General features: G+C 33.0%; 3 protein-coding genes and 1 long non-coding RNA gene across 5 annotated transcripts; all 4 read right to left on the bottom strand.

Moving 5' to 3' along the window:
• Positions 1–52209: 52209 nt before the first annotated feature.
• On the bottom strand, positions 52210–53265 carry LOC123662201 (silk gland factor 1). The gene has a single exon (XM_045597081.1). It carries the CDS (start codon positions 53263–53265, stop codon positions 52210–52212), a length of 1056 nt encoding a protein of 351 aa, XP_045453037.1.
• Positions 53266–78627: 25362 nt separating this feature from the next.
• On the bottom strand, positions 78628–109245 carry LOC123662112. The gene is made up of 8 exons (XM_045596996.1): positions 108465–109245; positions 105938–106021; positions 101127–101245; positions 94050–94106; positions 83901–83995; positions 83389–83514; positions 82410–82519; positions 78628–82334 (listed from the first exon to the last, which is right to left on the bottom strand). Exons 1-8 carry the CDS (start codon positions 109243–109245, stop codon positions 82288–82290), a joined length of 1419 nt encoding a protein of 472 aa, XP_045452952.1. The 3' UTR covers positions 78628–82287.
• Positions 94209–98029, bottom strand: LOC123662210. Its single transcript, XR_006744455.1, has 3 exons — positions 97764–98029; positions 95049–95053; positions 94209–94741 (listed from the first exon to the last, which is right to left on the bottom strand). It is a non-coding gene; the product is annotated as an uncharacterized LOC123662210 (long non-coding RNA).
• Positions 109246–115456: 6211 nt separating the features above from the next.
• LOC123662047 (hypoxia-inducible factor 1-alpha) lies at positions 115457–242714 on the bottom strand. Of its 2 annotated transcripts, XM_045596936.1 has the most exons (12): positions 222855–223829; positions 196808–196995; positions 193626–193795; positions 189633–189803; positions 185371–185600; positions 182384–182490; positions 146215–146359; positions 124791–125050; positions 124476–124681; positions 124009–124309; positions 123779–123933; positions 115457–117729 (listed from the first exon to the last, which is right to left on the bottom strand). In XM_045596936.1, the coding sequence occupies exons 1-12, from the start codon at positions 223214–223216 to the stop codon at positions 117133–117135; spliced, it is 2892 nt and encodes a 963-aa protein (XP_045452892.1). In that variant the 5' UTR covers positions 223217–223829; the 3' UTR covers positions 115457–117132. The 2 variants fall into 2 exon arrangements, with proteins under 2 accessions (XP_045452892.1, XP_045452893.1); XM_045596937.1 differs by lacking the exons at positions 115457–117729; positions 222855–223829 and adding an exon at positions 242405–242714 and having other exon boundaries at positions 122537–123933.
• Positions 242715–288358: the final 45644 nt, after the last annotated feature.

Below are 288358 nucleotides of genomic sequence, written 5' to 3'. Positions count from 1 at the left end.
TAATTACTAGATTAGAGCTGCAAAAAAAAATATAAAATAAAAAAAATAACACAAAATGAAACCGCTGAAAAAACTGAAAATCAAAAAATAATAAATCTTTTTTAATTTCACCGTAATAACTAAGTTCTTAAACTAATGTAAGTATACCTAAGTAATTTTGAGTCGGCGCATAACAAGCAAATTAATTAAAATTATTAAGCGTGATGCGCGGCAGCGGGAAAAGGCGAGCGTTCAAGAAGTTAATGTCAGCGATACAGCAACCCGAACGAGCACACACCCTGAGGGCACACACATTGTTGCGAGTAGTGCGGAGAGCGCATTTTTTGGAATGTTAATGTTTATTGCTGGAGTTATCTCGTTGCATTGTTAATTTCAGTTGCTCATTTAAATTTAAGCTAATTTAGTGAGCTTTGTTCATTGATTGTTTGGCGCCGACTCAAACTTACTTAGGTATACTTAAAAGTTTTTATTTCTATTATATCTACATATAATAAACGGATCCTTGACGATTTCAATACAATTATTTAAGAAGGACGACTTTGTATCTAGATGGTGTATAGTAAAACTAGCTTTTTAGTTCACAACTCAACACAGATGAAAATTATTCTTTTGTCTTCTACTTATCTCACAAAGAACTATACTTCGAATTAATTTCCTAAATAAAACTTCCAATTTTTAAATAGCATTCTATTGAATCGATTGATTTGTAAAACTTGGAGAGTAGTTGTGTAATAATGTTGATCGTATTGTTACTGTTAAGTTGTTATAGTTATGCTAATGACTTATTTTTGATATTGTGAGTATAAATCAAAGATGATTTTTGTCACACCGTTGAATGCTAATGTTTTTAGTAAGGTTTTTTGTATTTAAATAAATAAATAATAAAATATGTTGGCATTAGCGCTGTCTTACGCAATTAGAAAGGAATTATTAAACAACAGATGCAACGATCGCGCCACCTAGCACATCGTTCGATAGTCACCTACCCTCATTTATTATATTACTCGAATTGTTCTGACATGTATAAAACGAACGGTATCACCTCGGCTAAGGCAGTCTTGGCTTTGGCTTGGCACGATACACTTGTTGTATTCTGCTAGTAGCTTAACCTAGACTCATTCGATAATTAATTTGTGCATACGAATTAATTGTTACATATTATGGCGGATAACTCGAGCAGTGAAGGTGAGCGTTGATACGTATCTCAAAGGAGATCTCCTTAAACCTACACCTGGGTCGCAAGTCCTAGGCACTGCTCTGAGTTACTCCCTATGCCACACGATAGATTGGATCGGATCGCTGAAGAGCGCGCACGCATCCACGTGTTCGGTGAACGTTACAATTTTGTTATAATCTTTTTAAGTACTACCTACATAATATTGTAAAGAGTACGAGTATAACCTACGCCCGCGCCCTGCAAATATAGAAAAGGACCTTCCAATTCAGTCGAAAGACTACATCAGAAGCGGGATAAGATCCACCCCCACTTTCAAAATTTAACTAATTTAGTTAGTTACATTGAACGAAGAAATGTCTCTCTTCGCTTTCGGGTGTGGAAGCTATTTCAGAAAATAGCTGAAGTTATAGGCCCACCTCCTGACGATACATCTGTTTTTAGCTAGTGTGCAAGTTAGTTGCAATATTTTGTGGTGATTAGTAGGTACATCGATCATCGTTTTATTTTCTTTTATTAGTGGGTACATCGGTATTTTAGTTCTTTCCGTTCGTTCTGTTGTATTCTTATCGGTTAGTAAGCTGGTTAAAGGGGCCTTGTACGCCCGGGCCACGCTACAGAGTGAGGGTGAAGGGGCCTAGCACGCCCGACCCACGGTTGTTAGCTGGTTGAAGGGGCCTTGTACGCCCGGGCCACGCTATATAGAGTAAGGGCGAAGGGGCCCAGTACGCCCGACCCGCTAGAGCATTACGGTCTCAGCGTTTTGGTCAGGAATGGCCGAACAGTTATTAATGTCACTCGTTACTGTTGTATATGTCGGGAGAAGTAACGCCGAGTTGGCGGATGCTCGACATGGACGCACAAGGTCATGCGATTGTCAGGGTTTAGCCAGCTATTTTAGACGTTATGTAGTTGATGTTGCCCGAAAACCGCTTGTATTGTCGACTGCTTGTATTGACAGTGAAGCCGGCGCAGCACGCAGCGAGCGGCGCGTGGACGTGTGCAGCGTTCAACCTCCGAAGGGCACATTACAACACAAAGATAAACACGAGGACGTGTAACTTGTCGGACTCAGGTCCGTGGGTGAGCGATGTGAGTTTAACTCTGACGGAGGTCGTGGTCAATGGAGACCGTTGTTATGAGATAGTAATTTGATTGCTCTTCGGCTAGAGAGCCATGGTGTTAGAGGTATTTACTCGGGCATTTCTATAAGTTTGATTGTAACTTGTTGTCGAAGTCTATAGTGTTGGTTGTGATGACGTCGATGGTACATGGCTGTGGTATTTATCTGTAGTGATTAGTTATGATTGAGATTCTTGTAAAGTTCTTCGAATGACTTAAGTTTAGAGCGTAGAGTTTGTCTACTTTCCCCTTTTACGTTAAGTTTGACTGAGTGGTACAAGGCACTGTTGTAGCTTTTTCTTCTACTCCAGGCTGACTATCACACGAGGGCGTGTGCTAGCAGGATGGCCGTGTCGGCATTAGCGCTGTCTTACGCAATTAGAAAGGAATTATTAAACAACAGATGCAACGATCGCGCCACCTAGCACATCGTTCGATAGTCACCTACCCTCATTTATTATATTACTCGAATTGTTCTGACATGTATAAAACGAACGGTATCACCTCGGCTAAGGCAGTCTTGGCTCTGGCTTGGCACGATACACTTGTTGTATTCTGCTAGTAGCTTAACCTAGACTCATTCGATAATTAATTTGTGCATACGAATTAATTGTTACATATTATGGCGGATAACTCGAGCAGTGAAGGTGAGCGTTGATACGTATCTCAAAGGAGATCTCCTTAAACCTACACCTGGGTCGCAAGTCCTAGGCACTGCTCTGAGTTACTCCCTATGCCACGCGATAGATTGGATCGGATCGCTGAAGAGCGCGCACGCATCCACGTGTTCGGTGAACGTTACAATTTTGTTATAATCTTTTTAAGTACTACCTACATAATATTGTAAAGAGTACGAGTATAACCTACGCCCGCGCCCTGCAAATATAGAAAAGGACCTTCCAATTCAGTCGAAAGACTACAAATAAATAAATAATAATATGTATAACAATACTGTTTGAATAGTCATGCAAATAGTTTTTATGGTGCGGATAACAAGTATATACACAGGACGATAAGTGTAATTATTGTGCAACATTTATGTCCAATTTTGGAAGTAACGAAATATTGTTATAATTAGGTACACTGTGTTGTCTGTATTATCGCATGTACAAGTGTTGGTTTAGTGTTGCTTTTATATCGTTCTATCTGAGCTTAATGTATTTCTGATGTTCTAGTTTATAGGACTTTAATGTCCATAGAAATGTTTGATAACGTGAACTTTCGTAATTATTACTTCTATCTATGTATCAGACTATTCGTATTGATTCTCTTACCATTTATTTTAACGCCATAATCTGAATAGATTGTTAAACATTTTTTATAAGTAGATTTTCTAAAGAAAGACGTTTTTATTATTTAATTAGTAGACTTTAGAATTAGCAAACGAACAATTCTTAGATTAATGTTTCTAAAGGTTGTTGTTCTACTAATTGTTTCTGGACACTTACAGAAATAGGAAAAGAAGTACAAGGTATATATACTTCTCTCTCACACCCTCCCTCTCTGTCTCAGTTTATTTTTAACCGACTTCCAAAAAAGGAGGAGGTTCTCAATTCGACTGTATTTTTTCTTTATGTATGTTACATCAGAACTTTTGACCGGGTAGACCGATTTCGACAAATTTTGTTTTAATCGAAAGGCGGTGTATGTCAATTGGTCCCATTTAAATTTATTTGAGATCTAACAACTACTTTTCGAGCTATATCTAATAATGCGTTTTTACTTGACGCTTTTCGAAACTCTTGAAAATCCGCAATAATTTTTAATTTAATCGAAAGCTGATGTTTGTCATGTGGTCAAATATAAATTTTATTGAGATCTGATAACTACTTTTTGAGTAATCTTTGATACCGCGTAGTTGCTTAACTATTTTTTCGTCGATCTACGTTGTATTACTTGTCGATGTAATTGAAGTCGGTTTTTTTTTCGTTTGCGAGCACATAATTATCTTGTGACAAAGATATAGTCAACTCAAAACTATAGAATAACAATGCGATGAAAACATATTAAAAATCTTTTTAATGTTCAAATATTTATGTAAGCTATATTAAGTATATAGTAAGTATTGTTATTTAAACCCACAAATAACTCAACGGTCAGGCAAAAAAGCTGCCTTCGAATGTAACTAAAATCGTAGTCGATAGTCATAACGTTGTGTCCTAGTCAGTCATAACATTAAGTTATATTCGTAACTCCAAAAAAAAAACTAATTTCATATAATATAAGATTGTATGTAAACTTCTAATAAAAATTATATCTTTTTTTTCAGTCTAGACGTTCCGTAAAACGGATACATCGTGGACGTTTTTCATTAAACTTGATAGCATATCGTGAAGCAAGGTTCTTTATAAGACGCTTCCGTCTCATCTCACGAAATTAAGTTTCAAATATTAAATTCGCTTTATGAAAAAGATAGTCTTCCGAGACATGTTTTCAGAAATTCATACAAGGTAGAAAAATGTATACTTGAAAAAAAGTATTGTATAAAATATTATATGAAAGCATTGTAGTTTTAAATACATTCTTATAAATAAAGAGGTTTTATAATTTCGGAATTATATAGTATTTTTAGAGAAATTTTAGTAAAATTAGCTAGCTGAATTTTAAGTTTACTTAAATTTCACTTTTAATTTAATATAACTAGCAGTATTTGTAGAGGATTTTAGGTAACATTAGTTCAATCAAGTTCATCTAATCAAATCTTCAATTTGTATATAGCTTTAAATAACAATAAAGGTCTTGGCGTAACGCGTGCGTAAGCACAAACTATACGATTATAATTATTTATATATATTTTTTGAAACTTGAAGTGGAAACTTTTTTTAATTTTAAAAAAAACCTGTGGCAGAAGACCTCGCTACCCTTATATATGTACACACATATTTAGACATTTGTCTGAACAAAATATAACGTTATTTTGGATAATAATGTACGTTCGTTGAAGAGTCACTAATAACGAAAATTTAATTTAAATACTATTCGAATTTAAAGAAATACTTTTAACACTTCTTTCTAGAATTATTACTTATTTAAGATTTTAATATATCAAACCTCATTTTTTGTAAGTAGTAGTAAAAATATCATTAATAAATAATTACAAGTTAAAATCAAAAGGAAGACTAGTACAGTATTAACAAAATTAAAACCCAGAGTATCAGACCTCGTAAACAAATAAATAAATTTTAAAAATTTATTGCACTAATACACGTCAGTTAAGATTCGGCAATAACATTCATCGCCGGCTTATTCTTGTAAGCGTCCCCTACACTTGTGCCCTATGCGCTGCTAATCGCTCGACAAAAGCAGGGTTTAGATATAAATACAAATCGTGTTGTTTTCGGTCGCACCCCGTCGCGTATCGCGATCCCTCTCGTTGTTAGGAATCGTTTATATTAATCGCAAATCGCAGCGATTTTATTCATGTGCGTTTTTATATTATTCCTTTTTTTTAAATTTATTTCATTTTAAAATATATTATTTTTAGTTAATGTTATTGCTTTGTATGTAATATTTAAAAAACAACACGGTTTAAATAATCACTATAGGTAAACATGTTATAAGACATATACAATTATTTAAAAAAATGGCACCTTAGCAATTGCATATTATTATCAATAGTGCATAAATTTTTTTGAAAAGTAGATGATTTATATTGTAATAACTAAAATATTTATATAATATTTATTTTTATATGATTAGATGCTAGAAGATAAATCTAAAAGGGTCTTTACACGCCCTCACAAAACGTAGAGGGCAGAGTGCAGAGATTTTTATTGTTCGCATTTGATCGCGTTCAGATCACGCCTGGCAGGATTATTGCAGCGGGAATAAATTATCACTATTTTATTGGGGTGCGAGGTCACTAGTGGAAAAACGCCGCTGAAGCTGATAATTGTTTTATTCAATTATATTTGTCACAGAGTAATAGCATCTGTTTAAATAGGACGCAATGGGATTTGTAAGCTTTTTAATAGTATCAACGTAGTGATTGAAGTTTTTTAAGAGAAATTTTCGGACTGTTTTTTTTTTTAGCTACCTATCACAAATATTATCAACAAGTATCAAAAAAAAATATTTTTACTTTTTTTTTGTGTTTCTTTATTATTTCAAATAAACAAAAGCATTTATGAACACCGATGATCGATGGGGAAGGAAGGTTCTCGAATGGCAGCCACGTCTCGGCAAAAGGAGCATAGGCCGCCCTCCAACCAGGTGGATTGACGACCTTAAGAAGACAGCGGAAAGCCGCTGGATTCAGAGGGCGCAGGATCGGACGGAGTGGCGAACATTAGGGGAGGCCTATGTCTAGGAATTGACTGTTAAAGGCTGATGGATGAAAGATTTATGAACATGACAAAATTATACATTACAATATTTCAATTAAATTTGAACCGAAGAGGAAAAAAACAAAAGTTAGATAGTTTTACATTCGCCAAAAGAATAAATTTAATAATCCCGGCTGTTGTGATAAACTCGAAATGATAATAATCTTTACTGTTTTGTGTTAATGTTTATATAGAAATTATCCACTATCTCACTGGGTAGTAACGTTCCTTTGGCCAGTTTCGAAACATTTTTATATGTTTCATAATTTTTTTCCAAGTCTGATTTTTCCTAATGAATTATGTATTGTAACTATTTCGTAATATTACATCATAGTATGATAAGCGGTATCTTATATAATTGAAAATTTCCAAAAAAATGTCCAAAACTGGAAACTAGGCTAGAAAACGATTTATGAACATCGTTCTTACAAGTTAAGCTTTTGTGAAACTTAAATTCTTGAAGACTATCAATATTGTAATCTTCTTATGTTGTCTATCGTTTCACAGCCTAGAGCTTATTCTTTGTGCTTCTGCTTCCTGTTTAAATATCAAGGTTTAAATTGTAGTTTAAAACATTGCTACTTAAATTAGATTGCTGTAAAAATTTTAGATAGTAAAAAACTGACGACTGAAGTAAAACTTCTGCACAATATATGTGCTATGTCTTAGACATACGAAACGTAACTGGCTATGAAATAAAGAGAGAAAGAAAATGTGTGCTCTCTTTTCTCCGTTCGCCTCACCCGACTATACTTTTTGTAACAGTCTCGTCACGAATACACCAGCTTACTCCCCAAGTCAACGGGCCTAAAGAAGTTTTCTTCAAAAACTAAAATTATCTTTTTATTTAATACATTATTTGTATATAACCACATCAAACGGCAGATATTATTCTAAAATTTTCTAATGAATATAAATGTCTTTCAAAGCTTATTTAGTGAACTGGTACCTCTTTTCATTCCCCACAATTGCTCATATCACCATACATTCATGCTATCAAAAATCTTTACCATTTAGTACGGTCAACGACATTATTAAAACTTACCGGAGCGAATTCAACAATACAAATGTATACCGCGGAATTTCACGCGCAACTAAATCAATTATGATGTGTTTCACAACATGCGCGGGAGTCGAATCGTGGGGCGGAACAATGCTTGTCAGCTAAACGCCTGCGGTATTGGGATATTACTGCACAGGGGGTCACAGGACATGCGTTTTATTAAATAATTGTACGATATTATTGTTTTGTTTTTTTAATTTAATTTTGATTAAAACTTCAGTTTAATTAAAATTGAATAATGATTCGGAAATATACAGAACAGAAATGAAGCATGAAAAATATATACCCCGAATTAAAAAAAAATAATCTATATAATAAATAAGTAGGTACTAAAGCAGATTTTCTTATAACATATACTAATACAAATTTTCATCAAGGAACGCCTGAAAATTTTCATGAAACATTTAACTACAGCATCCTGTGTAAGACTAAGCTAGCCCCGCAGCTATGTTCGTGCTAATACTCAGAATTGACTGACAGACAGTTAATAAAGCCGTGATATTGCCCATATGTCGGCACTATTTACATGAGAATTACGATTATTACTACTTTGGCAAAATATGTTACAATTATGTGTCATTATTATTACAAATTATAATTATCAAACAATAATTTTTACCAGCAATAAAAATGTAATTAACTTTTTAAACTTCGCGATTTTGTACTTTTAATTTTGTACCGTGAGAATTACGATACGTATAAAAAAAATGTGTAGATATGGATCTCCTGCTATCTCGAAGTTTCATTGCAATCAATTCAATACATTTTACCAGAACCAAAATAAAAAGAAATATTCGTCCATATTTTTATTCCTAAAAGAAACTTTTTTGTTTATTTACGTGGATGAGGATTGCGGAAAACCAGGATGTCTGGCGTGAACTTGGGGAGGCCTGTGTCCAGCAGCGGACTGCAATAGGCTGAACTGACTAACTGAATTAATTTATTTACCTAATTACATAACTGGACTAGAGTTAAAAAAAACTTTCCATAAAATATTAGAGAAAATTCTTAATTTGATTCTTTTATTTATTAAACTATTGCTTCAGCCTGTAATATCCCACTACTGGGCATAGGCCTCTTTCCCCATGTAGGAGATGGATCAGACCTTAATCCACAACGCTGCTCGGAATGGACTATAACTGGCAGATAGCTGATATAATAAGGAGTAACTTAGGCTACTTTTATTTTACAAATTTATTTATTTTATAACTCTGCGAACTGAAAAATAACTTTTTTGTCAAATTCCACGCGTACGAAGTCGCGGGCATAGCTAGTTTTAATATAAAAATAATATTTATTTTACGACTGTTTCACATTTTAAATTGCAATAAACACATCAACTAATGACAAACCCATATTACATTTAACAAAACATTTTATGTAGCTCACAACACTTAGTCCTTACAAAACTTTACATTTTCATTTCTTAAGCATCACGACCGCGATCATTCTTTTATAACTATTTATATGTGTAGACAAAAGAAAAATCAATAAGTTCGACCGAAGTCAATTTTACCATTACTTCTAAAATTTATACGTAATTGTGACAACTAGTTAAATAATGTCAAAAATATACGTTTACCTAATTTTATCTTAAGTCATATGTTAGACAAAAACGATAAAAACACTAATAAAAAATTTTAAAGTATGCCAGTCGTATGGCGAAGTCACTAGGACTAGTATAATAAACGGGCTATTCTCTGGGGCGTATACGCTGCGGGGTACACGCGACCCCGTAGGGACCACTTGAACCCCGAGCCAGTTATTTACATTGCCGCTAATTATTTTTAATGCGACAGTTGCTACGGCTTTATTACGACCCTTATCAATAATAAAAACTGAGTCGCGATAAAGTAGTGCCAAAATATTTAGGTGTTTTAAATGCTTTTCAAAACGAGGTTATCGCATCGCCCGTATTTTCAACCGACGAAAAAACGGAGTAGGTTCACTAGTTATCTCGCATATTTTTAATTTCATCCATAACTTTTTTTCAGGGTAGGTCAATTTTGAATATTTTTTTTTTGTGTATACGAAAACCTGCATTTAATCGATGATCAATGTTTATGGTATCTATTCTCTTTTGATTATCATATTTGTTGACATTGACATTGCTCTCAAATACAAAAATTTTTCAGTAACTAGCTGTGCCCGCGACTTCGTCCGTGTGAAATTAAAAAAAATATTGTTCAGTTCGTAGAGTTATAAAATAAATAAATTTCTAAAATAAAAGTGGCCTAAGTTACTCCTTATCACATCAGCTGGAACAAACGAACAGACAGATAGACAAAAATTGTAAAAAATGTTATACATCCATATGCATTTAGTAAAAAGCGGTTATTTTAATATTACAAACAGACACTCCAATTTTATTTATTTGTATAGATGTATAGATTAAAACAAACAGGCTTCATTTTTAACTATTTTGTTACTCATTATAGTTTTCATATGTTGAACGAATTTAATAGTATTTAGCAATGTTATAAAACATCCTAATTTACGGTATTTTTGCTTTGGATAATCCTTACAAAAACACGTGTTAATAACACACATACCGACATAATAAGGTAAACAGAAAAATATTACATAATTACTGTGAAATAAAACGTACACGTTAACACATTGTAGAGATAGTAGTTAAAATACGGTAATCGAATTATAAAATTGGTTCAAAACATGCAAAACTTTTAGCGTTCATTCAGCGGTATCGATAACGAACAAGTGGCTTGACAGCAATGAAATTTCGCCATGTTTTTGCACCCGGTGCTACTTGAAGCTGTCAATTCTTGCCCTCCCTAAGACAGGCGCACGCACATTTTATTTAGGTAAATTGCACAATATTGATCATTGACGTTCTTTGAGTTGTGTGGTATCTTTTTTAATATTTTTTTTAACAAATATGGTAGTAGATAATTTTAAGAAATTCGTTTTTAAATGAAAGAAAAAATTGCGATTAATAAAAAGTTTTCTTGATTTTGTTTTAGTTTTTTTTTTCGTTTTCTTTTTTATATATAATTATGGATTGTGACTTCGAAATGTTTTAGAATAAAGCAAATTTTAGTTGTAAATATGCTATATCTAAAAAGCAAATACTTTTCAGACTACACACATGTAAAGCGTAACTTAGATATGCATACAAAATGTATTTATGTGTATCACACAATTTTTTAAAAGTACATATTTCTATGATCAAACTAAAAGCGTATGTAATATTCTGTGAAAATGTAGCTGTCATCAGCGGATGATACCATTGTGATACCATTTTCAATCTAACGAAGATAATATCATACATACAAACAAATTTGTTTTAATAATGAACGTAATATATTAAAACTATATACCATGTTACTTGACGTACCTACACGTCACTTCCCAAACTACATCAGTCGCGTTACACGCAAGAGTTTTGGCGAGTATAGAACACTAAACAAACGCCAGATGGCGTAGTGTTTGCTGACCTGTTTAAGTACAACTTTGAATTTTGAACTATTAGCCGCTTCCCCGACCCCCGGCACCTGTCGCAGTTTACCACTATGGGGAAGGTCTTTGATTAAAATTATTAGGGGTAATAAATATGGTTAACTAAAGTCAGTCAATACTGAGATACGATTTACCTCAAGATACCTTATGTACTTGAACATTTCAGATAATAAGTTGAAGTTACACTTTGAAGTAGTTGTTAAATAAAGAATAATAATAATAATAATAATAATAAATACTCTTTATTGTACACCACAAAGAGACATTACAACAAAAGTGATACATGAAAAGAAAGATGTACAAAGGCGATCTTATCGCTAAGAGCGATTTCTTCCAGAAGAATCTTCGGATCATCGGAAAGAATGTGGTATGTTGGAGAAAAAATAATTAAAATCTTCATGCAAATGAAATTCAACTTTTATCGATTATCGATAAAGCAGATTAAAATTAGGCTTATACCTAAATATCAAAGAAAATATCTAATAGAAACAAAATACGGCTAAAAATAAAAACAAGCTACCTAAAAAGATACTTGATTTAATACGTTGATTGACTTGATTGATTCAGCCCCAATTATTATCCCAATGCTGAATATAAGTCTCTTTCTCCTTGTAAGACAAGTAACTTAATACTCTTATGACTTTACAATCTAATAACCATAATTATATATTCATTTCCATTATTTATTCTTTATAAATAAAAAGATACACTTAACTATAATATATAACGTAATGTCAACACTACGCTATTGTGGCTAATAAACAAGCGAATAATAAACCGGAATAGTTAACAATTAAAATTATCCGTTGCATAAATCAACTTAAAACACGACATTAGCCTCTATTAAACTTTACACAACCTTTATAATTGCCTGCGCCATCCGCTGTCCATTAGATTGAGCTTAGTGTGTGACCTAAGTCATAAACGATTATATAATACTATTAGGCTAAGCATATATTACTTTTACTTGTGACTTACAATACTTAACTTACTACTTAATTTCCTTAGCTTCTGATAACACTTAACTTATCAAACTGTTAAAATGTTTTAAAAAATTAGCATGTTATACAATTTGTTAACAATTTTATTAGATTTAAATTTGTACTTTTATTAGAATTACCAACAAACGTTACATAAATATATATTTATATTTTAAGTATCAAGATTTGTTGCTGTTTGATTACTTAAAATATTTTTTGTAATAATACAAAAAATATTTTAAGTAATCAAACAGCGATTCAGCTTGTAGAATCCCACTGCTGGTCATAGGCCGCTATCTCCATGTGGAACTTCTTTTACGTCGGACCGGCTGAATCCACCACGCTGCTCCACTGCGGGTTGGCGGATATATATCCTACTATGAGGTACGATCGCTATCAGGTATTTATGATAACAATCGGGACCGAGAGCTTAATGTGCTCTCCAAGGCACGGTGGACAGACATCCCATACCGGAAAGAAATATTTGTAATTGATAAATATCCATCCCGAGTGGGAATCTAACAAACAAACCACCGGTCATTCGGCGCCTACACGGGGCACGCACCACTACACCAGAGTCGTTGGTCTAATAATAGTACCCACTATTTATCAAGTTGATAAAACAAAGTCCGTGCCACTGCACCAACATTCAGTATATTATATTATGTATTAAAATAACAATGTATTCATTTGTATTACGTATAAATTATTGTTTTTTTTATTCGCTATCAGCTAATGGTCTACGTGAAGTCCAAAGAGGCCGCACGCGATACGAAATTGCCGACATAAGCCAGATAAGGATCGCAACACATGGAAAGCTTGTAAAGGCCTCATTTATGTGTCTCGCATATGTAGTTATAATACGTATATTTGCACACCCAATATGGCCTCGACTACATGGATTACTATTTTTTTCAGCTTTTCAGTATAACTATGTATTAATGACTTATTGATGTTTCAGTTTTATGCAGCAGTATATATTTACACGTTACTGATTTTTTAAATAATTATTTTCAACAGAATTACTATTAAATATAGATTTATGTATACTATATAACAATTATTTCGTGTATGTAAAATAACATTATCTATATACCTATTACATGAAATCATAACTTGAATCGAACGATGAAATTTTAATCACCTGATTTCCTAATTCTTACTTTTTTATACTTTTGCTTAATGTAGTATTAAACAAATATTTACGAACAAAGGTCAATTTAATACATGTTTATATGAATATCCATATAAAAATATAAAAATTGTCATTCGCAACCCTTTCAGGTCGCAAAAAAGACTAAAAATTAATGAATTTTCTGTCTAGAATCTAAGAAGCATAAGTAGGTATTCTTTATACATAATTCATTATTATTGTTTCAGCCATCTTCCTGGACTTATGAAGACATGATGAAGAGGGGCTCGTCTGAATCTCAATAACGCTGTAAAGGGCCCTCCAGCAGACTGCGCTACCACTGGACCACAGATTTTATACTGATAGAGATCGTTTTAATTATAACACAAAACATTTTATATTAAACGATAATAACATATTTTTGTTTCTAAAGTGTATGTTTTATTATTTATGTATAATAATCTTAAATAAATGTGTTTATCTTAAATAAATGTATTAATTAAATATAAATGTTCTTTTAATATACTTAAACGGTACCTAAATAGAAAAAAGTCAAATAAAAATTATTTTAGTGATTTGTAACTATTTTTTTTAATTGAACGACTAATACTTTTTGTTTGTGAAAATTTTACATTTCATTAATACGTGCATTCCGAAGTCACGTAATATAAATATAGTTGAATAGTTTACTAATAATAAATAAACAGAAATATATTCTTTATTTATTTGGTTTTTCGTATTCTCTGTTATTTGGGTTGATAATTAAATAAGGATTTAGGCATTCACATCGCTTAGCTACTCTGGGGTGCGCTATCGCCAGGGGGTTTAATATTAAAAATAAAATATAAAAGAGGCGATCTCCGCGTAGTAGCATTGTATGCTTTTTAATAAATGCCTGAATCACCACTACATCAACCCCATAAGTACTTATATATCTCCTGATATTCTAATACCAATCGTGATTCGAGAGTTAAGATTTTAAATATAATAACATTTTTTATTTTAATCACTCTAACACACGACATGGTCTTATAAAAAAGAAAAATAAAATAAAATACAAAACTATAAAAAGTAGACTTTTAATTTAAAAAATAATAGAATCAGACTATTTAAATCTGTCGATCCATTTTTTAATATCTCATGTGTATAAGTCAATCAACTTTTCTTGGAACAAAGGGTTATGTGTTCGTGTACCAGTAAATTTTGAGCTTTGTTCGAGCAACACGCGCTTGTAGCACTTTGTTGGGTATAATAATAATAATAAATAATATAGCCTTTTATTTCCGAGAATTACAATATAGTAACAAAACAGATGTGTGAATAAAATCTCGCTGCCTGTCCACCTCCATTTCTGCTTATCTATTTTGCTAAGGATGTCGGCAAGCATGTTTTTATGAGATGTTTCAGACTTTCCCACTTTCTCATTCGTCAGAGTTTCTTACTTTATCTTTTCGCTTACATCCTGATGTGCTTGGCTCCATTGCTCTTTGGTACTTGGGTAGCTCTTTATTGCTTGATGTTTCACAGAAAGAATGCATGCTTTAAAGGTTTTTCTTTTCAGAGCCAATTTCAAGTCTTGAGCTTGATAATTTATTTCTTTAGTAGTTAGATCATTGTTGGGTATACTTAATTTGAAATAAAATATTAGTAGCAATTATAATGTTTTTAGCTCGATATAAGCAAGAAATAGGTATTTTCAAAAATGTATTTTTATATAAGAAATGATCAAGAAGTGATCTTGATTGTGTAACTCCAGAGATGCACACGTAGTTGCCAGTATCTATAAAATCTATTGCTATATCCTTTGATTCCTTGATGAGTCCTTAAGGACTATTTTTGTTCATATACTTGCATAAGAGTAGAAACGAATGAACTAAAAGTTAAAAAGGAAAATATTAAGTTTAGTAGCCTATACACGCTTGCAATACATTTTGGAGCATCTCAAGCGCTTTGCCGATTCTAACTTCTTAACCTACCATAAAACCATACCTACCATAACTACTTGAAACTATAAGAATTAATTATCATCATCATCATCATTCCAGCCTATTGCAGTCCATTGCTGGACATAGGCCTCCACAAGTTCGCGCCAAAAATGCGTGAACTCACGTGTGTTGCCCCTAGTCACCACGCTGGGCAGGCGGGTTGGTGACCGCAGGGCTGGCTTTGTCGCACCTAAGACGCTGCTGCCCGTCTTCGGCCTGTGTGTTTCAAAGCCAGCGGTTAGATGGTTATCCCACCATCGGTCGGCATCTTAAGTTCCAAGGTGGTAGTGGAACCTTGTTATCCCTTAGTCGCCACATACGACACCCACGGGAAGAGGTTCTTTGGTTCTGTAGCCACACAGCACTATAAGAGTTATTTAGCTGTAATCCACTGTAAATTTGAGGTCTCCAGGTGTCGGGGCCCGGATGTTCCCATTCAGGCGAACCGCCGGGGCGAGGGTGGCGAGGCGGAGGTCTGCTTACGCGTTGTGGTTTTTAGTCAGTAGGAGTCTGACATACCACTGCGGTGCCCCCGCACCGAGGGTATATTTTCCCCACGTAACAAAAAAAATCTAGATATATTAACATAATCAATCTTAAAGATCTTAAGTGTGCTAATAGGTACAAGTATGATAATGACGACGAAGAAATCAAAAACTTCTTATGTATCCCATTTAAAATTAAAATTCAAAACTGTATCAAGATTTTAACATCATAAAGAGTAACTCTATTCGCCTTTTGAAGTAAGCATGAATAATACATGGGAGTATTCGCGTTTGTCGTAAAATCAGCACATGCTGTAGACAATTTCGTCAAAGCCACAGTCTACCTTTGACGTTGTCTGCTAGGCACATCAAAGGACACCGCTGTTTGCGCCTCTCCATGCCTCTACAGGTTACCGCATAGAGAGAATATTGATCGATGCACACATGCACAGTTGAACACGATTGATTCTGATGCTTTTAGATTGTAATTTAAAAGTTTGACTTTTGTAAGTTATGCTAGAAGGATTTGTTGGACAAATATATATAAACATAATAAATATATAATAAATATATAGACATGACATAGATAGATAAGACAATTTTTAAATATATTTAATTCTTGTTAGGAATTATAGCAGCTAGAAAAGTTACTTCTGATAAGTTGAGGAGTTAAAGCTTAGTCAATGATATTTTTCTATTGTAGAATAGCAGACACATACCTCTTAAAATTTTCTAAGATAAAAAGTTGTTCTTACACTGCCCACTCATCTCATGCCGAAGCAAACCGGCAAGACATTACAATTGTTTTAGTGTAGTTCAGTTTTGTTCAGACATATTTCATCTAATATTATAAAGATTATACGATAACGCGTGGTTTAATAAAGTAGCAATAGGAAAATGACAGCCGTATTCAATAATGTGACGTCAGTCGACTAGTTTTTCGTCTCAATTAGTTTTTCAAACCTAAGAACAGAGAAACATTTTTCTTGAACAATTAAGCAAAGTTTAAAAATTCATAGGACACGAAGAACTTCAGTTCAAGATATTTTATCCTAGTGCCGTGAAGCCTGAGATCCCTTTTGCGAGTGATTAGCATCCTCATTACGCCAAGTGGATTAGCACCTCGTTGCAGTCACTTATTTGAAAAGCGTGATCACGTCATCACCTTATGCTGAGATGTGTGTCAAGGAAGTTATTATCGATGTATTTTGTGGGAAATTTTTTTAACTGGGAAAATCTGTATTTGTTGAATGAAAATTAATGAGAAATCATTTGACAATATCACACAAAAAAAATTCAGTAACAATATTTTAATACAAAGGAAAACTCGTCAGTATTGTCTGAAATTGTCCTTAAAATATCAATATTGAAATTTCGATAGAACCTAGAACATCATCATTACAGTCTATACAGTCCACTGCTGGACATAAGCCTCCACAAGTTTACGCCAAAAATAACGTGAACTCATGTGGTTTGCCCATAGTCACCACGCTGGGCAGGCGGGTTGGTGACCGCAGTACTGGCTTTGTCGCACCGAAGACGCTGCTGCCCGTCTTCGGCCTGTGTATTTCAAAGCCAGCAGTTGGATGGTTATCCCGCCACCGGTCGGCTATTTTAGTTCCTAGGTGGTAGCTGTGGAACTGTGTTATCCCTTAGTCGCCTCTTACGACACCCACGGGAAGAGAGGGGGTGGCTATATTCTTGAGTACCGTAGCCACACAGTACCTAGAACATACTACGGTTAAAACAAATAAAACACAAATAGTATATTATAATAGTAAATTAGTTTTTATTGGGTCAACATGTAACATTCTAGCACCAAATCTCAATTAAGGAAAAATAATAAACTACTAAAAACATTAAATTGGTCTATTATCTCCAAAATTGTGTATTGTTTTTCCGGACTCGACATAAGATTGGATCCTAGTGGAGGCCGTTGAGCGTGAGATTTTTAGTTATTATTTATTTAAAATGCATAAACCTTCTTCTTATTTTCCATATACACTTACAACTTACAAGCTACGTCATCTGATAGACCAACGAAATGTCATAAGCGATGTAAAATAAATGTAAATAGCTGTTCCCGTAGATATCAACATGCGACAACACACAAACAGTCTGAACCTTCATACGGAATTCTCAAAAACGTTGTCTTGCTTACATCAATATTTACCCTGGCCAGTTATTGGCAAGTACACTCGTGCTCAAAGGGTTTTCAAAGATATTAAAAGGAATGTTTTAAATGAGTGTTTTAATGTTGTTGAGTTGTTGTTTGTGGATGCTTTTTTTTTTTACGTATTAAGTATAGTTTTAATTTTTTATCTCTTTGAGAATTAAGGAATATTCCTGTACTTTTACAGTTACAATCATAATTAACAATTGGTAAGTCGATTAAACTTTATAAAACTTCAAATGTATGGGGTGATATTGCATTTTTTCGCTACATTACCGAAAAAAAAAAAAATTATTTATTTTTATAATCTCCGTTGCCCATTTAAATGTACCGAGATTCCTTGGAATATCTTCCGAGCTAGAACTACTCCAAAGAAAACCGCTCGACATTCGATTTAAAACAAAATACAATTAACATTGTTAGTTAAAAATTATCTGTTAAATCGCTTATAAACAGGCGGCAATTTAATTTTTCCTAAATAGCAATAAACGGCCAATAATATTGGCTATACAGATGTTTGTCGTTGTCTGTGCTTGTGTATTGTATATGTTCCCGACTGTACGCTAGATATTTTTCACTTTAAAAGAGACTTCGCGGTCACAATAGTGAAACAACGGACAAACCACAAGATATTCAAGGAAAATCTGCGTCATTTGAATGTGAATTTGAAAAACAAAACGTAGTTTATTGAAACCTGGTTGGTAGTATGTGCACGGATAAATAAATAAAAAATAAAAACTGATAAAATAATTAAGTAACACAATAAAATAGAATACCTGAATTTAAATTTTGTCACAGTCGTGTTAGATATCTTTTATAGATTACGTCAAAAAATCACATGTGTAATGATGTTGCTTCTCTCGGTAAATTAGTGGGTACTCAATAAAACGCATGTCACCATCCAGTTCAGTAACCACTGATCTTCTTTTTAAAAAACTTTATAATAAATTTATTTTATTATTTATTTATTTATTAAGGTACATATAACGAAGAATATAAATTACAAATATCAGTAAGATAACACAAACTCATTCGAGTTGTACCGTTAGTTTTTAGTTTTAATAAATATATGTATTATACATCATATAAGCTGTTTAGCTTTCACTTTCACTAAATGTTTTTTTACTTGCGCGACAATTACCGCGATTGTTATATTGAGATTCCCGATTTTTCGACGACGTTGTAGATGCCATGGTCACGGGCGACTGTTTATTATTTGTGTGTTTTGTATTTAATGTATTATCAAAATCGTAAACAAATTTTAATATTTGCGTACAATATACAAAATTACGGAAGCAAAGAATAAGAAGAAATCTATGATACAAGTGTAACACAAATCTATATACTCTATCAATTAACGTAAACGTAATTTTAACATCTATGTCATTTAAAGATTATTATTGACGCTGTAATAATAAATATTTATCTAGGGATTATCTCTAACAAGTCACACATATAGTGAAGTATATAGCCACGATCCGTGGTGTTCACATCTCAAACACCATAACATCACGTAAGTTTCTCAGAAATAGCATATCGTTAGCGCCTACACGCCAAACGACCGACTTGTGACAACATGCCTTCACTCAAAATTCCGTGACAATCTACTAACTTAAAAATTACTGAAGAGACAAATAATGCGTCTTAGTAAAAATATCAAAACTCATACTTCAGTTTAGCATCAATCATCATCATCATCATCATTACAGCTTATACAGTCCACTGCTGGACATAGGCCTCCACAAGTTTACGTCAAAAATAACGTGAACCCATGTGTTTTGCCCATAGTCACCACGCTGGGCAGGCGGGTTGGTGACCGCAGTACTGGCTTTCTCGCACCGAAGACGCTGCTGCCCGTCTTCGGCCTGTGTATTTCAAAGCCAGCAGTTGGATGGTTATCCCGCCATCGGTCGGCTTCTTAAGTTCCTAGGTGGTTGTGGAACCTTGTTATCCCTTAGTCGCCTCTTACGACACACACGGGAAGAGAGGGGGTGGCTAAATTCTTTAGTGCCGTAGCCACACAGCACGCATCAATATATGTTAGTAAAAAATAAATATGTTTATTACTTATTTCAAAGAACGTCGTGGTACAGTCATTGTCGGTTGCCAACCCGCCTGTCCAGCATAGTGACTATGGGTAGAACACATGAGTTCGCGCCATTTTTGGCGCGAACTTTGGGGGTCCTGTAATCACCAGTGGACTGCGATAGGCTGAAGTGATAGTCATTGTATAAAAATTTCAATAAATTACAATTTAAAGTTGACCTGCTCGAATACGAAATAACGCAATACTGAATATATTAATTTCAGACAAATTTACGTACAATTTTTTTTTGGAAGAATTTATATTAATATTCCTAGATCAAATCACATCATCACATCAGCCTATCGCAGTTCACTACTAGACACAGGTCTCCACAAGTTCGAGCCAAAAATGACGTTAACTCATGTGTTTCCTGTGATTCCTAGATACAATATTATAAATTTATTATCCAAACATAACTAATTATTTACATATAAAACGCATATAATTTAAATATATAATTTAAATATATAATTTAAATATATAATTTAAATATGTAGCTATTATATAAAAGGCTTTTATTTCAAATACAATATTCTTGCAAAAAGTGTGTTGACTCATTTCATGGTCATAGCATAAAGGGGTAAAAAAGTAAAGATTAATTGCCTCAAACAACCCCATTCCATCCAGCACCAAGGGGGCTAATCTTGAAACCAGCAAGGCCGCAGCTAATTCTTAACTTCAAACGACTGCATCACAGATTACGTTGAATTGACTCATTTTATATTCCCTGTGTCTCGACTCTCGACCCTAGTTTCTTAGGGCACGGTTAGATGCTTGCCGAATATAGGTAAAAAGATAGAAATACGAACAGACGAGATCGTTCTACTATTATAACCGTGCATGCATGATACTATTATAACCGTTGCATGATATGATACGGCTTTAGAGCACATTATAAAATTACACTACGATTATATTTATTGTGAGCTCAAAATATAAACGGGGATTATAAGTTAGGATCTATGCCCGAATTATTTATTTATTTCAAAAGCACTCTTACAACATACATATATTTTTTTTTTAAATTAAACAATATATAATAACAAAGTATCTATATGCATGTCACTTACAAGCGTACATAACACTGGAATACAATGATTAAAAGCACAAAAATCATAAATAATTAAAGTATTTGAACTATACCTACGTTAATAGAGTTCAACACTTACAATATTCAAAAAAAAAAAAAGAAAGTGACACCCCATCACCCATCACGACCAAAATAATCAAAATCCAAACTAAAGAAAATATTATTATCATATTAATAAAATAAAACAATTGGTAAACAATAAACAATTAATTTAATCAAAATAACTAAAGATTAGAAACAAACTATCATTAATTAAATAATTAAGAACAGGGGAACAAAAGACAAACCGATATACAAAAATTCCAAATAGAAAATTAAAATTATTGTAAAATAAATTAAAATAAATTAAATATTTTATTTAATCTAATCATTCATTTTATAATAATTAAATAACTTACATCTAAAGACAGAGAGATTAAACACGATATTTGTCAACTGACTCTATTGAGTGAAAATGTAAGCTATTTGTCATCATCATCATCATAATCATTTCAGCGTATTGCAATCCACTGCTGGACATAGGCCTCCAAAAGTTCACACCAAAAATCATGCGAACTCATGTGTGTTGCCCATAATCACCACGCTGGGCAGGCGGGATTGTGACCACAGGGCTGGCTTTGTCGCATCTAAGACGCTGCTGCCCGTCTTCGGCCTGTGTATTTCAAAGCCAGCAGTTGGATGGTTATACCGCCATCGGTCGGCTTCATAAGTTGCAAGGTGGCGGTGGAACTGTATTATCCCTTAGTCGCCTCTTACGACACCCACGGGAAGAGAGGGGGTGGCTATATTCTTTAATGCCGTAGTCACACAACCAATTTTGTGTTTATTTAAAAAGGTTTTTATTTATATATGTATTATTTCTATGTATATTTATCAAAAAAAAAAAAAAAGTTATAACAGTCGGCTGTTACCTATAACACAATCATTAAGTTGCATACCATTAGGAGCAGGCGACCGTGTGTGAATGTTATAAAAAAATAAAAAACTCAATGTGTTTGTTTTCAAAATATCTCTGATTAAAATCCTGAAACACACTTACAAATAAACTACGTTGTTCTTTGCAGTTAGAGTAGTAGTTTAGTATTACTAACATTGACGTATATTTCGAAAAATTTGTCTAGTAAGTGCTATTACAAAAACTCAAAAGCTTAACAACTAATAATCTCACAGTTCAACATGAAAATCCATTAAATACGTTAAACACACAAGCTTCAGTGTCAGTTGCAACGTTATCAGGCATCGAACCCGCTATCAAGTTTACTATCAAGGTGGACTGCACTTCGATACTGTTATCGAACTATTGATTCGCCATCTCTGTTATTTATATAACGTTATCACATATGAACCATGAACTGATGACTGATCACATATAAGAAATATATTAACCATCTTAGATTCCATTGACTAATTAGGAAAATATTTCTTTTTTGCTATCTTATGTAAGCTTTTTATTTTAACATTACTTATCTATATATATATATAAAAATGTTTGTATAATAAGACAAAACACCAAACATGTATATATCTAACTTGTGCTATAATTACTGGAGGAATCACTGCCTGCCTAAGATACAGGACTTTCCTACTTTAGGCGGCAGGGGTTTAAAATTTCAGTGCACAGATATATTATTAAATATTTAAAATAAGCATATACAAAATAAATAAGCATATAAAGTTTATGAATCCAAGAGTCTTAAAAGACACCAATAAGGTTCTTTATAGTATAAGCGAGCACTTAAAAAGAAATTAATATGATTGAGGGATTAAGGAAATACGTTATGAATAGATAACAAATAGAGCTTCCTTACATATATACTGTTTTGTCTGTATTTTATAACGTTACTACAACTATATGTCTGAAATTGTAAAATATTTTCTGTTTCTGTTCTGTTTCTGTTTCTGTTTAATAAATTTCATTTCATTTCATTTCATTTCATTTCATTTCATTTCATTTCATTTCATCTATTAAATGGTAAAAAGACGTGTTAGTCTAAGTTTCTAAATTTTTTTTTTTTGTAAATAAATGTACCGTCACCGAAAGTGTAACACTATCTAATTTAATAATTTAGACATACAATAATTGTTTTCAGGTACAATTTGTATATTACACTAAAATCAAATAGTACGACATACATGTAAAATGTGACGCAGGTGCGTGACTATGGTTCTTGCAATAGTTAAGAAATATAGGGAATTCATAATGACTTACAACAAAAATAGTAAATCCCGGTTGACATAGAATTCATAGAGTTAGTGACCATAAAAGAGTAAAACTCATAATCATAATAAGTTCTAAACGCTTAATTATTATTCATCAGAGACGCGTGTATCACTTACACTTCAGTAACTGCTACTTTTATTGGTAATATCCTCGATCATCTTTATCTTTTCGTATTCCGAATATCGCTAATAGTACTCTTCATTGATAAACAGTGATATCACTTTCATAATCTTAAACGTGACTCAAAGAGTATCGTCATTACTAAATGACAGTCTTAAAGCTTTGACGACGAAAGTGCTTACTGATATTAATTTGTGACTGTTTTATACTTTTTTCATTTTAAGTTCAGCATTACGACACTAATTGGTAAGAGAGATGTTATTTACTTACTGACACTCGATATACTCGTTTACACTGAATATATAATATGCTGTATTTATTTGTTAACTAAATTAAGTAATAAAGGAACGTTTCACATTCAACGGCCTTAATTAGGATGTGAATCCTGTGTATTTGATCCAGAAATACACATAAAGCTACCACAAACGCCCAGACAACGATAAAAATATTGATGATCTAAAACAAATATTTGTCATGTGCATGGATAGAATCCACAACGGCTAGCGTATCAGACAGTTGTTGAAACAACTGCGCCAACGCGTCATCGCTAACCAACTATAATGTAAGCTGTGAAGAATAAAAACACTTATTTTTTAGAATTAGTTGCTAACGCCTGATACTTACGAGAAACATCCCTAGATCTTCTGAAAGAAGCAATACATACAGTGCTGCTGAGCAATACAAAATCTAAAGTAATTTACAGCATAAAGTTTTTCTCTTATCTTAAACTAATTGTAATTACTTTTAGATTTTCAGCCGAATTATGATTTTTTTCCAGATGCTACGAGTATATGACGTGGCATATCTAGTTTTAACTTTTTGAAGTTTAAAAATACAGAGACAATCTGAATTTATAGATAGTTACTAGCTGACTCGGCAAACGTTGTCTTGCCGCTAAACGCTATTTAAAAATAGGGATTGGTGGTAGAAAGGTGAAAATTTAGGGTTGTATGTATTTTTTAACGCCAAATCATAATAAAATAAAAAATAAATAATTTATCTAAAAATAAAAAAATAAATTTTTCGGGTGGACTCCTCTTAACTCTTAACTCTTACTCTTACATTTAGGGGTATGAAAAATAGATGTTGTTCGATTCTCAGACCTACCCGATATGCACACAAAATTTCATGAGATTCGGTCTAGCCGTTTCGGAGGAGTTTAACTACAAACACCGCGACACGAGAATTTTATATACGAGTATAAGATTACATTGTCTAACTTTTAAACATCTTAATTTTTCTTATTTATTTTTTTAAATTTAAGAAAATAAAAGACAATATAAATAAATATTAATAGTTATTATAGAAGATAAGACCGGGAACCAGCGTCTTCGGTGCGACAAAGCCAGCCCTGTGGTCACCAACCCGCCTGCACAGCGTGGTGATTATGGGCAAAACAGTTGAGTTTGTGCCATTTTTGGCGCAAACTTGTGGAGGCCTATGTCCAGTAGTGGACTGCGATAGGCTAAAGTGATTAATTATTATAGTTTAGTTTATTTTAGAGTAATATCATTTTTATGTATGAATATATATCATTAAGTACTGAAATAATGATGTTTTTTCCTTAATGGCAAAAAAATATATAAATTTCAAAATAATTATCGGCGAATACCGAAATATGCCATTGACTAAATCGATATTTCCTTGAAGCGTACACTTGTCTTTGTTTATTCAACTGAGATGGCAAGCGACGACACGAAATAACTCCGAAACCGGCTCGCGGACGATTTCAAAAATATTTGGCCTGATAAACGATGTACAGATGGGAAATTAAGTGAAAAAATTGCCCTGAGTTATAAATTTATATAAAAGGAGCTACAGTTTTTGAAGTGATAACTTCTTATGGTAGGGTAAACCGCTTCGTTACGTAAAGCGTTACGGCGCCAGTCTGTCTGGGTTTTCTTTCTCTCACTCATACGGCAGCGGTAGGCAGGCTCCTCCTCTGTCACTCATACCCACGCTCTAGCCGCCTTTTCTCAAGTTAAACAATTTCAATATTAAATAGTTCACTTAGATTATTTTAAGTCATCACTTCTGTTGGGCATCCCGAGACACACACTTTTTTAAAATAAAACTAGGTCGACAAGCTAGCGTACGGCTCACCTGATGGTAAGCGATTACCGTAGCCTATAGAACACCTGCAGCACCAGAAGCATCACAAGTACGTTGCTGACCCTATCCCTAATCCCTCCAGGAGCTATGTTCACCTTATTCACCACAGGAACACAACACTGCAAGCAGTATTCTTTAGCTGTATTCTTCTATAAGGTCGAGGTACTAACCCAATCGGGCTACTACAGAGTTTGATGGAAAGATATTTGCTGCCCAATCTCAGTTTAAAAAAAATTATGATTCTTACATGTCACGACTAAAATCTTTTTAAGTTTTTGTAAAAATTAAGTACCAATTTTTCTGAATTTTGGTAACAATTGAACATTAAAAATGTGTATTCTTCATGTAACTCACTGACTTATAACTAGAATTGACTATCTATGTGTAATATTTATTTATATCATTTATTCATTCATTTAGTATGACATTTTACTATCTGACACACATAAATAATGACGGGAATTACGTTTCTAGATATCTATAGATTTAGTCTATAAAGCCATCAATTATAAAAAAGAATCGGCTATATGAGCTTTTAAACTTCCTCGGTAACTATCAACATTTTTACTTATACGGGACTTACTGCGATGTCACGGGCAACCATGGCGTCTTGCCGCCAAAATATTTGAATATCAAAATGACAATCGATTCCGTAGAACCAATAGTTAACTATTCAACCCACAACACTGCCTTATTGATATATTTTAAATATGAAACCAAGTTACATAATAAACTAATTGACAACATAATAACAAAAAATGAACAGGTGAGAGATTTTTATATACATTAAAAAAAAATTCTGATCTTATCATTAGTTTAATAAATAATAGTTTAATAAAAAAAAATTAAACTTATTTATCTGTCTGTACCAACAAGCATAAGATGGCGGCAGGCAATGACGCGGAACGCCTCACGATGAGGTCGACCTCAGCAACGTGTTTCATATATAATATACATCAGCCGTTATGTACAATATATTACATAAAGAAAGGTAAATCAAAAAATGTCACCATTGCGACATCTACGTTAACACGAGTTATCCTCTAAATGCTTTTTTTATTTTATTTGATTTTCTTATTACTGATATTTTTTTTCAAAATTGAATAAAATAAAATTGTTTGAAAAATGTTAATGTATCCTATTAGGTTGATAAAACATTTTATTGTAAGCTCCAACTGTTTGTCTTATCACTATCGCTTCAACCTGTAATATCCCACTACTGGGCATAGGCCTCTTTCCCCATGTAGGAGAAGGATCAGAGCTTAATCCTCCACGCTGCTCCAATGCGGGTTCGCGGATATCTACTATGAGTAACGATCGCTATCAGGTGTCCATGATGACAACCGGGACCGACGGCTTAACGTACTCTCCGAGGCACGATGGGGAGTCCCACAAGGACTGCACAAACACCCAGACCACGGCAAACACCGGTATGGCCAATACAAATGTTTTGTCATGTGCGGGGATCGAACCCACAACCGCCAGCGCAACAGGTACAATCCATGGCTGTAACCGTTGTGCCAACGCGGCGTCTGTTTTATCACTAAATAGTATAAAAAACAAAGTCGCTTCCCGCTGTCTGTACGCTCAGATCTTTAAAACTACGCAACAGATTTTGATGCGGTTTTCTTTAGTAAATAGAATGATCCTAGAAGAAGGTATATATTATGTATAACACACGTAAATTAACACATGTTTTTTGCGCTTACATTGCAAATATTTATTTTATATTTAGTATCAGCATTGCACCTGTGCGAAGCCAGAGCGAGTCGCTTGTTTAAAATAAGGTTAGCTAGTCTGACTACTAATGTAAGAGATAAATGTAAAAAAGAAGTATTATCTACAAAGGTGCTAAAAAGCATTTTCTGATAAAATACTTAAATAAGTTTAACATTAACATCTTGACATCAGTAGATAATTATGATCTATATTTCCGAAATAGGTAATGTTTTCATTTTTCATAAAATATGCAACTAGCATCTCTCTTCACTAGGTATATATCTTTTTTCAAATTGCAAAGTTTGAATCTGGCGCTTCGTATTCTTACATTTAAGAATTAGTTGAATGAATTGAGGAGGATGTTGGTGTTATGTCTGGGGACTTCGATCATTGATGTGATGCAAGACCTTCTAGAACGTGTTGGGGTAGGAGAAAGAAGGAAACGGGGCCGAAGGTAGGAGGGAGCATTTTGGTCATGGAGTATGTTATAGAGAAAAGAAAGGATGTGCATATCACGGCGAAGTTGGATTGGGAGCCACTTAAGTTGAGTACAAAATTGGGTGATGTGATCGTATTTACGTAAGCCAATATATAACTATTATATAATATAACTATTATAGTATTATAGTTTTAAGACAATACATTTGAGGTAATAAACTAATAAAACGATAGTTCGGTTACATAGCATGTATTTTATAAAATATTTTATATAAATAACATCGAACATCGTCCCTGGGTCGTCGGCTTTTTCCTTCAGATAAGTATGTTTGCTCGGCGGTTCCGGGATGTCGCTTTACTTATCTAATGAGAACTGATAACAGTCTAATGCGATCCCTCACACTTTTTCTTGCGCTGTGTCGTCAGGTGACGTCTGCGCTATTTAAGGTATTGTATATCACGAGATGAGTAAATATTTTCAAATTGTTAAATTTAGCAATGTTTTAACATTTGAATCAATATTTAAATTCTTATTTTTATCTTTCTTGTTATTATGACGTGATTATGTCTTGATATCTAAAAAGAGATAATTGGCCCCGTTGTACTTATAATTAGTTTGAAAAAATACAGAAATAAAAACAAGGAGGCAACATTGTGTTACCTTTCAACTCAGTCGCTGCGAATTACATAGCCCCCTTTTGATATGCGTGAGGAGATAGACTCCTCCAACATCTTCTATGTATATAATCATCTTAAAACGGTTGAATTAATTATTTTATAATAGTTATAGATAATACGGCCCCCGGATAATAATAATTGAACATTAGTTGAGATTCCAAAAACTCCGCTAAGTTAATATTCCAAATTTCTTATTCCATTTGCAAAGGTCTATGTCCATCAGTGCGACTTTTAGATGTACAGAACAGTACTTAATATTACACAATTAAGTTAAATCGTATTCCAAATTTTAACGATTCAATCAGAAAGTCAGAATAAACATGGCCGGGATCACTGAAGTACTCCATTAAACGGACATCGGGAAAATTTTAAAACAAAATTTGAACAAATTACCGATCTCCGATGAAACGTTCTCTTTTCTTGAATAAAATTTCCTTTTTTTCTTAATTCAACCTTAATTGTTAGCAGAGACATTATGCGAAAGAGAGCCAAGAATTATAATAGACGAATCTTGCAAATAAAATTTATTAGAACGTTTTAATATAAGTACGTGCATAGTATCATTAGTAATTTTATTAAAAAATATATTAATATAAAATTCGTGCGGTATTAAGTTATAAAAGTTACTGTTACACCGCGCCAAAAAACCAATTTATTCTGGCGTACAATTACAGTACGCAAGACAAAACAAGATTTGATTTGAATTTGTACTAAAACATTGTGTTAATCATAATAACTATACTGAATCCCATAACAAGAACTATTGGATACTCATTAAAAGCAAGTAAGTAAAGTAAATTAATATATTTAAAAAAAAATTATACAATATTCTTATCAGATTATTATGTATAAAACCGTCCTAGCGTGTCCGTGATTAGTCCGGGCGATTTTTTCCATTCAATTGAACTTATGAAAAGTCCAACGTTTCGTCACGCTAATCATTGTTTGATCTCATTACACAACCAAATCTAATAAAAACGTAATGAAGTTAGCTGTACGTCTTAAAAATAATCTCGTTTATTAAGCCCTTTTCTTACACTTCAAATTGAATTTTCAACATGATTTTATTATAATATTTGCCTGACAAATAAATAGTAAATTTTAATGCATTGTTTGTTTTCTTATAGGTTTGTATTTATATTTTTGATTTTTAATTAAGTTGTCAATGAGGGAAAAATAATTAATATAACGTTTAAACATATAACGTTTAGTACACTGCAATGAACATCGTCTAACACAACATTTTTGTGCAATAATATTATAAATTATAACACCTATAATTTTTTTTCAGTCTACAATGTAAGTACAACAGTGTAACCTGAAAACGTAAAGTCACAGGGATACAGACTATGTCCTTCGATTATATCACTTCTATAAATTTCAAATCTGTATCGATTAATATTAATATGGGCGGAAAATTATAATAATAATTTGAAATTAAATTTAAATTATTTCGTAACATTAATGACACTCGGCACCCTTTGTTGGTAACACAAACACTCAGAACACGACAAACACTCGTATGACATATAGACATATACAAATGTTTGTTATAAACAGGTATCGAATCTATGACGGACACGGCAAGTTATAATAGCCACTACGTGAATCAATTACATACATCGACTATTTAACTCGCGCAATTACACACGCTTTACTATTTATGGTGATTGCATAGCTTCATTTAAGTTACAACACGCTATTTGTAAGTTTTCAAACAAAAGATTTAGACCACAATGTTGTCGTATAGAAAATTTTGCTATTGTTGTTAATATTTATTTTAATAACATTCCTTTGACTTTTACGGCTTATTAAGATGACATCTAGGCTATAAATTGCCTACCAAAAGTAACAGTCCTTATCATATGTTTATACAAACATTATTAAAAACCTAAAATTTTTTTGTAGTATAGAATGATATCCATAAAAATGCTCGTAAATCACGACACATTACTCAATAGGTCTAACGATGGTAAAAGTGGCTTCAAAACTATATCTACTTAGTACCAACAGGTCATCTTATAAAATGTGACTAGCAAAATGATATATGTACATGTTTTTTGAAAAAAAAAGTTGATTTTGTCTATGTATGTTTTTTATTAGCAGTTTTTATATGATACAAAAAAAAAACAAAGATTAAAACTGTTATTACGTTATAAATTTCTATTTCTTTTTCTCCTATTAATTTGAAGGAGTTTCAATGTAAGTTTCAGTCCTCCTTCCCCGACATTATTTGCTCTTCTATTTAGAACGTAAGTATAGAATAAACTGTAGCTTAAGCAGGTATAGCTTGATCTTATATTAAAAATGCCCACTATTATAAAATGCCTTGGTCTCGTATTACGAATATAAGCTGAATCAAAGCAGCTAATATTAAATCCAAGATAAAGTCGGACGGTCTTCAACAATAATGAGTCAACAATCCGAGCGGCTTACGCGGCGACGTCATCTGAAGAAGACTATATGACGCCAAGTAAGAGGTAATGTAAGTTATATCTAGAAAATAATAAGCACAGGTAATTTGTTTACTTAGTTATGCATTATACTACAATATATCCGCCAACACGCATTGGAGCAACGTGTTGGTGGATTAAGCTCCTTCTTCTGGCATGGGGAAAGAGGTCTATGCCCAGCAATGGGATAATACAGGCTGAAACGAAGTAAATCTTTATTCAAAGGACCGTTAGAAAAAGAACGCTTACTTACTTAATATGTCTTCGCCTTTATTTTATCGCTAAAAATATAACTGAAATGTAATTATTTATAACAATTTTTTATTTTTTAGTATTTGTTTATTAGCAATTTGTAACCCATTAATCTTATACGAAACCTTAATATTACTTACAAATGTATATCTTTATGCATATAAAAAATTCTTTTTTTTACTAAAATATTATAAAATTCCAACTAAAACAACAACAATGCAATTGTTGTAATTAAACAAGAGAACAAAAGCACGTTTATTTCATATTGTTTTCAGTAATCTAACTGGCAATACATTTACAATAATAAAACAGGTTTAATTCTAATATTATATTTAATCCGTTGAATAATCGTAACATATTAACGTTGTAATTTTTTTATCGCTCTTTTATGATGGCTTTCTGCCATCAAGTGGTAGTTTGCATAATCATCTGTTAACTCAACGAAGCGAAGTCTTTTACTAGAAATAAGATTATAAAAACTTTAATAGAAATATTAAAAGAAATAGCTATTTTATTGAGTTTACAATTTGTTTTACTTTTGTTGTCTTTTTTTTTAAATGAAGTACTTTTTAACCGACTTCAAAAAAGGAGGAGGTTACTCAATTCGACCGTATCTCCGTATCGTATATGTATTTTATATATATTAAAAGGAAAATTTGTCTAAATGTTAAAAGTTAAGTGATTTTAAAATCTGTCCATCACCAACAAATATTTCATTTCTCTCATTTTTTATATTTATTTATTTACGTGTATTCACAAGCAGTTGCACAAGTATTCAATATATTAATTAAAAAGCGGGCTTAAAGATGCACAACATATACACCCATATACAGCACAAGGTATATAAGTAAGTAATATATAAAATTATCAAAAAACTAGCTGACCGGACGGTCTTCGTTCTGTCAAAAGTTTATAGTATTTTTTTTTAGTATTCGAACTTTCCGTGGGCCCTAAGGAACATACAAAAAAATAAATTAGCCAAATTGGTCGAGCCATTCTCGAATTATGCGCTTATCAACATTCATTTTTATTTATGCAGATATTAAATGTTAATTTAGTTTTATAAGACATAGGTAAGTTAAAAATCTTAGTACATTTTGCTAAGGCAACAAAGGTGAACCTTCAAGTCGCAAGAATATTCTAATGAGAACAATTTCAGTCTTCAGGCGCGTCTCTTGGACACGCAACCGTCGGTATTGACTGTGTCCACTGCGCATGCGTACATCCACTGGGCTGCGTGCGGACGTGAGGTGACTGGATGTGACCTAGCATAAGCAATATATCATATAAGAATCGACTTCAATTACATCGACAAGTAATACAACTTAGGAAGACGTAAAAATTGTCAATTAAATACTCATTATTATGGATAACTCAAGAAGTACTCATAAGATCTGGTTCAAATTCGAATGAGACCACAATGATAAGCACTAACTATTGTTAAAAAAGAATAATCAAAATCGGTACTCCCAATAAAAAGTTTTGAACGTGATTTTAAACGATGCTGTTCGGGCTACAAGTAGTTTAGTGCATCGAATTCCGTGTCTCAAACATTATCATCATCGTTTTATAATATAACAACCAATACTGATCACACAACGCTAATCAAATAAAAGTTATATTACAAAATTAATAGTTAGCTTCATAGTAACTCCATTCAGCAAATCATTTTTCTTTATAGGCAAATGTTTGCATAAAATGCTTAGAATCGAACTAGAAAGTTTTGCACCATTAAACTAGAACCTTATAGATGTGTGGTTACGGCAGTAAAGAATACTTATTCTTTACTGCCGTAGCAACACAGCCAGCAATATAGCCCCCCCCCCCTCTCTTCCCGTGGGTGTCGTAAGAGGCGACTAAGGGATAACACAGTTTCACTACCACCTTGGAACTTAAAAAGCCGACCGATGGCGAGATAACTATCCAACTGCTGGCTTTCAAATACACACGTTGAAGGCGGGCAGCAGCGTCTTCGGTGCGACAAAGCCAGCCCTGCGGTCATCAACCCGCCTGCCCAGCGTAGTGACTATGGGCAAAACACATTTCGCACTATTTTTGGCGCGAACTTGTGGAGGCCTATGTCCAGCAGTGGACTGCGATAGGCTGAAATGATGATGATGATGAATGATGAAACTAGAACCGAAGTCAGTTATGTTTGTTTCTGCCTCTCTATAACACAACTTACTTAATCTTAATGAATTCACGAATACAGTTCACGAAATTATGTTATCATTACCTATTAAGTTTATTATCTATTTGTTTTTCCTTTAATTACTAATTAGTTTGTTTTAGATAAATCGTATTTGACCTTTGACCATATTTCTTCACCAAAATAATATAGGTAGAAATCATAAATGGAATAAACCCACGAGGTTTATAATTTCAATTATGATGCTTCGACAAAAGAAAATAAAAAATGAAATATATTTTAACTTACATACACACATAGTTGTCTTTTTTAGGCTAAGCTACTTAATGTATGATTTGGGTAACAGCTGCCAAACATAGGCACATTTTTGTAATAAGCGTTATTTTGGAATGGAAATCAAATCCACAACTCCTGGATCAGATGCAGGGTCACTTAAAATTGCGCCAGTTGGCGAGTCAAATATTACGTCGGATTTTTATTAGCAAATAATTATTGTTAAATAAAGTATCGTAAATAAATGAATTTATTTTATAGTCTCTTCCAGAAGTTAACTTCTCGTAACAACAGCTAACACTGTAACGGCACGCTAAGTTATACCAAGTTGTTAAGGATGCAATTACATACTAGGTCAGCGAAGAAGATACAGATATATAATATACATATATATGTATATTTTATATTGTTACATTATAAAAATAAACAAAGATAGCTTCTCGCATTTTCCTCTCTTATTTCTTTATTGTTACGAATTTGGCTTTCTTTATTGTTTTCAAATATTAAGGAGATACTACTATTTTTCAAACTAACAAATACAAATAAGGGTACCTATGTACTGTATCAAATTTCTACGATACGAATTAATGAACAAACAAATCTGGTGTTTCAATATAGGTATTAATAAACATATTGATATTGTAAAATAAAAACAAGGATCGTTATCGAATCGTCAAGTACCTTTTATGTACTCGTATGTATTAAATAAATAAATACAAATATCTTATAACATTCACACACGGTCGTCTATTTCGAAGGTAAGCAAATTAATGCTTGTGTTATAGGTGACAGCCGACTGCTATAGCTATTTTTTTTTTGTTTGATAAATTTACATGGAAATAATAAATATATAAATACAAATATCCAGGCTCAGGCGCCAGGCTCAGGCGGGTATCGAACCCATAACCCGCGGAGCAGAAAGCAGGGCTACTACAAACTGCGCAGACGGGCTAGTCACGCCTCAAGTAATAGATAGTAAAAAAAACTTAAGTATTATTATTTAGTAATCTATGGTATAAGAAAGTGAAAAAAAATTACTTTATAGAATCCGAATACCGAAAACGAAATCTAAGCAGCTGCTTAAAAACAACGAAACAAAAAAAAATACAAATAACACATAAATCAAAATGAAGAACAATCCATTAACTCAATCTCCTAAAAAAAACGTCAGGCAGTCTCTGATTGGCCGTCTGCCGAGTCTGAGGATTCTATTGGGCGACGCCGACGCGGTACATTCGGGAATTCGATACTTTTTAATAATGGCTCCTTTAGCTAATGCGATCGGCTTTTATATCGCGTTTAGTATTTTATTACATAGCCCAAATGCATTCTGAAGTGCTCAGTGATTGTGGGAAGATGAACGCTTGTTACCGATTTCTGGTGGGATGGGTATTTATGGGATGCTTATTTAGCCGTTTCAGTTTGATGATCCCGCTTATTAAGATACTCTTTATATCTTTTCCTTTATTGTTGTCCTTTTTAATGATAAAATATCAAACTTTTAACTATTTGTATTGTTAACTTCGCCTTATAAATTGTTTCGTTTTTCTCAAATGGTAATCTCTTTTATACCAATTCGTATAGTTAAAATATACGAATCGGTATTCTATTAAAATTTTATTATTCTGAATATAAATTAAAATATTTTTAAATTTTTGTCGGCAACTTTATAAACAATGATATGTTAAATTGAATATTTTAATGCATAGAGTTCAATATCTCACATTTATATAACAAGAGAACAAGTATGTACGTTAAGCAAGACGTCATCAAACACACATATATTACGAAAATTAATCGACAAATGCTAATAAAGCACTCGACAATGAGAATATTAAACGCGTAACAAATCATCAACTGTAAAAATTAATCGCAATCGAGTCCTAATAGATAAAACAAAACAAATCACAAACGCAATCTAAAGAGGCGGGACTAATCATAGTGCAAGCACTGTGAAGCATTATCAAACAAGTTATTGCTCAAATACGCAAGATACTCGAGTATCTCATTGATGGTGCTGTGCAAACAAAAATATCGACTATTCGATAACGACGCGAATCGATACTGACCGAACCCCGCGATACGACAATGAGTAAATACTAGGCAAGACGATAAAAAGTGAACGCACCTCGACTAGGAAAGCCATGATTCATTTCAGGCCTCCATTTTACGAAATGCTTACTTAATAATGTAGACCTTAACCCTTAGCTCTGGTTATTTCAATAAAGCATGTAGAATGAGAAGTCAAACAAATATTTCAGACCGTAATATGTTTATAAGTCCCATCAAATAAAGCTCTTCCTAATGTATGTTTTCTAATTTTATTTTAACAAATTTTTATGCGCAACAAAAGTCACTCTAATTACATACTAGCTGTGACCCGCTGTTTGACCCGCGTTAATTTAAAAATATTATGTAGCCTATAGCCTTTCTATAGACTATTCAACACAAACATATTTTTTCAATTCGAATCAGTGGTTCTTGGGATTAGCGCGATCAAACAAACAAACTTTTTAGCTTTATAGTATTAGTGTGGATTTAATTAGTATACATAAAACATATTTTAGGTGTAAAATAGGACATTTACTATATGTAATCTGAGGTCCCGGTATTTTGTCACTGCCACAGGCGCCATTGTCATGGTAACAGCGTGACAATGCCGATTGGCGCAACAACAAAATGGTAAACACAAAATACTCCAGAACATTATAATAAAAATTTACTTATAAAATATCTATACAAATGTACAAATAATTATGTGAAATATTAAAAATTTTGGGTTGTTTGGAAGAAACGGGAATTTAGCCTTAAGTCCGTCTATTGTTCTACTTAGCCAGCTTTAAGCTTTGTTTATATTTTTTTTTAATCTATTTTTAATCTTATAAGATACACACACGGTCGTCTGTTCCTATGATAAGCAACTTAATGATGTGTTACAGATAAAAACCGACTGGTATAACTTTTTTTTGTATAAATATAAATAAATAACAATAATTTATTAAATATTATACACATATAAATATATAAATACAAATATTACACCCAGACTCAGGCTGGAATCGAACCCGCAACCCACGGAACACAAAGCACATAATATCTACTTTAAAAAGGTGTCAATTTTGTTAAAAATAAACAAAGAATAAATGGTTACAGGTATTAGTGTCGTTTTTTTTTTGTCGTTACTACTTGCCCCGGTAGATGTTACAACTTGCCCCAAGCACGAGGTAAGTTGTAACACCGCACTTCTTCTAGAAAATAATTGATTGTAAAATAATGACTAATAGTTATGGTATTATTTTTACTTTATTGGGTAGAGGAAGAGTTACAGCATCCATCCATCTTTATTTAGTAGCAATATAATCAATAGATTTCAAGATATATTAGTTTTCATGAAAAATGTTACAACAAGCCCCTCGCTCCCCTACATATAATAAAATGGTAGGAAAGTCAAAACTGTACATTGAATATTTTTTTTAAAGAATACTTGGGGTGTGATCTACAATCGATACCGAAGCCAAAAATATAGTTTTCAGAATTTTTGTCTGTTTGTCTGTTTGTCTGTATGTATGTCCGGGATAAACTCAAAAAGTACCGCATGGATTTTATTCAAATTTGGCACGAATATTATTAAGAAATCGGGTCAACATATAGGCTACATATTATCATGCTATCACCTACCGGGAACGAGAAGTGAACCTTTATTTCCTCAACGCATTCTGTAACAAAGTGCAATCTAGCGACACATATTTAAATGTTGTTGTTATTATGTTAATAACCATGCTATATAAGCTAGCTTCACATTATAAAAATCACGCAATATAAGTAACTAAGCCGATAAACATAATTAAATGAATATAAGTAGACAAGACAATTTTAAAGCAGCGCCATCTATGAGATTTTTATGTAGATATGAAATGTAAAGAAGAAACGGGTAAATGAATGTTATTTTAAAAGCTATAATCGTAGGTTTTTTTGGTACTGTATAGCGTTCACACAGACGATGTCGCGGGCAGCAGCTAGTTTCGAATAAAATCAACTGTCCCTTTCGTTTAATCGTAGACAGTAGGTACGATTTCTTACTGAGTAGTTGCCAAAAAGGTAAATAAATAATACTTCTAATTGACATTGTATGTTGACATAGCACCTGTAAACATTGAATAGTATTGTCTTAAAATAAGTAACAACTCACGTGTCACTACAATTGCTCCATCATCAAACTTTACGTAATAATTTCTAAAATAATTTTGTATTTGTAATCTCATCAGCACGAAGCTAAATTTGTAGTAGTTATTATTAAAATAATATATTATTAAACTAAATTGTTAGTAGGAATTGAAAGAAAAAACTCACTTTTGTCTAGTTGACTCAAATGTGTTGTATTAGTTGAAGTGTTACTACTTAGTGGTGATACAGAATCTACCTGTAATTAATATTGTATATAAGTATTACAAAAGTTATTTATTTGAAATCGGTAGCTTTTTAACGACACGCTAACGCAGTGGTTACAGAACTGGTCGATGTGCCTGCGAGCTCGAGTTCGATCCCAGCTTATAACAAATATTTTTACATGGCATACGTACAGGTTTATCTTGATCTGAACGCTTGTGATTGTGATACACGATTCATATTCTTACAGAGACCTTTAAAAAGTAAGAAGTTTATTATTATTGTTAATACTTTCTAGAATTCTAGATCTCGTTCAATGTATTTACATTATACATATATTTGACGTATTTAAAAATAATTCGTAAATTTAATATTTTCAAATAAGTAACAGCATGGTCACCCTAGCTTAAAATTGCAAATAGTGATGTTTTTAAACGTTAGGTATGTTTGTAAGCACCTCACAAATACGCAAATTAAGACCTGAAACCGAGAAGATATCTTTATCTTCATTTGTTAACAAAATTAGTCTTCAAATAATTTTTGTAATATTTTAGGTTTATAATTTCACTATTAAATTATATGAATTATAAAAATATATATATTGAATATCCGTGTTATTTATTTTGACGTTTTTTTTTTTTATTTAAAATGATTCCATATTAGAACATTACTTATAAATAAGCGTTTTTATATTTAGATTCTGTTTAATTTGATAAGTTATTCGTTTTAACAAACTAAATGCTACCTTCAAGTAACAAGTTCAACACATAATCTATCAATCAAGATATTTTAATTCTTTATTTAACATGTTTTTTCTTATGCTAAAACAATACCATAAAACAAGTAACAGTTCAATAAAATGTGCATATTCTAAGATTAAGCTACACGATGAATCGTAACACAAGTATGTGTCTAACCAAACACACTTTATCTAGATAGTGATGTATCTATCGATACTAATTTAAATGTTTATATTCCAATATTGATTTCTTTGTTTTGATGATTCGCATTTTGAACGCAAGTAGGTATGTATAATGATAAATAATCGATAAAATAAATATTGTCACTTGTATTTTGTAGATACGCCGAATTCGATGCTTTAATTGTCACTTCCGTTGATAAGGAACCTCAATCAACTACTGTGTAACATTTCAAATGTTTTCAAATATTTGCGTCGGTAAACATTTGCTTATTCTTGTTTTGTTTATAAATGACTTACCAATAATCGTTCGAGCGTGTTTGTTTGGATCGACATTACGTTCTTACTTTTTACTATGTATACGTTTTCTGTTCATTGAATACGATTTGGTTTTAGTAGATTTTTATGATGTAAATAAATAGACACTCGGAGTTAGTTTTTAATGTTTGTTATTTTATTTTTTATTTTTTTGTAATTAATCTTTAACCAGTGTAGGGAAGTGCAAAAAAGCTTTTTTTTTTTATAAATTAGATGTGTCTAATAAGAGTTCTATCTAATTAGATCGTTGTCCAACAATTTATTATCATTACGGTTTAGAAATTAAACCGCTTATTACAGGACACTTTAACGGCTGAAGCGGAAAGACACAAATGTGTCGTTACTGAAAATTTAATACATTGTATTTTTAATCTATCTATATCATTATTATTTTATGTATTACTACTACAAAAATCAAAAAGGAGAAATCTAAAATTACATAATATGTAATAATTAGGTACTGTGTAACTATAATACAAATATTACCTTATTTATTAACGTTGATAAATATATGTAACGTAAAATAAAATGACTAAAAATTATAAGTTTCCACGTAAAATTGACTGATAAAGTTGCTTTGTGTATTACGGTATTATTAATAAAGTTGTCCGTCGTGTGCCCTTCATACATGTCTAATTTATCTTGAGTAATGTAACAAGCAAACTTCAAGATGGCCGCCCTAAACGTTTCGGTCAACGCACTGCGTTGTGAGGACGGTCATATTCTTAAGTGGTGTGATTAAGTAGACACACAATAATGTAAATAGATACGTGCACTCATGAAACTGCAGCTTTTTCATATCAACTCACAGAGATATGGGAATGAAAAATATAAATTTACTTTTGCGTAATATTTTTATTGTTAAGTAGGTATTGTACGACGCAGAAGCTAAAATAAATTATTTATTTGCTTAAATCTATTTCAAGCGTATATGTTACATTTTATATGTACCTACAATGCACTTATTACATAGTATATTGTGGACGTTGGATATAATATTTTCTTTGTAATATTTGTAATAATTTACTATACAAAATAAACGTACTATGCATTACAACCATATAATAGTTTTTTTTTTTTTTTTATGTCACTAGTTCGGCAAACAAGCGTGCGGCTAATCTGATGGTAAGCGATTACCGTAGCCTATAGACGCCTGCAACACCAAAAGCATCGGAAGCGCCTTATAAACCTTATGCCCAAATCCGCCTATCAGGAGCTCTGGTCACCTTACTCACCAACAGGGACGCAAATACTGCTTGAAAACATTATTATTTAGCTGTGGTCTTCTGTAAGGTCGAATTACCACCCCAGTCGGGTTGCTCTATATTTTGAGCAGGAAATTTCCTGCTGTGCCCTACCTCAGTTACTGTGTCCTACACGAGTTAAATAAAAAAATGGTACATCTGTTATATTACTAATTTTTAACTCTGCTTTGTTAATATGTATAATATATAGTTATACTAAGATAAATTTACAAAAATATATGTTACAACATTTTATTATTGCGAATTCAAATTAACAAAGGACATTCGCCTTTTTCAAGCTCATAAAAATTATAATCGAAAAGTAAATTAATTTTTTATAATTTTTTAAACTGATGTTGTAAGAGTCATAAATTATCCATTCTTCGTAATAGAATGTTACAGTATAGATAAAAATATAAATAATATATATTATTTTATGGTTTCAGAAATTATAGACACTTCTATAAATATTTTAAAACGTCTGTTCTTCGGTTTAGACAGAATATGGATATGGGACGTATAACAGAATCAATTTATCGCACACACGAAGTTTTTCCGTCGGGTAAGTCCTCATAAATCATAGAGAGACACGGCTTGACCAGGTGACGTGTGAATAGAATTAGACTGTTATATACACATAGCTATATATATAGCCACTGTGGTATAGGTACATCTCCAGTGCTGGTAGTAATAATAAAATCTAAATTGTAAATCGTCTTTTTTTGGTTTATGAATATAATATACTAACCACTATGTAATTAAATTCCAAACGATGCAAAGCTCAATTAAAATAAAAACTAAAACCACATAAATTTCTATTTTTAGCACTAAAATTTAGTGTAAGACCTCGCATTAAATAAATAATACTAGTCCTAGTTTAAATATTCTTTCTGATAACAAATAAACAAAAATATTTAAATAAGCTTACTAATACCTAAGACGATTTTTTTAATCTATGGTTTTTGGTTATTAGTTGCTGGACCCCACTAAATGTAAAATACAGGGCTAGTCCGGTCTTCATTCCGGCAATACGGCTAAGTGCCGCCCGGTGATGGATGGTGTTTGCACAACAAATAGTTTTCAATTTTATGTCGTCGCTCGCTATTGAGAGATTTCACTCACGAAATTGATATTAGGGACGTAATCTCGAAATTCTAGATACAATGTAAGTCACCTAGGCTTTAGTATGTACAATTTTTAGTCCAACACTTTTTATTACTTCAAAAATACTGTCTATGACATAAGAAGGTGACTTAGTCCATTGGAGAAGACAATCGGAATGATCGTATTAACAAATAAATGAATATATCAATAAAAATCTCACACACAACGTAGTGTAATCCCATGTAAGAACATCACTACTACGTCAAGCCGAAGTCTGGCAGAGTTTTTGGGTGCTTAACTTCTAAAATGAATTTCTTCATTATTAGCAACGGAACATACTATATTTATATTCACCAACAAACAACAACTATATTTCGAGAAGTTTGAAAACACGTTTAATGTAATCCTTGGATCAGTGGAGTAATGTGCCTAAGGTAAGCTGTTGGTAGGTACCGACTGTTTCATACCTAACATCCTTCTAATGAGTACAAGACAAAACAAAAGTGTTCCGTTACTTACTTGTCAACTGAACTATTGTTTATTATTATTTACCTACAAACGTAAAAATTAAGGAACCTATAACAAAAATTATGTGGTGTCATGGGGAAACCAGGTAGGAACGAAATTCCTTCGAATAGTATAGAAGCAACACAATTTGAAAAAAAAAATGTTGAATTTTATATATATTTTCTAGTTCTTGATTTTTTTTTTTTTAATTTTGTTGATTGGTTTTTAATTAAGTACATAAAAGTATTTAGGAAATTTAGTATTTTAGAAAATAACAAATACCGTAAAATAAAATAAATCAAACAAAATAATAATAATAATTCAAACTATTAAGTGAAATAAAAAAAACATATGGCTTTATTTATTTTTGTCGACAGTATAAAATCACATAAATAATTTAAAAAAAGTTTACTAGTCATATTTTAGTTTTACAAACGTCTATATCAAACAGTCGTGTGACTGATATTACGTCACTTCCGTTATATATTTTTCTTACGGTTTTAGTATGACCTTTTTTTACAGTTCGCTCGCCCAGCCAAATGTCAAACCTGCCGTAAGGAACTTCGTTCCAATAAAATAATATCTTAATATATAAGTAGAAATAACGCGTCACGTTGTTTGTCCGCAACTTAACCGATTTTAATCAAATTTGCATACCGTGTACATTTTGATCTAACTTAAAAGATAGGATCTATTTTATTTTGATATATGTAATTATTGTATTTAAAAAATTAAGGCGGTACGAAGTTCGCCAGGTCAGCTATAGTTTGAATATAAAATGAAGTATTTTTTTTTCTTTATAGAAATACCTCATTTGATATGTTTAAAAACACGTAACAATATAATTTGATCACCATCATTAGTGAAAGTTTTAAGTACCTAATTGAAATTGGAGAATAATTTCGAATTTGACACGACAGAACTTTAACCCAGACTGGATTGCACTTGATAGGTAGTCTTGGTAATCCAAAGTACTGGTGAGATGCCCTCCGATTACGTAAGATTGCCGATGGTAGCTATGATGGTAGGTATGACGATTGCGGAAAACCGGGATGTTTGGCGCGAACTTGGAAGACCTATGACCAGCAGTGGACTGCGATATCTGTACAGTGTTCACATAAACAACATATATAGGTGTTTTCAAGTGTTAATTTTAAGATTATTTAATAATTGATATTAATTTACTGTGGAAATTTGCATATTTACAAGTAAGTTTTGAGACACATGTAAAAACAGCTACTTACAGTAGACTCTTATGACTGATTAAGATCTAACTCTATCTAAGAAAAAAGGCATTTTGTCAGTAGTGGGGCCTTTACGAACTATTCTGGTACTTTTTAGCACTATGTGGCAATATTAACGCTTCCGTTTTTTATTTAAATATTGACCATGATCGAATAATGAGTTAAAGCATTATTAATCTTTTAGTAAAGCGGATAAACATACAAGTAATAACTCACCTTATTATATATTTATGTACATACTTACAGATATAAAAAGCGTTGCGTATTTCCGCATATATTTTTTCCCACTTTTTCAGCGAGACTTTGTTGACATAGCTAACAGCAGTATTGTATCCTCGTAGCAGAAGCAAACATCCGATAACGCCAACACAAGTACGTAAAAAGTTTTCCTGCGCCCTTAACGCTCTTCAAACTTAGCACCTATGTAGAATACTCCGACGCCTCTTAACCACTACAAAAGCCTTGCTTTTGCATAGAAAATTAAATTTCGTACCAGCTATTGCTAACTCTCCTAGCTCTCAGTAGCTACTAATATTAATTTATGCCATTAATAACAAATTAGTACCTACCTAAAACATAATTAGGTAGGTTCACTCAAAACTATATTATTTTTTGTTATAGTCGAGTCTTACTAATAATTTTCAAAGCCTTGTGCATAAGTTTTTAACTATATAATTTACTACGAAATAGTATCAAAAAAATTCATTTTCGTCAAAACTATTTAAATATAATTATAAATAATGCTACTAGTAATGGATAATAAAAATGCGCTTAGCTAAATTCGATTAATTGCTTCCAATGATGCTAAAAGCGCTCAAATGATTTCGTATGTCACACTGAATGGAGAATACAAATATTGTGATTATGAAATCGTGTGTCAGTGGACTGTCAAAATGAATCTAAAGATGTTGTAACTATTAAATCTAAGGTATCGTCCACTTTATCAAATATTTCTAAAAAATATTTCAACTATTTCCGTTTATACCTATAAACCTTATCAAAAAACACGATGAACTTTAAACTTATACATACAGAGTATAATTTTTATTTATTTAGATCATCTTAAAACTTAGCACGTTCTTAAGTTAATTAAAATATTATGTTATAACTCACACATACTTGTACATTTACAATCAATCCGAAAATATGAATAACTTTGTCAATATAGAAATGATCTCACTAATATACGTAAAGTTCCTCAGTCGCAGACAGTTTGTCATGTACTTATCAAACATATTACATAATATCAATTATAGTTTTGTACGCAGTTATGGCTACTCTTACCTTATAATGACGCAATGGATTTGTCAACCATTGAAATGTTGTGCAAGATCGATTGAACATTGTTATTATATTAAAAAAATATAAGAAATATTTTGTACATGAGTGAAGTTATTATATTAATGAATGATATTTTACTTGTAGTATTTTTTAAATAAAATATATTCTTATTTTACAATCGGCCTTTAGATAAGAAAAAAACTTTATCCTTGCCATGTATATCATGTATATTTTTTAAAATAACAAATTTGGTTGATTTTCGTTTAAATCTAAAATAGGAGCGATATCCATTTTTCCCACAAAGCAAGCACTAATTCTATAAATCATTTAATATTTATTTATTGATATTGTATATATTATTTAACTAGAAGATATCAAAGGCATCGTAAATCAATTAATTAAAAAGGCAAAAATGCATTAACACTTTTATTTCTTAATACTATTCTAATTTGATAACAAAACCATAGATCAACATATCACTGTGACATCCGAAAAATCTCTATTCAGACATTATAAGGCATAAAGAAATTATTTTATTTTCATCATCATCACACAAAACGCACAAAAGACGAATACGAGGCCTCTGACATAATATCATACGGATTCGAATAATACAAACGCTACAACAAAAACAAAAAAAAACCTCAAGTGATTCACTATAAAACTTATAAATGGACCATTTTAATTTTACTGACATTTTAACAAAATCGAAGCAAGGCTAGTTCTTATTTATTTGGAATAGAGGCGTTGCTGTTGTTATTTTTTATTGTTGATGTGCCCTTTGTGTTGTTCGTACGAGGTTTGATGACTTGTAAAGATGGTCTGGTCTTTGAATACTAAGTCGTTATCAGAGTGTTTGGACGTGGCGAAGCCCGGTAGCCTCGTTGGTAACAAGTTGAATGAAGTGACACATTAAATCAATAAATATAATGTTGCGCCCACACATCACGGGTTTAGTTTTCGTTTAATGATTATAATTTTGTTTTACGATGTTTTTACGAGCATGGGCGTGTCGAAATGATTATAATTCACTATATTTAAAAGATACCTTATATTAAGCATAGAAATATTAATACAAATATTAATAAAAGCACTACTCTGCATTCCGCTCCAGTATACTAATTATGAATATACAGCCAGCTGCTTTTAGCAAAACCTTTTACCTACCTTGTGAATAGTCCACCGTATATGTATGTTAAAAATATGCAAAAACAGTATTACTACAACAAAAACTGACAGTGCAACAAGCACATATTAAAAAAACACTATTTTAAGTTATTATATTAATAATAATTTAGTGGAAATGATGTGAGTCAGTGAAGCCGAGTCATTCTTATAGAAATCGACAGTGGGTCAATGGAGTGGTTAGTAGTGGTTTTATGGAGGCTGTAAACCACCCGCGTCGTTCCGTCAACTCGAGATCAGGTATCTCAAATATTCATATTTGAGTTGATATATGGAAAATTTTAAGCACGCGTAATATTAAAATTGTAAAAATAATTTATATTATATTAATACAATAATACAATTATAAAAAAATAAATTTCATACTTACTGATTGCGGTAATTAGAAAGGAATTATGATCATGTGTTACACCATGAAACTCTTCGAAAGCGTAACAGATTCAAACTCCACAAGTTTTGTACCTACTATATCTGAGTATAAGTATGGATTCCAAACAGGGTCAGATACCATGGAAGCCATTTTGTCTACAACCTTATTGGAGACTTGCAGGAACAAAAATGAGCTCTGCGTTTGGTGTTTTTGGATCTACAAAAGAACTCGGACTATGTGCCTCGTCAATGTAATCTGGTGGTATACGATTCAAAGGTGTGGTTGAAGCCTATGTTGGTATTATCAGAGACATGCTACTGAAACTCTGCCTCCGTAGTTAGAGCCGTTGTTAGCGAAACATTTTCCTTTCCAATCAATGCTTGAGGTGGTATGGCCATTTCGCGCTTCAGTCTGAGAGCTGAGAGCTACATCTAAAGAAAGCCTTCACATGTTTGTGCCTGAGACTCGACATCCCAGACGTCCGATAAAATAATCAGGCGTCTTGCAAAAGGTCTGACTAGAAATTTGAATGTGTGAGCAATAAACGTCACGTAAAGGCCTATCTGGCTCTGGTTGGGAATTTTGCTGTAAGACCAATTGGGTTCTCTTTAGTTGGATGTAAGACCAATGGGTTCTCGTTATTTTTATATTGGGATTCTCCACAGCAGTGCCACTCAATGCTCGGGTAGATAATACCGACCTAACGTTGTTTCGTTTATATAAGAGTTTTATACTCTGGGTTTTGAATGGGCTCTCGTAGGAATTTCCAACTGATGAAAGCCTTCTTATTACCCAACGAGCGCCTGACACAGAGCGATCCACTAGCAATTTCTCGTCGCGAAATAGACCAACCGAATCATGCAGAAGATCGAGCAAAATGGTAGTGATCGGAAGGCGAACCCTGACAACAAAAATTATAAATAAAAATGCCAAACACAAGAAGGAAAACACTTTTATACTTATTATTGGTTTAAAAAATATTAAATGTAGATTAATATAGTATTTGATGGGAAATTTCATTTGTACATGTGTGTTGAATAAAATTAATATTCAAAATGACTTGAGTTTCTATAACAGTACAGTAAAATTAAAAAAAAAAAAAAAAAAAAAAAAAAAAACTAATTTTTATATAGATACAATAAGGAATATTACGAAAAAAAAATTAAGTAAAAAAGGCGATATTATAGCTAAAGAACGAGGAAACCTTCGAAACGAGGAGGTCTTTACCTAAAATGCCAAATTGATAATATACATTACTTCAATGTCATACACATATATTTCTTGTATTTATAGTATAATTAAATACGTTTTGTATGTAGCCGTGGACAAATATTAATAAAAATTATACACGTTCAGTTGTCCAAGACTTTGATTCCTTATTAGTAATAGTTGTTAAAAAAAAGTTTAATAAAATTTTTAAAAGAGTAAATTAGGAATCTCATAAACAATCATTATAAGCGAAATAAATGTAATAGCTACATACAAGTTATAAGTCTGCATGTGGATGTTGTTGTGTTTTTTATATACTACAGAGTTTTATTGTCTGTACAGATGAATGGAATTGCAATGTCTGTTGGTAATTATATATAAAAATTATGTTACATTGGCTATTTGTATACGTTTGGACTCACTGTACTTATTCTACGTCTTGTTGTTAGTCTGTGATGCTTAGTGTGATGGGTCATGTATCTTTTATGTTACTATCCTTTATGTGGCTATCCTATTAACTTAATTTTGTTTTGTTTTTCAAGTCATTTTAATATCGGCTCTTAATACTGCCTTTTTGTAACAGTACTAAGATGTATAGATAGGAAAACCTCTTACTAACCTTATTATTGTTAATATTATGTTAAATGTCATATATATACGAATTGTAACGCTGTTGGTTTTCGAATAAAATAAAAAAAAAAAATAAAAAAAATATGTTATGGATCTCAATGAACAATTTAAAACATAAAATTAAGATAAAACATCAATATTGGGCTTTTAAATATTATGATTGTTCTAAAATATACAACTGTATAATTACATCATTATTGTCAGAGAGACAGAGTTACTGTGCCATATGTTCACTGTCTACCGACATAAATATATAGCTTTTGATGTAGATACAATTGTTATAAAGTGTAGGTATACGTAGTTTTTTTAATATACATAACGCATGGTTGTACAGGTACATTAAAATTGCTTTTGTATTAATTTATCTTGTCACTAAAGTTAGATGAAAATTTAAAAATGATTTCTAGAAATTATAAGCAAACAATAGTGAATAAGTATAATTCGATAATTAAAGCTTCTAATTCAGGTTTTTTGTATTTTTCGTGTTTCATTTCCCAAAAACATTTCTATTTTTACATATTGTTTGTTACATTCTTTTAGTAAAACTAAACTTTATTAGTAAAAGAATATTAGTCACAATTTTTTGTGTTAATATTTCAGTTATAAACATCCATTTTTTTAATTTATTACACTATTTTATATATCCTTAACTGTATTTTGTTTACGTAACCAGATCGCTATTGTCTTAGATGATTAAAAGTAAAAGTTGAAAAAATAATCTGTGACAAGAACGTGTCTGTCTAGTATAGTAAAATAATTCTCAAATTATATAATTCAAAAGAGCCGGAAACCGAAAAAGGGTTTCGGGTATTGTCTATTTTATACGTCAATTGTAACGACGGTCGTTGTCTTAAATTTATGCGAACAACGATTTTTATGCATTTAAATTGTTTAAAATTTGCTTTTGTTTTGCCATTTGTCTCATGCTTAGCGCTGGAGAATAATTTCGTGAGGGTATCGACATATATCAGGCCTATTTGCGAGATATTCCTATTACACAGTATAAGGTTAAGCAGCGTAACAAATTTACTGCAGCCAATCATTTGATTGAATTGAGGAAAGTAATCGTTGCTATGACCTAATAAATTATTGACGGCCTAACAATTTTCTAGTAATTAGATTTTATTTCGTTTATTTGGTATAACACCATCCAAAGCATATCAGCCGTCCATATAGAATCACAGCTATACAGTTGGTGAGTAGCCCACTCCATCTATCTTATTTACCTACATCGTCTGTGTCATGTACTGCTAAAAGTTACAAGATCATCTTCATTCATTTTTACTTTAGTCGTGGGATAGGCGTCTTAAAAGTCTAGAAAATTTCACTATCGTGCAGCTCAGGTGTAATTCTCTTGATATTGCTTTTAAAGTTGTGCTTGCAAAGTTGTATAGGTTGGCAAAGGAAGATGTATTCCTGCTTATCCTTAAATGTCGCTCTATTTATGACCACAAATGCATGTGAAAACGCCAGGAGTAAAACGAAAAACATATACTTTTGCTGTCGAGATAATTCTAAGACACAGCGTATTCGAAGAATAGGTTAGGCCGTTCAACATGATTCAACGACAACCATTAAATGTTTTTTGGTATCCACACACATGATATCCACCAATGCAGTGGTATTTTTACACTATCAACTACGGAATTTTAAATATACTGACATTCGATGTCTCATCTAAAACTAATATCAAGAAGAACTCTAAGAAAAAAACATGTCAAATTGATTAATACTTATTATACGAACGCTAATAACAAAACGTGTTACAACGTTACTCGGTTATAAAAGAGTAATATTTTAACATAGAAATGACCAATATGTTCGTCTGGCGAGCTTGTGTTTCATTAACAAGTCGTTTCGCAGTTTTGCCGATTCCTTTAAATAAATTAACACCACGGTCAATGTGTTAACCCTTTTGTTACTTGCGGAGTTTATGGCTATGAATGTCGTTTTAAGGTAGCTTTATCTTACGCAACGCCGACAAAAGTGAAAACAAAACCGTCCATAAAATGCTGTGTTCGATAAGTATTCTTTATTTTTTATGTTAAATTCTCTCTTCGTTAGCGCCGTCAGGTACCTGATTTTAAAATTTTGTACAGCAAAAGGGCTGAATGGCTCGTGTACGATAGTTTTGTTCGAAAAAGTTTTTGTTCTTGTCTCATTTATGATGTCCATTGAGCATTGACGTCATATTTCGAAGTTTTTTCTTATAGTAGTTTCAAATATTAGTTGTGAATTAATGGACAAACTTTAGCATTATATAACTATATTTTACTAGATTTTTAATACACAAGCGCTCCTACAGCTCTGAAAATACGTCGACTATCGATATTCAAATTGCGGAAAAGAATCACGATATTCAATAAAAACATCATAACTTTTTTTGTAAACTTAATTTTATTAACTCTGGAACTAACAGATGATATTACAAGTGACCTATCTAGATTCGAGTAATACATATTTATTTATACCTACAAGGATGAATTTAGCATGACTTAATATTTTACGAAGCATCGGCAAACGTAGATTACATCGCATACTAACATAGTTATAAAATACTATCAACTATGAAAGATGTAGGGTATATAAAAAAATAATATTTATAACATAAATTTATAATTTTATTTTTGAACAAAATAAACAATATTTTTTTTACAGATTTGTAATCATCATACACAGTAAAACATTAGATAGGTCACATCCTTTTGTTATTTAAAATTGCAAATTACTACTTGTTTCTTTTGGTGGATTAAATCTACAATAACAATATAGCTGTTAATTCCTTCAATTATAAAAACTGCAATGTACTATATTATATGTGTACTATATATATTATATTTTTATTTGATTTTTTAATCTTATGTGACATCATTGTAGCTAAATCTCATTTCACACAATATTAATACAGTCTTGGTCTGGTCAGTCGACACTTCATAGAAGGTCATACACGAGGCGACCAAGTTACGTCAAGGCAACTAATAAATTTATTACGACGATTGAACGGCACGGTATATACTCAATAACTTGAAGAGATAAAACCATAACGAAAAATTATATCTCTTATTAATAAATAATATCATACCTTTCTTTGAAAAACATTTTCAACTAGGTACATAAATCATCATATATCAGATATAGCTTTGTAACGTACGTTTGCCAAATATAATATCAATAATATTTTAAAAATGCTAAATTGACACTTGCATATAAATACATATATGAATGTGAGAAAGCTTAGATAGGTACCCATATAGACCAAACACCTTTACTTAGAAGTTGTAATATAACTTATCACTATATGTACATTGTTCTACTCCTAAATGCGATGGTCATAGGACAATAATTCCGTTTCTTTCCTATCTATTATAATTATATTTAATATTATACACATTTGTTACACAATTGCACTGTTCTTTCGATATGAAATCACCTCTCGCACATTCTTATACCAAATCTCGATTTGTTATTTACAATACGATATAACTATAAACATAAAACTAAAAATGGTATAACAATCATCTAAAATAAAACTATAATTTAAATACATTTATATACATTTAATTTATTTAAAAGTCAATTATATCTAATAATCAGCATTATTAATTCGTTTAAAATTTTATATTACTATGAAATATAAATATATAAAAATCTGTAATTTTTAGCGAACAATGTCAATGTTTGACGAGCTAAATAATTAAAATAAATTGTTTAAACAAAAGACTTCAACGCGCACAAATATTTAATTTATCGGGATATCGGTAGATAAAGGCGATAACGGAATCGTATTATTGATCGCATTATCACATCGATTACTTCGAGCATTATGTCACTCAGTTTATTGTTTTGGGCGGAAAAAGTTTTTATCAAAATAATAATTTCTGAACTTCCGACTTTAATTAATATATAAAATCTTCAGATTATACCTATCATTCGCAACCGAGTATTCATTTTTTTAACTCGTATAAGATTTGGTATACGAATGGGCTTCAGTTCAGAAGACACTCCGCGACTCCCACAGTTCGAGTTAGGCCTAACGTCGCCGCCGCCCGGGCGCGGGCCACTCGTGCATCGAACATCTACCTACAAAAAATGCACACGACTCCTAAAACAATCGAAAATATATACACAGTTAATTTACAGGACCCAGGCGGCGCGTACGATATCACAAGAACACAAATCACACTCACAGTGAGTCCAAGATTAAAGTTAGTGAGATTAGCGATGAGTGTCGGGCGCTGGTGCTTACCCGCGGCGCGGCCAAGGCGCGCTGGGGACGCGGCGCGGCGCCTACGCCAGGGGGTATTGTCACAAGGGCGGCTGCGAGTGTGCGTGAGCATGGTGGTGATACAGCGGTGACTGGTAGTAGTTGTCGGCGGGCGCGTGACCGTATCCGTAGTTCACGTCGTACATCTTCAGGTCTGCCTTTGTATCAGCGCCGGGCAGCAACCGAGTGATACTGAACGGATGTGGTGCGGGCGCGTAACCTGTCGGCTCTTGTTTCAGCTGAGCATAGTGTTCAAGAGCCAACGGCGTGTGTTCGGGCAGGCACAACTCTGGCGCAGCATGCAACTGTGCCAGCAACTCGTCACGCATCTCTTTTTCTTCTCCAGGTACCGCTCCACCACCACCAGATTTTTCGTGACCGTGTTCACGCTTATCGTGTCCTCCGCCGTGGTGTCCGTGCGTTTGAGCCGCTTTCTGCGCTTGACGCAGAGATTCTTTCTTTTCATCTTTAAATCGTTTTTGTCGTCGCAAGAAACAGCCGTTCTCGAACATGTTTCCACTATCGGGATGCAAGGTCCAGAAGGATCCTTTGCCTGGTTTATCAGGTGTCCGAGGTACTTTGACGAAACAATCGTTAAAGGAGAGCGAATGCCTTATCGAATTTTGCCAGCGTTGCTGATTCTGCCTATAAAATGGAAATAGGTCCATAATGAACTGATATATTTCAGACAGCGTCAGCATTCTTGATGGATTGTTCTGAATCGCCATGGTTATGAGCGATATGTAGGAATACGGTGGCTTAGCGTGCGTGTAGGAGCGGCGATAAGTCTTGTCATTGCGCGCCCGCTGCAAAGCTGATGTCGGAGAAGCGGCCTCCTGCTCACGCGGTAACGTACCGTAGGGCACGGCGCCTCCACCACCCATACACGACGCCATCGTGCTCGGTGGCGAGTATCCGACGCCCGGCGAGCCCATACAGGATCCACTTGCAACCATGTTGTTGGTATAGAGATTCGGGTAAGGTTGAGCTGGCATGCAGCCCATTCCATTCACGTAAGGTGGCGCGAGGCCCGGTGATAGTGAGGATAGCGACGCGGACGTCGGCACGTCGCCGTACGACAGCTTCTGCGAGATCATGGCTAGCGCATCACCCGCGCGTGCACGCCGGCCAGGGGCAAACACTCGCACTGATTGAAAGAGTAAATAGAAGCCGGGGGCCCGCGCTCCCCTCCACGACCTGCCATGGGAGCTGAGAGGCGTCGCCGAGACGGCCCCGCCCTCACAGCGCGCGCATAATTCCCCCGGACCCCCGCGGCCCTCGCCCCTCGCAGCGATAGCTCGCGTCTGCCCGCCGCTAATAATACCGCAGCTCGGAAAGATAAAAACATGGAATAATCATAAGTGCGTTAGCGGGAATGTGTAGTTGTGTGGAGCTTTAAATATCGGTTGCGGACTGTTCTTGAAACGTACGCTGAATGTCGCGACCTTTCACAATTACCTACCTGAAGTTCGTCTACTATTCGTTTAGTCTAAATTTATTTTCATATAGTTTGTTTGTGACGAAAGTGTGTTTCTGTATTATAAACGTAAATTAAAAGAAATTATCAAAATTATTTTATTAATGCAATAGTATGTTCAAATACTATCTGAAGTTCGAATAATTTTTCTTTGTGTAGAAATGAACACGTAAAGATTTCAAAAGATCTTTTCTTCAATTCATTTGTTTTTGTAAACAATAGAAATATAAAATCATTACTTAACCATACGTAAACATGGTCCATAGACAAAGATACCACTGTGAAGTCAAGAAATTAGATAGATATATTTACGCAGTAATTGTACCTGAAACAGAAAGATTAACTTTTTATCGTACATATTTTTATATATACCTAAAGTGATATATTAATTATTTTTTAAATTACCAATTGTAAATTTTATCCATTTACGGGAGTAGGTAGGTACATACTTATATTTCGGAAAATCCTTAGAGTATTTATATAAACTCTTAATACAAATCGCAATTATATTGAAATTGTTAAACTCAGTTGACGAATCGCATACAATTTATGTTAAATATGTATAACCAGAATAAATCTAAAGTTGATAGTGACACATTTTTTTTAATTTAATAATACAATAAGTTTCTAAAAATGATGAATATTTACTGTTTGTAGCCAAATAGTCTAGTGTATTAGAGTGCGAAAAAAAATGTGCATTGAGACGACGGAGGAGATTTATGCATCATTAGTATATTAGTTATTGTGATTGTTTTGTTGAACTTTAATTCTTTTAATTGCTTGTAATTAGAGTAGTTAGTTAAATGCGTGTTGTTTACAAAATACCTTACATTAGGGTGTTTATTTTTTATTCAATAGTTTTGTTTATTTATACCTACGTGTGTTTTTTTTAGAGTTAACAATATCCACGGGCTTGAACAGTTAATGTGTAAGAATATGACATTTTAAATTTTGTAAGCCATACAATATTTACTACTGTTTTTGAATTTTGTAATAAAGTAAATATAGTTTGCTGTCTTATTTTGTTATAAACCTATAGGTATCGATTTTGTAAATACAGCGTGTAATTGTGTACAAAAATATTAGCATATCTATGAAACTTCAAACATTAAAGTAATAATATATATCAATATCAATTTAATAGGATGCTAACTAGGCCGATAATCTGCCATGCAGTTTGGCGGGTAAAGAATAAAGAAATTATTATCAGAAAAAATAGAATTTTATATATAAGGACATAGTATAAAGCGTTATCTAGGTAAACATTTAAATCAGTATATACTATTACCATGTAAGATGTAGTGTTATAATATGTTGGTATACTTAACTACAATAGTATCTATATTTTGCCTTTTTTTAGTGTATGTTATAGTTATTGGATCTTGATCTGATTTTTAAATGTACATAATTATACGTTATTTATTTATTTAAAACATCTCTTATGGTATAAAATACATAGGTATACCTTCTTATAAGCTTTTAAGGTAGGGTACAGCATATACCCTGCTCAAAATCTAGAGTAGAACGTCTGGGGAAGTAGGAAACTCAACCTTACATAAGTTAGTTCAGCCTATCGCAGTCCACTGCTGGACATATAGGCCTCCAAGTTTGCGCAAGACATCTCAGTTTTCCGTGATTCTCATCCAACCTCCACCGGCATCTTACGTCCGTCGGTCCAGCGGGCCGTACAGAAGATCACACCTAAATTAAAACTGCTCTTATGAAGTAGTACTGCGTTCCTATGGTGACTAAGGTAGCCAGAGTAGAGTAGGTAATGCATTCTAAAAATGTGATTAAATAACGCTCACAATTGGGCCACATAATAAACATAATTTTTGTCTAAAATTTTTTAAAAGTGATAACATCTCGCCTTATTGCCTTCACTGGTGACAAGAGGGCTAGGGAATTTTTTGCCCGGAGAATCGGCATAGCGATTCAACTGATGATGCCAGCATTCTTAGCACCATTCCATGCAAACATGATTAATACCATAACTATCTGTAAATATTTAATTCTTATGTTGTGAATTGTAAATATGTATAATATTGTAAAATTTCGAAAGAAAAAAGAAACTATATGTTAGTTTCTTATACATATTACAACTAAAATAATAGTAAATTATATTTAAAAAAAGTCTGTTATCTTTATATTAATTTATTGATTACATTAACTTATTAACATGTCATAAACAAATGTGTTTAACGTAAACATAATATTTAATAAAAATTAAAGTAAATTCGTTAATCACTTGATTTTTTTAGAAACTTTTTAACCCTCTCCCCCGTTAGTGATATTTGGTTTCTGTCTAATACCCGAAAATCACTTGTATTTTTTTCATCATCATCATCATCATTACAGCCTATACAGTCCACTGCTGGACATAGGCCTCCACAAGATCACGCCAAAAACAACGTGAACTCATGTGTTTTGCCCATAGTCACCACGCTGGGCAGGCGGGTTGGTGACCGCAGGGCTGGCTTTGTCGCACCGAAGACGCTGCTGCCCGTCTTCGGCCTGTGTATTTCAAAGCCAGCAGTTGGATGGTTATCCCGCCATCGGTCGGCTTCTTAAGTTCCAAGGTGGTTGTGGAACCTTGTTATCCCTTAGTCGCCTCTTACGACACCCACGGGAAGAGAGGGGGTGGCTAAATTCTTTAGTGCCGTAGCCATACAGTATTTTTTTGTACAAGGCAAATTTAAATTTTCAGAACATTATTTTTAAATAAAGGTACAAAATTAACAACATAATACAAATTTCTAGACAGACATCAAGGTTGCAGAGTGTTTGTTGATTGTTTTTTTATTATTATTACTTAGAAATCCTATGTTCAACAAAAAATAAATACACTCGATATCTCAATATAACCCCCCTCCCTCCTTCGTCGTTTCGTGACGTCTTTCCTACCCCAACCCACCTCTTTACAGGTATGTAAAGACACAACTTGAGATTGGCTTGTTTTTAGTGGTGCATGAACGTGAGCGATCGGAGATGCAGAGTAACTATGCATGCATGGTCTTGTGTGAAATCGTGGATACGAATCTTCTGAATTAATTATTAATATATATAATAATAATATAATAATATTACTTAAGTATATGATAAGAGTTGGTAAAATAACTAAACTAATTGTGTGTGTTATGTTTCAATACAAGACACAGCTAGAAATGAAATGTAATAGATACTTTAAAATGTAGATGTCTTTTAAATGTGTATTCCTCTGTGTAAAAAAAAAAAAAAAAACATTTAAACCTCTGTAAATTTTTCAAGTGTATCTACTGTTTTTTTTTTATATGAAATTTAATGACTGGAATTCAAAAGAATGTGAATGGAGTTCTTTCTATCTTCATATCGTTTTTAGCTTCACTTTTAACCATAATTAATTAAACCTTAGAACAAAATTTTTTATGCACCCCGTGAAAGGCTATACAAAATCAATAAAATTAAAATTGTAGCCGCGAGTTTTATATTCCAACAGTCGACAGTCCAAAGTGGAACACACTCAGCAACTCGACACCGGATCTGAGCTAATGGCCGTTGCATGTACCCTCATGTAACATGAACTGCATCGGTCTTATGTATTCGTATTGAATATCTTATTTACTACAAATATCTTTGTATTATAACGGTATCGTGTCTGCATATGAAATGGTTTGTATAAAGATCACGTTTTTTGTATAACTTATATTATAATTGGTAGGGGTTTGAAAAAATTACGTGGTGTCATGAGGCACCAGGTAGGAACGAAATTCCTTCGGATTTCGGAGAAGCGACACAATTTAAAAAAAATGTTGAATTTTATATATATTTTCGTTCTTGATTTTTTTTTAATTTTGTTAAATATTTAGGAAATTTAGTATTTTAGAAAATAACAAATACCGTAAAATAAAATAAATCAAACAAAATGATAATAATAATAATAATAATTCAAACTATTAAGTGAAATAAAAAAACATGTGTCTTTATTTATTTTTGTCGACAGTATAAAATTACATTAATAATTTAAAAAAAAAAAGTTTACTAGTAATATTTTAGTTTTACAAACGTCATATTATATAATCGTGTGACTGATATTACGTCACTTCCGTTAAATATTTTTCTTATGGTTTTAGTATCACATTTTTTTCAGTTCGGTCGCCCAGCCAAATGTCAAGCCTGCCGTAAGTAACTTCGTTCCAATATGTGTACAACATACAACTGTTAGTTATTTATACAATATCAATCAATATTTACCTAATAAACAATTGCAACTAATGCAACTTAACTTTTTTATTTTTGGTTAGTTTAGTTTTTCTTCTTATTGTAATATTGTTCTTATTGTATAAGTAAATAAGACATCTATAACCATTATATATACTATCGATTTAAAAAAAGAGATATCTTTGTTGTTTGTTCGTTTATATCCGATAAACGTTTTTAATCGATTCGTTAATCTAGACTTATCCGATAAACGTTTTTAATCGATTCGTTAATCTAGACTGACGTTGCAAAAAAAAATTGCCTAAGAAGCTCTTATACTAAATTTAAAAAAAAAGTTGTAAAAGCATACATTAAATATATACCTTACGTTCTAGGACCCCAAGTACTATAAAATTCTGCATCAGGATCTAACTGAGGTAGGGCACAGCAGGAAATTTCTGCTCAAAATATAGAGCAGCCCGACTGGGGAAGTACCTCGTACCTTATAGATCACAGTTAAATAATACTGTTTTCAAGCAGTGTTGTGTTTCTGTTGGTGAGTAAGGTGACCAGAGCTTCAGGGGGAATTGGGGATAGGGTCGGCCATACGCTTGCAATCTATAAGCTACCTACAGTAATCGCTTACCAGGTGAGCCGTACGCTGGTTTGCCGACCAAGTTATATATATAAAAAATATTACTTTTCAGACAGAGGTTTTTTATTGTAAGTTAATTTTGTTAAGACTATTTATTTAACGTTTTATTAATTTAATTAGATAGTTTATGAAGACTTTCGTGTAATTAATAGTAGGTAGGTACTATATGTAGGTACATCAGGATTAATTACTACATTAACATCACCCATAAAATACTTCAGAGTTGATGGTTAAAAAAAGAAAGTGAAAGTGTTTACTTTCTCCAAAATATTCATTATTTTAAGATTAAAAGAATAATTTACACAAATTATTCCTAGAACGTCAAATCAATAATTAAAGAATAGCTTAAGCAAATAAGAAATAAAGATTAAACACATTTGACAGTTATCATTAGCGTAATTACAAGTATATTTAAGTAAAATTTATCAAAAACAAAGAACAATTAATTAGACAAACAGCCAGACGTCTTGATAACTCACAATGCTAATTAGTAGCTTCGTAATCGCAAAAACAACAAAATATCGCTCCGAAACTCGCCACTGCATATTATTTGATGAATAGACTGGCTTCAGTGCTAATTAATTGTTTATTTTCCAAGTCTATAGGTATATGTTTCGTTGTTTAAAAAGCTGCAGATTTGACTTTATTTTGTATGTTTTCTAAATTTGATACTATATATGTAATTACATATTCTATTTAACTTAAACTCAAGATGAAACTGCGTTGTTATTTTTTTAAAATTTAATCTGTTTGTCAGTATCCTAGCAGTACTGGCATTCGATTTATGTATTTTAATGATTCGCATAATTTTACTACGTATCACGAGCTTGCTTTTTAGGCGAAAAATGTTCAGTCAAAAGATAGATAAAGATATAATGTTCAGTCGTGAACAAGGTTATGTGTACAGCTTGTTTGTAATAATTATTATGTGTACGTAAATACACAGTATTAAAGTATATGTTTGATAAATCAATTATTTAGTTATTTATTCTTGTGTGTGTAATTTTGGTACTTATTAATTATTAAAACTTTTTTCCGAAGTCAGAAGTAGAATTAGATAATAAAGAAGAGATTAAATGTCTTTTAAGTTGTATTCGTAATTTGAAGGATTTGACAGTCCCCATTGAATATTTGAAAAAATAACATTGAAAAAGTAATTTGCTACCAACGCCTACGAAGTTACAGGTAAAGCTAGTATTATAAAAATTCTAGTTATACCTTTTTTTTCACACAAATCATGCTCTGATAATAAAGAATACGAAAAAAGTGTGCTGTGTCTTAAAAAATCTTTTGGCACGTTAGGGAAAAATGGTGACAGTAAATTTTTAGGATGCGCGCGTAGACCGTCACAAAAAACCAACACCCTGAAGTTAGCTAGTCAACGAAGAAGAAGTTAGCAACGTGAAGTTAGCTAGCCAATGACGTGTAACTTCTTACACTTTACACTTTATACACTTTATTGTACACCAATACAGAAATAATACATATTACGTCTTAATCTTACGTGCATACAGAAGTATGCATACACTTTTTTATTTATGTAGATGTGAAACTAAAGCATTTCACAATAATATTATGACTCAAAAACATAAAACAATAAGAAAAAAAACACATCAAACTTTATTAGAACTTTGTAGCATAAAAACTCCTACCTAATACCTTGATCATAACAATATTGAAGTTTAAAAAATATTACCAAAATATTAAGATTAAGGGATTGTTTATTATTAGGGCCATAATGACCTACAATGGACCTTCACGCATTAACAAGGTATGAACAAAAGGGTCCAGATACCTTGACCGCGTCTCCTTCCTAACAAGATAAGCCAGGTAAGTAAGCCACTCAACATCAATAGAATCACGTATTCATTCATAACAATTATACTCTATCGTTATTATTCGTAAGATTGAACTAAAATCGACGTGAGAATTTTAATTTTGTAAAATATATGAATATAAAGACCGCAAAAACTACGAAAGACAGCATAATGGGCATCACGCGAAATTGCAGAAAACATTTTTAGGAATGGAGAACGAAATAAAATACATGGAAAAATAAATCGCTACTTGTGGTACTAAGCACAAAACTCAAAAACTGCTGGATCAATTAGGTCACTTTTTTATAAGTCTTCCAATATTTTGAAGAGGGTTCTTATGTAATCATAAATTAACAAACTTTTACAATTTTTAAACTTCACGCGTTTGACAGACAACGTCTGCTAGGTCCGCTAGTTAGTTTATAAAATAAATCATAGGTATAGTCATCGACTGATAAATAATTGATAATTGATTCTATAATTTGACATCCCAGTAAGCACGTTAACTAATATGTCCAGAGTTTAATACGATGGGAATGACGATTTTACGATGGGGAACCCTACAAGGACTACACAAACATCTAGACCAAAGCAAACATCTGTATGGTAAATACAAATTTTTATTATGTGCAGGATCGAACCCGCAACTGCCGGCGTAACAGCCACAAACCATTGATATGACCGTTACGCCAATGCGTTGTTAGTAATCATAGTAATATGTACCGTAATCTTATTCCGTAAGAGGCCTTCTACTTAAAAACTATAGCTAAAACTTCACTAACGAATTAAGTGCATCGCTGAATTATTTTCTTTAGTTTAGTTTTTTTTTAATTTTTTATATAATCTCATAACGTACGCAAAGCTAGCTCTTCACTCTCGTCGAGGTTAGGCGAGGGAACGCGAGCACGAGAATGTAGTCGGAGCCCTCGCGTCACATCGCCGCGCCTCGCCTCGCCTCGTCTGGTCTCCATCTGGAGTCGGTTTTTTGGGCGCGAGTCAAAGGACGCGAGGTCCGGCGGTAGACGAGGCAAGGCGCGGCGTCCACATTCTCGCGTTCATTCAGTCAGTATGCCTGTCAGCATGTTACGGTGTATAGATGTTATCCACTATCGCCTTCTTCTCCAACGCTTTTTAACTTTATAAATGTGATATACGTTAATAAAATTCATATGCGCAAAGACGCATAAAGTCGCGGCACTCGTCAGTTCGAACACGTCCATTATGCACGCGACACAGAGAGAACTGAACAAAGGCGAGAGTGAAGATGGATACAACCTCGTGCTGTCTCGCCTCGCTTAACTTCGTCAAACCTCCCTCGCCTGACTTCGACGAGAGTGAAGAGCTAGCATAAGAGTCTTACCTTTATGACTTATAATATTATAAAGCTGAAGAGTTTGTTTGTTTGTTGGTCTGTTGGTCTGTTGGTCTGTTGGTCTGTTGGTCTGTTGGTCTGTTGGTCTGTTGGTCTGTTTGTCTGTTTGTCTGTTGGTCTGTTTGTCTGTTGGTCTGTTTGTCTGTTGGTCTGTTTGTCTGTTGGTCTGTTTGTCTGTTTGTCTGTTGGTCTGTTTGTCTGTTGGTCTGTTTGTCTGTTGGTCTGTTTGTCTGTTTGTCTGTTTGTCTGTTTGTCTGTTTGTCTGTTTGTCTGTTTGTCTGTTTGTCTGTTTGTCTGTTTGTCTGTTTGTCTGTTTGTCTGTTTGTCTGTTTGTCTGTTTGTCTGTTTGTCTGTTTGTCTGTTTGTCTGTTTGTCTGTTTGTCTGTTTGTCTGTTTGTCTGTTTGTCTGTTTGTCTGTTTGTCTGTTTGTCTGTTTGTCTGTTTGTCTGTTTGTCTGTTTGTCTGTTTGTCTGTTTGTCTGTTTGTCTGTTTGTCTGTTTGTCTGTTTGTCTGTTTGTCTGTTTGTCTGTTTGTCTGTTTGTCTGTTTGTCTGTTTGTCTGTTTGTCTGTTTGTCTGTTTGTCTGTTTGTCTGTTTGTCTGTTTGTCTGTTTGTCTGTTTGTCTGTTTGTCTGTTTGTCTGTTTGTCTGTTTGTCTGTTTGTCTGTTTGTCTGTTTGTCTGTTTGTCTGTTTGTCTGTTTGTCTGTTTGTCTGTTTGTCTGTTTGTTTGTTTGTTAGTTTGTTTGAACGCGCTAATCTCAGAAACTACTGGTCCAATTTGAAAAATCTTCTAGTGTTAGATAGCCCATTTATCGAGGAAAGTTATAGGCTATACATCATCACGCTAAGACCAAAACGAGCGGAGCATCAATGAAGAATGTTTCAAAATCGGGTTTTTTTTTTCCTTTTGAGAGCTTCGGCTGCGTGCGCTGTGAAAACAGTTAAAGTTTCGCAAAAATCATATATGACAAAATTGATCCTCTTTAAAAGTTTTAAAAAAGTCCGCGACAGCATATATCTATCTTTTAAGGTTGGCTCACTATAAACTTTTTTATGCTAACCAAGTTTGTTATAAAATAATGCATTATTTTCGAAGATGTTTTTATAAACATGATATTAATCCTTATCTAAATAAATACGTTATTCATCACAAGTAACAAAATAGCCTTTTACATAATTCGATTTCAATGAGTATCTCAGGAGATATCGCAGTTTTAAAATGACATCGCGGCAAAATAATGATGAACTAACGTCATCTATTATCAAGGATAAGAGATTTACATTTTTGACATTTGCTAAAAAAATTCTAAATGTTTTGTTTAATTCGTATTAATAAAAACGGATTAAAATTATCTCCAAAGATTGTAAATAACGTGTTAAATATTTGCCTGAAAATACATACGACCTCCGACCTCCTTTATAGAACAACATATATACTCGTGCTTAAGAATGACTTTACAGGTAATCAATTACAATGCAGTAGCTTATGTGAAATATAATAATTAAATTTCTTTTTACCTAAAAGTGAAAGTACAATTTATCAAGTAAAGCGTAGTTTTTATAGTGTTCAACATTATTTTAAATGGTAAGTCACGTTAATCGTTTACAACTGAACTTTTTAAGCATTTTCCGGGAGCCCACACACCAAGCCAACTAAGGTTGATCCAAAACTAACCAGCTCATACAAACGATGATTAGGACTGGAATCACAAAAGTGTTGCATTATATAGCGCTATAATTTCGAATAATGGCTGTAAAATTAAATGAATTTGCTATCATCACATAAAATAACTACTATACATATTTAGAATTAAGGACTTTTAGTTTTTAAACTAAATTAAATTTTTAGTTTGTCGAAATATATTAATTATTTTAACCTCGTGATCTTAGCCGTGTTTCACCAGTAGCAGCGTTTTCCATTTTTTTTTAATTATTTTATCCATATTTACTTATTTTATACTACAAAAATAAACTGTATAAAATTCTTTAGCTGCATATTACATGAATTGTATCAAACACCTCGTAAAAAATAAAAAATAAAAAAATATACTATTTACCCATGTAGGCACATAAATATGAATGATTCAGAAAGTGTTATATTTAGAAAAATCCATATTAAAGAATATGTCAGATGTTTCAAGTTACATAGCGCTATATTTCCAGTGATTGCTCAAGCTAAGTCTAAGCGATCCCACGGCACACCATTAGCCTCTATGTTGACTGAGCGTCGAGATCGCGACCAACTAACTAAATTCCCCACTTTTACGTGAGAATTGCCCGAAAAATAATATTTCATTCCACTGCCGTGAAATATCTAAACCATAACATTTCTAGGGATTTGAAAGAAAAATTTGAGCGATAAAGTAGTTAAGTTTTAAAAAAAACAATGATTTTATTTTAAATGCATTACCCTCTAGTGGACAGACAGAAATATTTCAATATTTTTGGTCAATTAACTTAAAAATTCACTAGTCTTCACCACTCAATTAACAAAAATGTTATGGTTTTGAAAAACATATTCTAACAAGAATATTTAATATTCAATGAAATAGTTTTAACGTTTTCGAATAGAGCTTCACTATAATTGTTTTCAGTTATAAAATAAAATTTAATTTTTAATTAATATCCATTTATATGTGAGGTCATTCGCAGTTTATGTTTTTCTGATTCGTTCATATTTTGTTACATGTGTGTACCTATTTAATTAGCCTTGGCTTGATATTTGTAAGCTTTATATGACAGGCTACCTACAGACAAGAAAATTGCATATTATAACAAAAAAAAAACAACACGTGTAAAGTTAGTTTTTGTCTTTAGGTTGACTTTTAAAACACTCAAATTTGAATGACAATAGTTACATTATATACGGTTACTAAAATTTACAAATTACACCATTTTGGACTATCCAAATAAATCATTTGTTAAGTAGCTATAAATTAGCAATATAATTTTTTTTTGTATGTTTACATCTTTAATTTAATGTACTAAGTATGTATTATCTGACTTAAATTTGATTATATACCTAAACTATATAAAATTCCTAACATTGGTAGGTACATAAAAACAAACTAGTTGGTGGTTGAATTAAATACTACCGGTGTTCAATGATGAAACTAATTTAAATTAATTAGCAACAATTAAATTGATTATAAATACAATAAACTTCGGTTACTATCTTCATCAATATTATGTTGATCACAACGCAAATAGTCGTTTACCGTACAGTGGCCCACTCGGGCGCTCGGTCCACACTCGACACGAGGACCATTGGCCGTACTCGTATTTGCATTTTTCAATTAAAATTAATTTATAATTTTTTTTTGTCGATAATATTCTTGTAAAACTCAATAACAATAAACATCTTATAAAAAACTTTAATATATTTAACATTATATGGAAACTATATGTTTAAATAATAGCGAATCTTGAAAACATACAAAAAAATTTCGGCATCAAAAAGTGCTAGAATATTTTCTTTCTAAAAATATAATTAGACATTACTGTGAAAAAAGATATACTATATGAAAATTTATGTTCAATATTAAATCTATCTAGAAATAAATAAAATTGGAGTGTCATTAAAATAACTGCATTTTACTAAATTACCTAATATGGATTTTTTTAAACATTTTTTTCTGTCTGTCTGTCTGTTTGTTCCGCCTAACCACTGAAACGGCTGGCTAATAAAGAGAAACTACTTTTATTTTAGTTTTTTTTTCATAACTTTGCGAGTTGAACAAGCTAGTTAATTATAAATTGAAATAACAATACAATGGCAATTAATATCATCGACTATAGAGTCAAAAACAATGATAGATTTAAGTTTTATTCATAAAGGGTTTTGAAACATTTAGTACAAAGCAATAAACAAATATAAAAAACAGAACTTATTACAAACAAGCTATGAAATATGTTTCAACTTTGATAAAATCAATTTTATGTAAGCACAAAAAGTGGTAATTACATACTAGACGATAAATATACATTTACTTAGGAAGTCACAAAAATCAATGTTTATCCTATTTTGATTGATCGTTTCGAGTCTGTACTTTCTTTTTATATGACGTAGAAGTAGGTAATAATTAAATGATAATGTTTCCTTTACATTATCGTACCTAGAAAAATTGTTTTTGGTTTTTCCACCAGCACCTTGGGTGGTCCCATCATGCCACTTAGCGTGTCACACAAAAAATACTACCAAAATATGAAAATATTAATTTTATAACAAGTAGAGCTTAATGTGGACATGCTCTACCGTCACGTGTCTACATTTATTTAACTTATTGTGTTATGTATTTTGATTGAGATATTATGTGGTACATTTTAATTGTAAATAGCATTACCTATATATAATAGTTCTCTCTTCATGTTTTTAATAATAGGTTATTTGTGATACTAAATATTAATTTAAAAAATTCGAAATGAACAATGTCATAAAATTGATTAATTAAATGAATCAATATTCTTACAACTTAACGTCAATAAAATAAAGTTATATGTCGTTACACAATTATATTTTTGTTTTATTAGACAATATTGCTTTAACTTTTTTTTAAACTCTGTGTCTAACTACTACGAAGACTACGAATAATATATTGTAATGTTCGAAAACAAAAAAAAACCACATTGTACTTTTAATGTCATCGTCATACCATACTTTACCTTTTTACGCTGTAAAGACAAATTGCAGGTGTAAAAACAATGTCACGAGCCTCTACAAAATAAATATACAAAAATCAACTATTAAATTGACAATGCATATCCACACTAGTTTCATGGTGCAATGTTTTCCTAGGTCAGGTACGGTGCGTCCGCGCAGGTACGATGAAAGCCCTCCCCCCCTCCTTTCCCCCTCCCCGCCGTGTTAAAAGCTTGTTTCCTTTACTTTTTCAGATGATAATGAAATAACATTTCGTCTAAACGTCGGTAATACGTGTCCGTGGGTATGGTGCGTAAAAAAAGGCGTTTGTTTATTTTACCTAAGAATCGTAACAGCGTATTAAAAATGTAGGCACACACTTGATGTATAAATCAAAATAAGGATTTAGTGCTTTAGTATGTAAAAAATCAATAATGTAACTATCTTAGTTTATTGAATGTCGTGATTAGAATATTAATTTATAAAATATCAATATAACTAAGTACCGGTAAACGTGACGGTAAAAAATCGAAAAGGAATCGAAATCGAGAAAGATTTGCAAATACCAAAATTTTTGCGATCTTTTAGTACTCCAAAATTATAAAAAGTCGCTGTTTTAAGCTTGATAAAGTTTATCACAAAGATCATAAAAACAGAATTAATAAAATTCTAATCATTTTTTAAATATTTTAAACAGAAGAGAAAAGACCAATCTCATCCATGACTGCGACACTGAAGTTAGAGAGTAAACTAGGTAGCTCCAGGTAAAGAAATAGCCAATTTTTTGCAAAGCACTTTTCCTCAGCTTACACATAAGAAGTCGACATTTCTCAGCCAAATAACTTAAAATTTCTTGAATAGGAAGTTTTGAAAAAAAAATCAGAACATCAAATGTACATAAAGATTGCCGATCCTGACTTGCCCCCTCTTTTCATCAAACGATGTGGTCCAGGAATTGCCGATACTTCACAGAAGGTGGGTCGTATACGATTTATGTTTTCTTTACAAAATTATAAATAACCCAATTAGACGTCCAGGGAATTGTGACTCATAACGGTAAACTCTTATGTACCGTATATGTCAGAACTAATATTGATAAACAATCGACAATTGTCAGAATATGTTCAAAATAAAATGAAATATCACAGATTACATCTGACATTGACATATTCAACATTTTTTTTTTTTAATTTTAAGAAATTCCTTACCTTCCGACCGATTTTCGCTAAATTTACCCCGAATTTTGAAGTATTAGTAACGTATCATTAGTATTATAATGATTGTTTTTCTTCATTATTGTTCTTTCTTTTAATATTTTTAAGTGGTGTTATATTTGAACTTACCTTATATTAATTCTTATTTTTATATTGAATCTCCTTTATATTAGAACTTTTCGGAAAGGAAAATTAAAAAAAGAGCAACTTATGAGTTTTTAGAAATTTACAATTTATTTTATATTAAGTATATATATCTTTTCCCTTGGCACCACAGATTTGTAATGTTTGGCTACGGTAGTAAAGAATATAGCCACCCCCTCTCTTCCCGTGGATGTCCTAAGAGGCGACTAAGGGATAACACAGTTCCACCACCACCTTGGAACTAAAAAAACCGACTGATGGCGGGATAACCATCCAACTGCTGGCTTTGAAATACACAGGCCGGAGACGGGCAGCAGCGTCTTCGGTGCGACACAGCCAGCCCTGCGGTCAACAACCCGCCTGCCCAGCGTGGTGACTATAGGTAAAACACATGAGTTCACGCTATTTTTGGCGTGAACTTGTGAAGGCCTATGTCCAGCAGTGGACTGTGTTAGGCTGAAATGATGATGATCATCATGAGATAATAATTAGAATAAACCTGTCATTGTTTGCATGCTTTATATCTAATACTATCTACACTGGTCATTGATATACATAAAAGTGAATATTATATATAGTGTATTTGCTAAATCTGTTTTAATATGTATATTGTTGGCAGGCTTCGTCGAGTCTTCACTTTGAAGATTCCGCAATGCTTGAAGGCAAAATTATTCGAGCAATGCGTCCTGCCTGTGTTAATATACGGAGCCGAGACGTGGACACTGACGAAGGGACTTGTCCACAAATTTAAAGTCGCTCAACGTGCAATGAAACGGGCTATGCTTGGGGTCTCTCTCAAAGATAGGATTAGAAATGAGACTATCCGCGAGAGAACGAAAGTAACCGACATAGCCCACAGAATTAGCAAGTTGAAGTGGCAGTGGGCTGGTCATCTGTGTCGCAGGACCGATAGCCGTTGGAGTAGACGGGTCCTGAAGTGGAGACCGCGTCTTGGCAAACGCAATGTGGGACGTTCTCCGGCCCGTTGGACTGACGATCTACGTAAGATTGCCGGTATAGGCTGGATGAGGATTGCGGAAAACCGGGATGTCTGGCGCGAACCTGGGGAGGCCTATGTCCAGCAGTGGACTGCCATAGGCTGAAGTGATGATGATGGATGTATATTGTTCTTTTTGAAGACCTCTTGCTAGTAATAACAAACAAAAAAAAAAGAATTATCCAATTTGGTGCAGCCATTCAAAAGTTACGCCCGTACATATATATGCGATAGCATGCAGATAGCGATTAATTTTTGCTTATATAAGATTTTGATTACTAAAAAAACAATTACAATTCAGTAACAAAAGCAATGTGTCACTGAGTGCTATTCACGCTTCTAACTATAGCTATTTTATACTAAGTTTCTCTGCACTTGGTCCCACACTCTCAAAGCCCTTTTAATAGATCAGACCGACCGAACAGGCACTTTAAAAACAATTAAAGTTACGCCACAGACTAAAGTTACGAGAGGGTTATATGTTTGAAACGTTGTTGAAGTTTCTATATTTATTAAATTTAGTTTGCAATTTTACTTCATTCGTTTTGCAATTTATACAATTTTTTAAATTCATTTTTGAAGTTTATATATAAAATATAATAAGTTGCTTTTTTTCGTTTTTATTCCAAATGATCAATTACAATAATTAAGATTAATGAGTAAAATGATCTTATAAATAAATAATGTTATGATTTTTTCATTTAAAGTATATTTATTTGATATATTATGTTAGTTATTTAGTTCTAATTCAGCATTATCATGTATTCATATCCCATGTCTACTAACGTTACAGATTCACAAATTATAGAAAAATAAATTTAACAGGGACTGAACTTTACAAAATCTTATCAGCATATAAACCGTGCAATGGCGATCGCGAATCTCAAAACGCGTACATAATCCGTGGCAAGTGGCCGCCCTGAGGGATTTCTGGGAACAATAATTCCTCCCACCAGGGCTTAAGGTACACATGTAGGGTTCATTGGAACATTTAGTCGTAATACAGAATTAATTAGAGAACGCCCTACGAAAGTACGACTAATCCAGAGAGTTGCGGTTCTGTGGGTCGTTTTATTCAAGACAATAAAGCGATACTTATCCGAGATTTTGTTGCCCTATTGCTTTTTAGTTGAGATTTATTTATCAAACGAATGTATGTATTTTCGATGATCTGAAACGTTTTCTTTTATTGATAGGATGTGTGGTATTAATTAATACCAACAACAAATTTGTATTTAAAAATTAAGTCTTACTTATTGGTATTAATCATTTTATATGTACTAAATTTTATAGTAAATGCTATTCGTTAGTGGGAATGTATTGCTTTTAACCTTTTAAAAAATTAACAAGCATCCTTTTTTCTATTGGAACATTAATTCCTTATTAAATCCTTAATAAATATATCAATAGTATTCTACTATGAAGCAAAACATCAAACATTTTATTTTAAAATATCTCACAATCAGATTAAAGATTTTTACATAAAATATATAAACAGTACAATAATTCACAGAATAAATAGCTACAGTATCTACTTTGACGTCATAAGCGAACGGCACTAACAACTCAGAGAGGCTAGACAGAATTATTTAGCGATTGACTAATTTGTCGAGAAGTCAAAATGTATACAAAAGTCAGAATAAATATTCCATTACTTAAAACGCAAAAATCACTAAAAATATTAATTTATATTGACAAATTTAAGTTATTGACGATTATAAAAAAACTTTTGTGTCATTTCAGTGATAAATATTTCAATTAATTAAAACATTAATTTGTCCATTTGAAAGTGTTTAATCGATTGATTACGCGATGGTATGGACAAAAATTCAATCATATTAAAATAAATGTAAATAAATGTAAAATGATTGATAATCGCAATGAAATCTATTTGGGACAGGGCTCTACTTAATATGCTCTAAAGTACACCTACCAAATTCTTCTTCTCCTAAAAGTTTCTATTTAAAAAGTTGCCTAAAAAAAATGCTGAATGGATTATTCTGCCTGTTAAATGTACACACATATTATTTCTGTTATTCGTTTTGTTTCTGACGTCTAATAAAGAATAATTAATAAAGAATCAGCATAAAGATGTGAAGTATCTATGTTCAAATTCAAATGTTTTTGCAATCTAATTGTATGATAGTCTTATTAGTCTGACAACTTAGACAGCCGTTATGTGGTATAGCAAATTTCACATTGAGAACTGTATATATTAAAATATCTCTTTAATCACTCAACATTATACATAAGCTATGGAACGATGTACCCGCTAGATCGAAATTTTTGATATGATGATTTTTATATTCGGTTTAAGCGAACCACGAGACAGCGCCACGGCTAAAAATAGCACGGTGTCGTCTCCTGTCAAAGATTTTCATTGTAATATAAAACTTTGAATAGTTACGGGTTTCTGTAAATAACTCACTATAGACGGCGCCACGGTTCGCTTAAACCGAATATAAAAATCATCATATCAAAAATTTCGATCTAGCGGGTACATCGTTCCATAGCTTAATTGGCTAGAGCACCGACACGGTCAGTTGGAGATGCAGGTTCGATCCCCGCTGGAACGGTCGATTTTTGATATGATATTTAAAAAAATGTTTAGAATTCCTAATGTGTGGGTAGCACAAAAATAAAATGGTACAAAAAAATTATACATAAGTATTTATTTACATTCGTAATATCCATCATTTCTTAATGATTATATGTTCAATATGTGTCACGCTTTTTAAGATCCCACACCTCGTTAAGATGAAATAAATACATTAGTTGTACAGGGTGCGTCTGACCGAGGAGGGGTTGGTCAGGGGGGAGTCGGGTGGTACACGGTAGCTGAGAACGTTAAGTGGCTCTCGCAGTAAAACCATCATAAACTCATGTCTTGCTATGGCGTACAGGCGAAAGAGATATCAACTCTTATTCACAAAACTTTCTTTATATTTCTTCTTAAATTCGAGGTAGTTAAACCTAAATGATTTTTGCTACAAAAAAGACTATATTCTTCATAGTTTTTTCTGTATTCATTTGTATTACGATACGGTAAGTATGTATTTACAATACCATTACTAGTTACTATAAATTCGTAACAAAATCCCTAGTGAACATTCAAAGTTAGATAGGATTGTCTTTTAATTTTCTCCTGTTTAAATCATGTGTGGAAGTTTTATATCATCTATTGGCGTAGTAATTTTAATTGCCGTCTTAATGCTTAATGTTTAGTGTCTTTTCTATATGCAGTAATTATAAAATGTTATAGCACAAGTTACGTGGACTTTCGTCAATGAATTGTACATTAGTTATAAGCTATCCTGCGCCTGTACCGGACCACCCGAGACTATGACACTGGCTAGTTCTTCAAAATATAGGTAGCCAGTAAATGTTCTTAGCTTTATTTATGTTTTTTCGGCGCCTCGCGGTTTCAGCAGTGCAATTTTCTATCCCCTGGGAATTTCAGGATATTAGGTAGCATAACTATGTTTTTTTTAAGATTTCCAGCTATCTGCATATAAAGTTTCATTATAATCAGTTTAGTAGTTTTTGCGTGACAGAGTAACAAATATATAATCATTCATCCATCAACACAACCTTTTGGCTTTATAATTTATTTATTTATCTAAATAAAGTAAATATTAAAACAATTAATTTTAATATTTACTTGTTTTATGTATAACTAGCTGTGTCCGCGACTTCATCCGCGTGGAATTAAAAAAAAATATTGTTTAGTACGCAGATATAGATGTATAGATTATAGATGTATAGATTATAGATGTATAGATTGAACTCTAATTACAAAGAACACTACATTCATAGAGGCAACAGTATTAGTAAGATGTAATAATATAAAATTTTTGAAATAGAAATACAAAAACAATATATGCACTTGTAATCAAAATTAGCAACAAAACGATAAATTCCAGAATTTCGATATTAAAAACTTCAAGATATTCTTTAACGATATATAAAAAAAGGATTTATTTACTTTGGCTGACCATAATCAATCTATGATAGGAGCCTTAAGAAAAGGTGTTAACTATTTGTGTTGGCAATTAAAAGGGGGCAGGATCACGGATGTGGTAAACACAACGTGGGTGGTCGGCTCCAGTAGCCTGTTAAGAGGATCGTTCTTAGATTTTTATGGAAAAGGTTAAGTTTGAAGGATTTTCGGTAGATAAAGATATTAACGAAAAGAACGAACATAACAATTATTTTAAATAAGAGACTAGTAACAAAAAGAAACTAAGTAGGTACGTACTAATAGTAAAATGTATTTTATTTCTTTTTTTTTTTATAGATAATGAATCACATTTGTGGTACAGATAAATAATTCAACAGCTCTTAAAGTTTCTTCAAATTTAAAACAAAAATATAAGTCACAACAACTTTTCAGAACTTGAACATTGGTTTTTGTGCATTGAGTACATCATAATCGTCAACGTCACTTATCATCACAGTCTGAAAAGCTTTGTACTAATTCTCGTCAGGTTGAAAGTGACTTTGTCTATTGTTTACCTCATAATATTGGTTTTAAACCAGATAAGGATTAAAATCTACAAAAACGGTACTTAACTTTTTGTGTAAATAAGTTTTTGCTCCAAATCTCTTTAATAAGATCAGTCGAGAAAGGCATCCTAATATATATTATGAGTAGATTTAGTTAAGAACGTGATAAGTAAAACTAGATTTCCGGTTTCTATGTGCAAAAACGATTCGTGTTGCTCACGAACCGTTAAATTTCGAATACGGCATGATTTTTTTAATATCACATGATAGAAGATACCATAACTGAAATAAAACTGTAAGTATATGAGTATAAAAACAATAATTAATTTTTACAAAAAAAAGTTTAAACTAAGCTAAGTTTGTTGGTTTATGTTGACCATTTAGCTTCTCTGTTTTAAAACAACTTGTACAAATAACAATTAAAATACCTACATAACAATATGCATACACTAACAAATAATACAACTAAATTAATTGAGTTCTCAAGCAATATATCACAACATTATTAATTAAATTAAAACTCAATAAAAAATAAAAACGCGTGGCAGACACCACGCGCCCTCTCCAGCGGTCACGGATGACAGAACTCACAATGGAAAGCACACGTTTTACTATATGTGCAATATTTTCCTAACCACAAAAATAACATTTCCTTGTGACTATAATTTTAAAGTTCATTTTTGTATAATAATAATGTTATCTATGAGAGCTTTCTGGTAACAATGTCGATGTAGGGTCCGAGTAATTGAACTGCAATTTGTTTATATTAGGGACTTAGAAGATAATGGACGGCGCTTTGATTAAAATTGAAGAGCCTATGAAACTGCTTAATTGGTTTTCCCACGGAAAATATTCTACCTCATTACGGTATGGGTATCTAAAGATGGAAAATTAATAACTAACAGATATAATTATAGGTACGGAATCTATTCTTCGACCGTCAGTGGGGATTTGTTTTTCAGTTTTTGTTTTTTCTTGATAATTTAGCTTTTAATGTAAGAAAATAGACAAAAAAAAATAATTTCTATATAATTGTAACATATACACGCGGTCGTCTTTTCCTAAGATAGGCAGTTTCATGCTTGTGATATAGGGATCAGTCGACTGTACAGCTTTATTTTCTTTTTCATTTATACATACATAGACAAATAAATATACGACTACTCTGGTGTAATGGTGCGTGCCGTGTCGGCGGCGCCAAACATCGCAATCAGTACGGATTCGATTCCCACTCGGAGTAGATATTTGTGTTTATACAAATATTTATTTCCGGTCTGGTTGTTAGACCTTGTGGGTCTAAACAACGGTGCCCCGGAGAGCACGATAAGCTATCGGTCCCTGTTGTTATCATTTGATCACACTTGATACCGATCATTACTCATTGTAGGGAATACATATATCCGCCAACCTGCATTGGGAACTCCTACATGGGGAAAGATTAAATAAATATCTTATGACATACACACACGGTCGTCTGTTCCTATGGTAAGCAACTTAATGCTTGTGTTAAAGGTAACAGCCGGCTGATATAGTTAAATACTGTTTTTGACAAATATATATAGAAATAATACATATAGAAATATATAAATACACATATTACACCCAGATTCAGGCGGGAATCGAACCCGCAATTCGCGAAGTAGAAAGCAGGGCCACTACAAACTGCACCAACGAGCTAGTCTGCAATATTTCAGGCTGAAGCGAAATAAATTTATAATACATATATAAACAAATATTAATTAATATTATTCGTTTTTACAACTGTAATTGTAAGTAATTTGACATACCTACAGTTGAAGTTTTTTTTTTTATTTTTTTACAGAAATGAAATTTATAATTAAATTTATCTTAACATCGATGATAATTCGGTTCTAGTTCAGAGTTAGAAATTTTAGCTTGTTATATGTTTATATTTATTTCTATACTTACCTGCTTTTATAGCTGTATTTATATATATTTGTTCTGTCGTCATCCTGTTTTACAGAACACGTAAAATCGTCAGTCCCTGTTATTATAGACAACGATTATTACTCTTTGTAAAGATCTGCAATCGTAGACAGAATTCTAACCCTTTTCTACAAAGGTAAAAAGGTATTTATGATGGCATGACGCATAATACATTTTATTGTACACTATTAAGGAATAAAACAAAATAATTAGAAACAGACAAAGCAATATACTAAAAGGACGGTCTTGTCGCTAGAAGTACAATCTCTTCCAGACAACCTTTAAATATAGACATGTGCCTAGCAGAAACGTCTGAGATTTCAGTTTAGGCTTATTATAATTTATTTTTGTCGACATAATTATTTTATTGCGCGTTTTCTATTGCTTTATTTGTTATGATAACATATAATTAAACTTACTACTATTCAAAAATACATTTTAAAAACCCCCGGGTAAGCTTTTTTTTGATATCCTCATGATGGTTAGTCTACATTACATTAAAAGTATGAGAATTTAACTGAATTATATCAAATAAAAATTCTTGCGTTACTAATTATAGTTCTAATAAAATTATCACCTATTTTTATTGCAATCGGTTAACAATGTTCAAAAGTCAAACACCTGGCGTTAAGCATATTATGAGGCTCATCCCTCATCCCTAACAATACCTGGATGCACCCTCTCGATCCCACGCAACCCCAGACTTGTAAAAATATTATTATAATTACATGCGCGCGATCGGACTTCCGCAATTTTTTACGACGAGGGTTACCATAACTGTCACTTTGACGTGCTCTTTTTAGTGTTGCCAGTATTAATATGTAATTTGCCGGGATGGGTGTAGTGATAAGCGCAAGGGTGTTTGATTGATTAAATAAGTGTGCGCGAGCAGATAGGTGCTGTTTAATGCTTTTGAATTGTAAGGAACTGATGGTATCGGTTGGGGAGGCCGAGCCTCGTTGGCCATTTAGGTGTCATCATTTAGTGGTTTAGTCGGTACTGTAGTTTGAATTTGACTTTTTGTGGATTAGTATTAATATACTGGCAGTATTATAATTTTTTAAATATCCTATTCAAATTATTTATTAGTTGCAATAAATACTTAAAAGAGCAATAACTTTTTTATTGTATATGAATAAAGCAAAATATCTTAGGGTGTAGAATATTTGTATGGATATCAAACGTTGAGAAATTAAAGTGATTTGCTACATAATGCATATAGATAGAAGTATAACTATAAAGACCTTTCATTTTAACATGATCAATATGTAAGATTTAGCAAATACGTAATTATTTGTATTCTGTATCTAAACAAAAAAAAAAAACAAAACAAAATTTAAAATTAAATAAAAATTTCAACTTTGAACCTATACACAATAATCTATCATAAAAGTGAATACCCAGACATCATACACGTAGAATCACCCTCGACATAGCGCGGTCTCCACACAGGTGGGCTTAATCAAATTATACAAATTGCACCATACAATATTCATCGGGTAGGGAGGACCCATTGTAGTCGATGACGAAGAGTACCTAGTCGCTTAGTAATTCATTATAATGAAATTAAGTAGACTGTCTTACGATCATTGAGGTTGAGCACAGCAGAAAATATTTTACTCAAAATTTGGAGCAGCCCAACTGATCCCTCAGTCAACCTCAACCTTACAAAGACACGGCTAAATAAAAATGTTCTCAAATAGTGTTGTGATCCTGTGGTGAATAAGGAGGCAAGAGGTCTTTGGGAGGGTCATAACTCGTAAGGTTGATAATGCGCTTGTAATGCTCCTGGTATTCCAGGCGTAGCTTCCGCAGGTTACGGTACCACCTTGCCGTCAAACGGACGGTACGCCAGTTTGTCATTTGTATTGTATACAAAAAAATATATATTTATCAGCTTTTTTGTTCTAAATAAAGCTTCACGTAAAGTCAAGAAAAGAACACAATTACAATTACCCAATGATCTCGATTCTTGTTTAATGCGTATATTTGTATTATCAATTATAAAAATTTGTTTGTCTTAATGTGTCAGGACCGTTAGTTTCGATTTTTTTTTAAATACACAAAAAAGATCGTTGCTTTTGGCAGAAAAGTAAGATAACTACTTTCCATTAATAGATTAGATAGCATTGAAGATTAAGATCCCACATTACTCTCGTATACGATAAAAGTTGTTGTAGGTAAATTGATTGCTTCAGTCAGTCAGTTCAGATAAAATTTTAGTTTTTGTATATTTTTTTTTATATCACTAGGTCGGCAAACAAGCGTACGGCTCACCTGATGGTAAGCGATTACCGTAGCTTATAGACACCTGCAACACTAGAAGCATCGCAAGCGCGTTGCCGACCCAATCCCCAATCCCCCAGGAGCTCTGGTCACCTTACTCACCAACAGGAACACAATACTGCTTGAAAACAGTATTATTTTGCTGTGATCTTCTGTAAGGTCGAGGTCCCCAGTCGGGCTGCTCCATATTTTGACCAGGAAATTCCTGCTGTGCCCTACCTCAGTTTAGAAAAAATATCAAATTCACTTTTCACTATGCTACCCGAAGGCAGCAGGTTGAAGTAATATTGCTACGCTAAACAAGAAGAATGAAGATCTATATATCTTGATTAACTTAGTTATTTGGTTACCTATCAATGCTACTAGTTGTGGGTATTACTATACTAGAAAGTATCGATACAAAAAGGTCACATCACTATTGACAATCGACAACTGTGATTAATTCATGTTCAATAATGAGGTCGAGCTTTTTAGCTCGCCGCGAGCGACCCGCCATTGATTTGTGCCCAATTTGTCGCGCTGCGGTCGTCTGAATATTTGATCTGTCTGCGTAACGCTGTATTTAATTATTTAAATTATAAGTGGAAAATTCCGACCATTTATCATGCGGTTCGGCGTAAAATTATTAAAATACATAAGCTTTAATCAACTCTTACTTTACTGTAATTTCATTTTAATTCGTAATTACGTATTTATTTGGTTGGTTTTGTTAGCTATGCAAGCACGTATTGGTCAATTGCATTACATAACCGTAATCAGTAGTGATAAATAATTCAACCGTATATTTTAAATTATTTTTGTTGTTACTTTGAATTTATAAAACTTTATCATAATTGTGTACCTACCTCTGCACTACTACCTACTAATCACAATTGGCGATTGTTTAATACACTGAGTTTTTCAACACTGCCTTTAAAACTATTAGATACTTCCGCAGTGGGTATTCTCTATCTAAAAATAATTAAAAAAAAACGATCCTTGTCATTGATTCCCACAACGTGTGCGATGACGCGCACGGAAGTTCCCACCCAACGCTCATCACGCGACTTCGCACGCGGCCGCCACGAGCCTGCCCTTGCGCATTCTGTTTTCGTTCAAAAATACAAAATAATACCCTTTGTCTCTATAAATTACCCTACCCGGGTTAAAAACCCAATTGAACTGACATTAAAACAACACTGTTTGCTCTACTTCTCTTTGTTCCGTGGGGTCATTAGAAATTAGACACAGTTCTATTTTAATCGTTTATTTTATATTTATAACCTTATACCAACCATGAGCACACAAGTGACACTACAGATAATTAAATAATATAAATAATTGTAAATGAGTATTACAAAACGAATCGTGCACCTTTCAAACTAATTTGTACAAGATTTACAATAGCACTGTTGATTTTTTTTTCTAATTTTTAGAGTATAATAAGTGAAAAAGCTAATTACAAACGTTATGTAGAAGTAAATTTTTTTTTTTCAGCAAATAGCTATTGTTTGAGACTTGTACATATGAGGTTGATACAGATTATAGAATAGGTAATGTGCAATATAGATCTCCTAATATACAACTAAAAACGAGACCATCTGTTTGGTAAATCTTATATTAATATTCGCGAAGCTATTACATTTCTACGCACACAATAACACTAAAAATAGTATAAATATTTATTATTTAGTTACGAATTTACTCTACATAGTACCATTCTTTTAATATTTTAAAAATAAAAAGCATACAGATTATTTATTCCAAAAGAAAATGGCACAGAGTATACAACAGTTAATCTTTCGAACAACTACTCATGGGCGGACATGATTACAAATAAGGCACCATCATTTATTCTAGAATACGATCATTAGTACAGATTAAATAGTTTCCAAGATAAAATAATAATAGTGAAAAAAAAATTAAAACAAAAAAAAACATCGAACCCCTCGCTCTCAATTTACTTGCAAACTGTTTTTAATAATTAAATTACAAAAAAATCTGTTATCAAATTCACACATACACTAAGTTAGTCGTCCGAACTCTAATATTATTAATATCAAGTTGTATTTATAATAAGTTACAAAGTCTATTACAACATTATCTAATATTAATTATAATTTGGTATATCATTTATGCATAGTATAATAAATTAGTGAAATCAGTCTATTCTAAATATGATGTCGGTGGTTAGTACAGTGATATGCGTAAGCTAGGTAAATTTTTAGATTTTTTCTTATAGTTAACATTGTCAAATTAAGATTAATTTCTAGTTAGAAACCTGCATCTCGGTTATATATACTATAAACCAATGCTAAAACTAAGAATAATTAATAATCTGAACAGAAAATCTATCATCAATTGCTACTTACTGACAAATCGCAAATAGTTTGTGTCGTTATTTTTTTTTTTTTTTTTTTGTAAGCAATAAGATTAATCGATTATTAAGTTAGCTTTTCATTATAATATTTATTGAGCGCCTCAATGAACACTTCACACTCGACGGCCCTCTCTAGGATTTATGAGCTATGTCGAAAATTTTTAAAAATTTACACTGCTAACTTAGTTTAATTATAAGCAACTTCAGCGCTATATGAGGCCAAAAATAAAACAAATTATGAAGCACTAGGCGGCCTAATGTATCACTACGATTTTGTTGGTCTCTTACCTAAGCGATATAAATATAAGCCTATCTTAATTGTGACAGTTTCTTGACAGCTTTTTTCGTAAAAAATTGATTTCTTTATATAATATTATGTGCGTTACATATATTTAGATTATACGTTATGTAATGCGTATCTAGCATTTGAAGGGATTGTATTTGAATGCTTGTACTAGCGGATAAATACGAGAGAGGTAAGGACAGTAAAAGTAGCTATTTTTTAACTATTGTTACAAAATATCAGAATGCTACTACTTAGTTAGTTTTCATAGAGTAACACTAATATTGCTCAGTTTAGCTTAAACTACCGTTAAATATACTGATTTATTTACAATTCAAAACGAACATATATATGTCAGCATATGTACAATGTTTACTGTAATTATTTTTAATTGTAAATCCGACTACTTGTGTTATAACATTATAGTATCATGAGCTAACATTTATACAACCGGGTAATCTGGTAATTTGAAATATAACCCAAAACAAAGACGACATAGTCTATTAATCTCGTGTTGCTTCTCTGTGGCATTATTTGACATTATTTGACCAATATAAAGTTTTTTTTTTCACACATATTTAATATTTTAGTGGAAAACCAGTAGTATATTTTTAAAGAATAAAATATATAAATAAACGGGTACCTACTGCAACGTGGTGATTATATTATAAAAATGTATGGGAGGGTATTATTTTTAATTAGTATATAGTACGATATTACGATACTAATAAGTCAAAGATTGAGTATTTAGTTACGATTTAATATGATATATCGTGATTATAATACCAACATGAGAGCTATACTATAACATTTAAGAATTATTTTTGTTATAATTAATTTTAGTACCAAAAAAAATATGAATTTCTGACAATACTACTAACCAGTGCTTAAATTACTCTTTCTGTCTTAATCAATTGATTTTCGTAAATTTATTTGAATATTTAATGATTTATTTAGACAATTAATTAAACGAAACAATTTGAAGCGGCAACAATCAAAAATATAAAAATAATAGTAGTTAATTTAGTAGCAGTTATAATAGTAGTTAGTTATCTTATAACCACATAGCGATGATACAAACGTGGAATTATACCCTACTGTCCAAAAGCGAAACCGGCCTTCAATACTATTTTTCACTTGGCACAGCATTTTTTTTTTTATTCACATCTTTATTATAATGAAAATATTATATTAAATCCAAAATTCACATAAGTTCGCATATCCACTAATTAAAATAAATCACAAATTTTTAAATAAACAAAAAATACAACCAAAATAATTTCAATAATTTGAGCTCACGTTAACTTTGACAGCCTCTGTAGTGTATATTTGCATCTTTTACTACATATAAGGAAAATCAAAAACAAAAAGTAATCAATAACAATTAGATATTTCGTGATATTAATCTTAAAACAAAATTAAAGTCTGTCAAATATTAAAATATAGAAAAAAAAATTTGAACACATTTAAAATAAATTATAAATTAATATAAATAATTAGTCAAGATAATGCCCGTAATACGACGACACAAAACACGACGAAAACTCAGCAACGAGAAAATGCGTAAGACCCTAATTGTAGAATCAAACTATAATACGCATACGCAAACCAACGTGTGTTTGTTGTATGTGTTACTATCTTAACTATTAAGGAGTCAAGGTCATTAAATAAAACTGCGTATTCCTATCATGAAATAATAGTTAAATAAATTATTTAGTTCTGCAACCTAGGAATTTTTCTAAATAATAATTTCAAAAAATTAAATTAACCTAAATTGTTAAGGGCAATAACGCCTCCAAAAGAAAAATGAACATATTAAATATGCGTAATTAAATGGAAATTACGTAAAGCTTTAACACCGAGCACAGTACGAGTGAACGTAAATAAAATCACAGTCACATAATGAGCAATACCAAAAATTCGTTTCATTTTCATCACATTCCAATAAGTACGTTATGCCATGACAATGAGTTCAGAGCTTACAAGTTATTTTTCAATTCTTTTTAAATCAACAATTTTGTATTCTGTTCAGCATTTTTTAAAGACTTTAGTTTGATTTAGTAGAGATTCAAACAAATAATTAATAGTTAGTCATTTTAAAATCACATTAGTCATATCAAACATGGTAGTTAATAACTACTTTACTAATCAACACAATTGATGGAAATTACAATTTTCCCATTCTGTACTTCAAAGACTTGAAAAAGTCCGTGACGATGTAGCATATAACATGCCCGATTTCCATTCGCTACAAATCCGTAACTGGTCCAAAAACGACCGTCGAGTTGGCCGAAGGGTTGGACAAATTTTGATTAGTCAAGTTGGTCGAACTGTTGGTCAAGTTATTATTAATGTTTGTCAAGTTGCTGGTGCGTCGAGTTCGCGTGTCGTGTTCGTGATCGCTCGGCAACGAATCGGGTCCGTTCGTTATCTGTAGGCCGTTGAATTTTGAACGTAGCTGTGTAACTAGACGTTCAAGTCTGCAAGTGAGGTTAGCCTTAAAATACATTAAAATATCGCTTATTAGAATTATAAGGCCAGAACGTTTGAATTTTATAATACATACAGAGAGAATGCATGTAAGTATAACTTATACGTAAGAGGCCGTCCATAAAATACATCACGATGAATTTTGCCGTTTTGGACCCCTCCCCCCTTATCATGCTAAGTCACGCTTAGTAACCTACTAACAAATATTGGTTCACAAATGTTAGGCCCTCCCTTCATAAATGATTTCGTGATTAAAAGTAGCATTTAGTAGCAGATTAATAAATAATTAGATTTTTTTTACTTTGAAGATACATATGTTAAAAAAGTCTCTCCCTGTTTGCGAACGTATTTTATGGACAATCTCTAATGGAACGTATGTTATCATTATAATGTAGGATTAATCCTACCTACTATTAAGAAAAATGATTTCGCCAATGTCACGTAGAATGGAGAAAACACAATGATTGGTCGGTGAATTAGAGACACAAAATAAAGAAAGAAAGAAAACTTTTTTATTAGCCTTTTTTGTTTACAATTTATAAAAATTAAGTAGGAAAGACATAATATAATAGTAATAGAAACATAACAGAGTACAAAAAAAAAAAAAAAAAAACAAAGCAAAAAGAATGAAAAGGCCAAAGAGGTTTCTGCCTCAGCATTGTTTTTGATCGCACCAACCCGCCTGCCCAGCGAGGTGACTATGGGCAAAACACATGAGTTCACGTCATTTTTGGCGTGAACTTGTGGAGGCCTATGTCCAGCAGTAGACTGTGATAGGCTGAAATGATGATGATGATGATTGTTTTTGACAGCAAGAATTTGTTGCCAAAAATGATATTTTTCCTATAGGTTTACTTACTTATGGGCATGCTCCTCGGAGCTTTGCTTCGCTTTGCGCATGTCGGCGAGTTCCTTGCGTAAGCGCAGCCTTTCGCTCTCCGCGTCTTCAACGTTACCATTCATACGGCTTTCATTAGAGTCGTACCTGTTAAAAAGTGTTTAAATAAACTGTTAGCAACATATAAATGACTTGAGTTGAGTTGTTACGGTCGGTATTTACATCATTTTTCAGACCGTGGTCTATATGTAGTGATTTAAGTTTTTCAGCTTTCGCGATGACTATTAACACTTTTTCTTATATGTGACTTCTAATTCTTAATTTGAAGCGAGTTCCATAGAGACGATGTCGCTAAAATAACGGGAATTTCAAAATGACAATCTCAAGCCTCTTATATATTAAGTAAAAGTATATACTTAGTGACTTTTATCTAAGTTATGGTAAATAATCAGAAACATTTTTTTTGATAATTGTTCTCAAATCTTTTTGAACTCGTATATCGATATTGAATAATTTATATGGCCAGTACTAACCCGATAGTTAGTCTTAATACTCGTAGTTCGTCTTCTAATTTTACAATTCGATCCATCATGCGTCGTTTATCGGCCTCTGAAGCACGCAGAGAGCTCTGCAAAAAAAATATCTCCTATTTATAATTTCTCCGAAAAACGCCTAAGATTAATTATACCTTGACTTATTTATAGTATTTCAAAAGTTAAGAACCTAAACTCGAAAACAGTATAATATGTTTTGTTCATTTGTTAGTGGTTTCACCGATCAGTTAGTTCATAATAAAATCTTAAGCAACGTTTAATAATAGCAACGACTTTATATGTACGACTAAGTTTTCAGGAACCAAAAGTTTTATTCTATATTTACAATCTTAATACCTTCAAAAAAAAACTACTAAACGTTACTTTGTCAAGTCGTAGTAACGCAACCTTGACCTTTAAAAAAATCAAACAAAATTAATGTAAGAAAAAATAAGCAAGATAATTCACTTAGCATGTCTACATGTCAACACGAGAACGGGTTTTGTGAAACCGTAGGTACCTTGATAGCGAAGTATGACTGCAGTCAAGTCCAGATTGAGTAACATGTTATATAATCATTAGTTATGTAACAATATTCTTCAATAATATTGCAAGACATTATAAAAGCACAAGTACTAACAACAATGTAATACTGTCAAACGTGTTAATTACAATTTTCAGCCAGTCTCATTTTTAGTATGTGACTAGCCAAGGTTAGAAAATGTTATTACCTATATTTATAACAAGGAACACAACAAAGGACTGAAAATTATGACTCAGATATCCCTAGTTTGGTACCATGATAAGGAAACTAGGATCTGATGATGGGATCCCAGAGAAATCAAGGGAAACTCTCGAAAATCCGCGTAACTTTTTACTGTGTGTACCGATTTTAATGATTTTTAATTCAATCGAAAGCCAATGTTTATCATGTGGTCACATTTAAATTTCATCGAGATCTGATTACAACTTTTGGAGAAATCTTTGATAATGCGTATTTACTTGACTATTTTTTCGTCTACCTACGTTGTATTACTAGTCGATATAATTGACGTCGGTTTTTTTTCGTTTGCCTGCAAACTCAATTATTTTAAATAAGATTAAATAGTTGAAAATGTAACGTCTACGTTGACGACGAGAACAGCATAATATTTTTAAAACACTAAACAGTAATTACTCGCATGGTTTTGTGTATATAGTGCAGGACTACCAAATAAACTAACTTTTTATTAATTACCTATCAAATGAGGTGATACCAGATCTTCGTGCACATCTTTATATAAAAGGCAATGATCAGCAGTCTCACTTTCGATATGGCACTTAGGGTGAATCTTTTGCTTTGGTCCCTCTTCGTATTTCCGTAAATTCGTGGAATAAGAAGAATGAAGCAAAATGTTTTACTAATTACAGTAGGCGTTATTTGACGTTACGAATTGGTTTTGCACGCTTTGGTTTTTTACTTATTTATTAAACTAATTAAGTTTTATAAAAATACACTAATGTGTAAAAGGTGAAAAAAAAAAAACAAAATTCGTTTGTCCGAAAGCGGTAATCTGTAGAGATTTTTGATCTTTTTTTTTTCATTTTTAGCCCTTTTTTGTTAAAAGGCTTAATTATTATGTTTTATTAATTTAAAACAATATATTGTAGTATAAAATAATTAAATACAATAATTGACGTTACGACACAAGAAACATAACCGGTAACATTAAGGGTGGGTGGCGATAGAAAGCTTTATCGGAACAATGCAGCAATACACATACGTTTTAAATGGGGTGCATTAATTAATTGATAGACAACCTTACACGCTATTAAATAATGCAATTCATAATTTATACATATTTCAAAATTAAATGTATAAAAGATTTTTTAAAGAATTTTCTTTAAGTATATACACCTAAGGTTACGGCTCAACGGGTGCTGAAAACGCTAGTTCAGATATTTATCTAACATATAATGGTATCAAACAGATACAAAAGTCTGATATGTTCATTATTTTTCATCATCAAATACCTACTTTATTTGTCAGATATTTCAAAAAAAAAAAAACGTGTGTGCTTTAGACCACGCGGCTGAAGTAAAACTTACGAAACGTAACTCTCTCTCTTTCTATCTTTACTAACTTATATCTCTCTCTCAACTTCCGTTCACCTCGCCACGCATTCACCAGCTTACTCCCCAAGTCAAGCGTGCGTATAGAAGTATTACTTCAATAAAACTCTAAAATCAAAACATAAATTTACGCTGACTATTCGTAATGGTACAACAAATACTGGTATACTATGATACCTAATCTTGCGTTGCTACAAGCTCTCTAAAGCACCACTCGCTGCATCGCTGTTTAACGTTTTTTCACACAATTTCTATGTATTTTCTTTCATAGCGCACGCCTGTTATTGTTTTGTAAGGAGTGCAATATATAACAAATGTTAGGAAATTGACTAAAACTAGAACGGTACACTTTTTGCATATGCATATTTTAAACATTTCAATTGCAATTTCTGCAGACGATTGTCCGGTTAATATATGCACGGGCACGACCGGGGAACGCTGACTGGGACCATCTAGGCGCCTATGATGTTACCCGCTTCTTATAGAATCGCTCGTATGACGAAATGAGTAAACAATATGATACCTATCTACAAAACCCTTATTTACTTCATGCATTAATGGAAGTGAACTATAATTTTTTTGATGTAATTTTGTAAGAATTGTGAGCTATAATTTAGTACAAAATTGTTACTTGGTAGTATCACAAAAGTTACTAGTAATGCTTTAATAAAAAGACACTACATATAACATTACAGACACATCCTCGATGTAAGGATGAAGTATTTGCATAAACAATTTCTTTAAATACTAACATTGGTGCGCTATGAAGACAAAGCAAATACAAAATTATGAGAAAACATTTACTATACATATGAGTAACCATTAAACTACTAGTTACGTTGTAGCGGAGGAAAAACGAACAAATATTTTCCGGAAATTAATTATTGGCACAAACATTGGCCGTATTTATTACTAGCACCATTAAGGCTTTTAAACATGGTATCAATGTCACGTAGAGATTAGTAATGTGTCCGTCTACATGTGCATGCAAACAGTCGTCACCGGCTAATACTATTTGTTCCTGCGTATGTTAGATACTTACATAAATATATGGAATAGTCGGTTTTTATTGATTGTCTTTATTTCTACAAACAAATAGTCGAACACAAATACTCGTAAACGTAACCGAAAATAAAAGTTTAAATCATCACCATCGATCGTGATCACCACGCCAAACTCTCGTCGAAATAAATTAAATTCGATAATGTGTAGTAGTCACACAAGACTAGTTTTAGATAAATAATCGATCACAAAACAATATCGCGCAAGAAATCCTGTAGGTACAAACTATTACTTTAGTAAGCCTACTTTTTTTTATAGGTAGATACTTATATGTCAAATCCATTCCTTTCCCATGTCTCTGGTTTCGACCTTCAAGCAGTTATTTTACGTTCAACAAACATGTAAAGTCACGTCTCGAAGATTTCTCCGTGAAAGCTTTTCCTGTAATAATTACTATTTACAAATAAACGGCTCTTAAAACCTTAGTTTTAGTTAGCTTTTTTTTATAACTCTTATTTATTTTTTAAACATCGTCGTATCAGAATTTGTATCTGTGTGTTTTTGTCTCTTTTTTAACCGACTTAAAAAAATGAAGAGGTTACACAATTCGACCGTATGTTCGAGGATAACTTCGTCGTTTATGAACCAATTTTGATAATTATTTTTTGTTGAAAAGGAGATATCCCAAGGGTGGTACCATGATAAGGAAACCAGGATTTGATGATGGAACCCCAGAGAAATCGAGGGGAACCCTAATCCTAGTGACGACTACTGCGTTTGTTATTTTTTTCGTCTACTTACGTTGTATTACTTGTCGATGTAATATTAAAGTCGTTTTTTTTTTTCATTTGATAGCAAACACAATTATATACTTTAATATTAGGGCCTTACATATGAAACTGGCGTTTTGGCCACTCTCGTTGTTCGTACTGGCCACTTTTATCTCAAATATTTCCTCTTTGGTTAAGAATTCCAAATTCAAATTTATACAGGTATTTACTCATGTATTAAGCATTTCGAAAACAGTAATTCGTTAATTTTTTCCTCTTTTGTTTTTCATGTTTGCGTTACTCAGTTTACAAAATTGAAAAATTGAAATATCGTGTTATTTACGAGTACGCGTTTCACCGTGGCACCAGTGCTGCAAAAACGGCTCGAAGACGTTGATGATGTGTATAGCTGCGGCGTCGCAAAAGAAAACGCAGTGTGTTTTTGATTCCAACGTTTTCGGCCTGAGACCAAAGTTGATAATGAAGAATTTTAGGATATTGTGGAAGCGGATCTATCACAATCCACGTCCGAGTTAACTGCGGGCTGCGGTGCTAGTGATAAAACTGTTTTAATCCACTTGAAGTAAATTGGGAAGGTAAAAAAGCTTGAAAGGTGGATACCTCATGAAGTGAGTGAAGCAAACCGACACACGCGCTTAGACTGCTGCGTTACATTACTCAACCGGCACAATACTGAAGGAATTTTAAATCGAATCACTACATGTGACGAAAAGTGGATCATGTACGATAATCGGAAGCGCTCATCGCAATGGATGAACCCTGGCGAGCCAGCCATTCCTACCTGAAGCGAAAATTAACTCAAAAAAAGTTACTTGTGAGCGTTTGGTGGACCAGTGCCGATGTCGTTCACTACAGCTTTCTTAAATCTGGCCAGACAATTACAGCAGATGTCTATTGTTAGCAACTGCAAACCATGATGGAAAAGCTAGTTGCTAAACAACCGAGGCTAGTCAATCCCTCTAGGCCACATCACATTGCTTTTTAAGACAGAGCCACAGGATACGAAACAGGTTTGGTTAGCGTCAATACGTGTTAAACTCATAGCGAACCATTACGTGTGAAGAGAGCACGTTTTTGCACGTCAATTAACTTATTAAGATCGGTATGCATATACTACGCATGCGCACTCTCACGCTAATGGAACGCACAAACTTGCGGTATACATTGAGTTAACGCATGATTATCGCCCAAGATTTAAAATCAGTCTTCAGTTATTTACTATGTAACACTGTTGTGCTAAAATATGAACTCGAACCCTGTAATTTTAAAAGCCTCTAAATATTGTTCGGATATTGTATGTTGAAGTAGTCCTTGATACTTATACGACTTTTTTTTAGTATAGTAACAATTTTTAATACAAGTGTAGGTATTCTTAAAAGCGAATCTTATTTTAACATACAACTTGTAACCCTTCTTAAATAATATCATATTTTTACTTGCAAATCTTTATTTCGAAACTGGACCAGAATATTATTTTGTAAAATTTAATTAAATATTATAAAATTGGCGTAAAATTACTCTACTTAATCTATACTACTTAATATTATAAAGCTGAAGAGTTTGTTTGTTTGCTTGAACGCGCTAATCTCAGGAACTACTGGTTCGATTCGAAAAATTCATTCAGTGTAAGATAGCCCATTTATTGAGGAAGGCTATAAACTATATATCATCATGCTAAGTCGCGGTTCAAGTCGCAGGTCAAAGTAACTATCCCACGCGGACGAAGTCGCGGGCAGAACTAGTGGAGGCTAAAACTTAACACAAGAAATATAAAACTGTAACAACTTAGGAATGAACTTAATTTCCTACGTAATGATCGAAGATCCGAATTAGACGCTGTTTTACCTGTTTTTTTAATGGATATAAACGATTTTATATCCACTTCAGAATTTTTAAATTAAATCGTGAACTTATGGTCCTCATTAGGTCGTCTTTAGTTCGGATATTCTACAAAAAGTAACTATAGCTGTGCCCTGCGGTTTCACCCACGTCAACTTGAGAAAAAAAACTTGCACAAATACTGTATAGTCTCGGTAAATGGACTATCCAAAACAAAGAGAATTTTTCACTTCGAATTCTCCTGAGTCTTCCATAAATGAACAAACTCTTCAGCTTTATAATATTAGTTTAGATTATAAATAACTGATTTCAGGTTATGTAAGTTTGTGCAAATCGTCACGTCAGTGAAGTCAGTTTTCGAAATCTCCATGTATTCTCGAGGGTGTGCGAGATGGGAGCGGGTGACGTCACGAGGGGTGGCGCCTCGCTGCAGCCATCCACTCACATCTGCCAATATTTACACAACGCCCCACCCCGTACGCACCCGTTCATATTTCAAATGCCCGCTGTGGGGAGACCGGTAAAGACTACAAAATACCGGGTGACCTGGCCGTTTGTTACACGGTTGCGTTAGTTAAAATAACAAACATTCTCTCATGTAACATGAACTTATTTATATACGGTTGTTTCTTATAATGTAGCTGTAGTCTTTTGTAAAGAAGTAAAACTTTTTTACGCACGCTTGACTTAAAGAGTAATTTAGTGAACGAGAGCGTTACGAAAAGTGTGATCGGGCGAGGCGAACGGAAGTTGAGGGAGATATATGTTACTGAAGATAGAAAGAGAGTGTTACGTTTAGTCGTGTGGTCTAAAGCACACTCTTTTAAATAACATATCACAAGCTGCTTATTTATATACTAAAACCCCCTCTTTTTGCGTCGGGGGTTAAAAAGGAAGATTCATTTAGTAAAAGATTGCATCATTTGACTACGAAACGAAAACTACTAATAGAAACCGGATACAACACAACAGTACGTACCTACCCTAAATAACTATCTTTAGAAAAAAGTAAGTTATAAAATTTAAATAAAACGCTTTCATAATTGAACCTTCATTAAAATAGCTATACTTGCGAATTCTTATGAGTGAAATTTTACTCAACACAATTTCACTAAAAATGTTAATACAGAATTAACTTTACTTGTAGGAGATTTACATACCTCGATGAAGTCCACAAACAAAAGATATGAAAACTCTAAAAAATGTCTTGAATTGTATTACTCCCGTAAATACCCGTACTCATAATTTCGTTTTCCATATTCGTTATTCCTAAATATCTCTAATGTACAAACATGGGTCACAATTTTATTGGGTTCTTAAAAACCTTACAAGTCGGTGTAACAGTCGCCCATCAAACTATTGGATCAAACGTATAGCGCGTTCGGATGAATCGATGCGTTCCGCTCTTTACCGACTCACGGTGATTTTATAATCCTCACTGCGTACAAAAACAACCCCCGGAGCATAATCGAATAGATATAATAAAATTACACAGTAAACCTAACGAATAATACAAGCGACGCTGATAGAACCGTCGGGGGCTGCTTCAAGATAAACAATAGTTGTCATTATATTCAAGAATATGCCATGAAGATAATAGTTGTAATAATTTCAGTAATCATTAATAATCCGTGAATATTATTTTATTAATGATTCTACGTATTATTTAGATTTCTTGATATTTTTGTTGATTTATAAGTCTATTTATGTCGAGTTTTAAACATGTGTGGGAATTTGTAAGTTGTGCGTATTTAGCGAGGATGATATCGATTATAAAATGCCAGACACATAATGTGTGTGTGTTATCCGCGTCAAAATATTTACCTGTAGTGGGTAACAAATAAAAATTTTTTGTATCAGTTTCAAAATATATATAATAATTTCAGAGTAATCTATAGTCGCTGATAGCTTCACTTAAGATTGTTAGATTCGATAGGCGTTTTATAAGGCAGGCATCGTCTAGGTATTTGGTAGGTATTTACAATCTATCTATACTAATATTATAAAGCTGAAGAGTTTGTTTAAACGCTCTAATCTCTAAAACTACTGGTTCAAATTGAATAATTCCTTTTGTGGCGGATAGTTCATGTTACCGAGGAAGGCTTATAGGTTAGAATAATTTATTTTTTTTCTGAAAATAGCGGATCGGCAAGCTCCAGCTATATATTATTAAATAAAAATTTTATGAACTAAATTCAACATAATATTTTATTGTATTTAATAAGAATGTTTATGTGTAAAATATTAAAAATAACAAATAGAAAGTCTGTCACTCCAGATGTATGTAATCAAATTTACTTATCTGTTATCCCTATATGAAACTATTTACTATGGAATACGATTGCGAAGCTCCATAACGCCCTTGGTTAAATGATACAGAAAGAATTATTAAAGGTCTTATCGTCGTTTTACAATAGATGTATTATATTATAGAGGTAAAAAACTAAAAAAAAAAATCAAACACTATAAAAAAAAAGTGAGGGAAAGTTGGATAGCAGTGATACTTTATGTTGTTCTAACAAAATTGTCGAAATATGGCATCGATTTCAGTACATATCGCTAAACTTTTGACGTATAAGGTAATTTCGTAAAGTATAGTTTTTTGTAAAAAATGGTGTGTAAAAAATTTATAGCTTAGAGAATATTCTTCAAAGTACAGAAGAATAATTTTATGATACAATTACAAATAACAACTCAGGAGATCAATGTAATCGACATATTATCACCTACGTATTCTAAAAAATGAAATACCTATAAAATTTTAAATAATAATAAATATATAAGTAATCCTTTACTTACACCTAAATTCACAATATGCTATTGTTAAGTGCTACCTACTAACAGTTCTAGCACTGATAGCCATAGTTTAAATGTTGTTTACAAGTAAGGTTACCGCTTAAACTTAATATAACTTTTTTTATCTTCGTGCGTCTTAACATTTCTAACGAAATAATTAAATTAGAAAGTTAACACATAATATGTCATTTTTCTACCTCTAATGAATATTTGTTGATTGTGTATTGTCTGTGGCATCTTTCTCTAATTTCTGCCTACATCCGATCAAAAGCTCAACTCAACAACATCTCCATCAGAATATTAACAGCTGACCCTCCTAGCTTCGTATCATCATATCTACTTACTCTAATTTTCGTGAATACGTCGATTTTCTCAAATTTTCTTTTACACAAAAGCTGTCGGTTTTTAATATGCTATAACGAACACAAAAAAAAAGAAATATTTAATTTGACAGTCGTTCGAAAGTTCAGCGCGTTCATACATTTCGGCAAATTATTTTTAATAATTTATATAAAGTATAGATAACAGATATAAAAGCAAGTCTATCTGCGATTTCACATAAAAACTTAATCAACGTAAATAACGAACGATGAAATAGTATGAATTTTTCAAGTTTGCATTATCACACCGTGTCGGTAGACGTTAGCACAAACAAACTCACAAGATGCGAGGTGTGACGTCAGAAGCGTGAAGTGCACTCGACCACCCAGAGCGAGTGTAAATAAACTTTAATAACGCCGAATCGAAAAACGCAACTTGATGTGACTGGGAATTATTTGTTATTTTTTATGTTTTGAAACGCTCGCCTCAACTACTTGTATTGTTATGTAATATTTCTGATTTGTTGTATCAAAATAGCTTATTGTTCTGATCTATCAAAATGTATATAAATAAAATTCATAAGCGATTCACAATTGCTATATTTGTTGCTAAGTTAAAAAGTAGAAAACGGCTGGTTTTCTAATACTTGGCAGAAGGTTGTTACGGAATTTGGAATTTGGAACATTTCAGAAAACGTAGCAATTTATTTAAACTTAACGAGTTTAGGTTGAGTATGTAGGGTCTGCTAATATAAAACAATGTAATGCGGTGGTCTGATTTATAAGCGCATTGTCTCTAATTGAGTAGGTTAGTAAGTACCTTTCTGATCTTTAAGACTAAGATCTGATTTCATACGCAAGAAAGGTCGTTTTCGCACCTACTTAGGGCGAAATTCAACAGTATTTGTGCACTTAACACAAACATGATAGGTACATTACTGTTTTTTTTTTTTTTTTTTTAATATACATAGGTATGAAATTTATATAAAATAAACGCCCTTCAATTTAGAAAACAACCTTGAACACAATTGACCATAAAATCTTAATTTTTAAAAATGATAAGGTACAATCACTACGCCATTATTGATTATATATAAAAGCTGGTTACTATACTCAGAATAAAATTTTAGACATTTTATTTATGACAATAAAAATTATTTTCAAGCGCCATCTATTTATGTAAAGTGGAACTCAATAAAAAGTAACAGTATAGGACTACTTATCTTCGTTGTGTAGAATTTCCACAACAGATGGCGTTGTTTAATGATTATTAAAATAAAATACTTTACCTTGATTTCTTCAATCGATCGTTCTGCAAGTTTAGACTCAGCCGAAGATAAGCCACTCTGAAAAGAAAAGAAACATTAAATCTATTACGTTAAAACTATTATATAAGCGCCGAAGGGGGGGGGGGGGGGGTCTTTGTTTTAGCTAATTTAATTTGATGACAGGGGGCCGGGGTCGAGATGGTGTTTTATTTTTGGTATTTCTTGTTTTTTTTTTCCAAAATTTAAGGTTTTAATTCAACTGAATATGGCTACCCTAGTTGTTAATTAATATTGGAATATAAGTTATGCAATAAATTCACACGAATAAGAATAAAGAAATCTGAATAGAATTATGTATGTATATACCGATGTTTATGTAAGCATAGGGGAAATGGGTAGAGTTTTGGTGTTTTTCGCTGACAAAGGGGAGAAGGGGGTTAAAAATTACTAAAATTCTGCTTACGTAATACTTGAATGATCCCTAAACACAACAACTAATCAAAATATACCTACACAGTCTTTAAATAAGGAAAATTTTATCTACAAGAACAATATATAAAAATAGTTGCAACATATTTTTTTCTCCAGTGTTATCTTGTTACCAGTCGAGTTTTTGCAAAATTCATAAAATGTACAGAAAATATATAATTTTTCCGCTGTAATCTAACTCTTTTACAAACGAATTACGATTAAGATAGGAAATAGAACCTTCACTATAGAATATTTATTTTATTTTATTTATTTATTTAACAATTTTTTATACGTACAAGATTATACACAATATTTTGTCATGGAGACTCACGTATAATGGGTGTGCTTATCCCTGTGAGAGATTTCTTCCAGCACACCCAAAAAGGAACAATTACAGACAGAAATTAAAGTAGGTAGACAGACGTACAAAAGAAAATATTAAATAATTGATTTATATATACACATATACGCGCGCACACACACACATACATATATATACACACATACACACACACATACAGACACATATGGACATGCACACGCGCAAACATATACTCACACAGTCCATATACATATATACTCATACAAAAAATATATATATATATAGCTGACACACAAAATAATAATATTCAAATATAAATATATTATACCCACATAGTTAAAATTATGATAAGGAAAGATAATGCTCTTTTAATTTTTTCTTAAACGTATATATAGACGTGCAAGTGCGAATTGATGACGGCAATGAATTCCACAGCCTAGCTGCGTGGACGGTATAGGAATTAGTATAGAAACCAGAAGAGTGTGAAGGAATACGCAACAGTAGTTGTACGTTGGATCGGCACGAGGAACCAGGAGGATGTAAAAATTCAAAACGCTCGCGAAGGTAATTAGGTGACAAGGGATTAAATAAAATGTTATAAAGGAGACAAAGAATATGAGTATTCCTGCGAAGCCTAATGGGAAGCCATTTGAGCTCACTTCGAAACTTAGAGACGTGGTCAAACTTACGAAGTCCAAAAATAAAACGAATGCATGAGTTCTGTAGTCTCTCTAGTTTATTGAGTTGTTCTTCAGTAGCATCTAGATAACAAGCATCAGCATAGTCAAGGAGAGGAAGTAACAGTGATTGAACAAGAATAGTTTTAGTTTTAATAGGAAGAAAGTATTGGAGATTTTTTAGTGAGTGAAATGAATAATGTACTTTTTTAGAGATTTCACTGATATGTTTGGACCAAGACAAGTCGCGGCTAAAATGAAGACCTAGATTTTTTGCCGTGTCGACATAATTAATAGGTACGCCATTATACGTCACAGTAGGAACATTATAAGTAGATAGGCAAGAGTGCATATAACGGCTACCAACAATCAGTGCCTGTGATTTTTCGGGGTTGACGACAAGACCAAAACACTCAGCCCAGTAGCTAATACGATTAAGGTCTTCATTAATATGAGCAATAGCAGCCGTTACATCCGCAACACTAAATTGTCGATACAGTTGTAGATCATCAGCATAGAGGTGAAAATTGGAAGAGATTACCGTTGTAATTGTATTTATGAAAATAGAGAATAGTAAGGGAGACAAAACTCCACCTTGAGGAACACCCGTCCTAAGAGTGCACCAATTTGAATAACATTCACTCAAGCAAACACATTGTGAACGATCCCGGAGATAAGAATCGAACCAGCTACACGCAGAGGAAGAAACATTTAAAGATCTTAAGATACTTAATAAAATGTCAAAATCCACAGAATTGAATGCATTGCTGAAATCTAGCAAAACAACAACCGTAAGATTCTGATTCTCCATAGCAAATCTGATATCCTCCGAAACTTTCACAAGCGCAGTAACAGTGCTATGTCCCGATCGGAATCCAGACTGCCAAGGGTTCAGAAGACAGTTAGTTACCAAGTATCGAGACAATTGCTCATGCACAATATGCTCCAGCACTTTAGAGAGGAAAGGAAGTATGGAGATAGGACGAAAATGAGTTAGTGAACTAGGTTTGCTAATTTTTGATAAAGGGACAACGTGGGCTTTTTTCCACGCTGACGGATAAACACAACTAGAGATAGAGTAATTAAATAAATGAGTTAGTATGGGAAGAAATTCTGGAAGAATGATACTTATCATTCTGGAACATACTCCATCTTGACCAGCAGCAGTAGAATTTATAGATAAAAGATGTTTTTTAACTTCGTGTTCGCTAATCGGTTGCAAAGCAAAAGAAGAACAATTGGGTAATAAAGATTTGGATAAGTCCGATATAGTTTTTGATTTTTTGTGGTCGTCCAAAGAAATAGGTGAAGTTGAAAAGTAAGAGTTTAAAGCGTTGATATCTACAGAATTGTCACAAGAAGATGGAGATTTTCCAATACCAAAAGATTTAAGGAATTTCCAGACATGTTTACCGTCAGAACTTTCAATAGTGCTGTGAATATAACGACGCTTCGCCTCACGACACATTTTATTGTATAAGTAACGTAGGGACCTGTACCGATCCAAGTTGAAATCAGATGCATTTTTTCTTAAGCGTGACTTTGATTTATCACGCTTGGTCATACATTGCCTTATTGCCAAGGTAATCCATGGCGCTGGGTTATGTTTCAGTTTTACTCTTTTTAAAGGAGCATGTTGATTAAATAAATCAGTTATTGTAGAGTTCAACCAAGCAACCTTAGCGTCAATACTTACCTCGTTATAAAATGGTGCACAATCAATTTTGGAAATGTCTAATTTCAGTTTTTCAACATCGATATGACTGAAGCCTCGACGATATGAATACAATATTTTACGATTAGAGCGGCGGATTTTAAATGATAGAAAAATAAGATCATGGTAGGAAAAACAAGAGGTTAATTGGCCATGAGCGGAAACAAGTTCAGGAGAAGAGACGATAATAAGATCAAGAAGAGAAGGAGTGGTATTTGGAAAGTGATGTGTAGCAGACAGTGGAAGGCAATGTAAGTTTATTGAAGAGAGAATAGAAAGAAGTTTACACGAACGAGCAACGTTTTTAATTAAACACGTATTAAAATCACCTAAAAGTAAAAAATTTTGGTAGATAGGAACAAAATTAAAAAGGATGTTTTCTAAAGTGGAGAAATAATCTATATGGATAGAAGGACTGTAAAGGACGCCTAAAAGTGTTTTGGAAAACCCAAAGTTGATTTCAAGAAAAAGGAATTCTGCTGATTTCGAATATTGGCTTACGGAGGAATAAACAATTTTGTACGGAATATCAGCTCGCAAATAAATGCAACGAATACTTAGTACCCACATTTTTTTTTTCTTAGCTAACTTAACCGAGTCTGTTTAATCATATTTATATTTGTAATTTATACTAACAAATAAAACCAGATAAGTATTGAACATCAAAATCGTATAGTTGATAGAACACATTGGGTATCGGCTTTAATAGTAATATAATTAAAGAATACGATAAATTGGTCAGTACAGCACACAAGAAACACATTTTATTACAATACGATATTAGCGAGTAAATTAATCACAGTTGATAATATCTACATCTAGATAAATAATTATAAAATTTATTGATTGTCTGTGACGTAATTTATAGATTTTAAATAAGATATTTACTCTGTAATACATTCTATTCATTTACAGAAATGAAGTGAAATCTAAATTACATTAAAAATATAATATATTATTAACAAGATTATTTAAAGAACTATGAATGATAATTTAAAGCTATTCCATTTTCTTTATATTTAGATAATGTTTTTGTAAGATCTGACTTTAAATAAAAGAAATTAAAATTCAATAACCTCCCTTCTACCTAAACTTCTACTTGTATATGACTTATTCTTTGTGTGTGATTATAAGTATTTTGTTTAATTTTATTCTACTGTATAACGCAGCTAAATTAGGTAGGTAGGTTAGTAGGGAATTAGAATAGTTTTCAAGTAGCGATTTTTACAAAAGGCTTCTAAATATGGTTCAACCTAAGTATTAGTGCATCAATTTATCTTCTGTCACGAGAAGGTTGCACTAAAGACCTTGATACCGAGAGATAAGCTTTTATCGAACGCAGGCAATTATCTGTTTGATACTGTTTGATATTATAGAGTCTATGACGTTGAGATATTTGTGAATGTGTGTTGAATTTTTGATAAACAAGAACTTTTTTAAAGATTTGATGATAATAATAAATGAAATATGATTAATATGATTAATATAATATGATTACTTAATATGATTGATAATAATTTAACGTACATACATGCTAATATAAATAAAAAAATGCCATGAGCAGAAAATTGGCAGAAAAAAATTCAAATATTTTGTTCAGTTTGATATACAGTAGTAATATGTATAAAAATTATAACCGAACTCATTAACCTCTTAAATGCATAAATGTATAATTACTACTGACATTACAAGAAATAATTTGATAATTATAGTGAAAACTAATATCTATAAACTGACTGGATCGTTGTTTTTTTTTTTCTTTTATGGCCAGTGAACGAACTCGCGCTTATTTGAGTTTGCCTGAGTATAACAATTAAGTAATCATATTATTAATTATTATTTAGCACCAATGAAGCTAATCAAAAACAATTACAGTTATTATCATCTATGTAGAAACCGTTGTATGAGATGTTGTACATAATTATGTAGTACTTCTATCTGTACATCCTTTTATGCATGTATTTTATTAGGTATATAAATGTTGTTAGCAGTACTACAGTAGTCTCATCTATCACAACAATGGTTTGATTGGTCTCTTTTTTAGGATAAGTTTAGCCTAGCTAAGATTTTTTGTAACCACATTTATTCAAGAATATGTGGGGTAATTGAGCGGATAGTACCATCTTTTGTTAACTAGCTATCGTCGCCAGTATCTGCATCATCAGAGAAGTTGCAGGCGCATTTTCGGCTTTAATTTATAATACTTTAAAAGTAAAATAAGAAATATATTAACTATGAAATATCAATCATATCTCGTTGTATATTTTAGCTTCATCATCTCTATCATATATATCTCTAAAATATATCTCGTGTCATTGTGTGATACAAACTTTTAGATATGACGTCAATAAACTTAAAAGAGGCGGGTAAAGTATTTTTACTTTCTAAAGGATTTGAAGACGCGTTGGTATAACGGTCACAGTACTGTCTCTTACGCTGTCTGTCGCGGGTTCGACATCCGCCCTTGGCCTAATTTTTTTTTGTATTAGTATTACAGATATTTGTCGTGTTCTGGTCGTTTCTGCATGTGAATTGTGTGTGTTTCTAGACACCCCGACACAGGAGTAAATTCTAAAGGATCCTTGTTGTGTATAAGATGTTTATTTATTTGAAAGTTAAAATAAAAGCAATGCCTACCTCACAAAAATTACAGGCGCCACGTGTCAACGGACCAATGAAACGTATATTACATTTGCATACTGGACAACTGCCAAATATTTTGTAAAGTACAGACGGTCACCAAAAGCTAATTTCAGAAAAGTCATTTACATACCTATATTTATATTTTCATATAAAGTGAGCATCATAAAAGAGAAATTACATTCATGAGAAGTCAATATTTAGGTTAAAATGTATGCCAAACAAAGTTTAAATACGAGTACATGTATTACATATTAATAAAATACCTATATATATAAAATTTGCCGAAATTAATGGACGAACATTATTTTCAACGATCACATCAATTTAGGTGATTCTTTTTTTTCTGTTCGTTATTTTCAGGACTTGGTTCGTAGATAAAAAGATAATCATCGCAGAAAGCATGAAAAAAGGCTGTGTGTATTAAATCTACCTAAATCTACATACTAGGAATATCATTCAGTAAACCCTAGGCACCGTAAAACGTAAATAACTTCTTTATTAAATAAATTTATTTATAATTTCATCTCTAATTCAGTTGGGCAACGTTTGTAGAACACTATAATCTAAATAAATTACAATCAATACAATCCTATAAAATTATTATAAGCATAAATTTGAATGATAACATTTATTAGGTAACTACCCTACAAAACAGATAATAAAGATGACGACTGACTAATCGTAAATTAAGATGGTGTCGACATCTTTGTACTGTTCCGGTATTAAACGAATAAACAATAAAAGTAATATATCAATACAAAATCCAATACTTTAATAATTTATAGAATTACAAATTTAAATGCTAACACGTTGAACATAAGTAATTAATATTATAATTATGTAAATAGCTAGCGGATCCAGCAGACGTTGTCCTGCCTGGAATAACAGCTACCAATTTTGATTACTGACATACCGTGAGCACTACCCTCAATAGTATTTTCAAATCATAAATGAACCTATTGGAACGTACACATGAAATTTCAATCGAATCTGTAGATCCGTTAATAAGAAGGTTAAGTAGCTCCTGAGATGACTCAAAAAGTACTCGTCCGATCTCAATTAAATATAAAAATGGGACCACATGACCAGCTTTCGATTAAAAAAAGAATCATCAAAATCAATACACTCAATTAACTCCTCCTTTATTGAAATCAATTACAAAACTAAGCATCCTAACACGATTTTTAAAATTTCATCTCGTATTCAGTGAAGCAACGTCTAGCATGACCATGTGTACTCATATAAATTATAATGATACAAAATATACGTACGTCTGTCCGCTCGAGTACGAGCGAGCGCAAGCGTGCGTACATCGCCTCCTCGCGCATGCGCGCCGCGTCTCGTATCTCGCGCACCAAATCCGTTAGGAATCCCGGCGAGTATTGGCCACCTGGTGATAGTAAAAAGAGAATTATTTCTATTGTACTTGTAAATTATTAATTACTTTTACTTATTCGTGACTTACCGCGATGGTCATTATGATACTACTGATATTTCGGCGACGTTCTAAAGACATGGTCACATCATCATGACAATCATGGTAATTCCCGTATAAGTAAAAGTGTTTTATACTATACAGGATCTATACAAGCGAAAGGCATTAAATGAGACCACAGTCACATACCAATACTAAGTCAACATATAAACAAAAATCACTGAAGCAACATATACTACTTTTTGTCTCCGAATCCCCGCGAAATCGGGGTTTACGCTGAAAAACCGTTTTTACTGCCCGAGTACCTGTAGCCCAGATATATGTCAAATATCAACAAATCTATTCATCTATACTAATAATATAAAGCTGAGAAGTTTGTTTGTTTGTTCAAACGCGCTAATCTCAGGAACTACTGGATCGAATTGAAAAATTATTCCTGTGCTGGATAGCCCATTTACCGAGGAAGACTATAGGCTATGTTTTCCTCAAACTAAAGTGGATGAAACCGCGGGCACAGCTAGTATTTCGTAACTTTCTAGTAGTAACCTTATGAACATATGATTAGCTACACATGTTGTATCGACGGGGACGGGGCTACGATCTTGTCACCCTACTAATATTATAGATGTAAAAATTTGTGAGAATGGATGGATGTATATTACTCTCACAAAATAACTGCTCAACTGATTGTAAAGAAACTTGGTACGTAGATAGCTGGTGATCCAGAGTAAAACAGGATACTTTTATCAGTATACCTACTCGGAAATTACGCAGGTGAAACCCCGAGACGCAACCGGTCAATTTTAATAGCAAATTGTTATTTATTGCGTTGTTACTTTGATTCGTATATAGTTCAATTATCTTGTTGACGAGCTACTCGGCTGTATTCAGTGCAACTTTGTAATTTCGGATCCACGAAACAGGATATCAATAAATGAACTTTAATGTCTTGCAAGCTAGAAAACGTTGATCTACATTGACAGCGTAATTAGAAAAGATTTGTTTGTTATTGATAAAATCTACTACCTTTCTTCATATAAAAAACAAGCTTTCTGCTGGCCTTATCGATCCGCGTCGACGCCTTTGTCTATTCCGTTTTCTCCCGTTATAATTGTTTTTGCTCTCAAACGAAAAAAAACCGACTTTAATTACATCGACAAGTAATACAACGTAAGTAGACATAAAAAATTAACAAACGCAGTAGTCGTCGTTACGATTTTAGAGAGTATCCCTACTACTACTACACTTGGGATATCTTCTTTTCAAAAAAAAAGAATGATAAAAATCGGTTTATAAACAACGGAGTTATCCCCGAACATATGGTCGAATTGACTAACCTCCTCCTTTTTTGAGTCGGTTAAAATATAGTCTATAGTTCTATACTAATTAGTGATAACGTAGCATTATACTGGTAAAATAATTTTTAAAATGGATCGATTAATCTCTATAATTTTAGTGTAGATAAGTGTGGACAATGTCTCAACAGACGCGCTTGAAATCCTTCTGGTGTTGCAGGCGTCTATAGGCTACAGTAACCGCCTACCATCAGGTGAGCCGTACGATTGTTGGCCGACCTAGTTGTACAAAAAAAAACATCCTACTAATTTTATAAATTCGAAAGTTTGGGTAATTTGTTAATTTCTAACGTACCTATAAATTACAAAAGTACGAACAACATGTAGCTGACTTTTAGGCGGATGTTCAAATGAAATCGGAAGTTATCGGATAAAATCGAAAGGCGGAACTGATAAATAACATTGAACTTTTACGTTTTTTAGTAAACATATGTACGTATTGATACTTCTATATAAAATAATAGTGTAGAAAGATACCAACTATACTACATTATGAGCTCATATACATATATTTGAGATTAGTTTTATTATATACTCAATAAGTTCAATGCTAAAAGAAACCAACAAATCATAACATAAACAGAAACGATTTAACAAAAAAAAAAATAATGCACATCAGTTTTTAGCCTTTTGTTACGCCTATTTAAGTTGCAATATTGATCACGCATGTAGGTAGGTAGACACATACATATTTTTTAACTATATAAATACTTTGATCAATATTAAATTTTAATCTCAATAAAATAAAGGTCAATATCGTCATTGTTACTTGCAAAGCAGTCGAGGTTATCTTTTGGGTCAGAACGAGCACGCAACGTATGAACTAAAACTATGTACGGCAAGAAATAGTAATTTATATAAGAATTGAAAAAGCGTTAACAAAAACGATGTCTGTAAATTCTTACTTAGTAAGCACGCAACATAAATGTACGAGGCGAACACATCTACACGATAGCAAATCGCTATTAGCGATATACGGAAGCGATCGCCAAGCAAATCAAATAACATTATTTTCGACAAGCCAGTAAACACAAATATAATATGTGGCATTTGACAAATTTTTGTTAAGCAAACAGAGGGGGCAAAATTGCGATTGGATCAGTCGAATTCGTTTATCAAAGAATAAAAATATTTACAAATTACATAAAAATTCGATGTCGTGTGATGATTTCTATATTAATAATTTTGACTTGCATCCGGTACCCTAGGCTCATTATATCGAATAAATGATTTTTAAACGTTAATACTTTGAATTCTTCTGATATTTCTTGTCCCTATATAATATATACCTATTTCGCCTATTACTACTATACAAGATGATCACGTGACTAGACAGATGTTTTAAGGCATTCCGTAGAAAATGTAGGTACTTGTTTATAAAAGAACTTGTAACCCACATTAATACAGCTGTTAATTGTAAGCCAAAGTTGAAGTTCGTTTTACATTTTTATAGGTAACTAGCTGTGCCCGCGACTTTGTTCGCGTGTAAATCAACAAAAAAGTTCATTTTGCAGCGTGATAAAATAAATAAATTTCTAGAATAAAAATAGGCTAAGTTACTCCTTATTACACAAGCTATCTGCTAGTGAAAGTCCCGTCAAAATCAGTTCAGCTGTTTCAGAGATTAGCCGGAACAAACAGACAGACAAAAAATGTAAAAAATGTTATTTTGGTATATGTACCGTATTTAACATCCATATGCATTTAGTAAAAAGCGGTTATAAATATTACAAACAGACACTCCAATTTTATTAACCGACTTCAAAAAAAGGAGGTTACTCATTTCGACCGTATATTCGATTGTGATAATTCTTTTTTTGTTGGAAAGGAGATATTCCTAGTTTGGTACCATGGTAAGGAAACCAGGATCTGATGATGGGATCCCAGAGAAATCGAGGGAAACTCTCTAAAATCCGCATATTTTTTTACTGTGTGTACCGATTTTGATGATTTTTAATGTAATCTAAAGCCGATGTTTATCATGTGGCCACATTTAAATTTCATCGAGATCTGATTACAACTTTTGGAGTGATCTTTGATAATGCGTATTTACTTGACTATTTTTTCGTCTACCTACGTCGTGTTACTTGTCGATATAATTGAAGTCGTTTTTTCTTCGTTTGTCTGCAAACACAATTATTTATTTGTATAAATGTATAGATTATTTACGCAGATGTATTAGTTTTATAGATAACTCGATGGCACGTGGACACTTTCATTTTACTACTATACACTTAGACTAGTTTTTACCATCCCTATAGGGACGCGCATCATCACAAATACTTGTAGTACATGGAAAATTAAATATTTGGTAGAGAGCGCAAAAAAAAAACCTCATTTCCGTATAAAAATGTCCGTCAATTAGGTATATTACAAAAAAGAATCCTTTTCCACAAAAACATCAATCAATGCCGGAAATAATGGCTTACACCAAACAAATAACATACACATTTAAACAAAACTAAGTCAATCGTAAAACATAAAAACATGTTAAACATGTTCCGTTAGTTCGAGACGTTGTAATAGAAATACAATAAAAACGCTTAGGCATAAAGTATATGTTACATCTACGCATGCATAGCTAGTAGCAAGTGATGGGGAAAGATGTTAGAAAAAAGAATTGTCACAATTCTGTTGCGAAAGTTAAATCTAGTTCTTCGACATACTACATTTCTAATGATTGATACATAATATAAAAGTATACAAACAAAGATTTGTTACCACTTTCCACGCCTCGTTTCATAATATGGATATTTATTTTAATAAACTCTTGAAATCATGCTTTGATTGTTTCGAACATAGGAAATTACCAAATTTTTAACAAAAAAAGATTAGCTTGTTTGCATTAATTTGAATACTTGCATATAAGGCTTTCTAAACGCGTTTTTATATTATTTTCGTCTTATATATTTTAATTTTACGAAATAAGCGATATTTATATATTATTATCAATGAATGTTCTAAATTGGGTCAAAATATAAAATGAAATGTCAAGATCACTCATGTTCTTTCATTCCTATTAGTTGACCTCTGTGACGCCTACAAACTTCCTTAATGGAGTAAAGAACCATGCAACAGTAAACATACCACTTTTTTATTTAAATTTATTACATATACTTAAATAAATCAGTTAAAAGGCACTGTTATATTAACAGTATAATTATATTGTCTCAAATAATTATGGTGAAAATTATCAGAAACTTTAAATGTGACAAGGAGGGTAAACAAAACATAATTATTTTAATTTACAAATATACCAAAAATTAATCAAAATATTTGTAAATATATTTACCGTTTCCATTAAGATTAGATGGAGACCCCAAAGTTGGACCTTTTGAAAAATAGATATTCTGATGTCTCATACTTTCCAGTTCGGCTGAAAATAACAAGTTACAACTAAAGACAAAAAACTAAACATATATGACAAACTAATCATTATTTTCTTTGTTAATTTTTTCATTGTAAAATTTTAATCAAAAATTAAATTAAATGTAATTAAATATATAATACTGTATTTTGACTATATAAATTATTTCACCTGCTTTGAGAGAAGGGGGCTTTTATAAAATACGTGAGATGTTTAAGGAGGGTCGAGTCAAATCTCATCTAATCTTACGTTGGAGAGAAGGGGGGCCTCGGCAAATAACACACAAATTTTTTTCTGATTGAAACAAAAAAATTTATACTATTTTGGTCCATTTAATCCAGATTGAACATGCTTAAGATTTAATCTTGAGCGTAATCGTAATACGATTAAGATCATTCACTAATTCGTTCGAAAGAAAATAATTTCATTCATACTTCGACGTTATACGACTGTCTGATTTGTTGATTGTGTCTGATTACTAGTCTTAACTAGTCGTAAATAAAAGCACAAAGCATTTTTTTTTTTCTTTTTACAATACCAATCCAACGCGTTTACGTAAGAAACCCACATTTTGAAAAATCTCACGTGAGATAGGGAGATGGGGGGAGGGGGTTGAATAAAATCTAACGACATCTCACTAGGGGGGGGGGCAGAAAATTTAAAAAACACCTCACGTAATTTATGGACGTTCCCGTAGACTAATGGCGATTATAAAAGATAAATGAAAAAAATTATGAGTTTAAAAATTATTAAAAATTAAAAGTTTAATAAGTGACTTCTTATTATCGATTAATTCAAACTTCTAAAATGGAACCAGATTACTTTTTTAATACAGTAATTCATTCAAAAAATATGTCAAAAAATATGCATTACATAATTTTACTGGCAAGAAGCCAAAATAGTTAGTAATATAGAACTGGCTGTAATGTTCATTTTTTACCATTTTTTTTACTTTGTCTATCTAACAAAGACATGCATACAATAGGTCTATTAATAATTTACCTATCAAAAGTCAATTTAATATTCCATTTGCATCATACTTAATTTAACAAAAATTATTTACTGTTCAACTGCCGTAATAGCTAGATATTTAAAAACGAAAACTACAAAATACCATATTAAAATAATCTACTTTTATATAAACACAATAATTATGAAATTTTAATCATAATATATTGTTGTTAGATATCAAGGTCTTAGATAATTAAAGTAAGTTTTAAGACAAAAATGTAATTTAAGATTCTTAGTAAGCAGATCAAATTTGATTGTTATGATTGACAATAAGCAGATATTGTCATTGTTACAAACAAGTATTACATTTCAAAGTATTATTTTAATATGTAATATGATGAGATAATTCTCCTTGAGTCATATTGTGTAGGAGATATCATTTGAATATTTTTATGGATTTATTTTGTAGGTGGTAAGGTTACCAACAACTAAACATTATAATATTTTTTTAACAATATTTCTAAAACCTTCAATGTTACAAAGGGTTTTAGAAGTTTAAAACAAAAAGGAATGCAGTTTTTTCAAGTTTACTTTGTCAGCATTATCTCTGTTCCTCTTTATTCTATTGTAAAAATATAAAATATATTTTGAAATAAAAAGCTTATTTATCAAGACAGTGAGGGGTTAATTTTTGATGTATCGTATTCTAGTACTAATTTCATAAATGGAAAAATTTACATGTAAGAATACCTATATAGAAATTAAAAAGCTATGATTATATGAAACCTACGAAAATTAAAAAAAATGTTTATTAATATTAAATACTCATAAAATAAAGGTAAAAAAAAACAAAGTAACAGGAAATACTATAACATTTAAATACTCTATTATTAAATTTGTTGTTTTCTCAATACTTTTTAAACTCACTACATTCAATTGATAAAAGATCATTAAATTTGCCATGAATCTATATATTATACGATTACTGTATTTATATATTAGTGTGTATGTAAATGTTTTTATTTTTTTTTATTGTGTACGTATGTGTATAATGTATATGCATATATAATTGTTATATATTCTATTTTTATTTTTTATTTTTTCTTTTACTTATTTAAATCTGTTTACCACCTGCCCATCTGAAAAGCAATATCCCTTTCATTATCAGGTTGTCTGGAAGAGATTGCTTTTTAGCAATAAGATCGCCTGGTTGTACAATTTGTTACTATAATTGCTTGTAATTTTAATTTTGTTCTTTATTTAAACGTGCAATAAAGTATATTATTATTATTATTACTTTGCACATTGACATGTGACAAAATACTAAACCCAGACAAAAATACATACTAGTTTTTTGGCTTAATACTTTATAATAAGTACTGTTTCTTGTACAAAATCAGACTGCATTAAATAAATAAAAACAGTAAATCCAACATGGCTTTATCTTATTGTAACATTGACAGGTGAAAGTAGGTTAATAATTATTTAAACAATAGCTCACCTCTTGTCTCCAATAACTCTTTATTTAGTCTTTCATTAGCAGTTTTAAGAGTAGCTATTTGATCAAGCAGGCAAGATAATAAGCGGCTGCCAACTTGACTCCCTGACAAACCAGAGCTAGCTTCAGATCCTGAGTCCACCTCCCCATTGACAGGCCTGGTGACATCAGGCAATTCCCGAACACAGGGATCACTATTCCTCCTTGTGTTACTTGCATCATCTTTATCATTGGTGTGCATATCACTATTTGAGTTTGTGTCACCCATAGATGTCACTATCGGCGGGAGACTAGCAAAATCTTGACTATCTGTGAAATTCTTTGGTTGCAAATAATTTGTTAGGTTCATTGAAGGGTCAGCAGGTGTACTGGATACTTCTTCAGCCTTATTTTCACTTCGTCGTCGCGGCCGCGGCCTCTGGACCTGGATACCTTTATGTTCATTGAGCATGTAGCGACAATCAGGATATAAAGGAGGCATCATAGGATTGTAATACGTCGGTAATGATGGCAGCGACATCGGCTCCGATGCACAATCAAACACATTGTATTTATAGGGATCGTATCCAGGAGCAAACTGGGAACCAGTTGTCCAATTCATGTTTGAATTCATAAAAGTATCATGCACTTCGGTACTTGGAGAAGATTCCTGAATATGACGCATTGTTTTGTCCAACCATTTCGACAAGTAATTCCCTTTACTTCCACGAGATTTTTTCCGCTTTAAACCGGAACCGTTGTTCGATGGCAAATTGCCGTTTGATTGTTTTGGTGTCGAAGCCATGGAGTATAGCGAAATACAATAATGACTAATTTACAAATCTGATGAGTAACATTACACTTTCTGTAATAAGAAATTTTCTTTATTTTATTTAAAAACCACGAAGCGGCACAAACTCAACGGCACGGTCATAATTTGCATAAAAATTATTTATTACACGGCTCCACAGTCCAATGATTCGTTTACAATAAATGACACTTGTCAATATTTAACGTTTTCAGATTCAGTCGCTTGACTTTTCAATGTCATTGTCTTGTCAGACATGAAGGGCGCGTTCCACCTAAGGCCCATAATGCCATCGATCATGACCGCTTAAATTGCCGTTCCACTAAAGGAAAAAACGCCGCGGTTGTTGTACATGTAGGCGAATTTTATAAGTGGAACGCATATTGGGGCGCTGTCAGGTGTCAGCTGTGCAGCGTTGCAAAAGCTACCGATTTATCGGTAGATCTACCGATTTTGGCCCTTGTCTACCGATATACCGATTTAGCAGTGCTATCTACCGAATTTTTGAATTTTCAACTAATGTAAAATAATTTTCTAAAAAAAAGATAAAATAATATTTTTAATACGGCAACACTACGGTAACTGAGGTAGGGCACAGCAGGAATTTCCTGGTCAATATCTGGAGCAGCCCGACTGGGGTAGTACCTCGACCTTACAGAAGATCACAGCTAAATAATACTGTTTTCAAGCAGTATTGTGTTCCTGTTGGTGAGTAACAGAGCTCCTGGGGGGATTGGGGATTGGGTCGACAACGCGGTTGCGATGCTTCTGCTGTTGCAGTCGTCTATAGGCTACGGTAATCTTTTACCATCAGGTGAGCCGTACGCTTGTTTGCCGACATAGTGATATAAAAAAAAAAACACTAAAAGAAAACGGTAACACAAAATCAATGCACGGGGACTTCCCGAAATTCTTCCCACCACGTCGAATATGACCGTTCAAATCCGCGGTGTGTTAAAGCAAATTGTACTAACACGTCATATAATAGAATTCTGCTCGCATATATCAAAGGGCGTGTTAATATTACATGCTCAGATAATTAAGGAAAACCTGTTATTAGGTTACTATAAGATCGTAGAGTGAGTGTGTGAGTGAGAGAAGTGATATGTTTAGTAAATAAGGCTGTTGGTTTTGTAAACAAAATAAATAAATAAAATAAATAAATTACTTCTTTTTGTCTCCATTGTATGGACTACTTCTATATTTAATATTTCTTAGTGATAAAACGTATTGCTTTTGAGTACTTTCTTTTTCTGTAATGTAAATTAATTATAAATGGAACAAAAATTTGCACGCCATTTAAGGTAGATTATATGAGACATTGCAACTAATAACACTTCATGTATTAACTATATTCATACAAATAAAGAATTTGATTTAATTTAACGGAACAAATTTAAATAAATGAACGCATTATTGACTTAAAATACTTTTGTTTTACTCAGAGTCAAAATCTACCGATTTCTACCGATTTTTCGGAGCCAAATATACCGATTTTTTATTTTACACTTTTGCAACACTGCAGCTGTGTGGTCACAATATGGCGGCAAGGTGAATACATGCAGCTGTGGGGATTGTGAGTGAATATTTCGCATGAATTAGAGTAAAACTTAATGCAACATGGATTCTCGGGAATTTATCGAATGAGAGACAACGTTCACAATTTCACATTGACAGTTATTCTTTTTAAATTCCTGCCACATTTTAATGAAAGCAAACTTTGACCCAACTATATTTTGTGGACGATGTGGTCGCGAACAGTGACGTCATCTATGACGACGAGCGATCACTCGCGACTAGTGATGTTCAAATCCGCTTTAAACTAAAGACGTGTTATAGATTATAAACTATATTTTCTAACGCGTTGTTTTATAGGCTATCATTATAACACGTTGCAACAAAACTTGGCCTAATAACAGATATCGCGGGCCGACCTGCCGAATGCCGCCCGAGTGCCCCGACGCACTGTGACGCCGTGAGTGAGGTTATTAAAGTTATAAAATTATAATGCTATGCTAATGCCCATTCTAGCCTCGCTGTGTACGTTTAGAATTTGAGACGCCTAGTTTGTTGTTTGTTGAGACGTTATATTTCTAGCGCGAAGTCAGAGTCGGTAAACCAAATACAAGATGCTATATACATATCGTGTTATATTTTGACGCTAGACGTTTTATTAACCACCACTACTCGCGACGACCACTGGCCTTAGGTGAGACGATAAAATCAGCGACGCGGGTGTTGGGGACGCTTAGTGGAAAGCGGTCGAAGTGTAGTGTGAGATGAGAACAAAATATGCTCTGGTTTGTATGTTATTATTATAACTACCTCGGAGTTGAATTCAACCCCAGATTATTTATCTACGCATAGGTCAGGATCTCATAAGTTTTTGGGATTAAAAGTTTTTGTTAGCGTCTATATGAAAATAATACATTATATAATTATACATAATATATTAAAGTTATATGCAATTAACCATGTACAATCTTATTTATTAATTAGGAAGCCTGTTATAATTATATTTTATATTTAATACAATAAGTAATATTTGTACATGCTTAATTATTAAATTTTTAACGCCGTATTTGTTTTGACTGAAAAAAAAAAACAATTTATTACCATTTTTTACATTTGAAATCCTGGTTTAAAATATTCATTTTATATTTGTTAGGTAGCAACATTTTCATCACAACATACTGCCACCTAGTGAACTTACAAACAACTAACTTACATCTTATCGTTGTTTAATGATAAATTACTAGATGTCGCTGTTTACATTTTATTATGAAGATATCTTAATTCTTACAGTAAATAATAAAAATTAATTTTAAAGAAAAAATATTAAATATACTTTAGACAGCGAGCTTTCTCGCCAATTAATAAACTGCAACTTTAAGATATGCGAATAGAAATATCTTCTAGATATAGTAGAAATCGATGGTAAAAAAAAAAAATCAAAAACTTTATTGTCGGATAATCCCATCTCTCAAATTGCGTTATCCAGTAATGGGGACCTTTCCCTAATAGTGCTGCAAATAAAAAAATTAAACAATTGAACTAACTCAATCCAAATTTTTTCCTACATTTAAAACATCAAAGTTATTCATAACAATTCCTAATGATAGAAACTTTAGAATTGTATTTTGATATGTACGTGTATCCGATAATAGAGGTTTCTAAGCCGATTGGTCATTTGTTTGGTCGTCTGTTTGTAAAAGTACATCTGGGTGGACCCACAACAAATTAAGTAATGTGGTATATGCAAGTTCATCCTTTAACTATAATTGAAATTATTTGTGTATCAAAATTGAATCCGGGTTATGAGTACACTTGCAATAACGAAATGAAATCAATTTAGTTATATTTGTGATTGGTTTAATAAAAATACTTTAATTATTCTTTTAAAATATATATTTTTAGTTATCAAAATATGTGAGAGTGTCATTTTGTCTCATCTCATTAGTTTTTTAGTTTTACAACGACAAATACTTTTTATGAGCAAAAATTGTGTATAATATAGTATAAAATAAAACAACACTAGTAATATAATGTATTCCATAAGAAATTTATTCTTAAAATATATAAAAGAATCTGATTTATTATATATTTACAATTCACATTTTCAAATAATGAATATACACGTGTTGTAAAGAAATACCATTCAGCATATATAAAAAAATAAGAACAAAGTCTATGGCACAGCGACTTTCGAACAAGACTTGAAAAATTTTAACCACGAAATTTTATAAGACAGTATGCTCTTAAAAAAAAATATTTATAAAATGTCGATCCGAAAGTGCTTTTGAAGCCTAATTGTATAAAAGTATTTTTAATTTTGATTCAGTACATATATTATTCAGTATATATATTATTCAGTATATATATTATTCAGTATATATATTATTCTTACATATAAAATTGTCGTGTCACAATGTTAGTTAAAATACTCTAATAAATAAATACAAAATTTTGTATGCATATTGGGTAGGTCTGAGAATCGGCCAACATCTATTTTTCATACCCCTAAGTTATAAGGGGGGGGGGGGGGATTAAGGGGATATGGGAGATGTCTTTAAGACCTTGGATTGGGGGGAACGAGGCATCAACGTCAAAGGTGAATACATCTCTAACCTTCTTTTGGCCGACGATATCGTCATCTTTGCGGAGACGTTGGATGAGCTAGGCCAAATGCTGGTCGGCCTAAGCGAGTCTTCCCGACAGGTCGGTCTCGGTATGAACTTGGACAAAACGAAAGTTATGTCAACCAAGTCACACCGAGACCGGTATCGGTCGATGGTACTCTTCTCAAAGTTGTTCAGGATTATGTTTATTTAGGCCATACCATCCAACTGGACCTCGGAGGACCCAGCGCCGCCTGCAGGCAGCTATATTCCGGAGTCTGCCGGAGTATGGCGACGTACGGTGCCCCGGTTTGGGCGGATCGCCTCACTGCGAAGAATAAGGCCGCACTGCGGTCGGCGCAGAAGATCATCGCGGTGAGGGTGATTCGGGGGTATCGTACGGTATCGTGGGCTGCAGCTACTGCTCTAGCTGGCGACCCCCCGTGGGAGCTCGTGGCGGAGGTCCTTGCCGAGACCTACTCATACGTCTCGGGTAGGAGGGCTCTCGGTGAGAACCTCACGTTGGACGGGATCCTACGGGTGCGCCGGATGGGGCAAGAAGCATTAATGCGGAGGTGGGGGGAGGACCTGGTGGAGCAGCCGTATGGCACACGCGTAACGGCTGCCTTGCGCCCGGTCCTTGAGCGGTGGATGCGCCGTAAGCGCAAACCCCTCACCTTCCGTCTGACGCAGGTTCTCACCGGGCACGGCTGCTTTGGTGAATACTTGTGTCGGACGGCCCAAAGGGAGCCGACGACTGAATGTCACGATTGTGGCGCGGCGGTGGACTCTGCCCAGCACACCCTCGAGGTGTGCCCGAGATGGGCAGCGCTACGTCGCGATCTGACGACAGTCCTCGGAGGGGACTTGTCACTGCCGAGCGTTATCACCGCGATGCTCGGTGACGACGAGTCCTGGAAGGCGATGGTCTCCTTCTGCGAGACAGTAATGTCCCAGAAGGAGAACGACGAGCGGATGAGAGAGGGGGCCGCCGACGAGGCCTCCGTCCGCAGGCGACGAACGGGGGTGCGTAGGAGGCGCTACTTAATGCGTCTCCAGTAACGCCCCTGTGCCCATGTCGGGCCGGGATGGGAACCCGGTCCTGCTAGACATGGCGTCGTCGGGATTGTTCAGAGGTGAGCCGGACAGTCCCATGGAGGAGAAGTCTGGTCTTTTCGCCGAGGCCAGCCTGTCGCTGGAGGGATCCTGTTGCCTGCAGTTCCGAGACCCTCCAATTAAAGCGGCTGGAGGCTCCCGCAGGGGTTTTGGTCGGTAGTGCACCCCCAAGTGCTAAGCCGACATACGGTCTAGGAATGCCTACCCGGGCATCCTGGATATCACCCGTAAATGGGTTACCCTGCGATATCAAAAAAAAAAAAAAAAAAAAATACCATCCAACTGGGCCGCAACAACTTCAAGAAGGGGGCCGACTGAAGGATTCGGTTGGGCTCGGCGACGTTTCGCTGGCTTCGTTGAGTTCATTTCGAAGATTCAGCGATGCTTGAAGACATAAATCTTCGAACAATGCGTCCTGCCTGTGTTAACATACGGAGCCGAAACGTGGACACTGACAAAGGGACTAGTCCACCAGTTTAGTCACTCAGCGTGCAATGGAACGCGCTATTTTTGGGTTTCTTTCAAAGATAGAATTAGAAATGAGACTATTCACGAGAGAACAAAAGTAACCGACATAGCCTACAGAATCAGTAAGTTCAAGTGGCAGTGGGCTGGTCATCTGTGTCGCAGAACCGATGGCTGTTAGAGCAGACGTATCCTGAAGTGGGAATCGCGTCTTGGCAAACGCAGTATAGGACGTCCTACGGCCTGCTGGAGCGACAACCTACGCAAGATTGCCGGTGTAGGCTGGATGAGGATTGCGGAAAACCGAGATGTCTGGCGCGAACTTGGGTAGACCAGTCTAGCAGTGGACTGCAATAGGCTGAACTGATATAATTTATAAGGATTAGGGATTAAGTCAGCTAGTATTATATAAGAATACAGTAATATTATATGTTAAAGAAACAAACAAGTACCTAAATCGTTTGATTTGGCAACATTCTGTTATTTTAAATAAATAAAAAAAAAACACCTTTTTACTGTCAAACGTTTAAAAAGCTACATTTACACTTATTAACTTTTTCAGAAATTATACAATTTTTATTAATATTACTTCTGTAATACATAACTATTTAGGTGTAAACGTAACACTAATTAATAAAATAATTAAAACGAACATAAATTACACGTAGGCCCATAACCGAACGAGATTTTAAATTAATGTTTGCATTTCAATACATTTATCGTATGTCAGTAAATATACATTGTACTTAACGTGTACGAGATAATAATTAAAATATTTTCTGTCAATCACTTCTTATTGTTACACTACAAACAACTATGTAATAAAATAGGTGGTTATATGTTAAACAAATACATTTATTCGAGTGTACAAGAAAACGTAATAATAATTTCCATTAACTTCTTTATTTTTGATTTTGATTATTTTGGTTGTGATGATGATGATGGGGTGTCACTCTTTTTTTTTGAATATTGTAAGTGTTGAACTATATTAATGTAGGTATATTTAAAGTTCAAATATTTTAATTATTTGTGATTTTTTGTGCTTTTAAACATTGTATTCAAAAATGTTATGTACACTTGTAAGTGACATGCATATCAGATACTTTGTTATTATATATTTGTAATTTTAAAATTTTTATATGTATGTTGTAAGTGTGCTTTTGAAAATAAAATAAAAAAATTAACGAAATGCTTTAAAAACGAAACTATTCAATGTTTTATGTACTCGTTTGAAGGTATTATGTGTCGTCGTGCATAGTCTTTTGAAACGAACAGCTGACGGTGTGTTGTTTGCTGACTTCAATTTCGACGTTTTATTTCACGCCTTATTCTCTAGTTGAGTATATAAATTTTGATCATAAAATAAAATTAAAACTATCATATAACACGCAGAATACTTCGATATTATAATAAATGAATTAATAATAACAATTTTTATAAAATTCGAGAGCAACTCTCGATGAAATAAACATTTTTGCTTTATTTTATAAAGTAAATGATATCAATGTATATGGAAGATACGAGGCGAAAAAAATATAACAATGTTAGTCACTTTTGAACTAAGACTATCATACTTCTATGATATAATAATTCATTACAATAAAACTAAACCAATTGGGCCCAAATAATCCTCAATAAAACGTGACGGTAGTCACTTACACTTAACAATTTATAAGACAAAAAATTTATTATATAATTAAATATACTGTAAAACAATTTTCACGCTAAGTCACATCTTTGTATCACCAAGGATTCCACTAATAATCATGAAATCATTTTAATATAAATATATGATCGACTACTTACTAATATAAACATATAAAATTCATCAAAAAGTCAATATTGGCTATTTCATAATAAATTGTCGTGTGTGTTGTTCTCGTCAAACACGATGGCTTAAAAGGTAACTTTCAGAATACGTGGAATCCCTTTGGATTACTGTTAATTACGTTCGACCTTGCATCCATTCAAGTGATTTCCAATGGAGAGAAATATTCCAAGTACATAATATATTTCTAACACCACTTCTATTGGAATGTTTGTGTGAAGTTGCGAATAATACGGAAAAGGTTAAAGTAAAATTTCACGGGACAGAGATCGAAACTCTTTTAGCAATATTCAATACTCCCACAATTATCCAATGGAATAGAAGAAATCACTTATCCAATCACACTTTACATATACTTTAAACTAGTTTTACGTCATCAAACGCGATTAGCAAATCGCTTGTGCTTTGATTACTGAATATGTCAGAATCAGGCCAAAAGTCCGTTGAAGGAAGGGGTATGTTTGACGCGAGTAGCATATCATTTGGCTGGATCATGAATTCGGGGCTCGTCTGCATCTTATGGGTGAGGTATGGGTCGTAACCTTGCATCACACCGGTCGGGGACAGGAGTCTGCCAGGGCTATACGTTTGATAGCTTCCAGCTGGAGACAGGGATTGGGGAGTCGAATATGGGCTCAGGACGCGGTCTTTAGGCGCTGGGCTAATAGCGGGACTGTAGTTCGGTGTGTTTGGGCTTGATGGTAAGGAATACATGGGGCTTCCGACATTTAAAGTTAGAGGGGACATTGGACTGCTGATCGTTGAACGTATTATTTGCCCGTTAGACATTGACGTGTTGTCTCGCATTACGGGTTTACTTGACTGTAGAATATTGATGACGGAAATGGGAATATTTCTATTGACGGGACTTTGAGGGACTCTTTTGGAATTCATAATGAGTTGATAGTTTGGAGGTTGTTGATTCATCTGCTTCCCTTCTTGCGGATGTGTATCCTGTAACGTATAAAGAATTTGTATTATTTAAAGGAAAAATATTAAGCACAAATAAGGTTTTAAAAGTTAAACATTATTATTTTACTGACTAGGAAGTACACAGGGCGGTGACTGATGCACATTGACAAGTATGTCAACATGTAATCTACAAGGAAATGACAAAGTATTAGCTTTACCTTGAATTTATGCCAACAATGTAAAAATTCCATTTATCATTTCTTTACATTTTCATGGTACAGTGATCGCAGAAGCTAAGCCTAACTACAGAATAAAATTTGTTAATACTTAAATATTTTACTAAAAGAAAGAAAAAAATAATAATATGCATCTATTCTGTTTCTATATGAGTAAATACAAATATCTAATAAAAAATACCCTCATACATGGATAATTAAATTTAACAAAAATCTTGTAAAATCGCATTAATCTCAAATTACTAATTAAAAATCCCTTTATTAATTTGACAATTTTCCTGTACATAAGGTATATTTTTTTTTATACATCTTGGTCAGCAAACAAGCGTACGGCTCAGCTGATGGTAAGCGATTACCGTAGCCTACAGACGCCTGCAACACTATAAGCATCGCAAGCGTATTGCCGCCCCTACCCCCAATCCCTGCCAGGAGCTCTGGTCATCTGGCAATGTTATTTAGCTGTGATCTTCTGTAAGATCGAGGTACTTCCCCAATCGGAGAAGGATGAGGAGAAAGAGGAGTCCCAGTATTTTTTAAAGTACCTACCTAATCAAAAATCTCAAGCTAAACTTTTGGCATCTACCATTTGCCACAACATCTGTAAATTCTGAGCCTTATTTTACGATAAATTTATTATAGTACTACGTAAATTACATCTTTTTTTATTTCAAATTATTATATCTTTAAAGAATATTAAACGATATAATAACTACTTTGTTATTCTTTATTACATGTCTACAGAATAAAGGTAATATTTACTTTAACATAGACTGTCTAACAATTATCTATTTTCTTGTACCTATATTTCGTCTAAATTAGTAGAGTCTAGAGTATATTGTAGAACTAAATCGACCACGCTTTATCTTTATTTTCGCTTAACTTTTATTTGTTATCTTTCCACTTATTACGGCGCGGGTTCTTTCGGATATCCCCAATGCTATCTACCATTATTGTTTTTTTTTTTTTGTTTTATCGAGAATATTCAATGTTTCTGGTATTTACACAGTATGCCTTTAAGTTTTGTATTTATTTATCCGTTGCTAAGTGGTAATTAATAATTTTTGTAGTAAGTTTAACAGTAAAGTGGGCTATACTTTTATCCTTTCGTATCTATTGCTTATTGAATTACGAGTACAATACGTATTGGGAATATGCGAGCAATGATGGATTAGCACCTATATCTATTGTAATTGCAATTATTGAAGGACTAAGAATAAGAGATCGATTTACATCGATATCATAGTCGATATCACAGTTATTACAAAACGATATTTAAATAATCGATATTTTTAAAGGCTGTTTTGGCAGGTTCAGTTATAGAACTAACTCATTTGTATTACAATGTTATTTCGTCGTACCAGTAGTACCTACAAATAATTGTAATAAAAACTGTTAATAAACGTTAAAGCCACGCATTTTACTGTTATAGTCGTGTCACAAAGGTCAGTATAAAAATATACGAGAGAGTGAAACACATATTATGTAAATGAAGTAGACACAATTGTGACGTATCAACAGCTTTTTGTAAATGACAGTGGAAAGCTATAGAATTTATATAATTGTGTTTGCTCGCAAACGAAAAAAAAACCGACTTCAATTACATCGACAAGTAATACAACGTAGATCGACGAAAAAATTGTCAAGCAACTATGCGTTATCCAAGATTACTCAAAAAGTAGTTATCAGATCTCAATAAAATTTAAATGGGACCAATTGACACTCACCACCTTTCGATTAAAACAAAATTTGTTGAAATCGGTCTACCCGGTCAAAAGTTTACAGTCGAATTGAGAACCTCCTCCTTTTTTGGAAGTCGGTTAAAAACAAGAACCACTAAAAGAAATTACTATTTTTAAGCGACTTCCGAGGAGGTTCTCAATGTACTGATGCTTCAGAACTTTTCTTTCTAATCATGTATTTTTGTGTTACACTAATTTAGCCAGCGATAAAATATATTATTGAATTTATAGAATACTAAAACTATCAAATTTTTGCAAAATAAATGATATTTAACTAACTAAATGATGAAATTCGTAACCAGTTAATATAATTGAAATTTAATAGTATTTATTATTTAAAAATTCTTGCTTACACAAAAAAATATCTAGTACAATGAATTAACGGAATTCAAAACGGACTTATTTGATCCTAAGTTTGAAAATATTTATGCGCTGTGCGTAAACGAGTCGAATCCTAGGCTAGTAAATTAAAATATAACTATTTATATATTATAAACCATATTCGTATGATTTTACTGGCATTATATTTACCGCTCACCAACCCGCCTGCCCAGCGTGGTGACTATGGGCAAAACACATGAGTTCACGTTATTTTTGGCGCAAACTTGTGGAGGCCTATGTCCAGCAGTGGACTGTATAGGCTGTAATGATTGATTGATTGATTGATATTTACCGCTTCCCTACTAAGTAGTTTGTTTATACCACTTTCAAAATTAGTGTAGTAACCCCAGAGATTGAACGCTCCATACAAACATGATCAAATTAACTCTTCCGTTCTGTAACGCTTGTGTTGATGACGAGTGAGTATGTACTTTTAAACTCATCTATATATACATATATATTATCTATATAAATAAAATTAATCTAGCGATCTAGATCTAGCTAGATTAATTTTAGCGCAAAACTCGAGAACGGATGGACCAATTATTTCTATTAAAGTTGCTAATATTCTGTAGACGGTTCTCACGAAAAAAAAAAAAAAAAAAAATTAAAAAAAAAACAGAACATGTCAGAAAAATTCACATCAGCTGGGTATAAAAATTGTTATACTGTTTTTTATTTTTTATTTCAGGATTTATAATACCCATCTAAAAATTTAGCGTTTATTTTGTGTTATCCCAAACGTCGAGATAATCGTTAAATTTAATTTAAGTGAAATCAATTGTTTCTCCTTTCAAGGGACCGTTATTCAAACAAGCTTTTTTTTTCTATGAAAGTAACGTTTCTTCTATGTACTAAACCAAGGCATTCCTAACCAACATCAACAATTTATCTTACGAAATGATAAAGAATTTAATTTCACTGTTTTGTAATATTTATAAGATCCACATTAAATCGTAGTATTTAGATGTTATCAGTTTAACTCACATTATTTCTATGTTTATTAGAAACGGAAATGTTTACTTAAAGGGTAAATGTCAAACGCTAACAATAATTATTGTATTTATTAAATCGATGTTCAAGTTCTGATTTTCTTATATAAAGTACTAATATATTTTATAATATAATACGTTAGAAGTAGTTTTTAGTACAATGTTTTTATTTTTAATGGTATTCTTTAATAGTTATATTTCATTGTTGTAACTTAAGTTGGCGAGGTCAACGTTTTGATAAGTAATCTAAACTTTGTCCCTTTCGTATTGCTATTCACGAGAATGTAATCCACAGTAAAGTGATAAAAGATCCTTGAAATTGGTTAAGAAATATTGGAAAATCAAAAATTAACTAATTTTTGATTCTAGCTGTGAATTTAGTAAAATTAAAATAAGGAATCAAAGTATCTACGTTGTATTTGTTTTATTTTAACTACTCCATAAAATTTATCGGAAATACCTTTTATCAAAAGTACCTTCATTATTTACGTCATAATAAAAATGTTACTCGTCATATAAAAAGTTTAAGAATAGTATAACCTTCAGTTACATTTTATAAAAAAATATATATTATGTATAACTGTTATTTATTTTGTAAGGCACTTGTCAGACGATGTTTACAATATTCTTAATAAATATATTAATACCTATTGTTGTTGTTGTTTGTAATGTGAGATTGTTAAATAATGATTGTTCCTTAGAACTTTCCTATGGCCGCTAATCTGTTCAGAGTATATATTATCAATCAATAGCTTTCGATCGTAAAATATATTGATGTGTCGATGTTAATCTTGTTAAGAGTTAAGTATTGAAATCTAGAAAATATAATATTTTTAACCGATTTCAAAAAAAGGAGGAGGTTACTCAATTCGACCGTATATATTTTTTTATGTATGTTCGGGGATAACTCCGTCGTTTACGAACCGATTTTGATAATTCTTTTTTTGTTGGAAAGGAGATATCCCTAGTTTGGTACCATGATAAGGAAACCAGGGTCTGATGATGGGATCGCAGAGAAATCGAGGGAAACTCCCGAAAATCCGCTTAACTTTTTACTGGGTGTACCGATTTTGATGATTTTTAATTTATTCGATTGCCGATGTTTATCGTATGCGTATTTACTTGACTATTTTTTCGTCTACCTACATTGTATTACTTGTCGATATAATTGAAGTCGGTTTTTCTTCGTTTGCCTGCAAACACAATTATTAGCTATCATATTATAAACAAATACGATTTGAAATGAGAATAGTACCTTTGTAGTAGAATAATGTGGTTCGCTTTATAGGCTAATTGATTTTTACAAATTTAATAATAATAATAATTAAAATTTATATTAAGTTATTTTCTGTTTTATGTTTATTATGAAATGATTCGATTGTATATTTTCCATATAATTTTACCAGAAAATATATTACTCAAGGTATTACACAAATTGAGTTAAAGCTAATACTTGCCAGGTATAAGGGATAGGAAAGAAGGGTTAAATAAAATCAATGTGCATCATTTCACCTATTTTCTCATATCTTTTTAATATCGAACGTAGTCAATTTCCATAACTCTTCATGCTTCATTTCAAGAAAAATAAATATTTCTATAATACATACATCATCCACTTACACTAACAATATTTTTTTAATAACAATGATGACAAGATTTTTATATCTGCATAGAAATTTACGTCTTTTAAATATATTATGTTACATTATTTTCAGTGAGGTTCGTCGAACCTAATTTTATATTTTATTCGATTGTTTCGTAGCTGCTTAAATATTCATCTTAATTACAAAATACAAATGAAACGTAGTAAACGTAAAAAATAATATAACTATTTGATCGCTACGAATACATATTCGTTATAAAAAAAAAGAATAAAATCAACAACACAACTAAAACGTCCACTAAATTGTACTATGAATGATTTGGCAGTGACAACAGTTGAACACCTAGCATATCGTGTTCACAAACTGCCTTAAAACTACATTTCCTAAAGATAAAATCTGAATAAATTTAAATAACGACGGGCGCTATGATATTCAGACCGCTTCTAACAGTCTTATCTCTAGTTCTATATAAAAATCAACAGTAATTTACTAACTACTCGTAACTTAACTACATCGAATAAATAGAGGAGACCTTCGAAAATAGTTTATTAATTAAATTATTGACTTCTAAAAACATAAGACAGTGCGCGGCAGACCTGACGCGAGCGTCGACTTAGAACACCTAGGAACAATTCATCATAACCACATCCGATATGCGCACGTTCAAACTTAGCACTAGAATAAAACTAAAAAGATTACTTAGGATTTGTTGTGTAGCTTCTGTGGTCTACTGAACGATAAGAAGTCTATTTCATAAACCGCATTGAAACAGATCAACTACACTCGAGTCCTCGTCTGGTGCCTTGCACCGTTTAAACAATACCTAAGACCTCCACAAACCTATTTCGTTTGATATTTATTGTCGTATAATGATATCGTTAATGGAAGTGATTGAAAATGTATAAACAGTAGTAATATCACAAGTTGACGGCACGGTTAATTAAAATTCGTATTCGATGTCGAATATCGCTGTATGGAGGGGTCCGGATAAAACTATCGACCGATCACTGGACGCGCGTTATCACAGTTTTTTTTTTTTTTTTTTGAGAACAGGCAAAGCCGTTTCAGGCTTTCGCTTTTTGTCGGGGCCGGCACTGCACCATACAAATGTACCCAGCGTCTACATCACAGCCGCTCACCAGGAGGTTCATGAGGACACTCGAGGAAGGCGACTTCGGGGGAGGAGCCGGGGAGGGACTACGCTTAGCACGCTTCGCTGTAGGCTCCTCTTCCTGCTTTAAAACTCTTTTCACACCTGTGTCCCATGTTGATATGTTTTTACTTGGAATTAGACCTGAAAAATAATTTATGTGATAAAACGAGTAACAAATAATATAATTTTAAATACTCGAGAGCGTAATATTGGTACCTTGGTCTGAGTAAATATTCGTAATGAGATCCTGCGGTGGTGGGCCGGTAGGAGGCGCAACTAGTAGACGTTGCAGGGCCGGTGCCGATGTCTGAGCCTCCGATGGTTGGGGTCTAGCTTGGCTAACGTTATCGGGGAGGGCGCCCCACATGACAGCCGGAGCGAGGAGCGGTAGCTCATCAGTTGTAGGGATGAATGGTGAATTTCCATCTTCGACATCATTATCCGACCTATTACTATCGAAGGCATCTAATGACAGTTCCGTCAAAAGTGACGATTGCTCACATGACGATTCATTTTCCTGAAATATTTTTATTTATTAGTTTTAATTCAAAACATGGTTTTATTAAAAGATGCTTATACTTTATATGCTACGCTTCAGCCTGTAATATCCCACTACTGGGCCTACCTCTTTCTCCATGTAGACGAAAGAGGTTTATACTATATGTATAATTAAAATTATTAACCTGTGGTTCGGGTGAGGATAGTAAGGAGTCACCGATTAAAGAATCAACGGGTGACCCATTTGCGAGATCGTCACCGAGTAAGCTGCAGTAGTTGTCGCTTAGTATGAATTCGTCAAACATATCAAATGGACTGTTTTCCAGGGGTATACATGCGTCACCGGCTGTAGGCGCCAAGTGAGTTAAATCTTCCGGCTCGTCTTTAAGCACTGAAAAACATTAAAAAGTAGTTCCAAGGATTTATTTTATGAGTAAAATAAATTTAAATAAAAAGCAAGCCAGTGATACCTAAGCTTTTGCTGTTCAAGTTCCACTCACTTGTAAGTCCCTCGTCTTGAGAGAACATGAGAAATCCTTTGTTCATTTCTTTCTTTCTTGGTGCAAATATGAGCTCTGTAACGGGTATAGGTCTCTCCTCCTCTGGGAGGATAGCTGCCACAATTGCTCCGTTAGCAGGTTCCGTGGATACACAAACTTCCTGGAGAGCGGGTGCTGGTACCGTTGGAACTACCACCGGCTTCAAATCTGCGTGCTGCACTTGGTGTGCGGCAAACACCTCATCTTTGCACTCTATACCGCTGCGAACAAAATGCATAAAACAATAGCAAAAAAAGGTGATATTTTAGAATAACATGGTCTTATATTTATTTCATGGTCTATCATTTAAATCAAATTATAGACATTATTGTCAGAACAGCTACGATCTATCGATTGAAACATTTTTGTTTTTCTTAACTCAATCTTGAATTGAAAATAAGTAAAATCCTGAAGCACCAAACGAATGTTTTTAGTTTTAAGAGATACGAATTTCACGAGATCATCTATTTATTAAGAAATATATCGCGATTATAAAACAAATATAGTGTTATACAATGACAATATCATCGGTAAAGGAGCGAGTGCTAATAGATAAACACGAGAACGATCTAACATTGTGTGTCGCGATGTTGAACGTATGTGAAATCGACTAATGAGCCAACAATACTTCAAGGTCAATGTCTAAACGAGTGATACATCTTAGAGTAGCGTAGCATACAACCTATGAACCTAGATACTCTCGACAAGCACCACGTTAACTCATTTGTATAATCGCTTGTTTAATTTTTAATTTCCTTCTTTTGTAACGTAAGATTCATTTGCAAGGAAAAAATTTCGCTTTTTTTTAGTATAACTATGATCAAAATAAATGAAATGAAATAAAAAATCTGCTTAGCTTGGCGGTACAAATAAACGACTGTTTACAAAACTTCGTATTCTTTAATAAGTAATTAGAGATAATACAGTAAAAAACTCAATGTATTTTGCAATGAAGAAACTGGATGCTTACCTAAAACACAAAAAAGGACAACATCAAGCGATTTTACTAATCAATAGAGACGATAAATATTTTCCCAAGATTGCTATAACTACAACATGTCACAATAAAAAATTTAATTGCGTGTTGACCGCCGCGCTGCTGGCAGTTATTTGAATAAACCTAAAGCAATCGATAACACGCCATTAAACACAAGCTATCTTTACTGCACTGACTACAGAAGTACGGGATTAATTAATAAATGTCAAGTTACTAAGATAACCCGAGAAATGTTCCTCAGGGATATAATATTTGCGTCAATGATTTGGCGTCAAAACGCCGATCAACTATTACTATTACGATAATAACATTGTTTATAGTTTTATTAGTTCAAGTTTTCATTAACCTATTAGATTAATTTATGTTATGTTAGCGGGATAACTTACTTCCTTGATTATGAGACCAAAAAGAACGAAAGATCTGGATCTAAATATCACAAACCCATATCAAATATCAATTAATCAAATATCAAAACAAAGAAAGAAAAAAAAAAAAAAGAAAAAGACTACACGTATAAAAGCAATATCTCCTCTTTCTAATTATGATCTTAAACTTTATTTTAAACGTTGTTGGTGGTATAAAAATAGAAAACACCCTAATTTACGCGTATAATGAATACCGGAAGACTTGACTGATAGAAACTAATTGTAATGACGTAATAGAATAATAAACGTTGCCAAAATGCGATTCATCTTGGACCAGACATAAATAGCAGGAGGGTGTGTTTTGTCCGTTGCATTTACGTTGCTTTCGAAAGTGAATTTGTAAGAAAAAGATAGTAAAATCAGATGTAGCTATGTGTAAGGGAGATGTACGGATGGTAGTAACTCCGGCCTTGTTAACGACCTTGCCCGCTCACCCCCTGCCTAAATCTCCTGTTTTCTCAAATCGTCCATTCACTAGACTGCTAGTGAAACTGAATGCGCGCGCAGGAGTCCACGCGGTGGCTCCCGTATCGATTGCCGACTAGATTACAATCCGACGTTCTGTCTACCCGGCCTATAATAAATATCACTTCTTCATCCTATTAGAAACTGTATTTAAAAATCATACAAAAAGTCTATACCGATTCCTCAGCACTTAACTAACGTGAGATCTTCAAAACCACACAGCCTTAAACTTTCATATTTTTCGTTTTTCTTTAATATCGCTAACAAAAATAATAAAAAGGGTCACAAAATGAAAATGTCTTGTTTACAAGAAAAATAAGAAAAAAAAACTAATACGAAATTCCAGTGGCGTGAAGCGGCCGTTTTGTTCCTGACCTTGGCCGTGATACCGTTGATCGAGCAACGCAATTCAACAATTACATCTACAAGGGCATTCGTTTTGGAACATCTCTTATAATTAAAGTGTCAGTCCCGATCTATTATGTTACAAATGTAAAAAAATAAACAAAACTGTTTTGACGTGGATCTACGATAACTTTAACTTTTTTTAATTAAGTGGTTATTAGTTGTTATTTTAATGGGTAGTTTGTATAAAAATAGGATTATGTATATTTGTTTTTGGTTAAGTTTGTCTCAATAACAATTTTACTTCGGTTTCACTAAGCATCGTAAATATTGTTAATATTATTTTATTTACGATATCAAACAACAGAGAACTTTAAAAAAACGGTAATACAGACGATGAATGTATTCGTACCTATAGATCAATGAATTATGATAAATATTTACGCATTTATTTCAAGGCCGCGCTGATAAGAATCCCTATTACGCCGGTAAAGACGATAGGAGATACATATACGAATAAAACAGTCATATTGTCGGATGTGAAAGTATACGTTTAAATGTTAAATAATATTAGGTAACGTTTATAACTTGGTAATAAGCTAACTCTATCCCTATCTGTGACGTATATTGTTATTCCATATATTACACAAACATAAGAATGAACTCGACGCAAAATAATTACACTAATTTACATAATTAGTATTCACAAGGTATATTTCTTGCACGTACACTGGTATATTAGTATTGTCAATATGATCAATTCTTCAAGACCTGTTTCCACAAATTAAACCATCGTTCAATTTCAATAGGAGCATCTCATCGGTCTGCCAATGGCGTGTCGGTGAGATCGGCGCGGGAGTCAAGGCCGGACCGGCGGCCGGTTACATAACGAGTCGCCTGAGGATAGCGGGGGACGAGATCGCTAATTTTAGCATATCTCAAAAACAAGACGCGACGCAACCATAAGCGCAGTGTGAACTGACGCTTCATCGATTCTACTAGTCTTCAACTTATGAAGCAGAAGTCGAAAAAAATATATAATTATTCGACAAATATTCCCTGTACGTTATGCGATTACGATAAAAACTGAACACGACGATTAAATAAATTAAGTTTATTAACTTCGTTTATAAAATGAAAGATACCTATCACTCCACAAATAAATTGCACACGTAATGATCCGAATGGCTCGAAGACGACAACAATGCACTTTTATTAGCTGACTACCGTCCGTCCGTACGTTATTTATTATGATTCAGTTATTAGCATTTTAGCGCCACAAACACAATATCACTATCACTGACACAAATATTCCACTGTTTCTTACCATTGTGCGGAAAGCCGATGTTCAAGCGACAGATAAACAAACTTCGTGTTTAGAAGTTTCGAGCGACGTTTACGAAGTGAACAGCTGATCGAGATCGTGAGTTTTCGATAGGTGGCAGACAGGGTGTACGCATGGGTTGTACGCTTGCTATGAAGTCCGTGGCGCGAATGATACGCGCGGCGATTGGCGGCGACGGCGCACTCGAAAGACTCGTGACGCGACCAACCTAAACACTGCACAGAGAAGCGACATAATCTGATGATAAATATTCGAGGGTTGCCGCTTCGTTCATCCGACGGCCACGCGGTGAGATAACAGAGTTCGCGTACCAACAGTGATCCACCTATCACGGTCAAGTTGACTACACATCACTTTTCAATGAGTGATTCTCACACATTTTTATAACCTTATTTATTGTTGTAGATACGCGCGCAACGATTATAACCAGTTTTGATAAAGAAATTGCGATAACTTTATTGTTTACATAATAATACAACACTACCTGAGAGGTACTTGTTTAATTAAAAAAAATAAGGCCACAGTTTATTTATTTCGATACCAGCTATTTTTCAAAAAGGTTAATGAACTTGTGAAATCTTAAAATGTGCAACTGAACGAACGCAACTCGTGTCTAACCACATATTCTAAAATTAACTCAAAGGAACATCTTTTGGCATGTATTTTGTTATTGGTTTTTATTTTATTGGGAAGCTACACGTGCTGTTAAAAATAATATTTCATTACTACTATTACATAATTTATTAGATATAAAACGCGATAAACATGTTATGTAAGATGTAATTTTTAAGTAAGATACGATATATTAAAAATGAAAAAAGAAATGAAATGAGAATATATTCTTATGCGAGTTGAGTGTTTCGGTTTTGAGTCTTCTAAGTTTTATCTCAAATCTAGATAGATTAGACACGTTTAATCAATCAATCACTCAACAAACATACCAAAAATTACAGACGAGGCAGACGATACATTTAAGATAAAACGCTTTCGTATATTTATAATGACAAGGATAAAAACAATAATGGAAGACCTTTACCAATCCTTCATAAATAAGTTATATGATACTGCTGGATGAAGGAGCGTTGTTCCATAATTTAGCCGCGTAACGCGATCCGACCAGCTAATGCGAGTACTTGCCTTCGTTACTCCACGGATAATCTAGACCTACGTGATTTATATATTCTATGTATACAACTACACACATAAAACGGTATAATACCTATATATATAAAAAAAAAAATTTTTATTTAATCTCGTGATATCAGAGTATTGTATACATAACTAATAATTGTACTATTATTGAGAAATTGGCATACGTACTAAACAACTAAACACTCTTTGCTTAAAGTATATTAACTGTAGATATTGAATTGAGAATGAAAAGTCGATGTATCAAATAACGTAGAATAACATGTAATGAATAACACTCGTTGAAAGTTTGTAACTACAGTCTTCTTTTCAAGTACGTAGTAGGATACTAAGTGACGTGATCCTTAGAGCATGGACACGTGCGCTTTCTATTGCACAATTACATAAAAATTGTCTAATGCAATATTTTAAATCTAACCGATTTTACCTTATCGACTTTAAAAAAAGGAAAAAATTCTCAATACGACTACATTTTTTATGTTAAATCATTCCTTTTCAGTGGTTTTACCGATTCTGATGATTAAATTATCTTATCTATTGTTTTATTCGAGAGGCGATGCTTGGTGTGGGTAAATTTGATCGGGATCTAACGAGTACTTTTTCAGCTATTATTGTGTAATAGTTATAGATGTAAATCAAAATCGCTTTTTTTTTATACACAATATTATAAGACTAGGTTTAATAACATCACAAAAACGTACATGCAAATTTCGTGAACACGTGTAATTTCGGATCTACTTTAATAACAATTTCTATTAATTATTCTAGCAAGCCCGTCATATATTTTTACTCAAGGTTACTCTACTATAACAGGTTTTTTTTAATACCTCATCAGCCATGACAAAGATTGCTCCTCTACAATTCTGAGATCGTTGCATAATACAAGATTCACTTCGCAAACTGCGAACCATTATGCCATTAGGGCCGCGGGTCCGTACGTTGACCCTAGCTCCATCCCCATTTTCGACCTGCTTCGAACAGACTACGTGACTTTAACAACGTTGAACAATCTGGAATTATTACATCACCTGCATAGCCACTGCGCGGCGACGTCATGTTTTTAGCAAGACTGAAGTTTGATTAACAGTTAGTAATAGTACCTACAAATGACGCATATTTCTGACTAAATTATATTTTCCTTATAAAAACGTTTAAAAATAAGTAAAAACAGACTAAAATAAAAAATTGATAACATTTAAAAATGACTTTTTCCCTATTTCTTTATACCTACTGACATTATGTTTTTACAAAATTAGTAATTTTTTTTTTTTTTTTACAAACAATGAAAACAATGCGTAAAACATGACTGTCGTGGTCATGTGGATATCGCATTTATATGTATAATGAAACATTAACATGTTGCTAAATTACCAGTTTTTATACCTAAGACACTCATGTAGTTTTATGAAAAATAGCTGGGTGTAAATATACTCATATCAGAACGATATAGTGAGGTCACACACACACGAGGTAGGTGAGGTCGTTTCATAAACATTAAAATGAATATTATTTTTGTCCTACCTAAATAAATTAGTGATTGAAATAATTGCTCTGAAAGTATACATATTGATATAGAAAATAATATTAGTAATAGTACCAATTTAGTAAATCGATCGATATAAAAAAAAATCAAATTGTATAAAAAAAAAAAAAAAACTTTGAAGACCACTCACATACCACGATCAACACCCAATAGAAGATTTCAATTAAAATACATTGGTTTTTATTAGTCATAATGTCATAGTTATTTCGATCTCGTAAACATTGTGGGAAAATTTAGTAATGATCAAATATTATATCAAATAAATAGAGTTTACGTGACCGTCTACACGAATGTATTTATCGAGTACTTAAGACACGAAAAACTACTGTGACCCGGCGGTATTAAAAAAAAATCGATAGCATCAAAACGGCGTGATCGATTCGTATGTCGATCACGTGACAACGCGCAACGGTACATACATATATAAAATACATCAGTGAGACAGTAGTCCGCGTAGGCGCTAGTAATTGAAAGTCTTGTTACATGTACACGAACTTGAACGTAAGTCAAGATTATGAGAGTTTTATATCGAATTTTAATCTAAAGTTCAAACTTAAGTCGTGTAATAAAGTTTCGTGATTGATTACTGTTTGATGCATTAGCATTGATTTAATATGTTATTAAGTTAATTTATATTGCAAAACAGTGAAACAATGCAGTCATTAACATTTTATAAACACAGGGTTCTCATATTATTTAATTAAAACTATAATTTTTATGCAATAAATTAAATATATTCCAAAAAAGATAAAAACTTACATCATATTATCCTCTGATAAAAACGGTGTCATTGAACTTGTTATGCTCAAAACGTATTTATTTAATATTCTACATTCGAAAGTAATTATTTTTTTAAATTTATTACGTATGAATGTAATAAAAACAGGATCACGCCACTAGATCAAGCTATTATTATACATTTCTAACAATTCTTATCGTACTTATACTATTGTGGCACAAAATCAAGTTATATTTTACGTCTTTATGACCATAGAGATTTAAAATAATGCTCAACCATTGAACTATTATTTAGTAATAATAACTCATTGTGCTCAACCGATGTTGATGAAATTATACACAAATACAGCTAGTAAATTTTTTGAGTAACATATTTAATCATAATTTAGGCTTTAAAATAACACTACGATTAGTACAAAGGGAAACGTTTAAATCAATCCGAGTAAAAAGGCGTATATTCACTTAGTAAACAATAACCGAGATTTTTTATAATATAGAGCAGCCCGATTGGGGTACCTCGACCTTACAGAATATCACTGCTAATTAATACTGTTTTCAAGCAGTGTTGTGTTTCTGTTGGTGAGTAAAGTGACCAGAGCTCCTGGGGCGAATTGGGGATAGGGTCGGCAAAGCGCTTGCGATGCTGCTGGTGTTGCAGGCGTCTATAAGCTACGGTAATAGCTTACCATCAGGTGAGCTGTACGCTTGTTTGCCGACCAAGTCATATAAAATAAAATAAAAACGAGGAAAATCTCAAGTCATACGTATGTTAGTAGGTTACAAATTACAGAAAAAATCATTATTTAACTTCTCTTTGTACTACCAACATTATGCGATGCGATTTACGTACAAAACCCATGATTACAGACGAAATAAGAGATTCAAAGCGAATATTTTAAAGCTACAAGATACATAAGCAGTGCTATACTGACTAACAAAAAAAAAAGTACAAAGCGGAGCAAGATCGGTTCCATAATCGGTTCCAAGGTCTCGGGAGACAGAAGTGGATAACATCGTAATAGGCATAACGACACAGCCGTTGACCCTCTTCCCGGTTTCTCTGAACAGTAATATGTCAACCAATGGGTAGCAATCGAAATAGCGTGAATATCGAGGCAATGAAATCATCGATTATGACACATTTTCGTATAATAGATTGATATTATAAGCAATTTGAATAATAATGCATTGAACGCTTATAACAACTATGCAACATGTACTGTTTGTAATAAAAACATAGTGAAACTGAATGTTATGCAGATTTTCAAGAATAGTTTCAGAGGTACCGCTCTCGCCGCAAGCGGGACAATAACCGGAGTACGCCCACGCCACCCATTCAGCTTGAAACGAAAACTGCAATGTTTTACTTGGAGTAGGTAGTAGGAAGGAAGGGTGAACGACCGAGGGGGGGAGTTTGCAGTGCGCTCGGCTTGCATAAACCCGACCGACAATTCCGGTGTAGACAAGTAAGAATTTCGCTTTCATTACGTTTATCTAGTTTAATGGCCAAGTTTTCAATAATTCGATAGATGCTAGCTTAACTTTGAATGAATAAAAATGAAGTTATTTCTTTTCCTATTGGATACATTATTCTTATTCTAAACAAACAATCTGTGCAATGGTTTTAACGATAACGAAAGCAGAGTGTTGTAATGTATATTTTACATGCCTCTAATCATAGGTTAATAAAAAAATTACTGTTGAGAGAATAATGCGTACAAATTCATTCTCCGAGCAGTGAATACTGATTGTTCGTTGGAGCGTTTAGTGAACTTTATTATTTTATTTACATCTAGATACAAACATTGATTATTTTATTGGTTTCTTTTCGTTATTGATCGCAAGTTATTGCTCAACAAACATTATAAAACATAACGCTATTTTTTAATTAATTATACTCTTTAGTTCAATAAAATATAAATTTTGCTCACATTCCAACTCAAGTAATTTGAGATAAAAAATCTATACAATATTATTATAGTGCTCGGTGTTTATTTCATTGTATTTATATTTTAGCTTATTTAACAATGAAACAAACATTGTTTACCGACTCTATGGTATTTATTACATTTCTCGTGTTGGTAGTTGACAGTGATGTAAAAATGACAATTATTTTTAACTATTATTAAGTATATTAGTAATGGTACACTTGAAAATGTGATATTAATAAAAATCATCTCAAAAGTCACAACAGTAAGGCTGAATAGGAAGTCATGATTTCTTCATGAGATTTTTTATTTTTATTTTCTAAACCTTATATAACGATATATAAAAAATTGTCTTTTATCGTCGAACAAATTGGAAGTTAGACGATACGTATGTATTGCAATAATACATCAGTATCAGATTTTTATCGATTCTTGTTCAAACAAAATTTTATCTTCTCATCGAGCCAGACTATTTAGTTCTAATATTAGTTAAAGCGAGTGGCCGGTAGCCTTTCGACTGCAACACATGACTATAGATACGTACAGTGTGTGATTGCATTGACCCACATATGTGAAAATAAACTAAATAATTATTTATGTATGTAGGTAGGTACCGCACGATTTCTTGCAGGTGGCACCTATATTGTCAACTATACGGTCATGGACGCTGTATATCAGTATAGTTTTAATTGATCAAATTTTAATCATATTACTGCGATTAGATATAATTAGATCCGTTTAACGAAAGATAAAACAATTTCATTTTGTATAAATTCCAATTATAACACCACTTAATTATTACTATTATCCTTATTCATTCTAATTTGTAATATATCACGAAAAGAAATCAATACAAGCAAGCTTCGATACTTTATTTTATACACAATATATTTTCTTGTCAATAACGAAAAGGTTGGCCTTTATTAAATTCCGTTTGAACTAGAAAAAAAAGGAGTCTAACCCCACCGTATATTAACGGAATAACGTGTTATAATTATTAGATCGTAGTTAGATCTATAATTAATAAATAATATCCCTAATAATATTATAAACAAATAAATAAATCAATCAATCAAAAAACAAAAACACCTAATTGTTATTTTAAATTGACGTGTTAAGTATACACAATAAGTTATTTGCAGGTGTTACATATGTATTCGTTACCGTTGACATTATTAGTTCATGGTTTTCAATATATTCATTGTCAACTAGTTTCATACATACATAATTTGTCTTTTAAACGAAACAAAATAAACTTACTTTAGTTAAAGTAATTATCAAATGAACACAGTTTTAACGATGAATTCGTCTACGGGTTTGTGTTACAGTTTGTACTTCCACAAGATAATAAAATAAATACTTTTTGACACATCGACTCGTAGCCTTGTTAAAATAAAAAATCAATTAATTAGACTCATCTTTAGTTTTATGTTTTTAATGTATTAAGTTCAGGTTTCCAAGTAGGGCATATAATAGACCTATGTCAGACTATACGTGTAGTGCACGTTCACCAGATACCTTACCACAAAACCACAATATAAATTATTGAGTAGTAACTCATAAAAGACGAGGATATTGCCTAGCGCAAAATTTCTTGCAAGGGTGTAATAATAACAATTAAAATTAGTTTAGAATAGTGTATGTTTATGTTTATGTGAGTTAGTAGTGGTTTTATTCGTAAACCTTTTTTTTTATATCACATCAAAAATCGACCGTTCCAGCGGCGATCGATCCTGCATCTCTGACTGACCGTGTCGGTGCTATGGGGGGTTTTTATTCGTTTTTTTTTTTTTTTTAGTCTAGATGATTAATTTTATAGAGTATAACACAGAGTCTTACTTACATTTGTTTTCACTTTTCTATACTTATACTTATTAATATATCAAAAATATATTGTCATAATGACAACATTTTTTAAAAGTTCCTATATACTGCAACGCAGGTCTGGTTGTGAGATAGGGTAAATAATCCCGGGTCATTATTTCAATCACGGGATTTCAAGACTAAGCGACATTGATACCAGGATTTTTTAAATCTCATGACCATGTCCGAACTTAAAAAATCGTTAGGCTTAGGTATTTCGTTAAAATAAAAACAAGTTTTTGTTTTATTTATTTACAACAATTTAAGTAAATTACTGTCTATTAATACTAGACATCAGATCGTTCATCTTATGTGGATTATCAAGCTATTAAGAGTTCCTAACTAATATTATTTCTCTATCTGCTGGATATACTTTTGCAATGTACCTCATTGAGGGTTTTTTATATATCAATGATGTACCTACTAAAATCCTTTGTAAGATTGTAGTAAGATTATTACTAGCATTGCCATAACTTACGTTTAGCTTGAGTTTATTAAAAAATAAAGATATTTTGTATTAAAACAAACAATTATGTTTTAAAGTAATACATTGTTTAGTATGACTTTTTTTTTAAAAACGATGTCGTGCAAGTTTCAGCATACATAATAAATAATTAACGTAAAAACTACAAACCAGTTACACAGTATAGATAAGAAAAAAATTAAAGCACTAAGTATAAAACATTTAGCGCCCGTATTAAAATAAAAAATATATTTGCATTTCAAATTATTAAAGACGAAATTTAATTTAAATTAAAACCTAATTACTTTTGAAAGTTGATATTATAATACTTGTCTTTAATAGGCCAAGTAGACTATTAGGACGATTTTGTAAGGTGTCATAGGCTACAAAACATTACGCTATGACTCAATCCAATAGAACAGTAGACATAGTTCAATACAGGTGAAGAAATCTCGAGAAATATCTGCCTAAAGACCATTTACAAATGAACTCTTCTCTTTTATTATACGTGTATTTCCGAAGAGCAAACGTTATAAACAAGACTAAAGACTAATCATACAGTAGTTGGTTTATTTATAAAAGCGTGTTTTTCTTTTGTTTTTTTTTGTGTTAATTTATAGTAGATTTCCAAACAGTAGTAGTTTCCAAAGTAGCTGGCGTGTAGCTTTTTTAATTTTGGAACAAACTTAAGGAATTATTTGTGCAGCCTAAGCAAGAACTCAAGTAATGACAGTACGTAAAAAAGAAAAAATTAAAAACATTAAGCATTAAGCAGCAGTGTTATTTTTATTGGCCGAATAAATAAATAAAAGTTTCAACTGTTCAAAACTCGTGTGTCAATTTTAAAGATGGTTATCTTTCAAGGGTTAAAGATGACTTAGAGTGGGATAATTTGAAAATGTTCGAATAAGCTTCGACCTAAATAAACTCGGTCGGACGAGTTCCTAATTCCATTATAAATGGATTTAAACTAAGCATGGCAATTCGCTTTCAGCCTCCGGATAGGCAGTTTATTAACTGCTTTTTGAGATTTGGCTCTGCTTGAAAGTAATTCTTGTTAAATTTTTTGTTGACGATTCATTTTCGATGTTAACAGTTAAAAACATATTAATATCAGTGACATCAATATTTAAAATAGAATATATAAATATTTACCAGAAGTCAATTAGAGCAATCTGTAAAAGTGCGACAAAGGAGAAAAGTTGGAACTGAATCCGCTTTGCTTCTCCACTGCGAGTGCTGGGGAAATCTTTATGATGTTTTACTAAGGACATCTATACCAGGCATAAATATTTTACTAATGTAAATAAATATATCTGCTACAAAGGAAAATCTGCGAATGTCGGCGTTAATGAGACTTTACGTCACAACAAGATCAGAAAATCATTATAATTAAATAACATAGGTTACTAATGTTAAAAAATTGTTTTCAAAATAACATCAGAGTTATTGCTTTGTAAGATTTATTTTAATGTATGCGAGTGTCCATTTAATATAAAAAGACATCGAGATGGGGGACTAGCATTGATGAATAGGGAGGGACGAAATTATCAGTAAGAATCGAATCATACAATAGGTCACTTGGGTACGATGCGTCTACTATTAATCATTGGTATCGAAAATGCTTGAGTCATTAATAACATTTCCCATTGAACCCTCTGTAGCAGACTTCATAAATATGTACATATTTTACATTTTAATTATGGCATTTTCGATGCTACGTTTTGAATTATTAATTCATATTAAATATTAATGGTTAAAACGAATTAAATTTTACACGAAAGGTAAATGTTTTATAAAGATTAAATTAGTGGGGTTTATAAACGAAATTTAATACAAGGATTTAAAGATATTTTACTAAAGTAGCATGTAAACAGAATTAGGTACAAAAATCATAATTAAGGTATATGACATGTTTATTTTTCTTATATATTTAACTTATATACATTTTGTTGGTATAATATTATATTTTAACCGATTATAATGAAACAACTTTTTAGAATTTTATCGCGGTTTATTAAGTTTTTTTAGATGCCCGACGGCCGACGGGATATCCTCCCATGACCATGGTTGACAAGCCGAAATAGTTGTTTCATTTTAATATTTTAACCGATTTCAAAACAGAAAGAGGTTCTAACTTTGATTGTATTTTTAACCGACTTCCAAAAAAGGAGGAGGTTCTCAATTCGACTGTATTTTTTTTTTTTTTTTATTATGTATGTTACATCAGAACTTTTGACCCTTTTAACTACTTTTCGAGTTATATCTAATAATGCGTTTTTACTTGACGCTTTTTTCGTCGACCTACGTTGTATTATACCGCATAACTTTCTACTGGATGTACCGATTTTGATAATTATTTTTTTGTTGGAAAGGAGATATCCCAAATTAAGTACCATGATAAGAAAACCAGGATCTGATGATGGGATCCTAGAGAAATCGAAGGAACTTCTTGAAAATTCGCAATAACTTTTTATTGGGTGTACCGATTTTAATAATTTTTAATTTAATCGATAGCTGATGTTTGTCATGTGGTCACATATAAATTTTATTGAGATCTGATAACTACTTTTGAGTAATCTTTGATAACGCGTAGTTACTTGACTATTTTTGCGTCGATCTACGTTGTATTACTCGTCGATGTAATTGAAGTCGGTTTTTTTTTCGTTTGCGAGCAAACACAATTATTTACGTGTATTTACCTCATCAATTATTACTGGGTACACTTATTTTGATGCCTTGTTTTATTCGAAAGCGAGAATTAATTAATCGAGATGAGTGACGAGTAGTTTTTTAGTTAGTTATCCTTGATAATGTGTATATATATACTTGTCGCTGTAAATCGTTTTTTTTTGTTTAAAAAAAAACACGTTTGTGTTATTATAATAATTTATTAAGTTACTAACAACCATCCGTTGGTATATATATACGAAAATATATTTTTACTTATTGAAAGATATCGTTCATTAAAACATTATGTACTGACGACTCAGATCACAGACCTGTTTACAATATTAATCGACATGACGATAATTGATTATTTTATAAGCGTAGCAACCACTCGAGATAACCCATGGCTTTAGACGCATCTGGTGGCATTATGCATTTATTTTTATCGAGAGTCAACTATGATAAGATAAATTTTCCGTCGACCTATCGTAATAGATAGCTTCAATTTAATACGATGTGCATATTGGTGATTTTTTCTATGGAATAATATTGTAGCTATCGGGTATTTTTTTTTCATTTCTCATGCGTACTCAAATACATTCGATGTAAATATTTTCAACTAATCAATTTAATATAATAAACAACATTATCGAGACAGATATCACAAGCAGTCATAAATTTTTCCTACAGAACTGTCACAACGAAAAATTCTACATAACGTCCGGTGAGCACTAAAAGCCCCATTTTAACTATTATCGGCGCATATGAAATCACATTTTCATATGAATGTTCTCATCTTTAAAATATGTAACAGCTTGCGCAGATTCCATGATGTACTGTTCTATTTCGATAGCATTTTCGTTATTTTGGGAAGCGAAAACGAGAGAACAGATGACCATTAAAAGCTACAAAACTAATTTAAATGAACTTAACACTTGAGTTTCTTTATAATCCATATTTACGAGTAAAATAACTATACGAGTATAATATATAACATTCCTTGTTATTTCCTATAGAATTTGAAATAGCAGAAACCCAATTAAACGTAACATTATACGTTTCATTATTTAAGGCCAAAATTAATAACAGGAAAATAATGCCAAACCGACGATATCAGTCACCAACCCGCCTGCCCAGCGTGGTGACTATGGGCAAAACATATGAGTTCACGTTATTTTTGGCGTAAACTTGTGGAGGCCTATGTCCAGCAGTGGACTGATGACGATATCAATGTTACAACTAACCGTATACTTTAAGACGAGGTTATTATATGATAAAACATGGAGCAAGTAAAAAAATACATCGTTTTTAAAACTCTCTTTCATTTATACGAACGACTTAAAATTAAAAGAAACTAAACAATAATAGGAAAATGAGCTTTTGTTGAATTTAGCGAATAACATTATTCACTTAAATTTAACTACTTATTTTTTATGATCGCTAATAAGGACAATAATTTATGACATTTAAAATTTATTAAAAAATAATAATTTAAAGTCATGTTACTCAATAACATTATACTAAACGTCAGATTTATTTCAAATTTCCAAATCATTACATAATTATATTATTTAAAGTAATATTTAATTTAAAACTACAACTAAATATCACACCTAAAGATATAAAAGGTTTTCTTATACGATTGCAAACAATGATATTTTTAAAAGGTTTGAAAAAAAATTAGCACATACTTGTTATAATGACATTCAAAACCTAAGTTTAATATAAGTAAACAAAACACGAAGCAACAAGGATTTCAGAGCAACATATACATAACTCGAAAAAACATCCGAATAGACGTAACACGACAGCGTGATAAAGGTAGCCTTGAACTTTACAACGCGACGCCAAATTACGAGGGAAAAGGAGCAGTAAAAAAGATTTATGAACTGAAATGAAAGTTATTAGCTCTTAGGTAGATTATTTTGATCAGTACGCATAAACAACTATGCAAAAATGATAAAAACAAAGAGATTGTCTATTATTTATTTAAACGATTTAAATATCGAGATGAATCGCCCTTATTTTTTCTTGTCAAAAAGTTCGTTTATCGGGACGCGTTAGAGGCTATAAATAATCGTACTACGACTCATAAAAACAGGAGCTATGGATGAAAACCCTACCGACAAGACTGGTGCAACAGCTAATTTTATATGTATACCTAACGACTGATGACAATCGTCGACAGTCAGTATTATCTAATAACAAAAGTTTTATCTTATTTTACGGACAATTACAATGTTTTGTAGCTAATACTTAATGCAGCTAATACTTAATTTGCAGATAATACTTACGAAATAAATATTCTAGGTTTCGTAATTACGATAATTATTATGACTCAAGCCTATCGCAGTCGCACCAAAAGTGGCGTGAACTCATGTTGTGTTGCCCATAGTCACCACGCTGGGCAGGCGGGTTGGCGACCGCAGGGCTGGCTATGTCGCACCAAAGATGCCGCTGTCCGTTTTCGGCCTGGGTATTTCAATAGCAGCAACGACGATAATTATTAAAAATCACAATTACTACGTACTTATTTAATTCACCTCTACGATTCATAATTCCGGTCGAATATAATCGCGTGTCGTATAGTAAACACTATTAATAAACCTCATTCGTTAAAACGAATAATTGCAGACAGGTAACATACTTTTTTTAATTTATTACGAGCGTCATTCTAACGCTGGAAACTGTAAAGTGACGACCACTCATCGTTTTATTTTTTTATCTCATTTTGTTATTACGACAAAATTCTATATACGCGTTATTATATCATAAAATGTGTCCTTTATTTTGAACAATAAATTTTCACAAAATCTGGGTTACATTTTGTTTTTAATAACAGAGATTTTAAACATTGTTTTACGACGGTTTCCTTACATAAACCTTTAATGATTGTTTTTGACATCAACGTAAACGGCGAGTACGAGGGCGGGGTAAAAGTTTTCGGCCTGACCTAGAGATCGCGCTAGGTCTAATTTTTGATTTGTATTCTATAGTACTATATCCTCACTAATGTGTATATAAATTTTCGGGTCGATGGCTCTGTTAGTATATATTTGAGAGGCGATTGAACAAGACGCCTCGATTGCTTAAGTGAAAATGTAAAAATCAGAGAAGCGTGCAGTCATCAAATACTTTTATTTAAAAGGCCTAACACCATACCAAATTAAAGAAGAGCTGAATTCCACACTGAAAGACTTTTCGCCGTCATATTCAACGGTGAAACAGTGGGTTTCTGAAGTTAAGAAAGATCAAACGCGTACTTCTGACGAACCACGTTCAAGACGCCCGTTTGAGGTCACGACTCTCGAAATGATTGAAAAAATTCATAAAATGGTGATGGAAGGCAGCAGATTAAAAGTAAGTGAGATAGCTGATGCAACTAAGATATCAATTGAACGTGTACGCAATATTTTACATGAACATTTGAACATGGGGAAGCTCTGCGCTACGTGGATACCGCGTTTGCTAACGGTCGATCAAAAGTTGACCCGAAGAACTGTTTCAATCGAAAACTTGGCGCTGTACAAGCGCAATTCGAGCAAATTTTTGCGTCAATTTATAACTTGGATTCACCACTACACTCCTGAAAATAAACAACAATCAAAACAATGGACCAGGTGAACCAACCACAAAGAAGGCAAAGACAATTTTATCGGCGAATAAGGTTATGGCAACTGTTTTTTGAGATACAATTTTAATTAAAGGACGCAGTGAAAATAAACGTGGCGAAAAAAAAAAATCTTGTTTCACCATCGCACCTGCCCATTCTTCGGTCGTTGCGATGACTAAAATCAACGAATTGAGGTTCGTATTGTTCCCCCAACCACCACATTCGCCAGATTTAACGCCCAGCGACTAGTATCTGTTTCCTAATCTTATAAAATGGCTTGGAGGTAAAAAATTTGAGAGCAACGAGGAAATGAGTATTTTGAGGGACTTTCTGAATCAGAGTATAAAAATGGTATCACTACATTAGAGCACTGTTATGAAAAATTTATTAATCTTGATGGAGATTAAGTTGAAATATAAACCGAAAAAAAAAAAAAATGAAAAAATGTGTTTTTCTTTATCAGGCCGGAAACTTTTCACCCCGCCCTCGTACATCTCGCACTTTCGTTTTGCCGACGATATCATCATGTTTGCTTGGCCAAGTGTTGGGCGGCCTAAACGAGTCCTCCCGACGAGTCGGTCTCGGTATAACTTGGACAAAACGAAAGTTATGTTTAACAACCAAATCATACCAACACCGGTATTGGTCGATGGTACCCTTCTCGACTCGACCTCTTCGTTCAGGATTATGTATACCATGTAGGCCATACCATCCAAATAGGCCACAACGACTTCGAGAAGGAGGCCGATAGGAGAATCGGTTGAGCTGGGCGGCGTTTGGCAGGCTTCGTCGAGTCTTCGCTTCGAAGATTCCGTAATGCTTGAAGACAAAACTCTTCGAGCAATGCGTCCTGCCTGTGTTAACATACGGAACCGAGACGTGGGCACTGACGAAGAGACTGGTCCACAAGTTTAAAGTCGCTCAACGTGCAATGGAACAGGCTATGCTTGGGGTTTTTCTCAGAGATAGAATTAGAAATGAAACTATCCGCGAGTGAACGAAAGTAACCGACATAGCCCACAGAATGAGCAAGATGTAGTGGCAGTGGGCTGGTCATCTGTATCGTAGGACCCATGGCCGTTAGAGCAGACGTGTCCGGAGTGGAGACCGCGTCTCGGCAAACGCAGTCGGACTTCTTCCGGCCCGTTGGATCGACGATCTACCGGTGTAGGCTGGATGAGGATGGCGCAAAAACGGAATGTCTGGCGCGAACTTGGAAAGCCCTATGTCCAGTAGTGGACTGCAATAGACTGAAGTGATAGTAATTTTTTTGAGGAGGAAATAAATTAAAATGACTATCGTATTAGACACATTTATTAGACATATAGATTTAGAAAATATATAACTTTTTTATTGGGTACAAAATATCATAGGTTTGCAGTATATACGAGCAAAAAATGTAATATAATTTTATTCTTGACCTCCAAAAACCGCAGGCAATATGGTAAGTATGGGCTATAAACCCGATGCTTTGTAGCACTTCTGACTTACCCGATAAAAGATTTTCGTGACTCGACAATACTTAATAGGTTCTTAATAGGTACGTTCAATAATTTTGACTTTAGCTTTTCGTAAAACCAGCCAACATGAACGAGATTATGGCAAATAATACTCTATGTGAATGAAAAAGTTAGTATGACTTGCAGCTATTGTTTATACATACACAAACGTACTGGAAAGAATTTAATTGCATAAGTTCAGTCAACAATTAAAATCAAAATTATATTTGTGCAAGAAATAAGCTTACAAATCTTACAATTACGTAATTCATTTCGAATTTCGAAACAAAACATTTCAAATTTAAAAGTTCTATTCACGAAAGTGATTCCCGAAATGCTCTCTCGTTCCCGTCGCTATAGCCGGAGTTAAAGCAATAACAGACGAATGACGTCGTAAAGATATAATGAAATATCAACGTCACAACGAAGCACGAAAAATGTGGCGAAAATAACATAAAATAAAAAATACGAGACTTTACGAAATATATTTAAGATTTCTGACCGGCTTTTGATGGTTTTGGCAGTTATGGTGCTTAGAAATCAGTTAGACGACTATATTTTTTTTTTTATTTTTTTTTTTCTTATATCTTAATAATAAAACCATCGTAAAAAGATCGAAATACAAATCAAGTCTTAACAATTTCATTTGAGAAATACGGTAGTAAGAAATGTTTGATAATAATTAGTCAACGTTTGTAATGTGAAAGTTTCTTAGTGCGGATAACATCAAATCTTGAACGTTAGTATTTATTCATCTCTTACATCGTGAGATGATAACGGTGCCAACAATGCGCTTCGCCCAGATGGCCAAACGCTGTCCCTGACATGTTAGACAAGATTCAAAGCAAACAATCTAAGTGACCACTTGCAACGCTTTCAAAATTTATATATAACCTAAAAATACTTTAAAGATATAAGAATGATAAATGTAATCTTCATGATACGAGGCTAACGCATTATCACATATAATGAACAATGTTAAGTATAAACAGTGTTTAATTAAAAAAATACTAAGTGTAATAAGCTAGAGATTGTGGTAGGAGATGAAAGTAATAAAAAAGGGCAAAAGAGCTTAACGGCGGTCCCGAATAACTCCAATGACCAGCCGGAGGGCAAATTGTTACATAAGAAGTCGCGGCGAACGATAAAAAGGATTACACTGTACCTTCTTTATTGTCACTGATATCTCCGACTTTACGATATCGCCAGTTGTGCAGATACGAATATCGAATTAAACAAAAATGCATTTTCTCAAACGCTTTTTTTCTTTCAATAAAATCAAGCCTCGCTTAACAACGTCACAAGGATACCTATATATTTTTCTTTGTATATTTATGAGAAACCTCATAAAATTTGATCTCGTATTTTACGACTCAAGTATAACTGTCAAGAGAAATTCGTTAAATTATATTACACGTATCTCAAATAAGGTTCATAATATTATGTCATTAGCGAGTGCGAATAATTGTGTTTGGTCGCAAATGAAAAAAAACCAACTTCACTTACATCGAAAAGTAATACAACGTAGATCGACGAAAAAATAGTCAAGTAAATAGGCGTTATCAAAGATTATTCAAAAAGAAGTAATCATATCTCGTACAAATTTAAATGGGACCACAAGACAATCATCAGCTTTCGTTTAAAACAAGAATCATCAAAATCGGTACACCCAGTGAAAAATTATGCGGTATAATACAACGTAGGTAGACGAAAAAATAGTCGAGTAAATACGCATTATTAGATATAATTCGAAAATTACTCGTCAGATCTCAATTAAATTTAAAGTGGACCACCTGACAGTACCACCTTTTAATTTTAAAAAAAATCGAAATCGGTCCACCCTGTCGAAATATCTGAGGTAACATATAAAAAGATACAATCGAATTGAGAACAACCTCTTTTCTGGAAGTCGGTTAAAAAAGTATTTAATTTAGTTAGGATTTCATTTTGTTACGTAATAAAGTAGGGAAAAAATTTAGTCAGCAAGTCAGTCATCTTTCAGGTAATAATTAAAATTCAACGTGCTAATTGGTAGGTATGTAGTAAAGTTGATTAAATAGCTCTAAGCGAAGTTATTAGGAGTGTCTAATCGAGATAAGACGTTTTAGTATTACATAGTAGATAAAGTATTTGCGAACGCTATTTAATCATTCCCATCAAATGTAGACCATGTTAATTAATCAAAATAAAAAATAAAAAAAATGAGACTTACCGTTTATGAACATATTTTTGTAAACAATATCATTATTATTTATTAAATGCTGAAAATAACATATGAAATTCACGTATGTTAAATTATATAAGTAAGATTATCTTTAATTTTGTCTTATATCTAAACCTACCTGATGATGTAATTGACGCATATGACGCTGATCGGCTTCTGTTGTTTGTCGGTGATTACCGTGGCCTGAGTCTGGACCCAGGCGTATCCGCCGGTCTTAGCAAGGAAACGGTATTGACTAGTCTCGCATTGTCCCTTCGAGAACACTGAAAAGAACACCACAAATAAATATTTATGTCAAAGATAACACAAAAATATTTTACCTCAACTGTAACTAAATAAAACTCATTTTAGATTATCATTCTACTTGGGATAGCTACCTACTATAAGTATTTAGAGGAACTGTAGCTACATAAAATTGGAAAGAAATTAAAAAATTCTGATAAGATAAAGCTTATGAAATGGGCGAAAGGTCAAAAGTAGAGAATTAAATCTTCCACAAGTTATTATCGGAACAATCAGATTAGTATTAAAAATGCTTTAAATGGAATTTAACAAACTGAATTTTTCTCGACTTATCCAAAAAAGGGATGTCACTTTATTGAGAAAAAACATCTACGACTAAAGCTTGTTTGAACAAAAGGTTGGTGCGCGGGTTCCAATATCGTTTCGTCTACATAAAGAATATTAGAGCCCGCGAATACTTGTATTGGAAGAATGAAATTACCTTATATATCACGCCTAAACCCCTTTTGAAAAGTGGGGGATAAATTTAAATAATGTCGCAGTATTATTTATTATTTTACAAAAAGATTGGATGAAACGCATTTTTAATAGTTTTCTGATAATATGTATTTATCTATACGAATGTTATAAAGCTGAAGTTTTTTTTTATTGTTCAAATTCAAAAACCTCCTAGTTTGAATTGAAAAATTCTTTTTTTGTTGGATAGCTCATTTTTCTCAAATTAACGCACGTAAAGCCGCGGGGCTTAGGCAGTTATTTTTTAATCAGGCGTCAGTCTGGTGGTTTTTTAATGAAATTTAGATACCACCATAATATGATCTTTTTAAAAATATAGACTTGTTTTAATCAAAAGAAAGCATTCTCCACAGACAATTTTCTTAACAAGTTTTAATTAAGTGTACTCGTCTAGTCGTTTCAAAACTTCAAACCGCTAGGGTGGTTTTGACGGTTTAATGGTTTTGTCTTACGGTCTTAAGAATTTTTAATTATTCAGTTACTTGATAGCTAAATCGAGAATAATTCGGGACTCCGAAGACCTATAAAGACTATAAAGAATGTGAGTAGTGTTTGTAAAAATGTTTGCAAGAAAACTTATTGATTTCTTTTATTTTGTTTATATCATTAGTAGATTAGCAAAAAGATTAAATCTAAATCAAATCATCAATTCAACAACGAATTGATGTCACAATTACAAATAACATTGTGCAATGACATATTATATTCTTAGATACCTATAAACAAATCGAAATTTTTATCAACTTATCAATCTCATCTGTAACACAAGCTCGGTATTATTATAGGTAGTCACGTGATTAGAGCTAGTAGTTCGGGCAACAATATAAAAGACAGTCAAATCAGGTTAAGTGGTCGATAGTTTCCTTGCCGAAGTGCAATGACATCTTTATAGAAGGCTTTCACGATTTGCTATAAAGTAGAAAAAAATGTTATCGCGTAAATTACGATTTTGAAAAGCTAAAAATAATTTTGAACTGTGAATGATTGCGATGTTAATAGAGAATAACTTTCAAATCTGTTGATTTCATCGTTTAAATAAATATAAATTTAGATTCAAATTTCTATTTTAGGAGTAAGTACAAGTTTTGATTACTAAGTAATGATCTGTTAGAAAAAAAAAAACAATTTAATTAAGTTGTTACTTTTTCATACAGTAATTTTTTTTAATGTCACCAAGATGACACAAAAAAGACAATAAAAAGAAACAAATTTATTAATTTGTTTGTTTTGAGTGCAACGTTGCTAACCGCTTTGCTGGCAAGCCACCAAATAATTTGGGTTAACATGCACACTTTATATCAATTGTTTTTATGAGTTGACAAGTGTTGTATTCCACAATGAGAACTCTTTGCAAAAGTTACCCATTAAAATTAATTTAAATATAATCAATCTAACCTAACATAATATCATTAAAATTTAGTCACTTTCAAATGCATATGGCACAACTGTTTGTAGTGTAAGTATAAATTAAGGAAAACGCATTAATCTATATTTACTTAATGTCAACGACCTTTGAGAATTCAATTTAGAACTTCAGTACAAATGGTGCATCGGGAATACTATATTGCATACTGTTTTCATATTACATTCAATTTAAGTAATGTGTAAGTACCTACCTCATTTCCATAAGAAATATGTATTTGAAAAACTCTTTATCTAAATTATTAACATACCTAGTTGATGATTAAATTATAAAAAAAGTGCGTGCGTACAAAGTACACATGTCAAAAGTGAAAATTCTTTGACAAACTAATTTTAAGTCTCGTTTATATTTTTATACAAATCTAAAGCTTTAGATTACCGTTCCAGCTCCATTTAGTTAGTTTCTAAATGTAATACTATCGATATTAATGAAACAACCTTTTTCGTTTCTATAGTACACGCTAGGTGGCTCTGTTGTTCGACAAAAACGTTGCACATCTTCGTGACGATAACATTATTATTGCGTTTCATCCGGAAAAATTTTAACCTCAAGCGCTTAAAGAAGTTTTACACCAAAAAAAAAAAAAAAAAAACAAAGGAAATAACCTTGAATAAAATGTTTTTGTCACGGTATCAAGAATAGGTATATTTCAAAGAACATTCTGGAAATAATAAAATCTGCAAATAATAAATGTACAAAAAAAAAACGAGAAGTAGTAAAAATTTAACGACAAGATCATAATAGGTACACAACCACTCGACAATGTGTTTAATATTTATTTATCGTTAATGTCGGCAAATTGTAAAAAAATCTACTTACTCCTAAGCGCCTGATACCTAGATAAAACTTAAGTACTGTTATTTTATATCGCGACGATAAAATTGACACTATAAAGTGTAAATGTATCATCAACAATTGAATGGATTCCTGAAAAATTCCATTCGAAAAGAATTTGATAATTTAGAATTTTGTCAATAGACGACCTAAATCTACAAATTAAATCTAAATGTAAAAATTGTTCTATAAATATGTTACATTTAACATGTATATAATATAAGTAAGAGTAGTAAGTATGAGAATAGGTCATCATCTATAATATAATTTCATTTTTTGCGTTGCATGTTTCTTAAATTAAGTAACTTTATAAAAAGAAGGTTCTAACTTTGACAAATATGTATATTGTATAAACAAATATGTATATTTTTGGAAATCTAATATATTCACTTTTTTTCAACTACCGCACAATAAAAATAAAATCCTAATTACTTTTTAACCTATTTGCAACATTGATTAGTTTTAAAACAAAACAATGAAAATCCGCCATGTTTAATATTCTTAGACGAGCACTCAAAGCTGTGCGATTTTACTGTTGTGAATAGAAAAGTATTCTTAGAAACTGCTAAGTATAGTTATTTGAAACAAAATGTTTCCACTTTATTTCAGTTATACCTACTTACCCTAGGGCGTTCCGAGCTCTTGTAAGTGGCGCCTGGTATAATAACAATAATTAAATAAATTGTAATTGTAATGGCGGCATGTTGTTGATGCAATAGATACGTAGATAACCTTATTACTTAAGTACATACAGATTAGTACAATATTTGATGCCTTATTTTACGCAACTCACAGAAGCGACTTGTTTACCTAATACGAAATAGGCCACTGTAATCTTAATCTGAATCTCTCTTTAATATTTATTCATACATAGTTACAGAAATTATTTTCGCCTTGAATAAGTACGAAAGTGTACTCGATAACATGATTAACTCGTATATTTAGATAAAATTAAAAAGGGTTCACAATAACTGAAATTTTAACTATAGATTTTAAAAGCTTTTCAAGTTGTCAAGACTATGTCTGATTAAAAATATTTTATTAGTTATTGTTAAAATTAAGTTAAAATTAATTTCAAGTTTCATTTTTATACATGTTTAAAGAAAATTATTTTGAGATCACTAAAAAATTACATTTAGTAAATGTTTTCTCGTCCCTGAAGAGATTAAAATTTAGTATGATGCTCAATGATATCAAAATAACTTGTCTCGCTCTTGTAAACAATGTCACGTATATAATCTTTTAAAAATAGCGTAACACATAAAACTATTTCCGTGACAGAAAAGCGTTATAAATAAACCACATATTTCCATTCAATATAAATATAAACTTATATCTATCCAACACAAAAATAATGTTTCAATTCCAACTAGCCAGTTCATCAGATTAACGCGTTTCAACAAGCAAATAAAGCTTTTTTGAGCTTTATAATATTGGTATAGAATATAGATTATTGGTTACAATCTGAGCCCATAGATGTTGTTATATCTTGCAAACTTGCGAATAATAACCGCCAAGTATCGTTACGTTTTCTGAAACTTAACAATTTTCAAAGCTATTCTCTTAATTTTTCATTCATTAATAACAATTTGAACAAGTGTTAGAAGACATTAAAAATGAACCGAACAAATTCAGCCGTTCTCAAATTTGCGGTTAGCGACACATTTAGCGATTCATTTTTATTTATATACACATACGTACAAGATTTGTTATATAAATAAAGACGTCAGAGAGAGTCAATCAAAGCAATTATTACCTATTTTTATGTAAAACTAGTCACAAGGAAACGATATACGAACGATTTATTATGAAAACGGTAAGCATTAACAAATGAGACAATTTATGATATAAAATAACTGCTATAAATGTTTATCAGCGGTAAGTCCTGTCATCAACATAAATACAGAATTAGGTCGAATCGTTTCTTGCAGTTTATTTATATCGAGAAAATAACAATAAATTACAATTATTGAGCGCAAAAATTTTATGCTGATGATGCACGTGATAGGTATGGCAAATTTGGGCCAATTTTACCGGTACTTTTATATCGCTTATAGTTTACTGATAGGATTATAAACTTTACTAACTGGAAGTTCTTTGCTTGCAAATAAAAATATCTAACAGATAAAGTCAAATATGATGTTGAAAAAAAGACCAGAAGCTTTTCCGTGTTAAATACCGTTATATGTCAACTCGATGAAACTGTATGACATGGTGTCTGTATCACCAGACAGACAAGTATTTACAGGTATCTAAGTAATAGTAATATAAATTAACATACATTAAAAACATCGTGACAAATATACTTTGTTTATGGGGAAATCGAAATACACGGAAATGATTTAAATGTTGTTCGGTTGCTTAATTTAAGAAATTGAAAGTTGATAAGATAACCCGTACCTATATTTAGGAATGTAACGTTTCAAGCCGTCGAAAAATAGCAGTGAAACTAGTTCTGTGCTTCTATATAGTTTTAGTTACAGAAATTTTATTTTGTTTACGTTATTTTCATATTTTATATGACCTACTTCTGCACGAGTAAAGACGTGAACAGGAGCAATAAAATGTCTAAACAATTAGGAAAGTAACATAATTTGTGTGTGTAATGTCTCAACTTGATTCATTACGTATCCTAAAAGCGCCTACAACGAAAGTTATTTGTTTTAAATAACTCAGAACGCCTCGAGTGTAATCGTAAAATTGTTGATAGCGGTATCATAATAATTTTAGCCAGTTCATTTTACGATAATTTGAAAATTTTAGCTACTATATAAGTGAAACGTATATAAACTCACCAAGGAACGTAAGCAATCAAAACCTTTCTTTATACAATTGTGCTACAAACGCACTTTTGGACTGTCATTTTACAAATTAAAATTTTGTTATTTTTATTAGATTAATTCTAATAGTAATGTGAAGCTATTCCAAATCTACATTGTTCAAAGAAGAATCGCGAAGGAACTCCGCTGTTACTCTTTGAAAACAATCAATGACATGTCTTGCATGAAATACAGCGCCATCAAACCCATACATTATATAGCTTTTATTACTTTTCAAAATAAAAAAAATATACATGAAATATTGTAAGACTTCATTGGCTTAATTGTTAGTTACAAAAACCCGGCATGCTAGACCGCTAGCACAGTCCAGCTTGTCGACTAAAAACAAATGTTTTTCTTTTTATTATAGCAAGCAACAAATGAATATTAAGCCTAAAATCAGAAAGTGATCATGTAACGTAAGCTAAAGTCGACTAGCCCGTTGGCGCAGTTTGTAGTGACCCTGCTTTCTGCTCCGAGGGTTGTGGGTTCGATTCCCACCCCGAGTCTGGGTGTAATATAAATATTTATTTATATATTTATATATGTATTATTTATAAGTATGTTTATCGAAAAAAAAATATGTAGCTATATACCAGTCGGCTGTTACCTATAACACAAGCATTAAGTTGCTTACTTTAGGAACAGACGACCGTGTGTGTATTGTGTAGATATAAAAAAAAAAAAAAAAAAAAAAAAAAGGAAATCAACGTTGACCCCATTTTTCTCCATTATACAGTCACTTGTGACGACATGCCACCCTTGACTGTACCTACTATGACATATTCTAAGAAATGTGTCACGACAACATTTGCATGGTACATCTAACGTATTTTTTTATTATATTTTTACTAATTATCTACCTACACATGTGTAGTATTGTTTTAGATTACTATATAATTATGTAATCCAAAAGATTCATTAAATGTATATTTTATTTTATTATAAACGAAATACGTTTTCTGCTATTATCAAATGTATTAGGGCATCTGGTATACTAAGACACAAACCAAATATAGAAAAGGTAACAAAAAATATATTTTAGATTCAAAAATTAGCACAGAAACTTCACTAAAAATTATTTTAAGCCACCTATTCCAGCGTTGTCCCTTAAATGTATAAAAAACTAGGGCAGGTAAGATCGTATGTTTATTAAATTTATTATTATAAGGTTTACATATTTTTTCATTTTCTAAATAATTATTTTTTGTGTTATAAATTACAAAAATATCTTGGGGCAACGTTGTGTAAACAAATTAAATAAGTCATAATAATTACTGCTTAGTGAAGAGTCTGTAGGTGGTACATAACGGTAAATAATTTACAAAAATAAGATATTCTTATATATAAAATTATCATGTCACAAATGTCAGTTACAATTCTCCTCCAAAACGGCTGGACCGATTCTTATGAAATTTTGTGTGCATATCGGGTAGGTCTGAGAATCGGCCAACATATATTTTTCATATCCCTAAGTTATAAGGGGAGGGGAGATTAACGGGGTTAATAACATATATGGCAAAACAACGTTTGCGGGCTCAGCTTATACGTATATATAAAACTATAATATTACAAAAACAGAAAACAGTGACCCATACATTGAAGTAGGTATTGAATTATAGAGAAAAATCTGGTTAGAACTGGGAGCATAAAGATGGTGAGAACAAACAATTGAGCGGTCGTAAAACTCACCGCTTGTTATCTTTACCATTAGGACATGTCAACATCATAACACCCAGACCCTCCCTCATATCATAATGATGACTAGGAATTATTTATAGCGTGATTATATTAATAATAAAACACAATTGTTTGCCTTTTTTAGTATTTTCAGAATCTGCTAGACCTATTTTAACATTATTTTTGCGTTAGAAAATGTCTTTATGATTTATGACAGCATTAGCACAAGAACTATCAATTTCAACTCACGACAAAACATCTACGTTATATTTGTAAAACTTTGACGTAGCATCTATTACGTAAGTATGAAAACATTAAATTTAAGCCTTGTTTATATGTATGTGTATGTTACTGAGTGATAATAATTTTATTTTTATCTCGGTAACACATAGTATTATTAATTTCGAGTCATTTCTAAACATAGCTCAAATAATATTGAAATAAATTGTAATTATGTAATTATAATAATAGGCAAAATGAGGTTAGTTGTTGTTTTGTAGTTTAGAAGAAACTATTGTATACTTGATGTATTACTATAGTAACACGTTATATTTTGTGCGATAATTCTTCGTGAAGTGATCCGTTCTAAATATAAAAATGTAACAAACAAGGTTTTCTTCCGTACACTAGAGGTTTCCAAATATTTTTAGCTCAAGATTACACAAAGGCTGGCAAACGTTTATTGCTAAACATTTAGTTAGCATTTTAACGAATTGAAAATCTAACTTCGACTTTCTGAGATGAGAGACGTCGTCACGGCCGTGTAAATTTAAATAAATTTAAATTTTAAACATTTAAACACTTCTTACAAATTTTAGTAAGAGTCGTACTCTTGATTAAGTACGGAACGGAAATACGTTTTTTATTACTATAAATTAAATCCCGCTCTATATTGCCTTATTCAGGGTATAAACCAAATGATTTATCACAGAATTAGAATATTTTGTAGGCGGTAATCTTACATAACGCTTTATTGTAAGATCGATTGCTTAAAACAGTTCGGTGTAGCGATAGAGATTTTGAAGGCGTATAAAATTAAATTAATGTATGTAATCGATTTTGTGTTTGATACGAGGTGGTATCCCAGAAAAGGTTTAGGTTGATTTGAATAACCCTATCGAGGTCGGAATGTGGATAATGCGTTGGTCGTTCGAACGCGCACGAATATTCCCTCGGGTCTTGTTCAAATAACACAATAGGGGAAAAAAACTCTGCATTAATATTACTTTTTAGGTGTCAAATCCTCTCGAGCATTGTGCTGTATTAATTCAGTCATTTTATGTACCATTATCGGTAAAGACTTCACTTTTAATACTATTATTTCTATTAAAATAATATTATTCTTGTACATTTATCGGCGGATTTGTACAAGTCTTTTATATCTTCTAATATATTTTTGAATTATATTATTCTATAAGTAACGTCAAATTAAAATCAATATTTTTAAAATTGTTATATAAACCGCTGGGGATTCGTAATTTAAGTTTGAAACAAGTAGGTAAAGGTCGTTAATTACAAATATACTACTTTATCTTTTACATCAAGTCAAGGTTATTTATAGTGAAAATTTGATATAACCTTTTCTTCGACAATTATGAAACTAAAATCCTCTATGTAGGGTATAATTTTACGTGTCTATTTTTAGAAACTAATCAGCAACTTCGATTTAAGTTGTAAGCTTTTTATTTACTATTACAAGTGTAGAGAATCATTTTAAAGGCTTTATTAACCTTCCTTAATATTAATTCTTATTTATATAAAAAATAGAAATACAGAATGGTTTTACCTCTTTAACTGTGGTGTTTTCATTTTATAGCTTCTAAAATATTTTATTAAATTTTGATGTACGTCTTAATATCCACATAATACGTATTTATAGTTAATCTTAAAAAATTTATGTGTATCGGAAACCGCGGTATATTGCCAATATTTTCGCGTTACAAATGTAATTTTTATATCCAGTGAAGATAGCAACGCTCTCTCGTGTAGTAATTATTAGTGTTCCATTCGTATGATTACGTAAGAAATTAGAATATAGAATAATCTAGTCTTTTTTCCATTTACACGTTTTACAAACAACAAAAAATGTAGATTTATGCTTTCAGGATTCAAATATATGCTTATCTATATTTCCATACAGCTAAACTATGCGTTTCGTATTATTAAAACCGTTAAGAGATTTAATCGATTGTGATATTATCATCTTTTTATATCTATGCTTATTCAATTCCTTACCTAATCCAAAATGAGTGATAATAATTAGTCCTTAATGTTTCGGACTCACGATCGGATATCGAATAGCATAAATTATTTTATTTCAAGACAAATAAAACACGTATTTCGGAGAAGTATATTCATGTAATATCAACGGTTTAAACTAAGTTAAAACTTACTTAGACTTTCGAAATATAATAAAATTAAACATAATATTATGTCTAGAAACTAGGAGAACGTTTTATGTCTAATAAAATGTAACTTTTCTACTATTTCTTTTTACTATCAAATAATTTGATAATTTATTGTATTAACCTTACATGCTTAAATCAAAATAACATTACCAACAAACCGATTACATATTATTAGAATGTTGGTAAAACAATATAAACAAATTCGAATAGCTATTGAATCTTTATATAATCGAGGCAATTGTATTTAAACATGATATAGCACATTTTAATGAATACAGTTTGCATTAATGTATTTTTAACGTATTTTGTTTATTAGGTTGGTTTACCAAATTATGACGTTTTATATAATAAAGTTATATGACTATTTGTGAAAGATACTATTTGTACGTTATCACGGACACCGATGGTATTTTTAATAAAATTGGTATCTATATCAAATATAATTTTATAATGTTATATAAAAATTAAATGTAAAATTTTACTACTAAAGACGATAAGAACCATATAAAATCTTCTAGTTCCGTTATTGGAGCTCATTATTATTTTAACAGGTATTCCACAAAGTTTTAAATAGAATGACTAATATACTTCAAAAATATTTTAGACACACATATACATATTTTGTGACTACTGCTTCGCTACCGTGTATCGTATTGTGATTTCTTTGACGTGCAGGTCAAAGGAGTGACGTAGGGGTATGACGTACATTTTGAAATTGAATTCATAAAATCGAAAGTAAATTTTATTAAGTTTGGCACCTGTTTATTATTTTTATATACTTTATATTAAAAATAAGCACTAAAAAAATTATGTAATTATATTTTTCACTTTGTTATTTTTATATTTAAACGTAACATCGAGTATAATACGTAACACGCCAACGTAATATTGAATGGAATTCTTTCTCAGCGATGAGATCTTATCGACAGACTGAAGCGTTCATTTCCTCCAGATAATGTAGTACCACCACTATTTACATCAGACAATGTATACTAGATATTTACATTAATAAATTTATATCATATAAAACGATTTTAAATCAATATAAAACGCTAAAATATATATAAGTTACGGAAAATTCCATCGCATAGCATGATCGACTTGTAGGCAAATAAAAAAATGTTTTTTTAAGATAACAACATTATTTAGGTATTATATACTAAGGTAAAAACTGAAAGTCAAAATAGGTTTGAGCTATATTCATTTATCTTCTTTGTCTTCAAATTAATCGATAAAATGAATATCTAATATTGTGTAATTGTGTTTGCAGGCAAACGAAGAAAAACCGACTTCAATTAGGTATATCGACAAGTAATACAACGTAGGTAGACGAAAAAATAGTCAAGTAAATACGCATTATCAAAGATTACTCCAAAAGTTGTAATCAGATCTCGATGAAATTTAAATGTGACCACATGATAAACATTGGCTTTCGATTAAATTAAAAATCATTAAAATCGGTACACCCAGTAAAAAGTTATGCGGATTTTCGAGAGTTTCCATCGATTTCTCTGGGATCCCATCATCAGATCCCGGTTTCCTTATCATAGTATTAAACTAGGGATATCTCCTTTCCACCAAAAAAAGAATTATCAAAATTGGTTTATAAACGACGGAGTTATCCCCGAACTTACACATATATATATACACGCTCGAATTGAGTAATCTCCTCCTTTTTTTGAAGTCGGTTAAAAAGATTATAATCTTTATTGGTATTATTATCACCAATCATATTGATAACGTGTCAATGATTTTATTTTATACGAACCTATCTAAGTAATATTGCATGGTTGTAAAACAATATTATTTATAACTAGCTGTGCCCCGCGGTTTAATGCGTCAATTTAATGATAAAGACGTACATAAAAATATTATGAAGCCTTTAGACTTCGTCGTTGAATTGGACTATCTAACACAAGAACAATTCTTCGATTCTAACCAGTACCTAGTTACTGGGATTAGCGCGTTTAAACAAACAAACAAACTCTTCAGGTTTATAATATTAGTATACGAGTAGATAGGTACGTGTAATATTGTCTTCTTGTCTGTATTAATGGTTCACTAAGTAAAGCTACAATCCTATAGATTATTGTGGAATCAAGTACAAGCGCACAACAGTTTCATTAGATGCTTAGCATCTCTGTATCTAGATTTGGTAATATTCTAAATCAGCTGAGCTTGTTATAACTCGTTAAAAATCTATTATACAACATTCAACCAAGTTTGTGCTGTGTGGCTACGGCACTAAAGAATTTAGCCACCCCCTCTCTTCCCGTGGGTGTCGTAAGAGGCGACTAAGGGATAACAAGGTTCCACAACCACCGTGGAACTTAAGAAGCCGACCGATGGCGGGATAACCATCCAACTGCTGGCTTTGAAATACACAGGCCGAAGACGGGCAGCAGCGTCTTCGGTGCGACAAAGCCAGTACTGCGGTCACCAACCCGCCTGCCCAGCGTGGTGACTATGGGCAAAACACATGAGTTCACGTTATTTTTGGCGTAAACTTGTGGAGGCCTATGTCCAGCAGTGGTCTGTATAAGCTGCAATGACAACCAAGTTTAGGAATGGTACTATGTCCAAAAATACATATATACATTTCATAAGTAAGAAGATATTTAAAATCATTCGAGAAAATTTCAAGAGAAAGCACCCAAAGAACTAATAAAATAATATATAACAAAAATTTCTAACTTCAAACCACAAGAAACCAGACGAAAATTGCAGCACTTAGTACGCATGATATAATGCTGTTTGGAATTAAGATTATTGTTTATCGAAAATTTAATACAACATGATTTATAGCATCATTGAATTATCGTTTACAGCGAGCATATTAAAGATCTGTTAAATAAATTACACTCAAACCGACTATAATCATAATAGTTTAAGCCTGAGTGTGGAAAATTCGCGATGAAAGAAAATATACGAGTGTAAACTGAATCAGAGATATGCTGATCTATTTATATTGGACTATTTTGCTTTCAAGTTCCAGGTGTCCACCTATAGGGAAAAAATACCTCAATCTTTTGAATGTATATTTTTTTTTAAATACGTTACAAGTTGAGAGCCCGAGGCAGGTCATGAATAAATAAAGCATAATTTGTTTTACCGGAGGGTCAACTATACTTTTAATTTTTTATAAATCGCCTGGTGAATAACCAAAATGAATTTTAGTATGTATACAATAGAAAATTAGAACTTAATTTTAAAAAATATTGGAAAAAGTGCGCTATAAATCCCTCCTAAAATTATTGATCCAAGTAGCTTCGGGCGACAGCAAATACTACTAACGCAAACAAATATTTGAACTGCATGTTCTTGACAGAATTTTTGTCGAGTCCTTTTTCCTAAATAAACAGATCACACATTAAATATTTACCGAACAATAAAAACTCAATCTTAATTTTTTTTCCAGTCAGATTCAGTTTTGATGTGGTTTCGGGTCGATTTTAACACTCCTAAAGTTTTACCGGTAATATAAGAATTAAAATTTTGGCAAGTCATCTGAATTCCTAGCTAGGTGGCCGTCACACTGGTTTTATTTAGACGTACCCACAATGACATTACGACTACTTGAAATCAGCCGTTACGCACGTGATAGAACGTAAATTGAATCATATCAAAACCATGAAGTTTTACAGTTTTCACTTATTAACTTAGATATGAGTAACATTTTACGACGCAGACCATTTTACTAAAACTGTATGAACTATATATATGTTACTATACTCTACGGTATACGATCACGTCTGAAAACGTAAGGGTAAATGGTTTAAGTGGATAAGCATATAAAAACTATACCAATCCTAAATGTAGCTCTTACCTTAAACAATTCGCCTTTTATCTAAAATACTTAGTTTAAGACATCTAATCCAAATTATTAGAATGAAATGGAAGTAAGAAACATAGAGAAATATATATATATATATGTATTGTATTTTTGTCAAATTTAATTGAAATATTGTTTGAAAATAAAGTTATGCTTACAAAATAAATTGTATATGTATAAACTGGCAAAAATTTCACTGCATATAGCTAAATTATCCAAATATATATTTTAGTTCATAGTTCTTTGATAAGCCGTTTCTTTGAAAAAAAAAACTATATAAAATGTAGACATAGTAAAACGGTATAGCGTGGTATTAAGCAATTATTACACATTAGAATCCTAATTCTTTTCTATCTAAAAAAATAGCATCAAACTCTATCTTTGACAGTTAAAAATAAATGTAAAAGTTCTATTATATATTAATAATAGTTCTTTTTTTTTAAATAATTAAATATAACATACCCTATAATTTCATTCAGCCAGGCAGCTGTTATTACGCGCCATAGCGTGCGTTTTTAAATGACCTCGACCATGACCCATTGCTGTACGCATTAATTCATTAACTACCCAAAGTAGGTAACACTTCAAAAGAGAAATGTAGGAAAGTACGTGTTAGTTCGATGATTTTTGTACAATCCAATTGATTTTTTTTTTTGCTATTTGCAATAGAGTTCCTTTCGACGCCGCGTTGGCGCAACGGTTACAGCCATGGATTGTACCTGTTGCGCTGGCGGTTGCGGGTTCGATCCCCGCACATGACAAACATTTGTATTGGCCATACAGGTGTTTGCCGTGGTCTGGGTGTTTGTGCAGTCCTTGTGGGTCTCCCCACCGTGCCTCGGAGAGCACGTTAAGCCGTCGGTCCCGGCTGTTTTCATGTACACCTGATAGCGATCGTTACTCATAGTAGGGAATATATCCGCCAACCCGCATTGGAGCAGCATGGTGGATTAAGCTCTGATCCTTCTCCTACATGGGGAAAGAGGCCTATGCCCAGTATATGATTACTTTTTATCTATCTACATAAAATTTCGCAAATAAAGTAACGGCTGAAGTTTTTGAACATTTTATAGTTGGAAAGTTTTAGTTTAGCAATTTCACTGGTTCATCATAAATTTTTCCAAACGACAACTACAATAGACATTTAGCAGATAAATATATTTAAAACTATCGGTCGATATCGGTATTAAAAATAAAAACTTTGAAGATTCAACTTTATTTATTTATTATTCTTTCGCGATAAGACGATAAGCCTTTCGAAGTAGACATAAATTTTACTCCATTTTTTTTTTTTTTGTTTTACTGTAATAATAATACAACTTTAGTGATTCCACTTTTGGGGGGAAAAAATGATTAAACGAAAAATGGGTTCTTGTAAACAAACTTCGGTATACACACTAATTATACTAAAGCTACGAGAGTTATTTTGTGTAACGATATTACTTACTATATACTACTTATTATCACAAATTGACTGTTAAAGGAAACTAAAACTTATACGTAGTCTTATACTATATGCATACATTTCGTCCAGATATATAATAATTTAAAGTTGTTCAAATAAAACATGTTAGACATCACATAGATATTAGAGCGGATAAATGTTCGATAAGTATAAGATTTCCAGTTCGAAAACCTTTTGAGACGGCCGAGAGAGACACGTCTGATACGTAATATAATTTAATGCCTTAAGAACCTTATTATCGAGGGAACTAAAGGAAATAATTCAGTTAAGTCTTGACACGTGCCGGGGCTCACTCAACGATACAAATGATTCGTGTACCTATTTCGTAATAAATATTTTGGGAAAATTTTCCGAGAAACGAAATTACGTAACGTGATTAAAAAAGTGACTAGTCTGCGTTTATCAAGATAAAAAAAAAACTTGTTACATATAAATCATGATATAAACATATTCATACGTCAGAAACATTTGTTTTACAAATGTACATGAAGGAATGACAGATACGTTTAGGGAAATTTAATAAATAGAGGTCTTATTTCGGCGGGAAATATGAGAACTCCCAGAGGACAGAAAAATGTAGGTCTCGTTAGACGTCTATTGTATGTTATAAGTCAAAAAGGGTAAATACGAATATTATAAACATGAAATTCAAAAACTGATAAGGTTTCTAGCCATTTTTATTACGATGAGCTGACATACATAATTTAAGTGATATATTAATACGTAACTTGTTTATTTTTTACGAATAGATGATTTATGAGAAATTATACATCGGCCTGATTTGTTAGTTAGTTGTTATACCATATCGATAGTTTTTCCACATTTATACAGGTAAGTTATTTTTTTAAGTGCCAGAGTTTATGGTGAATCAGAACAGAAGCTTTCGTAGAATGCAGAAAGATATTATATATGTAAAATAGCGCTGAAAATTTCACGACGGGTTTACGTCTATTTAACGCAGTTTCTCGCGACGTCAGCAATATTTGCAAGATTTTTAATAGAACTATGCTATACTTCTCTCTCTAAACTCTTCTTTGTTTCTCATTTCTTTTTTTATGGAACGGGAGATATCTAACTCGCACCCACCACAAATTTCATGAAATGTAAAAAAATCGCTTCAAATTACAGCGTCTGCGGTACATCGCTGCAGCATGGAACGCAATTTTTTCGCGATTACGAACGCTGTGTCCGTGTTGGCGCGGGCAGTTTATTCACCTTATTTTTTAATTACTTTAAACAGCTTGATTACAAACTTTTCATACGATGAGTAATTTAATAATATTAAGTGCATATATTTTTATAATACGAGGATAAGTTCAATGAGAAACTCAAGAACATTGTTTAATTACTTAGCTTGGCGACGCTTGTTTTTAATTAAACGTAAGACACATTCTCTCATTCTCATTTAGAATTTTAGCAAATTATAATACAGTGGGTACATAATTTTATCGCAAAAGGTACTATTTACACGTCCATTTGTTATTATAAACATAAAAACTTTTATACCATAAAAATATTTTTTTATTAGCCATTGTCCAAAATATGACCTGACCGCGCTCCAGTTTCTTTTCATTCGAGAGTATTATGCAAAATGAAACCAACAAATTTGTTAACACAAATGAATTATATTCCAGCGCATTATGATGTTATAGACACAATGATTTCTTTGAGTCTTTTGGGCTGTAAATAAACTTCAGAACATTCGTTGTTCAGTACAATATACAAAACCACTATAATGCGATGTATATTTTATCAACATTTACTAATTACTATTGACGGTTTGTGCCAACTATCTATTCGTATATAGAAACAAAATACAGACAACGAGAACAAACAGCATCATACTAATAAAAACTATGAAAAAAGTTCTTATTTTCAGGAAAATTCTTGTAATAAAGATTTCCAGAATTTCGTATAATATTAATAAACTAATAATAAATAATAATAATAAATTATAATAGCCTTAACACGAAGAGCCTACAAAGTACTTAAAAAACGTACTTAGTACAATCCACCACGTAATTATCGGAAACATGTTAATTTTATTGATATTTAACAATACGAGAGTAAAATTGGGGCCACACTATGTGAAGAAACGAAGTCGTTTAAAGCGATATTTTTGTAAAACGTATTAAGTTTGTGTGAGTAGACATGTCACATGCGTTTAGACGGTTACGGAGATCAGATAAAATGATTTATAACTATGAAGTGTCCCTTGCCTTTTTTTAAGACCAGAGCTGTATTTTATATTCATTACGTTTACTCTGTAGCTTAGTCTGCCGCTCACAACCCTGTACTTCGTGTCCTGCTCATTTTATTTGAATGCTCTATAAATTGCTTTTATTTCTGGGAGTTCTCAAATGTCTAAGGTCGGAGCTTAGATTATTTTGTAGCCTAAAAAGAAACCTTCCCCTACTCAGATATCTTTTGAATTCGATGTGTTTGTGACGTACAAGAGAACTAAAATGTTGTTGATAGAATAGCGTAGTATTAATAATAATATGGCGATTCACTGTTAGCTTAACTAGATATTAAATATGTAATCATAGAATAAGTAATACTGAAATAAACAAATTACAAGCGTTTAAATTAACTCTATTACAGTCACCGTGTCTTGTTATCTCAGACGTTCATAAAACAACAAGTTTTAGAAATAAATAGAACGTAAAAACTGACCAAATATACGAACACGGAGAAAAACAGGCAAAAGTTTTATTTTTATTTTTTATTACCTACTAATTTTTTCAAATCGATTATTGACTATGTTCGCAAAAATCACGACAGAGTAGTTGTTAGGTTTTATTTCAACTGCGACCTTAGTAACTATTTAGTAATCTGTGCTGCGACGTAGAACGTATGGAGCCAATGAGTTTGAATGGATCGTTATACACGCGAATGTGGGCGAGTAACGATGTGGGCGCATTGTCTAGTTAATTGAAAGTTGACACCCTGATGGTACCATTAACATGATTATAACAAAACGCCATGAAATATTTATTTATCGTTTGTAATACGGAAGTAGACAGTGTTTATTGCGATATATGATAGTGTAATATTAAGTATTGATTTCCTAATTTTGTTTAGTTATAATCATTATCATCATTATAGCCTATACAGTCCACTGCTGGACATAGGCCTCCACAAGTTCACGCCAAAAATAACGTGAACTCATGTGTTTTGCTCATAGTCACCACGCTGGGCAGGCGGGTTTGTGACCGCAGTACTGGCTTTGTCGCACTGAAGACGCTGCTGCCCGTCTTCGGCCTGTGTATTTCAAAGCCAGCAGTTGGATGGCTATCCCGCCACCGGTCGGCTTTTTAAGTTCCAAGGTGATAGTGGAACTGTGTTATCCCTTAGTCGCCTCTTACGACACCCACGGGAAGAGAGGGGGTGGCTATATTCTTTAGTACCGTAGCCACACAGTACTTTTAGTTATAAAATATCTTGTTTCTTTTCGGTTCATTCTATCTACTAGGAATATAAAATTACGGAATACCTGCAAATTATTTTAACACAAAAACTTGACAAAAATTTTAGAAACAAATAGTTATGTATGTTTATTCGTAACTTACTGATTCAACTTATCAGTAGCGTTGTTTTAAAACATAAGTGGATTTCATCGATTCAAATAAAGTTTTAGACCTTTTGGTAAACCATTTTGATGGAAATTAAATGAATCAATGAGATGGTACAAATTTAATTTTTGATCAGAAAACAATTTGCACGTTGCGTTTATTTGAAATTTCAGGTGCCTATCTCTAAAAGGTACTCTAAAGGTATCTCTAAAAATGTGTATATGATCATAGAATCTACTTCTATGCTAATATAAGCGAGCACCAGCAAGTCAAACTGTTGTTTTGTTTAGTACATACACTGCCGACACAAACTCAACTTTATAAGATAATTTTTAAATCCAAAAATTCAACTACTAATATTTTATATAATCTCCAAACAGTGTTTGATATGATCTTCCAAAGCAAAATAACAATATTTTCATTACAAATACACGCTTGTAATTTCGAAGTGGAGATAACGTTAATGAGATGAGAAATGATTACACAATAGACTTATATCTGAAGATCTGAGGATGTAGGTACAAAGCGAGATTCAGAGTTGGAATTGCAGAAAATTACTCCTGATCAGACGAGATTATATTACCGCTGTGAGACGCAAATCTTCTTTATAACGCAAGATGTTAGATATAGAGAATTGTGTAAAACAATCATAGATGAAATTATGTTTAAGTATACCTATAGTATTTTTAACATATATAAAATTATAGTTAAAAATAAATGTGTTTGCTATAAACGGAAAAAAACTGACTTCAATTATATTGACAAGTAATATACAACGTAAGTAGACGAAACAAATTAACAAACGCACTAGTCGTCACTACGATTTTCGAAGGTTCCCCTCGATTTCTCTGGGATTCCATCATCAGATCTTGGTTTTTTTATCATGGTACCACGCTTGGGATATCTCCTTTTCAACAAAAAAGAATTATCGAAATCGGTTCATAAACGACGAAGTTATCCCCCGAACATACATAACTATTATATGTACATATGTTATATATATATCCCTATTAATGTTATAAATGTGAATGTAAGTTTGTTTGTTACGCGTTACCGCGAAAACAACTTAACCGATCATCATGAAACTTTGTACATATATTCTTGGAGATATTAGAAGTAACATAAGACACTTTTTATTTTTAAAAATTTCAATGCGAGTGAAGCCGCGGGTAAAAGCATATTATATACACAGTCGAATTGAGTAACCTCCTCCGTTTTTGAAGTCGGTTACAAAACAACACAAAAACATGCTTTAATAGAAAATCGAAGTTGACAATAGAAAATTGTATTCCCATCGTTCCTCCGCAAATATTTCGACGTGACAACGCTTCTGTTTCCTCATAAAGTATGACGCACACAATGGACAAAACTACCCAACAAACATTTACGACGTTGAGTAGACGTTTTGGTGACAACTTAATGTTATTTAGTATAATCGTATAAACGACATTAGAACGTTTACTCGACGGCATTAGGGCCCATTTTATTCAACTTAAGGCGCTAAGAGTTTCGTGTAACAGTCATATAAATACCTATATAGTCGCATAGGAGTCATATACACGTTGGCGATTTGACTACATGTCATGTAATGATAGCTGTCGCGGCGTGTATTCGACTTCGCGTCGAGTAATGGCACACAATATGACGTTTATCTAACGTATTCGTTGTATTATTGTCATTTAAAGATGATACTTTTATATTGAACGAATGAAAAATTGTAACAGATTATAAACATAACACACACTAATTGAATTTGGCAGTTTTTTTGACAGCTGAGTTAAAATATTGTATTTTTTACTTTGTTGAGGTGATAAAACCATTTCATCAGTTACAAACCATTGTGCAATCAAATTTACTGATTAATGTGAGGTAACTTTGTAACAAATTTTTCATGCGCTTTTAAAATTTTAATGTTTTCGTATATTTTTATTAATAACTAGCTGTGCCCGCGGCTTCGCCCGCGTAGAAATCAGTGTGTCACAAAGTTTTCCCGGCAAACTTCCAGTGAAACTATTATCGAAATCGGCTTAGCCATTCCGTAAACCTTCCTCTTGAAGCCCTCTCTCCATTGGTGAAATCGCATGAAAATCCGTTCAGTAGATTTTGAAGGAATCTTTCACATATACTTTTGGGGACTTTGTTTTATAATACACTAACTGTCGCCAGCGACTACGTCCGCGTGGTTATGAAGATATGCATTACTATTAAGATGTTTAACGCAAATTATTTTTTTATTTCAGTCACTTGAAATGCTTATCAAACTGAGTAACTTTTTAAAAGGCACAATTTAGTATAATTTAATAGTTATTTTTAACCGACTTCCAAAAAAGGAGGAGGTTCTCAATTCGACTGTATTTTTTTTTTTTTTTTTTAATGTATGTTACATCAGAACTTTTGACCGGGTAGACCGATTTCGACAAATTTTGTTTTAATCGAAAGGTGGTGTGTGCCAATTGGTCCCATTTAAATTTATTTGAGATCTAACAACTACTGTTCGAGTTATATCTAATAATGCGTTTTTACTTGACGCTTTTTTCGTCGACCTACGTTGTATTATACCACATAACTTTCTACTGGATGTACCGATTTTAATAATTCTTTATTTGTTAGAAACGGGATATCCTTAGTTTGGTACCATGATAAGGAAACCAGGATCTGATGATGGGATCCCAGAGAAATCGAGGGAAACTCTCGAAAATCCGCGATAACTTTATACTGGGTGTACTGATTTTGATAATTTTTAATTTAATCGAAAGCTGATGTTTATCATGTGGTCACATATAAATTTTATTGAGATCTGATAACTACTTTTTGAGTAATCTTTGATAACGCGTAGTTGCTTGACTATTTTTTCGTCGATCTACGTTGTATTACTTGTCGATGTAATTGAAGTCGGTTTTTTTTTCGTTTGCGAGCAAACACAATTATTATAAAACCTCTCTATACACCACATTTTTAGTTTTATTTTCAGGCTGTATATGTTTCATACAAACTATCAACCCTAATTAAACCCTCTTAGCGGTGGAATATCGCAAAATCCGTTCTTAGCGGACGTCAACTAACTATAATCTACCTCCCTGCCTCATCTTTGTCCATCCTGGATGGATGGACCATCCAGCGGTTATTAAGTTCTCGTGATGAGTGAGTCAGTGACCTTTCTCTTTTATATATATAGATTATGATACATTATTTGGACACCTTCTCGCTATCTATAGAGCATACACTTTAAATTTCTTTTACTCCTAAAACATAGGACTTTCATAAAAACTTCCAACCCCCCGTTTTACCTCTTTAGGGGTCGAGTTTCGTAAAATCCGTTCTTAGCGGATGTCTACATCCTATAAGGAGCCTACCTGCCAAATTTCAAGTTTATAGGTGTTATAGTTTCGGAGATTTCGTGATCAGTGAGTCAACATACCATCCCCCGTTTCAACCCCAAAAAGGGGTTGATTTCTAAAGATACATTATTTGGACACCTTTTCATCATCTATAGAGCATACATTTTAAATTTGAGGTCTCTTACTTCAAAAACATAGGACTTTCATACAAACTTCCAACCCCCGTTTTACCCCCTTAGGGGTCGATTTTCGTAAAATTCGTTCTTAACGGATGTCTACGCCCTATAAGAAGCCTTTCTGCCAAATTTCAAGTTTGTAGGTGTTATAGTTTCAGAGATTTCGTGATCAGTGAGTCAACCTACCATCCCCCGTTTTAACCCCAAAAAGGGGTTGATTTCTAAATATACATTATTTGGACACCTTTTCATCATCTATAGAGCATACATTTTAAATTTGAGGTCTCTTACTTCAAAAACATAGGACTTTCATACAAACTTCCAACCCCCGTTTTACCCCCTTAGGGGTCGATTTTCGTAAAATTCGTTCTTAACGGATGTCTACGCCCTATAAGAAGCCTTTCTGCCAAATTTCAAGTTTGTAGGTGTTATAGTTTCGGAGATTTCGTGATCAGTGAGTCAACGTACCATCCCCCGTTTCAACCCCAAAAAGGGGTTGATTTCTAAAGATACATTATTTGGATACTTTCTCACCATCTATAGAGCATACATTTTAAATTTGAGGTCTCTTACTTCAAAAACATAGGACTTTCATACAAACTTCCAACCCCCGTTTTACCCCCTTAGGGGTCGAGTTTCGTAAAATCCGTTCTTAGCGGATGTCTACGTCCTATAAGGAGCCTACCTGCCAAATTTCAAGTTTGTAGGTGTTATAGTTTCGGAGATTTCGTGATGAGTGAGTGACCTTTCGCTTTTATATATATTATAGATTATAGATTTATTAAGTGACTGCGTTATATGACAACTATATAACTTCCCGACGTATATACTGCGTACATATTGTAAATGTGTACGCCATGACAGTTGATTTAGGGATCAATAATAAAATAATAAAACGCCTAGCTAACTTATTTCAAATAATTTATATTTTCTGAACAGAAGAATTTACGAGACATATAACTTAGTTAAGTCTGAATAATACTTTTTTTTTAGATATACCCCACAATTATGATCCATATTTATGTGGATGTTGATAAGTTTTTATCGAAGATGGACTTCATCGAAATGATATGCGCACATTTGAAATGGCCGTGGTCATTATCATTTTTGTAATACTTTAGGATGTATATGTTGCAGTCAGAACTCTAAACCAGTCAAAAGTACTATTGACTACCGAAATCAGTCAAAAGTACTTTTGACTGGACAAGTTGGTCAAAAGTGGTTTTGACTGAAAATTATTGGTTATTAGTACTTTTGACTGCAAATTCGCGGTTAAAAATAATTTTGACTGACACTCTCCGTCAAAAGTAGTTTTAACTGCAAAAAAAGCGTCAGTCAAAAGCACTATTTACTCGTTAGATGTGAATAAATTTAGTCAAATGATCCTGATAAACCATAATAAATTTATGCCCGCGATCTTCTTGCGACTGCATGTCAATCAGATCGACTTGGCAGCGGCTGTTCATTTCAGTGTGCAGGATCGGTTTCTAAACCTGACCCATCCTTTTCTTGCTTTTCTTCCTTTAGCATACTTCGCACATTGATAAATATATATTAATCATTTCTTTTGTAACATTAGCGTACTTTTTTGCCGTTTCATTCTTAAGTCTATCGCGACCACCATGCCCTATAGAAATATGAGTAGCATCAATAATGTCGTAGACTTCCTCAGCCGGCAAAAATATTTTACAGGTTCTGTGTTTGTAACTAATTTTTTTATACCACAAACTTCAATGTGTTAAAGCGTTGTAGCCTACTGTACTGTAATGATGTTTCCTTTTCATTAAATTTCGCGTCTTCCACATCCATCGCAAACTTTTCAAATTTTTCTTTTGTCATCACATTGAAATGACTATCTTTCATATTTCCATCGCTAAAATTCTTTGCAAAAAGCCTTCTTTCTTTTCGTAGTCACTCATTTTTGTTCTAATATCAGCACGTTCTCCACGTCCATGTGCGGTTGTCGTTATTGTTATCGACCACCTTAACTTTTTAAGAGTTTTGACTGATACAACCAGTCAAAACCACTTTTGACGGAATCATTTAGTCAAAAGTACTTTTAACCAGCTCCATTGGGCAAAAGTACTTTTAACTGTTATTTTAGTTAAAAGTATTATTGACTAAAGCAAACGGTCAAAAGTACTTCTGACTGATTTTGCTAGTCAATAGTGCTTTTGACTGGTTAAGAGTTTTGACTGCAACATATACAAGTTACACTAGTACACTTATTCGACTTATATATAATGGTTACAAGTACTACGTGTAAACAATTACTATTCGTTTAGCAGATGTTTAAAAGGTAATTATATGACAAAATTAATAGTATTATGACGTTTACACTACGAAAACGTTTACACGACGAAAAGTTGTATATGTAAGTTTTATAGATGTCTTCATAGACGCTATTATATGACGATTGTAAAGAAATGTCGAAATAACGTCTATACGACAATGTTATACGACAAAAAATCTATACGTCTATTTGGACACATAATGCACCATAACATGACGTAGAGTTAAAAAAATACTGTAATATAACTTTAATAAGACTCAAAGTCATATAATTGTTTGATTATATGACAAAAATGTTTGTTGGGTATTCATTAAACTATTGAAACGAAAAACAACGTATTTTTCAATAGTGATAAAGAGAATTCATATGTGTTATTTACTTGAATGTCGCAGTTTAATTGTTCTAGTAAGAGAAAGAGACAGCAGATTACGATTTTATTAAAATTTTATCCAACATTCATACATCAGACATACATATACAACTTCGTACAATAAGTTATTTTAAGCTCAGATAAAATAAGAACAATCCAATACTCAAAACGGTAAAACATATATCTGTAAAAACTATCTTTAGGTATATCACGTGAGATTTACAATTTTCCACTACAGAAATAAATTTCTTTTGAGCCCCTGAGAAGATAAGTCTCGAATATATGTATCTTTACTAAATAATACCGAAAACCTTGAAGCAAAAATTTAATGTTCTACGCCCCGACGTAGGGGATGCTATAGGCTGAATGAATCAATCCAAAAAATTAAAATGGAGCAAGTCCACTTAATGAGACCTACCCTCCGACCAACACTGTCCCACTATGCTATGTGATACTTTGTGGCCCTGAGCAATTTCAACAGGAACTGCAATATCGATTCAAATCACTGGAAACCACTAGCATCATGGACGAGATGACCAACAACGCGATGAAGTCGGATTATACACTAAGTTGCATGCATTTTTCGCTGATAAAATCCCAACCATATTCCGAATGGCTGGATGAGGATTACGGAAAACTGGAATATTTGGAAATAACTCGAGGATGTCTTTAGTAGTGGACTGTGACAGACTGAGCAAAGCGAAATAATTTTAATACTAATTGTTAGTGGCCGTCGATCTATCACAACTAACAAATATAACATAAAAATATGAATACAAACCGAAATCGTTATATATCGAATGAATTAGTTAAGTAAATATTATGCAGTCTTTTAAGCATTTACAATTGCTTGAGGCATTTGCCAAAGTTTCGTATACTCTTGTTTTTCACTTAAATCGATTTAGATGTCTAGTTGACTACTTCAATTATTCGTTGATCTGCAGGCGCACGAAAATAAGCCGCAAGCCGCGCAGGGAGCCCGCGGGCCGCATTTGACGACCAAGGCTTTATTAGACCTATCAATTTAAATAGAGCGATGTCCGGAACTGCGGATAAGCTTCTAACCTTAAGGCCCTGTAGTTGCTTGCTTACAGGCTAACATTAAAACGCTACCTATATAACAGGTTAGTATACATCGTGTTCCATTACAAGAGTAGTCAAGATCATTACTACGTAACGATCACACCAGTAAAAAGAAATTATTGTATTGAGACCGATTTTATATTACGAACTGTCAAAGTAAATAAATTTTAAAATCATTCTTTTTCTGCACACTTTCCTAAACTTTTCATTACGTAAAAACCTTTACAAAGTATTAGAAAAGTACAAAAATACCAATACAATCGGTAACATTATGATGAAGTTGAGACGTGACAAAGGAAAATGGGAATACATTTTTATATAAGACAAGCTTAAGAGTTAAATTCGAACTGTAAGACGACGTTATACAATCATTCATTTATGTTGTAGAGGCGATAGATGATTGTGTCACTTTTCTCAGCAATTTGTCCTCGCGTGTCGTATTCGTTCACGCGGAGTAAGGGACAATATTTCACGGACGATTAGGTAAAACGATACTACTCCTACGTAACTGTAAGAAATTCAAATGCAAAGAAAAGACGCATGGAAATGTCTACGATTTAACGTTTGAAAATATGTTAATCTACATACTTACTATGTTTTGAAAGCACGTATACAATACCCACCTATATTATTATTACATACGAGTATTTCGTACATAACTTAAAGAAAGCTTACTGCTCAAATACGAATACCAATTTTTGCAAGAATTGATTATAGGTTTTATTACTGTGATAAAAGACGGTAAAATATTAAATAGGTAATTCATTGGTGATGGGTTCATTGATGATGAGTATAGGCATTGACTTTTTAAGTAAAATGTAAAACATAGACGACATGAAACATTTTACGGAACAATGAACTAAAATCACACGAACGCTAAAGCTTGATACATAATTTTAAAAATGTTTTTTTTTTTTGTTTTTTCTTTATGTCGGCAAACAAGCGTACGGCACACCTGATGGTAAGCGATTACCGTAGCTTATAGACGCCTGCAACACCAAAAGCATGGCAAGCGCGTTGCCGACCCCATCCCCAATCCTCCCAGGAGCTCTGGTCACCTTACTCACCAACAGGAACACAATACTGCTTGAAAACAGTATTATTTTGCTGTGATCTTTTGTAAGGTCGAGCTACTACCCCAGTCGGGCTGCTCCATATTTTGAGCAGGAAATTCCCGCTGTGCCGTACCTCAGTTAAATATGTACAATTTTCCGTTCAAAATGATCTCTATAATATATACGACGTCCCGAACAATAGTGCTCTCGAGGAACGATATAAAAAACAGACATTTCGGGTTACATTAATTTTATCACTAAATTATGATTACGTTATTATCATGTACATGTTTGCTATCCTGTTTAACTGATTGTGAATGAGATTAAAAGTCAAGAATGACTACTATATAACATTAATACTTCACTTTCTAATCGTCAAATTAAGGTTGTGGTAAATCGATTCGACATATCTGTTATCATGTAACGGTTGTGCTACGACTTAAACAGTTAAACCTATAACGATTAATTACAATTATAAGCCCTTATAACAGTTTCTTAACTAACCCTAAAAAGATTTCTGTAGTTTCACTTTATAGTGTTAAATAAAGGACGTAAATTAATAATAAGACAAGAGTTTTCTTACATGTCTGAAGTCACAAGCAACTATAATCCTTCAATAGAAATTGTACGAAATATTAATAATATTAATAGAGACGAATTTAAGGGTCGGGCGAGATGTAACCTTCGTTGCAATCACGTTAATATTATCAAAAAAAAAAAAAAAAGACTAAGATGAACACATCTGTAATTTATCTGAAATTTAAAGCATGTCATATACAAAACCTTCCATAAACCGCCCAAGATTATTTCCATTACTGTTACAGATTAGGCGGAGTCGCATGCGTTACGTGCTCGGAATATTAAAATATAGAAAATGAATAAGCAATTTGATGAAAATAGCAACATCTCTTTGTAACTTGTAGTTATAATTATTTTTTTTACTACATACTTACACTTTAATAAATACATTTCTTTATACCACCTTAATTGTAAAACTGTGAATTTTACCTTTATTTGTTACCAATAAAATTACTTTTTTTTAACTATTTACAAGCTAGAGTGTTTATATTATAATGTTAGGATCATTACTTTTTTTAAATTTTGTAATATTTTTTATACCATAAAAAATATTTCAGTACCGTCGAGGTCACATTTTCTAAGCATTAGGTAATGTAGACTTGGTTTTGTGGCGACATCCATCGAGCAACATACTAACTATGGAACTATGAACTGACCGATGTCCGAAGATTTTACATATATACAAGAACCCGACAACAGCCGTCTGGTCGGAGGATCCTCCCTTTGCGATGGCGGATGAGGGACTTCACATCCTGTTCCTCGCACCCCCAAAGTTTAATAAGTTTCTTTTATTAACATAATACGTACCTATTTAAATATTTATTCAAATTATTATTTATGGCTTAGGAAATCTATAATATAAAAATGAGTCGCTGAATGTGTTGCTAAGCGCAAAACTCGAGAACGGTTGGACCGATTTCGCTAATTCTTTTTTTTTAAATATTCCTTGAAGTACGAGGATGGTTCTTACGGAGAGAAAAATTCTAAAAAAAAAATTTTAAATTTCCTGAAAAAGTCTAAAAACAACACTTTTCTATACTCCCATACAAAAGATTTGTGATAATACTTAAAAGTCAATTTGAACTTTAATACCATACGATAAAGTTTGTGTTAGGCGATACGAAGTTCGCCGGGTCAGCTAGTATTATATAAAACAAAATTCAACCAAAACCAAACAAATGATAGAAAATTAGTTCACTCGAATCGTATATTTTTTGTTAACTGTCATTCCCTAGACCTATAAATAAAAGATTTTTAAAGCATACATTTAATTTCACATTCGAAACAAATTTATTTAAATGTATGCGCACCTATTATACAAAACAAGTTCAACAAACCGTATTTCAGCTGAAGAACTTAATAAAATATATCGTGGAATATTACTTTACGTAATATGATAATAAGGAAATCGATAGGTATGGACTTACGAATTCTAATTTAATTCCTATGAAAACACATTAGCCTGCTTTTAATAAAACATTATTCTTATGTTTCAAATACTATTTATAAAATACTATATAAAGTGCGTTGCTATGAAATAAAACAGTTTTTATTTCTGTAACTATCCTATAACAATGTTTTCTTTTATCATAACCATCTGATGTTAAATGGCTAGCGTCGCCCATGAGCATCTGCAACATAAGAGAAGTTGCGCGTGCGTTGACCGCCTTTAGGGAAATGTCTGTACTCTGTAAACTTGACCCTTCAAAAACCCGAAATTATAGCGCTCAGAGAAAACCTCAGGAGGAAGGTCATTCCACAGTAAGCATGTCAAAACGATTGTGATACTGTAATCTATACTCAACGTTATACATTTGAAAACTTTGTTTGGTTGAACATGCTAATCTCAGGAAGTATTGGATCGAATATTTGTTATTTTTTCCAAACAAAAAAATTGACATTGACAAGTAAGTAATAAAATAAGAATATCATAATGTAGTCGAGCGAAGTCAATTTAAATTAATGACACATTACTTGGAATAACTCAGAAACTGCTTGTCTTACATATTATAATATCAAGGAAGGCTACATAACATCTGAAGAAGAAGAAATATACTTTATGGTGCATAAAAAGGTAAAGTACAGAGGTATCTTAAAAAATAAAAACGTAAAAAATAAAAACTTACAAAAATAATATTATGCGCAAAGGCGGTCTTATCGCTAGGTAAGCGATTTCTTCCAGACAACCTTGGGTAGAGGAGATTTTAAAACAAAACAGAGTAGGGTCATCAAAAAGGCAAAACAAAGTGAATCCTACCATCTAATAATATGTCAGCAATAGCACTGTCGTACGCAATTAGCAAGGAATTTATAAACAACACTTGCACATCGTTCGATAGTCAACTACCCTCATTCGTTATATTACTCGAGTTATTCTGACGTGTATAAAACGAATAGTGCAACCGCCGCTAAGGCAGTCTTGGCTCTGGCTTGGCACGATACACTTCTTGTATCCTGCTGTAGCTTAACCTAGACTCGTTCAATAATTAATTTGTGCAAACGAGTTAATTGTTATCTATTACGATTAATTTGGCTAGGCGAGGCGTATAACTCGAGCAGTGAAGGTGAGCGTTGATACGTATCCCAAAGGAGATCTCCTTAAACCTACACCTGGGTCACAAGTCCTAGGCACTGCTCTGAGTTACTCCCTATGCCACACGATAGATTGGATCGGATCGCATTACAATTTTGTTATAATTATTTTAAGTACTACCTACATAGTATTGTAAAGAGTGCGAGTATAACCTACGCCCGCGCCCTGCAAATATAGAAAAGGAGCTTCCAATCAGTCGAAAGACTACAAATATAAGAATAATATAAATAAATAATAAACATCTAAATAAATAAATAAATACACAAATAAATATGCTTCGAAAGCAGCGAAGCATCAATGAAATATACATAATAATGAATTATATGATTTTTCTTATGTACACGAAGTAGCAGACAACTACCAGTGTATATATAATAAATATTAATTATTAAAGTAGACGCCAGTTCAGAATAGAAGACCGGTTCGAAACCAATAACTTCTAAAACACCTGACATTAATTTTAGATTAGGATACCTAATAAAATTAATCGTTACGTTTAAATGTCAACGACCGATGGCGGGATAGCCATCCAACTGCTGGCTTTTTAAATGCACAGACCGAGGACGGGCAGCAGCGTCTTCGGTGCGACAAAGTCAGCCCTGCGGTCACCAACCCGCCTGCCCAGCGTGGTGACTATGGGCAAAAACCCCCATGAGTTCGAACCTAAAAATAAGGCCCTCAGTTCCCGGCAGCCCCACTATTCCCGGCTACGGCAGCGGCCGTGGTAACGGTGGGGTAGAGGGTGCTAAGAATCACCGGGGTACGGGAGGCTGCCATAGAAAAATATTCCTGGCTACGTATAATGGACGCACGCTACGGTTGGACCATCACCTCACCGAACTTGAGGTAGAACTTAGTCACATTAAGTGGAGCATACTGGGGTTGTCTGAAGTCCGAAGAGAGGGAGAGGACACGATGATCCTGGACTCCGGGCACTTGTTCTACTTCCGTGAAGGTGATGGGCTTTCCCAAGGTGGCGTCGGTTTTCTGGTTCACAAGACTCTCACTAACAACGTTGTGGAAGTCAGTAGTGTGTCGACCCGGGTAGCGTACCTTGTACTTAAGCTCACCGACAGGTACTCCCTGAAAGTGATACGGGTATATGCGCCGACCTCGGCACACTCTGACGATGAAGTCGAAGCCTTGTATGAAGATATCACAAGGGCCATACATGGCACTACTTCGACCTTCTACAGCGTTGTTATGGGAGACTTCAACGCTAAAGTGGGAGTACAAGGCCGCGACGGATCGAGCATCGGACCACACGGATTGGGGCACAGGAATCACAGGGGGCAGACGCTTGTCAACTTCCTCGAATCGGAGGGGCTCTTCTTGATGAACTCATTTTTTGAGAAGAAGCCCCAAAGGAGGTGGACATGGCAAAGCCCCGATACTGTGACGAGGAACGAGATAGATTTCATCATAGCGGATAAAAGGCATATATTCAGAGATGTCTCAGTGGTTAACAGGTTTAACACCGGCAGCGACCACCGGCTAGTACGGGGCACTCTGAATATATGTCTCCGAAAAGAGCGGACCCGCTTGATGAAATCTACTCTCCGACCTACGCTGCCCCAAATACTATGTGGCTCCGAGCAGTTTCAGTTGGAACTCCAAAACCGATTCGATTCGCTGGAAACTACTAGCGACGTGGACGAGATAACCGACAACGTGGTGAAGACGGTGTGTACACTGGGTCGCAGGCACTTTCCACCAACAAAGCCAACGAAGCAGTCCAAACTTTCTCCCGAAGCCTTGGATCTGATGCGGCAGAGGCGCGAGTTGCCGGCTGCTTCGCCAGAACAGAGGGCTCTTTCCAAGAGGGTACGGAAAATTATTCGCCGAGACCTCCGCTGCTCAAATACGAGAGAGGTTGCTACTCTGATTGAGCAGAATAGGGGGTCCAAAGTTTTCCAAAGACCATTGGGGAGAAGCCTTCTTGCGAAGCTTAAAACAGCAGATGGCAGAACCGTCTGCTCTCGCCCTCAGGTCCGCGAAGAGGTTGAGAATTTTTATGGACAGCTGTACTCGTCGAGCGCACGCAAGCCTGCGACTTGGGACACCGAAGATCCACGGGCACCATTGTTGCGCCATTATTCGGAGTGTATCCCGGACTTCGAAGAGGATGAGATTGGTGCAGCGCTCGGGCAGCTTAAAAACGGAAGGGCCCCGGGGGATGACGGAGTTACCACTGAACTCCTTAAAGCCGCAGGGCGACCTGTCCTGAAAGCCTTGGCAAGACTATTTAACGCCGTCATCCACCGAGGTACCACGCCGGAGGCGTGGTCCAGGAGTGTGGTGGTGCTGTTCTTTAAGAGAGGCGATAAGTCTCTGTTAAAGAATTACAGACCGATCTCACTTCTGAGCCACGTCTATAAGCTGTTTTCGAGGGTTGTTACGAATCGTCTCGCCAGAAGACTCGACGAATTCCAACCACCAGAGCAGGCTGGGTTTCGAAATGGCTACAGCACCGTGGACCACATCCATACTGTTCGGCAGATTATCCAAAAGACGGAAGAATATAATCAACCGCTGTGTATGGCATTTGTGGACTACGAGAAAGCCTTCGACTCCGTCGAGACCTGGGCTGTCCTGGACTCTCTGCAGAGATGTCATATCGACTGGCGATATATCGAGGTACTAAAATCTATGTACGACGCGGCGACGATGACCGTTCATGTCAATGACCAAAGAACAAGACCTATTTCCCTCCGGCGCGGGGTAAGACAGGGGGATGTAATATCACCGAAACTGTTTACCACTGCGCTAGAGGATGTTTTTAAGACCTTGGATTGGGGGGAACGGGGCATCAACGTCAACGGTGAATTCATCTCTCACCTTCGTTTCGCCGACGATATTGTCATCTTTGCGGAGACGATGGATGAGTTAGGCCAAATGCTGGCCGGCCTAAACGAGTCCTCCCGACGTGTCGGTCTCTGTATGAACTTGGATAAGACGAAAGTTATGTTTAACAACCAAGTCATACCGATACCGGTATCGGTCGATGGTACCCTTCTCGAAGTTGTTCAGGATTATATTTACCTAGGCCATACTATCCAACTAGGCCGCAACAACTTCGAGAAGGAGGCCGATAGGAGGATTCGGTTGGGCTGGGCGGCGTTTGGCAGACTCCGTCGAGTCTTCACTTCGAAGATTCCGCAATGCTTGAAGACAAAAGTTTTCGAGCAATGCGTCCTGCCTGTGTTAACATACGGAGCCGAGACGTGGACACTGACCAAGGGACTGGTCCACAAGTTTAAAGTCGCTCAACGTGCAATGGAACGGGCTATGCTTAGGGTCTCTCTCAAAGACAGGATTAGAAATGATACTATCCGCGGGAGAACGAAAGTAACCGACATAGCCCACAGAATTAGCAAGTTGAAGTGGCAGTGGGCTGGTCATCTGTGTCGCAGGACCGATGGCCGTTGGAGTAGACGGGTCCTAGAGTGGAGACCGCGTCTTGGCAAACGCAGTGTGGGACGTCCTCCGGCCCGTTGGACCGACGATCTACGTAAGATTGCCGGTGTAGGCTGGATGAGGATTGCGGAAGACCGGGATGTGTGGCGCGAACTTGGGGAGGCCTATGTCCAGCAGTGGACTGCGATAGGCTGAAGTGAGTTTAAATGTCAAATATGATTTCTTTTTCTACTCAACGGACTTTGTATCAAAGTATAATTATAGTATGTATGTAAGTATGGTAGTAATTAAAAAAAAATAAATCTAAATTAAAACTTTTGATCAAAACTTTTCGGATACTTGTTTAGATTGAAAGCAATCGAATTCCTTTCAATCCAAGTCTAATCTAGTGTAAAATAAAAAAAAAATCTATCACAAACGAGTTTACTTTCAAATCTAATTGTAAGTAGAATTATAGAAAAGTAGATTGACGAGTTTCATAAATTACCACATTTACGATTTTTAATAATACATACTTATTTAAATTATGTTTTATTTAAGTTATTCGTTCGTTTAATATATTTACATTATAATATTAAGTGTGTTTGTATATGCTAATCTTAGGATCGTTTGCACTAATTTAGATCTTTTCATATTGGATATTCTGTTATTGACAATATTTTACTCGTATTTTTTTCTGAAATTTAATCAGAAACTATAAACGTCAATTTAAGACTGCCTTACATCGGTTGCATGTATTAAAAAATTTTTTTTAGTGAGTTAGAACTTGGCATGTGTATTGTTGATGAAATAATATCCAATACTTGAATTGCTTGTGGCTAATGGCCAAGAGCTAAAATTCATTCGCATTCTATACAATATATAGCAACGCTGCGCTTTTACATTACTATAATTTTAATGTTAAAATAAAATAGTAAAATATAATAAAATAAAATTAAAAAAATACAAAGCCTATTACGTGAACAAGTATTATATCGTTTAAATTCTAGTTACAATAACTCTTTTTTTATTAACAGTAGTCAACTTTAGTCGCCTATGTCAAACAGATAATGAAAGTGTATTAATTCTTGTGTTCCGAAAATTACCACATTTAAACAGTCATTAATAATTGAAAAAAAAATATATATATACGCAAAGAACAAAACAAGAAGTGTATAAAGGCGGTTGGCAGTTGTTTATTTAGTCAACATACACTGATATCCAATGTAGGAATGATAGTTGATGTGCCAATAACAACGTAGCATGTTGACGTCATTATTTACGTAACAATAAAATAAAAAATTGTTACGATTTTTTTAATGGTGTTCACAAAGCATCATGTAATATCAGTCGGAAATAGTAACGAAAAAAAATCCACATAATACAAAATATGATATTAATGAAATAGGTGTGAGATAAGATGTGATAAAATTATGTACAAATGGTGAAGTCTTTAAAAATATTTGGTGTACTTGAATATAATGTACGTGAATAAAAGTGAATAGGTACACTTATAAAAATTTCTGTAATAAAATGAATTTGAATTACTGTTTTATTTTATTGTTTTATTTACCGTGTGACTACTACTACCTATAAGCTTATCAATAATTATGTTAGTTTCAGATTAAATAAAGCTGTAAAAAGAATTAAATTATGCTTTGACAATTGATAGTTTACATTTAGACAATAAAAAACGATTTTTGAAATAAGTCTATTAAAAGTAGTGTATCTCATTATATAAATATAGCCGTGAGCCGCAGTTTCATCAGCATATGAATTGAGGAATAATCGTACATAATTTTATTATATACGCAAATAATTATATATACATATACATATTTAAAATACCTAAGTAATTATATAGCCTAAAGCCTTCCTCGGTAAACGGACTATCCACGACAAAAATTATTTTTCTATTGGAACGAGTACTTCCCACGATCACAGTGATCAAACAAAATCTTGAACTTCTTTATTATTCAAATTTGCTTCTTTATACTTTACTACTATTTACTACTTTATACTTCTTTATTATACAAATAAATTTTTATTTTCAACCAAGTAGTTCCTACGATTAGCGCGTTTAAACAAACAAACAAAATTTCAGCTATTATAATATTACTTTAGAAAGTAGATACGTAATATTTTGAAATCAACATGACCATGCTGCCATCTGTGTTGAACAAATAACACTAAGCGTCAACCAAATGAATGACATTAAAGTGCTACTAGTTCATAAAACACAACCAAGGTGGCGCTTCCCAGTTTTTATCTTTAATAATTGTTTTATTTTTAACTAGCTGTACCAAACGATATTTACCTGCGTTGGTTTGAGAAAAAAAAAAAACGTACTAAAATGTTGTATAGTATAGCCTTCCTCGGGAAATAGACTATCAAAGACAAAAAAAAATATTCAATTTCAACTAGTACACTTTTCAGCTTCATAATATTAGCATAGAATATAGATTTTACCTATTTTATTTAATAATAACTTCGTGTTTTTTTTTTAAATCACAAATGTAATACATACTTTTAGAATTATACATGATAAACGAATATGCAAATTTTGAATTTTTGTTTTAACATACTTTTTAGTTTTAAAGTGCACTTACATGATTTGAATTGTTGAATCAAAGACGCGCTGTCGGCTGCGTGATGGTAGTCGTATAAAGAGCGACCAATCAACTCCTCCGTATCGTAGCCCAGTGTATTCATTAAACTGCAACAAGTAAAAAAATAGGTTAAAGAAAATTAATTTTGAAATAAATAAACAAATGGACAGGATAACTCCTGTGTTGAGGGTCCGGAAAACACAAACAATACACAAGCATAAACGCCCAGTCTAAGGAAAATATATGTATCGTCAATACAAATGTATCCAATGTGAGGGGATCGAACCCGAAAACGCCAGCGCTACTGCGATAAACCAGTGTTGTGACCGTTGCGGTAACGCATTGTCAAAAATTCTAGAAATAAAATATTCTAACAATAAAAACATTTTAAAATGCGACAGATATCCTCTGTTTAAGAAACAAGGTTTAATAATGTAGTTTCTGTAAATTTGTTTTTGAAGAGTATGGAGGATGTATAAGGGTGTGATCATGAATGTTGTCGGAGCAATTGGCAAAGATATACTGATTAAAAAAAAATCTTAGTTTTAACTAATACATCATTTTTATTTGTTACATTAACAAGTTTCAAATATACTAACTTATCCACCACATGCACTCAAGCAAACCAAGTACTGAATGTTTTAGTTGTTTGGATATTCAGAAAGAGAGCAACTTAAGCTTGCCACTAAAGCATTTTTATTACATTGAAAGTTTGAAGGCACTTATCTGGTTAAAGTTGCAAGGTAAGTAGCTCATTATGTTGTTGAACATTTATCATCCTGCACTACCAGCTTCTTTAATGCATTATCTTCATATTTCAAAGTATTTTTATTTATTATAAGTTATTTTAAATGGTTAAAAAAAATTGTTTTAATACTATTTTTTTGCTTTCATTGCCTTGGGGATGATAGTGAAACACATTGATTTTTTGTTAATTCAATAATATGCTAATAATTTAGGAATAACTAGCAAGTTTTATATAGTGCAATATTTTGTATTTATTATTTTAAAGTATTTTCATATAATTACAAATTGAATATTCCACAATTTCTTTAACAATATAATTCACATTCAACCTGTAACACATCCCACTGCTGGGAAAAAAGCCTCTCTCTGCATGTAGGCGAAGAATTGGAGTTTAATCCATCACACTTTTACACTTTGATGATTGGCAGATGTGTTTCCTACAATGAGTACCATCTAGAGATGATACCTGATAGATCAGGTATTTATGATAATAATCATGACCGAGGGTTTAACGTGCTCTCCGAGACACGGTGGGAAAAACGAAAAATACAGACATCCAAACCAGAAAGAAATATTAGTACACATATCAATATCCATCTCGAACGGGAATCGAATCCGCAAACCGTCGGTGTTTTGAGCGACTACTTGCTCCGCTACACCAAAGCTAAGCTAAATTAATTACCTAATATGTTAAAAATATTTTATTAAGTTTATTTCTTTCTCTACTCAATACAAATTATAAAACTTTAAGCTCTATATACCTATAAATGAAATATTAACAAAAATAATAGTAATAAATATATTTAAAAAATATTAAACTACATGATGATTTCAAAGGTCATTCCCAATGTGACCTAGTCTTTGTTTGATTAGGTTATGTTTACCGGTACCTACTGTTAACCTTGAATGACCTATCGGCTTATTAATGACAACAGTCACTGGAATTGTAATAAAATCACATCAAATATATTATTCAAGCTCCAATTAGTTCTAATTATGAGAATAAAAAAAAACATATCCAAAATTTTTAGGTCTACTTACTGGTAAATTCAAAAAACCCGCCATATCCGGTGCAATAAGCTAACACTTAACTGATACATTTAACTATATTTTTCAATCGCACTATTTCATCAATATTCACTATAAACATAACAAAACACAACACATCCAAAAGCATCACAACAAATCCAGATCCGTTCTTTATCGCACACCGAGTACAAAAGTACAAAACCGCGAAAGGTTTAACCTACAAAATACACTTGAAGGTGATATTTTTGTTGATATTACACTACCAAGTAGAGTAAAACGCTCTGAAGGTCGCAACTGAGCGGCCAGCCGTCAGATCTGTACCTATATTTTGTCAGGTAATAATTTCACTCTATTGTTATTCAGCGCCATCTTTTAGTAAAGGGCAGAACTACATTGTCTACGGGTTTAATGGTTTGTTTTCTTCGTAACTTCGACAAATTGCAAATTTTACGTTACGTTGACCTATGTATATGTCAGATAAGTTGAGAAATTTAGTTTTTTCATCATTAGGCATATTTCTTTCAGATAGTATGAAATAAAAAATTTGAAGTATTCTAAGACTAAGCATATCTAATAGAACTAGTGGTCACAAAGTGGTCGAAATTCGACCATAATTCAACCACAAACTAACAAGAAACAAAAAAGTATATGTTTGTGTGTTACATACACGGTACACGGTATCTAATTCTTTTTTTTATTGATTTAATGTATTTTTATGCATTTATAAAAAAAAATCTCTATATAAACTACTAGCCGACCTGGCGAATTTCGTACCGCCTTTTTTTTTCTTGAATATAATGATTATATCGAATATCTAATAAAAATATATCGAAATAAAATACAGCCTACCTTTAAAGTTGGATCAAATTGCACACGGTGTGCAATGTCCATCGCGGACAAACTACGTGATTCATAATTGATATAGGTATATTAAAAAGAAGATAAGTGTGCGAAATTTCATACCCTTCCGTCCGCGCAATTTTCGTAAAAAAGCGTACAGTTTTTGTTTATATATCTAATAGAAAATTAAAAAAATATACGCTATTACGTTTTTACAAATATTTAAAAAAAAAAAAATCCAAACCAAAGTATTAAATATATTTTAAACATACTTATGATAGTTTTGATATGTGTGCAATAAATAATAACAACAAACAAACTTAGCACCCCTTGCCAGAAATTATAAAACAAAAAGTAACTGTTTAACTTACCACTCATCAATATCAGTAAACTTCATATCCAAGCTGTGTTTAGTCAAGAATGTCATGTTGTTGAGTGGTACTTCTATGTTGGATGGGTGTGGTATCGGTCGACCTACGGCCACCAGCGCCCCAGACTTGGTGTACTTCTTAATTTCATTGACTTTATCGTCTTCTACATCACTCTTCATTTGTTCTTTCTCCTCTGATGGTGTAAGCATGTGACCCGTGACGTGAATTACCTGGTAAATAGAAGTATATATTATAAATAAAATATAGGGGTCTGCCGTTGTGCGTACATCATTATTAATAACTTTAAAGTCTTGTAAATTTTATATTTTAGTCATTTGTCTTTCTCTATATATAATGAGATAAGTTTTATTTCATATAAAATTTATAAGAGCAAATATTTTTTTAAACTTTTTTTTTGTTGCTTCCTATTTTCTTGATTTTTTCTATCTATATAAAATACAATGTTAATATAATAAGTAGTATAGACAGAGTCATAGGTATCTGCTAGGTATTCATAAATAAATATAAAATTGAAACTATTTTTTCTTAATATTTACTTAAGTACAATAAATAAGACTCATGTTTGTTCCAGATATTACTCTGAAGGTTAAGGTGATACAACTACTTTATGTTTTAAAATGTATCTTGCTTATAGTGATAATGAAGAAAAAAGTATTTATTTTTTTACATTTTACTTACTCTGTATATTCCTTAAATGTTTATTTTATTACGTCGATCTGAGGTAATTGAAGTAATTGCTTCGTTATTTAGAAAATCGCTTAGAAATTACTAGAACAACACTAATGGATAAATTGTAAACCTACTACGCGCACTTAAAATGCTGGGTTTAATAGTACAGTTATATATACAAAATTATATGGTTCACAATATTAAAAAATAAATTAAGGAGTAATACTAATTAATCATTTAATTATTCTGCTGGTAGGTTTGGCAAACACTGATAGTATGTCAAATAAATCAGAAGTAGAAAAAAGTAATGCTGAAAATATTTTTAGTTATTTTCTATGAGTGATGGCGGGTGACTGGTAGTGGTATCTAATGGATGTTTTACAGCCTATAACTGAAACTTCTCCGTTAAAATTAGGCTTTATTACATGAATATATTAAGTGTTTTCGAAGGCAGAAATATATATAATAGATCGTAATTTTTAACTAATCTTTAAAATCTAATAGCACTTTTAATTTTAATATCCTCTTGTCAAAACTTCAAAACAATATCGTTAATGAAACATATATATATATATATATATATATATATATATATATATATATATATATATAGTATAGAAATAATACAATTAAGAGTTATATTGTTTTCTAATGCGTTAAATAAGTATGCTACGCGTGTGTTGAATTACAAGTAGTAAGTAGTCACAATAAGCATTGTTATGACATAAAATGCAAACTAAGTACATAGTAATATAATATACCCACAATATTTATGTAGGTAAATTTAAAACGTAATCAAAGTGACTATATAAATTTCATTGATATTTTTATATCGTAAACTATACTGAAAATAAATAATATTATTTAAATCTGAAATTATTATCTCAAAATAAAAATACTTGAATTTTATTCTTTATTTTTTTCGACAAAATAAAAATGTTGAAGGAAAGAATTATGATACATGAAAAAAAAATCCGTATGCAACATTTTATAATGAACTTCTGCGAAGCTTATCTTTTTAGACTTCTAGAATTTAAATCAAGCGTTTAAACTTTTTAATGAAGGTTTAATGGAATAATTTTTGCTACTATTATTCGTACTTTAACATTTTCATACACTATAATATAATGAAGTAGTTGAATAGTTATAACAGACGAAAACACCTAGGACAACAAAAATTTCAATTTTTAAACTTTCATCCTACGGGATTTACGGGATTTCTTTCTTTGATTCTACGGGACTTAACGCGATTTTTATTTTGAAACTATAACCCTATCCCTACATAGAAGTCCCATAGAATTAAATGTTGATTTGAGTTGACATTAGAAAAACAAACGTTAAGGTACACTCAAAATAAGAACGCAATAAATTCTTATTTATAAGTTAATATGTTTTAAAATAATTGATACAATTCGATAATTATTAGATTTTGATTCGATAGTTTTAATAAAAAACGCAGGGCGCCTAACATTATGTGCCTAGTTTTTCAGTGATAAGTCTTCAAAATACAAATCTTGAAAAATATATAAAGAATACTTTGATAAATAATATTATACACATTCCGTTGTAATTATAATTGATTGCATTTAACATCCCAAAGCTGGGCATAGGACTTTTTCTCTATGCAGGAGTAGGGTCGGAGCTAAATAATATTTTAAATTTTAAATTTATTTATGACATTTTATTTTTAATTTGATTTCATTCAAAAAAGTTAAATTACTCAATAATAATATTTTGTTTTTTCCTTAAAGCAATAATGAAGACAACTTAATCATGAATAATGACCGATCAAACTCGTTACGTAACGTGGCCAAGGATCAGATTATAAATTAAAATTAGCGACTGAATTAAATGTATAAAATATATGTTTCTTTTTATTAAATTTTTAAATAGTAACTTTTAATGTGAATAAAACTTTGGAGCACTTTACAGCAATTTGAATAATGTTAAACAACAAAAAATTAGTTAAAAATATTACTTATTTTATAATCTGTAATGTTATGAATGTGGTGGTATCTTTCTGTTGCTATAAGTGGAAGAAAATCGTTAACCTTATCTTAGTTTAAAGTAAAACGTCTATTAGTTATCTTTATCATATTACCAAACTATTGACTTGCCTACTTCTTATCATTTATTCATTTTTATATGTATAAAGTAAATGGGAATAATTCACGTCAGTATTGGCTGTAATAGATAAAAGTTAGCAAATTTACACAAGAAATTCAAAATTATGTATTATTATTAATCCCCTAATAATTAATAAATGTAATTGATGAAATATTAAACTGTCTTAATCTTTAAATATATAAAAACTAATCGCTAAAATATATGAATACGCATAAATTCCAGATTTGGTGATTCTTTCTTTAACAGAAAAGTTTGAGTTTGTATAAAGTTTAAAAAAAAACTAGCAGTGAATAGAATTTAACAAAAAAGTATTGTACAGTTCACAGAGTTATAAAATAAATAAATTTGTAAATTAAAAGTAGCCGAGTTACTCCTTATTGCATATTATAAATAACTATTAACATCGCCAACATGTTCAAATTTAAATTATTTATATCCAAAAAGGGATTGATGATGATGTTTCTGAAATCTCATAGATGGCGCTGCTTTAAAATTGTCTTGATACTACTTATATTCATTTAATTATGTTTATTGGCCTAAGTTACTTATATTGCGTGATTTTTATAATGTGAAGCTTAGCTTATAGCATTGTTATGAACATAATAACAACAAGATTTAAATATGTGTCGTTAGATTACACGTTGTTACAGAATGCGTTGAAGAAATAAAGGTTCACTGCTCGTTTCCCGTAGGTGATAGCGTGATAATACGTAGTCTATTTGTTGACCCGTCTTCTTAATAATATTCGTGCCAAATTTGAAGTTAATCCATGCAGTACTTTTTGAGTTTATCCCGGACACACATACAGACAAACAGAAAAACAGACAAAAATTCTATAAACTATATTTTTGGCTTCGGTATCGACTGTAGATCACACCCAAGTATTATTTTAAAAAAAATATTCAATGTACAGTTTTGACTTTCCTACCATTTTATTATATGTATAGATTTAGATATTTAATTAAGTTTTACTTAGTAAGAGTGCGATTTGAAATTCATATATAAATAGTTTGTTAACGACTTCAAGAAAGATAGAGGTTTTCAATTTGGGTGCACTGAATAAATTACGCGTCTTCGGTGCGACAAAGCCAGCCAGCCCTGTGGTCACCAACCCGCCTGCCCAGCGTGGTGACTGTGGGCAAAACACATAAGTTCACGCCATTTTTGCTGCGAACTTGTGGAGGCATATGTCCAGCAGTGGACTGCGATAGGCTGAGGTGAGTGAATAAATTATTCTTTTTTTTAATTCAAAAATGGTATTGTCATATTTGTAAAATTATTTAAAAAAAAAATGTTTTTTAAACTTGAGGGAGATCTGACTAGATTTTGATTTATTCCAAATAATGCGTATATGTGCTCTCATTTTGTTGTCGATGTAAATTAAAGTTGTTTTTTTTTTTGTTTTGAAACAAACACAATAATTTTTTAAATAATATAACAAGTACCTTGTACGAAGCAGACTTGAGGTGCACGTTCCTCCCCTTGCTGGTAAGAGTGCACTTGAGGCGTAGGAGCAAGTCACGCTTCCCGTCTTTGCCTGCGCGCAAGGCTTCGCGGATCTCATCGTGATCGCAGGGATGACTAAACTCGAACACGCTCTGACCCATAATCTCCATCTGTAATGTTCAACAACATTTTCTTATTATTTCTCTATGCACATTATTAATCAATTAGACGTCAAAACGAATGTATAAAATGTACGAACTTCCGAGCGACGGTTATATTCTTTTTTTTGTATGTTCATTATATTCAGAGTGCAGTACGAAGTTCGCAAAGTCCACTAGTATATGTACACTTCAATTTTATTTAGATGTATATTCGATATAAAGATGGATAGACAAATAATGAAGATATAAAATTGATATCTAAAGGTCTGGTAAAATCTATGATACAAGTCATAAAAATTCTTGTATTTTTCCGTACTTAATCTGAACAGTATTCAAGAACATGAGATGGTTTTCATGTAGATGGTACCTACTTTACTTACTTTAGATACATTGCATTGGTACAAAGTGGAATTTTATGATAGTTTAAAGGTAGTAAATTGCAATACGATAATAAAAATATAATAGCGAGATAACATACAAAGATCAAGTTTCCATAAAAAACAATGTTCTGCAATACAGATTTTTTTTAACTTATGTTGGCACTACTTTATTACAAAAAAAAAAAAAAAAAAACGACTAGATAATTAAAATGTTTGTTCGGTTTATTTATCATTTTTGCTTTAAACGATATTTAATTACCATCGTAATTTATTAATTCGCTCACTTCAGTTTGTAATATCCCACTGCTGGACATGTGCCTCTTTCCCCATGTAGGAGAAGGATCAGAGTTTAATCCACCACGCTGCTCCCATGCGAGTTGGTGGATATATTCCCTACTATGAGTAACGGCTTAACGTGCTCTCCGAGGCATATTGGGGAGACCCACGAGAACTGCACAAACACGCATACCACGGCAAACATCTGTAAGGCCAATACAAACGTTTGTTATGTGCGGGGATCGAACCCGAACCGCCAGCGTAATAGCCACAAATCAGTGCTGTGACCGTTCCGCCAACGCGTCGTCTATATTATTAAATGGACTAGCTATTAGTTAAATGAGCATAAATGATTTTTTATTTCTAGAATAATCGGTTTATAAACAGTTATATGTAAATATTCAAAGTATGATATCATAGTAAATATAATAATACCGTCATTACATTTTACGGAACGAAGTTACACCGTAAAACATAAATACAATTTTCTTTTTTAATTATTCTTCATTAGAGTATAAACAATAATTTATAATCTTTAGAACTTCAAATAATAATTATTATTATTTGCTGTTTAAAAACACAGCCTTAACAAGTTTTAAAATATTAAACTATATCTCAAGGAAAAAAAATAATACTCGCAAACTTTTTAACCGACTTCAAAAAAGGAGGAGGTTACTCAATTCGAGCGTATATATATTTATTTATTTAATGTATGTTTGTCGGAAAGGAGATATCCCAAGTGTGGTACCACGATGAGAAAACCAGGATCTGATGATGGAATCCCAGAGAAATCGAGGGAAAACCTCGAGAATCGTAGTGACGACTAGTGCGTTTGTTAATTCTTTTCGTCTAATACTTACGTTGTATTACTTGTCGATGTAATTGAAGTCGGTTTTTTCGTTTGCGAGCAAACACAATTATTTATTAATCATTTTGAATGGCTTTTTTTATTATGTGCAACGTATAATTTCTGAATAAGAATAACCTACAACACATAAGAGTTTATTTTAAGCTTTGATAATAGAGGTTTAGAGAGCTTTCTTTTCTATTCTTGGGGTCAATTCTACATAGAGTTATATATATATATATTAATACAAAACACTTTACGTGATATTTAAGCCATTAATATAAGAACTTAGCCGACAAAACTATTACATAGCAAACAATTTAAATCTCAAGAAGGAGTTACTTTGGTTTAATTGCATTACATCCACTATATTAATTAAAATTAGTTTCTAAATGTTTTGCTAAACACAAATTCAAAATAGCTAAACCGATTCGGCTAATACATGGTTTTTTTAAAGCTTTTTAATGGGTTCTTTATAGGTTTCTTAAATAAATAAAAAATGAGAAAATTTCAGAAAAAGAGTATACGAGTAACGAAAGTGTATTTTTAATTTTTAAGTGCACGCGTTTGATAAGTTCGCAAGAGAGGATAAAGCCTGTAGGGTCAGCTATAGTTTCTAAATAGAAACGTAGTTAAAGTATATAAGTACTATAGGTAGAATTTAATGGATTCCTTTGTCCTTGTTTTACTTAACACTAGAATATAATACATTAAATACGATACAAAAATTTTCCTACATAATACAATAACACAAATACATGCGTCACTAATAAATATTTGCAACAAAATACTTAGCGTCAAATACGTAAAAATTTATTTGATTACTAGAGTTTAATATTCGCCATATCCTTTGAGATTCAAAATAACGACCAGTCTGGATTTCCCTGACTCCCCACTTAATGACGTTTAAGTCAGCGATTCCCAACTTGTTGTAGCTTGCCTCTGAGGGTACGCCGGCTTATTGAGGATATGTAAAAAGATTGACGGAAATACTAAAAAAAAAAAAAAAACAGTTAACTAAGATCTATCAATATAGTTACCATTATAAAGTTTACAATGAAAATTAAAGACGATAAATTACAGAATATATGCCAATTAGAGTATTAATTTAATTAACATTAATTAAAATAAAGAGAGATGCGAGACACATATTTAGGGGTACGTAAAGAGTTATCAAAGGAAGGTATACCTACTTATAAATAAAAAGTTTTATTAAGGGGTAAGGGAAAAAAAAGTTTGAGAAGCACCGGTCTAAGTTATTAGAATGCAATGGGCGTTGATTGGGTACTATCCGGAGGCCATAAAAACAATACAATAAAAATTCATATTCTTTTACGAATTTAAATTTACATTAACATTGTAATGCGTAGTAATTAGTTAACGCGCTGAACTTTTATGTAGGAACGGGTCGTCTTATTTGGCGAATTATGTTTGCTAATTTTCTATTTATAGAGTAAGGTATCGTCAATTATCACCTTGGTCAGTGTCATGCAGACGAATTCGTTATTTTTAATGATAAATTTAATTCTCTATTACTAGTATTAGTTAGTACTAAAAAACTTAGCCACTCCTGTTTTGTGCATTTAATTTAATTTTATCACTTCGGATATTCTTTAACTGAAGTGTACCTCTCTAATAAGTATACTATTTACTTATATAAAATTAGTAAATAAAGTGTGCCATCTTGTATTTTCATTGTTTTCAATTCTCTTTATTAAAGAATAGAATATAATGGTATATTTTACCACCGAAACAAAATAAACAGGATAAATAAATCGGATACATCATAAGATATTCTAAGCAGTAATTCTCTTCTCGAAAGTGTACTTTGTAGGCGTGTCATACAGACTTAATCGGAAAAATGTTTCTCCAAACTGGAATAGCGACCCGTTATTAACTGTAACATATATTTACGATAATTATTACACCGACATTTTGAAAAAAACTTACACCTTTTCGTCAATTAATTTTTATTTAATTATTTTTCTGAAATACATCGATATTAATCTCATTAATGTTCCAAAACAACAATAAATAAATTGTAAATTAGATGACTAATGTTAAATATATCGTTACCACGCACATCTGACGGAAAAACTCCAAACTGATCCGGATTATGTAAACACAAAACTATTGAACGCCATCTACTTAAATGGAATCAGCCACGAGTCACAAAATTTTCAACTTATTCCTATTTTTTTAATATTTAATTTTCTTGAATATTGTAAATGAATTAGAAAATAAATATATTATTAGACGTGTACTTACTATAAAAAAAATCTCTGCAATTAACACTGCACAAAGCTTAAAACAAAATAGTAATCTTACTTGCGAGACGCCGAGGTGTTCTGCAATGTTCTCACTGCAGTACACAATGTCTCCTTGTTGTGACAACACTAGTACGAAGCCATCCAACGCTTTCATGTACGAGAGCTCAGACTGCACTTCCTCGAGACCCTTGGGACTCTGCAGCTTTGGCGCTTCTTTGTCTTCCGGCACTGAAAGAAAAAGATATTAACTTTCCTCATTGTCTCGTAGTTGATGATCTTTGAAAGTTTTGATGTACATAGGAAACATCTGTAGTATTTTTCTTATTCGTTGAGAGCGTATAGTTTAGAGTATATAGAAACGTGTAAATATTCTGCTTTAATAGGTCTGTTACTTTATACATTATTTCAATATTATTATCCTTAAAATTTTTAAGTACTAATGAGTAAGTATTCATGAAAGTGAGTCGAATTCATTTATTTAAAGCACACAAACATACGGACCGGGAATTCGTTACTGTCGTTTTACGTAATAGGCGCTAATTGGTATGTCACGAAGTTTCGTGAAACCGAAGAAATAATAACGTTTGATTAAATTAATATTTTTGTTTTTATATAAGAGTATCCGTGTAATATACCTAAAGGTATAAGTTTTTCGAACAGTAGCAGCGGATGATGAAATTATATTTACATTCAGAAATCAAGTATTTTGTAAATTTTTGTTGTCTGGTTCTGTATACCATAAAGTTTAAGAAAAATAAGTAGATGGAGCTATTATATAACAGTCTATAAATCTTTTTTTTTTTTATTCAGCGATAAATTTTAGACACCTTTCATTTGTAGTCTCATAGTTTTATTTCTGACGACAGTACAATATCCAGAGGTAAAGCTGTGGGTACAGACTCGTGGACAACATAATAAAATATTATTTAACAGACAATGCACAGCGCCGCGCCGCCGTGACGTTTTGCGGTGAGGTTTCCTCTTTATAATGTCAAAGTGACGCGTGCCAAAGTTCCAAATATATCGGAAACAGTGGTTGCAATTACTTGAGGAAAATTAATGTCAGAAAAATTTAGGTTATTTAAAAAATATACGTCTCTCTCTCTCTCTCTCTCTCAGCCACGTAACGTCAGTTCTCGACAGTTTAGTTGGCCTTTCTTTGGCATTACTAAAATCGATTTTTTTTTTTTATTAGAAACAAAAACAAGTATTTCCTTATCATGTATAATAATACGCTAAAGTTAAAAGAGATGTTTGCCTCCCTTTTTATAAAAATACCTCAAATAATTACTCAACATAGATTATATGATATATCATTTTATAAATAATTCCTCTACCGACATCAACAACTAAAAAAATTATTATTGCTTTTGTTTTTTGTAAATTAATTAATTATTAAAATTATATATATTACGAAGGCTTAAATTTTGTAACAATCGTCAACACGATTGACAGTCGGTAATTTTTTTACTTATTACTTATTTACACGGGTGTTTGCTAGTATAGTATCTAATATTTACTTCTATGTAAAAATGATAATTGTATGTGATAAATAATGTAATTCTTGATATTAAAAACGAATGAGGCACTTATTACATCTTGTTAAATAATATTTATCATACAATTTTAAAACATCCAGTGTAATCTAGATATCATTTCATGTTATTGTGAAAATTAGTCATTGCTATAGATCCATGTATGTGATCGTAAATTAATAGACGTTTGTTTATATTATTGTAATTATTTAATTATCATGCCATTGTCTAACTAAAGCTTATGTTTTCGTTTGATTTACACACATTCGAAATTTATATTTTAGCGGATAAAATTAGTCGTTTAAATTGTTTGTAATCTTATTACAACTTATAGGAATCTACATTCCGAATCGGTGGTAGCTTTACTTTTACAAAAATTATAATTTATTTTTAAAGTTTTACTATGTAAAATGACGATTCGAAGGTGCTCATGGGCTATTTGAATAAAGCTGATTTTGATTTTGATCTATATCGGTAAGTCATGAACCCGCCTATGTTCATCCATATCTACAATAACATTATTCATAACAAAAGATAGAAATGATATAACTTACTTTAATAATTTTTCAAAACAAACAAGACGTGCGCTTTAATGATTTTAAAATAAATTCATTTGTTAAATTTATTGACATAAACCTAAAAATAATACTTAACTTTAAATATTTTAATATTAATTACGTACCACTGAATCAAAAAGTTAACTAATTTTTTTTACAATATTTTAAATAATAGAATTGCTATCGCAAATTCGATTAAAAAGGTCTAATGTCAAAATTGTTTCAAATAATAGTCGAAATGTCTAAAAAATAACGTAATGTGTATTATGTTACAAATATTGTACATTAAAAAAGGCAAACACGATACGAGACGCGATTTAGCCTGTAACATCCCACAGCTGGGCATATATCTCTTGCTCCATATAGGCGAGGGATTGGAACTTATCACGACGCAGTTCCACTGCGTGTTGGTAAGATATATTCCCTACTATGAGTAACGATCGCTACCAGGTGTATATGATGACAACCAGTACCGACCGATTAACGTGCTCTCCGAGGAACGGTGTGGAGACCCATAAGGACAAAAAACCAGACCGGAAAGAAATATTTGTACAAATACAAATATTTGTACAGATACAAATATCCGGCCTGAGCGGGAGTCGAACCCGCAATCGCCTGTGTGAGCGCCCACGCGGTACACGCACCACTATACCAGAGCGGTGAAAACCGGCGGAAAAAAAAAAGAAAATAAAAGGCTAAAACTAATAAATTAGTAGGAATTGTTTACATGTTTGTATGAACGCCACATGGCCTAACTTATGACTGAGGTCATACATTTGTTGTCTGCTCTTATTACGCCAATGCAGTAAAAACAAATTTGATGTACGATGTAAATCATTGATACCAGATTCCATAAACTTGCTAAAATATTGTATTGTACACAATGCTTGATGCATAAAATGTCTCTTAAACCTTAGTTTCGAAAGTATATTAAGGTTGAATCAAACGCTGGAATAACCTGCTGCTTGTTTGGGCTGCATTGAACAAGCAACCATAGTTTAAAGCTAATCTACCTGTAGTTCTTTGTTGGGGCTTTAATAACGACAATGATTCGGATAACAAAAGCAATAAACTATCTATTATATTATATATATAGAAAAAGAACATAAAACCATAAGCATATATAAAAATAATAAAACGATACTCACACATAGAAACGACATCGCGTACACGAAGAAAAGAGATCGCCAGGCGCATCACAGATGCCTTGTCCAGCTGGTCAACCTCTTCTTTCTTCGCCGGTAACGCAGCAGTCAGTTCAGCAAAAATCTGCATTTCCTTTGTACGACGACATCGAGCGGCCACGCGCGATTTCTCTTTTCGTTTCTCATTGTTCCTAACAATAAAAATAAATAATAAATATATTTAAAGGTCTCGTGTCACAGTGTTAGTTACCATACTCCTCCGAACAGGCTGGACCTATTTTAATTAAATTGTGTGTGCATTTCGGGTAGGTCTGAGAATCGGTCAACATCTATTTTTCATATTCCTAAGTTATAAGGGATATATAGGGATAATATATATGAGATTAGGGGGTTAATAACATATATGGCAAAACAACGTTTGCGGGGTCAGCTAGTATATATATTTATTTATTATTAAAAATAAAATTTCAGAAATTTATATATTGATAATTGTGTTTGCAGGCAAACGAAGAAAAACCGACTTCAATTATATCGACAAGTAATGACAGCATAGGTAGACGAAAAAATAGTCGAGTAAATACACATTATCAAAGATTACTCCAAAAGTTGTTACAGATCTCGATGAAATTTGAATGTGACCAATGATAAACATTGGCTTTCGATTAAATTAAAAATCATCGAAATCGGTACACCCAGTAAAAAGTTATGCAGATTTTCGAGAGTTTCCCTCGAATTCTCTGGGATTCCATCATCAGATCCTGGTTTCTTTATCATGGTACTACATTTAGGATATCTCTTCTCCAACAAAAAAAGAGTTATCAAAATCGGTTCATAAACGACGGAGTTATGCCCGAACATACATAAATATATTACGGTCGGATTGAGTAACCTGCTCCTTTTTTTTTTGAAGTCGGTTAAAAATTATGTTTTGTTATAAAATTTTAACGTTTATGTTAATTTGGTCAATATGTTTCTTCCTATTAATTAAAACGTGAAACAAACACTTCTAGAATATTCGATATTTACAATTAAATTGTTAAATAATTATTTGTAAAATAAAACCTTTAAAACCTACGTGATACACTTTCATCAAAATAATACCTATACTCAATAGAAATAATTGATAAAACAAAACCTTAATTTCGTTTTAATTTTTAGGTCGCATAAACATACTGTTTATTTTTTTTAAATAACTTTTTTTTTAGTTTAGGATACATTACTTATTCGATATTACACAAAGAGTTTTAAGTTTGCCAACTTCAGGCACATCCGGGATACACATTTTTAAAATATTACTTCACTATTATTTATTAAATAAACAAGAACGGTAACACATTAGTATAACACGAGACTATATTCTTCCAAATCACAGAACATTGTAACTTGCAATAACGAAAAGTTTATTTCATTAATTTGTCATTAGCTCCTAGCTGATGGTAAGTTTTATCGCTTGTTCCAAATAGCATTTTTAACAAGTGCGTCAACAAATGTGATTTTAAAATAACTTTTTAAGGACGACAGTTTACAAGTTACAGTTAACAGTGTACAACTTTACTAGAAATGCCCCGTTCCTGTCTTCAACAACGATTCGTTTTCTGAAGAAACATTGAACTCACAACATGTTCGAAATTTAAATACAAAATTCGAAATTATGGAAAACGGAACCGGGGTTGAAAACAGGACTAAACATTGTTCCTAAATTCGTCGAAGTCCTTCGTCGAGTTCTTTTCAAATGTTTTTTGATTACCAAGTTGCAACACAATCTCATTTAATACAAATTAGAGTTACACTCTGATCATGAATTTATATTACGAGATAGTTGATAAGATAGTCTATTGATCAAACTATAAATGTGTAACAAACGTCGAAGCTATTGACGCAAACAGGTCCCGGGCGCCGTAACCTACTGCGAATGGTCGAGATGGGTAGGGTAGCTTAAATTTTTTGAATTAATATTGTTTTCTTCCTCGTTAATTAATATATAAGAAATGTAATGGTTTAGAAAGTAGAACAGTATTAAAGTTAGACATTATATTATTTTTCGTTGTGTTTATGGATAAATACGAATGCAACACATTTTCCAACTACGAAATTATATATAAAAAAATGCAATAGGAATCTAAAAAAAATGTTAGACATATAAAGCAAATAAATATAAACTAAAAAAATAATAATTTTATTACAACAGGTTACAGATGTCGAAATGAACTAGTTTGGGAACGATAAAACAGTCGACGCTACCAACGACAAGGACGGCTATATTCGAGTGGAATGCATTGAGGAAAATATCGCTTCGACGAAGCTACACGCGGTAAAAAAAACTACTGTTAATTTAAACAATAATTATATTAATCGATGAAACGGAATGCTTTCAGATACGTCGATCTCCATCATGGTTGCGAATAATTCACCTGTGATACTTTGTTGTTTGTTATCTTATAAATTTAAATTAAACATAAAAATGACATATTTTATCTTTTTATATCTCTATACAAAGTAATACGTTAAACGGATATTCTTCTATATAAAATTTTCGTGTCACAATGTTAGTAACCATACTCGTCCGAAATGGTTGGACCGAGTTTTATGAAATTTTGTGTGCATATCGGGTAGGTCTGACAATCGACCAAAATTTATTTTTCAGACCCCTAAGTTATGAGGGGGGGGGGGGGGGGGTTATAACATATATGGCAAAACAACGTTTGCGTGGTTAGCTGGTCTTTGTATAGATTTAAAAGGTTGATGTAAAGAAAATCAATAAACATGTATTAATTAGATAGCTGAAGATTCTCGCTTAGATATTGTACAAATCCTGTTTTTAATAAGCACTTAACTTGTGGTTCTACTTCTTATTCATCATTACAGCCTATACAGTCCACTGCTGGACATAGGCCTCCACAAGTTGACGCCAAAAATAACGTGAACTCATGTGTTTTGCCCATAGTCACCACGCTGGGCAGAGGCGGGTTGGTGACCGCAGTACTGGCTTTGTCGCACCGAAGACGCTGCTGCCCGTCTTCCAAAGCCAGCAGTTGGATGGTTATCCCGCCATCGGTCGGCTTCTTAAGTTCCAAGGTGGTTGTGGAACCTTGTTATCCCTTAGTCGCCTCTTACGACACCCACGGGAAGAGAGGGGGTGGCTAAATTCTTTAGTGCCGTAGCCACACAGCACATCTTTCATCTTATTCATTTAATTAAAATAACTATAATTTAATTTTCTATTTTTAGGTTTGATGTTTTTTAATTTAGCCCAATAAAGCACAATCGTCATGGAGAAAACATGAAGGGGGTTGTTTATCACAGACGAGACAACAACCATTTTTGTTAAAGTTAAAAAAATGCCTGGACAAGGTTTTTGGTTCAACAGACATCTTATCTACGCTGTTTCTAGGCTTAATATTTATCTATAACGCTCGTCTTCATATTTACCTGATTTAACTAAATATAGTACCAACTATGAAAACATTTTTATCTTCAGTTATTTTATTTCAAAACAAATTTTAAAAGTGATTCAAAAATTGTCTCCATGTAGGCAGCACGTTTTCAATGTCGTGATGGGTACAATAATATTCCAATGGTTATTTATTTATATGTTTTGCTATATATTAAATAGATCGGGGCAAAAGTCTTATCGTATTTTCTAGAAAAAAATTGCAGTAAAATCTCTTTGGTTGTATCTAACTGGTTTTGATACCATAAAAAGGTGAAATTTTAATAATGAAATTAAAAACTAAAAAACAATATCCCGCCATTTTTTATTTGTTTTTCTGTACCCCAAAATCCAAAGAAAAAAAAATTCAACGAAGAAGTTCGGTACATTTTAAAGTTTACTTTAAAAAACGGAAAGATGCGACTCAAGTCGTTTGTTTGTTGTCAATTGACGTTTATGGACCTATTGCAGCAAGAGTAGCACAAAATTTGTTTAAGCGTCTTCAGCCAGGAAATTTTAATGTCAAAGATGTATTTCGTTCTGGTCGCACCGTTACGGATAAACATGATGAAATTTTTGAAAAAGTGGAGATACATCAAGTCGAACCGAGAACGAAGCTGAGATCAGCACTGTAATGTGGATCGGGCCTTGAGATATAGCTAAAGATCTGAGAATTGACTATTAATCAGTTTGATTTATTTGAAAAAGGCTGGCTATATAAACAAGCTCGATATATAGGTGCCACATGAACTCACTGAAATTGATCAACAAAAAACGTGCGGTCTTTTATCACGACAACACCCGACCTCGTACATATATATATCTTTAGACACTCAACAAAAATTCAGAGTTTGATTAGGAAGTAATCATGCATCCACCATATAGCCCCGATCTTGTACCCTCAGATTCCTATCTCTTTTTGTCATTTATTATTATAATTAATGTAAATTAATTTTGTGAAATTAATTCACACTTCTAAATAGTAATTGATATTTTGTTGTATACCTACTTCCTGCATTTTTTTTAAACATTTGATGTACTGTTACAAGTATAGCTACTTTGCCTTATCTAATTATCAAATGAATTACATAGCAAAAAAAGCAACTTCAAAATATTATTAATTTATCCTATAGCCGCTAATCAAACGCATATCACATGTGTCAAGTACTCATTCCAATGGCAGCCGAACTGTTCTTATGATACAATATAAACCATCAGTCAAGCAATGCATTTTAAAGTGAAAGATTACAAGCTAAAAGAGCAAAAAAATATTTAAAGAATCATAACCAATGAATAGTCCAATTACTTTACTAGTTCGATATCTATACAAAAACATTTCATACTAAGTCAATTGTATGTGCCGTTATAGTTATAAGTGGTTGGGACACAAAGATACCCGTGAACACCGAAGGACCAATGTACTCATCAAAATATTGGAATGGTGTTTTACACATGATAAAAGTACGCGTATGTAAAAAACTCATATTTGCAAGCAACTCAAAGCTTTGTTGTGTTTTCGCGGTGGATGGTAATGCAATGACGTAGGTATTCTCTGTAGGACCGAAGGACAAGAACATTAGGCATCAGCTTCTGTTAGACAGACGTCTCACAAATGAAATGATATCATAATATGCTTATTATTATTTTCATAACCATTTTCATTGTATTCAAAATCAAATTGAGTATATGTATTATTTTAACTCAAATAGACTGAAGTTACGAATTGGGTATTAGGAGAACATAATTATTATCATATGCTGACCCAGAATTTTGAAATACGTCCTTGGGGATTTGGAGGTAACTATTGTTTAGGAAATAGTTGGTATTAAGAGTATTAATAAACCACTCCAGAACATACTTAACAGTCGTGACGTCGCCAGCTTTGTATCAACTTTATTGATAAGCGTCAACGAATATTATGATTACAGAAGGTCATATGATTGTTCAAATTAAAAACATAAAACAAATATATATAAACGCACGCTATCGATTGGAGTAACTGATAATGGCAATATTTTTGTCAGTTAGATTAAAAATATATTTTATTTAAAGTAAATTCAAAATTGTATTTGATTGTGATTGATTACTATTGTATATTTTTTATGGGTAATTTTATACGTGCGAAGTATCTTTTTCATTTCAATTCATGCCAGTAATTAATTTCAGATGTTCTTCTGCTCTAAGTTATTTCTAAAATTTAAATCACCTAGGAAATTTTTTCTAACAAACAAAACAAAATAATGAATTAAGGTTATTCTTGCCGTTTAGGAAGAGTGTATTGATCCACTTATGCACAAAAAAAAATTGCCAGATTAAATTCTGTATTCAGAGTGATTTTTAATGTTTAGAATTTAAATACTTTTTGTATTAGAAAGTCTATGTATTGATGATGATACGATTAAGCACCACCTATCAAGGCCTCCACAAGTTCACGCCATTTTTGGCGTTAATTTGTGGAGGCCTAGGTCCAGCAGTGGACTGTGATAGGCTGAAATGACTGACTGAAATTACATTCACTGTAAAATAGTTGCATTTAACACGCCCCTCGAAATCTAAATATTAGAATCTGAAAGAGTGAAATTGCGCGAGTACACGATGCTTTATTAGACCCTGTATTTTCACAATGTAAGTTTAAATAGTGTGACACAAATACATCAATGATATATTTCGCACAGTTCTTAACAGGAGCGTGTGTGTTCAAGTGGCCGTGATTGCAAATATAATTGCGTTCCCGTCCAATCTAGGAGCTGTGACGTTAGTCTGCAAATTTGTATGTCCGCTTTATATATATCGTCACACCTCGTGTCTACGTGAGTTCTAAGAGGTTATCATCTACTGTGACATAAGAATTAAGCATTATCTAATTGAACTCGTGAGGGAAATTTCGTAGAAGCTATGTTTTAAACATTAGTCTATGTCTTTTTATCTTGACATGAGTCAGATTTTTTTTACAATATCGTAAAATTCCTTAATATAAAAGTAAACATGCAAGAATTTTTTGAATTATTTTTTCTTAGAATATCTTCTTCTAACACATTTGTGTTAAATGTATATAATTGAATAATGCAGTTGAATCACCTTTGCTGTTAGACTATTATTCAAAACTAGAACTAGAGTTATATATGATATTCTTTTAGTTGTTTCTGTTTAACGCTTTATACCAAATTTAACTATACTTATCTTTTTTAAAGAAACATTTTAAATTTCGTTAATATAATTTTTTTAAACGTTTTATGATTATAATATTTTTTTAACGTTTTATGAGTTATTAAAATTGATGACGTATTATATCTGTTTTTTGTTAACGGAATATCTTCTTAGAAATAATGTAACTAATCTTAAAAGAGACAATGAAGTCAATTATTTCCTCGTTACTTTATCAAGAACTAAATTAAAGTTTAACAAATTGTCACTTTGTTTAGTTTGTAGGTACTCATAGAAATATATTTGTAGGAAGGTCACACTGATTAATAACAATGTAAGGTAACACAAGATAGTTATTAGTTTACAATTATAGATCGTAATATAATATGTGACAATTAATTCGTTTGCACAAATTAATTATCAAAAGCGTCTATGTTAAGCTAAGCTAGCAGAATACAAGTGCACCGTGCCAAGCCAGAGCCAACACTGCCATTGCCACTGTTGCTCTGGTCTTTTTATACAGGTCAGAATGACTCGAGGATGAGTGAGGGTAGGTGAGTATCGAACGATGTGCTAGGTGGCGTTATCGGTGCATCTGTTGTTTATAAATTCCTTGCTACTTGCGTAGACGACAGCGAAGGTGCCGACATATTCATTTTAGACACAAAAACACCAAAATACTAATCAACAACTCAAGACTAATATTTGAAAAAAAAGTGAGTGTGAGAGTAATCTTTTCTAATCTTTTTTTCTTAAGGGGATCGGAAACGCTCTTGTGATGCTGCAACTGGCTGCTAGGAGCATCAAGTATTGCTGGTACTCATTGGCTACGGTAACCGTATAAGCCTGTTTCCTACCCCACAGTGTACAGAATAATTATAATACCTAACATTTTTGTTAACGTCGGCTAAAAGAATATATCTAGTTTCCCAGTTTTTTTTTTTTCTTGACTTTAGGTATTTTTCAATCAATCGGCCACATATATATTGGCATCTATTTTTGTTAAATATATTTAAATTAAATGTAATGTAATTATTCATAGTAGACACAGTTTACGAAGAAAATTACTTATTCCAATGAATCAAGTATAAATTATAAGTAAATATACATTAGATCAAGGCATTATTTCTCTGTACAGCTCTAGTAAATAGATCATTTTATTGTCTAGTAAACACGCTACAAAAACATTATTGCTAAAAATCCGCAGTTACAAATATTGCATTTATTAAATTATTTTACTTCACAGGTTTAAAACCTGTCTAGTTCTTCGGGAAAACCATAACAGAATGGTTTGTTTGTGTTGTTTACGTTAATATTAAATGTGCATGTTACGTTCTAAGTAATTGAAAATAATCTAGTGCTCAGCCCATGTTAAAATTAACCAAGATTTATTATTTTCCTTAATCATTAAATATATTTCTGAAACCCTATTATAATGTCATTAAAATGTAATTAATCCGAATGATACCTGGCACGATTTCTATACAAGGTTTTATTAACGAATGCTACTTACCTACCTATCAAATAAGCATTATTTATATATACTGCTAATTGATACAAAAATTATTCTATTGTCTCACGTATAACACGTAGTGATCTACTTCATTATTAACAAAGAATGTTTTTACATGAATGTTAAAAACAACACATATTTTTTTTATACCTTCCAAGTCCTAAACTCCGTAGGTTTTCAAATTGTTTTTATCTAAACTTTAAAATGAGTAAAAATCACATACACCTTTAACTGAGGTAGGGCACAGCAGGAATTTCCTGCTCAAAATATGGAGCAGCCCGACTGGGGTAGTACCTCGACCTTACAGAAGACCACAGCTAAATAATACTGTTTTCAAGCAGTATTGTGTTCCTGTTGGTGAGTAAGGTGACCAGAGCTCCTGGGGGGATTGGGGATCGGGTCGGCAACGCGCTTGCGATGCTTCTGCTGTTGCAGGCGTCTATAAGCTACGGTAATCTCTTACCATCAGGTGAGCCGTACGCTTATTTGCCGACCTAGTGATATATATAAAAAAAAAAAATACACCTAAATTCGCCTGCTTCATATCAGAGGAAACTCAAGTGAAATTCTTATATACTTACTTGTTAGATATATGTAAGCAAATAATTATAACAAACTACAACTGGATTATATAGTACATAAATAAAAATACATATATCTACGAGAAGCTTTCTTAACGGAGATTAAAATAGATTAAATAACCACGGTAGGTAAATATTGGATGCTTTTTAAATAAAAATCATATAAGCATTACAAGTGTTAAAGGCGTACAATTTAAATTCTTAAAAAAATTGGTTTTCATATTATTAAATATTAGGTCTTTACCTATAAAATATAATATATAAAGGGTTGAAAATACAGCAAAAAAATGCATTTAAAATATATAACATGACTACGATATGGTATCAACCGTCATAATTATCAACTATGTAAACACGCATATATGGAAGTTAAGGTACCTGCGAGTAATAAGAGCCGGCGTATTGCATGGGCCACTACTCCAAAAATACACTTCCAAAGTATTTATAAGATGGCCCTTGCGCACACATATAAAGAACCAAAAGGAAAGCTTAATTTCATTGCCACGTGATAGCACGATCCGCCATCTTGTCAGTAGCCAAGAAATTGTCCGAACAGTTGGTGGACGTCACTCGTTAGTAAAAATCTCTCCATAAACATTATAAATTGTGTGTAAAATAGTCTGCTGTTTGTAATTTTTTTCTGTTTTATAGTAAAAAGTAATCATAAGAGTTGACTAATCAAGGTAAGTTTAATCGCTTTATTGACAATTAACAATTTTACAAAGAAAAGCCTAAAAATCACTCTCATGGTCAACTAGTGGAATAATATTTTTTTAGACATTTGCATAACCTTTTTCTACATTTCTCATAATATATTTTTTAAGCGTTGCTCTTTACTTTATTACTTACAATGCCTATATAATGTCATAATTAAAAACATAAGTGAAACATTTAAATACTTAAACCAATAAATAATTGTAAGTTTTATTTACTTCATCTGTATTTGCTTTGCATGAGCTTATTATTTATTTCCTTTTTAGAATCACAAAATCTTGCTGATGATCGTCCACATTCTGAGAAGACAGTTTTTGATCAAAATAGTAATATGCCTTTGGAAAATTCGTCAACTCCTGGTCCTAGTGGTATAAATTACCGGCATGTAGTGAAAAGTCCCGATGTTAGTAGTTTAGATTCTGACATGACCTTTTTTGACGATCATTACCCATATTCACCATCTTTGTTACATCATAATGACTTTTTACCCGCTTTATCTACGATAGCGGTAAAAAAACGTTTAGTTGATTACAGCTCATCTGATTCTGATCTTATAAATTCAAACTCACTAACAGGTCTAAGTCAGTATGCTGCATCGATAAGAAGACTAATAATTGATAGCTCTGAATCTGATACTTTTATTGCAGAATCACTTGTTCTGCCACAAAATTTTACGCCTCAAAATATCCGTGATATATACAGTTCCTTTGTTGATAAAAATGTAGATCCAATATCAAGGCAAGAACAAACTCCCAAGAAGAATACAGCATATACTGACTTCTACAGTATAAGACAAGTACGTGATGGCTCTACAACAGCAAGTGATTCTGAAGACAACTTGCCGCTATCGATAATAAAAGCCAAAAAAGTCATAAAGTCTCCATTTCAGGAGCTGATACCGACGCCGAATTTAGCTGTGGTGAAACAAAATAAGCCAAGACGTAAGGCCATCAATTATAAAGCACGGATTGTAACCAAGTATTTGTTTGCTGAAAAAGTTGATGAAAAACACCAACGTGAGAAAGAAACAAATAGTGAACTGCCACAGCAGGCAAAGGTAAGGACGAAAGGATGTCCAAAAACATTTCGTCCTATTAGAAGAAATAAAGAAAAGAAATAATTTAAAGGACAGGAATTAAAAAATAGAAAACAGAAACGGACACTAAATGACACTTTTGACAAATGGTACTGTCATGCTTGTAATACAGAGAGTTTTAAATACATGCGACAGTGTCCAGTATGCCAAAAATGGTTCCATGAAGAATGCGTGGGCCTGACAAAAGATGATATTGATTTTCAATGCCCTATGTGCAATTAGCTGATCAAAGCTGTAAAATAAAGCATAACGATAAAACTGATTTCTACTGGATTTTATAATGATTGATCTCATTAGTGTAATAAGGGCCACATTTTTTATACAAAAAAAAGTTTTAGTTTTATTTGTTTTTATTAAAGCTTTTGATATTATTACGCGCTAATTCTTCTTAAATATATTTAATATTTTTTATTTTATTTTCGTAATGCTTTTTAATGCGAATTTTTGTTACTTTATTCTAATAAGGGCCATCGATATATTTTTGATTAGTTAGAATTCATCTAGAGCGTGATCCGTAAAGAAAGTGATAAATGATAATTAGTGGAAACAAGAAAATTTAATAATAGTGCTGATATAAGTGAAAAAAAAATTATTTAAATTTGGCCCTTTTTAAACCACCAGGGTTTATTAAGGACCACACAGAGGGTTTTTAAAAAACTGATTTGTAGACGAAAATTATAATAGTAATCCAAAACATTGTACTTGGTTTGATTAATAATAAAAAAAATATTTCTCTGATGTCTTGTTTTTTGTTCTCAACGTTTAAATATTTAAAATATTAAGTGTTGAATTAAGGTGGCTCTTATTTGCCGCAGGGACCTTATAATTTGTCGTAGATAACATAAAGCCGGTCACGTTATCACCGTCGTTACGTACCTCATACTGTTAAAGGAGCGGGTTATCGCTTGCTCTGGGCCTGAGTTGTTCCACGCTTAACACACGGACTTAAGACTTGGGTTATAGCAGATTAAGTTATCGATTCAAACACAGACGCTCGGACAGAACTGGACTAAACAAATAATTTTTCTCGAGTTATTGACTCTAAAGCAAATTAGGCGGTTCTCTGTCTGGGAGGAAAATCCCAAGATATAAACCTCACGTGGTTTTAATCAGCTGATTAAAATGGGATGAGGTGTTTGGCGTTCTTCCAGCCGGTATTGGTAATATCATAAATATTCTAGAAATGAAGCTCGTAACAAAGCCCCCACGCTATCTGGAGGGTACACGTGCACATTTTTTCACAGTTAAATATTTTATACTAGCCGTTCCTTGCGGCACCGCCTGTGAATACTTATACTAGTAGTTCTAAGCCGTTGTTAATTTTATGATCCGTTAAAAACGCTGTGAGATATGATTTTTTTATTAACAGTCAATATGAATATTGTTTGTTGAGTAATATCTCTACATATAGAAGGTGTAGGATGATAAATCTAACACACAACTTTAATTTAAACCTCCAGGATCAACATTTTAAAAACCGTATTCGGTTTATGAACAGACAAAAAAAAACAAAAAAACTTTTGGCTGTTTTCACTTTTATAATAATAATTGTGTTTGGTGGCAAACCAAAAAAAAAACGACTTCAATTACATCGACAAATAATACAACAAAAAAAAAATAGTCAATTAAATACGCATTATCAAAGATTACTCCAAAAGTTGTAATCAGATCTCGATGAAATTTAAATGTGACTACATGATAAACATTGATAAACATCGGCTTTCGATTAAATTAAAAATCATCAAAATCGGTTCACCCATTAAAAAGTTATGCTGATTTTCGAGGGTTTCCCTCGATTTCTCTGAGATCCCATCATTAGATCCTGGTTTCCTTATCATAGTACCACACTTAGGATATCTCCTCTCCAACAAAAAAAGAACTATCAAAATCGGTTCATAAACGACGTAGTTATTCCCGAATATAATTAAAAAAAAATATTAATAAATACGGTCGAATAGAGTAACATCCTACTTTTTTGAAGTCGGTTAAAAACACCTACGATTTTTTTTTCTTAAACATGCCTCATCAAATAAGTATGATACAGGCAACTCATCATCAGACAGTGACATCCCCAACAACTTGTGAACGACATTTTCGTCTACTTCAAGTTTTATTTTTTTCTAGCCCTTAAATAAGCTTTTAAAAATATAATGAGTAATACTCAGTCAATATATGTACTGTTAGTCAATTAACATAGCAGAATATAGAACATCCATCTATCTGAGCCGGGTCGCATTAATCCATAGTAATAATATAATTATATTATTACTATGGAATGAAAGTGAGTTTATTTGTTTGTTCCACTTTCACGACTCAACGGCTTGACTAATCTCGCCATGAAATTTGGAATCCACATAGCTTAGGGACTCGGAATGGACACAGGCTAACCTTTTATCCGTAGTTCCCGAGAGATAGCTAAAAAACGTTACGAGTGCAACCGTCACCCTGCCGTCTTTCCTATGAGCATAGAAATAAAAACCTTACGATTTCAACTAAGATTGACGAAATAAAACGAAATCACGAAAATACGTCAAAAATGAAAAACTCATCAACGACAAAGCAGTCATATACAATTGTTAAAAAAATCAACTTCATTGGTTATAGTTGTTACAAATTAAAGCTCATTTACGGTTTAATCGTTTAAATATAGTAGGAATATGAAATAGTATTGTATTGTAGCGCCGCCATTATTGAAATGAGGGAAAATAAGTACACGCAGTAGAATAATGTTACTGTCAATTTATTATTTGTCAACTCTCAAGGTGTACCTATTTCTTTATTTTTTTTTTGTTGTCAACTTATTTGTGAATTATGGATTGTATGTTTTTCTGAGTTGTTTAATAATTTTTATTTTTTTTTGTATCTGTTACTATTTATATTAACCTCAATTATATATTTCGTTATAGAAGTACCTATGTTTAATTATTTTGACTGTTAGTTTTGTTGAATACAAATATATTAAGTATGTATTAAGTAAGTAAAATACATGCAGTTAGTCCATTCCGATTGTATCTTTATATTCGCTTATCAGTAGCTATTATCGCTATTAAACCGTGTGGGAAAGTTAAAAGCATTTAGTAATAATATATGATGACTACTGACCACAAGTGGGTATTACTTGGAGGTACTTCTAGCTTTTGGTGTCGGCATTTGTGGTTGTGGAGTTCAGTCCGTGTGCGTCTTTGTTACGATTTATCTACTTATCTATTTCGATGTTATCCGCAATATACGTGACCGATTTATCTCTACTACATTATCGATGTATCACTGACCAGATGTATCACTTAGCGTAAGGGGCAAATCACAGTTTTTCAGGAGAGTCAAAAACGATTTTTTTTTTTTTCGAAATCTGTCTGTATCTTTTGTGATTATATTCCAATTTTAATGGTGTCTAGGACAAATATTCTTAAAATTTTCCATTCTTTAACATTATAATATCAAAATTTATGAAACTTAGTTGTTTGGAAAATAGCATGTCCCTTACATTAAAAAAAATGGTTGAGTTATCCCTTACCCTACACAAATTTTATGAAAATTCAATGGAAAATAATGTAAGCAGCAAGGAAAATAGAGCATTATATGGTAACGGGCTCTTTTAGTGTTGTATTTTGATGTAAGGATACTCATATATACTTGAATGAATTGTAAATATTTAGAACCTTATTTAGATGGAGTTAAAGTCTATTTAATTCACACTAATATTTTTAATTCCAAGGAAATATGTGTGTTTGAACGTTTCTATATTCTATTTTTTTGGAATAGTCCAAAATAGTAAACAAATATGGCGTACTTCCGACCACAGACAATAGAGTAATATTGTAAGTATAGTAAAGTGACACAAAGAGCAAAAAATGAATGAACAATATTAATAAGCCATAGACGAATATAAAATTTATTTTATGTTCAAATATTAACGCAAACATATCGCTAAAATTATTTCAAAACCTAATAATATATTGAATATTTTTGCTAAGAATTAGTAGAGGTTACAGAATTACAAAAAGAAAAAAAAATATATTAATCGAGCATCGAGCATAAAAGGCAACAAATTTATATTTCGTTTATGTGAAATGGTCGGTAAAAAAAAACGTCAAAAATAAAATTTACAACAAAATAGGACCGCCTGTGTCTAAAAAAAAAGTCGACCCTGTTAATATTATTGTCACATTATTTGTATTTACTATGAATAAATAATTGTGTCTGCTCGCAAACGAAAAAAAACCGACTTCAATTACATCGACGAGTAATTCAACGTAGATCGACGAAAAAATAGTCAAGTAACTACGCGTTATCAAAGATTACTCAAAAAGTAGTTATCAGATCTCAATAAAATTTATATGTGACCACATGACAAACATCAGCCTTCGATTAAATTAAAAATTATTAAAATCGGTACACCAAGTAAAAAGTTATTGCGGATTTTCAAGAACTTTCCTCGATTCCTCTGGGATCCCTTCATCAGATCCTGGTTTCGTTATCACGGTACTAAACTAAGAATATTTTCTTTCCAACAAAAAAAGAATTATCAAAATCGGTATACCCAGTAAAAAGTTATTGCGGATTTTCAAGAGTTTCCCTCGATTTCTCTGGGATTCCATCATCAGATTCTGGTTTTCTTATCATGGTACTAAACTTGGGATATCTACTTTCCAACAAAAAAAGAATAGTAGAAAGTTATGCGGTATAATACAACGTAGGTCGACGAAAAAAGCGTGAAGTAAATACGCATCATTAGATATATTTTTTGTTTTGACATATCTAATTATATTTTTTGTACTTGTTTGTTGTGTGTGTGTTGTTTGTATTTGTTATTGTAGCCAGGTTGTTGTAGTATTTACTTGGCACCAACTTCAAAATTATAAAATATTTATTTAATCATTTCTGATTAACTAAATCAAAATACGAATTACTTTGTACTGAGTAAATTTATTTTTCACTTTTTAGTTTCCTTTTTGAAGTCGGTTTTTTTTTTGTTAAAAATTATTTTATTTTACAATTTTTAGTGATGGTTTTTAGTATGGGTAACAAGGATGCTTTTTCTCTTATGTCGGGGGTTCGGAAACATACACAATACACAAGCACAAACACCCAGATCATGACAAACATCTATATGGCCAATACAAATGTCTGTCGTGTGCGGGGATTGAACCCACTAACGCCAGCGCAACAGCCGGTGCTGTGACCGCTGCGCTAACGCGTCGACATACTATGAGTAAATTTCGCTATCAGGTGTACGTAATAACAACCGGGACTGACAGCCTAGCGTGTTCTCCGAGGCTAGGTTGGGAGAACCACAAGGATAAACAACTAGAGCGAAAATAAATATTTGTATAAACATAAATATCCACTCCGAGCGGGAATAGAACCCGCGACCGTCGGTGTTTAGGCGCCGCCGACACGGCACATGCACCATTCTATCAAAACGGTCGTCAAACAGCAAAAGGTAACTGCTGTAAATTATTGAGAAATTCCCTCGAGTGTTTATGGGCTCCATCATCAAACCTGGTCCTGCCACACAGATGATCACACAGCAGGTAATTGCTATAATTCGTTGAAAAGTTCTCTCGACTATCTTTCGTCTCCATCATCAGACTTTAATGGCACTTGTAACTCATATAGGTGCAAAGTTCTCATCAATAGAAACGAATTAAGTTCAAACAGCAGGTAATTGCTATAAGTCGTAGAAGAGTACCCTCGACTATCTTTCGTCTTCATCATCAGACTGAAATGGCACTTATAACTCATATATATGCAAAGTTCTCATCAATAGAAACGAATTAAGTTCAAACAGCAGGAAATTGCTATAAATCGTTAAAGAGTTCCCCCGACTAACTTTTGTCTCCATCATCAGACTGTAATGGCACTTATAACTCATACAGGTGCAAAGTTCTCATCAATAGAAACGAATTAAGTTCAAAAAGCACGTAATTGCTATAAATCGTTGAAGAGTTCCCTCGACTATCTTTCTTCTCCATCATCAGATCGACTCCAGACCTTTATAAAATAGTAGTGCTTTATAGTACTTAATGAAAACATGATTAAATTTACTAGTCACCCTTACGATTTTTGAAAGTTTCCCTCGATTTCTCTGGGATCCCATCATCAGATCCTGGTTTCCTTATCATGGTACCAAACTATGAATATCTCCTTTCCAACAAAAAAAGAATTATCAAAATCGGTTCATAAACGACGAAGTTATCTCCGAACATACATAAAAAAAAAATATATATATACGGTCGAATTGAGTAACCTCCTCCTTTTTTTGAAGTCGGTTAAAAAAAAATACAGTCGAATTGAGAACCTCCTCCTTTTTTGAAAGTCGGTTAAAAACCTGGCGCCGGCGGCACTCTCTCTCTAACGTCTACAAAAAAGTACTAATAACATTGTACTCCACGAAGCTCTTATTGGGTAATCCTAAGTCTCATCCTAAAGTCTCAAATTTTTTTCCTGTGAACTACAAGTAAACGTTTATGCCGTTGCTATGTGGTATACTTTAATATTATATGGGAAGCGTTAAAAATGTTCAGGATGAAATTGTAATTCAGAAATATTCATAATATAAAATAAAACCTTTACAATGAACACTTTACCATAAATGATTGATATTTGCAATATTTTGTAAGCATTTTTTGCGCTCAACATAAAAAAAAAAACAATTAATAACAAAATACAAATTAATAACAAATCGCTTTACGATAATATTATTTAACAAGTTATAATTCGTGAAAATTTAAAATATAGTTAAAGAACATGGCCTATTATCGCTCATGCTGTTCATTCACTTATACTCATTCACCTCTAAAAATATTCTGACCACATCCCTATTTGCCTTTAAAAAAAATATATTGAAATGTCATATTCGAAAATATTATTTATCTGTACTCTCGGAATTCGTATTTTAGTAGTTTTTATGTGTTTAAAATGATAAATTGATATTTGTTTTTAGTGAAATAAATAGTAAATGGAGTTTTACAAATGTCCTTAAGCGAATGTGTTGTAAAAGTGAGTGATAAATGCGTAAAAAACGTGAATTACGATTGACAGCGGTTTGTTTACCAAATAGGGCTCTTCCAAAAAAAAACGGAATATACGTACTTCAGCACTATGTTATAAAAATCTACATAGCTTACACTATTATACCACTGTCAAATAAAGAGCACATTAGCATAATTATTAAGCAACTTATTTTTACAAGAAATTAATCAGTAATTTTCTTCTTGGAATTCCTTCTCACTCCTCTTCCTTTTATGATAAATCTTTTACAGTTCAAGCCTCTCGCTTATGGAATACCTTGCCCTTGAATATCAGACGTGTACAAACACCTGCACTTTTTAAAAAGACTGTTTGGAAGCATTTTCTTCAAACTGAACAATAAACAAGTAATTCATAATTATAATGTATACATATATGTATTTATATGTATGTATGCATGTACCTGGGTATATATGTATATATGTCAGTATGTATGTATGTATTTATGTATCTATTTATGTATGTATGTATGAATGTATGTATATGTTTAATTATTTGAATATTTATAATAAATTTGTTGTAACTTGTACATCTATGCTGACGCTAGACCCTTTCCTTTGCCCTAAGGTTGCCTGGAAGAGATCGCTTTTTAGCGATAAGGCCGCCCTTTGTACCTAATGAATATATTGTCAATATTATTTTTCTTTCTTTGATATGTATTATTTCTGTTTTTGGTGTACAATAAAGTGTATTATTATTATTATTAATCTCAAAACAAAAACATAAACCAAAAACAATTATTTAATGCTCTTTATAACTTATATTTACTCACGACCGAAATAAATAATCAAGAATATTTATAATCATTGATAGGTATTTAGTGGAATAAGACCAATTTGAAAAAATAACAACGTTGGTAAGTCTCTCGATATTGGTAGGAATGATTATTTCGGCAGTAACAGAACAAAAAAAAAATCACAAATGTTCGCAGATTCAACCAAGAGTAACTGGTGAAATAAGCCTATCAATGGTATTCAAATTTCAATGGTTTTTAATCATGGTCATTCTCTATGTCAGCTTTGCTTTCAATGTCGTCTGTTTCGTTCAATATATCACTAACAAGAATTTTATTTTAAAATAAAGAGTCAAGTCACTGATGACACGCAATATCGTCAAAAAACCTTGGGACACTTTGAGACAATGAAAGTTCTAGAATTGCTGTCGGTCTCCGGTAGGGAGCTCCACTGTGTTTTGAATACAGATGTCCGTGCGGAATAGACGTCGGTTCTTTCGGACTACATAGCCTTTTCTGCAACAAGAGTTCAAGTCGGTTTTCCCGCCACGGTTCCCTAAATGATACCATAACAAGAGCTCTTGGCACCATCGACGTTTCTGCTCTTATCGAGCCTATTGGAATTAGTCGCGATGATGGCAAGAGACCTGATTGATTGATGTTAGTTACCTGGGAAAGGGGACGGGCGCTTTTGTGGGACACAACCTGCGTTGACACACTTGCTCCGCCTCATGTCAGGGAAATAGCCTTAAAAGCGGGAGCCGCAGCGGAAAAAACTGAAACGACTAAACAGAACAAATCACTTCAGCCTAATACAGTCTAAAGCTGGACATAGGCCTCCACAAGTTCACGACAAAAATGGAGTGAACTCATGTGTTTTGCCCATAGTCACCACGCTGGGCAAGCAGGTTGATGACCGAAGGGCTGGCTTTGTCGCACCGAAGACGCTGCTGCCCGTCTTCGGCCTGTGTATTTCAAAGCCAGCAGTTAGATGGTTATTCCGCCACCCGTCGGCTTTATAAGTTCCAAGGTGGTAGTGGAACTGTGTTATCCCGTAGTCGCCTCTTAAGACACCCACGGGAAAAGAGGGGGTGGCTATATTCTAATGCCGTAACCACACAGCAAGGCACAAATATTCCTCACTAATTCCAAATTACATCTCATCAATCCATACATTACATCATATCAAAAATTACAATTAATTTACATCTTATCATACAAATTACATCTTCGACCTTGGAGTAGCAGTGCTAAAGATATTTTTAATGTGATAACTCCTCGCCTTATTGCCTTCACTGGTGAGGAGAGGGCTGGTGCATTATTGCCCAGAGAATCGGCATAGCGATTCAACGGGGAAATGCTGCCAGCATTCTTGGCAAAATTCCACGTGGACATGGTTTGTACCAAAACTATCTATAAATATTTAGTTCATTTAATAAATATTGTTATTTTTGGAAGGTATAATTATATCGTGTTGAAACCTTTTTGGTATAATATTCATGGCACACAATTTTTTTCAATCATTATGCTTTGCTACTGATATCGGTAGTCTTTCTTTATAAAGTGATGGTAATGCCTTTCTTATAATTTCTTCACAACTGTAACTACCCACTTCCTGGTAATTTGTGCACTTGCTGGTAATTTGTGTAGCTCTTTTTCGCTTTGTCTCCAACAAAGTCTTCTTTCTATTTCCCTTTCTCTTTCCTTTTTCTTGCATTTCTCTGGAAAGTTCTATAGCGTAAGTAGTACAATTATCTAACATGGTATATTTGACGTCTATTTTGGCCAAATATTTTTTTCTGAATGTGCAAACTCTTATGTTTTTCATATGCAGATCTTTATTTTTAAGAGTAGCTGGAGTAAATATCTGCCAGACTATTGAAATCAATAAAATCAGTATGTTCCAAAACACGGTACGGCTGAGGCCGTTTTCTGGCAGATTCCATGTCACTTAGCCATTGAGAAGGTGCCCAAACGATTAGTTTTTTACCTTCCCCCTCTATAATATACTCAACTATTAATTCACTTTTTTGTTAATTTGAAACGAGAATAATTTAAGGGGCCTATTAATTAGGATATTTTTTACTCATATCATTAGGGTAAAGAGCTCATTCTTTACCTTTTTTCATTACATAATAATGTAAGGGACTAATTCTGGTAAAGTTCTAACTGTGAAGTAAAGTAAGGTACATGTTATTATAAGTTTGTTGACTCAATTCTAATGTTAGGGTCAAATAAATTTATGAATACGATTTACTTTAATTTTCATTTAAAAAATAAGACTAAAGTCCGTTAAATCAAAATTTGTAGCAAAAATCGCTCTAGCATATCTGAAAATGTGTACAAAATTCCAAATCCAATGATATATATAACTCAATTTCGGCAAAATGTCCCTTACAATAAGTGATACTTACTCTCATTGTGCTTTTTCATAAGTGGGAATCATGAATTTTAAATTTTATTTAAACCAAACAGAAAAGGATAATTGTGTTTGCTGGCAAACGAAAAAAAACCCACTTCAATTACATCCTCAAGTAATACAACGTAGGTAGACAAAAAAATTGTCAAGTAAATACGCATTATCAAAGATTACTCCAACAGTTGTATTCAGATCACGATGAAATTGAAATGTGACCACATGATAAACATCGGCTTTCGATTAAATTAAAAATTATCAAAATCGGTAAACCCAGTAAAAAGTTATGCAGATTTTAGAGGGTTATCAGACCCTGGTTTCCTTATCATGGTACCACACACCAGGGATATCTCCTTTTCAACAAAAAACGCCGACGCCGACGCTAACGCTAAGAATATACCTACGTTGCAGTTACACGATTCAGTACCTGTATGAGAATTTTTGTTGCATGTTTGGTCTGCCTAGACACCTACGTATTAATTGTTGTAACCGCTATAACAACACGTAATAAATATTAGTTTCTATAATGCTAACAAGGTATTTCGTGATAGCTGTTACAATATCAGAAAATATTCGCTTTAGCTTGCAATATCCCACTGCTGAGTATATGCCTTTTTGCCCATATAAGAAAGAGAAGGATCAGAGCTTAATATAATAATAAATAATAATATAATAAATTCGGAAGTGAACGTACCATTTGTTATTGTTATAGTCGTTTTTTATGCATTTCTTTTTGTTTTCTACAGTGTATGTATTACACAGTGTGTGTATTGTACAGTGTGTGTTATTTTTGGAACTATGACATGATTTTAACTTTTAAATGTTTTATATCTTTTTTTAAAACATACACAATTAATCTACTGACATAGTGTGGTGGTAGTGAAATTATCGATTCATATTTTCGATAATTGTATAATAAAATATTGTATAAATTAATTCAAAGTAACCATGATCTTAACGACCGCTCTGGTGTAATGGTGCGTGTGCTCGATTCCCGCTCGCAGTGGATATAAAAATATTTGTGTGTTTATAGAAATATTTATTTCCGGTCTGGTTGTTAATCCTTGTGGGTGACCCCACCGTGCCTCGGAGAGCACGTTAAGCTGTCGATCCCGGTTACTATCATGTACATCTCATAGCGATCGTTACTCATAGTAGTGAATATCTCCGCCAACTCGCAGTGGAGCAGCTTAGCGGATTAAGCTCTGATCATTCTCTAGAAAATATTGGAGAATTGTATTTTTAAGGGTCTTAGGAAAAATGTGATAAAACTGTTCACAGACGTGAATCTATAAAACTACTACTTAACAATTTCGCATATTAACAAAATCTGTATATCTCCAATTTATTCATATATCGACATCTGATATTTCTAACCATACCATCAAAATACTAAGGAGAAATAAAGGTACCTTTAAATTTGGTAACCGTAATTATACGAGCATTAGAACGATTTTTAAATGAGAATTTTTTTTATTGTAATTCAAGATAATCCAGATTTCTGCTAAAAAAATATTGTATTTTCGGTTACGAAAAAATAAAAGCAATAATATTGGTCTTCTTTGAACACAGTAACACTGTAATAACAAATAGCATTTTTTATTCAACATCACAGCAGTTTATAATATACGTCGATATACTACATTACTGGAACTGTTCATACAATGTTTTTAAACTAAAACAATCGTATTCTTAATAATTGTCACTTGAAAAACACAGCTTTTTTTGATATATCATATTTATACTACAGAACTTAACTGAGGTAGGGCACAGCAGGAATTTCCTGCTCAAAATATGGAACAGCCTGACTGGGGTAGTACCTCGACCTTACAGAAGATCACAGCTAAATAATACTGTTTTCAAGCAGTATTGTGTTCCTGTTGGTGAGTAAGGTGACCAGAGCTCCTGGGGGGATTGGGTCGGTAACACGCTTGCGATGCTTCTGGTGTTGCAGGCGTCTATAAGCTACGGTAATCGCTTACCATCAGGTGAGCCGTACGCTTGTTTGCCGACCTAGTGACATAAAAAAGAACGCAAAAAAAATAATAGTAGAACAATTTACTTCATTACGGATGCGGCTATACTCAATATCACTTGGCCACTTTTTAAATGCAACAAAATTGTAAAACGCGCTCCTGAAAACTTAACAAAATCAGATACAATGTTCTTCATATCTGGTGTCGATATATAACTAGGATTATTTTACTACATTCGACAAAGGTTATTGAGATTACGGTTTCGTTTCTTGTGAACTTTAATGGCAAGTTTAAGTAGTTGACAGTGCTAATCATAGTATCATAATCCCCAAAGTCTTTTGACTGTCTCATTTTAAATGTCCATAATCTAACATCATTGTAAGCGATAAGATAAGAGCTATTTCTGTCCTCTCACCAAGTGCACCAATTGTTGTTCATTCAAATTGCCGATCTATAGGTAAGCTGTACCAGTATCAACTATGCGATAAATAAAATTTTCGGTTGCCATCTGCAGTCCGGACACATAGCAATCATTTTTAATATGATATGTCGTTGCAGATTCGTCGCTGAAAACCTTGTCGATTGATAGGTTGGAGATGGATTGGATAGATTATTGGTAGACTAATATTATAAACCTGAAGAGTTTGTTTGTTTGAACGCGCTAATCTCAGAAACTACTGGTACGATTTGAAAAATTCTTTCAGTGTTAGATAGCCCATTCATCGAGGAAGACTATAGGCTATATATCATCACGCTAAGACTAATAGGAGCAAAGTACCAATGAAAAATGTTTCAAAACCGGGGTTTTTAACCGACTTCCAAAAAAGGAGGAGGTTCTCAATTCGACTGTATTTTTTTTTTTTTTTATGTATGTTACATCAGAACTTTTGACCGGGTAGACCGATTTCGACAAATTTTGTTTTAATCGAAAGGTTTTGTGTGCCAATTGGTCCCATTTAAATTTATTTGAGATCTAACAACTACTTTTCGAGTTATATCTAATAATGCGTTTTTACTTGACGCTTTTTTCGTCGACCTACGTTGTATTATACCGCATAACTTTCTACTGGATGTACCGATTTTGATAATTCTTTTTTTGTTGGAAAGGGGATATCCCTAGTTTGGTACCGTGATAAGGAAACCAGGATCTGATGATGGGATCCCAGATAAATCGAGGGAAACTCTCGAAAATCCGTAATAACTTTTTACTGGGTGTACCGATTTTGATAATTTTTAATTTAATCGAAAGCTGATGTTTATCATGTGGTTACATATAAATTTTATCGAGATCTGATGACTACTTTTTGAGTAATCTTTGATAACGCGTAGTTGCTTGACTATGTTTTCGTCGATCTACGTTGTATTACTTGTCGATGTAATTGAAGTCAGTTTTTTTTCGTTTGCGAGCAAACACAATTATTCCTTTTGTGAGCTTCCGCTGCGAGCGCTGCGTAAACACAGTTAAAGTTTTGCAAACATCATGTATGACAGAATTGTTCCTATTCCACGCGGACGAGGAAGAATCTAACACTCGAAGAATTTTTCAAATCGGACCAGTAGTTTCTGAGATTAGCGCGCTCAAACAAACAAACTCTTCAGCTTTATAATATTAGTATAGATGAATAGAAAAGCAACATTTAAATAAAAAAATATTTTCGTATTTACCCTCCTAATTTGCAATATATATGGTTTAACTGGCATGTGTGCTTGGACTATTAGAAATTAATAATTTTCGACAATTTTTAAATTTGATTTTTTTTAAGACGTGCGTTAAAACTTCCTTAAAGTGAGCATAACAGAACATTGATAAGATGCACTTTTTCTAACATCCATCACTATGTTCCACGAAGCTAGAATTGCTGGATGAGTGCAGTTCTACTCATATCCGAGATAAAATTGTCCGTAGTTTATTTCCACATTTATGTTTAGCAAGCGACATCTCTTCTTAGACTTTTTTGGAAAAAAAATTGGCTTGGTTTTAATGGCCACTATCAATAGTACACATAAACACTAAAAGTCGCTACTTGATTGCTATAAGGATTCTAACTATCTCTTATGTCTGACTATTATATTCAGAAACAGTTCGTTTTGCTTACGATCCGTTAAATTTAGATAAGGGCATAAAAGACACAGTTTATGGAAAAAAGTTAAGGAAACATTAAAACCTGTATCAACTGAAAAATGTAAAATGAAGAGCTAAGACTGCAACTACTTTCCGTCGATACGTGATCGTTATCTGTGTCGAGACTACTGGTATTAGTGTTTGAGTGTGCAAAATTGTTGCTATCACTATGAGAACGGCCGCTACCAAAATGGTTATTTCATTCCTTATAACCCTATTGCAGCCATTAAAGATCTTTAAGCATCAAATTGCCCTCCCACCCGCCTGCCCAGCGTGGTGACTATGGGCAAAACACATGAGTTCACGTTATTTTTGGCGTAAACTTGTGGAGGCCTATGTCCAGCAGTGGACTGTATAGGCTGTAATGATGAAGCATCAAATTAACATTTATTTAGTTTCTATAATTATTTAACAATCTACTGAAATAATCTAATTTTAATTTTTTCCTACCACTAAGGTGATAAATCCACCGATTAGATTTGATCGATGGATGCAACGTCAATTGCACTGCAAGCGCGTTGCTGACCCCCGACCCTCCCAAGGTCCTAGTTGCTGGTGCGTTACTCACCGCAGTAATATAATGCTTCTTAAGAGAAGTAGTTTAGTTTCCCTATGTAGTTTTTCTCGCGAATTAGAGGTAATTTTGAAAGACGCACTAATGGACGTGATAAACATTTTGGACTACTACTTCGCTCTTATAAGTCCTAACATGATTTTTACAACCTAAAGCCTAAGCCTTTCTTATTATCGAGTATTACAAAATCATCTTCAAATATCATTATTTTAAACCATTGGTACAAATTAACCGGCAATTGAGAAATACGATTTTAAATATTTATTGGAAACACAAAAATCGGCAATTAAGAAAATTTTAATCGCTAATGGTATTGTTTTTAAAATATTTTCATTTAGCCAGTACTCAGCTGCAGTTCAAAACTCTTACGAAATAATTATGTTAACGCAATTTGCAAACCTAGGCATTATAAAATTGGGCTAATAATAATTTAACACCACTTATTTAAATCACGTTAATCCATTAGTAGTAATCACAATGCAGACATGTGTAACAACACATATAACCTAAAAATACCTATATGTATTAAATTTTCGTACGTATACATTTTAAAATCGTTTCATGTAAATTGCCCACCCAGCAATTAATTACCTAAGCATTAAGCTAGTGTTCTCTATCTATCTTATAATACATTATTTGTATCAATTTCTTTTGTAATGGATAGTATTTTAAAAATTTCACGCCAATCAAACGATCATACGATAAGTTACGTGACTTACATAAAGTCTTCTAGGTCGACGACATTCGTGTATTGGCACGGTTGCCCATCAACATTATAGCACATGCTAGTATAGTCCCATTCCTGACTTTGACGGCACGGTAGCTCCGATTGAAAACTTGGTGGTTGGTAAACCACCCTCTGTTGATAGTACTGTGGTGGATTGTCTTGTACGTAACAGTTCCTAGTGTAACATTGTACTGCTAAATCACTGTAGCCATTGTAGACATCGTAATTGCACAAGTTGTTCACTGGCGGTCTCGACCATTGATTAGACACAGGACACTGCACATTCCATCCCGTTTCTTCGAAGCCGCCTACCACTGGGCATCGCTCGTAAAGAGGCTCCCCGTTCACTAACATAATAAATACTTTGTTCTTAAGGTAAAGAAAATTACAAAACAGTCCATCGAGCTACATAATCGGCGAGCAACTGATAGCAGGAGAGATCTACTTATCTCGGTTGCTACAGCACACATAGTAGCAGAAATTGATACCCATACTAACATGATAACATTTACGATTAATTTCGACCCTTTCTGAGTTCAATTATTAAATACAATATAACTTTATTGATGATTTGTTGAGATGAGAAGATTTTAATTGTATTTCAGTTTGATAATGATTTCCGAAAAATAACAGAAATTGTAATAAATAGATACTTATAGACTTACAAAATAATTTAATATAGCCCAACTGTAATATATTCATTGATTTATTGAAATGTTAATAACGAGAAAATCAAATTATACAACAAGTACGTACATATGTATATTGCTTTTTTAACTATAAACGTCTATATCACATTAAAAATTATCAATTTTTTATCAAGAAACGTAATAGGTATTATATCAATCTGGTATCTATAAAAAATAAATATGACATGAAATAAAATTGTGTTGGAAAATTGCGAAATAAAGAAAAATGGTTTTATTACGAAAGTTTTTAAAATAATTTCAGTCTGAAATATCGATCGTAAAGGACGTTGTAAAGTTAGTTTGTAAAATTGTATGTGCTTCATAAGTTCATGGTTACAGATTAATCTCTAGTAAAAAATATAATCTTAAATAGTTCGATTTCGATATTAGTAATGATGGAAAGTAAAATTCATAAAATTAACAAGGGTTAATTTTAGCGCTATGTAGTTTTTAAAGGCAACAATGTACTGTATAGTCTTTAAGGGTTCAACAGTATGAACAAAAACACAAAAAAAAAAATCTAAGTTTTGAGCGGATGAGATGAAGCTAATAGCTATAACGAGACCGTAAATGTCATTTACGAGTTACGAAGACTTAATTAAGTGGCAAGTTACCAGAGATGGTATACACAATGCCGACGCAAATACATAAAACACGTCACACTAGTTGACTAATTGGTTTCATTTGAAGTAAGTATATAAATAATGAACTCTATAGTCGTTGACATTTCTATACATGGTAAGCTTGTGATATTTTTGGATTTTAACTATTATGTATTTTTTTTACATAAATGGTTTCTATGATTTGGTGGCCTGCTGTGTGGTTACGGCAGTAAAGAATGCTATCCCCTCTCTTCCCGAGGGTGACGTAAGAGGCGACTAAGGGATAACACAATTCTACTACCACCTTGGAACTTAAAAAGCTGACCGGTGGTGTGATAGCCATTCAACTGCTGGCTTTGAAATACAGAGGTTGAAGACGGGCAGCAGCGTCTTCGGTGCGACAAAGCTAGCCCTGCGGTCACCAATCCGCGTCGCGATAGGCTGAACTGATGATGATTTGGCAAAGTATTTAAAATTTAATAGTTTGTCGATTAGTCCATCTTATGTAATTTTTTTGGCATGAATGTTTTCTGGATTAGTTAACTAATTAACAAGGAGGGTCCGAGGTGGGAAAGTGACTTTGGAATGGGACTTCGTGTAAATACTCCTTAACACGTTGGACGCCATGGGGGAAACCTGTTGGGCCTCACTTATTTAGTCCAAAAAGACCTTATTTTCCATACCATATTTATCAAAATATGTATGATAAGTTTTTATTGCACTACCATACCCATTCTTAAAGATCTTACTTATTTTACTTTACACTAAATGACATATTTTTCTAAGTCATATTTTTAAGTTGTCTCTGGCTCGTGGTCATGTGGTGTCCCTCGCGGCATCAACGGAAAAATTGTGTGTCGACTACATAATATCTCCTTGGCCCAAAGAGAAAAACTAAAAAATCAAGCCAGCGTTTAACCTGTTAACAGTATTCTATCTTCCAAGTAATATAACGTCACTTTTTTTTTGGTATCGCAGGGCAAATCATTTACGGCTGATATCCAGGATGCCCGGGTAGGCATTCCTAGACCGTATGTCGGCTTCAGCACTTGGGGGTGCAATACCGACCAAAACCTCTGCGGGAGCCTTCAGCCGCTTTAATTGAAGGGTCCCGGATCTGCAGGTAACAGGATCCCTCCAGCGACAGGCTGGCCTCGGCGAAAAGGCCAGACTTCTCCTCCATGGGGACTGTCCGGCTAACTTCTAAACAATCCCGACAACTTTGTGTCTAGCAGGACCGGGTTCCCATCCCGGTCGACACGGGCACAGGAGCGTTACTGGAGGTGCATTAAGTAGCACCTCCTACACACTCCCATTCTTCCCCTGCGGACGGAGGCCTCGTCGGCGGCCTCCTCTCTCATCAACTCGTCATTCTCCTTCTGAGACATTACTGTCTCGCAGAAGGAGACCATCGCCTTCCAGGACTCGTAGTCGCCGAGCATCGCGGTGAAAACGCTCGGCAGTGACAAGTCCCCTCCGAGGATTGTCGTCAGATCGCGACGCAGATAAAATATAACGTCAATGAATATAACGTCACATGGCCAGCCGTTTTGTAGCAAAAATCCCCATGAAAATTCATGGTTACTGTAGGAATACCTTGGGAGAGTGGAAAAAAGTCGAGGAGGTACAACTAAGAATTAAGTAATATTATTCAGTATTTATGAAAAATGAATAATAAAAAACCCAATCCACCCAGTTAAAAAGTTATGTTATAATAACAACGTGGATCGACGAAAATATAGTAAAGTAATTTATACGAATTTGTAATTAGTGATAACTTGCACTTGTCAGATCTCAATTAAATTTAAATGGGACAAAATGACAACACCACCTTTCTATTTAAAAAACAAATCATCAAAATCGGTCTACCCAGTCAAAAAGTTCTGAGGTAACATACATAAAAAAAATGTTGCTTACGCGCAAGCGAAAAAAAAACACCGATTTCAATCACTTAGGTTGACGAAGAAATAGTCAAGTAAATACGCGTTATCAAAGATTACTCAAAAAGTACTCGTATGTCTACATACAATACATCGTACCTCATTTAATATAATTATGCCATAATTTTTAACTACCAACCTAATTTTCTCGACTTAATTATAGTGGACTTGTTTGGGTACGGTCAATGTTGAAGTTTTTTATTAGATTTATGGCATTTTTCTCCTATTTATTATTTTTAATTAAATTACAATTTAAAAATTATTTAATCTCGGAGTAAAAAAATCCATATTAAATAACTACTAATATATAGTCATAGTAATACATATTTAAGTTCAGTATAGAAGTCAGAAAAGTAAAAATGATATTAAATAGTAATAGAAAAATTCGACAAAACAAAAAGAAAAGTAAATTCCACCGTTCTATAAAACCGGCCTTTATTCGATGAAATTTGCTTCCATTTTTTTCTAAAACTTTATACCCTAGAAATATATAGGAAAAAATATTGTCATGTAAGTATATTAAATACATTACTACGTCATCAAGGACGACGTGTAGCAATTAGACTTGTTTTCTTGGGATTTGTTTGTGTAGTAAGTTTTTGTTGACATTATATTACGGCGCAAACAAATTTAAATAATATACATTCAAAATTATGAACTGTATTTTTATTTCTTTATTTAACAATTTAATAATATATTTGTCATGGAGACTCACGTATAATGGATATGTGCGCAAACAAATTTAAATAATATACATTCAAAATTATGAACTGTATTTTTATTTCTTTATTTAACAATTTAATAATATATTTGTCATGGAGACTCACGTATAATGGATATGTGCTTACACCTGTAGAAGATTTCTTCCAGCACACCCAAAAAGGAACGGTTACAGACAGAAATTAAAGTAGGTAGACGCACAAAAGAAAACATTAAATCATTGAAATATATATGTATACATATATACGCGCGCGCGCGCGCGCGCGTATATATGTGTGCACACACACACACACACACACACACACACACACACACACACACACACACACACACACACACACACACACACACACACACACACACACACACACACACACACACACACACACACACACACACACACACACACACACACACACACACACACACACACACACACACACACACACACACACACACACACACACACACACACACACACACACACACACACACACACACACACACACACACACACACACACACACACACACACACACACACACACACACACACACACACACACACACACACACACACACACACACACACACACACACACACACACACACACACACACACACACACACACACACACACACACACACACACACACACACACACACACACACACACACACACACACACACACACACACACACACACACACACACACACACACACACACACACACACACACACACACACACACACACACACACACACACACACACACACACACACACACACACACACACACACACACACACACACACACACACACACACACACACACACACACACACACACACACACACACACACACACACACACACACACACACACACACACACACACACACACACACACACACACACACACACACACACACACACACACACACACACACACACACACACACACACACACACACACACACACACACACACACACACACACACACACACACACACACACACACACACACACACACACACACACACACACACACACACACACACACACACACACACACACACACACACACACACACACACACACACACACACACACACACACACACACACACACACACACACACACACACACACACACACACACACACACACACACACACACACACACACACACACACACACACACACACACACACACACACACACACACACACACACACACACACACACACACACACACACACACACACACACACACACACACACACACACACACACACACACACACACACACACACACACACACACACACACACACACACACACACACACACACACACACACACACACACACACACACACACACACACACACACACACACACACACACACACACACACACACACACACACACACACACACACACACACACACACACACACACACACACACACACACACACACACACACACACACACACACACACACACACACACACACACACACACACACACACACACACACACACACACACACACACACACACACACACACACACACACACACACACACACACACACACACACACACACACACACACACACACACACACACACACACACACACACACACACACACACACACACACACACACACACACACACACACACACACACACACACACACACACACACACACACACACACACACACACACACACACACACACACACACACACACACACACACACACACACACACACACACACACACACACACACACACACACACACACACACACACACACACACACACACACACACACACACACACAACATATACATATATACACACACAGAAAAAATATATATAATAATGTATTACAAGGATTTAATTATATACACCGCTATGATTAAATTATATTACATTTATAATTATTATCAAGTGTTTGTTAAACATATTTTCATGAATACTTAGTGTGACGATTATTATACGAGTATTAAGTTGGATAATGTTGTCAGTAGCCATGTTGTTGTAAATTTAAGTTTTAATTTTTATCTCATTTGCGTGACTTAATATTATACTTAAATTCTAAGTTAAACTATTCAAATAATAATTGTGTTTGCTCGCAAACGAAAAAAAAAAAAACCGACTTCAATTACATCGACAAGTAATACAACGTAGATCGAGGAAAACATAGTCAAGTAACTACGCGTTATCAAAGATTACTCAAAAAGTAGTTATCAGATCTCGATAAAATTTATATGTGACCACATGATAAACATCAGCTTTCGAATAAATTAAAAATTATCAAAATCGGTACACCCAGTAAAAAGTTATTACGGATTTTCGAGAGTTTCCCTCGATTTCTCTGGGATCCCATCATCAGATCCTGGTTTCCTTATCACAATACCAAACTAGGGATATCCCCTTTCCAACAAAAAAAGAATTATCAAAATCGGTACATCCACTAGAAAGTTATGCGGTATATTACAACGTAGGTCGTCGAAAAAAGCGTCAAGTAAAAACGCATTATTAGATATAACTCGAAAAGTAGTTGTTAGATCTCAAATAAATTTAAATGGGACCAATTAGCACACACCACCTTTCGATTAAAACAAAATTTGTCGAAATCGGTCTACCCGGTCAAAAGTTCTGATGTAACATACATAAAAAAAAAAAAAAAAAAATACAGTCGAATTGAGAACCTCCTCCTTTTTTGGAAGTCGGTTAAAAATGCTACAGTGAGTCTTTGTGTTAAAGCTGTAAAACTGTGGAATACCCTCCCGCGAGACATTTGCCACGCGCAGTCGATAGGTATTTTTAAACGAAGTGTCAAAAGACAGTATCTATCGACATATCTACGTATACAAATAAATTAAATTGGAGTGTCTGTTTCTAAAATTAAAATTACCACTTTTTACCAAATTCATTTGCATGTATACACGGTACACACGAAAATAACATTTTTATAATTTTTGTCTGTCTGTCTGTTCCGGCTAATCTTTGAAACAGCTGGACCAATTTTGCCGGGTTTTTCACAGGCAGATAGCTAATGTAATAAGGAGTAACTAAGGCTACTTTTATTTTAGTTTTTTTTTTAATTTTTTTTTAACTAACCAATAACTGAACAATAACTACCTAATTTAGTAACAACCTAGTTAAAACTACCTAGTTATTAAGAGCCATTTCACAAAAAACGGTAACAATCCGCGAAATTGTAATATTTTGACGTTGTTAATCTCAGTGTTGGATGCAATAATGTAATTTATATTCTTGAAATATAATAGAGCAACCTTTGTTGTAGTCCATAGTCAGATCAGAATTTTGATTTATATTATGTGTATAAAATTATTAACCTTTTCATCAGCCTCCTCCCTGGGTCAACGGTCGCAATGTATACTTTGAAGTCCTACTTTTCAATAACCTCTACGTTGAAACCATTTTAAAAAAATATCATAATATGTGGAATATAATTTTGTTGCGCACTATCGCAGATTTTTATTCCATTTGTATCTCTATTAAACGATAAATAAAAATTAAAGTTACGAATATTTTCCATATAAGTACAATTTTAAAAGCGATATTTTTCTTAGAAAACTAAGAAATTCTAACGAACTATCTTCATCAAAGTAAACTTACATCATTAAGGAATACAAAAAAAAAAAATTAAAAGATGTAATCATTTTTAATACATTTTATATTAAATAATAAAAAGATAGTATATATTACCACGCATCAAGCCCAGTAAATCAGTCGAGCGCTAGCGCTCTTAGAGGTAAGGTCCACGCCAAATTCTGCGCAGCCGTCTCTTTCGCTCACACGCGCCAAGCGCCTGTTGTTATAGCGGATAAAACGCATTTGATACTTTCATAATAAAATATAAATAAAATAAACATATTACGAAAATGACTGTAAAATAATATAATGATAATTTCTGTAAACAAATGTATAATTTAATTTTCTTTTCTCACACTATCAATACAAATAGGCATTTCAATCTGTTTGTCTTGTTATTTGTTAATTAATATGTTTGTCGGTGTCGATGTCATTAAATGCTTTTTTATTCATATCGTAAATATTAGATTCATTCGTAAACTGAAAAAACTAAATCAATTTAAAAAAATTGTTTCATAAAATTGATTTTTTAATTTTATTTTAAATTTATTGACTGTTGTTATATAACATACTTGAAATTTTTAACAAATTAATTATGTAAAAAACATTTTATACTATAGTTATAATTTTTATTATACGTCAGAAAATGATCACGATGGTCTTTTGGTTGTCACACTATACGTACTAGCACAAAGATCGCGCGGCTCGTACGACTCGCGCGATGCGACCAAATTTACCTAAACTTGCAGAGCGTAAAATTGTGAAATGGCTCTTAAGGTCCACGCCAAATTCCTCGCAGCCGTCTCTTTCGCACACCCGCGCCAAGCGCCTGCTGTTATAGCGGATAAACCGCATTTGATACTTTTATAATAAAATATAAATAAAATAAACATATTACGAAAATGACTGTAAAATAATATAATAATAATTTCTGTAAACAAATGTATAATTTAATTTTCTTTTCTCACATTATCAATACAAATAGGCATTTCAATCTGTTTGTCTTGTTATTTGTTAATTAATATATTTGTCGGTGTCCATGTCACAAAATGCTATTTTATTCATATCGTAAATATTAGATTCATTCGTAAACTGGAAAAACTAAATCAATTAAAAAAAAATTGTTTCATAAAATTGATTTTTTATTTTTATTTTAAATTTATTGACTGTTGTTATATAACATACTTGAAATTTTTAACAAATTAACTATGTAAAAAACATTTTATACCATAGTTATAATTTTTATTATACATCAGAAAATGATCAAGATGGTCTTTTGGTTGTCACACTATACGTACTAGCACAAAGATCGCGCGGCTCGTACGACTCGCGCGATGCGACCAAATTTACCTAAACTTGCAGAGCGTAAAATTGTGAAATGGCTCTTAACAATTCATTGTATGATATATTATTTTTAGCAAATAATTGTTTGTTTATGTACAATATATGAATGGATTTATTTTTTTGCATATTATTATGTAAATATTTGTATGTGTACGTTTATATAAATATAAATATAGTTTTTGGTGTATTGTATATGCTGTATATATGTATATAATAAACTATATACTACTGATATACTATGTATATAATAAATTGCACCGTGTGCCTGTTATTTGTTACTAATGTTACCTTTATAGACAGGATGTCTGTAAGAAATCACTATCAGTGATAAGACCGCCTTTGCACTTTATTCAAAATGTTTTTTTAATGTACTTGTATGTTTGCAATAAAGTACTTATAAATAAATAAATAAAAATGTAATAAGTTTATTACTTAATATTAACAAGAAAGTATTAAAAAAGTAGCGTAATCATATACTTAAAGTTTTTTTTTTTTTAAATAGTTGCTAAAGACGGTCATTTATTCTTATCTGATGAATTTGCATGAGTGTAGTAACGCGACTTAAAAAAGAAATTCTGGTTTAAGCAAATAATTTTTTGTCAACGAAGACAAGTAGTTTTCTATTTATATTGTGAAAAAGTTTATGCAATGTTTATACTTATCGAAGAGAATACGATAGCGGATTAAAATTATTCCACAACAACTCACAGATGGCTTATCTTTGCGTCAATGAATACTAAATTAGGCACCTACATCTTCACGTATTTTAAGACGAACAAGATAAAACTGTTAAGAACTGAAAACAATTGAATAAAATATTTTTAAGACACTAAGATTTATAAATTATAGCTGACCTGGCAAACTTCGTATCGCCTTATTTTTTTTCTTAAATATAATAATTACATATATCAAAACAAAATATACCCTATCTTTCAAGTTGGATCAAACTGCACACGGTGTGCAAATTTGATTAAAATCGGTTAAGTAGTTTAAGAGTTCATCGCGGACAAACATTGTGACACGAGATTTATATATATTAAGACTAGCTGTGCCCGCGACTTCGTCCGCTTGGAATTTAACAAAATAATTATTGTTCAGTTCGCAGTTATAAAAAAAATCTAAAATCAAAGTACCCTAAGTTACTCCTTATGACATCAGCTATCTGCCAGTGAAAGTCACGTCAAAATCGGTCCAGCCTGTTCAGAGATTAGCCGGAACAAACAGACAGACAGAAATTGTAAAAAATGTTATTCTGGTATATGTACCGTGTATACATCCATATGCATTTAGTAAAAAGCGGTTATTTTAATATTATAAACAAACACTCCAATTTTATTTATTTGTATAGATGTATTGATAATACTTTTAAATTCGAAAGAACAATATTTTCATACTATTTCGTTACAGTTACAGACTAATAATTATAGTTAGACTATTTACCAGTTCGCGTTAAAATTTTGTATTATTCATAGCATACAACGTTTGGAATCCGTCTAAAATTGTATGCATCTCGAGTACGTAAACAAACTGTGTGTATTTGTATATGTATTGTTGTGCACTTGAAAACATTACTGTATAATGTATACGAATGGATTAAGTTTTTAATGGGTCACTACAATTATTTAAAATTTTACTTTTTGGTGATCTCATTGAACAAAAGTTTTAACTATCTAATTGTGGTATTTATCACATTTATCGTCACACAATTACTCATAACTTTACATTTATTTATAAATATTTCATTTACCTCGTTCATGAACACAAAAAAATAAAGCAACCTTGATTTTGTAAACAAAAAATATTGACAAAAAGCTGATTTCCTTAGTTACGGATGTAAAGCTGTTAAAGTAGTATAAGAGACTTCCTAAACATAAATAAAGTTTTTACGTTTTTTTAAAGAGATATATATATAAAAGTAAATCCCTATTTTGGTGACGCCATAGCTTGTGAACATTTTGAGCGATTTAATTTTTTTTTTTAAATCTTCTAATACTTTTGTTTGGTTGTAACGAAATGAAAAATCAAGAAAATAACGGAGTAAAATTGCAAATTTTAAACAATTTTTCAATATTCAAAGTTCGAGCGTTTAAAATTAAAGCTTCGATAATTCGAAAGATACACTACCTCTATTCGGTCAGCTAGCGTACATTGTCGTTTTACACCATGTTTTTCACATGTACTCATTTGTATGTCTTTTACGTAATATATGCATTCGATTAAACTAACCATATATTGATATGAGGATAAATTTCTGATTACGCTTAACTTCCGTCAATAAGTTGAAGGAGAAACGTAACAGGCAACTATAATAACATATTAACAATAAAACAGTGGATTCCATTAACAAAATTTAAAAATAATGTAATTAAAAATATTGTAATGGTATCTATTAGATTGATTTATGTGATTATCATGCGTTGCATCACTTTAATTTGTAGTTCAAAGTCCATTAAGCACTGCAATGTGACCAGGGCGATTTCACTTGTTTTTACTATAAATACTTCGCTTATGTCACTCATAGTGAGCTTTTTTTTACAGCCTATGATTTTCCATCCAATAGACAGACGTTCAAACCCAATAATTTTATTTATAGAAGTACTTCTTTCTGAAAATTGTGTTCAAACTAAATATTAAATTATTATATTTCGTAATATTGATTGTAGATTAAAATTAAACATTATTAGTCAAAATTAAATAATTACTTGGAGATCTTCAAATACTGGCGTTCTCATAAACAAACATTAACTGTATAGATTTGTATAATTATCTTAATTAAACGTAATATTTGACGCATAATATATAGATAGTATACTCTTATAGTAATCGAATAAAGAACAAGTCATTAAGGTTTGCAATGTCGACTACCATACACTTGATATTAGTTGATCGGTAATAACCATTGATGTATAAATTATACATCAATGGTAATAACCTACAACTTGAACATAGAGATGACGCGGTGGCGCAAAGGTCACAGCAGTGGTTTGTTACTAGCTGTTGCACTGGCGGTTGCGCGTTCGATCTCCGGACATGACAAACATTTGTATTGGCAATACCGATGTTTACCGTGGTCTGGGTGTTTGTGCAGTCCTTGTGGGTCTCCCACCCGTGCCTCGGAGAGCGCGTTAAGCCGTCGGTCCTGGTTGCTATTATATACACCTGATAGCGATCGTTACTCATAGTAGGGAATATATCCGCCAACCCGCTTTGGAGCAGCGTGGTGGATTAAACTCCGATCCTTCTCCTACATGGGGAAAGAGGCCTATGCTCAGCAATGGGATATTACAGGCTGAAGCGATATAACACAGAATTATTATAGCAAACGGTCATCATTAGCACCAACATTAGAGTGCTGAAAGCTATTTTCATTGACCTGATTCAAGATTGGCTGGAAAACTGTCAATTGCGTAACAAAGAGTCTTTAACTTCTGTTTACATTTCCGTGATCTCATTTGTACGAAAAATGTATATAAATATGTTTACAAGCGAAAAATAATTTATGTCGAATGACATGACTGAATTTGAAACTATCAACCATAAAAAGGGATCACCTAATGGTTAATAGTAACCGGTTACTAGTAGTTGAAAGTAAATCTATCTAAGAAAAGAATTTCGGAAATTTTATTAAGAACAATTCCAGTGTAAAAAAGTAATTTTAATTATATCCTTTATCCGTTTATTTAGTGTTCGTAGAAAACTTAATAATCATTTTAAATAAAATTAATAGTACTGCTCTTAAAAATATACATTTAAACGCCAGACTAATTTAAGCCATTTGACTAACACACGGTTCACTGTCGTTCAAGTTATTCCTTCGCTATAAAGCTGAAAACACTTTATTTTTAGTCACATTAGTAGCGTGTTCAGGTTGACATTAGGATGCAGCGGATTTTTAAATTGAATAGGGCAGCAAACTCTGCCAATATAAATAGACAAAATGTATATACATTTATTATAATAAAAAAATATCGAAACTAAATTTTTCTGAGATAAACTTCGCAATAATTAATAACAGGATTTGATGGAAATGAATTGTGAAATTTTATAAATAAATAAATAAACGCTTTACACTCAACGGCCCCTAGTAGGATTTTCTCCTGTGTTGGGGGTCCGGAAACACACACAATAATACACAAGCACAACGCCCAAACCACACAACACAAAATTTGAAACAATTATGTACAAGACAGGTAAAATTCGACGCCAAAAATATAATAAACTAGCTGTTGCCCGCAACTTCGTCCGCGTCAATTTCTGTTATTATGTCGCAATTAAGAAGTTTTTAAAAGAATATATTTTAAAGTACTTCTGCGTAAATGATATTTTTAGTTTTTTTTTCTTGTGGCAGAAGAACATACTGATTTTCTCCGCAACCCGATATTGACAACGCGACGTATAGTTGGCCGTGTGAAAAGCAGTCTTGACGTAAATCGATTCCTACATATTTAAATGTTTGCCCCTGTGATTTATTAATTGTTACGGCAAAATATAACTTAACGGGAAATTGGATTCTTTTAAAATTAAAAGGTAAATCATTTGGAATCATTGGGATGCGAGGTATAAGCACTGTTTGACCAACTGCTGTAGCAGTCAAAACTATTGCTATGATAACGTTGTTGGGCAGAAATTTGACTTCAAGTCGGGTCCCGATACACAATAAATTTGGTTGTTTAAGATTTCTAAGTAAAATTATTGGGGCACCTATTTTTAACTTGAGGGAACGTGGGGGAAGGCCACTCGAGTTCAAAGAATTAAGAAACTCCTGTGGGTAATGGACCGCATCTTCTTGATCCATTACATTATCAATAGACGTGTAGGTAACTATATTTCCTGCCTCCCCCTCACCCGCCGGCCAGCACAGCGTCTTGTCTTGCGCATCATGCGCGCGTTTTAATTTTGTTGCGGAGTGATTTTAAAATTGTATTATCTTCTTAATTGAAAGTACAAGAACAATTTTGTTTACAATTAAATACTTTTAATCAACAATACATTTATTTGGATAAGGATTAATAATATGTTGATAAAATTCTTTGGCAAATAATTGGTATTAATGCATTAATTTCGACCAAATTTGATTACCATAAAAAGGTTATAGTAAGTCAATCTTAAAAGATAGATATACTGTCGTGGACAATTTTTTTAGATCATTTAAAGAGGAATAATTCTTTCATACATATTTTTTGGGTAACTTGAACCGTTCACAGAGCACGCAACGGAAGCCTTCAAATATAAATAATTTTCCCGTTTTTGCAACATTTTCCACTGATTATTCGCTCCTATTGGTAACATCACGCTTTTATCAATTCTTTAATATATAATAAATAGACTATCCAACATAAAAATATACCTTTAAAGATAGACATATGCCGCTTTTTTTAGAACTTTTAAAGGGGAACAATTTATACATGATTTTTGCGAAACTTTTAACTGTTTCCGCAGCGCACGCAGCGGAAGCTCTTAAAAGGAAAAAAGGACCCCCGATTTTGAAACATTCTTCATTGGTGCTCCTCTCATATTGGGCTTAGCGTGATTTTATATAGCCTATAACCTTTCTCGATAAATGAGCTATCTAACACTAAAAGATTTTTTCAAATTGGACCAGTGGTTTCTGAGATTAGTGCGTTCAAACAAACAAACTCTTGAGCTTTATAATATTATTAGTATAGATAAAGAAGACACTGTTTCTTAGCACTCATAATAGAGACTACTTACACATGTACCAAACACGTTAAAGCATTATTTTAAATCAAGAGTGATAAAGAATCGCTTCAGCCTGTAATATCCCACAGCTGGTCATAGGCCTCTTTCCCCATGTAGGAGAAGGATCAGACCTTAGTCCACCACGCTGCACCAATGCGGGTTGGCGGATATATTCCCTACTACGAGTAACGATCGTTATCAAATGTACATGATAACAACCGGGACCGACGGGTCTCCCCAACATGCTCACCGAGGCACGGTGAGGAGACCCGCCGGTGGAGAGACCCACAAGGACTGCACAAACACCCAGACCGAGGCAAACATCTGTATGGCCAATACAAATGTTTGTCATGTGCGGGGATCGAACAAGCAATCGCCATAGTAAATAATCATACTGACTCAAACATGACTTCTCAGTAATAACACAAGATTTTATATCGACTTAACTATACAAAGATACCAAATTACAACAAAGAACAAACACGATTGAAGTGAATCGTTGTATTTAAATAACGAACTTTTCTCCTTGGAATCATAACGGTTTAAGTTGTGTATGTATGTATGTGTGGAGTGTGTGTGCGAAGTGTGCGTGAATATGGAAATAATACGCAACAAAGGAGTAACTTGTATGTTTATCACCTGACGCAATAAATAATTATAGCATGACAGGTTACCGGTTAAGGGGATGAAAGAGTAGAAAAAAAGATGTTTGCTCACAAACGAGGAAAACCGAGGAACTTTAATATACATCTACGTAAAAAAAACACTTACGTAGTAGTCGAATAAATGATCAATGTACCTACTACTTCGATTAACTAATAATGCGTTGTTACTAAGTCAGGCAGTATTAATATTATGTAAACTACGTAAATCGCAGTTACGATGCAAACAGGAAATTTTTATCAGACGGAGACAGAAATTCTTGGAAGAATATATCTTAAGCAATGACCCGTTGGTCAAGTTGTAATTTACATAGAAAGCTATATAATTAAACATGCAAATAAGAATATTTTATGACACATAATTCAGCTGAATTTGTATAAGTTAGAAAATAAATCTTAATGGTCATGCTAATTATTAAGGACAGTGAATTTGAGGTTCGATATAATAGTAGATTAGTAGTCAAGCGCCTATAGTTAGAGGGTGGAATTGATGCTTACACCCGAGCTAACTATTCTGCTTTACATCTCGATTGTGAGGTAAGTAGAAAAAAATCGGCATTACAAGAATAAAAACCTTTTATTTGTTGAAATTTATAGTGAAATGAGAACAGTTTTCAAATTTTAAGAACAGGTGTTTTTTGTGTATGTTAATAGTTTGAGATTGTGATTTAATTAAATTAAAAAAGATTAATTTTACATTATCATTCCAGCCTATTGCAGTCCACTGCTGGACATAGGCCTCCACAAGTTCACGCCAAAAATACGTGAACTCATGTGTGTTGCCCATAGTTACCACGCTGGGCAGGTGGGTTGGTGACCGCGGGGCTGGCTTTGTCGCACCTAAGACACTGCTGCCCGTCTTCGGCCTGTGGTTAGATGGTTATCCCGCCATCGGTCGGCTTTAAGTTCCAAGGTGGTAGTGGAACCTTGTTATCCTTTAGTCGCCTCTTACGACACCCACGGGAAGAGAGGGGGTGGTTATATTCTTTGGTGCCGTAGCCACTCAGCACAATTTTACAATTTTACATTAAAAAGTCATTAAAAAGAATCAAGTAAAGAACTTTTTTTTCCAAGATCAAAAGTGAGCTTCGCCGTTCGATATTTAAAATTCATGACTATTATACTCACACGAAGACAAGGCTGAATAGCAAAGCGACCTCTTTGGTCATTGGGCTGAATGTATGATGTCTATTGCCAATACGATGGTTAGATGTACGCGAACTTTTTGAAAGAAAAAAGTGTTTTTTTTTTTTAATTACTTACCGCCCTAAGGCTTTTCTACTACATTATTACACTAGAGCGCTAATTAGTCACTTGCAAGCCCCATTTGGAGGTAATAAGAGCCTACTTACCGAACATGAGAGATGTAAAATAATAATTTGTCACATCTTTTTGAAGTACTTATATAAATTCAACATAACTAAGTTCTGAAATATGTATCCAGGAATGAGATAGATTCATACATTTATTTCCATAATTTTATGTAGTATTTTTTTAGAAGAAAATTAGTCTAACTTTGTAAAACATATCTGAAAGAGCAACATCGTGAGAAAAATAATGTATTTAAATGTTTGTATAGTTCATACAAATATTTGTTACAGGTGTATATGTATGTGTTATTTTTATATCCTTATTCAATAAATATTAATGATTCAGAGCAGAATTTTTTATTCAATGTAAATTATTGTTTTTTTTTCAGAAAAAAAAGTAATTAATAATTTACATTATGTATTAGTATGAAGACATACGTGTACACTCATTGGAAAACAAAGATATAAATAATGAAAAATATCAAAGATTTGAATTAGAAAAGCTTGATTTGTTTTGATCAAAAACATAATAAATGAAACTTCTTAAAATTTAATGTGTCTTTTTACCACAATAATTTTGTTCTTTTTTAACGTCTTGTATGACATATGAAAATGCAAATCGCACATCCTGTTCACGCAGTCCGAAATATAGATAACAATGATATAATGATTAAGCAAGTGATTTGTTTCGATTTATATGATATACATAAGAATCTTATTTAGCAGATACTAGCAATAAGTTGACATGCTTTTTTCTATGCTAAATTCGTAAATGAAAATTACTCAGATTTGGATTGAAGAATCTTCCAAGGGACCTTTATCAAATTATGTTTTTTGACAAATTTGTTTACCTTTTTTCTGGATAGTATAATGTTTAAAAGAATAAAAGAGACACACACACGTAAGAGTAATGAGGCTGACAATTTACAATCATAGATATAAATAAATAAGTTAAACATATACACAGTTGTTTGTTTGTTTTTAATTAGGGACGTATTTAGTTGCCTATATTACAGGTAAATAAATATAGGCACTTATTTTTTGTTAAAAAATGCACTGATAAATAAATATATCTATATAAATAAATAAAATTGGAGTTTCTGTTTGTAATATTAAAATAACCAATTTTTACTAAATGCATATGGATGTATACATAGTACATAATATACCAAAATAATATTTCTCACAATGTTTGTCTGTTTATTAAAACTAATCTCTTAAACAGCTGGACCGATTTTGACGGGACTTTCAATGGCAGACAGCTGATCTAATGAGTAACTTAGGCTACTTTTATTTTAGAAATTTAATTTTCTTATAACTGCAAACTGAACAATAACTATTTTGTTAAATTCCATGCGGATGAAGTTGCGGGCACAGCTAGTATTATAAATAAGTCTCAAAGGTTCAATAAAAACCTCCACACAAACCAGGAATCAGAAATACTGCAAAATTGCACTAAGAGGCTAGTTGTATACAATATGATCATACCTACCCTTAGTATTGTCAATCTTATCAAAACCATATTATTCATTCAATTTAATCAGGAGTTTATCTCCAGTTTTAGATATATGCACATATTATTTATTTTATCTCAAAATCAAACCTATCATCATTTTTTGACTATCACCTTATTTAGTAATATTACTTCTGTTTTTAGAAATATTTTGTATTTCAACTAGACTGTTGGGGGTTGGGTTATCCTCACTTTCTGTTCCAGAATCCCTAGTTTGATTCCCGTGTGGACACTGAATTTAATACTTATACCACACTTATAGAAAACATATATCCATCTGCTGTTACTTGTTGACAACACGTTAAATTACCTTTTTATATTAAATTAGTTACCTATTTAGAATGTGATTAATCACACTTGTTATGCCACAGCACAAAGCCTAGCTTATGTGAAAAAAGTCTTGAAACTTATAAGCATCCAGTACATTTTATATTCTAATAACCTAACCTTGAAAACAAATTCTTATGGCACAAAGTCATATATAAATATAAATTTTATTGTACATTTGTAAAAAGCACTGCTAATGTTAGGAATTGAACAAATTTGTTAGAAACTTGTAGAAGGTAATGGCAACTATCCGTCTTATTAGCATAAGTCGTAAATTCTTTATTCATTGTCATATTTAATTTTGAAAAGTTTTACAAAAGTATTTTATTATTTCTGTGTCTATATTTTCAGTTATTTTTAGTATATCCTAAACAATTGTAACATTTATAACAACTTTATTTAAAATTCTGCAAGAGATTGTTACTTATTTGTACTATATTCTGTTTATTAAGTATAGACTCACATTCCATTTCGTTTTAGTAGCTTGACGATATTAAAGAATTTGTTTAAGATACAATTATCTAATACACACTTTACATATTAAATAAAATACTAGGTTGATTGATTGATTGGTTTAATGGCAAATACTAGGTTTATAGAATAAAAACTTTTAAATGCAGTGCTAGCAGTAGCAGTATTCATAAAAAAAAATTTACTTACTCTGAACTATTAATTATAGACCATGCAATGAGATGCAATGACATTTAATGTACATACTACACTGTTCTTTATATGCATATATCATTTCTATAACATTATTTTATAAACGTGGTGTTTAGGAACTGTTTTTTGTTCTGAATGACAGGTTATTATCTTCATTGGTTACGTCCGCGCATTCGTCTCTAATAAACACGAAAGATATAGACTTATGCTACATGTAAAGATTATTTCCATAACGAAACGCTTAAGAAACAAAAAATAAAACTTATAATTAATAAACTGAAAAGAATACACAGCAAATAATAAAGAGAAAGTTATTACAGGGACACGGGAGATCCATAGAAGGAAAATATGAATAGAGGTTAGAAACTAGCTGATATCTTTAGCTGAATACAGCAAAATAGAAATGTTAAGAGGAATCATTTAAAATATAATACCCACCTCCTTTTCTGATTTGCGGGCTTTGGAACCATCTCTGATTTTATCATAGTGACACTATTATGAAACTTGACGATATGACCACAATCTTAGAACACTGCCAAGGAGAGTATCATATCGCTTGTCACGATTTTTATGTTTTGATTTGTTTATGTTTTAATCACAATATAGATTCACAGATCACAATCTAGGTCATTTTATAGCACACTACACTAACAAATATACTTTGTTGTCGTGAACTTGCACAGTAGTAGTGGCAGCAGCTAAGTTTGATACGATCAGAACAAATAGTGTTACCAGTTGTCTGTATAAAAACAATAATTTAGCGATATGTATTTTTAATAGTCAAAAAGTTTCAATATTTATCGAGGTAGAATTATCATTTTCAAAAATTTCGTAAATAATGTATTCATTCAATAACCATATATCTTTAAATGTTTTACGGTGGCAACATTATGATTCTTTCAAAATATCGTATACTTCAGTTTGTAATAATAGCCAATCACAATGTGAGAATTCAAACAAGGAAAACTTGTTTGATTTTATTGTGTATAATAGCATGGAGCTTAGAAGCTCCATGGTACATAGGTAATAGACGTTCTACATGTTGTAAATAGGTCAACAGAGGGCAGTAGTTAAGTACATATAACCAAATTTAACGTTGTGTCAATAGATGTCTCTACAATCGCAATAATAACGCCATCTATTAAATAGTTTGTAAAATGGAAATAGTATTCAACCACTAGATGTCTCTCCATTAACATATTTGAATAAAGTGGCGTAGTGGATACCGGCTCATTCTCCATACAAACGTAATCGACTGTTTTCTCTCTGAATAATGACATTAGATCAAATATTTTTGTAACATAAAACCTTTAACTGCCATGATCATGTCTTGGTTTATTCATATTCTTTATCTTATCATATTCTTTATCTTATCATAAGGAGTAAGAGTCTTCAAAATCTAAAAATATTGCCTAATTTGTAATACATTTTCATTACACTCATTAAAAAAATACGCATATTTATAAAAAATCGAGAACATAGGTATAGCTGAAGGTTTTTTTAATTACATACAAAAAAAAGGCATGTTTGGGGAGAAAATAGTCGACTACGAAATGCTGTTTTGGTCAATAATATTATAGTAGTCACAAAATAAAGAACGTAGCTTGGTACGAAACTGTAAGAAACAGGAAAATATAAAAGATAAAGAGTTTTTAAAGCACACGTAAATTTTTTGGCGCGTTAAATAATATGATAATTGAGAGTATTTTTTCACGCTTACTTTATAGTAGCATGCAATTTCTAATTATTACGAAACGTCTCAAAAACCGTTACGTTCTAAGTCTTTTTTTTAAACGCTAGTGCTGTGACTAATTAAATACTGAATTTTACCAGCTACATTCGATTTTACGCTTCAGCCTGTAATATCCCACTACTGAGCCTCTTTCCCTATGTAGGAGAAGGATCAGAGCTTAATCCACCACGCTGCTCCAATGCGGGTTGGCGGATATTGGGTGCACATTCGATTGTAATCGTAATTAAATGTTGTGTCGTGATATTTACTGAAATAAAAGGGGCTTGGCACTCAAAGTCGTAAATAAAATTTTGATTTGGCTAATAAACCGCGATAAAATGCGAAAAAATTGTTTCATTAAAATGATTAAAATTCGTGTAAACTATAGAAAACAATATAAAAATATAAAATAAAGACAAATCAACCTTTTGTACGATTGTATTATTTCAAATTACCTACAATATTAAAGTTTAAGTTAAATTTCTGATCAAAATTTTAATCAAATGCACTTTACATTACATAATCAAATCGATCAAATACTCTTACAAACTTGAAGCGATTTATCGTGAGTATCGAATACCGAGTTGTATGGTTACTTCATTATTTACGTCCCGATGACGTATGTCAAAACGGGCCTATTATTTTTGACGACTATATCTACCTAAAACGGTCTGAGCTGCAGATTTCCCTATCATGGCTCGGGGCGCGGCGGCGGCATACAGCGAGACAGGAACATTTTATTCAAATACCTATTTCCCAAAAGTCTCTCAGGTACCCAAAAGTGTGCCTTGGTGTGAGCGTAGAAGCTTAGATTCATTTTCGCGCGCCTTTTTTTCAGCGATTACTTCTAAGTACCCAAAATTTTGTAAAGGCAAATTTAAGTAAATAGAAAAACTCAACTTTTTTGTAGTCATATAAAAGTGGAACAATTTTACCATTCATTGTTTTGTTATATTTTAGGCCAGGGGTGAGCAACTTTTTTTACTAAAGAGCCGCAAAATTTTGAAAATTTGATATTCTAGCCAAAATAATAAGACTTGATGGTACGAGTATTGAATTTTGAGTGGCCTTATTATAATAAAATTGACAGTTATGAAAATTTAAAAATTCTTGGCATGGCGGGCCGCATAAAATCTCTATACGGGCCGCATAAAATCTCTATACGGGCCACGAGTTAAGTATAAAGTATAAATATATAGTATATTTATACTATATAACTAACTCTAAATATACCATAAAGTATTATTTTACTGTATTTGATACTTTTACTGTTTTTAACCGACTTCCAAAAAAGGAGGAGGTTCTCATATCGACTGTATTTTTTTTATGTATGTTACTTCAGAACTTTTGTTTGGGTGGACCGATTTCGACAAAAAAAATTATAATCGAAAGGTGGTGTGTGTCATTTGGTCCCACTTAAATTTATTTGAGACCTAACAACTGCTTGCTACAACTACAATGCGTTTTTACTTGACTATTATTTCGTCGACCCACGTTGTATTTATTATACCGCATAACTTTTTACTGGGTGTACCTATTTTGATGATTTTTAATTTAATCGAAAGCTGATGTTTATCATGTGGTCACATTTAAATTTCATCGAGATCTGATAACAGCTTTTTGAGTAATCTTTGATAACGCGTATTTACTTGACTATTTTGTCATCTACTTACGTTGTATTACTTGGCGATGTAATTGAAGTCGGTTTTATTTAATTTGCGGGCAAATATAATTATTTAGCAACCTATAATAACTAAAAACTGTTTTCATGTAAGCTCATTTCCAATAATAAAAAGTTTAAAATCGAAACATTTAATGAATTTGTTGTTAATGAGTCCGGTTATTGATGTAGATAAATTATTTAGTAACTACATATGCGCGGTGAGATGAGATGCATGCCGAAGTGTCATTAATTACTTATTTAAGAGATCGTCAAGACTAAATGAAATATTGAAACTGACTTCAGATAAAGATACTTAATTTGAGTTGAATTTTTGTCTTTTAAGGGCCTGTTTCACTAGGTTCTGACCAAACGTCTCTCAGATTATCAGAGAACACATTAATAATCTGCAAACTATAGATTAGTAATAATTTAATAATTCATTTAATTACTTGATGTTGACTAAATTTAATTTATTATAGCAACGAAAACCTGCGTTGCTCGAGTTAAGTACGTTGTATGTTTAATGGCACGAGGAGTTTATTATATACAACATTTTTAACTTAGATACTACAAATTCCTATCTCGAATAATTATGTAAAGATCTATTTATAATTTAATGTATGGTGAAAGTATATAAAGCACAGGAATGCAATAACCTAATATTGTACTTTCGGTTGTGAAAAATAAATTATAAAATTTGATAAAAATTAAAATTTATGTAAAAATACACTTAAATATTCTGATTTGGAATCATAAAAGCACATTATTGTTTTATTATACTAAAATTAAAAGTCAAATATATTTTAATCTGTATATCACGTAACCTAAAACACGACCCGCCATTGTATGACGTCATACGAGCAATAACAAAAACAAAGTTCTGTCAAAACTGTAAACAGCTAGGTACATATCTATCAACTTTAACTTCAAGGAGTAATACTTGTGCTCTTACGTTAGTGCATTTCATTTGTACCTATTTATTTATTAAAATGCAAAAAGGTTTTGTAAAAGCAAATGCTCGAATCTGCCGAAAATTGATTCAATGATGGTTGCAAAGTTTTTTGCATGTAACCCAGTTCTGTTCTGCCGAATTTCGGAATGTCAAAACATCTTTGTAAGTATTACTTGTTATATTATACTGTTTTTTTTTTTATAAATATACGTATACCTAATTAGGAAATAATGTAAGAAAGTGTTAGGTTATGTTTTATTCCATAAGTTACTGCCAAATTAAGACTTTAATAGTTTTTTTTTACTGCTAGTATTTGTACAACTAGACACTACATACCAACGATAGCTATAATATAGCTATTGTAATTCATTATTTTATGCAAAAACACCAAATATTTGTAGTCGTTAACGTTGAACGACAAAGATTATATGTATAAAGTATTGAACTTTTGACGTATTGAACGAGTTCGGTCTTACATACGTCATACACGACTTTTGTTTCTAATAATATTACGTCACCAAATGGCTGATAGCGTTTTCGCGGAAATAAAAAAGGTTTGAAATGTAATTTAATTTTATGGCATGAAAGCGTGTTTATTTTGCCGAAATATATTTTTTTGTGGCTTCTTATTAGAAAATCAACATTTTGAAGTATTATTTCAAACATAGTGGAATACCCTATTAGTTAATTTAAATAATTATAAACGAAAAAAGGAAAATATTGACATATTCAAATGAAATATAGGTGGCGCAATAGAACGTGCATAATTGCATTATCATTTTTTTTGAGGGGTAAAAGCGCGCGGGTCGTCAGAGCTTACCGTTGGGTGAGAGTAGGCACGCTGAGACGTGATGGACTTTTAGTCACAATGAGTCACATCACATTTTGCGTGCGCGCATTTTACGAGAAATGTTGTTCATAGATTGTTACTAGGTTTGTTTTGACTAGCTCGTTGGCGCAGTTTGTAGTGGGCCTGCTTTCTGCTCCGCAGGTTGAGGGTTCGATTCCCGCCTAAGTCTGGGTGTAATATTTGTATTTATATATTTATATATGTAATATTTCTATGAATATATATATTTATATATATTTAGCTGTATCAGTCGGTTGTTACCTATAACACAAGCATTAAGTTGCTTACTATAGGAACAGACGGCCGTGTGTGTATGTAATAAGATATAAAAACAAAAAAAAAACAATATAAAACTAGGAGACTATATTGCTCTGAATATGAACTATCTGAAGCTCTGAGTGTTAAAGCATTTTGAAGAGACTGGTTCAATGTTTAAGCCACAAGCAATAGGTTTTCCTAGAACGTTTAGGACCGAAAACAATATTGAGAGAGTTATGCAGTCTGTACCAAAATATCCGTGATTGTCTACTTACAAGAGATCGTCTGTATATAACACTTATCGCAACGAAGTTTGCAACTTTGAAAATACCTATTCTTTTCTCTAATGTGGTCCATGTACATATCAATGGGTTCTTAACCGTCAAAAGTGTCCTTACTATAACAGCTAGAACCCCAAAATCAAACACTCAAAACCACTATAAAGTTCCAAAGTGACAGTATGGGAAGCAATCTCAGGCATAGGAATAATTGGTCCTTTTTTCTTTCTCCTATCTTTGTGAGAAAACCCAAGCATAGTCCGTTCCATTGCACGGTGAGCAATTTTAAGCTTGTGGACCAGTCAGTGTCCTCGTCTCGGCCTCGTATGTTAATACAGGCAGGTCAGACTTTTATCTTCAAGCATAGCGGAATCTTCAAGGTGAGACTCGACAAAGCCTTCCAAATGCCACGAAACAAAAAAGTGAACTTCAATTACTTCGACCAGTAATAAAACGGAGGTAGACGAAAAAATTGTCAAGTAAATACGCATTATCAAAAATTACTGAAAAAGTAATTGTCAGATCGCATTAAATTTAAATGGAACCACGTGAGAAGCTCCACCTTTCGATTAAAAAAAAAAATCATCAAAGTCGGACCCAATCAAAAGTTCTGAGGTAACAAATAAAATCGAAATGGTAACCTTTTTTTGAAATCGGTTAAAAACATCAGCGACTTGTTTCGAATAACTAACTAACTCAACTGGCTCAGTGACCCGAAGTGAGTCTTGGCCTCTGAAACAAGATTTCTCCAGTTTGCACGATCTGGCGCGATTTCCCGCTAATTATTGGCTTGGATTTCACTCAAGTCTGCTTCAAACATGTCCCTCTAGCGGTACCTGGGGCGACCCACCGTTCTACGTCCAGTTGGTCGACCCAGATAGGCTCTCTTAACTCCTCGATCCTCCCCCATGCGTTCGACATGACCGAGCCACCGTAACCGATGGGGTTTGGTAACTCCAATGATGTTTGGCTCAGACACCAGGTTTGCAATTTCAGCATTAGTTTTTATTCGCCAGCTGCTATCTTGCCCTTTAGCTGGTCCTAGGATCTTACGGTAAATTTTCCTTTTCGTAACCAAATCCCTGTTCTCCTCTCTGAGCGTAAGTGTCCAAGCCTCACAACCGTACATTAGGATTGGACGAATGATGGTTTTGTAAATTGTGAGACTTGTTTCGAATATTAAACTTTTTTGTTAAATATTTACTGTTGTATATTATTTTTATTTTCTGAGAACTAAAGTTTTGTATAGAACTGGTTCGCCGTAAAAATCTATCTTTGAATAAAGAAAAACTAACTGAACTGTTTTTATTGCTAAGAAATGCAAATAAAATAGATTTTTAGTTTGAGAAATATTTTTATTGATATTTTTTTATAACTTGAGAATAGTATCACATATATATCATGTACAATATAGTGTGAAACTCATTTTTAGAAGACTAGAACCCCAGATCCACTTCGTTTAGATAGAACCTTAATTTCGCGGTAGAACCTTGTTTTGTAGTGGTAGCTTCAAGAAGATTGATATGATAAATTTGTCTAGTATCAAAATAGAGACAATTTTAAAACCTTTTTTAAGCCTACTTGAATAAATTATATTTTAAATTAAGAATGAACCTGCATTTATTTATGTATGTGATGTTTGAGTTGATTATAAAGTTTTTTTGTTTAAATTATTTTTCACAACACCCACGAGCTCTTAGTTGCCCATGCCGTTAAAAGAGTATATATATATATATATATATATATATATATAAATATATATGTATATCAACATATGTTGAGGTACTTCTTTTGTCCAATTTTTTGCTCAAGTTGTTTTCCTGTCCGTTTGTTACTTTACGTTTTATATATTTAAAAGAGGATAGGAATACACTTACATACATCTCTTAAGTCATAACAAGGAGGTCAATGAGACTCTTAGCTTTTCATGTTCCGACACAATTTAATTATAAATGAACCTTTTTGGCTGGCAGCCTATTATGGACTATTATTGCAATTTATTATATAATATTAACCCAATACCATGAAAAAATACAAACAAAAATTTCCCAGATGAAAAATTAGTTATCTAATTCAAACGCACTGACAGCTATTAATTTATGCACAGATTATTCTGTAGTATTAACATTAAAATTAATTTTAAATCGTATTTTAAGACTTTGAGCATATTAATAGTATCTTCAATTGAATATTTTAGTGTAAAATTGACGTTAACTATTTAAGGCACGTAGGTACAAGAAGGTATAATATATAAGAACCCAAACAAGCGCGGCGCCGCGGCGGCGCCTTTGGCTAATTCTTCAATTTATGATGATTGTTCTTATAATCGCTCGTTGGAAACTGGCAACTTTCAATTTAAATAACCATTCACTATCTTGAAATTGAGTGCAAAATGATAAACGCAGGATATATCTATGTTTTGTGAACAATTTGATGTCAATTAACTTGAAATAAATCCATATTAAGAAATGAAATATTTGAGTAATGCTTTTATACTTATTAGATTTATGTATGTACATACATAATAAACAAACATGTTTTTGTTTTTATCATACTCGTGAATACAATCATATTATTTTAAGAGATTGTGCAAAGAAATTAGGAACTCACGTCTCACAGTTTTATTTCTCATATTACAGTATAGGTATATTTATATAATTCGCATTATAACGACATACAAACTTGTAAGATTTTATCATTACACGATAACTGAATAGCGAGTACAACAAATTATAAATTCTATATTATCGAATTCCACTTAAATCGTGAGCAACCGTAATACGTTTAGCGGAAGTAAAAACTTTTGATAGATATCTTATAAAATATATGGCAGTCAACCTGTCAAACTGGCAATTAGGGCGATGTTAAACTGCCGTAAAGTTTAACTAAAAGGTAATTAAATTATGGTCACACACTCAGATGTATATTCTGGTACAATAAAAAAAAACAATTACCGGCGATCGTATCAAAGGTATCGGACAAACAGATGCTCTCCTTTCTATTAAACTAAGGTCATTGAACGCATAATAGTCTCAATGAATGTTTTTATCTAAATACTAACTTTTATCTCACAATTACTTTAGTCTCTTAATGTCTTATTTTTAGTAGTACTTGTAGTATGGATTAATATAACTTTTTTTTTAATTAATGTAATTATTTACATCAAACGTAAATTCTCAATTATGAAATAGTTAAAATTGTTGTTAGTGGATATTTAAATGTAATCGTTATTTAAGGAATATGTATGTATATGAAGTAACATTGATATAAATACTTTTACTTAATTACAAGCAAATAACACATTGTTAAAATAATTATGTAGCAAAATCTATTGTTCAGTTTAGTTCAATTCAGCCTATTGCAGTCCACTGCTGGACATAGGCCTCCCCAAGTTCACGCCAGACATCCCTGTTTTCCGCAGTCCTCATCCAGCCCACACCGGCATTAATCTTAAAAAAATATTGACTTCATTTAATTGCTCAAACTTCTCTTAATTTTACGCAGCGCAAGACTTTTTCATGTAATAATTATTTACGATATTTCGTTGACTCTTTCGTTATTGTGGATTTTAATTAATAATAAACAAAAAATATTAAAATAAATGCAAAAAAAAATCAGTCGATAAACGGATGTTTTTGAAACAGTGTGGTTTTTCTTTCATCCCTTAGAAACTCTGGATCGAAAGCTATTTACTAAATACTCGTATACCTAAAGGTATAACCAACCATGATAAAAGATGAGCTATGCAAGTGGCATGAAAAAAGTCACTTTTGGACGCCTAATGTAAAAGTTGATTGTTTATTTATATTACACTAGCTGACCCAGCAAATGTTGTTTTGTCATATATATTATTAGCCCCATCAATCTCCCCTTGTAAATTAGGGTTATAAAAAATAGATGTTTTCCGAGACATAGACATATTCGATATGCCCACAAAATTTCATAAAAATCGGTCCAGCCGTTTCGGAGGAGTTACAACAGACAAGTCACAAGAGACAAACATCGCGACACGAGAATTTTATATATTAGATTAATTTAATATTATACGAGGAGAAGTGTTTGTTTGTCTTACGCTTTAATCTAAAGTTTTATGGGTTCAATTTTAAAATAATTATACTACTATAGTATTGCATAGGTACAGGAGATAAGAATGTTTTATTGGCGTAAATTATAGGACAATAAAGAAATTCTAATTACGCATAGAAGCACAGCAGTAACCATAAGTCGACTCATGGTACAAATTGCCTAGGTGTCTAACAAACGCAAATTAATTTAACGTACTAGAGCTAGTTTCGCAGTAGATTAATATGTGATAAGTTACTCGGGTAGTCTCTTTGTAAACTCAATTAAGATATAACTTGATCGACGCAATGTGCGCTATATATAATTTATTTTTCACAGTGAATATTGTGATACCATTAATAAGCTACAATTTTGATAAACGGAATTGCTTAAAATGATTCGTACACTTTTTACAGTAAAAATATAATTATTGCATAAATCATTCATTAATTAATAGATTCAATATATTCATTAATTTGCAGATTTATAGATTCATCATTAATTTATAGATTCAGTGGGGAGCTATCAATTATTTTTATTTATGATCTACTAGTTTTTCCCATGGCTTCACTTGCATTGATTTTTTTTTTAATTATTCTATGTTGCTTCCCCGAGGTGGACCGACGATCTGGTCAGGGTGGTGGGAAGCCGCTGGAAGCGTGCTGCGCCGGACTGATCGTCGTGGAAAACATTAGGGGAGGCTTAAGCCCAGCAGTGGGCGTCCGTGAGCTGATGTGATGATGATGATGATAATACCTCCAAGTATATGTGTACAAAGTTTCGTGATGTTACTTAACCGATTTTAAGTAGTTTTCGCGCGAAGGCGTAACAAACAAACTTACATTCACATTTATAATATTAATTAGGGATTAGGGACTATATACGTATGGCGTGAGTGTTATTTTACTGTTGTTTTTGTTTTAATTTATTTACAAGTATTTTGTTCTCAGTTATTGATGACTTCTGCATCTATACGACCGAATTCACATTTACGAACTATGAGTAAAGTAAGCTAAAAGCTATAAAGAATTTCGGTATTTTCAATGTAACTATAAATGACTAAACGTACCTATTAAGTACCTTGTCAAACCCCAACAAAGTCGTTACGTATCAGGGGTGTGACCCGTCAACATAAAAGCGTCAAGTTAAATGTTAATCAGACGATCACACGTAATAGTACCGCTACATCAATTAAATTACTTTTTATAGAGCGTAGTTCGTAAAGTTTAAAACACTAGTCTAAACTTAACAATAAAATTGTTAGGAGTTAGATACTTAGAGCTTGTTTTACCGGATATAGATAGTGTTTATCCTTTTAACAAGAAGGAGGCAATATAGGCCATTAGGTCAAATTTCATCTAAATTACTAAACTAAAATTTTTAGATTTACAGGTAGCCAATAGAAATATCTCATAAATAAAGTGGAATTCAATGGTGAAAAAGAAAAATACGTCATAAGCTTGTGTTCTCAAATAGCTTTAACGACAACAGGTACAAATATCTGTGGCGCTTCGGGCCTGTTTTACCAGTTGTGGATAAAGTTTATCCTGCAAATAAGTTACGATTACAGTTAACCAGCATGTGGTAGAATAGGCCGTTAGGACCTGTTTCACCGCAATCAATCTGTTCATAGCACTTGTTCGTGGCTGTTACGTTGGTGTTTGTGCCTTGTGGGTTCGTTCTCTACACATGACAAACATTTGCATTGGCCATACAAATGTTTGCCGTGGTCTGGGTTTATGTGCAGTCCTTGTGGGTCTCCCCACCGTGCATCGGAGAGCACGTTAAGCCGTCGGTCCCGGTTGCTATCTTATACACCTGATTACTCATCGTAGGGAATGTATCCGCCAACCCGCATTAAAGCAGCGTGGTGAATTAAGCTCTGATCCTTGGGGAAAGAGGCCTATGAAAATTGAATTTTAGTTCTTTGTAGAAACCGAATTAGTTTATTTCTGTTTTAACGATTGAAAACCTTACAATAACGTATAATATATATATTTTAAATTAAAACCGATAAAAACAATTATTATTTCTACATTGTTATTTTTATTTGGCATTTGCAAAACCGTGTGGCACTATTAGAAGCCATATCTAAATTAGTGAATAAGAATAAAGATGAACTTAAAATTAATTCTAAGGTCAGATGTGACTTGAGTCTTCTATAAAATACCTACATATAAATTAATGTTCGTCTAATATGTCTTATATAAAACCGTAAACTATACATTTGCTCATGTCATGATCTGAAGCAAATTGTTGTGCATGAGCCCACAAAGGTTTCTGAGTTGGTACACCCAAAAAAAGCGTAGCAACGCGCGCATGTTACAACTAGTATGATGATATAATATGCATTTTGCTGTAGAAGTGCTAAATTTCCGTAATAATCCTCTTTCCAGTTAAGAATTGATGAAATTTCATTGTGACATGAAAAACTTAATTGTAACTTCTACATCGTTATATTTTATTGGACGAGGAATTTTAATTCTTCATTTCGATTAAACGTTTCGCACGCTTAAAATAATAAAATCCTCAGTAATTTCACTATTTTTAATAGAGTTTTTTTTTAGTTTTTTTCGTTCGTATTGTTTTTTTATGCCTGGCAATGTGGCGTAATCAAATCACCAACGGAAAATAAACCAGAAGTATATAATTAATGAATTAAAATACTTATTCAATAAACTTTTAATCAGTTTATATTGATACAACTAAAAATCACAAATAATCACGACTAAATTTATGAAAATTTTTGGTATAGTATATGTTTTTTTTTGTGTATATTCTGCTCACTCTGACCCAAAAATGGACAGCCCCCTTTGTCGCTAAGCCCAAAACACAAAAACTTAATCAAATTAATTTTTTGTAAGTTTTTCTAATACTTCGAAGAATGTGTAGAAAATCGTAAAATTTCTAAAAGTAACAAATATTACAAATTCATGTTTTTAATAGTTCGCAGGACATCATCTATCGGGTTAGCTAGTTCTTAAATGTATATTAAGATTATATTCTAATCTAAAGTAGGTCCTTTATGAATTGATTAAACCTAAGACATGCAGGAACACTCTGAGTACACCCACATAACTCGAATTAATCTAAAACTTGAAGACGAGCACGCGCTCATCATCAATTAGCAAGACCACATTGAACAAATGAAATTGTCTCTCCGTCTGTTACAACTAGTGGTAACCTATGACTTTGTCCGCATCATATTCTACTTTCCCATTTATATAAAACAACAACCAAAAAGCAAACAAATACAAAAAAAAGACAAACGTAGGTATTCAATTCATTTTTATTTTTATCTTATATATTTATTATCTTCTAAAAACAAAACAACATGCTAATATTATTTTTCAAACATTAATATATAGTATCTATAGGACCTATAAGATGATTACATACTAAGATAATCTCATTACATAACTTTAATTAATTATTTTATTTTATTTTACTTTTAATTATTTTATTTATTTTTAATAAATTATTTTATCTCACTAACAATAACTAACATAGATTATAAGTAAATATTGTTACTCACACTAATACACTATGGATATACACGTATGGAATAAATTTTTATTATTATTATTATTTATTATTATAATTCAATACACACAACATATAAGTATAATATTGCATGTTAATTAGCCTAGATCAAGTTTTATATGTATAAGGGCTTAATAGATAAACAAAGTACCTTTCGCGTTTATTATGAATACGAAATTCAGGATAGGATAAGTTTTAATTTAGAGCATAATGGCTTATCTTGTAGCTCTTAAATATTTTTGTAAAATGCGTGAATTATATCTAAGATTATATTAATTAAGAAGTATAATATACGTCTATAATTATATAAAGATTAAAGAATTTCTTGATTATGTTATTCTTCTATACTTTATTGAAATGTCTCTACCGTTAGTAAAACAATGATGGTCTTCATATTCTTCAATGCCGTAACGTTTCTACTTCACCTTCATTTGAAATTTAAGTAAAATATCACACTTCAGCCTATCGGAGTCCACTACTGGACATAGGCCTCGACAAGTACGCCCCAAAATGGCGCAAACTCATGTGTTTTACCCATAGTCACCACGCTGGGTAGGCGGGTTGGTGACCAAAAAAATATTATTTATTACAAACGTAAATAATAATTATATTTGATATATTCATCTGACTAGTCAGTTCTAGTTTACAAAGTTTGTGTAAATTAAACATTGTTTGATTAGGTTCTATGTGGACGTGTGTCCTTTACAGAGAATGTCAGAACTTAGTAAGTTTTAACACGCTGTAGTGCACCTTGAAATGCATCATGTTCTAACATAATCTAATATACTAGTACGTGTATTGTAACCGACTTGTAATTATTTATAACTTAAATAAAGTTAAATATTTGTAAATAGCACAATATAAGGAATATATTCTAAAATACTTTGGTATCTGAATTGACGCGATTTCCAGTGACAATTATTTATTTTAGATTTAAAGTATTTTACCTTTTTAGGCAGTTTACTTATAAAAATAGTATTGTACATATAGATACTTTATTAAACAAATAGTTCGACCGTTTGTATTTAGATAGCTAATGACTCAAAAAAGGGAATGGTAGCAATAAAAAATCAAGTTTATTATTTTTTTTATTGCCACCCCCTCTCTTCCCATGGGTGTCGTAAGAGGCGACTAAGGGATAAAACAGTTCCAATACCACCTTGAAACTTATTAAGACGACCGATGGCGGGATATTCATCCAACTGCTGGCTTTCAAATACACAGGCCGAAGATGGGCAGCAGCGTCTTCGGTGCGACAAAGCCAGCCCTACGGTCACCAAACCGCCTGCCCAGCGTGGTGACTATGGGCAACACACATAAGTTCACGCCGTTTTGAGCGCGAACTTGTGGAGGCCTACTCAGCAGTGGACTGCAATAGGCTGTAGTGATTCAAATTTATGCTTTTAATAATTTTATAAGATTGTATTGATTGTAATTTCATTACATTGTAGCGTTATCACTGTAATTGATATTTATTGAAGTACCGGAAGAACGTAAAGATGGAGACACCATCTTCCAAATAGTTGTCACTAATTTTCTGAGTGGTCAGTCACCATTTTGTAATCTATTGGCGCAATTCCTATAAATATGATAATTTGTAAGTAAAGAGGCAGTTATTGTTTAATTATTGTGCGGCTAGCGTCGCTGCTCGATACGTGGTTAGTGTGATAACTTATTTGATGTAGTTAAAAGTGTATATTGTGAATGAATAACTATAGATTTGAAGTGAGAAATAAGTGTATCGTTGAGTATTCTCAGTCGTGATCTACATTTGTTTAATACGAGTATAATCAAGTTCAAGTACGGTTTGTTTTAGAATATGGTTTCTGTTTTGATTCAAAGTAAAAGATATGTAGGTAAAAGAAGTCAGTCGCTGGCAAGATATCATATTATAAGTAGCTTGGGGATTGGTGATATACTTTTGTGTGGGTGGGTGATAATGTAGTAAATATAAATGTGATAATATTATAGGTTTGATTACACATCAGTGGATGTCAAAATATACCAATCTGATTAAAATTATTGTGGCATATAACAGAACGCTGGTATCTTTCGAATGAACACTAAATAATCTAGGATTTTAGATCTATGTCGTGTCATAAATATGCAACAACAGGATGCAGTCATTATTATTTGTTGTATTTATAAGTAAGTATACACATGTTCCATCAACTTTACTATTCTTTAACAAAATATAAGTATTCCTTACGGATTACCTACGATATTAAAATGGCAAATAAGATTACTGTGTTTGGTTTAAATTATTTCTAAAGAGTCTCTATTAAAACAGGTACAGATATAAAAAAGAAACATATAATGCAGTAGAACAACATTCATTCGATGTCTCAGTCAGTTGGGATTAAAAATTATCTTGTTTTCATTCTTATCATTCGACCGCGTGTTTATTGCATATGTTACTAATAGAAACATTGTCATTTATTTTATACAAATTTTCAATGTTTGGTGTCCAATGTTACATATGGGCAATTGACTCGGTCATTATTTACACCGAAATAACAAATTGGAACCAAGAACCTCTCTCCCTCTTTTTCTCTCTCTTTCATATTACGTTGCATAAGAGACCTAGGTATATTTCTTTAGTTTATAATTTTTATGGATTTATGAAAGGATCAAGAAAAAAAAAGTTTTTTTACTTGACCTATGGGTACTTTATGAATATTCGTTTTTCTATAATGATCTGTCGACGAGACCAAATTACAGTTTCACTGTTCTACTACCCCCTATTACTGAGTTTGGGAGAAGTTTTTTAAGCTCATAACACGTGTATTTAATGATGTTATAATGATCGATGCTATATAATGACCAAAGAAATATTATAACCACTTCAAAACTTTTAGAGTTTATTTAATACTAAGGAACTAACCTTCTTTGTTTGCTTAATTGATATAAGTAGTTCGAAACAAATCTTACAAAACTCAATCAATAAAGAGAAACAGGGAAGAGAAGAAAATGTCGCGAATAGTATTTATTTTAGCATTTTAATCAAGTGACCAATAGTTTTAAAAAGACATTCAAGTTCTAGTAAGCTTTTACTCTATCACTTTGGCGGGACAGAGATAAATAAGCCCACTGTAAGGCTAAACCATTAACATTAATTGTCGCGGGTAAGTTTTGTACACACGAGTGCTTACAAACTCTTGTAGCAATTTACGATAGTGTAAATATTTGCTAGCTTGTCTTTATTTTAATATTTTGTTTTTGTTTGTTGTATATTATTATAAAATGCCTTTTTTTCCTTTAACTGAGGTTGATCACGTAATCATAAAGTTAACATCTATACTGTTGTCGGACTAATTGTTTAAAAAGATTATAATAAAAATGATGATTTATAGTTAAAGTTTTTGTATAAACATATTTTTATATCTGATTTAAACAAATATTAAACAACGTTTATAGAATAATATACAATCTGGTATTATTATTTATTTTATATCTGTTAGTCAGTGTTATTTTATAACCAGTGCCTTGAGTAGACGCATCATCATCATCGCATCGTTCCTCAAACCCCAACTCCGCCGGTTTTTAGGGATTCTTCGACGGATGCCTGGGGATATCTTTTAAATAACACCCTATCGACACTTAAGATGACATGAGGGGTCTGAATTGGGACTCTAGAAATTAGTCTCAGACTGCGAAAGAGGTGGGGAACTAGGGGAACCATTTTTAATGGGGTGATTTAGGGCTGGGAGTGATTTGAAAATAGCAGTGAGTGCTCGAATTCTTCTTTCCGATCCACATCCAAAAATATGGGTTTCACTCCTCGCTTAAAAGGGGCTTTTATGAGTGCTAATATTTTGTCGTGAGCTTGTTATTTACGTTCTATTCTGAAAGAGTTTGAATATGAAGTTACATGTGTAACACGCAATATCTAAGTTTTTTACTTAAGCTATCTTATTATTAAAGATACATTAATTTAGTATAATTTAGTAACTTACCCATTTTAGATCGATTGGCTTCAATCAATCAATTTCGCCAAACTAGTACTTACATTTTGAAGAAAAAAATTCGAATTTAACATAGGTTACCTACTTGTTCTTTATTATAAGAAATCGTAGTAATCAGGGTGTTTAAAATATTAATTGCGTGTAAGCGTGATAGGTTTTAAGTAAACAAAACTAAATAAAATATTTAAATATGTTGACTTTTATATTGTTTTTGTCCTTTATTATTGTATGAAAATCCTTATCAAGCGAGGAATTTCGATATACATATATAACAAGAGGTATGTTGAAGCAATAATAACATTGTTTATGATAGCCCATTACTGATAGCACGTTGAAAAATGAAATGATAAATATAAGTCCTATCAGACGAATCATAAATATATATATTTTTTTGGTATCGCAGGGGAACCCATTTACGCGTAATATCCAGGACGCCCGGGTAGGCAGTCCTCGACCGTTTGTCGGCTTCAGCACTCGGGGGTGCAATACCGACCAAACCCCTGCGGGAGCCTTCAGCCGCTTTAACTGGAGGGTCATGGACCTGCAGGCAACAGGATCACTCCAGGCACAGGCTGGCCTTGGCGAAAAGGCCAGACTTCTCCTCCATGGCGACTGTCCGGCTCAATCATAAATATAACAAGTTAGTTCATGAAATTCGTGCTCTGTTTGTGATATTAATACATTTTTAAAAAGAGTTTATATTATTAGGGCAACATAACTGTCACTTTGAATGCTTACGATATACGATATTGTAAATCAATTTAATACGTTTAAAACGAAAAGGACGAAGTTCTCGACTCGATTCTGGTGTTTATTATCTAGGTGATCGTGTGGTCCCATTTAAATATTATCGAGATCTAATGCACTCATTTTCTAATGTACTCTTTTATGTAGACTGATGATGATGATACACGGTACATATACCAGAATAAGATTTTTTACAAGTTTTTCTATCTGTCTGTTTGTTCCGGTAATCTGTTAAACGGCTGGACCGATTTTGACGGGATGGCAGATAGCTGATGTAATAAGGAGTAACTTAGGCTAATTTTATTTTAGTTGTTTTTTTATTGCTGCGAACTCAACAATAGTTATCTATTTTGTAAAATTCCACGCGGACGAAGTCGCGGGCACAGCTAGTTCATATTAATGCGTATTTATTATCTATTTTTTTACTACCTATGTTGTATTACTTGTCAATGTGTTATATATATGTAATTGAAGTCGGTTTTCTTTTCGCTTGAGAGCAAGTCCAATCGTTCTTAAAAATAATTACAAATATAATTCAATTATAAGTGATATAATTGTAAAATAATTAACTTAAATTTTTATTTAATTAACAAGTATAGTAAATATAACTGTAAAATAATTGTAATTATATTTCTTGGAAGTTTGTTCTGTTCAAGAACTTTCAAGTCATGTTCCTACATATATACAATCTAAGTTAAGTCTTATGTAATAACACATTTAACTAGTCACATTATAACCTCAGGTACTTTTATCAATTTTATTGCCATATGTAAAATTCTTAAATCTTACTCGATATATATCAATTTTTTACCAGTAACGGTATCTTGCGGCGGCGTTAAGATAGGTACTTAACCGAACTCATTAATCTTCCGTTCAAGGAATGGTTGTCTAGGGTCAAACTCGAAGACCAATGGACCAAATAAATTATAGTTTTCGCTTTATCTACGGATCTGAACTTCAAAAACCATCTGGGCGGTCTCGGGTTAGGAGAAATATTGGCCTGTTTGAGGATTAATGTGCGATCACCGGAAATATTACCAGTGAAACGAAACTTTCCCACTTCACGTACTTCCTTAAATTTTTCTTGAATTACAATATGATGTCTACTTAGTTATAAATAAATAATAAATATCTACACAATACACACACGGTCGTCTGTTCCTAAAGTAAGCAACTTATAGCTTGTGTTATAGGTAACAGCCGACTGGTATAGCTACATATTTTTATTTTCGATAAAAATACTTATAAATAATACATTTATAAATATATAAATAATTAATTCGGTCAATATTTCACTTTTTGTTAGCACATTATTAATAATTCTGTATATTAGACTTGAAAGAAAGAAAGAAAGAAGAAATACTGCTTACCTTTTATTGATTGTCTGTTGTAGAGAATAGATAGAGATATTTTTTACTTCTTTGAAACTTGTTTGTATGTTATCAAAATTGTCATACATACTCGAAGTGCACTATTAATCATGCGTTTTATCAAATTCCACACCACAAACGCATCCATAAATGATATTTTCAATACTAGTTTTTTCTCCGTATAATGATTACAAATAAATGTCTTTATTAACTTGTTTATACGTGTATGGAGATAAAAAAGTTTACGAGAAAACTTTTGAACGTGTGAGCATGAATGATTGCTTTAGGAACTTCAAATGTTGTCTAAAAGAATGTTTGAGTAAAAAGAGGGTTTATTTAAAGAAATGTAGAGTAAAATCTTTCTGAAGACATCTATCACTACTAAGATATGTATACACTTCCCGAGATAAAACTATATATATAACAAAATAGGTTTTATTTTATAATACTTATTAATAGAACGACTTTTCAGACTATTAATAATCAACTACATTAAAAGATTGAGATACCAATCTTGAATGTAGTTTAAAATGAGGTGTCATTAATACGAAGTGTATATGAGTTCAGAGGTTACACTCCGAGCAACTTATCTCAGAAATAATAAACATTGTTTGAATGACATCGATTGTAAACTAGACATTCCACGCTGTTAGACTTGTAATAATATATCTTTGAGGTAGGCACGAACTTTCAAATCTAGAGCAGACTCTCTGGAGAAGTACCTACCTTAACCTTTTTATTTACTTATACATCTAGCCCTCAAGACACACGGGTTCGAGAAGGAGACTTTTTTACAAAACACTTTCATACCTATTTCATATCATTCATACAAATACTCACAAACTTAATACAATACAACCAAATACCTATCTATATATATAATAAAAGGGTAGGAAAGTCAAAACTGTACATTGAATATTTTTTTAAAAGAATACTTGGGGTGTGATCTACAATCGACACCGAGCCAAAAATATAGTTTTTAGAATTTTTGTCTGTTTGTCTGTATGTATGTCTGGGATAAACTCAAAAAGTACTGCATGAATTTACTTCAAATTGGCGCGAATATTATTAAGAAATCGGGTCAACATATAGGCTACATATTATCATGCTATCACCTACCGGGAACGAGCAGTGAACCTTTATTTCCTCAACGCATTCTGAAGAATGTTGTTTTTATTATGTTAATAACCATGATATAAGCTAGCTTCACACTATAAATAAAGATATTCTGTAGTATATTTAGTCAAAGCATTGCACCCGTGCGAAGCCGGGGCGGGTCGCTAGTATATTATAAGATTAAAAGTATTACTATTTTTCTTTGAGAAACCTTACATTGGTCCGGTGTTATGTGAGTCTGTTGACTTGTATTACAGATATTTCCATACCTAGCATAGGCATCAGGCTCACATCAACATTGAAGAGGTTCGATTTTAGCTAAACGATAGATATTCCTTGACGAACGTATTGAGGGTATAATTACTTTAATTGTTTATGTAAATAAATATAGAATCTGTACAATTAAACTGTAAACCTTTGATTTGATAGAACTGTAAAATAACTGGTTTTCTCTGTAATGCTTTGTAAATAAATAAATAAAAATAAAGTAAAATACCTTTTCTCGGTTTTATTCTTCTCGCACTTTCATTCTGCATAGCGATTTTTTTCTTTCATCCATCCTCATTCACACGCTGGAAAACTACCAACTATTTTCTATTACTTACTATCCTTATAACTATGTACTCGGGAAAAAGACAGAGAGGAAAGGCTTTTTTTATTAATTAATCTTATTAGAAAAAAAAATCTTTTATTTTTATTTTGGCACGCTTATTCTAATATAAATTTTATTTCTCAATACTATTTACAAATTCTAGACTATCTCATATCTGTACTACTAATTTACTATATTATATTATTATTATGGAGACTATATATTTATGGAGCATATATCTCCATAAATATATAAACACAGGCAGGACGAACTGATAGAAATCTTTTTAACCGACTTCCAAAAAAGGAGGAGGTTCTCAATTCGACTGTATTTTTTTTTTTTTTTTTTTATGTATGTTACATCAGAACTTTTGACCGGGTGGACCGATTTCGACAAATTTTGTCTTAATCGAAAGGTGGTGTGTGCCAATTGGTCCCATTTAAATTTATTTGAGATCGAACAAGTACTTTTTGAGCTATATCTAATAATGCGTTTTTACTTGACGCTTTTTTCGTCGACCTACGTTGTATTATACCACATAACTTTCTACTGGATATACCGATTTTGATAATTCTTCTTTTGTTGGAAAGAGGACATCCCTAGTTTGGTACCATGATAAGGAAACCAGGATCTGATGATGGGATCCTAGAGAAATCGAGGGAAACTTTCGAAAATCCGCAATAACTTTTTACTGGGTATACCGATTTTGATAATTTTTGATTTAATCGAAAGCTGATGTTTATCATGTGGTCACATATAAATTTTATCGAGATCTTATAACAACTTTTTGAGTAATCTTTGATAACGCGTAGTTACTTGACTATTTTTTCGTCGATCTACGTTGTATTACTCGTCGATGTAATTGAAGTCGGTTTTTTTTTCGTTTGCGAGCAAACACAATTATGTCTTTAGGCATCTATCTTAATGTCTAAATCTCCATATTCATATGATTATTTTTGGTTATATAATCATATAATAAATTTTAATTAATTTGGTACAGATAAAGATAAAAAAAATTTCCACCCACCCAAAAGTTGCTAGAATGAAATAGGTGATGAACATTTGTACGAAGAAACCGTTTTTTGTCTAGCATTTCTTCTTGTGTTGTAATTGTATGGCCTAGTTTGTAAGTGGTTTATTCCTTATTAAAACTTACTTACTTAAATAAAAGTTACGTTGTTACAAAATGTATATTTCTATGAAAATCAGTCATAAAAAAATACTATTTAATACTAATTACTGTTATAAGAAACTAAATAGCGTGAGAATTGTCATACGTATCTATAAATGTCCATCATTAAGTACTCGTTACGATAAACCCATCGATTGACATTATAATATGATCAATTGACGGCTCTTCTAGCACTAATTTATTTTTAACTACATTAACAGGCATTACTTAAAATAACCGTTATTAATAATTCTGCTTGGTTTATTTATTATTATCATTATCAATCTTTAATACAATGCACAGCAATAAATGATAATGACAATTATGATGATAGAAATAAATTCAATTATTCTATTAAAATATGCTAATATTATATTCTTTTAAATAGCGACCGTCTGACAAAAGAAAGATAGGTTGATAAAAGATGCATTAACACCGCATAGACCGCTAGCTTTTAAGTTCGATACCCTCTTGAAGCGATTATCCTTGTTTGTACTTAACTTTTATTAACCGACTTCCAACAAAGGAGGAGGTTTCAATTCGATTGTATTTTTCTTGGTTTATTACCACAGAACTTTTGAGTGGGGTGCCGATTTTGATGATTTTTTTTAATCGAAAGGTGGTTTTGTGTTATATATATATGTAATAATGCGTTAATTTTATCGTCGACCGTACTACAGTTACTACGTGTACTGATTTTGATGTTTCTTGTTTTACTCGAAAGCTGATGATTGTCTTTTGATCCTATTTAAATTTGATCGAATTCTGATAACTACTTTTTGAGTAACCTTCGATTATTTTTTCGTCTACCTACGTTGTATTACTTGACGGTTTTTTTCGTTTGCGAGCAAACACAATTATATTAAAAATAAAGTATTCAGCTTTCGTAGAGCGACAATTCTATAATGTTTGGAATTTTGTGTCTCTCATTTTCATTTGTCTCTTACGTATTTAAGATAAGTCACAGTATATTTCAATGCCTTTCTAGTTTTAGAAAATTCCTTAGCTTGTTATAAAAACCATACCTCGCGGTTTCACTTGCAATAAATCGACACCAGCAATTTATACTAAGCTAACTCTTAAAAGTGAACTTTACAATAGAGGCTTATAAAAGGGAAAAACGTGATACCTTTTATATTAATTAAGAAACCTTTTTGAAATTTGGTATCTTTAATAGTTAATTTATTCATTGCTATTTCACAATTTTTTTTATTACATATACAAACACATTTTATCATGTTCGCATTAAAAAAACAAACTTGTCGAAAAGTCGAATTGGCGTAGTATAAATTGTTGGTGTCGAAATGTGTGCACAAAATAATTTCACAACAATTACAATCTATTTACATCAGCCCGTTAGACGGTTGTTACCTCAAACACAGTCCTTAAACTACGTACCTTAGGAACAGACAGTGTTATGTGGTAAAAATACTTAAAAAAAAAACTACTTTCAGACAACGTGTTACGATGAAACCTACACCAGTTTGTAACTTAAACGATAGGGTCAAAACAATTAGGTGCATGGAATATTGTGCAGCAAATTTTGCGAGTTATTTGTAAAAAAATGTCTGCTAACCTGATGAGGAGTAGCGTGGTGGATTAATCTAGATAAAAATAGTTTCTTTCTGAATATTTATACGTGTAGTTAATTTTAACTGACCCAAAGCTTTAGAAATTGTACTGAAACATAATAAATATAAAAAATAAAATTTGATATTGTTTGGCAATGTTTTAGTGTACAGTACACTTTTAATATCGTTTTGATATAAGGATACTCATCTTAATTATACCTACAATTTTTGATAAAGGCATGATAAAGCAGATTCTAATTCTAATACATCAAAAACTTTATCGTACCTAAAGTTTTTTAATATCCTATTAAAAACTCATAAAAAACAGGGGAACGAGGGAATCCTTAACAGAAAAATTAGCGAGGCAAGTAATTTGATATAACGAGAGAACTTAACAGCCGGGTTAACGATACTCGGATGGTTCTAGAGAATTGAATGGATAAGATAAGGACACTTTCCGACCTGACAATGGACGGTTGACAGATGAAAACGGTGAAATTTAGACCACCTGTGTATGAGTACCTATTCTTATTTAATAGGAAGTGGAGTACTTCTTTAACTTTAATCTAGGTAAAGAGATAACATCTCTTGTGATTAACGTCGTATTTTAGATATGGCAATAGTTTTTGTGCCTCATAACTTCTACGTGTGCTTGGCCATAGTTTAGTGGTACGTGCAGCGACTGATTTCTTCTTATAAATCTTCTTTCTAACAGAATGTGAAAACAGTAATTAAAATATTACTGATTTCGCTCACGATATCTATTTACAAATAAAATTGGAGTGTCTGTTTGTAATATTAAAATAACCGCTTTTTATTAAATGAATATGGATGTATACACGGTACATATACCAAAACAACATTTTTTAAAATTTTTGTCTGTCTGTCTGTTTGTTTCGGCTAATCTCTGAAATGGCTGGTCTGGTTTTGACGAGACCTTCACTGGCAGATAGCTGATGTAATAACCGCAAAATTTTCCTCTTATATAGAGTGTTCGACACCTAACTGCGTTTCTTCAGATGGGAGGTTCTGTAGATGTAATACATCACATTAAACGTGAAAAAAAATTCTTAGACCTTTTTTAAATTTTACTTTGTCTTAATATATGAGGTACTTTGGCAATGTACTTCTGTAAAACCGTCCAATACTTTTTTCTTAGTTCTAAAAACGTCGATGATATGAAATATGAACATTAACAGCCGAATACAACTAAACAACCGCATATGGAAATTATAGCCGTGCTTACTCGCTCACGAAAGGTATTATGCGGAACGTGTCCATCAAAATAGCTCGTCTATTTAAACAAAGTCAAGAAGTTTTATTTCATACGGAACGTGGACTATGACCCCTACAGAACCTCTTTATTTAAGTAACTCAGGAGTCAAACACCCCTTATATAAATAACATTCTTACTTAAAGTAATTGTGTTTGCTCGCAAACGAAAAAAAAAGACCGATTTCAATTACACCGACAAGTAATACAACGTAAGTAGACGAAAAAAATTAACAAACGCACTAGTCGTCATTACGATTTTCAAGGGTTCCCCTCGATTTCTCTGGGATTCCATCATCAGATCCTGGTGTCCTTATCACAGTACCAATCTTGGGATATCTTCTTTCCAACAAAAAAGAATAATCAAAATCGGTTTATAAACGAAGAAGTTATCCCCGACCATACATTAAAAAAAAAATACGCTCGAATTGAGTAACCTCCTCCTTTTTTGAAGTCCTCCAATAAAATTAATCCACGTTTATCTAAAATTCGTAATAAAACCTATATTAAATTTCACCTGTATCGTTTTCATAACAAAAATACAAGGTCCCAAATATGAAGCAAATGAAAAGTTTTAATAATTATGAATTGTTTTCTGTTGTTCAAATACGTTCATTGTTTTTTGTTTAAATATTTTCGATTGCTTGTTTAAAACAACAATATCGCGTTGCTCTGTATTTAAGTTAATAATAACGGAATAATCAACCAAATTCATTAATTTATCGATTCGCTTAATTAAAAGAATATTTGTTGAATGCTACGAAAGCATTTTCGTTATTACCTACTTGTTTATTGATTTAGGATAATTATTTTATAGAACAAAATTTTTGACATAGGAGTTTTTTTTTTCTTATATGTGTAAAATATATTAACGTTTTACATAATAAACGCCCCTTAGAGTTAAAACCGAATTAGATTTCTATTTCTAAGATTTTTATTAAGTAAATGTTTCATTTTACCCGTCTGCCCAGCGTGGTGCCTATGAAAACGCATGAATTCGCGCCATAATGTCGTGCGCGAACTTGTGGACACCTACGTCCAGCAGTAGACTGCGATAGGCTGAGGTATGGATGATGATGTACAAGATATTAATATAATAATTATAAACGCTTCACATTCAACGGACCCTAGTAGGATTTTCTCCTGTGTTGGGAGTCCGGAAACACACACAATACACAAGCACAACGCCCAGACCACGACAAACATCTATATGGCCGATACAAATGTCTGTCGTGAGCGGGAATCGAACCCGCAACCGCCAGCGCAACAGCCAGTGCTATGACCGCTGCGCCAGCGCGTCGACAATAATTAATAACAGTTTTCAATGTAGACTACTTTTACAATGTATTATTATTATTTTTTGTAGAAAGATATTTTTTTTACATTTACCTCAAAGAATGTAGCACTGTGTTTTGTAGTTTTATCTGCGTTATTTTTTATACAACTAGGTGGACAAAGAAGCGTACAGCTCACTTCATGGTAAGCTGTTACCGTAGCTTTAAGACGCTGGCAACACATAAAGCATCGTAAGCATCGTTGCTGACCCTACCCCCAACCCCCCAAGGGTCTCTTGATACCTTACTCACCACAGGAACACAGCTGTGATCTTCTGTAAAGTCGACGTACTTGCCCAATCGGGCGGGGTATCACAGTATCAGTATAGTTGCAGTATGTTTTTCTCGAAAGAGTTATCCATTATTCTGCACAGAATCTTAAAAAGCTTTAACATAATAATACTATGAAGACTTAATAATATAATCTTTCATGTTAAGAGGTTGTAACCTTTTGACCTTTACTAGTATGGTGAATGCTATCGGATTCTCTGACGAAATTGCTTCATTTAACAGTATTTCCTAGTAGTCTTGTTATAGTAATTTCCATAACGTGTAATAGCATCATAAATATTTACAGATTAAAATGTATGGTTTAAATAACTCTATCAATTGAATTTGAGACATTAAAAAAAAATATTTTGTTAAATTATTCACAACAACTTTGAATGTATTTTCTTGTGCAACTGGAAATATTTTATTAGGTATATAAATCAATGGGATTTCGGCTTTGATTGATTTAATGTAATAAATTAGTTAGTCTTAAATTAAAATGTATGAAACTATTTCGGTGTAAGGCGGAGGTTAATATTATTTTATTACTAGTTGAAACACTACAATTATGTTTATGGCATTTAATACGGTGTTGTTAGTGCTTGTTAATTATGAAGTAAAATGTACAGTTATAAATTAAATATTTATAGTAATTAACAATATACTTTAGTAGTAATTAGCACTTTTATTATTTTAATGAAAGGGCGAATATAGAGTTGTCAGTGGAACTAGTTTCTGTGTTTCATGACTTTTGACAAGCCAGTTGGTACCGTTTGTGCCTGCTTTCTGCTCCGGGGGTTTTGAGTTTGATTCCTTTCCTGTGTCTCGTTGTAAGATCTATATTTTTTATTGATATGTATATTTATCGATATATACATGATATGTATAGCTAAATGAGTCGGCTGTTACCTATAAAACAGACATTGAGTTGCTTACTTTAGGAACAGATGGCTGTGTGGTGGCTGTGTATGTATGTTTAAGATGTTCATTTTCTTTTGCATATATTCCTATACCAATATATTTACTTTCTTATATGCAAACTCCTAAGATGACCTTTTTCCTTATTACTTGAAAAGTACCCTTAGGAACCCTTGATTGGTATTACACAACATACTTGAGCACTTAACAGATAATTCAATATCTGAAAAACAGGTTTCGGATACAGGTGAAATTTCAACTTGGGTCTTCGAAGTTTCGTATTAGTTGGTAACGTCATTACTCACATCGGCACGAGGTAATGGAGGCGCTGAGACGCTGAGCGGGCAGGTTTTTTTAATGGCCTCATATGACATTTTGTAAATTATAATAATTGTGATTGTTACCAAAGAAAAAGTAAAATAAAAAAACTTCACTTTACATCGAAGTGTAATAAAATGAGATGATCTTTATTGCAGATAGTCGAAAAAATAGTCAATTAAATACGCGTTATTAGGGATTACTAATAATTTACTCGATAGATCTCGCTGTGATGAGAAGCACCAGCTTTCAAATTGAAAAAGAATCATTAAAATCGGTACAACAAGTAAAAAAGTTATGAGGTAGAACACATATAACAAAACAAAAAAAAAAAAACATACAGTTGTATTGACAACCTCCTTTTTGTGTAGTAGGTTTATTAAAAAAGTAGAGAACTATGCGATGCGAGTAGTGGTTGATGTTGATATGATGTTTATAAGTTTATAATTCTCTTCGTGACGTTAATTTGTGAACTTTGAATTGAGTTGTGAATAGCTAGGGAGCTGTTTTATTTCTACATTAATGGAGAACCATTGATTTAGAGTTCCATTGGAGTTCCAAACCAACCATTTACCTCTACACAAGAAAACAAACTTGTATTGTTTACAAGCACAAAATCCCCGACCTAAACCGTGAATTTTTAGAAGAAGAATTAAGTATTGATAGCATTTACATTTGACCAATATAGTTGTTTCTTATTGGTATAGTTAAATTGGGTTTTTCTAATAGTAACCCTCAGGCGGTATGGAGCTTAAATTACAGGGTTAAACGTAGACTCAGTAATCAAAGGCGGTCTCTTTGTTAACAAGTTTGTCAATACCAAACAAGGAATTGTGTATCGCCCCAAAGCTTTTATAATGATGTGGTCACCGTACCGCGGTGACTAAACAACTATTTCTGAAGCTAAAATTAGCGGTCGTTTTAATTTGTATTTTTCTCATTAATAATGGTATTTTTGTATAAATGTGTAGGTAGCATTTTTTTTAATGTGACAGTTAAATTAAGTGGAACCTTTTTTAAATGCGATATTCTGAGTCAAATAGAAATCTCATCAATACAATTACATCATACAATTTACATCTTGAAACAACAGCACAATTTTAATTTGTAGTAGTTCCAATATTAACTAATGTACCCATATATTTTTATTGAGCTGTATAATCGTAGCAATTAATTTTATCGCTAAAAAATCTATTTTATTAAAACATAACTGTTTTTTATGTTCGATACGTCATACTCAATACTAGCTCCATTGAAATAATTAAAGTAACATTTATCGAAATAGGCCATTAAATATAATAAGACTAAAGATTTATTGAGACAAAGGGAGTTCCAATCGTAAAATGAACAATTCCTCTAGAGACTTAGATATCTCACTCGTAATAGTTTATTACGTAAGATCGCTGCTTACCTGTTTTACGTGATGTTTACGTGTTCTAGATTGGTATTATCAAACAATTGAACAGTAAACGTGATCGAATTGCTTGTAGGGAACATAATTAAAACAATGCATTGAACCGACGCGTTCTATACTTAAACGAACTCCGTTTTTGTCTTTGTAGCTTTTTTATCGTAACGATAATTCCAGAAAATTCTACTTTTAAAATTAAAATTTCGTTAGATGTATAAAATTCAAATTTTAACTAAATAAATGTTTAGATACTGTTACTATATATCAATCACGTCCGCGTGGAGTTGTGGAATGTTTATAGTATTTCCCCGTTTAATCGCAATTCCGATTATTTTGGTTAGAATTATGTACGTGAAGACAAATTTAATTGTATTTATATTCTAATTAAATGTTTCTATGGCTACACTAATATAATCAAGGTGAAAAGTTTGTATATTTAAACGCGATAATCTAAATAGTTAGGTACTTGTTTCAGAATATAAATTTAGTTATTTATTTATTATAATTCACACACTACATCTGGCGTTACAGGATATTCTATGTCGATTGTGTAGGTATGACTACCTATATAAATATAGAATTCGGAGAACATGTGAAGCCGTAAGTTGTAGACATTGATTATTGACGTTGATAACGAGTCTCAGTACCCAGCTACTCAGTTGCTCAGCTACCGGCAGGGTAACTAACTATCCGCTAACTCTCCTGTGTGCAGCTGTAGATTTTATTTACAGGCCGGTGAAGATCATATCAGTATGGTCCAGAAGATGATAGGTGAGTAAAACGTCGCCACACGGCGTAACCTAGCAGTTGTCCTATTCATATTGTATCATATATTTCTAACGTTGATTAAGGTTATGGTAACATTTTCGAGTCTGTATATCTTCTGTATCTTATGTATGATTATACCTAAATTGTAAATCGAGAAAATATATATGGTAATTACTCTAATCCCAGATCTTGTTAACATAAAATTCGACCTAAAAGAAGACGGCTATGTAAATGTTAATGTAAAATCTGTAATTTGTGACTTTTGAATTAATGTAATTAAGAAATGGATCGGAGAAAGAAGAACTTCTAAAAGACCATTATCACAAGAACGAGACTAATTTATTACGAAATATATGTTATCTTTCGTTGTGTTAATATTTTACTATGTTGGCCGGTTTAGAACATAATTTATGTAACCATCTGCTTAACCTCAGCTATGTTCCCAAAGGCATGGTTGTTTAACAGTCAATAAATTAATATTTCGTGTTACGTATAGCATTACTATTCATATGCTCTTGGTAAAATGTATTATGCATATAATATGGCTTTTATATTAATCATGGGATACACGAAAGTTCTGAATGTAGGTTTGGTGCATAATTAACAAGCTATTCGACCTGAATTCCGACGTGTACAACATCGAATGAACATATATTAAATGGCTCATAGTGAACACTCGATTGAACATCATTTGATTATTTTGTATAATATGACATCTATATGCTAACTGTTGTAATTCTAAACTAGTTTTAGTTGACGAAAAGGTAATGTGGTTGTTTAAATTACAATAACAACAGAAAATATCTCCAATAGAAACGCTGAGAATATGAAGAATAAATATGTATGTACATCCAAAATATTTTAAGGAGTATTTTTTTTGTATTAATATAGTAAAAATATAACAGGACTAATTCAGTATGTTTTTTATAAATCATTAAAGGAGGTTCTATAATTGATACTAAAGGTTATTTTATACCGACCTAACTTTGCCGCGTATCACACCCACTCTATAAAATAATTTTGAAGTAAATGAAAATATAAATGGATCCCTAACTCACTTTTTTCAGGTATGAAGGATACTTTAAATTATCTCAGTGGGTGCATGCAAAAAACTAACAAGGAAACCATATATTTAATTACGAACCATAGTTAATTACGTCACTTGAAATGATACCTTGTACAGCATGTAATGTCAGGAAGTTTGATTTTTCTACTGGTTTCCGTTTTTATAATAAAAAAGTAGAATATATATAACACGCTGTGTAACTAATTGGTATTTATTGGTACTCAATGTAGAATTATAAGTGATTACGTTTACTATAATTAATACTATGTCCAAAGGCAATTTGCGTACCGCGAATAATAAATCTCTATTTCAATTTTGTTTATTAAACAAACGACGTACATTTAGTATATATTGTATGACAGCTGATGCATAAAATTAAACAAAAACATTTTATTTCTTTTCGGTTATGGCCCTTACGGCTGTAACAGATCAACAATGTAGCTATTGTTATAAGTATTAGCGTATTTCTTGTCACGAACTTCAGAGTTAAAGCGAACGGTGACTATTTTTAGCAGAAATATTTAGTACAGTTACAGACTGGTTGGGCAGTAATGGACAATTTTCTGTAATTTATACGTCAGAAATATTTATGAACCAATAATATATGGTCCAGCAGTAAGGTGTGAAATTATCCCGAGATCTAAATAAGGAATGTAAGTCTAATTTCGATTTACATAAATATTGTTAATTGCCTTTCGCATTCCCTCACTAAATGTAGTAGCATTCTGAAAGGGTTCATTTTAATTTATTCTTTTGAAACGTCTGTATTTTTAATTTTCTCTTTAACTTTAACTTATGTAATTAAAGTTTTTACACTGATTTGTATTCGTATACTCGTATTGGCTGACGCTCGAAATCATTTTGAGTAATTATACTTTTTTTTCAAAACATTGACGTATTAATATACTTTATACGTGAGATGTACCTAATTGCAATCTTTCGATATAATATACTGTCGTTAACAATAAAGTTAGTTGAGTTTATGGAATTGTTACTTTTATATTGTCTTAATTTCAGTATTTACTTGTCCGATTCTTAATATTGTTTTTGTATTAAATTGGACTGATTTGGCCGTACTAGACCTTCGTGTATTTAACTGTAATCTAGCAGTATAAATACATAACCTATAGGTTATATAGCTATAGGTATATTATACCCATAAAAAGTGACTAAAACCAAGATGGCAGGCAATTTTAACCCTCATCTCTAGAGATTAAATATAACATTTATATATTTAATTCGGACCAATTACAACATTCTACGTATTTTCCACTTTCCATTACCGTCATTAAAATATAATATTTGCTCAGTCTCAACAAGCGTAATTATACACATAATTACACATCACTACCGTAGCCTCAGAAGTTAAATAACACAGCTGTTTTTGAACAGCTGCCCATACTTATCGTACGTCCCGAGTGTGATTGCTTTATGATTACTCGGTTATTTACGAAGTTATGAAGTGCTTAAAATAAGTATGTTATAATTAATAGCTAGTTTTTTTTTGTCATTGTTAATTTGTTATAATCGATTTATTGGATCATGTACAATATACACATACCAGACGATTGCTTTATCAGACGATAGCATTCCTATGTATCGTAATAAAAAAGTTTATAATTTTTATAGTTAATATCTGGAATTTATAACAATAAAATAATTTTCACATTAACTCCTTAAATCTTTGAGTCTGTTAGCGCATTTATGAAATATAAATAATAATAATCAATATTTTATTTTACTCCCTCAGATTTAACGTTTGAAAATGTGCTAAAACGTTTATTACATTCTAATTAAAACTGAATAAAAATCTTCTCAATTAATTTTCAAAAATTATGTTGCTCCCATGTAAAGTTTTATCAACTTTTCGATTTTTTTGCCTCTTAAGCTGAAACCATAACAGATCTATAGCCCTGATAATTTTACTTTATGAGGAACGTGTTTCGAATATATACAAATTACCATACTTTATCGAAAATCGTTGGCGCAACGGTAACAGCCATGGATTGTACCTGTTGCGCTGGCGGTTGCGGGTTCGATCCCCGCACATGACAAAACATTTGTATTGGCCATACAGGTGTTTGCTGTGGTCTGGGTGTTTGTGCAGTCCTTGTGGGTCTCCCCACCGTACCTCGGAGAGCACGTTAAGCCGTCGGTCCCGGTTGTTATCATGTACACCTGATAGCGATCGTTAGTCAGAGCAGGGAATATATCCGCCAACCCGCATTAGAGCAGCGTGGTGGATTAAGCTCTGATCCTTCTCCTACATGGGGAACGAGGCCTATGCCCAGTAGTGGGACATTACAGGCTGAAGCGATCGAAAATCGTAAGTTAGTTAGTTATAAACGTTTAAAATAGTCGTTCAACTGAACTGGGTAAGCCTGAACAACGCTATTCAAATAAACTCCTAAAATACTTATTATACATATTATATTATATAGTAAACAATATACATAATTATCATGTATGTAAAAAATAAAACGCTATCAAAACCTATTCGTAAAATTTGATTCATTATGTCTGTTATTCTTTTCTATTTAATTAATTTTTTTAACCGACTTCCAAAAAAGAAGGAGGTTCTCAATTCGACTGTACTTTTTTTTTTAATGTATGTTACATCAGAACTTTTGACCATGTGGACCGATTTCGACATTTTTTTTTTAATTGAAAGGTGGTGTATGCCAATTGGTCCCATTTAAATTTATTTGAGATCTAACAACTACTTTTCGAGTTATATCTAATAATGCGTTTTTACTTGACGCTTTTTTCGTCGACCTACGTTGTATTATACCGCATAACTTTCTACTGGATGTACCGATTTTGATAATTCTTTTTTTGTTAAAAAGGAGATATCCATGTTTAGTACCATGATAAGGAAACCAGGATCTGATGATGGGATCTCAGAGAAATCGAGGGAACTTCTTGAAAATCCGCAATAACTTTTTACTGGGTGTACCGATTTTAATAATTTTTAATTTAATCGAAAGCTGATGTTTGTCATGTGGTCACATATAAATTTTATTGAGATCTGATAACTACTTTTTGAGTAATCTTTGATAACGCGTAGTTACTTGAGTATTTTTTCGTCGATCTACGTTGTATTACTCGTTGATGTAATTGAAGTCGGTTTTTTTTTCGTTTGCGAGCAAACACAATTATTATTACAAAATTATTATTCCGATGTTAAATGCTACAGGTTTCACGACGTGTCAACACGGCGGTATTTATTAATGTTAAAGAACATGTTTCTCGATGAGTATGACTTCACTACATAGTATAAAACAAAGTCGCTTTCTCTGTCCCTGCACATGTATGTACGCTTAAATCTTTAAAACTACGCAACGGATTTTGATGCGGTTTTTTTTTAATAGATAGATTGATTCAAGAGGAAGGTTTATATGTATAATAACATCCATTAAATAATGGAGAAATACTGTTAATTTTGAGTTTTCTAATGTTATGTCGTAAATAATTATTTTTTTTCGCTTAAATTGCAAACGTAGGCTGAACCCTACGAGATTTATCAAAATAATGTACTAAGTATTGTACACATTGAAAAGGTCTACAGAAAACTCCGCGATGGTATATACCTATCTCTTATGGATATCCCACAATAACATTTTTTTGTCATTTACTTTTTACGACAAATAATGGCTAATTTTCGAAGCGATTTTAACCAATACAGCATTAATCCTTATCCAATTAAATACCTTAAGTACATTGTTGATTTAATATAGATCTATATGTCCCTTTAACAGCATATGATTTAAATGAATATTTTCGAAGATATTACAGATTTAAAAATTGCGGTACGTAGCGTTTGCGGCGGTTCCGGCCGGCTTTTACTCTAAAGTTAACGCGAGCGGGCCACGGGCAGTAATGAATAAATCAAAATTACTGGATCGATTTTAATCATTTTTTCAGTGAATGATATAGGCTATAATTACATTTTATACCCGTGCGAAGCCGGAGCGGGTCGCTAGTACAACATATATCGAGCTGTATCACAATAAATTGGCGTTAATCTTGTTGATGTTACGAAACAGACATAAATCGTGTGATGATATCCGATTGTATGCAAATGTATATAAATCATCTGAACGTCACGATTATAGCGGCGGCCTACGCAGATATGTTCGCTCAGCTTTTTAATATATATGTTTAATATTTATCATTCAATTTGGTCCAGGTGCTATGGGGATGTTGATACGAAAAGATAATTAACGCTTAAATATAGTTGGAATAAAAAAAAAACAACAGAATGCACTCACACTCAGTCAGTCAGTAGTAGAATCAGATTATAGTTGTATTTATTCAAATCATTCACGTAAAGCATTCAACCGTTGTTAATGCATTGTAGACAAAAATTCTCCCTCAAGCACATTTTCTCATTATTTTTTTAATTTAATTCAATTTTGCAATTGTATAAGACTTACGCCGAGTTGCACGAAACAAAATTAAAATTTAAGTAGAGATTAAACTAATTTAATCACAAGAATTTCATACAATTCTTGCGATTAAATTAGTTTAATCATTACTTAAATTTTAATTTCTTTTCATGCAACTCGGCGTATAAGTCTTACAAGAATATCAAATGCACGACTATACCCGCGTTATCAGAAACTTGTAATAGGAACACGATTCAATCATGGATTGATACTAATACCTAATATTTCACTCTTAAAGGTAAAAAACAGCTGACTTTTATGTTTATTGTGATTGGTTTTATATTGGCTCGAGACTTATAAATAAATAAATCTTACAAAAACACTGCCTAGTCCAAGACCTAGCCGTAATTATCTAATGTATCAGATTTTCATTTAATACAATAAAGCAAATGTCTTTTTTCAGTAGCCAAGATATTAGTTGCCTTCGTATCTGTCTATGGAAACCAAAAATATCGCCACAAAGACATATATATATCTAAGATAATACTAAAATATATCATCACAGTATTTCTGAAAAAGATATTAATATTTGGATTTTTCTATAACTGACAAAAAATACTGCGCCATTATATTTTTTATGAGTTTTTTTGTGTTTTTTATTTATTGTCATTTTCCAACCGGAAGCATTTTAAAATAGATAATTATATTCTGTGTGGTATCGCCTCGAGTATTTCAATTTACATGACAGTTAGTATTATTTTACGAGTTTTCAATTCTTATAAGTAAGAAAAACATAAACTTTCTCTATAAATACGTTGTTAACCTATTAAATATTTACTATATTTAGTCACTAGAACTGAATTATTTGTATCATTAATATTGTAACTACTAACGCGGTGGCATCGAATTTGTCATCATTGGGTGGTCTCATAATTTACTCATTCCTAGTTATGTATTATATTTTGTGTTTACGTTTATAACATACTAGCTGTACCCTGCGCGCGTTGCTAGGTTTTTTTTGGTCGTACCAACTCTTAAACCTTTGTGGGCTCATGCACAACACTGCTAAAAATCATGACAAGATCAAATGCATAGCTTAAGATGCTATAAAGGACATAATAATAATAATAATATATTCTTTATTGTACACCAAAATATAAACAAACAGTAGTAATTACAACAAAAAGATGTACAAAGGCGATCTTATCGCTGAAGAGCGATTTCTTCCAGATAACCTTTGGGCACAGGACATGATATAGTAGTGACGGATAGGAAGTGTACAATATCCTTAAGGATGAATAAAAAAATAGTGTATAATAGATTCCTTAATTCATACACATACACATACAAGTACAAATATCCATACAGATAAACATTCATTATATATATAGATTGTGTATATTTACAATATGCCTATATAGAAGCGATTATTGTTTATTGTGGTGGAGTTTTAGTTTTATTGGTAGGTTACAATATACTACTGGTGGTTGGTTCTAGAAGATTTGACTTATCTATACTAATATTATAAAGAGCAAATACTGATCCGATCATCAAAGTTCTTTCACTAACAGAAAGCTACACTATTCAGGAGTGATATAGGCTATATTTTATTGTTAATGAACAAAAAACTCAGTGAAAAATAATAGTAGAAAAGTAATAGTAATAATGTTAATCAAGTCGGAGAAATACGAGCGAGACGAAAACTTTACTATATATTTGCATCACAAAAATAATTAACACATAACGAAATGGGCACGGCAAGTGTGCTGTGTGGGTACGGCACTAAAGAATTTAGCCACCCCCTCTCTTCCCGTGGGTGTCGTAAGAGGCGACTAAGGGATAACAAGGTTCCACAACCACCTTGGAACTTAAGAAGCCGACTGATGGCGGGATAACCATCCAACTGCTGGCTTTAAAATACACAGGCCGAAGGCGGGCAGCAGCGTCTTCGGTGCGACAAAGCCAGTACTGCGGTCACCAACCCGCCTGCCCAGCGTGGTGACTATGGGCAAAACACATGAGTTCACGTTATTTTTGGCGTAAACTTGTGGAGGCCTATGTCCAGCAGTGGACTGTATAGGCTGTAATAATGAAGTGGGCACGGGTTGGCAAGTCTATTATAATATTATAAAGCTGATAAGTTTGTTTGTTTGTTTAAACGTGCTACCCTCAGGAACTACTGGTACAAATGGATTTTTTTTTTGTGTTGGATAGTTCATTTATCAAGAAAAGCTATAGGCTATATAGCATCACGCTACAGCTAATAGGAGCTAAGCATTAAGAAGTGTGACAACGGGAAAAAAGTATTCTTTTTTAAAAGCTTCCGTTGCGTGCGTTGCGTAGTTGATCGCCATTAAAAGTTCTAAAAAAAGGTCCGTGACAGAATATGTCAATTTTGATGTGAAACATCTATAAGCGAGAGTAAACCTGATTGTTGGCGAACGATACAGGCTGTGGCGACGCATCGCCATGCTGTATGATGGAATATATGAACTTGTAAAAATAAAACTCAATCCACTCAATTTCTTCTATTCTTTTATTTCAACCACCAATATATATATATAACCAATGTCCGCTTAATTATGATATTCAATAAATTACTTCAGAGTTGTCCCTCGGACGGCGACAGAACTCAGACTGCCCTCTGTCCCTTTTTTTTTCGAAATGATAGTAGCTGTTGGCCCTACTGGCCTTTACAGCGTCACCGGTGAGGGGGGCCGGGCACTTAGGCAACCGGCCGCGAAGGAAGATGTGGGCCCTTTTCGGCGGGCACGGGGGTGACGTTCGTCCTAAGGGTGTCTCCTAGCGAGATCGCACCTCGGCTTAGAACGTCGTCGGGATGGAGGAGGCGCTATGCGGAGCGCTGCGGCGAGTTGTGGACGGTCGATGCGCCTAAGCGTATCCGAGCCGTCCTAACGCGGGGGACCTCGTCTTCGCCGGCGAAGGCGGTGCGTGAGTGTTCGGTGTGTGGGTGTGTTACCTACGAGAGGGGCGTTGGCTGCGGTTATTCTATCGTCGGGGTCTGTCAAGACGTGTTTAGGACGTCTAAGTCTCGTCTGTACGCTTCCTCTACCTACGTAGGAGCAGGCCTCTGCTACAAGAGGGTTGGGGTGTCGGAGTGCTCTCTCAAAAAACCTTGAAGAAAGATTTTTGAGATGCTTGGCGATTGAATCGATCCCAAAGTCCTTATGGAGGTCGACGTTACGCACGTACCACGGTGAGGCCGTGGCCGTGCGTAAGAAGCGGTTCTGCATCGCTTGCAGCCGTTGGATGTAGGTGGGGTGACAGTGGGCGAAGACTGGACTCGCGTAGGTCATGATAGGACGAACGCAGAGTTTGTATAATGTCGTCTTATTTCTAAGAGACATTTTACTCTTTCCGCATAGCATCATATACAGCCTACCGAGTACGAAGGCGGCTCGGTTACGAACGCGATTTATGTGGGACTTGAAAATAAGTTTTCTGTCTAGAGTGACTCCGAGATATTTGGCTTCTTTTTGCCATGGGATCGGTGTCCCGAAGAGTTTGATTGTCTCCGGGCGCCCTTGTCTCCAAAATACGAATTTTGGGTTTCGGGTGAAGTGCACCGCTGAGCTTTTCTCGGCGTTGACCTCGATTCTCCACTTCCTGAACCACTCGCCTAGTGCGGTGGTCGCAGATTGGAGGCGTTTGGACATCATGGCTACGGAGACGGAGGTCGTGAATATAGCAGTGTCGTCTGCGAAGAGAGCCAGCTTGGTTGCTGAGCTTTGGCTGGGAATGGGGATGTCGTTCGTGTACAGAGAGTACAGGAGCGGAGAAAGTAGGGATCCCTGTGGGACGCCGGCGCGTATCGGCCGAGGCGACGATAACGTGCCTTCGACTCGATAGCGGAAGGTGCGATTCGACAAGTAGTCTCGTATGATGAGCACGAGTCTGTCTGGTATTTTTAGATTGTACAGCTTGTAAATTAAGCCGTTATGCCAGACTTTGTCGAAAGCTTTCGCTATGTCGAAAAAGAGAGCGCCCGTCGAGTGGGCTTTCGATTTAGCGAAACCGGACAGGATATGTTCGGTGATGCGGTGCACTTGGTAGACTGGAGAGTGTCCGGCTCGGAATCCGAACTGCTCATCAATGAGCGGAGGTTCCATGGTCTCCATGGCTTTCTTTAATCTATTCAGGATTATTTTCTCGTACACTTTACCGAGCGTATTGAGAAGACTTATAGGGCGGTAGCTAGTAGGGAGGTTCCTGGGTTTGCCAGGTTTGTGAATACCTATAACTATCGCTTCTTTCCACTGGTCGGGAAAGGAGCAGCCAGCCAGGAGGGAGTTATAGATCATTACTAGGAGGGCGAGTAACTGCCTTGGAAGAAGCTTAAGCGTCTTGTTTGAAATCCTATCGGGCCCCGGAGACTTTTTCGCGTGAAGGCCTTTGAGGATCGATTCAACCTCCTCGACGGTAGTCGGAGGGAGTGGTTCGTCAGTAGGCGGTGAAGCCGCCTTGCGCTCTACTTCAAAGTCCACCTTTAAGAGGTGACTTTGATCGACCGGCTCAGTGCTTGGCGAGCATTGGCTCTCCAGGCTACTAGCAAGACACTCGGCCTTATCCAGATCGTCGAGGGCTGGAGGGAGGTTCGGACGTAGCAAGGGGGGTATCGTGGTGACAGTGTCGCTTCGGAGAGATCGCGCTAGCGACCAGTAAGCTGTGTGCGAAGGCGTGAGCTCTCCGAGGCGCTTACTGTGGCGGTCGTCCCTGAGTTCGGCGAAGCGTGCTTTCACCTCCCTCTGTAGGGCACGGAGTTTCCTCCGATTGTCGTCAGTCGGGTAAGTGTCATGGGCTCTAGTCTGCGCGTTCTTGCGCCTGATCAGGTCTTTCAACTCCTCCGAGAGTTCCCATCGCTCTCCAGGGCGATTAGGAATCTCCCTTGAGCAGTGATCGATCTTTTCTTTAATAAAAGAGGTGAGATTTAACGCGGCTGCTTTCGCGACATCTACGGAGTCAATTGTGTCGGGTATTCTATTTAAATTCTCGTTGGAATCAGTATTATTTAACTCGGTGTCGAGTTTCTTAAAATCTATTATGATTTTAGTGGGTTGGAGGAGATCCGGGTCTGGTCCTAGCTGGATTAGGACGGGGCGATGGTCAGAGTCTAACTCGGATAACGTCTCTATGGTTCGTAACTGTAAGGTCACTCCCCTCAAGATCGCTATGTCGAGTATGTCGGGTGAGTCACGGTTCCTATTGGGGTAGCGAGTGGGCGTCATAGGGGCGATCACTTCGAAGTCGAAGGTCGGTAGTGACGTCAGTCTGTCTAGTTCCGTGCCTTTGGTATTTGTTCTACGGGAATTCCAGCGGGGGTGTTTACAGTTTAAGTCGCCGGCCAGAATGACCGCGACGTCCAACGAGAGTAGTGATCTTATGTCACTTTCTAATAGGGGTTTGCTCGGAGAGGAGTAGGCTGATATTATTGTTATGGGCTGATGGCCCGTCAAGCTGACTCGACACATTGACACCTCGATGTTGAGAAGCGTGGGTGGGTCGAGCGGAATGCAGTGCAAGGAAGACTTGTAGTAAATGATAGTGCCTCCGCGGGCGGAGTCCCTATCATTCCTAACGAGCCGATAATTAGATATCCTGGGATTTCTAATTGACGGCTTGAGGAAGGTTTCTTGCACTAACATGACGTCGACGGGGTGGTCCCTCAGAAATTGACGTACTAAATCAATTTGTCGGATAAGGCCGTTTGCGTTGAAAGTAACAACGCTGAGCGATCGCGGTTTGTTCCTAGCGTTTGTAGCCATTAAAAACTACAAAGGGATTGCTCTATGAGCGCCGCCATGCTGTCAAGGTTAGCCCTGACACTATCTAAATAAGCCTTCATGCCTAGCAATTGGCTTTTCGTGACTGTTTCCGGCTTTAATGCCGGAGAAGTGGTGACTGTAGGGATGCCGTTGGACAACGGTCTAGCCCAGGCTCCCAACGGGTTATTGACCTGAGGGGTCTTTTGAATGGATGCGGGGGTGTGCTTTTCCGCCCGCGGGACTGTTTGCTCCGTGGGAGGAGCAGAGGGGACGGTAGTTTTCGCCGGCTGGGATTCGGCGGAAGCGGGGCTGGGCTTGGAACTCGTGTTCGAGTTCTTGTGGGCTTTGATAGCCCGTGGGCGTCTGCGCGGGGCCTTCGGGCAGCCGCGGTAATTCGCTGGGTGCCCCTGCGAATTGCAGAGGACGCAGCTGGGAGGAGTAGCGGGGTCTGGGACCTTACGAGGACAGTCCGTCGTACTGTGGTCTCCTAGGCACTTTACGCACCTAGGCCTCGTGAAGCAATTGCGGGCGGAATGCCCGTATTTTTGGCAATTGTGGCATTGTCCGGGGACGCCACGTTTATGAGGGGCTTCTACAGTGAGACCGGAGAGGTGGCACACTGTTTTTATGTTATATATTTTCTTCCCTTGCGGGGAAAGATCGAGGATGCACAGAACCATGTTGTATGGTTCTTTCGTGCGAAGATTGTACATCCTGTGTACTTCATGGATGGGGAGGTCCTGGGCTTTTAAGTCCTCGTGGATCGACTTAATGTCGATCTCTTTCGGGAGCCCCCGAATGACGACGCGCAACTGACGTTCGTCGTCTAGTGCGTGCGTGTGATAGCCGACTTTTTTGGCACGAAGGAGGGTCGACAGTTTGCGATGGGAGTCAGAGTCCGTTAAGGTTACCCTGATACCTTGCGCTGTGGATTGCGCGTGGGTGTAGTTGATGTTCTTGGCCCTCATTTTGGCCGAAATGTCATTCCAGCATTTTATATCCTGGATATAAATGGGCGGAGGCTTTTTAGGCCCCGCCGAAGTCGCGGGAGTCGCGTTAGGCGCGGGAGTCGCGCTAGGCGCGGAGTTTGCTGGCACACTGGTTGCCTGCGAAGGGTTCGGGGATGCGGGGGGCGTGCGGCGGGCTTTGTTGGCCGCTGAAGCGGTGGCGGGGCGCTTCTTGACAGGGGGCGGACTCGCAGAGCTACCCTTGCGGCGGTTGCGTTTCCGCTTCTTATTCTGGACGGTCTCGAAACCGTCCGAGTCTGAGTCACTTTCGGTCGGTGAAGCCGACCGCGATCGCGACTCTGAGTCGTCGTCGTTCGACGACTCGTTCTCACTTTCGGTATCCATCGATACCGAATCGGGGGAGGCCGGTCCGTCGGGAATCGAACCCGAGGCGGCAGCGGTGGGGGCTACGGAGACCGCGTCCTGCTCTTTGAGTTCGCGGTTTAGGGTCTCTAAGACCTCGGGGAAGCGGGCGGCGAGCAACTGTATGAGTCGCTCCATTTTTAACCTATGAGTGTCCCTAGTGGACACGGGGAGATAAAAAGTGTTTCTCCCCTGCCGGGGCAGGGGAGGTGAGTGCCTACGGTGTGGTCCCTAATGAGCTCTGCCCGTAGGTGACAGAGATGAGTCCCTAAGACTAACCTGATAATCCGGGTTGTGTGGCTGGTCGGCTCGGCTCCGGGAGGAGCGGGCCCGCGTACGCGAAGACAGTAAAAAAGTCCTTGCACTTATATTGTCCGAGCACAAATACACAGAAAGTCCAACAGTCTATAAGCCTATCGAACGATCACTGCCCTAATCTGACCTAATGACAGTCCAATTGTCCAAATGTCCGTAGCACTGCACTGAGAGTCCAAAATGTCCGTGGCACTTCAATCCGATTCGGCGACTGCCGCTCTCATTGAGCGGCGACGGGCGACTGGGTCGTCGCCGGGTGGGCTCGCGGTCAACGCTGGGGAGCGGACGCGAGCGATCGGCGGGGGCCGAGGGGGGTGCGTGTGAGGGCACCGTGTGTGGGCGGCGGGGGCCGGGGGGCGCGTATGATCGCGCAGCGCACTGTGTCTGATACACGACCGACTAGGTCGGCTATGAAAACCAAAACCGCCCTCTGTCCCTTGTCGTCAGTCCCTTTTATATTTTCATTCTCTCTCCAAATATGGATACTAATTTGACTAAGTATCAAATACTTAGTCAAAATAAACACTAAATTTACTAAACATTTCTAATAATTAAATATTAGTAAAAATACAACACAAATTGATTAAATCAATATTTATATTGAAATTATAAACAAAAATAATTACATACAATCAATAGTGAAATTAGTAAATATACCAATTTTATTTGATTAGGCTAACAACTCGGCCATCAGACTTTTGGTACGTCCTCGTACCTTTTAATAATTAGGCTAGTCTTCGTTATCACTGTCGCTACTCTCGTTGTCGGTTGAGCTGTGCAAATCTGTAGTTAGATTCAGCCATGGGCGTATTTTGTCGATAGCTACAACAGTTTCGTACCTGCGATTGTTTTTCTTAGTAATTGGAGTATCTTCTATAACATATCTATCGTTGGGCAAAATTTTTAAAATTCTGTATGGTCCTTGATATTTAGGCACGAGTTTCTTTGACTTTCCATTGTTACTAGTAATATCTCTTTCTAACCTAACTAAGTCCCCCTCTTTATAACGTTGCTTCAATTTCCTTTTTTTATCAAATCGATGTTTGTCTTTTTCTTGTTGAATTTTGATACATTCGCCACTCGTTTCTCTCATCTCGCTAATTTCTTCGGGTGTTGCAATCGTATTTGTATCTTCTAGGACATCATTTAAAATAGATTCAGAAGTGTTTGTAATATTGAAACCAAATAAAAGTTCACTCGGGCTCTTCTGGGTTGTTTTGTTCACTGTTGTATTTAATCCTATTTGTATGTCAAACAGAAATTCGTCCCAAGTTCGGTCGTCCTGTCCATGAGATTTTGTAGATAATGCGTCTAAGATTGTTCTATTATACCTCTCAACTTGACCATTTGCTCTAGGTGTAGACACGGCATTGAGTACGTGTTTTATTCCAGTATTCTTTATAAATTTTCTGAAAATCTTACTAGTAAAACATGAACCACGATCGGTAATAAGTCTTGCGGGTGTACCGAAATAACTTATATCGGCCATTCTCCGATTAGCAAATTTTTTGTGTCCGGGCTTGTTTAAACCGTAATATCATCATATTCAATCATGCACTTTTTTATATATTTTAGATAGCATCCGTACCTAGCTGTAAAAGAAATATTGGCTTCTGTTTTAAGTAATTAAGACGAAATTAATTTAACTTATGTTCAAAAAACCTCTGTTCTCTAATTACCGTGGCGTGTCCGCACACCAATTTAATCTTAAAACTTGCTTGTAATTTTTATAGCGTATAGATTTACTTTGATCCATTCAACGTTTTAAACGATATTAAGCAGCGTGTATCGCATAACAAAATATCAACTCAATAGAACCAGTCTACAAATAATTATTATGAAGTAATCGTATGTCCAATGGAAACTTCTAATTACCGTAACATCTGCTGTTCTCGAGTGCACATCCCTAAATAAAAGTATTTGGCACATTACTACCGTACGCATCGCGTCTCCTCAGTGTGTACCGAGGTCCATCAGCAGTTGTATGACTCTCATGTTAGTGTACCGCCAATGAAGCACGTGAGTATATAATTACCGTAGCCTTGGTTAAAAACTTTTCTAATTACCGTTGTTCTTATTTTAATACTAGATTTTTAAGATAGACCCAAGTTGATCATGTAAATGAAGACAGTACTTTGGCCTCCGTACGTTGTAATAAGCTAGAATTTGTATACTGTGTCGGTTTTAAACATTTTTATGAAAATTTATCGTTTTCTAATTACCGTATACTAATTACCATATGTTTATAATTACCGTTGTATGAAAAAGTAATACTTGTTTACCGCGGTTTTCGTAGATTATTATTATTACTGTCCGTAAATATGTCTATATTCATCAAATTATTTAATTTATAAGATAGGAAAACCTAAAAAGACCAAAGAGGAAGTTAAAGAAAATAGAAGGCTTGCCGCGCGATAATGCCGAGAACGAATTAAAAATGCCCCTTTTTGTATTAGCAATCAAAAAAAAAAAAATAAAGGAGAAAGAAGGGTACAATAAAAAAATAAAAAAATACTGCCTATCTGCGAAATGTCACCAAAAGCCGGAAGAAAACTCAAAAAAGAAGTAGAGAAAATTTCAGAGCTTACTATAAAAGACAAAAGGAAAAGGGGAAATTGAAAACAATCGAGGAAGAAGTGACCTCAGATATAGAGGTGCTTGATAACAATATAACAAATCCTCTTGAAACTTTGTCACACCACATCTCAATGATTTATGATACTCGCTGCGCTAAAAACTACACTAAAAGAGTACAAAATTGTCCCGAAAATCCCAAATCAAAAAAAGAAGATAATCAGGAAGACGAAATTTTTCTGCAGTCGACTTCTTTTGAAAAAGAATTAGTTCCCTTGAAAAAGACACCAAATTTTAAACCTTCTTTAACTACATCAACGCCGCGTCTAGTGCTCTGTCATCATCTTCTACTGAAAGTATGTTATTTTATTATTAATTAATAATGAGCATTTGACCGAAAATAAAGATACAAGTGTGAATATTACGGAACGAGCGTCTTCCTTGTGTTCAACACCAACTTCACCAACTTCACCATCTTCAAAGATAACTGTCGAGAAACCGATACGTAAAAAAATCTCACTCTTATTGTTATTTAGAAGGCATGTATAGAAAACAAATAAAGAAATGTCATATTTGAGACAAAACAATAGAGCTAAGAAGAGCAAAAGAAAAGTACAGGAAGCAAGCATTAAGACTGAAATATAAAACACGCTACATCCAAAACCAAAACAAAGTCATGATAAAGAAATAGAACCAAAGTATTTACATAATAATAATATAGGGACTACTGTAGAG

This window comes from Melitaea cinxia, chromosome 18, assembly GCF_905220565.1.
Source record: "Melitaea cinxia chromosome 18, ilMelCinx1.1, whole genome shotgun sequence".
In the NCBI taxonomy this organism is placed as follows: Eukaryota; Metazoa; Arthropoda; class Insecta; order Lepidoptera; family Nymphalidae; genus Melitaea; species Melitaea cinxia.
This window is presented reverse-complemented; position numbering and strand designations above follow the sequence as displayed.

What these genes read in the sequence shown, in the direction of transcription:
- LOC123662047 (XM_045596936.1), bottom strand. Translation starts at nt 223,216, where the DNA reads ATGTTAGTGAACGGGGAGCCTCTTTACGAGCGATGCCCAGTGGTAGGC. An exon ending in ACGCGATGTCGTTTCTATGT is followed by an intron (nt 193,796 to 196,807) that starts GTGAGTATCGTT and finishes TTTTTCTTTCAG; the next exon opens with TGCCGGAAGACAAAGAAGCG. An exon ending in TGCGTCAATTACATCATCAG is followed by an intron (nt 125,051 to 146,214) that starts GTAGGTTTAGAT and finishes TTTTGTTCGCAG; the next exon opens with CGGTATAGAGTGCAAAGATG.
- LOC123662112 (XM_045596996.1), bottom strand. Translation starts at nt 109,245, where the DNA reads ATGGCTTCGACACCAAAACAATCAAACGGCAATTTGCCATCGAACAAC. An exon ending in AGAGTTATTGGAGACAAGAG is followed by an intron (nt 106,022 to 108,464) that starts GTGAGCTATTGT and finishes TGTTATTTTCAG; the next exon opens with CCGAACTGGAAAGTATGAGA. An exon ending in TCCGAGGAGCATGCCCATAA is followed by an intron (nt 82,520 to 83,388) that starts GTAAGTAAACCT and finishes CCTCACTTGCAG; the next exon opens with ACTTGAACGTCTAGTTACAC.
- LOC123662201 (XM_045597081.1), bottom strand. Translation starts at nt 53,265, where the DNA reads ATGATCTCGCAGAAGCTGTCGTACGGCGACGTGCCGACGTCCGCGTCG.